The sequence below is a fragment of the Sinohyriopsis cumingii genome, chromosome 17 (genome assembly GCF_028554795.1).
Source record: "Sinohyriopsis cumingii isolate HCF-2022 chromosome 17, ASM2855479v2, whole genome shotgun sequence".
NCBI classification, from domain to species: Eukaryota; Metazoa; Mollusca; class Bivalvia; order Unionida; family Unionidae; genus Sinohyriopsis; species Sinohyriopsis cumingii.
Genome location: NC_142977.1, coordinates 113,311,188 through 113,554,980, shown reverse-complemented (window position 1 = coordinate 113,554,980; position 243,793 = coordinate 113,311,188). Strand labels below are relative to the sequence as shown.

At 35.5% G+C, this 243,793-nt stretch overlaps 3 protein-coding genes across 4 annotated transcripts; 2 read left to right on the top strand and 1 right to left on the bottom strand.

Annotated features, from left to right (window-relative positions):
- Positions 1-1,433: 1,433 nt before the first annotated feature.
- On the bottom strand, positions 1,434-62,530 carry LOC149779689 (beta-1,3-glucosyltransferase-like). The gene is made up of 14 exons (XM_089940534.1): positions 62,455-62,530; positions 58,865-58,933; positions 56,043-56,158; positions 55,538-55,617; positions 52,297-52,405; positions 45,587-45,714; positions 39,710-39,773; positions 28,808-28,927; positions 27,653-27,722; positions 22,340-22,453; positions 17,977-18,079; positions 17,200-17,322; positions 10,672-10,813; positions 1,434-1,829 (listed from the first exon to the last, which is right to left on the bottom strand). The coding sequence occupies exons 1-14, from the start codon at positions 62,516-62,518 to the stop codon at positions 1,629-1,631; spliced, it is 1,503 nt and encodes a 500-aa protein (XP_089796660.1). The 5' UTR covers positions 62,519-62,530; the 3' UTR covers positions 1,434-1,628.
- A 100-nt stretch (positions 62,531-62,630) lies between these two features.
- Positions 62,631-159,422, top strand: LOC149779688 (uncharacterized). Its single transcript, XM_089940533.1, has 19 exons — positions 62,631-62,696; positions 65,856-65,994; positions 68,089-68,349; positions 81,650-81,784; positions 91,273-91,402; positions 96,518-96,617; positions 99,795-99,903; positions 101,631-101,723; positions 106,083-106,228; positions 108,286-108,354; positions 118,263-118,347; positions 123,212-123,317; positions 125,758-125,820; positions 127,367-127,457; positions 128,309-128,401; positions 138,049-138,092; positions 139,425-139,591; positions 146,276-146,367; positions 151,576-159,422. Exons 1-19 carry the CDS (start codon positions 62,634-62,636, stop codon positions 151,723-151,725), a joined length of 2,136 nt encoding a protein of 711 aa, XP_089796659.1. The 5' UTR covers positions 62,631-62,633; the 3' UTR covers positions 151,726-159,422.
- A 30,450-nt stretch (positions 159,423-189,872) lies between these two features.
- Positions 189,873-219,047, top strand: LOC149779687 (uncharacterized). Of its 2 annotated transcripts, none has more exons than XM_089938664.1 (2): positions 189,873-190,078; positions 216,706-219,047. In XM_089938664.1, the coding sequence occupies exon 2, from the start codon at positions 216,816-216,818 to the stop codon at positions 217,935-217,937; it is 1,122 nt and encodes a 373-aa protein (XP_089794790.1). In that variant the 5' UTR covers positions 189,873-190,078; positions 216,706-216,815; the 3' UTR covers positions 217,938-219,047. The 2 variants fall into 2 exon arrangements, with proteins under 2 accessions (XP_089794790.1, XP_089794789.1); XM_089938663.1 differs by lacking the exon at positions 189,873-190,078 and adding an exon at positions 207,958-208,127.
- Positions 219,048-243,793: the final 24,746 nt, after the last annotated feature.

Below are 243,793 nucleotides of genomic sequence, written 5' to 3'. Positions count from 1 at the left end.
GGGGGAAAACAAAAAGCCTTTATGTGACCATGCCAATGAAGTGACGGAGAAGGTTGTTATACAATGCCATGATGGGGGAAAAACACAAAACCTTTATGTGACCATGCCAATGAAGTGACGGAGAAGGTTGTTATACAATGCCATGATGGGGGAAAACAAAAAACCTTTATGTGACCATGCCAGTGAAGTGACGGAGAAGTTTGCTATACAATACCATGATGGGGGGACAAAACTGGTGAAAGGTAATCAGAATCTGATGCAGTGGTCAGGTTAACCCAATTATTGTAATGGAACAGTTTGAATCGGGTCTGAATGGTTAGAGTGTAATGTATTATGCAGGACGGCAGAGTGGTCTAAAGTGCTCTCTGTTACGGATCACTTCCATCTCACCTCTGTCTGCGTGGGTTCGAGTTTAGGATCTGGCCAATGTGGGTGTGTGAGAAAGCTTGCCAGTAGCTTCTCATGGGTTGGTGGTTCTTCCCAAGGTTTTCCATGGTTCTTACTCACCATTAATACTGGCTGCCATGCATAGCTTATCGTGTGCTGAAAAATGGTGTTAAACCCAACAACAACAACTATGCAGGAAGAATTATATATCACAGTGTATACTGTACTATGCAGGAAGAATTATATATCACAGTGTGGTATGTACTATGCAGGAAGAATTATATATCACTGTATAATGTATGCAGGAAGAATTATATATCACAGTGTGGTATGTACTATGCAGGAAGAATTATATATCACAACATGTAATGTACTAAGCAAGAAGAATTATATATCACAGTGTGGTATGTACTATGCAGGAAGAATTATATATCACTGTATAATGTATGCAGGAAGAATTATATATCACGGTGTGGTATGTACTATGCAGGAAGAATTATATATCACAGTGTGGTATGTACTATGCAGGAAGAATTATATATCACTGTATAATGTATGCAGGAAGAATTATATATCACGGTGTGGTATGTACTATGCAGGAAGAATTATATATCACTGTAAAATGTATGCAGGAAGAATTATATATCACAGTGTATACTGTACTATGCAGGAAGAATTATATATCATGGTGTGGTATGTACTATGCAGGAAGAATTATATATCACTGTATAATGTATGCAGGAAGAATTATATATCATAGTGTGGTATGTACTATGCAGGAAGAATTATATATCACTGTATAATGTATGCAGGAAGAATTATATATCACAGTGTGGTATGTACTATGCAAGAAGAATTATATATCACAGAGTGGTATGCACTGAACAGGAAGAATTATATATCACAGTTTATAATGTATGCAGCTAGAAATTATATATTAAGAGTTTGAGGAAGAATTCATTTAATACTGTGATCTTAATTAGGTTCTCATGTGTTATTCAAGTATTGGGGGGAGGGGGAATTTAAAAAGGCAGATCACAACCCACTCATGTTCAACTGTATAATATCCTTAATTTAATATGAGCACAACAATTGGAATCGCTGTATAATTATCCTTGCTGATGAATATTTAAATAAAAAAACTGGAATCGCTGTATAATTATCCTTGTAGATGAATATTTAAATAAAAAATCTTGGAACCTTTCTGAAAGGCCACAAAGTTGCCTGATTTACTGTTAATGTTACAGCTCACCATGGCTACCACTCTGAGGACCATCCTTTTGAGTATCAACATTTTTTTCATCATCCTCATCACTGCTGCTGAGTTTGCCCTGATCCTGCAGCATTTGGTATACTTTGTAGGGGTCATTCATCCAGTGTTTGTGGAATGATACAGGAATTTGGTGACTAAGAAAATCTTCAGAATAGTCATTAGGCCTTGCCTGTAAAATAGAAATTAAGTAAATTTTATAAATACTAGATATGTGCATGGAGAACACATATCCCCTACCCCAAAATAAACCTAATAATTGATATCCAAACAGTTCTTAAGGTAATACATATCTAAAAAATTGATGTTGAAACAGATCTTGAAGTTATGCATAATTTATCAAAAAATTGATGTCCAAACAGTCGCAACAATTTACATACACATACATTTACGGCAACAATTAACACACACAAACACAAAGATATATATATATATATATATATATATATATATATATATATATATATATATATACACACATATATATATATATATATATATATATATATATATATATATATATATATATATATATATATATATATATATATACAGTGTGACCCCGCTATAACACGGTAGTTGGGAGCCATAAAACCTGACCGCGTTATATACCGAACCGTGTTATATGCAACCAAGTCAGTTAGCTGAAGAAAATGTACCCCCCCAAAAAAAAATGTGGGGTGGGTGGGTAATAAATGTGGGCGGTAAAATACATGCTTCGTTGGCACAGTTACCATTTTGAATTGATGCATATTAAATGAGAAATACACCTGTAGTGAAAACAGAAGACATAATATAATAGTTTTCTTTATTTAGAGAACCATGAATTGGTACATATACGTGAATCCTGTTTATATACAAATGTCTAATGTACAGCATGAATAGAGTATCAACGCCGTGTACTCACCTGCAAACCTCATCATATACACTGAATCCACAATACAAGTGATTCCACTGAAATATGCACACACAGCTTTAAAATATTCATTAATTTTGTAACAGGTCATATTGGTCTGAATTCAGTGGAAAAACATACCACAATCACGTAATGAATGACGAAGCACATTTACTTTAAAGTATGTTCCAAGTCGGTAAAAGTTAGTTTGCGTTTTAAGCCATAAACTTTTTCCCTACAAAAAGGAAACTTTCACAGCACAGTTAACTTGTTCCAGTCACGTTGGAAAATACAAAAATCCATCAGATTCCATCACTTTTATTTAAGTTTGGTACTGACTTCCTCTGAAGAAAAGTTCTTTGCTGTTATTGAAAGATTGGCTTTCTTTGATGATGGGTGCATGCGCTATTGAAGTCACCGCTAAAGGACAGCTTTGAAGAACCAAACGAATGCCCATTTCTTATTGTGGCGGCACATCAAATAACTGTATTGCATGACTGTGACGTATTTTTTCCATTTGCTGAGTACGTTTTCATAACAGTTGGTGCTTCAAAGGTAATCTGTTTCCTTTGAAATTTCAGCAAACTATTTTATCTGGGTACATTTTTAAAAAGGAATTGGCCGACGTTTAGACTATTCTAGTTACTGTCCCTCCATGCCTACTGAATAAACCAATAAGTAAGATGTATTTTATTTTTATTTTTTTTAATATTTTTTTTACATTTGTGATAGTAGCATGATGCTGCCTTTCACGCATGTGTCTGAAAATTACCAAAAGGTCAACGGACGATAGAGACGCAGGTGTTCTGATGACAGGGATTATTACAGAAAATGTGAGTGTTCTGAAGGATTTAATTCTGAGTGAAACAAAGAGGAATTTTACTTACCATCCACATACAAATGTCAGTCTTTGTAAATATATTAATTACTAGCGAGCGGCCGAAAATCCGATTAAAGATAGATTACAAGACAATGCCTTGTCCGGTTACCAGAAATGTCAACAACAAAAAAGCAGATATTCCACAACATACAGAACTCATGCTAGATGTCAGGATAAGCGGATTATGATATAACAATGCACTGTTTAGATGGTTTGTCAGTATGGACAAAGAATTTGTTTATGTAACAATAGATAAATTTCAGTGCATTTTATATCCAGTTTGCAGCTTCCTTTCATGGGGCCTCTGAATTTCTCCACTCCAAACCAATGGTTGTATATAAAAGTTTAAACAGCCAACAGTGTCACCAACAAATAAAAAACACCACATGGTGTTTTGCAGCCAATAAGGAAAAACAATCAAAGTTTACGACATTGGCGAAGACCTACGCGATCCCAGAATAAAATTTTTATGCGTTTTTTTTCTTCTTACTTTTAAGAAGAAAAAAAATTACTTTTTCATGTACAAGAAAAATACTTTTTCGTGCATGAGAAAAATACATATAAAATTACAGGAGCCAGGCCACGATCATCTTGTATTATTCATACACGATCTTTTCCCCAAAATGATAATCAACTTTTTACCTTTATTTCGTACTTTTAAAAAAAAATTTGTGCACAAGAAAAATACATGAATATGAAATTTCGGGAGCCATGCCACAACCATGTTATATTCGAATTCGCATTATAATGGAGTGCGGTATAGCAGGGTCACACTGTACATACATAAATGCCAGCAATTAAATTAAACATATAAACATACCAACAATTAAAATATACAAATCAACATGCTAGCAACTTCCATTTTTCTGTCTTAAATGGACCGCTCCGGTGGTCTAGTGGTCAGAATGTCTGCCTCAGATGCGGGAAGTTACGGGTTCAAACCTGGGTATAGTCATAATAAAGCTTTATAAAAATGGTACTAGCAGCTGCTTTGCTAGGTGCTCAGCGTTAAGAGGTTAGTGTTAGGACTGGTTGGCCTGGTGTCAAGATCATGTGACTGGGTGAGACATCATGCTACATGTGGTAGACATCACTATAAACTTTCAATGCAGACATCATAGCGATATGACTGGAAAATTGTTAAAGCCAAAACACACACACTGTCTTCAATGGTTTTCATGCAAACATGCTAACAAGGTTTTGAGTCAAACTTTGTATAACAACTGAAGAATTACTGTTAAATTAATGACCTGAGAATCTAATGAAGTCATCAACATCTGCATACTAATATGCTGACCAAATTGTATTTGTATACTTAAAGGATTACTGGCTTAATCCTACTGACTTAATCCTACCATCAAAGTCATGATTTTAAAAAAAAAGGTCCATAAAGTTAAAAAATGTGTAAAAGATTTAAAAATTACTGTAATAGGCCATAAATCTAAGCAGTTCATCTGTCCGTCTGTCTCTCTCTCTATATATATATGCCTGCCAAATTTTACTTGTCTACATTGAGTGGTGATGTGGAAATGACCTTCATGGGATGGATACAATGGGACTGAAGGGACAAAATTAAAACTATAGACAGATGGATGGATGCTGGAAGAGACACAACAAAATTAAGATGCCCTTGTTGCAACTTTGAATCAACAAGTCAAACATGAATCCATTTTATTTCCCTATCTAACTTGTGTATCTTTGCACAACATACACCTTGTCCGCAGGCCTGCAAGTGTTCCTAACAGGAAAGCATGGAGCAAACAGATATTTATCTTGCACAATTGACAGCTAATCTGCAGGCCTGCAAGTGTCCCTAACAGGAAAGTGTGGAGTGAATGGGTAATTATTTGACACAACATATACCTTGTTTGGAGACCTGTAACTAACAGTAACACAGCAACATTTGAGTGTTACTAACAGTAAAGTACTGTATACTGTGGCACTCTGACAGCAACATTTGAGTGTTACTAACAGTAAAGTACTGTATACTGTGGCACTCTGACAGCAACATTTTGAGTGTTACTAACAGTAAAGTACTGTATACTGTGGCACTCTGACATCAACATTTGAGTGTTACTAACAGTAAAGTACTGTATACTGTGGCACTCTGACAGCAACATTTGAGTGTTACTAACAGTAAAGTACTGTATACTGTGGCACTCTGACAGCAACATTTTGAGTGTTACTAACAGTAAAGTACTGTATACTGTGGCACTCTGACATCAACATTTGAGTGTTACTAACAGTAAAGTACTGCTTACTGTGGCACTCTGACATCAACAATTGAGTGTTACTAACAGTATAGTACTGCATAGTGTGGCACTCTGACAGCAACATTTGAGTGTTACTAACAGTAAAGTACTGTGTACTGTGGCACTCTGACATCAACATTTGAGTGTTACTAACAGTAAAGTACTGTATACTGTGGCACTCTGACAGCAACAATTGAGTGTTACTAACAGTAAAGTACTGCATAGTGTGGCACTCTGACAGCAACATTTGAGTGTTACTGACAGTAAAGTACTGCATACTGTGGCACTCTGACAGCAACATTTGAGTGTTACTAACAGTAAAGTACTGTATACTGTGGCACTCTGACATCAACATTTGAGTGTTACTAACAGTAAAGTACTGTATACTGTGGCACTCTGACATCAACAATTGAGTGTTACTAACAGTAAAGTACTGTATACAGTGGCACTTGACATCAATATTTGAGTGTTACTAACAGTAAAGTACTGCATACTGTGGCACTCTGACATCAACATTTGAGTGTTACTGACAGTAAAGTACTGTATACTGTGGCACTCTGACAGCAACAATTTAGTGTTACTAACAGTAAAGTACTGTATACTGTGGCACTCTGACATCAACATTTGAGTGTTACTGATAGTAAAGTACTGCATACTGTGGCACTCTGACAGCAACATTTGAGTGTTACTAACAGTAAAGTACTGTATACTGTGGCACTCTGACATCAACATTTGAGTGTTACTGATAGCAAAGTACTGCATACTGTGGCACTCTGACAGCAACATTTGAGTGTTACTTACAGAAAGTACTGCATACTGTGGCGTTCTGAAAGCAACATTTGAGCATTACTAACAGAAAGTACTGCATACTTTGGCACACTGACAGCAACATTTGAGTGTTACTGACAGCAAAGTACTGTATACTGTGGCACTCTGACAGCAACATTTGAGTGTTACTTACAGAAAGTACTGCATACTGTGGCACTCTGACAGCAACATTTGAGCGTTACTAACAGAAAGTACTGCATACTGTGGCACTCTGACAGCAACATTTGAGTGTTACTGACAGCAAAGTACTGCATACTGTGGCACTCTGACATCAACATTTGAGTGTTACTAACATTAAAGTACTGTATACTGTGGCACTCTGACAGCAACATTTGAGTGTCACTAACAGTAAAGAACTGTATACTGTAGCACTCTGGCATCAACATTCAAGTGTGTGAAGTAAAAACAATGTGAAGTAAGCTAAATTACATTGTCATGTCTGAATAAGAAAAATTACTTGAGAAGAGGTAACAATTTCAAAAGATGAACACCTGTTTTCAATGCTGAAACCAAACTCAAAGGTAGCTAGTTCTAGTTTACACGGAAATGTGACTTAGCTTGCTACAGTTGAAATACCTGAATGACAAACTGCTCACAGTTAGTTGGCTAAATGGGGGGTAGAGAAGGGCAACTGATTCCATTAGTGAACAAAAGTACAACAAAATTTCAAACATCAGTTTCAAAGTGAAGATTTTGTTATTCTAAAGAATTTTGTTTTTCATCAGAAGGTCTATATAAGCTTAGAAGAGACAAGTATCAGTCATAGTTTAACTGTTTGACTCCTCATCATGTCACAGCATAAGCATAATCATGATGAAAACTGCAATCATGTCACATCATAAGCATAATCATGATGAAAACTGCAATCATGTGACAGCATAAACATAATCATGATATCATGTCACAGCATAATCATAATCATGATGAAAGCTGCAACCATGTCACAGCATAATCATGATGAAAACTGCAACCATGTCACAGCATAAACATAATCATGATGAAAACTGCAATCATGTCACAGCATAAGCATAATCATGATGAAAACTGCAATCATGTCACCTCATAATCATGATGAAAATTACAACCATGTCACAGCATAAGCATAATCATGATGAAAACTGCAATCATGTCACAGCATAGTCACAATCATGATGAAACTGCAATCATGTCACAGCATAAGAACAATCATGATCAAAACTGCAACCATGTCACAGCACAAGCATAATCATGATGAAAACTGCAATCATGTGACATCATAAGCATAATCATGATGAAAACTGCAATCATGTGACAGCATAAGCATAATCATGATGAAAACTGCAATCATGTCACAGCATAAGCATAATCATGATGAAAACTGCAATCATGTGACAGCACAAGCATAATCATGATGAAAACTGCAATCATGTCACAGCGTAAGCATAATCATGATGAAAACTGCAACCCTTAGCCTGTGTTTACCAGGCAACGACATGCTGATGGATTTTTGACATTGCTGGAAGCTCAGTACCTTGAAGATTCATCCCACTGTGAACCCTTCTGCAATTAGTGTCTTTTATGCATGGTCACTTCAAAGGGAAAGTTGGTTGACCATTGGTCACTTCAAAGGAATAGAACTGAAGTATTTGTCATATAATAATAACTTGCAAGCAGTACAGTTTGCATGGGTTATTCCTAGACCATGCAAATTTTAATGCATTCTGTGCTTGAACCTAACACTTTTTCTGAAAATGTTATAATCATCACATGTTATTTTTACCATTCATTATGGTCAACTAAGAGAGAACAGTGACAACCAAGAAAGGACAGTGACAACCAAGAAAGGACAGTGACAACCAAGAGTGAACAGTGACAACGAAGAGTGAACAGTGACATCTAAGAGACAACAGTGACAACCAAGAAAGGACAATGACAACCAAGAGACAACAGTGACAACTAAGAGAGAACTGTGACAACCAAGAGTGAACAGTGACAACTAAGAAACAGTGACAACCAAGAAAGGACAGTGACAACCAAGAGACAACAGTGACACAGGCTTCAGTGCTGACAAATCAATAAGCGGGGGATTCTCAAGTACATTGTGTACAACAAATATAGAATACTGTCAGTAGCTGAATTACTGACATAACTAGTTTCAATTAAAGGACAGTACCCTAATATGACTTAGGATTTTCTGCTACTACCTGATGAGACCTATGGAAGGCCTGACATTTTGTTTTTTTACTGAATATACATTTCAAACAGCAGATTCATTTGTGTCTATGAAGTCTATCAAAATGTCTGATTGCACTCAGGAAAATGTATGGATCACCGGTTGTACCTGTTACATAAACCTCTTGTACTGGTTCACTTGGAAATTATATAAAATTGATTTCAATATTTTTTCCTTTCCTGGGTTTAACACCATTTTTCAGCACATGATAGTCTATGCATGATGCCCAGTATGATTGGTGGATTAAAAGCCAAGAAAACTCCAGGAAGAACCACTGACAAATAGGGCTGTCAATGGGTACCCAGGTAACTGGGTACCCGACCGTAGTGAAAAACCCGGGCTTTGAAAATTAATGACGAGTACCCGGTCACAAAAATAATTTGTCGTCAACACTATCAAAATATCATATAACATCAGCAGTACGCTGGTCTGAGTTGCAGCTCCAGTCTATATTTAGGAGTAGGACCACCCATTATGCATCAGTGGCCCACTACTAAATGGCTGATGCATGCTGGGTTGTGCAAACAGCTTCACAGTTCAAAACAATACTAATATGTAGACTACACGTGTTAACATACCACTTACTCATCAGTCCGCGAACGACTGACAAGCTGTGGCTGACTGCGACTGGAGGGAGGGTGGCAGGGCCAACTATTCTACTGCTGCTATATGCACAGTTATACTACAGACTCCCAATGCCAAGAGGTCTAGCTTGCCCTGTTAAATTGTTACATCACTTCTCTGTGTGCCGCAGACGACAACGCTGCATCGGTAGACAAATTGGCAACATATCTGTTGGAGATGCCACTTCTTGTTAATGGTGACATTCTTCAGTAATGGCGAGATAATAGAGCACGATATCCCAGGCTGGCTGCCCTTGCGCGAAAATATCTCTGTATTCCTGCAATGTCAGTTCCATCTGAAAGTGCTTTTTTGAGGGCAGGACACGTTGTAAACAGGAAACATGCATCGCTGTCTCCAGATACGGTCAATATGTTTTGTTTTTTTAAAGCAGAAAATGATCATGTACTTGTACACTAGGACAGACTGGTAATATTTAGCTTTGATAAATTCATTTTTAGTTCATTCATTTTTTAGTTTTTAGTTCATAAAAACATCCAAAAAACGTTATTTTATTCTAGTTTGAAATTTTAATACTGTAATGTTTTGCTTACTTACTCAAGTGTAAGCCTCCTTCAGTATTCAAGTTCTCAACTGGAAACTGACTTTCTCTGCCATTTGCCGTTAGTAATAAATAACAAAACATGCCGTGGAAGTTTATTAATAAGTGAAACGACATTGTAATATTAATTCATTATTACTGACTAATCAAACAAAACATTATAGCACAATTTATGATAGACAGTTTAAAGTACAAAAGGAAAACAAATTATCTCCATTGACAGACTATCAGCTGTCTCCTATTGGGTGTGGGTAAAGTGCGATGTGAAAATGCAAAAGTGCGAATTGGTAAAATGCAAAAAAGAGAATGCGAAATAGTGGATAAAGTGTGGTAAACTGTGCAAAATGATGTAAATTGTTTGTTTCATCACTCTACAACAATCCAGGTTTGTGAAAATCTGACAGTGGGGTAACTAGGGCTGTACATGTTATTCATGTTCTAACGGGTAACCGGGTACCCATTAAACAACGCAATGGGTACCCGGGTGAAGTTTTCGTGGTTTTTGACAGCCCTAATAACCAATGGGAAGCTACTGGCAAGCTTTCTCACATATCCATGTTGGCCAAGACGAAATGTGAATCCATGCAGACAGAGGTGAGATATCTGTAAAGGGAAGACCACCCAGTCACTTGTGGCCCCCCATTATCTTTGAACATTTTGAATACTTGTATTGATTTAAAAATGAGAAGGACATTAATATATATAAAATCTATCTAAAGAATTAATGAGTTAATGAGTAATGGTGGAGTCAAAGAGATAAATACCTGATGAAGGTAGGGAGTGTGAGTGACAGGAATACCAAATCTCTTGAGACACATCCCCAGTATCATATCATCGGGGGAGTCGTCTCGTGGACACGGACAGTCAGCTACAAATTTCTGCGCCATCTTGTTGCTGAAGATCATTCTAAAGAGACACAAATTTAAAGTAAGCAGCCAGATACATTTCAACAACTTTGGTGAAACCATCACAACAAAGCATCTGCATTAAGTGGACATATATATTTCATCACCATTGGTAACATCATCACCATTGGTAACATCTACAACATTCAGACATGTATTTCAATACCACTTGTTACATCACCACTAAAAAACATATAGGATTAAGTGGCCTGATATATTTAAACACCCTGATATATTTAAAACACTCTGTCCTGATATATTTAACCACCCTGATATATTTAACCACCCTGATATATTTAAACAACATGATATATTTAAACACCCTGATTTATTTAACCACCCTGATATATTTAAACATATTTAACCACCCTGATATATTTAAACAACATGATATATTTAAACACCCTAATTTATTTAAACAACATGATATATTTAACCACCCTGATATATTTAAACACCCTGATATATTTAACTACCCTGATATATTTAAACAACATGATATATTTAACCACCCTGATATATTTAAACACCCTGATTTATTTAACCACCCTGATATAAACAACATGATATATTTAACCACCCTGATATATTTAAACATGATATATTTAAACACCCTGATATATTTAACTAACCTGATATATTTAAACACCCTGATATATTTAACCACCCTGATTTATTTAACCACCCTGATATATTTAAACATGATATATTTAACCACCCTGATATATTTAAACAACATGATATATTTAAACACCCTGATTTATTTAAACAACATGATATATTTAACCACCCTGATATATTTAAACACCCTGATTTATTTAACCACCCTGATATAAACAACATGATATATTTAATCACCCTGATATATTTAAACAACATGATATATTTAAACACCCTGATATATTTAACTAACCTGATATATTTAAACACCCTGATATATTTAACCACCCTGATCTATTTAAACACCCTGATCTATTTAAACACCCTCATACATTTAACCACCCTGATATATTTAAACCACCCTGATATATGTAAACACCCTAATATATTTAAAAGCAGTGAATTACTTGATTTTCTAATTAAAATAATATTGATATTTCACTGTAGTGAAAAAATAACAATATTTTTTACTACAGGAACTACTGTTTTGGGTCACTTTCACAGACTACACAGTACGTCAGTGGTAAAAATGCAAAGAGCAGTGGGAGTGTATCTTCACAGCTGAGGAAATGGAAACATATTATTTCCAGTGACACCGACAGTGAATAAAATACACTTGAAATGTCCACTATATATGTTTTAAAGTTTCTCACGTGATCCTGTATTCTTGTTATTTTAGCCAAATTCAGCTACATTCACTCACTGTTATCATCGATTAGAATGTTAAAAAATGGCATCTCGTCAATTTCACTTTGGTTTAACTTTTTTAATACTTTCTTGCACGCTAATAAAAAAAACAATTATACATTGATAAATTACTTGTGGTTGTTTTCTTATTAATAATCCCTGTCTGTTATCCTTGGAACTTGTAGTTTGTTATTCTGGAAATATCAGTTAATTTTTATCAATCTGATGTGGAACTAATTTTGTGCGCTGGTAGACATAGCACAGCAGAACATGTATGGTAAACAGCTGACATTACCGTAAGAAATCTGCTAATTCTCTGTGTCACAAACTTTAGGTAGCAAATGTATGTGAGTATAATATAAAAAGAATATTTGCTTGAAATGAGTGAATAACAGATACATTTCATCTTGTGGGTGAAAAACTCTAGTACAGTGTGACCCTGCTATAACACAGTAGTTGGGAGCCATAAACCCAGACCGCGTTATATACCGAACCGTGTTATATGCAACTAAGTCAGTTAGCTGAAGAAAATGTACTCCCCCCACAAAAAAAATGGGTGTGTGTGTGTAATAAATGCGGGTGGTAAAATACGTGCTTTGTCGGCACAGTTACCATTTTGAATTGATGCATATTAAACGAGAAATACACCTGTAGTGAAAACAGAGAAGACATAATATAATAGTTTATTTAGAGAACCATGAATTGGTACATATATGCGAATCCCGTTTATATAAAAATGTCTAATGTATAGCATGAATAGAGTATCAACACCATGTACTCACCTGCACACCTCATCATATACATTCAATCCACAATACAAGTGATTCCATCAAAAATATGCACACACAGCTTTAAAATATTCATTAATTTTGTAACAGGTCATATTGGTCTGAATTCAGTGGAAAAACATAGCACAATCACGTAACGAAAGACAAAGCACATTTACTTTAAAGCACGTTCCAAGTTGGTAAAAGTTAGTTTGCATTTTAAGCCACCGTTGGCATAAACTTTTTCCCTACAAAAAGGTAACTTTCACAGCAGAGTTAACGTGTTCCAGTTGGAAAATGCAAAAATCCATCAGATTCCATCACTTTTATTTAAGTTTGGTACTGACTTCCTCTGAAGAAAAGTTCTTTGCTGTTATTGAAAAAGTGTAGTCGGCTTTCTTTGATGAAGGGTGCATGCGCTATTGAAGTCACCGCTAAAGGACAGCTTTGGAGAACCAAACGAATGCCCCATTTCTTATCGTGGCGGCAACATCAAATAATTGAGACGGGTATTTTTTTCCATTTGCTGAGCACGTTTTCATAACAGTCAGTGCTTCAAAGGTAATCTGTTGCCTTTGAAATTTCAGCAAACTATTTTATCAGGGTACATTTTTAAAAAGGAATTGGCCGTCGTTTAGACTATTCTAGTTACTGTCCATCCATGCCTACTGAATAAACCAATAAGTAAATTGTATTTTTTTATTTCTTCCTTTGTGGTAGCAGTGTGAAGCTGCCTTCCACACATGTGTCTAAAAATTAACAAAGGGTTAACGAACAATAGAGATGCAGGTGTTCTGATGACAGGGTTTATTACAGAAAACGTGAGTGTTCTTAAGAATTTAATTCTAAGTGAAACAAAGAGAATTTTTACTTACCATCCACATAAAAATGTCAGTCTTTGTAAATATATTAATTACTAGCAAGCAGCCGAAAATCCGATGAAAGATAGATTATGAGACAATGCCTCATCCGGTTGATCTCCATTACCAGAAATGTCAACAACAAAAAAGCAGATATTTCAGAACATACAGAACTCATGCTAGATGTTAAGATAAGTGGATTATGATATAACAATGCACTGTTTAGATGGTTTGTCAGTATGGACAAAGAATTTGTTTATGTAACAATTGATACATTTCAGTGCATTTTATATCCAGTTTGCGCCTTCCTTTCATGGGGCCTCTGAATTTCTCCACTCCAAACCAATGGTTTATAAAAAAATTTAAACAGCCAACAATGTCGCCAATATAAAAAAAGTATGTTTTGCAGCCAATAAGGAAAAACAATCCAAGTTTGCGACATTGGCAAAGACCTACGCGCTCCCAGAATAAACTTTTTATGCGTTTATTCTTCTTACTTTTAAGAAGAATTTTTGTTTGTTTTTCGTGTACGAGAAAAATACATATAAAATTTCAGGAGCCAAGCCACGATCGTCTTGTATTATTCATAAGCGATCTCTTCCCCAAAATGAGAAGCAACTTTTTACGTTTTTTTTCGTACTTTTTAAGATTTTTTTTTCTGCACAAGAAAAATACATGTATATGAAATTTCGCGAGCCATGCCATGACTGTGTTATATCTGAATTCGCGTTATAACGGAGCACGTTATAGCGGTGTCACACTGTATTTTCATCCACTTGATGAAATATATCCATTATTCACTCGCTTCAAGCAAATATCCTCTATATATTTAATCACCCTGATATATTTAACCACCCTACTGCATTCAGACAGATATATTTCAACACCACTGTGCTGACATCACCACAAGACATATACAATCATTAAAAAATAGTCTATGATGTGGTTTTAATACTGTCCTATAAACACAAGTTAAAAACAGAAATTAATTAAACAATGCTGACCTTGATTACACAATACAGAAATTGATTACAAAATATTGGCCTTGATTACATATTACAGTTGTTGTTGTTGTTGTTGTTGTGGGGCTTAACACCATTTTTCAGCACACAATAGGCTATACATGGCGGCTAGTATTAATGGTGAAAAAAGAACCTGGGAAATCCCTGGAAAGAACCACCGACCCACAAGAAGCTACTGGCAAACTTTCTCACATACCCATATTGGCCGAATCAGAGAGTCGAACCCACGGAGCCAGAGGTGAGATGGCAGTAATCCATAACAGAAAGCGCTTTAGACCACTCAGCCACTCGGGGCCCCTACACAATACCGAAATTGATTACAAAATACTGGTCTTGATTACACAATACAGAAATTGATTACAAAAATACTGGTCTTGGTCACCATACAAACTTGGTATCTTCAAATTCTTGTATCTGTTGTGCACAAATCATGGGTTAAAAGTCAAAAGAAATGTCATGCTAGTGTGATTGCAGAGGGATGGGTAGTTGCTGAAAAGTATCATTGTGGAATTAATGCTATTCGTTGTGAAGTATGACTGCACAATGAAGGCTTTTCTCTCCTGAGTACAATTGTGGAATGATGGCTATTCACTAAGAAGTATGATTGCATAATGATAGCTATTCACTTAGGAGTATGACTGTGGAACGATGGCTATTCAATGTGGAGTATGAAAATGATGGCTATTCAATGTGGAGTATGACAATGATGGCTATTCACTATGGAGTATGTCAATGATGGCTATTCACTGTGGAGTATGTGAATAATGGCTATTCACTGTGGAGTATGTCAATGATGGCTATTCACTATGGAGTATGTCAATGATGGCTATTCACTGAGGAGTATGTCAATGATGGATATTCACTGAGGAGTATGTCAATGATGGATATTCACTGAGGAGTATGTCAATGATGGATATTCACTGTGGAGTATGTCAATGATGGCTATCACTGTGGGGATGAGACTGTCAATGATGGCAATTCACTGTGGAGTATGTCAATGATGGCTATTCACTGTGGGAATGAGACTGTCAATGACGTCAATTCAACAAGTATTACTGATATGTGTATTATATATTAATTTATAATTTAGTTTTATTTAAGTCATTAGGGTTTATTACATTTATACTTTAATTCTTTAAATTCAGTGACTGGCTTGTGTCATAGTAAAAGTACATGCACATTATGTGTAGAATTTCATTCATAAATCAAGGCCTAATGCTAGGAGTACAATTGCCTTGCAGAGATATCATGCATGCCCTAGTTGTTGGTTGGCTCAATAATGTGAGAAGGTCAGAACATGACTGTTGAATTATTTCACAATCTAGTAATTAAATTATTTCACAATCTAGTAATTTAAATGCTTGAGAATCTTTTAACTGGTTTTGTTAATTTGGTGAGTACATAGAGACTATATAAGAGAATTAAAACACCACAGTAGGATTTTTCAGTTAATATGCCAGTTCTATAAGAGTCATGAGAGAAAATCATGATTTATTTATAACATGCTTGTTGGACATGCAGAGTCAAAACTATATATTCAAAAGCAGACTATAACTTGAAAATTATGTGAACTTATTCAAGGACACAAACAATTAAATAATTCTGTTCAAGGACTTTAGTCATATTCCACCTTGAAGTAAAAACTTTTAAAACTGAGATTCAACAGTGGAAAGTTTCTAATTTGATGTGAAATTAATAGTACAATTTAGGATAATATTTTAGGAATTCATACACTGCAAGTTTTCTTTTTTATCCTTTCTCTTTGTTTGATTTAATATCATTTGGGAAAAAAAATTATATTTTGGAAACATGAATGCCCGATGCATTTCACCTGGTGATGCATTTCACCTGGTCTTGTTACATAGCTTAAGCTCTTAGAAGTAACAAGAGTATGATTGTGGATTGATGGCTATTCAACGGGCTGTAAGATTGTAGATTGATGGCTATTCACTGAGATGTATGATTGTGTACTGATGGCTGTTCACTGAGATGTATGATTGTGGATTGAGAAGTATAACTGCAAAAGAATGTCTATTTGCTAAGGAATATAATTTAAGAAGGATGGCTATTTACTGATGAGTATGACTGTGTAAAGATGGCTATTAGCAGAAAAAATATGATTACCAAAATATAACATATTCAGGTGTTATTAATTTAAATTATTCATTGATCCACACATTTTTCTTGTCACCTAAAGATTTAAATAGATAAGGCTGCTCAGATCAAGCTGAAAATGGAAGGAAAATCAAAATCATGGACTTGTTTTATTTCTTATATATTGCTTCTAAGTATGAATTGCTGAGGAAATGTTCTGTTAAGGAACTGAAATTTGTGTACGTGGTAGATGTACCAAGCTTAAATGAGTGAAAGGATATCAAAATCATGGCCTACCCTCCTCCTCCTGTAATGTACGAATATCCTTTCCCTGAAGCAACGTTGTAACCATACCGTTCACCTATAGCCATCATCCCACTGGAGTCATAGCAGGCAAGCAGCTGTTTCAACCTCTTGATACTGAAAAACAATTATAAATACAGGGAAAATGAAATTAGATGAAAACATTACCCTCTTTTCTTAAGCAAGCAACATCTGACAGAAGTAGATCAATAAAACATTAGCATGCTTTCTCATTTAAGCAGCAATTGCCATCATTTATAGTAAAATTTGTAACATTTGTAAATTTGAAAAATGCTAATGTTTCACTCAGCAGGCTTGCAAAGATCTTAAAGCATGAAATGATAGCATGTATTTAATATCAACAAGCTTCTTGAAGATTTTTTTCTTGTAAAATAAAGAAATACAATTTAAAATGACATTTTCTGATAGTGAATTGAAATACAATTTAAAATGAAATTTATAGTGCACTGAAATACAATTTAAAATGACATTATTTGATAGTGCACTGAAATACAATTTAAAATGACATTATTTGATAGTGCATTGAAATACAACTTAAAATGGCATTATTTGATAGTGCATTGAAATACAATTTAAAATGACATTATTTGATAGTGCATTGAAATACAATTAAATAATGACATTATTTGATAGTGCATTGAAATACAATTTAAAATGACATCATTTGATAGTGCATTGATGGACAGGAACATTAAGACCCAGTATAAATTAAAATCACACACACACCTTCCCTCTGTGTAAAATACAAACCTGATGATGGTATCATCATCTGCTATAATAAGCCAGGGAATCTGTGAAGTCTTGGGGTTGTTTATAAACCTCTTCATGATGGCCAATGTCTTGCCACAATGACCTGAAGATACCGTACAGAATATATACAGCCTTGTTATGTGATATTAAGACAATAGTTATATCTTACAACAATGACCTGAAGATACCGTACAGAATATATACATCCTTGTTATGTGATATTAAGACAATAGTTATATCTTACAACAATGACCTTAAGATACCGGACAGAATATATACAGCCTTGTTATGTGATATTAAGACAATAGTTATATCTTACAACAATGACCTGAAGATACCGTACAGAATATATACAGCCTTGTTATGTGATATTAAGACAATAGTTATATCTTACAACAATGACCTTAAGATACCGGACAGAATATATACAGCCTTGTTATGTGATATTAAGACAATAGTTATATCTTACAACAATGACCTGAAGATACCGTACAGAATATATACAGCCTTGTTATGTGATATTAAGACAATAGTTATATCTTACAACAATGACCTTAAGATACCGGACAGAATATATACATCCTTGTTATGTGATATTAAGACAATAGTTATATCTTACAACAATGACCTTAAGATACCGTACAGAATATATACAGCCTTGTTATGTGATATTAAGACAATAGTTATATCTTACAACAATGACCTTAAGATACCGGACAGAATATATACATCCTTGTTATGTGATATTAAGACAATAGTTATATCTTACAACAATGACCTGAAGATACCGTACAGAATATATACAGCCTTGTTATGTTAATAGTTATATTAGTTATGTTAATAATTATATTAAGAATAACTGGTTTTGTTTTGCTGGGCTTAATGCAATTTTTCAGCACACGATAGGCTATACATGGCTGCCAGTATACATTTAGTGGAGGAAGAGCCCAGGAAGACCCCAAGAAGAACCACTGACCCACGAGAAGCTATTGGCAAGTTTTCTCACATACCTATTGCTGGTTAATTCAGAATTTGATCTCAAAGAGAATGAGGTGAGATGTGTGAGTGATATGTAAAGGCAAGCACCTTAGACCACTTGGCCACTTGGGGCCCTTATATAAAGGTAAGCACCCTAGACCACTTGGCCACTCAGAGCCCCTATGTAAAGGTAAGCACCTTAGACCACTTGACCACACAGGCCCCTATGTAAAGGTAAGCACCTTAGACCACTTGGCCACTCGGGACCCAACGTAAAGGTAAGCACCTTAGACCACTTGGCCACTCGGGCCCCAACGTAAAGGTAAGCACCTTAGACCACTTGGCCACTCGGGCCCCAACATAAAGGTAAGCACCTTAGACCAGTTGGCCACTCGGGGCCCTTATGTAAAGGTAAGCACCTTAGACCACTTTGCCACTCGTGGCCCCTATGTAAAGGTAAGCACCTTAGACCACTTGGCCACTCGGGGCCCCTATGTAAAGGTAAGCACCTTAGACCACTTTGCCACTCGTGGCCCCTATGTATAGGTAAGCACCTTAGACCACTCAGCCACTCATGGCCCCTATGTAAAGGCAAGCACCTTAGACCACTCGGCCACTCGGGGCCCCTATGTAAAGGTAAGCACTAGACCACTTGGCCAATCCCAAATTAAAAATTAAACATTAAAAATGATCACATATCTTGAAATATAATCATCAATATCACACTCACTTTGAGAACCATACCTGATCACTGTTTGACATGATTTATGTGACTTAACCAATCACTGTGAGAACCATACCTGGTCATTGTTTGACATGATATATGTGACCTGAACAATCACTGTGAGAACCATACCTGGTCATTGTTTGACATGATATATGTGACCTGAACAATCACTGTGAGAACCATACCTGGTCATTGTTTGACATGATATATGTGACCTAAACAATCACTGTAAGAACCATACCTGGTCATTGTTTGACATGATTTATGTGACCTAAACAATCACTGTGAGAATCATACCTGGTCATTGTTTGACAATATATATGTGACCTAAACAATCACTGTGAGAACCATACCTGGTCATTGTTTGACATGGTATATGTGACCTAAACAATCACTGTGAGAACCATACCTGGTCATTGTTTGACATGATTTATGTGACCTAAACAATCACTGTGAGAATCATACCTGGTCATTGTTTGACAATATATATGTGACCTAAACAATCACTGTGAGAACCATACCTGGTCCTTGTTTGACATGATTTATGTTACCTAAACAATCATTGGTCATTTCTACAAATTTTAGTAAAGTTGCAAAAATAAGTTACAAACAATGTTCTTTCTCAGTCACATTTTGACATCTGACCTCTTGATCCAAAATCAATGGCTTCTTCAACCACAGACTTTGGAAGGATACATGGTACAGAATTTAAAAAATCTTCTGTTGAAACCATATTAGTTTTCAACAACAGTGACATTTGGCCCTTACTCTGCATTTATTGACTTTCATTTCAGTGACCTTGACCTTACCTTTTTATCCCGAAATTGAAGGCTTTTTGGTGATTGTTGATGATCAAACATTTTAGTAGAGTAATGGTTCATGGTCAAAGATTTTAGTAAAGTAATGGTTGATGATCAAAGATTTTAGTCAAGTAATGGTTCATGGTCAAAGATTTTAGTTTGGTAATGGTCAATGGTCAAAAACTCTAGTTTGGTAATGGTCAAACACTTTAGTCTGATGAAGGTTGATGCTCAAACAATTTAGTTTGGTGAAGGTCAATGGTCAAACATTTTAGTTTGGTAAAGGTCAATGGTCAAACATTTTGGTTTGGTAAAGGTCAATGGTCAAACATTTTGGTTTGGTAAAGGTTGATGGTTAAACAATTTAGTTTGGTAATGGTCGATGGTCAAACAGTAATGGTTGATGGTCAAACAATTTAGTTTGGTAATGGTCGATGGTCAAACAGTAATGGTCGATGGTCAACCATTTTAGTTTGGTAATGGTCAATGGTCAAACAGTAATGGTTGATGGTTAAACATTTTAGTTTGGTAATGGTCGATGGTCAAACAGTAATGGTTGATGGTCAAACATTTTAGTTTGGTAATGGTCGATGGTCAAACAGTAATGGTCGATGGTCAACCATTTTAGTTTGGTAATGGTCAATGGTCAAACATTTTAGCTATTGGAACATATAGATGGAGGAACAGATGTTATAACTTGACAACACACTCTGGCAAAAATTGATATTAATCGGCAAATTCATCAAATACACTTCTGATTTTTTTTTTTAAATTGATCTTAAATTTTAAAAAGGCAAGTACTTTGCATCTTATTCTCAATGTTTAGAGTGATTAAGTATACCATGAATAGAATATTAAATTGATTTCACAACCCAGATGTATAGATTACCATACCTTGTTTGGCACCCCAAGGTATGTGTCCTTCACATGGCTATATAAAATTGATTTCACAACCCTGATGTATAGATTACCATACTGTGTTTGGCACCCCAAGGTATTTAGCAGAGATAGATGTGTCCTTCACGTGACTATATAAAATTGATTTCTCAACCCTGATGTATAGATTACCATACTGTGTTTGGCACCCCAAGGTATTTAGCAGAGATAGATGTGTCCTTCACATGGCTATATAAAATTGATTTCACAACCTTGATGTATAGATTACCATACCGTGCTTGGCACCCCAAGGTATTTAGCAGAGATAGATGTGTCTTTCACATGGCTATATAAAATTAATTTCACAACCCTGATGTATAGATTACCATACCGTGTTTGGCACCCTAAGGTATTTAGCAGAGATAGATGTGTCATCCACATGGCTATAAAAAATTGATTTCACAACCCGGTGATATTGTCAAGATTACCATGTGTTTGACACCCCGAGGTTTATGATAGAAACAGGTGGTTCCTCAACATGGCTATATTAAATTAATTTATATCCTTGTGGCAAGGTGTACATTACCATGCTGTATTTGGCATCCTGAGGTCTATGGTAGGGATAAAGGGGTCCTCCACATGTTATAATATCAAAGTGATTTCATAATTCTAGTTAGGTATACATTGATAAGCACAGTGTTTGGACCATTATAGTAAAGATAGATGGGTCCTCCACTTGCTAAACTATCAAAATGATTTCATAATTCTAGTAAAGTATACATTAACATGCACAGTGTTTGGACCATTATAGTAAAGATAGATGGGTCTTCCACTTGCTAAACTATCAAAATGATTTCATAATTCTAGTAAAGTATACATTAACATGCACAGTGTTTGGACCATTATAGTAAAGATAGATGGGTCCTCCACTTGTTATACTATCAAAATGATTTCATAATTCTAGTGACAAGGTGTTTATTACCATGCTCAGTGTTTGGCACCCCGAGGTCTATTGTAGGAATTGATGGGTCCTCCACATGGCTGTAGTACTCAATGTTTTCAGTCTCTTTTCCCCATGTGTTCTTCACGACTGACGCTGAATTGCAATAAACAATTATGTTCTGAGAATGCAATCATTTATAATGTTTAACAAATCACCAATTACAATATTTATATGAGACAAATAACTGAGCAAATATTTGATCTGAATTTGAATATTCACTTTGAGTCAACAAAAACAGTATTGTGGCAATAAAATATATGATAAAATGTGTCACAAAGAACATTAAGGTTTGCTACTCAGATGATGATAACATGTGTGTCACTGTACAGGAAGAACATTTAGGTTCATTTGTCAGTTGGCTATGATATGATGTGTGTCACTGTACAGGAAGAACATTTAGGTTCATTTGTCAGTTGGCTATGATATGATATGTGTCACTGTACAGGAACAATATTAAGGTTCATTTGTCATTTGGCTATGATATGATGTGTGCCACTGTACAGGAAGAACATTTAGGTTCATTTGTCAGTTGGCTATGATATGATGTGTGTCACTGTACAGGAAGAACATTTAGGTTCATTTGTCAGTTGGCTATGATATGATATGTGTCACTGTACAGGAACAATATTAAGGTTCATTTGTCATTTGGCTATGATATGATGTGTGTCACTGTACAGGAAGAACATTTAGGTTCATTTGTCAGTTGGCTATGATATGTGTCACTGTACAGGAAGAATATCAAGGTTCATTTGTCAGTTGGCTATGATATGATGTGTGCCACTGTACAGGAAGAACATTTAGGTTCATTTGTCAGTTGGCTATGATATGATGTGTGTCACTGTACAGGAAGAATATTAAGGTTCATTTGTCGGTTGGCTATGATAGCATGTGTGTCACTGTACAGGAAGAACATTTAGGTTCATTTGTCAGTTGGCTATGATAACATGTGTGTCTGTACAGGAAGAATATTATGGTTCATTTGTCAGTTGGCTATGATATGATGTGTGTCACTATACAGGAAGAACATTAAGGTTCATTTGTTAAGAGGCTATAACATGTGTCACTGTACAGGAAGAACATTAAGGTTCATTTGTTAAGAGGCTATAACATGTGTCACTGTAAGGTAAGAACATCAAGGTTCATTTGTCAGTTGGCTATTATAAGGTGTGTCACTGTACAGGAAGAACATCAAGGTTCATTTGTCAGTTGGCTATTATAAGGTGTGTCACTGTAAGGTAAGAACATCAAGGTTCATTTGTCAGTTGGCTATTATAAGGTGTGTCACTGTAAGGTAAGAACATCAAGGTTCATTTGTCAGTTGGCTATTATAAGGTGTGTCACTGTACAGGAAGAACATCAAGGTTCATTTGTCAGTTGGCTATTATAAGGTGTGTCACTGTAAGGTAAGAACATCAAGGTTCATTTGTCAGTTGGCTATTATAAGGCGTGTCACTGTACAGGAAGAACATCAAGGTTCATTTGTCAGTTGGCTATTATAAGGTGTGTCACTGTAAGGTAAGAACATCAAGGTTCATTTGTCAGTTGGCTATTATAAGGTGTGTCACTGTAAGGTAAGAACATCAAGGTTCATTTGTCAGTTGGCTATTATAAGGTGTGTCACTGTACAGGAAGAACATTAAAGTTCATTACTCAGATGCATAGTCATTGTTTGCTGATATCACTATGTTAGAAAATGAAAACAGAAATTATTTTGTACATTACAATTGTCAATTCTTGTTAAGGTATATATATATATATATATATATATATCTTTAGGTATATGTAACACACACTGATGTATGAATCTTGCTAAGGTATAAATATATATTTAGGTAGGTGTGTAACATACCAGTGTATTCATTTTGCTATGGCATAAATGTATTTAGCCATGTGTGATACACACTGATGTACTAATGTTGCTAAGGCATTGATGTAGCTTGAGACAGGTGTGACATGTATCAATATATAAATCTTACCAGGATATAAATGTATCTTAGGTAGGTGGGATGTACAAATATATCTTTAGGTAGATGTTACAGACACCACTTATTAATGTTGCCAATATATAAATGTAGTTTTACATTGCTAATATGTACATTTATCATGAGGTAGGTGTGAAATATACCAATATATTAATCTTGTTAAGGTATAAATGCATCTTTAGGTAAGTGTGACATACTACAGTATTAATCTCACTAAGGTATAAATGTATCTTTAGGTAAGTGTGACATATACCACTGTATTAATCTCACTAAGGTATAAATGTATCTTTAGGTAAGTGGGACATATACCACTGTATTAATCTCACTAAGGTATAAATGTATCTTTAGGTAAGTGTGACATATACCACTGTATTAATCTCACTAAGGTATAAATGTATCTTTAGGTAAGTGTGACATATACCACTGTATTAATCTCACTAAGGTATAAATGTATCTTTAGGTAAGTGTGACACATACCACTGTATTAATCTCACTAAGGTATAAATGTATCTTTAGGTAAGTGTGAAATATACCACTGTATTAATCTCACTAAGGTATAACTATATCTTTTGGCAGGTGTGACACATATTGATGTGTTAATCTTGTCAAGATATGTGTGTGTGCGTGATTTAGACTTTTTACATAGCTTTAACAATTTTTCAGTCAAATTGCTACAAAGTCTGCAGTGTGGCAGTTTACAGTGACGTCTAACACTTGGGCATCATGCCGCAGAAATGTAGCATGATGTCCCACCCAGTCAAATTTTTCTCACACCAGGCCGACCAGTCCTAACACTAACCTCTTAATGCTTAGCGCCTAGCAAGGCAGATGTCACTACCATTTTTTAAAGACTTTGGTAAGACTTGGCCGGGGCTCAAACCTGTAACCTCCCACATCCGAGGCAGATGTTCTAACCACTAGGCCACCGGAGCGGTCTCTTGTCAAGATATAAATGCATCTTTAGGTAGTTATCAAATGAACCAATGTATTAATCTTGTCAAAATAAAAAGGAATCTTTAGGCAGGTGTGAAACATGCTGATGCAAACACATACTGATATATTAATTCTGTTACGGCATCAATGTTTTATTACATAGGTTTGATACATCCTCATCTATCAATCTTGCTATGGCATAAATCTTCAGATCAACGTATGTGCAACACATTAATCTTCAGATCAACATATGTGCAACACATTTATCTTGCTATGTTATAAATGCATCTTTAGATATGTATGACTCCTACTCATGTATTAATCTTTACACATATATGACTCGTACTGATGTATGAATCTTTAGATATGTATGACTCATACTGATGTATTAATCTTTAGATATGCATGACTTGTACTGATGTATTAATCTTTAGATACGTATGACTTATACTGGTGTATTAATCTTTAGATATGTATGACTTGTACTGATGTATTAATCTTTAGGCATGTACGACTCATACTGATGTATTAATCTTTAGATATGTATGATTCATACTGATGTATGTATGACTCATGTATTAATCTTTACATATATATGACTCGTACTGATGTATGAATCATTAGATATGTATGACTCGTACTGATGTATTAATCTTTAGATATGCATGACTTGTACTGATGTATTAATCTTTAGATACGTATGACTCATACTTGTGTATTAATCTTTAGATATGTATGATTCATACTGATATATTAATCTTTAGATACGTAAGACTCATACTGATGTATGTATGACTCGTACTGATGTATGACTCTTTAGATATGTATGACTTGTACTGATGTATTAATCTTTAGATACATATGACTTGTACTGATGTATTAATCTTTAGATATGTATGACTTGTACTGATGTATTAATCTTTAGATATGTATGACTCATACTGATGTATTAATCTTTAGATATGTATGACTTGTACTGATGTATGAATCTTTAGATACGTGACTCATACTGATGTATGAATCTTTAGATATGTATGACTCATACTGATGTATGAATCTTTAGATATGTATGACTTGTACTGATGTATTAATCTTTAGATATGTATGACTTGTACTGATGTATTAATCTTTAGATATATATGGCTCATACTGATCTTTAGATACATGACTCGTACTGATGTGTTAATCTTTAGATATATATGGCTCATACTGATGTATTAATCTTTAGATACATATGGCTCATACTGATGTATTAATCTTTAGATATGTATGACTTGTACTGATGTATTAATCTTTAGATATGTATGACTTGTACTGATGTATGAATCTTCAGATACGTGACTCATACTGATGTATGAATCTTCAGATATGTGACTCATACTGATGTATGAATCTTTAGATGTGTATGACTTGTACTGATGTATTAATCTTTAGATATGTATGACTTGTACTGATGTATTAATCTTTAGATACATGACTCATACTGATGTATGAATCTTTAGATGTGTATGACTCGTACTGATGTATTAATTTTTAGATATGTATGACTTGTACTGATGTAATAATCTTTAGATACATGACTTGTACTGATGTATTGATCTTTAGATACGTGACTCATACTGATGTATGAATCTTTAGATATGTATGACTTGTACTGATGTATTAATCTTTAGATATGTATGACTTGTACTGATGTATTAATCTTTAGATACATGACTCGTACTGATGTATTAATCTTTAGATATATATGACTCATACTGATGTATTAATATTTAGATACATATGACTCATACTGATGTATTAATCTTTAGATATGTATGACTTGTACTGATGTATGAATCTTCAGATACGTGACTCATACTGATGTATGAATCTTCAGATACGTGACTCACTGATGTATGAATCTTTAGATATGTATGACTTCTACTGATGTATTAATCTTTAGATACGTGACTTGTACTGATGTATTAATCTTTAGATATATATGACTCATACTGATGTATTAATCTTTAGATACATATGACTCATACTGATGTATTAATCTTTAGATACGTATGACTTGTACTGATGTATTAATCTTTAGATACGTATGACTCATACTGATGTATGAATCTTTAGATATGTTTGACTTGTACTGATGTATTAATCTTTAGATATGTATGACACATACTGATGTATTAATCTTTAGATATGTATGACTCATACTGATGTATTAATCTTTAGATATGTATGACTTGTACTGATGTATTAATCTTTAGGCATGTATGACTCATACTGATGTATTAATCTTTAGATACATAACAGCAATAATATGCTCTTCCATAAGGATTCTGTAAGTGTTGGTTATCATATTCAAAACATCTATGATTTGTCATACCTCGATCTTTGTGATATTTTTCACAGGTTTTGACAGCTATGAAGAAATCACCCTCTTCGACAGGTCTTCCCTGCACAGTAAAATGAAGACATGTGATATTATCATCAAGTACTAAACACACTGACTAGTGCCATCTATGCAAATATTAGGAGGATGGAAAATTAGGGGACATAACCCTGTTCATAATGTTGTAGAATGTTTGAAATCAAACTCACTCAAGGTCTCATCAGTGTAAAGATGCATGTTTATGTTTGGTTGAAATAGAACAATCCATGGTACATCAATGCTGTAGAAACCAGTTAAGCCAGGAGGTCAGACAAGCAGAAGGTATAATTTGTTTAAGGGATGTTATGGAATGTTGCAAATTGAAATTATTCAGGGTTTCATCAGTAAAAAGGCAGAAGCCAAATTCAGTTGAAATCTAACAGTACATTTAAAATTATTCTGAAGAACTGGTAAGCAAGGGGCATAACTACTCAAAATGATGTCATGTTCAGCTGAAATCCTTCAATTGTTTTTAAAGTATTGCTGCAGAAATTAAAGCCAGGAAGATGACAAATCAAGGGTCATAACTCCTGTCAATGCTGATGTCATATGCTAGAAATTAAACAATGCCTGGTAAAGTTAAGCTGCGGAAATTAAACTTAGGAGGACACATCTTCAGGAGTCAGGAGCAATAATTCTAAATACTGATCAAAATAGCATAAAAATCAAACTTTTTTAATTTTGATCTTGTCAGTGTAAAGTGGCATACCATATTTGGCTAAAATCCAACAATTTTCAGTCACGTTATCTTGTGGAAACCAAGCTGTTGACAGATGGATAGACAGACAGACAAATGGATAGATGAGTAATGTGACTAAACCGACTTATCTGAGCATGGTCCTAAGAAACGAAAGATTTAGAAATGTAAATCTATCACATTCATTGATCTTATTTCACATTATCATGTCCTAATGCAACTACACAGATGGATGAGATGGAAAGTAAAATTGTACCAGAAAATGCAAGATCTGTTCAAATTAAAACTTGTCTTCACATAAAATCAAAAACCAAAACATAAAAAGAAAAATTACATCACAAATGGCACGATCAGTGCAGTTGCTATAGTTACCAACAACATATGATTTCTGGAACAGTAGTACTCCTACATACACAGTCTGGGAATTTGACCGGATAGGAAGTGACACACTGAGCATTCTCATTGCCTGCACACAGCTCTGGCACCTCTGTCATTTTGACACCATTACCATCCTGGTAAATGTATTTGGCTAGCTGAAATAAAATAAAAAAACATTCATGCAATAGAGAACTTCACATTAAGACACCACTTAAACCTTTACAGTAAAAGTTACATTTGGGCTATGTCATAAATGAATTGGGTGACAAGTTTGGGCAAAGAAAAGGCATGTAGATCCTTGAAATGCTGACATGGGAATCACAGCAGATACATATATATCAATCACAAAATATGTGTCAAAGAATGGTAATCTTTCATGGAGATGGATGAATGTAAAAGAAAATCTGTATTGTTATTTATACATAACATTTATTCTTTCATAATTCTCCTTGGACACTTATATGTGATGTGATTTGTATTTTTAACATAGCTTTAACAATTTTTCAGTCATATCGCTACGATGTCTGCAATGTGGCAGTTTATAGTGATGTCTAGCACTGGGGCATCATGCTGCAGACATGTAGCATGATGTCCCACCCAGTCACATTATCCTGACACCAGGCCGACTGGTCCTAACACTAACCGCTTAATGCTGAGTGCCAAGCGAGGCAGCTGTTAGTACCATTTTTGTAAGTCTTTGGTATGACTTGGCCAGAGATCGAACCCATGATCTCCCGCTTCCGAGGCAGACGCTCTAACCACTAGGCCACCAGAATGGTGGACACTTATAAGGAAGGGCCTGGATAGTATTAGATATGTGGACACTTATAAGGAAGGGCCTGGGTAGTATTAGATACTTGGATGCTTATAAGGGCCTAGGTAGTATTAGATACCTGGACACTCATAAGGAAGGGCCTGGGTAGTATTAGATACTTGGATGCTTATAAGGGATTGGATAGTATTAGATACCTGGACTCTTATAAGGAAGGGATTGGATAGTATTAGATACCTGGACACTTATAAGGAAGGGCCTGGGTGGATATTTGGACACTTATAAGGAAGGGCTTGGATAGTATTTGATACCTGGACACTTATAAGGAAGGGCCTGGATAGTATTAGATATCTGGACACTTATAAGGAAGGGCCTGGGTAGTATTAGATACCTGGACACTTACAAGGAAGGGCTTGGGTAGCATTAGATACTTGGACACTTATAAGGAAGGGCATGGATAGTATTAGATACTTGGACACTTATAAGGAAGGGCCTGGATAGCATTAGATACCTGGACACTTATAAGGAAGGGCTTGGGTAGTATTAGATACTTGAACACTTATAAGGAAGAGCCTGGATAGTATTAGATACTTGGACACTTATAAGGAAGGGCCTGGGTAGTATTAGATACCTGGACACTTATAAGGAAGGGCCTGGATAGTATTAGATACCTGGACACTTATAAGGAAGGGCATGGATAGTATTAGATACTTGGACACTTATAAGGAAGGGCCTGGGTAGTATTAGATACTTGGACACTTATAAGGAAGGGCCTGGATAGTATTAGATACCTGGACACTTATAAGGAAGGGCCTGGGTAGTATTAGATATGTGGACACTTATAAGGAAGGGCCTGGGTAGATATTTGGACACTTATAAGGAAGGGCTTGGATAGTATTTAATACCTGGACACTTATAAGGAAGGGCCTGGATAGTATTAGATATCTGGACACTTATAAGGAAGGGCCTGGGTAGTATTAGATACCTGGACACTTACAAGGAAGGGCTTGGGTAGCATTAGATACTTGGACACTTATAAGGAAGGGCCTGGATAGCATTAGATACCTGGACACTTATAAGGAAGGGCTTGGGTAGTATTAGATACTTGAACACTTATAAGGAAGAGCCTGGATAGTATTAGAAACTTGGACACTTATAAGGAAGGGCCTGGGTAGTATTAGATACCTGGACACTTATAAGGAAGGGCCTGGATAGTATTAGATACCTGGACACTTATAAGGAAGGGCATGGATAGTATTAGATACTTGGACACTTATAAGGAAGGGCCTGGGTAGTATTAGATACTTGGACACTTATAAGGAAGGGCCTGGGTAGTATTAGATACTTGGACACTTATAAGGAAGGGCCTGGATAGTATTAGATACCTGGACACTTATAAGGAAGGGCTTGGGTAGTATTAGATATGTGGACACTTATAAGGAAGGGCCTGGGTAGATATTTGGACACTTATAAGGAAGGGCTTGGATAGTATTAGATACCTGGACACTTATAAGGAAGGGCCTGGATAGTATTAGATATTTGGACACTTATAAGGAAGGGCCTGGGTAGTATTAGATACTTGGACACTTATAAGGAAGGGCCTGGATAGTATTAGATACCTGGACACTTATAAGAAAGGGCCTGGATAGTATTAGATACTTGACACTTATAAGGAAGGGCCTGGGTAGTATTAGATACTTGGACACTTATAAGGAAGGGCCTGGGTAGTATTAGATACCTGGACACTTATAAGGAAGGGCCTGGATAGTATTAGATACCTGGACACTTATAAGGAAGGGCTTGGGTAGTATTAGATATGTGGACACTTATAAGAAAGGGCCTGGGTAGATATCTGGACACGTATAAGGAAGGGCTTGGATAGTATTAGATACCTGGACACTTATAAGGAAGGGCCTGGATAGTATTAGATACCTGGACACTTATAAGGAAGGGCCTGGATAGTATTTGATACTTGGACACTTATAATGAAGGGTCTGGGTAGTATTAGACATGTGGACACTTATAAGGAAGGGCCTGGGTAGATACTTGGACACTTTTATAAGGAAGGACCTGGATAGTATTAGATACTTGGACACTTATAAGGAAGGGCCTGGGTAGTATTAGATACCTGGACACTTATAAGGAAGGGCCTGGATAGTATTAGATACCTGGACACTTATAAGGAAGGGCTTGGGTAGTATTAGATATGTGGACACTTATAAGAAAGGGCCTGGGTAGATATCTGGACACGTATAAGGAAGGGCTTGGATAGTATTAGATACCTGGACACTTATAAGGAAGGGCCTGGATAGTATTAGATACCTGGACACTTATAAGGAAGGGCCTGGATAGTATTTGATACTTGGACACTTATAATGAAGGGTCTGGGTAGTATTAGACATGTGGACACTTATAAGGAAGGGCCTGGGTAGATACTTGGACACTTTTATAAGGAAGGGCCTGGATAGTATTAGATACTTGGACACTTATAAGGAAGGGCCTGGGTAGTATTAGATACTTGGACACTTCTAAGGAAGGGCCTGGGTAGATACTTGGACACTTATAAGGAAGGGCCTGGGTAGTATTAGATACTTGGACACTTATAAGGAAGGGCCTGGATAGTATTAGATACTTGGACACTTATAAGGAAGGGCCTGGGTAGTATTAGATACTTGGACACTTACAAGGAAGGGCCTGGGTAGTATTAGATACCTGGACACTTATAAATAAGGGTCTGGGTAGTATTAGATACCTGGACACTTATAAGGAAGGTAGTATTAGATACCCAGACCTGCCTAGCCTGAGAAGTCAGTCTCAGTAAGGCAGTTGATTTTTTTCCATAAGATTGACCAGTTTTTAAGGTGTAACAAAATGTCAATAACTGCTACTGTAAAGCTGCAAAATGTAATTAAAAGTTCAACACATCGACATTAAACATTATGTTCAACTGAAAAGTTTGTAAAGTACACATATACTTTATTTACCACTAGTACAATTGCACAAACTCTATTTCCATACCCTATGCAGCTCACTGGCTTGTTGCTGTCTCTTAACTTGACATAATTCTTGGAAATTTTTTCCACTTCAAATGACGAAGGCTATCATATATCCTGCCACGAGACATACTCAAATTGGCATGTGATGTCTAATAAACGTAATTGTGTCCTTTCCAGCTGTTTGATTATTAACACTTTTCTTGAAGTTTATTTTCCTTTTCATCTTAAACATGCATTGCTTTCTGAACGCCATTTAAAAAAATTCTATAATCAACAGTTTGATCATGCAGATGCTTTGCATGAACAAATAGGTGCAGTTTAAAGTGTCTGGGTGCTGCTGTAAAGTTAGTCTGGTTCCCTGACTAATTTTACTAATTCTAAGTTGAAACCCGGATCAAAATAAAACACAGATGAACCAATTATCTGGTTTTTTCAGCAACGATCATTTTCCTGTAGTTTTTGCTAGTATGCAGTAAGTCTGTATTTTAAGGTTAATTTTCGTAAGACTTATGGCAAAATCGTAAGAGTTAGCAGGTCTGGATACCTGGATGTGTAGGTAGGGCATGGGTAGTATTAGATAGTGGACACTTGTAAGGAAGGTAATGTGGGGATAAGATCATCAATTTAAGCTTGGCAGCAAACTCACTTAGGGTTTTACATGGGCCACTTTTGGCTGCATGAACCATGCTATATCAAACTTTTGGCTGCATGATCCATGCTGTATCAAACTTTTGGCTGCATGATCCATGCTGTATCAAACTTTTGGCTGCATGATCCATGCTGTATCAAACTTCTGTCAGTTAAGTATGAATTCAAAGGATATTACATGTGAGGGCTCTGTTTCCAAAATATAATTTTTTTCCCCCTCTGTTTTAGCCCCAATTCAGATATTCTTTCACCTAATAAGTTTGTAACTATAACATACCTTGATTTCCCCTTGATTTTCAATCACTTCATAATTGAGGATTATGCTGGAATGACACCAGTACAGACCTTGAGATCATCCAGGTCATTAGAATTGTAGAATAAGGTATAGTAAGGCTAGGATCAACCTGCCTTAGGCAGTATTGGGAACACCCTAGCTCTAATGTAGGGATTTTAACTTGGAACAACAAAAAGTACATACCTTGAGATCACTCCAGGCGGGGATCAACACACCTCAGATTAAAAGTATTCCTTGAGTTCTAACTAAATTTTATTGTTTTCAAGTGAGCAACCCCAGAGAGAGGCTAGAATTTTAAACTTTTTATACATTCTGGGGAAGGTTGTTCAAACTCTACTGTAACCACTATGATACTTTTGTGTTATGTTGCTTAGAATTAGATAATATTATTTACACAAGTAGGACATTCTAGTTCTGTTGGTGGAAGAGAGAGAGATTAATGTATATATAATTTTTATATACATAAGCAAAAAATATACCCACAAGAGAGAGTTCTAGTCGAAAGCAAAAATGAGAACAACATAATTGGATTTTATGAGGTTGTTGCTCACAGACCTAGTGCAAGAACTTATTTTTTTATTTTTAAACTACATGTTAAAATCAATAAGAGCTATATTTTAATGTGCAGACATTTGATATTGTAAATAAATAGGTTTTAGTAAACTAAATATCATCCAGATCTGATATTTTCATGTGAGGACATTTCATATTATAAACAATTATAAATTTGTCCTGCTCCTGCTGTAAAGTCCTACTTCCACTCTTCATGAGCATAGGTACATGAATTTGTACTCCCACCTCCTTGTGGTGAGCATAGGTACATGAATTTGTACTCCCACCTCCTCATGGTGAGCATAGGTACATGAATTTCTACTCCCACCTCCTCATGGTGAGCATAGGTACATGAATTCCTACTCCCACCTCCTCATGGTGAGCATAGGTACATGAAATCCTACTCCCACCTCCTCATGGTGGGCGTAGAGACATGAATTCCTACTCCCACCTCCTCATGGTGGGTGTTGAGACATGAATTCCTACTCCCACCTCCTCATGGTGGGTGCAGAGACATGAATTCCTACTCCCACCTCCTCATTGTGAGCATAGAGACATGAATTCCTACTCCCACCTCTTCATAGTGAGCATAGGTACATGAATTCCTACTCCCACCTCCTCATGGTGAACATAGGTACATGAATTCCTACTCCCACCTCCTCATGGTGAGCATAGGTACATGAATTTCTACTCCCACCTCCTCATGGTGAGCATAGGTACATGAATTCCTACTCCCACCTCCTCATGTTGGGCATAAAGACATGAATTCCTACTCCCACCTCCTCATGGTGGATGTAGAGACATGAATTCCTACTCCCACCTCCTCATGGTGAGTGTAGAGACATAAATTCCTGCTCCCACCTCCTCATGGTGAGCATAGAGACATGAATTCCTACTCCCACCTCCTAATGGTGAGCATAGAGACATTAATTCCTACCCCCACCTCCTCAAGGTGGGCATAGAGACATGAATTCCTACTCCTACCTCCTCATGGTGAGCATAGATACAAGAATTCCTACTCCCACCTCCTCATGGTGGGTATAGATACATTAATTCCTACTCCCACCTCCTCATGGTGAGCATAGAGACATGAATTCTACTCCCACCTCCTCATGGTGGGCATAGAGACATGAATTCCTACTCCCACCTCCTCATGGTGGGCATAGGTACAGGATGTCTGCATAATGGAAGAGATAATCTAGGATTATATATGCTTAAATAATTTGCACAAATGTAAACTGTTCCTTTTAGCCAATGTAAACTGATTCTATGCCAAAATGTATTTCAATTTTCCTCAACTGAAAATAAACAATTCTTTCATGACTTTTTTCATATCTACTCATATTTTCTGTACACTTTCTATTAATTTTTTCAGGTTACAAATAAAGGCTGTTCAACATAAACATACATGTCACCTAGTGGAGGAAGTGTTAAAAAAAATGAAATTTTATAGTAAATTATGTTTCTCTAAAAATACTTACCCAATCACATTAATGTTGGGAATTACATCTGCCACCCACTGAATCCAGCCCTACCATAAACTTGAAAAAGTCTATACTAAAAAAAATAGACTAAGGGAAGTAATTCTTATAGATTAACCCATCCACCCTTTTCCTGCAAGGTGGCACTCTGTATAGTTGATACTGTCAATTTAACTTTTGCTGCAAACTGTCAACAGGTATCCAATAATCAGTCGATCTTATCTTTTCTGTTAGCCAACCAACAGACTGTTTTGGTGTTATGGAAAGTCAAACAATTATATTATGTAATGTATACCAAACTTGTGTGTAGTTTGATGTCATTTCAGATATTTTGTGTGAATTTGTTACTGCTTTAAACAATATGTGTTTATATTGGTACAGCCATATTGTAGCTATGCAAGTACCACTGTTCTTGTTCAAAGATTGTATCTGATTCTGTGGGAGTTCAGAGCATGCCAATTTAATAGCTTCCTTTAGCCAAGCAGTAGGAATAGACTTTTATGGTTACTGTGGACATTCTCTGTGTGCCTCAGATAGCATTCGAGGGCACATGTTGATTCTTTCACTTTTAATTTTCATGGCAGATCAATCTAGGAGGGAGAGTGAATAGTCAGTTGATGGTTGCTTAGTGATGGAAACCTGTTCTTCAAACTGAAAATAGGTTGAGTCATGAAAATGACATTGCATGTCGTTCAGAGCTTATTGCAAACTAAGCTATTAGGAAGCAAGTCTTGTATGATAACAGCTTAAACAAGGTGTAAGACAGTGGCTTGAACTTAGAAAATTTAAGCCATGTCAAGACACAAGAAAGATTTTTGGGAACAAAGTGAGTGAACACAGTCTGGATATGTCAAAACTGGACAAGTTGGAATGGGCCTTTTTGTTGCCAATGCCATCTTCTTTGTGTATCTCTTTGAGAACAGGAAGTTGGCCCTTATTATAATCAATCGATACAATTTCATGATCTCGGACACATCCAGACACATTGCCAAGAAAATTAAAGGTGCAAGAATCAATGTTTTCCGAACATGTGCCCTGGCCAGTAAGTTCAAGGTATATCAGTTTTCTCATTGAATGCACTTTGCTCATGCAGAATGGGATGATGCAAAACAAGTATTTTGAAATAATGTAGGACATAAATAAAACCACTCTCTGGTAATGCCGTACAAGGAATGAAACCAAGCAGATCTGAGATCAGATGATTGGTAATCACCACAACTGATTTGTCAGACATTATCAGCAATGCCTTTAGAGGCTTTCTACCAAAGTAAAGGCAGCACTGAGAATAACCTTCATTTCCAAAAGATTAATATCCAGTAGAGATGCTTGTAAAGGTATTCCTAAGCAGTCCTTGTCACTGTCATCAGGGCAGTAGCACTTGACTTTTTATCGATATTATAATATGGTGATCTTAATGACATAAGGGAGAGGAAACATGTAAAATGTCTGCCCCCCACATTAAACTGGCAGGAGGTCATGAAACTGAAATCTTGGTGGATGCCATCTCCAATGCATGAATGATGTTGTTGAGTGTTTTGGATGAAGATGCACCAGGCTGACACGAGTTAGAAATTCCATATCTAGATGAACAAAATGTTGAGAAAAGACAAGACCTGATTTCTCTACATTGACTATTCAACCTAAACTGTGAATGAGGATGAAGGTTGTTCGTATCATAACCAAAACCAAACTTACCAAATGTTTTTACAATGTATCATCCAGGTACGCTGCAGACACTGTGTAGGAGGACATCATAAAGAGGGATATAATGCAGTTCAATGTCTTGGTGAAAACATGGGGGCAGATATTGAGGCCCAATGAAATGGTACAAAAATTGGTACAATACTCCCTAATATATGAAGCAAAGGTATTTGCATAGTGCTGTGTGAATAGGTACAAAGAAATATGCATGTGGCAGGTTGATACTGATCACATATGGCAATGCACACGATGTTGGTGGTGGTGGTGGTGGTTCAACGATTTGTCAGCACTTGATGGGCAATACATTGCAGCCAGTGTATCTGGTGGAGGAAGAACCTAGAAAGAACCAACAACTCATGGGATTAAACTTTCTCACATACCCCTGGGATTAGAATTTCTCACATACCCATGGGATTAGAATTTCTCACATACCCACATTGATTGAGGCTGAGACTCAAACCAACATGGAAAGAATTGAGATGTCAGTGATAAGTATGGAAAGAATTGAAATGTCAGTGATAAGTATGGAAAGAATTGAGATGTCAGTGATAAGTAAAAGTAAGCACCTCAGACCACTTGGCTACCAACAGAACAATGAATATCTGTGTAGAAGCAAACTGATTGAACCTGCATAGGTATATCTCAGGTTTCAATGTCATTGGATTTTATAACCAGAAAGAGTCTGAGTAGAAATTAGTTTTCAGACTACCTGTACCAATGGCTTTATGAACAAAAGCTCTATTTTCTTCTGTAAAACATCTGCCTTAATGGAATCGCTTGGGGTTTCTGTCATGAAGGGGGACAATGCACGTGAAAGAGGCTAGATAAAAAAGACTGGGAGTGCCTCTGAAACAACATGAATCACCCAGTCATTTTCCGGAAACAGACTGATACAAGTCTGGTGAAAAAGAAGAATGGTACCCACAGCTGGGTCACCCATGGGTGGGAGGAATGGCATGTCATTGATGGCTGATGGAAGGTTTTGGGGATGAGAAATCTTGTTTTCCTCTCCCCATTCCTGCCTCAGAAAGTTTTGACCACCTATAGCTTGCTCAGTCATGAAATGTGTGCCATTGTTGAGAATACCCCTATGATGTTTCTGGCCTCGACGATCCCTTCTCTTGTGCCCTCCCTACCCCTATGATGTTTCTGGCCTCGATGATCCCTCCTCTTGTGTCCTCCCTGATGGGATCATGCAGAAGTATGGGCTTGCACTGAGGGCTGAAAGAGCTTGCTGTAGAAAGTATATTATTCATGATTCCAATGCTTGATTAGAATCACTTGTCATGGCCTAAATTGGATCTGAATTCATTGGCAATGATTTTGTTGTCTTTCTAGGGGATGAGGGCAGTATCTTGGTGTCCCCATACAGCTAATCAAAGATTCCAAAGACATATGAATACTAAGAATTTCATGCTTGATTTTTTTGAAGTGTGTCCCTTCTCTGCTGCCCTTCAAGTGCTTTCTGAAGACAGTGGACCAAATGTTTATAATCCATAATGCACACATGCTACATGTGTGTGAAAGACAGCAATTTATGCAGGCCAGGCATGTCTACAGGTGGTTCTCCATGCCATTAAAATGTCTACACTTCTTGCACTTAACTAACATCTATATAATGAAAATGATAAATAAAAAAAACAAGAGTATACAACAAACATAAAAATTGTTGAATTATGCAAATGTGCATTACTGAGATCACCTAAGAAGTGCATAATAAACTGAAATTTAACAGTGCAATACAATACACCTGTGAAAACTGCAATATAATACACCTGTGTAGACTGCAATAAAATACACCTGCTTAAACTGCAATACAGTATACCTGTGAAAATTGCAATACACCTGTGAAAACTGCAATACTATATACCTTTACAAACTGCAATACAATACACCTGTGAAAACTACAATACAATAAACCTGTGTAAACTGCAATACACCTGTGTAAACTGCAATACAATATACCTGTGAAAACTGTAATACAATATACCTTTAAAAATTGCAACACAATACACATGTGAAAACCTGTCTTACCAATTAACAACATATGGACACAGATGAATGGTAAACAGCTGCAAAGAAAAATAAATTAACTGGAATAACACAAATATTATATACACATTGTACAATGTTTTCACATACTATGTTAGTGAAAATAAATGATGGATGGTCAAAATTAAATATAAATTTCAACTGATTCTTGGAGGCACTGTTCATAGTAGCAAGCAAACATTTAATCTGGGTACGTCTGGGATGCAGATGGCCATATAGCACAAACAAAGGGAGTTAAACTGTAAGAGTTATTCCCCTGTCTATATGCTATAAAGACATAAAGTCATTTTGTGTCTTTCACAGAGGGCTGGATTCAGAAGCAGCCAAGAGAGAAACCCCAATGTTAATGTGACCGGGTAATGTATCTGATACAGAAGTAATAAAGTTTACATTTAAAATAATTTGTTTCTTACTGCATGTTTTGGGTCAATGTTACTTACCTCATGTTTTGGGTCTATGTTAAAGTCAATTCTGAAATCTGTGCCTGGCAATCTATCTGCTAATCTGTCAAAATAAGAACAAAATTAATGTATAAAAAAATGATGACTTACCAAACTTCTTTATTATCAGATTGCAGATATTACTGATGAAACATATAGCTACATTCGCAAAAATGTGAAATGAATATGTCAAATTAATTAGCTAGCTGAATAATATTAAACAGCATTATGCCTGGAGTTGGATAGGTATGTCAGGTCATCTGGTAACACTCAGGTATGTTGATTATGTCAAGTGTAATACTCAGGTAAGTTGACTAGTTTATATATTCAGGTATGTTGATTATGTCAAGTGTAATACTCAGGTAAGTTGACTAGTTTATATATTCAGGTATGTTGATTATGTCAAGTGTAATACTCAGGTAAGTTGACTAGGATATATATTCAGGTATGTTGATTATGTCAAGTGTAATACTCAGGTATGTTGACTAAGATATATATTCAGGTATGTTGATTATGTCAAGTGTAATACTCAGGTATGTTGACTAGGATATATATTCAGGTATGTTGATTATGTCAAGTGTAATACTCAGTTATGTTTACTAGTTTATATATTCAGGTATGTTGATTATGTCAAGTGTAATACTCAGTTATGTTTACTAGTTTATATATTCAGGTATGTTGATTATGTCAAGTGTAATACTCAGTTATGTTTACTAGTTTATATATTCAGGTATGTTGATTATGTCAAGTGTAATACTCAGGTAAGTTGACTAGTTTATATATTCAGGTATGTTGATTATGTCAAGTGTAATACTCAGGTAAGTTGACTAGGATATATATTCAGGTATGTTGATTATGTCAAGTGTAATACTCAGGTATGTTGACTAAGATATATATTCAGGTATGTTGATTATGTCAAGTGTAATACTCAGGTATGTTGACTAGGATATATATTCAGGTATGTTGATTATGTCAAGTGTAATACTCAGTTATGTTTACTAGTTTATATATTCAGGTATGTTGATTATGTCAAGTGTAATACTCAGGTAAGTTGACTAGGATATATATTCAGGTATGTTGATTATGTCAAGTGTAATACTCAGGTATGTTGACTAAGATATATATTCAGGTATGTTGATTATGTCAAGTGTAATACTCAGGTAAGTTGACTAGGATATATATTCAGGTATGTTGATTATGTCAAGTGTAATACTCAGGTAAGTTGACTAGGATATATATTCAGGTATGTTGATTATGTCAAGTGTAATACTCAGGTAAGTTGACTAGGATATATATTCAGGTATGTTGATTATGTCAAGTGTAATACTCAGGTATGTTGACTAAGATATATATTCAGGTATGTTGATTATGTCAAGTGTAATACTCAGGTATGTTGACTAGAATATATATTCAGGTATGTTGATTATGTCAAGTGTAATACTCAGGTATGTTGACTAGAATATATATTCAGGTATGTTGATTATGTCAAGTGTAATACTCAGGTAAGTTGACTAGGATATATATTCAGGTATGTTGATTATGTCAAGTGTAATACTCAGGTATGTTGACTAAGATATATATTCAGGTATGTTGATTATGTCAAGTGTAATACTCAGGTATGTTGACTAAGATATATATTCAGGTATGTTGATTATGTCAAGTGTAATACTCAGGTATGTTGACTAGAATATATATTCAGGTATGTTGATTATGTCAAGTGTAATACTCAGGTAAGTTGACTAGGATATATATTAAGGTATGTTGATTATGCAAAGTGGTAATACTTAGGTAAGTTAACTAGGATATATATTCAGGTATGTTGATTATGTCAAGTGGTAATACTCAAGTATGTTGACTAGGATAAATATTCAGGTATGTTGATTATGTCAAGTGTAATACTCAGGTATGTTGACTAGGATATATATATTCAGGTATGTTGATTATGTCAAGTGGTAATATTCAGGTATGTTGACTAGGATATATATATACAGGTATGTTGATTATGTCAAGTGGTAATATTCAGGTATGTTGACTAGGATATATATTCAGGTATGTTGATTATGTCAAGTGGTAATATTCAGGTATGTTGACTAGGATATATATTTAGGTATGTTGATTATGTCAAGTGGTAATATTCAAGTTTGTTGACTAGGACAGGTCAAGTGGTCGTACTCTGGTAAAATTTGGGATATGAAGGGTTTATGTGCTGGCTCCACTTTGACCAAACATTTCATTCAACATTCAATTAAAAGTTTTGAGCCTGCATAAAAATGTCAAGGTCAGGTTTACACTGAATTTTCTGAAGTTTAACAACTGAACTGTACTATTAGTGGCCTCATAAAATATACATATTACCTAAGGAAGTTTTGGATAGCAATGGAACCATATTCTTTTGGTAAACACACTGCCCTCCTGTGTATGTTTTGGATAATCATGCAATCATACTATTGTGACACACTGTTATGTATATTTAATTTGCATTGTTTGTTTGTTACTATTTTTAAATTTATCTTTGTTTTTCATTTCATTATATGCTGTGGAAAATTGTATGTTGCATTTGACCTTGTCCAAAATCAAGTTCAATTTCTACTTCACCTGAATCACTGATTTTTTAAATTATGTAAACAACTAGTACATACAAAGAGAGTTTCCCATGAGTATGGATTAACTATTAGGATTATTATCTTGTCCTGAGTCAAGGACATTGTGTTTACTACATTTTATATTCTAATTATAACGAAGATTTTTTTGGAAACATTAGGAACCTTCTAGATGGTTATTTTCCCTATTGTTTATAGTTTTGTTTTTTTCTAGAAATTATTCAATCATGATTCAAAATCTGAGCAGAATCAATTGTGTTATTGTTGTGTCCAGTATTTGATTTGAGCTGGAATTGTATTTATTCAAATTATTTATTCACTGGAAATACAAAGTGCACATCAAAAATACCATTCTTGTTCATAGAGACTTGAATTTATAGTGAATTTCAAATAACGGTATATTCTTGCATTGTATTACTGTGATCCAACAAAAGACTTAGCAAACCACCACTACACTGACCACCACTGGCACAACAACACTTCTAGTGTTGGATTTAATTTGGAATTCCACTAATGTTTATTCAGAACTATACTCATTAGGACTTGCATCTGTAATTCTAAGATTATTTGGGATTTAATTCACAATACTGTAGACAATAATAAAACCACATGTCCCATGCAGGTATATATTGACAATGATAAAACCATATGTCCCATGCAGTTGCCTATAGAATAAAACCACATGTCCCATGCAGGTTATGAACAATGATAAAACCACATGTGGCATGCAGGTACCAATAGACAATGATAAAACCATGTGGCATGCAGGTACCTATAGACAATGACAACCACATGTGGCATGCAGGTACCTACATAAAATGATGCCACATGCAGGTTATGAACAATAATAAAACCACAAGTGGTATGCAGGCATGCAGGTACCTAGGAAGGGGTATGTCCATGTCTATTGCATGTACGCTGGTGGCTGACAAGCCCTATACATGACAGGCACGTCTGTCCACAGAGGCTGAAGGAGAATGTCTGGGTTGTGGTGGGTGCTGTTTTGTTCAAAAGTGCCAGTAGCATGGTGAACTGTACGCCACCAGCTTTCACGGTCAGCAGCTTGTGATGCCCACTGGCAGTGATCAATGCCACAGGTGGTGAGGATCTTTTTCAAGGTATCTTTATATCTCTTTTGAGGTGCCCCTCTATCTCGGTGGCCAGTTGACAGCTCACCACACAGTGCGATGATCCTCCATCCTGGACATGTGCCCTGCCCAGTGAAGCAGTATCTTCATGAGCATGGCCTCAACGCTGACGATCCATGCTGGTTTTATGACTTCAGTGTTGGTGACGAAGTCACTCCAGTGGATGTTGAGGATGGTGTGGAGGCAGTGCTGATGGAAGCATTCTAGGAGGCGGATGTGGCAACTGTATGTGACCCGGGATTCGGCACCATATAGGAGGGTGGTCAATATGAGAGCTCTGTAGATGCTGATCTTTGTATCTCTCTTGAGACTAGCATTGTGCCAGACTCTTTTATAGAGTCTGCCGAAGGTGCTGTTTGCCTTGGCCAGTCTGTTGTCTATTTCTTTGTCAATCTTGGCATCAGAGGATATCACACAGCCCAGGTAGGTGAACTGGTGGACTACGTTCAGCTCTGTCTGATCAGTGAAGATGCTTGGTGGTCGATTCTCTTTCTTGGGAGCAGGCTGGTGAAGTACCTCAGTTTTCTTTAGGTTGACCTTAAGACCAAAGAGCTGGCAAGCTTCTGCAAAGCAGGATGTTACATGCTGTAAGGCAGCTTCTGTGAAGGCAGCAGCGTCTGCGAAGAGAAATTCTCTAATCAGTTTTTTCATGATTTTGGTGTGGGCATGAAGTTGAAGAGGATGCCATCAGTCTGAAATCGGATATAGATGCCATCTTTGTCACCAAGGTCTTCTGTTGCTGTTTGGAGGATAATGCTGAAGAAGATTGAGAACAGTGTGGGAGCTAAAACATTGCCCTGTTTCACACCATTTGCAATGGGGAAGGTCTGTGACAGGTCGTTAATGTTTCTGACCTGACCAAGCTGGTCTTCATGCAGTTGGATGACCATGGTAAGGAATTTAGGAGGACAGCCGAGCTTTTCAAGGATTTTTCACAGTCCAGTTCTGCTCAACATATCAAATGCCTTCGTCAGGTCAACAAATGTGATGTACAGTCCTTTGTTTTGTTCTTGGCATTTTTACTGGATCTGTCTCAGAATGAACACCATGTCAGCTGTGCCCCTATTGGCTCGGAAGCCACACTGACTCACTGAAGTATGTTCTTCTACAATGGTGATCACCAGTCTGTTTATCCCATTGTAGTTTGAGCAGTCAGACTTTTCCCCCTTGTTTTTGTACATCTGCATCTCGTAGGTCTTGTGGAAGTTTCCCTCACTCCCAGCAGCAAACAAAGAACTCGTGGAGTTTGGTGTGCAATACTAGGCCTCCTCTCTTCCATATCTCTGGTGGGATGCTATCTTTTCCTGCAGTTGTTCTATGGCTTTTACAGTCTCTTGCAGTGTGGGTGCCTCATCGAGTTCCATCTTAGGTGGCTGTTATGGCATGTGATCAATAGCTGCCTCCTGGACTGTATGGCTAGTGCTGAAAAGGGTGTGGAAGTGCTCTGACCAGCGGTTCAAGACAGATTCCCTGTCAGTGAGTAGCTCTTGGCCATATGCACTCCGTAGGGTGCTCTGTATTTGGAAGAAAGGACCATACACTGATTTCAGCACTTCATAGAACCCTTTGTACCTATAGACAATGATAAAATGACATGTGGCATGCAGGTACCTATAGACAATGAGAAAACCACATGTGCCATCCATGTACCTATACAATAAAACCACATGTCCCATTCATGTTATGAACAATGATAAAACGACATGTGGCATGCATGTACCTATAGACAATGATAAAATGACATGTGGCATGCAGGTACCTATAGACAATGATAAAACGACATGTGGCATGCATGTACCTATAGACAATGACAAAATGACATGTGGCATGCAGGTACCTATAGACAATGATAAAACGACATGTGGCATGCATGTACCTATAGACAATGATAAAATGACGTGGCATGCAGGTATCTATAGACAATGATAAAATGACATGTGGCATGAATCTAATAATGGACAAAGGATAAACCACATGTTCCATTCATGTACAGATGGAACAGGATAAAACCACATATACCAGTAATGTACGTTGGACACTGATAATACCACATATCCCATAAACATTCACGATTGGGCAGAGAAAATATGCAGTTTGGTTGACCAACGTTATATAGAAACTGTACTTACTTTTTGACAAGAGGGTAGCTGAGAACAAATCCAGCAGCAGGATCAGGGTATGTGAAAAGCTTGGGATCTGTGAAGTGGTGGATAATTGTTGGCTCTTGATCCCTCAAAGGCTTGCCTAAAAATAAATCCTGCCAACAAAGAAAGACGAGTCAGCAAATATCAACTTACACATTATACTGCATGAAAATTTATAGGAATCTTATTAATGATTGTTTGTTATATAAAGTCTTCATGTACATTATTCACTATGTATATTTTCATACAAACTGTACATATGATTCTTCATTTACGTTATTCAATATGTATATTTTACAAATTAGATAATTCTCTCATTTAGGATAGTGTTCATTTGAAGATATCTGTGGGTTAAAACACATTATTGGCCTTATCAGCAAAGAGCCAACTGCCTTTCCCAAAAAAAAACAGTCTGTAAGGTTTTGTATCAACAATAATTTATTTTAATTAATCGTGTATAACTTGCATATTGTCATTCACATAATATCTTGAAAATTATGCTTAATATTTTTACCTATAATTATTTTGCATTCAAAAGATATGATTAACAAAGGACCCTCTTTTGATGAGCTAGCCTTTAACTGGCACATAAGAGCCCCTTTTTGCAGAGCTGGCCTTTAATTTGCCCAAAATAGCTCCTTTTTTGCAGAGCTGGTCTTTTTAATTTGCCCACAAGAGCCCCTTTTGTTGGGTCAACATTTTACCTAGCTGGATTGATAATAAGAGACCCTTTTATGTGGAGTCCATCTTTATTATAGCTGGAATGTAAACTAGTTGAACACTGAGCTTAACCTAAATAACATGACTTTATTCAATGGCATGGACAGATGTACTTATGGACATGCACATGGTGGACTGATGGACAGATGTACTGATGGTCAAGCTACCAATTGTTGAAATGTCTTGTTCCAAAATACATTCTATTTTATAACTGACCCACTAATAACACTGGCAACAAACTAAGAGCATAATACTTGCACCTGACCCACTAGTAATAACAATGGCAACAAACTAAGAGCATAATACTTGCACCTGACCCACTAATAATAACAATGGCAACAAACTAAGAGCATAATACTTGCACCTGACCCACTAATAATAACACTGGCAACAAACTAAGAGTATAACACTTGCACCTGACCCACTAATAACACTGGCAACAAACTAAGAGTATAATACTTGCATCTGACTCACTAAAAACACTGGCAACAAACTAAGAGCATAATACTTGCACCTGACCCACTAATAATAACAATGGCAACAAACTAAGAGCATAATATTTGCATCTGACTCACTAAAAACACTGGCAACAAACTAAGAGCATAATACTTGCATCTGACTCACTAAAAACACTGGCAACAAACTAAGAGCATAATACTTGCATCAAAAAGTCAATAGTCAAGACCCTGATTGCCTGAGCAGTTACAAAGCTGAATGCACAACCAGTTATTCAACATGTCAAAGGGATCAGGATGAGGTGATGTCTGTCCTTAGACAATTGCACACTGACTGCTTTCTTTTAGCAAAACACTTTACACGTATACTTCAAAAGCCAAGGCAAACTTTATGAGGTCAACCAACCAAGTAAATTGAGTTTCATCTGACCTTTCCCATCCCATTTCATGACTTTTGACAAGAAAACCAATTTTTTTAATATTATTGAATGTTTTTTTTATTGATACATTACCCCATTATAATATCTTTGGGAGAAACATAACCTTGTAAATCCAGCCCTCCCAGGCTAAACAGCTATCTGCCAACCAAGGTGGCAATTGGACAGAGTGATCTCCCCTTGGCAAAGAGATTGGTGCCAAATCCTATGAAATTGTCAGTTACTACTGGAGCTGAAGGCACGCTGTCTTTATCGATGTAATTGAATAGAGGTTGGGAGGGTATATGTGTATTATGATTGGGTAGGTATTATTGAAGAGACAATTTACTATAAAGAATTGGTTTATTCTTCAAATACATTAACCAATCATAATACCTTAGGAGAATATGTAGGAGGTGGAGGGACTGAGATACATCCCCTTACCCAGGAGTGACCATCTCTGGTCCCCTAAGGTATGTGAGACAGCTTCTAGATAACTTGACTGGAAAAGACTCTGTCTGTCAGGCAGCAATTTCAAAGAGGAAAAATAAAGTTCCCTCTTGCAAATCCAGTGGAAGTCATGAAGCTGTCAATGATTTGGAATTGTAACCTTTTGTACCATAGGTAAGGGTTTCTCCTAACATGTGAGCCAATAAGCAGGATAGATAGCCATCTTTACTCAGGATAAAAATATTTATATTGATATATCATCCTTCTCCTCTTGAAAGTACAATTAGGAGTGATCTCCCTTGATGCAATGGCTCTACACTTTGCACTGGGTCCTGTTGATGATCTTGAGATAAAGTGTCCAGAATAGACAGGAATTATTGTAAATATCTGATTCCTCATGGATGGAAGCCTGTTTTTGGTAATGAAAGCATGGAGCTTCATGAGTGATATTGATCCATCATGTTGGTAATGCACGTAGATGGGTCCTTCAATAAGATATGTAGTTTGCCTGCTGATTACCAATTCAGTAAGGAGGAGGCAGGACTTATATGAACTAATTAAGCTCTTAAGATCACTTCAAACTGCCTGGTTAACACCAATGATAACTTTCGCTTGGGCAATTGACCAGTGTCATTGGCCAGGTGTGTCATTGGCCAGGTGAAATCCAAATGAATAGAACATCAGATAGGTCTTTGATTTGTCTGATATCCTCTTCTCCATGATAGCACAGTATGCCAGTGATCTTGGCACTGTAGTCTGATATCTTCTCTTCCATGATAGCAATGAATGCCAGTGATCTTGGCACCATAGTTTAACTGTAATTGGTGCTAACTGTTTCTTGTTGAAGAGTCATATAAAGTTAGCTACTGAGGTATGGATGCCTACATTTGTCTTGTCAGTGAGAGGTTTATATACACCTTTGTCGATGGTGTCACCAGTGAAGCCTGTACTGCCACAAGTTAAGTCATGTGATAATCATATTTCACAATCTATTTGTTGCAGCATCCAGACTTTGAATTAAAACATTGTTTTGCAGCTGGGATTTGGCTTAATGGCAGATAAAGCATAATTATTGAGATATAGGTTTTAATGAGGGATACAAACAATGTTATAACCAGAAAACTTATCATCATCCTAGAGTCAGAGATGTTCTTGTTGACAAGGAGATTGAGAACGAAATGAGGTTAACATGTGAAATCATATCTTGCTCCTAAAATATAACTCATCTGCTGCCTGTAACCTGTTGTACATGAATCACAGAACTTATGGAAGCTGTTTGAGTGGATGCTTGAAAATCCACCTCTTGCAGTCCACAGTGAATATGCCCTGTCTCCACAATGGATGGCGTTAGGGCCCATTGCTGCATTCCATCACAAACCCATGAGCAGAATAGAGTTGACTGAATGTACTTAGGTTGAGGACCAACTGATAAGTGCTGCATTGCAGCTGAAATATCTCTGGCCAAAGGCTTAGCAGGTGTGCTGAACATGATACTGAGTCTCCAGGAAACTTGTTGGGTCCCTATGTTGTCATGGTAAATCATCACCATTCAGCCACAGATTATTGGATACTTCTCCCTACTGGGGTCTGAGATAAGGCTTGAATGGGGGCCTGCATGCATGTCATTTGAGATAGAGATGGTCTCCTGGAACAATAGTGATTATCGATCAATGAAAACTTCTGGTAAATGCTAACAGTGACTGACAACCCTATGACTCTTCCACTTAGTTTGGGAGTTGTAGGATTGTTTCCCAGTGGCATGTGCTCTAGGGAAAATTGCAAATACCTCCAAAATATCTGAGACTGAAAGAGATGATGGCATGTTGCAAATTCCATCAATCTGATCATTAAAGACAAGAATAGATTTTGAAGGTCGCAAGCATAGCTTAGGCCCTGATTGTTCTGTCAGGTGGAGGTACAGAGTATTGAATTTTTTGCCAATTGTTACAAGTTTATAGCTCCTATTATGGCTATAGTAACACCTCTGTTATAAAGTGGACCATTATATGAATATGCTCATGTTTATTCTGATGAGATTCAGGGTGGGAGAATGTAAGCTGAATTACTGCCTATTAAGGATCATTATAAATATTAGATATAAGCTTGATCCCATGGTAATATTAGATATAAGCTTGATCCCATGGTAATATTAGATATAAGCTTGATCACATGGCAATATTAGATATAAGCTTGATCCCATGGTAATATTAGATATAAGCTTGATCCCATGGTAATATCAGATATAAGCTTGATCCCATGGTAATATTAGATATAAGCTTGATCACATGGTAATATAAGATATAAGCTTGATCCCATGGTAATATTAGATATAAGCTTGATCCCATGGTAATATTAGATATAAGCTTGATCACATGGCAATATTAGATATAAGCTTGATCCCATGGTAATATTAGATATAAGCTTGATCCCATGGTAATATTAGATATAAGCTTGATCCCATGGTAATGATGTTTTGAGTCAACTCATGGGTATCCAAATGGAAAACAGAGACAGCATTTGTGATAAAATACATCTGTAGATGTAACTTGTAACTGGTGATGTGTCAGTAACTTTTCAGATTGTGGAAGCAATTGAAAGCAGAATCTTCTATAGATAATTTTCACCTGATATCGGATCTGTAGGCGTGGCAGGTGATGTAGAGAAACGGGAATAGAAATCCAATGGGATTGGACAGGGAACTTCAGTCCAAGCCTCCAAGGTGGAGCTTCACTCATCCAAGTAAGATCTAATAACGATGTGGGAACCTGAATGCCAGTTTTGTCATTGACAGATTTAGGTAGTGAAGTCAACGTCTTCTGCACTACCTCCAAAGAAGTTGGAGAAGAATGTTGATGATGGCAGCCTGCAACACTTTATCACTTATGAGATAATGTTACCTGCCAGAAAAAGGTCCAATGATGAACTATACAGGTAAAATCAGTAATGCATCACATATAAGGCTATACTATAGATGTAAGAGAACATAATATAGAAACTGTTATGTATCCTGACTCAGGCAAAAATTAAAAGCAATATTATATGAGTTTCTATATCACACACCAGACATGCATTTATAGTAATGTGATGGGACGCCATTGCAACCCATGCAGTTATGTACCAAAGGCACCTAATTGCATTATGCTGGCAAAGTGAAACACAGAAAGTGGGGAAACTTTATCATTAGCATAAGGAAGACATTTATAGCTAGAGTTTACTTCCCTTCAAAGGTGAGACTCCTTCCAACATTTTTGAGGTAGAAAACTTCCAAACCGCTTGTATGGATTTTGCGAGGCCACTCTGCTGTAGAAAGCATTATGCTCGGCATAAGTAGAAGTAGCAACTAACAATGTCACGGGATTTGATGCAAACCACTGTGCCAAGGGGAAATCACTCTGGCTAACCACCACCTAGGTGGGCAGAAAACTTTAAGCTGATAGTTTTTAGCCTGGAAGGGCTGCATTTTCAAGGTAGTAGTAGTTCACCCTAAGGTATTATGAATGTGTAATGTATTTAAAGAAGAAATGTCAAAATATCTAAAATGGGTTATGAAAAGTTAGAGGTAACATGGACTATCTGCTAAGTGAATTGTTACTTTTGGGGTAATCACTGGGGTAATGACTGTATATAAATTTGACTTTATTAGTTATTTTCTGTTTCAATGAATAAACTTTGAATGGCAAATGTGTTCTGTTATATTTGGGTGCTTGATATTTTTGATCTAATGTTGAAAGCATTTAGTTAACAATAACACTGACAGGATACATCAATAAAACAATAACACTGACAGGATACAGCAATAAAGAGCATGATCATGTGATTTGAAAATTTTAAAACATTATTGTTAGTAAAATAATTATATTATTAAAGCACTAAAGCATTTGCCTGAATTTTGAGTTTGCATTAATTTTGTTACTTTTCATGTCTTTCATTTATGTCAATGCACTGTAGTAAATATTTGCATGTCAGGCTTAGCTGTAGAACATACACATGGTGGATAGATGGACTGATGGACATACTCTAAGTGGACACATGTATGGACATAATGATGGACATATGCATATGGTGCATAAGTGTGTGACCTCATACATTATGGATTGATTTAGGAATATGGGCACAAACATGATTTGTAGTCCCTGTGTTTTTTTCTCCAGAACTTTTTGAGGAATTTTGATGCACTTCCAAAAGTCTTCAAAGTGAATCTTTTCTTATAGAAATTGAACTTCTTTGTATATTATTTAACATTGCATACATGAATCCAAAGAAAAAAGAAGGAACTAAATAACATGTCACAACAGCAAAGGGACAATACTCCATCAAATTAGTACATATCATGTGTCATTGGATCCACCAAGTTTTATTACATTTGTTTTATTTACTATTTTTTTAAAAGAGGCAAATAACATAAATTCAGAATTAAAAGGAATATAATTTTATTTAGATTTAACATCTTCTATTCCCTTGGAAAAATTCAAGTAGTTACAGAAACATTTCAAGGACTTTCAAGGACAAAGCAACTTCTTCAAAACTCAAGGAGTTTTCAAGGTAACTCCTCACATTCAAAGACCTTTCAGAGTTGTAAAACCATCACACAAAGTACTGATTTTAATCTTTCTCAGTGTATTTGAGAATAATTTGATATGTACAGTAAATGTACCTGACTGGAGTTAAATTGCTGCAGAAGTCTTCTAAGTTTTGGAAGATCAATGCGAGTTTCTTCTTCACAAATGAAAAACCATGATTTCTTGGAAAACTTCTCAGAAAAACTAAAAATACAAATAACATTTAAATCAAGTCTGTAATCTAGATTAATAAAAATTCACAAGAAACAAACTCAATGTCTCATCTTTTATCTGTGCAATGATGTACTCTACATGAATGTCAAAATCTTAAATATTCACTTGTGAAACATACACCTGCATAATATACACCTATAAACATACTCTTGTAAACACCCCCCTGTACAACACATACCTGTAAACTACAGGTATACATGGGTACTTTTTTGCGATGATACATACCTTGATACTTTTTCAATGTATCGGTGCGTCAATAGTTTCAATCAGTAAGGAATGTATCGAAATTCCCAAGGAATCCTGTTATGACTTAAATGGTATTTTTATTATTGATCACAAAACAATTCAACCAATTAGCTGTCTTTTTACGAAATGGTTGTATCTGTCACAAATCAATGGTAAATATTACCAATATAGTTTTATTACATACAAATCAATAGTGAATATTACCAATATAGTTTTATTACATACCCATTTATTCTTACATGGCTGATCTGGCACTCAATATGGATGTACAGTCTGTGATTCTGTATTGTATAACTAACATTTTCGTATCACATATGGATGTACAGTCTGTGATTCTGTATTGTATAACTAACATTTTCGTATCACATATGATGTAGTCTGTGATTCTGTATTGTATAACTAACATTTTCGTATCAAATATGGATGCACAGTCTGTGATTCTGTATTGTATAACTAACATTTTCGTATCACAAATGGATGTACAGTCTGTGATTCTGTATTGTATAACTAACATTTTCGTATCACATATGATATACAGTCTGTGATTCTGTATTGTATAACTAACATTTCTGTATCACATATGATGTACAGTCTGTGATTCTGTATTGTATAAATAACATTTTCGTATCACACATGGATGTACAGTCTGTGATTCTGTATTGTATAACTAACATTTTCATATCACATATGGATGTACAGTCTGTGATTCTGTATTGTATAACTAACATTTTCATATCACATATGGATGTACAGTCTGTGATTCTGTATTGTATAACTAACATTTTCGTATTGCACACCCAGTGTAGAACTAATTTTACAAATGGAAATATTACCTCTGAGAAATTAGAGTAAGGTGAGGTTGACAACAATATTTTGAACTAAATGCTTGACAATGAGATCTCATATGAAGCTGGTGTTTCCAAATGATACCAAACATGACAGAGTGCAGTGGTCAAAGAAAAACTATTTTCGACACAGGCCCCAGGCAGATGACTTAAAAATCACAAAAGCCCTGACTGAAATTCCACAAGCCAGTTCTACAATTTCCACATGCCCAAAATTTTCCCTTTCTTTAATACTGTCACACAACATTGCATTAGCTACAATTCAAATATAAATTCAATAGGGCTCAAACGGGTTTAAAGGTAATGCAAGTGTCATTAGTGCTTATCGCTATGATGGCATGCTTCACCAAGTAAAACTCCATCAACCAAAAGTTTTGAAATTTGTTTTTGTTGGGCTTAGCTTATAGCTAATCTAGATCGGCTTCAAAAATAAATTACACTTGAACACAATTCTGAAATCATCATGCTTTGCATTCTATATATGCAGTAAAATCTGACATCAAAGAAATGTTGCTGCTGTTCAAAAACTTGTCAAAATCATAAAACATAAGGCTTAAACATTCTCATTCAAGGCAATAATGTCTAATAACTTTTATTCTTGTACACGCTTTTAGCATCTCTTTGATTTACCTACAATGGGGGGAGGGGACCCCGAGTGACCAAGTGGTCTAAAGTGCTCTCCGTTACTGATCACTACCATCTCACCTCTGTCTGTGTGGGTTCGAGTCTCAGATTCAGCCAATGTGGGTACGTGAGAAAGCTCGCCAGTAGCTTCTCATGGGTCGTTGGTTCTTTCTGGGGTTTTCCTCCACCATTAATACTGACCGCCATGTATAGCCTATCGTGTGCTGAAAAATGGCGTTAAACCCTACAACAACAACCTACAATGGGTTGTTCCACTTCCTGATCTTACCTATGTAAATTACCACAATGGGCTCACCCACTGCAGCTTTCAAACACTTCTCACTAGCTATTGTCAGCCAATTAAGTACTATGTGAAATGGTGGTTTATACCTGACCTCTTTGCCTTTAAATTTTGCTATTTTAAACTGCCCAAGGGATATTTTTACATCAGCTCCAATCATGACTATTTACCATTTATACATCCTACATGTAACAGGCATATACTGAAAGTGGTTGATTTTTTTTTTTATTTTTTTTTCTAAGATTATTGAAAATTGTGTTTTCTCGAAACACGACTGCATCAGGGGGTTTGGGAGTTCAAAATTGCTATTTTAGCATGACATGCCATGCTTCAATCCAATTAAAATCAATCTCAATTTCACGTGGGACAGTGATGGTCTGATTTAAACTGCACTGTGTTATGGCAGTATGTCAACATCTTAAAAATACAATTACACATTTCATCAGCGTGATAAAAGTTTCCTCTGGCAAATTAAACATTTTTTTAATATACCCCATGGGCATGAGTTTAAGTACCAATTAAAAATTATTTTCATAAACCTCAAAAACTGACACTCAAGAAAATAAAAAAATTTATGGTAGCCAAGATTCATAAAACCATGGTTACTGCATGACGATCATTAGCAGAAAGGAACCTCACTTTTAATGAGTTTCCTGACTTACTTACTATTAATATTCACTTGAGACCACCACAAAAACACACAAATGTAAATACATGTCTCTGAACAATAACTGATTCTAAAACAGGTGATTTCTCAACAACCAATCGAAAGTACTTACATCTGATGTGATTCTCAACAACCCATTGAAAGTACTTACATATGATGTGATTTCTCAACAACCCATTGAAAGTACTTACATCTGATGTGATTTCTCAACAACCAATTGAAAGTACTTACATCTGATGTGATTTCTCAACAACCAATTGAAAAGTACTTACATCTGAGGTGATTTCTCAAAAACCAATTGAAAAGTACTTACATCTGATGTGATTTCTCAACAACCCATGGAAAAGTACTTACATCTGATGTGATTTCTCAACAACCAATTGAAAAGTACTTACATCTGATGTGATCTTTATACTTACGTTGTTAAAAGAGGAAATAATGTCCAAGTCCCAATATCTGACCACTTTCTATGACTCAGATACAGTAAGGGTCGATTCTCCTGTAAACAAAAATCTCAGTTATCTTTCACCAAAGTAACTAGAAATTGAACCCATCATAATGATCTGCTCATAGTCTGCCACATCCATTGCCACGTCTTTACTTAACTCATTCCCCTTGTCCCAACCAAACTCATTCTGCTCTTCCCTGCTAACCCATTCCCCTCATCCATATCACACCCAGTCCTCTCATCTCCTCCACACCCAGTCCCCTCTTCCCAAGCAGATCCATTCCCCTCATCCCTACCACACCCATTCACCTCAGCCCCTCCCCCATTCATCCCCTCTTCCCCACCAGACCCATTCCCCTCTTCCCTACCACACCCATTCCTCTCATCCTCTCCACACCCATCCCCTCTTCCCCACTAGACCCATTCCCCTCTTCCCCACCAGACCCATTCCCTTCTTCCCTACCAAACTCACAAACCTTCTCAAGGTGTTTTATTTGGTCCATAAAATGTTTTTGAAAGGCTTTGGCTCTGTTGGCATGGTAACCTTCTGACTGAGTCAGGGCAACAAACACAATGTTAGCCAGTGAGTTATCTGAAAAAAGAACAAAGAGCCATTCAACTCCATGTCTCAAATTATATCTCTAATTGATGCAAAATTTCTACTCTGCAACTTGTATTGAATTAAAATGGGTATTCTATATTTCTACTCTGCAACTTGTATTGAATTAAAATGGGTATTCTGTATTTCTACTCTGCAACTTGTACTGAATTAAAATCGTTATTCTGTATTTCTACTCTGCAACGTGTATTGAATTAAAATAGTTATTCTGTATTTCTACTCTGCAACTTGTATTGAATTAAAATGGTTATTCTGTATTTCTACTCTGCAACTTGTATTGAATTAAAATGGGTATTCTGTATTTCTACTCTGTAACTGTATTGAATTAAAATGGTTATTCTGTATTTCTACTCTGCAACTTGTATTGAATTAAAATGGGTATTCTGTATTTCTACTCTGCAACTTGTATTGAATTAAAATGGGTATTCTGTATTTCTACTCTGCAACTTGTACTGAATTAAAATGGGTATTCTGTATTTCTACTCTGCAACTTGTACTGAATTAAAATGGGTATTCTGTATTTCTACTCTGCAACTTGTATTGAATTAAAATGGGTATTCTGTATTTCTACTCTGTAACTTGTATTGAATTAAAATGGGTATTCTGTATTTCTACTCTGTAACTTGTATTGCATTAAAATGGGTATTCTGTATTGCTACTCTGTAACTTGTATTGCATTAAAATGGGTATTCTGTATTGTTACTCTGTAACTTGTAATGAATTAAAATGGGTATTCTGTATTGCTACTCTGTAACTTGTATTGAATTAAAATGGGTATTCTGTATTTCTACTCTGCAACTTGTATTGAATTAAAATGGGTATTCTGTATTTCTACTCTGCAACTTGTATTGAATTAAAATGGGTATTCTGTATTTCTACTCTGCAACTTGTATTGAATTAAAATGGGTATTCTGTATTTCTACTCTGCAACTTGTATTGAATTAAAATGGCTATTCTGTATTTCTACTCTGCAACTTGTATTGAATTAAAATGGCTATTCTGTATTTCTACTCTGCAACTTGTATTGAATTAAAATGGCTATTCTGTATTTCTACTCTGCAACTTGTATTAAAATGGGTATTCTGTATTTCTACTCTGTAACTTGTATTGAATAAAAACGGCTATTCTGTATTTCTACTCTGCAACTTGTATTGAATTAAAATGGGCATTCTGTATTTCTACTCTGCAACTTGAATTGAATTAAAATGGGCATTCTGTATTTCTACTCTGCAACTTGAATTGAATTAAAATGGGTATTCTGTATTTCTACTCTGCAACTTGTATTAAAATGGGTATTCTGCATTTCTACTCTGTAACTTGTATTGAATAAAAATGGCTATTCTGTATTTCTACTCTGCAACTTGTATTGAATTAAAATGGGCATTCTGTATTTCTACTCTGCAACTTGAATTAAAATGGGCATTCTGTATTTCTACTCTGCAACTTGAATTGAATTAAAATGGGTATTCTGTATTTCTACTCTGTAACTTGTATTGAATTAAAATGGTTATTCTGTATTTCTACTCTGTAACTTGTATTGAATTAAAATGGGTATTCTGTATTTCTACTCTGTAACTTGTATTGAATTAAAATGGTTATTCTGTATTTCTACTCTGTAACTTGTATTGAATTAAAATGGTTATTCTGTATTTCTACTCTGTAACTTGTATTGAATTAAAATGGGTATTCTGTATTTCTACTCTGCAACTTGTGTTGAATTAAAATGGTTATTCTGTATTTCTGCTCTGCAACTTGTATTGAATTAAAATGGGTGTTCTATATTTCTACTCTGCAACTTGTATTGAATTAAAATGCGTATTCTGTATTTCTACTCTGCAACTTATATTGAATTAAAATGGGTATTATGTATTTCTACTCTGCAACTTGTATTGAATTAAAATGGGTATTCTGTATTTCTACTCTGCAACTTGTATTGAAAATGCATATTCTGTATTTCTACTCTGCAACTTGTATTGAATTAAAATGGGTATTCTGTATTTCTACTCTGCAACTTATATTGAATTAAAATACATATTCTGTATTTCTACTCTGCAACTTGTATTGAATTAAAATGGGTATTCTGTATTTCTACTCTGCAACTTGCATTGAATTAAAATGGTTATTCTGTATTTCTACTCTGCAACTTGTATTGAATTAAAATGCGTATTCTGTATTTCTACTCTGTAACTTGTATTGAATTAAAATGGGTATTCTGTATTTCTTCTTATTTCTTTAATTGCAACTGTTCTATGGTAAACATTTTCATTCTTTATTGTCCAGATGCTTCCAACACAACCCTACCCTTCATTTTGCATCAGCAAATGATTAATATTAAATAAATTTACATTTCCTTAAGCACTGTATGCAGACATATCCTAAATGTAAGACTTGAGACATGTACATATTTTATGCAGACATATCCTAAGTGTAAGACTTGATATATTTACTTAAGTACTGTATGTAGACACTTCCTTAGTGTAAGACCAGAGACATTTACTTAAGTACTGTATGCAGAGATATCCTAAGTGTAAGACTTGGGACATTTATTCATCTACTGTAAGACTTGGGTCATTTACTTAAGTACTGTAAGCAGAGATATCCTAAGTGTAAGACTTGGGTCATTTACTTAAGTACTGTATGCAGAGATATCCTTAGTGTAAGGTATATCAAGTTTCCTACCATTTTCCAAATTTTCTAGCTTCTTTATAGATTCTTCAAATTCATCACAATATCCATTCCGTACTAAGGCTGAAAAAAATGTAATACATTTCATTTCTTTATTTTAATCTTAGATATATAAACATTTAAATATACTACTCTTCCAGTCTTGCACAAAGGTTTCATTCTTTTATGAAGGAAAAAAAATATTTTCAGCAAAAGAAATCAAACATGTGCATCTAGATTCCTTTTTCTGTTTGTAATGATGGTGGCAGGAGGGTCCACATTTAAGTAAAATGCATGTGTCTTCTGATACAACTGGCTCCAAGTACTGAATTAGCTCCAAGTACTGAATTAGCTCCAAGCACTGTACTGGGTCCAAGTACTGAATTAGCTCCAAGTACTGTATTGGTTTCAAGTAGTGTATTGGGTCCAAGTACTGAATTGGGTCCAAGTACTGAATTAGCTTCAAGTACTGTATTAGCTTCAAGCACTGTATTAGCTCCAAATTACATATTGGGTCCAAGTACTGTATGGGGTCCAAGTACTGTATTGGGTCCAAGTAGTGTATTGGGTCCAAGTACTGAATTAGCTCCAATTACTGTATTGGGTCCAAGTAGTGAATGAGCTCTGAGTACTGAATTAGTTCCAAGTACTGTATTGGGTCCAAGTTATGTATTGGGTCCAAGTAGTGAATTAGCTCCAAGTTATGTATTGGGTCCAAGTACTGTATTGGGTCCAAGTACTGAATTAGCTCCGAGTACTGAATTAGTTCCAAGTACTGTATTGGGTCCAAGTACTGTATTGGGTCCAAGTAGTGAATTAGCTCCAAGTACTGTATTGGATCCAAGTACTGTATTGGGTCCAAGTATTGAATTAGCTCCAAGTACTGAATTAGTTCCAAGTACTGAATTGGGTCCTAGTACTGTATTGGCTTCAAGTACTGTATTGGGTCCAAGTACTGAATTCGCTCCAAGTTATGCATTGGGTCCAAGTAGTGAATTAGCTCCAAGTTATGTATTGGGTCCAAGTACTGTATTGGGTCCAAATACTGTATTGGGTCCAAGTAATGAATTAGCTCTAAGTTATGTATTGGGTCCAAGTACTGTATTTGGTCCAAGTACTGTATTGGGTCCAAGTACTGAATTAGCTCCAAGTTATGTATTGGGTCCAAGTTCTGTATTGGGTCCAAGTACTGAATTAGCTCCAAGTTATGTATTGGGTCCAAGTACTGTATTGGGTCCAAGTACTGAATTAGCTCCAAGTTATGTATTGGGTCCAAGTACTGTATTGGGTCCAGGTACTTTATTGGGTCCAAGTACTGAATTAGCTCCAAGTACTGTATTGGGTCCAAGTACTGTATTGGGTCCAAGTACTGTATTGACACCAAGTACTGAATTAGCTCTAAGGCTTCAAGTACTGTATTGGGTCCAAGTACTGTATTGGGTCCAAGTTATGTATTGTCTCCAAGTACTGTATTGGGTCCAAGCAGTGAATTAGCTCCATGTTATGTATTGGGTCCAAGTACTGTATTGGCTTCAAGTACTGTATTGGGTCCAAGTACTGTATTAGCTCCAAGTACTGTATTGGCTTCAAGGACTGTTTTCACAGACAGTTGGGTTATTTTTAACTATGGTCAGCCATAAAAAACATTCATATTTATTTCGAAATAATCTATATTCAAGGGCTCTAATTACTTATTTGGTCCCTATTCCAATCTCATTATTTTTCATTTTCTAAAAGACACACTGGTTCCAAATGATGACTTTCAACATGAATTTCTTCTAGAAAATTATGTCAATCAGGAAAAGACACTGTGCATGCAATCTTCAGTAAGTGATAACATTCATCAATGGATGACTCCATGTTGTTAACACCCAGTGCCTTTCTTGTAAAATACTGTGCAATGCATTCTTGAGTGGGTGATACTATTGATTATTGGGTGACACCATGTTGTTAACAACCTGTGCCTTGCTTTTAAATTACTGTGTAGTACCTTCATTAATGGGTGCTGTTAATCACTCCTGAGACTCACTAAAATTAATAGTTGTATCTTTTCCTTTTTTCCACACCTTGCTACCTATGTAGTATATTTACAATATTACTGTGTGTGGCCATGTGACTGTTAACTGGCTTGAGCAGAACAAGATAACTGGAAATTTAATTTCAAGTGGCATGAAATATTTAAAATCCCTTTGATTCTGTCATCAGGATCATTTCACTCCATTGTTTAAAGTTTGTGTACATGGATTATACTTTGTGTGCTCAGAATTCTGAAAAGATTAAAGAGACTCAATCAGCATGAAATAATGTTAGTTTGGTTTTGGTGTTTAAAGTTTTGTTAAGTTGTCTACGCATACGCTATCTTCCAATGTTAAAACCCACAAATCTAATCTTTTGAATTCAAAACTTCTGAGCAAATTTTACAAATTGCCCAATTTGTCCCAAGCTGACTTCTCTGTTCCTTCAAGTCAGCCATTTAGTACTGCACCTTCCAATAAAGTACCAGACTAGTATATCTGTAGTACAGTATATATATATATATATATGTTTGGCTCATTACTGCATGTAGGAACATTTTCGCACAACACTGCATGCTTTCTTTCCTCAACAGCTAATGAATGCTTACCATAGTTTGTTTACAATGAAGCCAGACTTGATGTAGCCTTGATACTTAACATTACTGTTGTTCTAAAGTGTGTGCTGTTGCGACATTTTCATTCAACAGTTAATGTACATTTTAAGATGTTGAAGCAAGACACTGAACATGCCCATGAAGGAATGTCCATGTAGGAACTGTGATGGCTGACTGTTGTTGACTCGAAGCAGGAAGGTGCAGCAGCAGGCATAGTGACTAACTTCAAAGTAAGAATATCACTTCTCCACCAGCGCAGGAATGCCAATCTCAGATTAAGATGAAGTATGTTTCTTTAAATTAATAAAAGAAAGTGTTATATTGATTTGTTTTATTCAAGAGTCTTATTAACCTTTTAACTGATTTCAGTATTTGTGGCTTCCACCACATTCAGGCCAACTTAAATGTAGGCCAACAGAACTTGAAAACATGTCCACTTGCTTGTTTGAAAATCTGAATTTATTTGAAAAAAAAGACATCAAAGTCAGTATAAAAGCTTTATGACTTTAATTTGTAGAAAAGCGCCAATATGGACTTCAAGGGGTGTAAGATATTCATGAAAATTTTACTTATCGTTACGAAGTTAATCGACACTGGAGCACGTTACACAGAGCCGTTATTTGGGCAGTAAAACCTCGACCACCAAAACAAATATCTGGGTCAATGTTTTTCACTGTAGGACACGGACCAGAAATGTCAACAACAACAACAACAACAAAATAACTGCACCTCAGCCACCACCCTGAAAATTAAATGGTCCGTCCCTACAGTTTGATTGAAGTTATGAGCCACTCATCATTGAAAACGTTGACACTGATCCACATATTAGTGTGCCACTTATGCAAACGAAACTGCAGAATACTTCAGATATTGTTTTTGGTTATTTAAAAAAAAAACTGGTTCAAATGACAGTGAATACATTGAAATAAAAGAAATATATTCTAATAAATAAATGATTATATGACTTTAAACATACCTTGAAACAACAGAAATATACACGTCGCCCATGTGTATACGTTCCTACTTTCCGCAGAAGCCATGTTCCCAGCAAAGCCGAGGTTAAAATATTATATTGGATTTGATTGGGCATTGATAATGCATTGACGAATCAAATTGTATAAAATAAAACTACCTTGGAAAGCGAATGTTTACATCATGGCGGCCAAAGGTTACCCTAAATGGTTGCTTGACAGCAAAGAAGGCATTAATTCGACGAAAGTAAATTATTTAAACCAAACTTAAGATAAATTAATGAAAATGCAACAAAAATAACATTTTTATCTCTCACTTTCATCGTTGACATCTCTACTGTTTTAATAATTTTCACTTCACCACAACTAATAGTCACTATACCCACTTCTCCGATTCATCCAAGTCAAATACCGTCAGAAGCGTTTATGAATTATGGTTTGGAATTTATACATGTATGCGTACATTGGTTTCAGCATGCTGTTCACTGAGCTACCGTGACCCCAGCCGCTTTTAGTTAATTGCTTACAATGTTTATTAATGCAGATCAGGCCTATGGTTATCTTGACTGTTATCTTCATTACATCATTAATACCTCACAATGATATAAGGTCCATGATTACCATGACTGTTATCTTCATTATATCATTGATACATCACAGTGTTACCAGGTCTATGATTGCCTTGACTGTTATCTTCATTATGTCGTTGATACATCACAATGATGTCAGCCCTATGATTGCCTTGACTGTTATCTTCATTATGTCATTGATGCATCACAATGATATCAGGGTTATGATTGCCATGACTGTTATCTTTATTATGTCATTGATACATCACAGTGTTACCAGGTCTATGATTGCCTTGACTGTTATCTTCATTATGTCGTTGATACATCACAATGACGTCAGGCCTATGATTGCCTTGACTGTTATCTTCATTATGTCATTGATGCATCACAATGATATCAGGGTTATGATTGCCATGACTGTTATCTTTATTATGTCATTGATACATCACAGTGTTACCAGGTCTATGATTGCCTTGACTGTTATCTTCATTATGTCGTTGATACATCACAATGACGTCAGGCCTATGATTGCCTTGACTGTTATCTTCATTATATAATTGATACATCACAATGATGTCAGCCCTATGATTGCCTTGACTGTTATCTTCATTATGTCATTGATGCATCACAATGATATCAGGCACATAATTGCCATAACTGTTATCTTCATTATGTTGTTGATACATCACAATGATACCAGACTCATGATTGTGATGACTATTATTTTCATTATGTCATTAACACATCACAATGATATCAGGCCCATGATTGCCATGACTGTTATCTTCATTATGTCATTGATGCATCACAATGATATCAGGACTATGATTGCCATGACTGTTATCTTCATTATGCTATTGATATATCACAATGATATTAGGCCTATGATTGCCTCAACTCACAATGATATCAGGCCTATGATTGCCATGACTTTTATCTTCATTATGTCATTGATACATCACAATGACATTAATGCACCTTGGAGCAAACAGATTTTTAAAAAAACTTTTCTAGACAGGTGTTGATAATTTGAAAATGTCATTTTGACTTTCCAGAGATTTCGTATTTATGATCAATAGTAGCTGTAAAATATTTAAATCTTTGATGGTTCTTGGGGAAAAAATAAAATTATAAGTATACAGTTGAGTAATAGGAATATGGGAGGTATGTTCATGCCCATTTCTGCTGTTTGTTTTTGATTTGATCAGATTGTAGCTGAGGATATTTAGCAGTGTTTTTAAAACATTTGTAGAAGAAGGAAATGTATTAATCTGTTTTCCTGTCTACATTAATGTCCTCTTAATGTGGATATATATAATGGAACTGCATGAATACAGAATTTGGTTGTAGATCTTCAGCTGATTAACCATTTTATTGTCATGTTGTTAAAACAATTTAAAGATGTTAGTATAGTGTATTCAGTACAGCTATGTTTAACAGCTATTGTGAAGAACAAAGGTAGATTTGGTATTCACTGTGATTTTCTTGACCTTATTGCTGTGAAGTTAGTTATCTGCGAGTCATACTGAGTTGTTAAGTGATAATCATTGGAAATCTTTCAATGGCAACAGTCTCTGGAGATTCAGACTACTTTTTTTTCCAGTTGTAAATTTTCTGAAGTTCAAACTGTATGTATGTCATTTGGCACATCTTAATCATTAACAAAATATGGAAATATTAATTTCTCATATCATTCACTTTATTCTTATTGTGATAATAAACAGATAAAAAAACAGAAATCATAGTTTTGAAAACATTGAATAGAGACCTTGAAAACAGTTATCCGATGATAATGAATGTAGAATTTGCAGACTTGTCCCATGACGAATGTATGAACTTGTAGACCTGTCATATGATGATGAATGTCAAACCTGAAAATTGACTTGTCCCATGAGGATAAATGTAGAACTTCAATACTTGTCCTATGATAACGAATAAAGAACTTGAGTCATCCCATGATGAAGAATATAGAACTTGTTGACTCATCCCATGATTAAGAATGTAGAACTTGTAGACTTGTCCCATGATAAAGAATATAGAACTTGTAGACTTGTCCTATGATAACGAATAAAGAACTTGACTCATCCCATGGTAAAGAATATAGAACTTGTAGACTAGTCCCATGATGAAGTTGAAAATGGTATTGTCCCGTTACTATCAAACTTGAAAATTGATTTGTAGCTTGATGATGGATGTAAAACTGCAAGACTTGTCCCATGATAATGAATATAGTACTTAAAGAGTGTCTTGTCCCATAACAATATGTAGAACTCGAAAATTAAATTGTCTTATTATAATAAAAACTTAGAGACTTTGAGATAATTCTTACTTAAATTGAATTAGCATCACTACAATGGAAAAAGTACCATTCTCTCTTGTCATTATATGCCTTATATAATGGTGATCTTTATTGTTGTCATTTCATTTTATACTCTATGTCTGATTGAAATATTCAGACAAAAATCTGAGCTGTCACTTTTTTTGCATTACAACTTATTGTGTTCTGAATCTTTACATGTAGATGACCTTTTTTTCTTGGAAATAATTATTTACAAGATTACAGCAGCAGGTGGACTTCTGAGATTTACAAAAGCATTTTTAAGTTTCCAGTCACCATGACTACAAAAGCATTTTTAAGTTTCCAGTCACCATGACTACAAAAGCATTTTTAAGTTTCCAGTCACCATGACTACAAAAGCATTTTTAAGTTTCCAGTCACCATGACTACAAAAACATTTTTAAGTTTCCAGTCACCATGTCAGTGAATTCAGATATGAAATATTAAAAAAATGCATGCAATTTGATTTCATAGATAATTTGTATATTTCAACACTCAGGAGTGGAATGCCTTTCTCCATGAACTACATGATGCAATCCAGCAGCAGCTTACAGAAAGTCATGTCCAGTACTTTAGTGATCTGTCTGAGGCTGAAAAGGAACTCTTCATACAGAGGGCAACCAAAGCCATTGATGGAGGTACAGTGCAAACAGTGATAACTGTCATCACTTATATAGTCTGATACCATAACATACATATATTGATACAATTCACAAGGCCATTGATGCAGGTACAGTGCAAGCAGTTGACAACTGTCATCAGTACAGTGCAATCTGTTGACAGTGCAAGCAGTCGACAACTGTCATGAGTACAGTGCAAGCAGTCGACAATTGTCATCAGTACAGTGCAAGCAGTCGACAACTGTCATCAGTACAGTGCAAGCAGTTGACAACTGTCATCAGTACAGTACAAGCAGTCGACAACTGTTATCAGTACAGTGCAAGCATTTGACAGCTGTCATCATTACAGTGCAAACAGTGGACAACTGTCATCCCATTTAATTGTGCATCAGTGTGTCCTCAAGTTTCCTTCATTGATATATTATCAATAGTGGCATCACATATACAGTCATGTCAAGACATAAATAGATCAAAACAATTCATATCCAGAATCTAGTTGCTATGGAGACAGCATGTTTGGCTTCTTGATTCAAAGTGATTCATTTGTCAATGTGATTTTCTGCCATACACTTTCACAATCACTGAATAATCATATAAAGATTGTGTGTATGTATATTAAAATGGTTTGCAACATTGTTAATTTTTTGTTCACTCTTTTGAAATTCATGACTATGTTTTTTGTTATAAAGAATCTCCTGCTTGACATGCATACACTGCTTTTTCCACACTTCTTACAGACAGTAGAATAAATAAGTTCCACTGATTGACAGTTTATATGGCCTGGACTTTGTATTCTCTCTGGTGTGTCATGTAAAATTGGATGGATTTAATCACATATTTACATACCGTACATTTCTTCCCACAAGGTCTACACTCAGTTTCTTCTTCAATGTGAAATCTTAAAGTTTGTTTCTTGTTGACATAAATGTCTCCTAGGGTGCATTTTCATTTGAGATATAAAAATGGTGGAGTGTGTTTCTTTTTGACACTTAGGGAACTGTTGTATCAGTGCTGGATTACCAAATATTCAGAGTAGGCACCGGCCTAGGTGCCCCACGATAATGGATCAAAATAATATTGATAAAACGTATTAGGAGATAATTTGCAAGGGGGGCCCCAAGATTTCAACTGCCTAAGGGCCTAAGGGCCTCTGCAGAGTTTTTAACTCGACACTGTGTTGTATTTGAAATATACAAGTGGTGGATCTTGGTAGAGTCACTTTAGATACTCTGTCTGATGGAAAGATTTTATTATTCTGATTTCATGTATTTTTGGTACACTTTACACCATGTGATACCTGATCATTATTGACTTAAGGTTTATTCTTCAAGAGATGATTCCTGTCCAACATCAACCTGTTCCTTTTGTTTCTCAATTAATTACAAAAGAGAGTCAGATTGTTTTTAAAATTTTAAATTTTTTTAAACCTATAATTTATACAGTGGCTAAATTTATAATGTGAATTGTATTGATGGTATGAATCAGCATGACTTGAGGAGACTTCGGCATATTTCACTATATATACTGTATTGATGGTATGAATCAGCATGACTTGAGGAGACTTCGGCATATTTCACTATATATTCAATATAAAGGTTGTTTTTGATGGAATTATAGATATGCATCCTTCCCTTGTTATAACATAATAGCTGGCGACCATAGTAGCTGGGGACCATAATAACTGTCCTTCTTAAGTACAGAACTTCATTATAGCAAGAATAGTGTTATGTACAGAACATGGTATAGCAGGAATGATACAAATTGTCAGATAATAGTGAAATGCAATATAATGAGAGAGCCATATGTACAAAGGCCAGAAATCATTCACTGTACAAAAGCCTTAATGCACTGTACAAAAGCATTAATGCACTGTGCAGCTGTCACAATGCCCTGTACAACTGCCTTAGTGCACCTGTACAACTACCTTAGTGCACCTGTACAACTGCCTTAATGCACCATACAACTGTAATAATGCACTGAAAATAGTATAAAGTTATCATTTCTAATTATACATTGATTATAGCAGTTTTAAGCATTGTCTCCTTTTTAGGACTCTAAATGAAAATTTCTGAAATTTTTGAAGTTTTTATGCATTGTGAATTTCGTTTGTAGGAACTGCTTTCAGCAGTCTGTACAAAAAAGTTTCCCTGATACTGGACCAAAATATGAATGAGGATGTGTCTAGGGCACTGCTGGAGGATGCGCCATTTGGGACCAAATCAGACCTGATAGTGGAATGTGCAGAGGAAGGATCACTGAGCTTGTTGAAAAAATGGCCTGACATGAAAACAAAACTGCATCACTGTCTGAATCAGCCTCTAACAGTACGGGTCAGGCCACTTGCATGGAAACTTTACCTCTCCAATACAAAAGGTAAGGAATCTGTACTTCTCCAATACAAAAGGTAAGAGAAACTGTACCTCTGTCACACAAAAGTAAGGAATCTGTACCTCTCTAATACAAAAGGTAAGAGAAACTGTACGTCTGTCACACAAAAGTAAGGAATCTGTACCTCTCCAATACAAAAGGTAAGGAATCTGTACCTCTCCCATACAAAAGGTAAGGAAACTTTACCTCTCCAATACAAAAGTTAAGGAATCTGTACCTCTCCAATACAAAAGTTAAGGAATCTGTACCTCTCCAATTCAAAAGGTAAGGAATTTGTACCTCTCCAATACAAAAGGTAAGAGTAACTGTACCTCTGTCACACAAAAGTAAGGAATCTGTACCTCTCTAATACAAAAGGTAAGAGAAACTGTACCTCTCTCACACGAAAGTAACAGAAACTGTACCACTTTAATACCAAAGTTAAGGGAAACTATATCTTTCCAATACAAAATGACAAAATGTAAGTAAAAATGTACCTTTATGATTAAAGGTAAGGCAGTTCAGTACAAAGTGCAAAGAAAAACTGTATCTCTCTCATATAAAATGTAAGGGAAATTACCTGTCTGATACAGAAGGTAATGGAAACTATCCTTCTTGAATACAGAAGGTGATGAAAATTGTACCCTATCCAATACACGTGATGAAAACCATACTATATAATATAGAAGCTAATGAAAATGGTACCAGTCCATACAGAAGGTGATGAAAACTGTACCTATCTAATACAGAAGGTGTTGAAAACTACCTATCTAATACAGAATGTGTTGAAAACTGTACCTATCTAATACAGAAGGTGTTGAAAACTACCTATCTAATACAGAAAGGGTTGAAAACTGTACCTTTCTAATGCAGGTGTTGAAAACTGTACCTATCTAATACAGAAGGTGTTGAAAACTACCTATCTAATACAGAATGTGTTGAAAACTGTACCTATCTAATACAGAAGGTGTTGAAAACTACCTATCTAATACAGAATGTGTTGAAAACTGTACCTATCTAATACAGAAGGTGTTGAAAACTACCTAATACAGAATGTGTTGAAAACTGTACCTATCTAATACAGAATGTGTTGAAACTGTACCTGTCTAATACAGGTGTTGAAAACTGTACCTATCTAATACAGAAGGTGTTGAAAACTGTACCTATCTAATACAGAAGGTGTTGAAAACTGTACCTATCTAATACATAGCCAGCAATTATTTTCTTTATACATCAAATAAATTATCTTGCAAAGGCTTGAGAATACTTTTGATACTACAAACTACACCATTTCCAAAATAACTCATGCCCTGATAACTCACAAACCTGCTTATTAATGTGGGGTTAGTCATGGATCCCTTTTTTTTACCTACCAAAACTTGTATTCCTATTTGTTGAATATGATGAAAATCACGATCAAAACTGGTAACTGTAACCTTGATATATTGCTATGGAAACTGAAACTTTGATATATTGCTATGGTAACTGAAACCTTGATATATTGCTGTGGTAACTGAAACCTTGATATATTGCTATGGTAACTGAAACATTGATATATTGCTATGGAAACTCACAATCTATACTACAAGTCATATATTCTTCCAACAATGGATTATTGTTCAGATGTATGGGGAAACTGTGCTAAATCTGAGCTTGACAGGATTTATAAGCTTCAGAAATGAGCAGCACGCGTAAATTTAGATGGTTCTATTGATCGTCCCTCAAAAGCATTATTTACAGAACTCAAATGGTTCATAATATATGACATGATAGATTTTCACAAGGCAGTTCTTTTATATGAATGTCTACATGAAACTGCACCAGAGTATCTTCAGGACTTATTCAGGCCTTTTTCAAAACATTACCAGTAGAGATCAATATAACATGGAAACCTTCTAGCACCAAAACCAAGAACAGAGCAAATTAAAACATTTCCAATACTCTGGTACAGTTCTGTGGAACAAGCTTCCACTACATGTAAAATCTGCTGAAAATATTAGAGTATTTAAGAAGAGATATCATGAACATGTATGTGTTTCTAATAGATAATGGAATTTAGTATTTTACACTAAACATGTTAAAATAAACAGTAATTATTGCTATCTTCATATAATGTGCATTGTTATACTCTCCTTAAGAGGGCCTCAAGGGAGAATAGTCCTTGACTAATGAGTCACCCTCTATAAATAAAGCATTATTATTTTTATTATTATTATTATTATTATTATTATTATTATTATTATTATTGCGCATTTTATTGTCAAAAATGGTTTATATGACCTGGAAATTTGAAACATTATGAAATTGTCAACTTTTGATAAGAAGTCTTGTATTTTGTTAAAATTTATTTCCAAACAACATTCATCCGTAACAGTATGCAACAAAATTTCAATCAATGAAATTATCACCAATGCCTAATTGAGGCAGCACTATGATAAATAAATACCAATTAAATAAGTTTTTTTATCAAGTGAAATGGGTATTTTAGTTATGTCTTTTAGCTAGGTTTAAGTGTAATGATCATAAATACAATGTGCCTTGCTGTATTCAAACATGAAATTGTCAATCTACTGTAACAGCTATGTCCGGGAGTGTTTCTGTGAGAACCTAATTAAGTGTTGACGGTGTTTTGATATCTAATTTGTGTAAGTATTTGTTGCATTGTTGCACTGAATTAAAAGCTGGCCTCCTTGTATTACCACATTAATTACGTCTTTTTTATCAAATAAAGGGGGTGGAGTAACTTATAAGTTAAAAAGCATGCAATTCCAACCTGCATAAGAGCTAGAGGCCCCGGTCTAGTGTCAGGTCAACTCATTTCAAGTGCTCAGTCAAACTTTTTTTTAAAAAATTGGGAGAATGTAATATAGTTAAACTACCTTAAATTAGCATACCATTCACAAATGTGATCAACGATAGTGAGGCAACCAAATGAAATAAATACTTGATGAAGTAAAATTCTTTTTCACAGATACATCTTATTAATGAAATGCTAGTTTCAGAGTTTGTAGTTAATTTGTAATTCCTGAACTTGCACTCAGAGATTTCCTCATGGATGAGAAGTTTCACTATTACTTGCAATGAAATCATGGCATCAATATTTTTTTACAGATTAATAATTTAAAAAATTGACTTTCAATGATGAGAGCTGTTTCATGAACTAAATGTTCCCTTTTTTAATAAAAGGAATCTTGTTTGATTGTGAATTTAAATCAATAACTAGCCTGGTTCCTTGCTTACTATACACCTTGTGTTGCATTCACAAGTGTAGAGAGCAAAGCAGGGAGTAGATGGATCAGGGAACCACACCTCTCAGCAACAACATAAAGTAGTGATGTAATGCACAAAGTTTTTGAGAACGTGTGAAGGTTGTTATGGTTTCCAGTTGGATTAATGTTAACTATCTCTCAGCAGTTGGACATCTTGAAAATAAAGGTAATTTTTACATAAAAACCAATAACTTCAATAAAAAAGTGCTTTATTGACAATTATTCCCAACGCAGTTTTATAACAAGTATTCAGCCATCAAACAGACCAGTTAGCTCCCCACCCTGTCTGTTTTTGATATCCTACGAGAATAGTATCATTTTATATTTTATGGAGGTCCCTTGATAACTTGTGCTCTCACTTACTGTGCAGTCTATGTTTTTGGACCCTGTTGTGCATGAACTATCATGGTAGCAGTGTATACAGTGTATTTACTAGTCTTCACTGCTTATAAAGTGTATTTACCAGTCTTCACTGTGTATAAATTGTATTTACTAGTCTTCACTATTCATATGGTATATTTACCTTCATTCACTGTGTATAAAGTACATTTACCATACTTCACTGTGCATAGTGTTTTTACCAGTCTAAATTGTACAAAGAGGGTACTTACCAGACTTTACTGTGCATATAGTGTATTTACAAGTCTTCACTGTATATTCAGTGTATTTACCAGTCTTCACTGTGCATAGTGCATTTACCAGTCTTCACTGTGCATACAGTGTATTTACCATTCTTCAGTGTATACAGTGTATTTACCAGACTTAACTGTGCATAGTGTATTTACTAGTCTTCACTGTGCATACAGTGTATTTACCAGATTTCACAGTGTTTACAGTGTATTTACCAGACGTAACTGTGCATACAGATTATTTACCTTACTTTGCTGTCAATATAGTGTATTTACCAATCTTCACTGTGCACAATTTTAAAACCATTTTTTGCTGTTTTCAGTCATGACTAAAAAGAAACTGAATTATCAATTTATAAAGCATCCAAAGGGTAATACAATAATTCAAAGTTAGAAATAAATCATACATTTAATCATATCATATTTTTAATATGTAATTTACAGATTATAATATGTCAGGTGAGTATATCAGCACGAATGAGTTCAAGCATGTTTTTTTTATAGGCAAAAGGTAGCACATGAGTACACTGCATCAGGTCTTACAAAAAGGTTGTTGTTGTTGTTGTTGTGGGGTTTAATGCCATTTTTCAGCACATGATGGGCTATGCATGGCAGCCAGAATTAATGGTGGAGGAAGAACCCAGGAAAACCCCAGGAAGAACGACCGACCCACGAGAAGCTACTGGCAAGCTTTCTCACATACCCACATTGGCTGAATCCTACACTCGAACCCATGCAGACAGAGGTGAGATGGCAGTGATCCGTAATGGAGAGCACTTTAGACCACTCTGCCACTCAGGGCCCCCTCTTACAAAAAGGTAGTACATGAGTACACTGCATAAGGTCTTAGGAAAAGGTAGTACATGAGCACACTGCATCAGGTCTTAGGAAAAAGGTTGTTGTTGTTGTTGTGGGGTTTAACGCCATTTTTCAGCACGATAGGCTATACATGGCGGCCAGTATTAATGGTGGAGGAAGAACCCGGAAAACCCCGGAAAGAACCACCGACCCACGAGAAGCTACTGGCAGGCTTTCTCACATGCCCACATTGGCTGAATCCTACACTCGAACCCATGCAGACAGAGGTGAGATGGCAGTGATCCGTAATGGAGAGCACTTTAGACCACTCTGCCACTCAGGGCCCCCTCTTACAAAAAGGTAGTACATGAGTACACTGCATAAGGTCTTAGGAAAAGGTAGTACATGAGCACACTGCATCAGGTCTTAGGAAAAAGGTAGTACATGAGTACACTGCATTAGGTCATATGAAAGGGTAGTACATGAGTACACTGCATCAGGTCTTAGGAAAAGGTAGTACATAACTACACTGTGTCATTTCTTAGGGAAAAGGTAGCACATGAATACACTGCACCAGGTCTTAGGGAAAAGGTAGTACATGAGTGCATTGCACCAGGTCTTAGGAAAAAGGTAGTACATGAATATACTGCATTAGGTCTGAGGAAAAGGTAGTAAATGAGTACATTGCACCAGGTCTTAATGAAAAGGTAGTACATGAGTACACTGCATCAGGTCTTGGGAAAAGGAAGTATGTGAGTACACTACATCAGGTCATAAGAAAAGGTAGTACATAAGTACACTGCTTTAGGTTTGAGGTAAAGGTAGTACATGAGTACACTGCATCAGGTCTTAGGAAAAGGTAGTACAAATGTACACTGCATTAGGTCTCAGCAAAAGGTAGTACATGAGTACACTGCATCAGGTCTTGGGAAAAGGTAGTACATGAATACACTGCATTAGGTCTGAGGAAAAGGTAGTACATGAGTACACTGCATTAGGTCTGAGGAAAAGGTAGTACATAGTACACTGCATCAGGTCTTGGGAAAAGGTAGTACATGGATACACTGCATCAGGTCATAAGAAAAGGTAGTACATAAGTACACTGTTTTAGGCTTGAGATGAAGGTAGTACATGAATACACTGCATCAGGTCTTAGGAAAAGGTAGTACATGAGCACTCTGCATCAGGTCCTGTGTTCCTGAGGAAAACATTGCATTACATGAGGTCAACTTTATGTCTAAAATATAAAATATACAAAATTCTACGATTACCAGAGATTGATATTGAAATGTTTAGATACTTTATTATTGACCAGTGTAACTGCTATAATATACAAATTATAATCAAGAATGTCTTTGTGTTTTACTACATTTTATAGCAACCCATGAGTTGATTAAAGATTTGTAATAAAATAAAACAACTATTGTTCAGCAGTTTTAGACGAATAGGCAAAAGCTAACATTGGTTTTAAAAGTCTAACTACCAAATAGAAAGAACTTGCCCTGACAATGGAAATGTATGAAGACTGATTGTGTAGATATTGGAAATGAATGAAGACTGATTGTGTATATATTGGAAATGTGTGAAGACTGATTTTGTATATATTGGACATGTATGAATACTGATTGTGTAGATATTGGAAATGTGTGAGGATTGATTGTGTAGATATTGGAAATGTGTGAAGTCTGACAAGGGTAGAAATTGGAAATATGTGAAGACTGATTGTGTAGATACTGGAAATGTGAGAGGACTGATTGTATATATATTGGAAATATGTGAAGACTGATTGTGTAGATATTGGAAATGTGTGAGGACGGATTGCATTGATATTGGAAATATGTGAAGATTGATTGTGTAGATATTGGAAATGTGTGAAGACTGATTGTGTAGTTGTTGGAAATGTGTCAAGACTGATTGTGTAGATATTGGAAATATGTGAAGACTGTGTAGATATTGGAAATGTGTGAAGACTGATTATGTAGATATTGTAAATGCATGAAGACTGAATGTGTAGATATTGGAAATGTGTGAAGACCGATTGTGTAGATATTGGAAATGTGCAAAATCTGACAAGGGTAGAAATTGGAAATATGTGAAGACTGATTGTGTAGATATTGGAAATGTGTGAGGACTGATTGTATATATATTGGAAATATGTGAAGACTGATTGTGTAGATATTGGAAATGTGTGAGGACTGATTGCAAAGATATTGGAAATATGTGAAGATTGATTGTGTAGATATTGGAAATGTGTGAAGACTGATTGTGTAGTTGTTCGAAATATGTCAAGACTGATTGTGTAGATATTGGAAATATGTGAAGACTGATTGTGTACATATTGGAAATGTGTGAAGACTGATTATGTAGATATTGTAAATGCATGAAGACTGAATGTGTAGATATTGGAAATGTGTGAAGATGGATTGTGTAGATATTGGAAATGTGTGAAGACTGATTGTATAGATATTGGAAATGTGTGAAGACTGATTGTGTAGATATTAGAAATGTGTGAAGACTGATTATTTAATTATTGGAAATATGTGAAGATTGATTGTGTAGACATTGAATATGTGTGAAGACTGATTGTGTAGTTATTGGAAATGTGTGAAGACTGTGTAGATATTGGAAATTTCTGAAGACTAATTGTTTAGATATTATAAATTTGTGAAGGCTGATTGTGTAGACATTGGGAATGTGTGAATACTAATTGTGTAGATATTGGAAATTAATGAAGACTGACAAGGGTAGATATTGGAAATGTGTAAAGACTAATTGTATAGATATTTGAAATGTGTGAAGACTGTGTAGTTGTTGGAAATATGTGAAGACTGATTGTGTATATATTGGACATATGTGAATACTAATTGTTTAGTTATTGGATATATGTGAAGACTGATTGTATAGATATTGGAAATGTGTGAGGACTGATTGTGTAGATATTGGAAATGAATGAAGACTGACAAGGGTAGATATTGGAAATGTGTGAAGACTGATTGTGTAGATATTGGAAATGTGCGAAGTCTGATTGTGTAGTTATTGGAAATTTATAAAGACTGATTGTGTAGATGTTGGAAATGAATGAAGACTGACAAGGGTAGAAATTGGAAATGTGTGAAGATTGATTGTGTAGTTATTGAAAATGGTTCAAGACTGATTGTGTGGATATTGGAAATGTGTGAAGACTGATTGTGTAGATATTGGAAATGTGTGAGGACTGATTGTGTAGTTATCAAAAATGTGTGAAGACTGTAGATATTGGACATGTGTGAATACTAATTGTGTAGTTATTGGAAATGTGTGAAGACTGATTGTGTAGATATTGGAAATGTGTGAGGACTGATTGTATAGATATTGGATATATGTGAAGACTGATTGTGTAGATATTGGAAATGTGTGAAGATTGATTGTGTAGTTATTGAAAATGTGTCAAGACTGATTGTGTGGATATTGGAAATGTGTGAAGACTGATTGTGTAGATATTGGAAATGTGTGAGGACTGATTGTGTAGTTATCAAAAATGTGTGAAGACTGTAGATATTGGACATGTCTGAATACTAATGGTGTAGTTACTGGAAATGTGTGAAGACTGATTGTGTAGATATTGGAAATGTGTGAGGACGGATTGTGTAGATATTGGAAATGGATGAAGACTGACAAGGGTAGATATTGGAAATGTGTGAAGACTGATTGTGTAGATATTGGAAATTTGTGAAGTCTGATTGTGTAGTTTTTGGAAATGTATGAAGACTGATTGTGTATATATTGGAAATGTGTGAAGACATTATGCAGATATTGTAAATACATGAAGACTGAATGTGTAGATATTGGGAATGTATGAAGACTGATTGTATAGATATTGGTAATACATGAAGACTGTAGATGTTGGAAATGTGTGAGGATTGATTGTGTAGATATTGGAAATGTGTGAGGACTGATTGTGTAGATATTGGAAATATGTGAAGACTGATTGTGTGGATATTGGAAATGTGTGAAGACATTATGCAGATATTGTAAATACATGAAGACTGAATGTGTAGATATTGGGAATGTATGAAGACTGATTGTGTAGATATTGGTAATACATGAAGACTGTAGATGTTGGAAATGTGTGAGGATTGATTGTGTAGATATTGGAAATGTGTGAGGACTGATTGTGTAGATATTGGAAATATGTGAAGACTGATTGTGTGGATATTGGAAATGTGTGAAGACATTATGCAGATATTGTAAATACATGAAGACTGAATGTGTAGATATTGGGAATGTATGAAGACTGATTGTGTAGATATTGGTAATACATGAAGACTGTAGATGTTGGAAATGTGTGAGGATTGATTGTGTAGATATTGGAAATGTGTGAGGACTGATTGTGTAGATATTGGAAATGTGTGAGGACTGATTGTGTAGATATTGGAAATGTGTGAAGACCGATTGTGTAGATATTGGTGCTTGTGAAATGACATTATAATTTGTTTTTAATTATGGAAGATGATTGTTTGCCGCTGCGCATTTCATAGCACCATACATATGGAATTAAATTATTTGTGTACTTGTATCACAGTTAAAGTATTACCACATAATAAATCTTAGGAAAACACGATTTTGTTGTTGTTACTACTTCTTTATGAAACATTTTAAAGTGTACTTTCACTTTAGAAGATTATGAATCAGAATACAAAGAAAACTTTCAACTTGAAGAAGCACCATTATACACAAGTATGTCTGGCAAACTGACAATAATATTTGGGCTGTTTCAATTTTTAATGAAGCTTTTGAGACCAGTTTAGAACACCAATATTTGTGAATTACATAGATTTAAAATGATCTCATCTTGGAGACTTGACAATTGTTGGTCACCAGAATGAGAAGAGTTTAAAAATCATTCCAGCAGATGCTTGTATCCAGGCATGTTAAATTTTAAAAGTCCAGTGTTGTGAAAAATTAGTCCCATCATCTTCAGACTGTATTCAGTCCAGTGTTCTAAAGAAATGTCCAGTGCTGTGAAAATTGAGTTCCATTATCTTCAGACTGTAGTAAGTCCAGTGTTAAGAAAAATGAGTCCCATAATTTTAGACTAGTAAGTCTGTTGTTCTTAAAAATGAGTCCCATCATCTTTAGACTGTATTAAGTCTGTTGTTCAAAAACATGAACCCCATCATCATCAGACTGTATTAAGTCTACTGTTTAAAAAATGAGTCCCACCATCTTCAGACTGTATTAAGTCTATTGTTCAAAAAATGAGTCCCACCATCTTCAGACTGTATTAAGTCTATTGTTCAAAAAATGAGTCCCACCATCTTCAGACTGTATTAAGTCTATTGTTCAAAAAATGAGTCCCACCATCTTCAGACTGTATTAAGTCTATTGTTCAAAAAATGAGTCCCACCATCTTCAGACTGTTTAAAAGAAGCTTAATCTCTTATGAGATTTTTATTGTACATGATAATAAATTTATTACCTGACCTTGTTAAATTGATAAAACTGTGTTAAATTTAAATTTATTACCTGACCTTGTTAAATTGATAAAATTGTGTTAAATTAAAATTTATTACCTGACCTTGTTAAATTGATAAAAGTGTGTTAAATTAAAATTTATTACCTGACCTTGTTAAATTGATAAAAGTGTGTTAAATTAAAATTTATTACCTGACCTTGTTAAATTGATAAAACTGTGTTAATCATGTTCTCAATCATAGGTCAGTTAGTGATACTGTAATTAATATTACACTGCAAAATATGAATATAACATTACCCAGTAATTAATATTACACTGCAAAATATGAATATAACAGTACCCAATAATTAATATTACACTGCAAAATATGAATATAACAGTACCCAGTAATTAATATTACACTGCAAAATATGAATATAACAGTACCCAGTAGTTAATATTACACTGCAAAATATGAATATAACAGTACCCAATAATTAATATTACACTGCAATATATGAATATAACAGTACCCAATAATTAATATTACACTGCAAAATATGAATATAACATTACCCAGTAATTAATATTACACTGCAAAATATTATATACTTATTTTATTCTCCATTAACTTTACAATTTGTCAGAATATGTAGTATTTCTCCATAGTGCTCTGCTTCTTACTGCATAACACCTGTGTCTAAAAGTAGTATAGGAACTACTTTTTGTAGTAAGCAAACAATGTATGCTCATGCACCAGAGCATTTGTTTTATTAGATTTGTCTGGCAGAATAAAGGAAGCTTTTGATCCATATAAAGTTGACAATGTGAAGGAGTTCACTGAGTCAAAAGGAAACTTTCAGTCAAGCAAATGACAGAATGCAATATCTGCAATGTCCAGCAATGGATTTTTGACATTAAATGTGAGATATGCCGTATTGAAAATATCATTCTTTTTATTCACAGACTTATTTAGTAGAACTAATCAAAGGCCAATCATATGGATCTGACTATGAGCCATGCTGTCTGGAGTCTGTAAAAAATAGCATAAAAAGGCACATTACAGCTAAGGTCTATCTTGTCTTTCTCAGACATACCATTTTACAAGTCTGTCCATGTACTAACTTAAAAAAGGTAATGCAACTGAAGAAAGCAAGAGCCTCAGAAATTATAAGCCAGGCTGTTGAAGAAGACTTATTTTCACTAGTACCTCCAACAACAAACAAGCAAATGATAGATGTCATCTATACCTGGAAACAACAATGGATATAAATGTCATCTATACCTGGTAACAACAGTGGAAATAAATGTCATATATACCTGGAAACAACAGTGGCAAGGAATGTACTTGCCTTTCTTGAAATTTTCTCAAAATGTTTTTTTTTTTTTTGTTAATCAGAATTTCATGGGTTCCAAAAATTGTTGATCCACAGTGTGAAATTGTACTGCAATTTAGACTACATTTAAAATGGAAATAACATTTCAAAGAAGAATTTACTGCACTTCAGAACTAAATAAATTTTATATTAATTAACAAAAATTTAATCCTGTGTCTTCTTGAGAATTTCAGTTGAAAGAATAAAAAAAAATTCCCTTATGATTCCAAACTATCAATGACAGAACAGACAGATATGTGCAACTTGCATCATGACCAATTCCTCCATCATACAGAATTGACCCTGCTAAATACTCCAGCCATATGTACATCATACAGAATTGACCCAGCTAAATACTCCAGCCATATGTACATCATACAGAATTGACCCTGCTAAATACTCCAGCCATATGTACATCATACAGAATTGACCCAGCTAACAACTCCAGCCATATGTACATCATTCAGAATTGACCCTGCTAAATACTCCAGCCATATGTACATCATACAGAATTGACCCTGCTAAATACTCCAGCCATATGTACATCATTCAGAATTGACCCTGCTAAATACTCCAGCCATATGTACATCATACAGAATTGACCCAGCTAAATACTCCAGCCATGTGTACATCATACAGAATTGACCCTGCTAAATACTCCAGCCATATGTACATCATACAGAATTGACCCAGCTAAATACTCCAGCCATATGTACATCATACAGAATTGACCCAGCTAAATACTCCAGCCATGTGTACATCATACAGAATTGACCTGGCTAACAACTCCAGCCATATGTACATCATACAGAATTGACCCGGCTAAATACTCCAGCCATATGTACATCATACAGAATTGACCCGGCTAAATACTCCAGCCATATGTACATCATACAGAATTGACCCAGCTAACAACTCCAGCCTTATGTACATCATACAGAATTGACCCAGCTAACAACTCCAGCCATATGTACATCATACAGAATTGACCCGGCTAAATACTCCAGCCATATGTACATCATACAGAATTGACCCTGCTAAATACTCCAGCCATATGTACATCATACAGAATTGACCCAGCTAACAACTCCAGCCATATGTACATCATACAGAATTGACCCGGCTAAATACTCCAGCCATATGTACATCATACAGAATTGACCCGGCTAAATACTCCAGCCATATGTACATCATACAGAATTGACCTGGCTGACAACTCCAGTTTTGTACAGAATTGACCTGGCTAACAACTCCAGCATTGTACAGAATTGACCTGGCTAACAACTCCAGCATTGTACATGATTGGCCTGGCTAATAACTCCAGCATTGTACAGAATTGACCTGGCTAACAACTCCAGCATTGTACATGACTGACCCTAAATTTCAGTTTGAAGTAGATGTTAAATGAGATTTTGTTTTAAAACAAATGACTCAACATTTGACACTACCAAGTTCAAAGGTTACTGGGCAGTGTTATGTGTCCATAGATAATGTTACTGTGTATTTGTTTTACTACAGTTGTGTATTACTTTTGTTTTGTTTCTTGTAGTCTTTTTTTTAAATATTATTTGCCTTAGGTAGAAAAGCAAAATGAGTAAATAATAAAAAGGTTACTACTTTTGTATAAGAAAATATGAAATCATTTTTTCTATGAAATACTGCACTCATAACATCATGCAGTATAGCTCAGATAAACAAACATTATAGATATATATATATGTATGTATGTATGTATGTATGTATGTATGTATGTATGTATGTATGTATGTATGTATGTAACATTGTGCATTTTATTTTCAGTACGGAAGCAGTACATAGACCTTCTAAACACAGACCCCAGGCGATGTATATCTCAGTATGACTATGAAATCACACAGAAATGTGAACAGCTTCTCAGCTCTGAGAGAACGTTCTCTGATCTCAGGGGCTCTTCAGGTGAGACATTTGTCAGGATATAGATCTGAACATTGTTAGAATGTACATCTGAATATTGTCAGGATGTTGATCTAAAAATTTTCATGATGCAGATCTGAAAATTGTCAGAATATAGATCTGAACATTGTCAGGATGTAGATCTGAACATCGTCAGGAAGTAGATCTGAACATTGTCAGGATATAGGTCTGAACATTGTCAGGATGTAGATCTGAACATTGTCAGGATGTAGATCTGAACATTGTCAGTATGTAGATCCAAACATTGTCAGGATGTAGATCTGAACATTGTCAGTATGTAGATCTGAACATCATTGGATATAGATCTGAACATTGTCAGGATGTAGATCTGAACATTGTCAGGATATAGATCTGAACATTGTCAGGATGTAGATCTGAACATTGTAAGGATGTAGATCTGAACATTGTCAGGATGTAGATCTGAACATTGTCAGGATATATATCTGAACATTGTCAGGATGTAGATCTGAACATTGTCAGGATGTAGATCTGAACATTGTCAGGATATAGATCTGAACATTGTCTGGATGTAGATCTGAACATTGTCAGGATGTAGATCTGAAAATTGTCAGGATGTAGATCTGAACATTATTAGGATGTAGAACTGAACATTGTCAGGATGTAGATCTGAACATTATTAGGATGTAGAACTGAACATTGTCAGGATGTAGATCTGAACATTGTCAGGATATAGATCTGAACATTGTCAGGATGTAGATCTGAACATTGTCAGGATGTAGATCTGAACAGTCTTAAGCTTACAATCCAGATTGCTGCCAATTCAAGATTTTTGAAGTGTACCAATTATTGTGTCAAGCTTATCCTTTTGTTCTGGTGTACCAATTATTGTGTCATGCTGATCCTTTTGTTCTGGTGTACCAGTTATTGTGTCAAACTGAACCTTTTGTTTCTGGTGTACCAATTATTGTGTCGTACTTATCCTTTTTTCTGGTGTTCCAATTATTATGTCATACTTAATCTTCTGGTCTATCAATTATTGTGTCATGCTTAACCTTTTGTTCTGGTGTACCAATTATTGTGTCAAACTGAACCTTTTGTTCTGGTGTACCAATTATTATGTCATACTTAATCTTCTGGTGTACCAATTATTGTGCCATACTTATCCTTTTGTTCTGGTGTACCAATTATTGTGTCAAACTGAACCTTTTGTTCTGGTGTACCAATTATTGTGTCGTACTTAACCTTTTGTTCTGGTGTACCAATTATTGTGTCGTACTTAACCTTTTGTTCTGGTGTACCAATTATTGTGTCAAACTCAACCTTTTGTTCTGATGTACCAATTATTGTGTCGTACTTAACCTTTTGTTCTGGTGTACCAATTATTGTGTCGTACTTAACCTTTTGTTCTGGTGTACCAATTATTGTGTCAAACTCAACCTTTTGTTCTGGTGTACCAATTATTGTGTCAAACTCAACCTTTTGTTCTGATGTACCAATTATTGTGTCATACTTAACCTTTTGTTCTGGTGTACCAATTATTGTGTCATACTTAATCTTCTGGTGTACCAATTATTGTGTCAAACTCAACCTTTTGTTCTGGTGTACCAATTATTGTGTCAAACTCAACCTTTTGTTCTGATGTACCAATTATTGTGTCGTACTTAACCTTTTGTTCTGGTGTACCAATTATTGTGTCGTACTTAACCTTTTGTTCTGGTGTACCAATTATTGTGTCAAACTCAACCTTTTGTTCTGGTGTACCAATTATTGTGTCGTACTTAACCTTTTGTTCTGGTGTACCAATTATTGTGTCAAACTCAACCTTTTGTTCTGGTGTACCAATTATTGTGTCAAACTCAACCTTTTGTTCTGGTGTACCAATTATTGTGTCAAACTCAACCTTTTGTTCTGGTGTACCAATTATTGTGTCAAACTCAACCTTTTGTTCTGGTGTACCAATTATTGTGTCGTACTTAACCTTTTTTTCTGGTGTACCAATTATTGTGTCGTACTTAACCTTTTGTTCTGGTGTACCAATTATTGTGTCGTACTTAACCTTTTTTTCTGGTGTACCAATTATTGTGTCGTACTTAACCTTTTGTTCTGGTGTACCAATTATTGTGTCAAACTCAACCTTTTGTTCTGGTGTACCAATTATTGTGTCGTACTTAACCTTTTGTTCTGGTGTACCAATTATTGTGTCAAACTCAACCTTTTGTTCTGGTGTACCAATTATTGTGTCGTACTTAACCTTTTGTTCTGGTGTACCAATTATTGTGTCGTACTTATCCTTTTGTTCTGGTGTACCAATTATTGTATCGTACTTATCCTTTTGTTCTGGTGTACCAATTATTGTGTCAAACTCAACCTTTTGTTCTGGTGTACCAATTATTGTGTCGTACTTAACCTTTTGTTCTGGTGTACCAATTATTGTGTCAAACTCAACCTTTTGTTCTGGTGTACCAATTATTGTATCGTACTTAACCTTTTGTTCTGGTGTACCAATTATTGTGTCATGCTCAACCTTTTGTTCTGGTGTACCAATTATTGTATCGTACTTAACCTTTTGTTCTGGTGTACCAATTATTGTGCCATGCTCAACCTTTTGTTCTGGTGTACCAATTATTGTATCGTACTTAACCTTTTGTTCTGGTGTACCAATTATTGTGTCAAACTCAACCTTTTGTTCTGGTGTACCAATTATTGTATCGTACTTAACCTTTTGTTCTGGTGTACCAATTATTGTGTCATACTTAACCTTTTGTTCTGGTGTACCAATTATTGTGTCAAACTCAACCTTTTGTTCTGGTGTACCAATTATTGTATCGTACTTAACCATTTTTTCTGGTGTACCAATTATTGTGTCAAACTCAACCTTTTGTTCTGGTGTACCAATTATTGTATCGTACTTAACCTTTTTTTCTGGTGTACCAATTATTGTGTCAGACTCAACCTTTTGTTCTGGTGTACCAATTATTGTGTCAAACTCAACCTTTTGTTCTGGTGTACCAATTATTGTGTCGTACTTAACCTTTTGTTCTGGTGTACCAATTATTGTGTCAAACTCAACCTTTTGTTCTGGTGTACCAATTATTATGTCATACTTAATCTTCTGGTGTATCAATTATTGTGTCATACTTAACCTTTTGTTCTGGTGTACCAATTATTGTGTCAAACTCAACCTTTTGTTCTGGTGTACCAATTATTGTGTCGTACTTAACCTTTTGTTCTGGTGTACCAATTATTGTGTCGTACTTAACCTTTTGTTCTGGTGTATCAATTATTGTGTCATACTTAACCTTTTGTTCTGGTGTACCAATTATTGTGTCAAACTCAACCTTTTGTTCTGGTGTACCAATTATTGTGTCGTACTTAACCTTTTTTTCTGGTGTACCAATTATTGTGTCGTACTTATCCTTTTGTTCTGGTGTACCAATTATTGTGTCATACTTATCCTTTTGTTCTGGTGTACCAATTATTGTGTCAAACTCAACCTTTTGTTCTGGTGTACCAATTATTGTGTCGTACTTATCCTTTTGTTCTGGTGTACCAATTATTGTGTCAAACTCAACCTTTTGTTCTGGTGTACCAATTATTGTATCGTACTTAACCTTTTTTTCTGGTGTACCAATTATTGTGTCAAACTCAACCTTTTGTTCTGGTGTACAAATTATTGTGTCATACTTAACCATTTGTTCTGGTGTACCAATTATTGTGTCAAACTCAACCTTTTGTTCTAATGTACCAATTATTTTGTCGTACTTAACCTTTTGTTCTGGTGTACCAATTATTGTGTCAAACTCAACCTTTTGTTCTGGTGTACCAATTATTGTGTCGTACTTAACCATTTTTTCTGGTGTACCAATTATTGTGTCAAACTCAACCTTTTGTTCTGGTGTACCAATTATTGTGTCAAACTCAACCTTTTGTTCTGGTGTACCAATTATTGTGTCGTACTTAACCATTTTTTCTGGTGTACCAATTATTGTGTCGTACTTAACCTTTTGTTCTGGTGTACCAATTATTGTGTCGTACTTAACCTTTTTTTCTGGTGTACCAATTATTGTGTCGTACTTATCCTTTTGTTTTGGTGTACCAATTATTGTGTCGTACTTATCCTTTTGTTCTGGTGTACCAATTATTGTGTCAAACTTAACCTTTTGTTCTGGTGTACCAATTATTGTGTCAAACTCAACCTTTTGTTCTGGTGTACCAATTATTGTGTCATGCTGATCCTTTTGTTCTGGTGTACCAATTATTGTGTCATACTTAACCTTTTGTTCTGGTGTACCAATTATTGTGTCAAACTCAACCTTTTGTTCTGATGTACCAATTATTTTGTCAAACTTAACCTTTTCATCCTTTGTGTCAATTATTGTGTCAGATGTAACCTTTTGTTCTGGTGTACAAATTATTGTCATACTGAACCTTTTGTTCTGATTTACCAATTATTTTGTCAAACTTACTCATTTTGCTGGTGTATCAATTACTGAGCCAAACGTAACTTTTTGTTGGCGCTTTTTAGCCACTTTTGTTCTTGGTGACATAAAACACTACATACATATATATGTACATATTGTAGATGCAATGCCTGAAGTGAACAGTAATCCTTCTGTGCAAATCATGGGTTCTCTTCACTATCTGCAAATTTGAAAACTACCATGAAAATGTTATTTGTAGCAAAACCATTGAAATTGATAGCCACAAAATTAAATGAATTCACAGTACCCTATATGTTTGGTCTTACACAGTTCTCTGTACAGCTATTACACAGTATCCTGTAGGTTTCCAATTACACAGTATCCCAAATATCTTTCAGTTGATGCCACTAAGACACTTGTGTGTTCATTAGTACTTTCAAGACTGGACTATTGTAACTCAGTTATGTCTGGTTCATCTCTATATCTACTCCACAAACTTCAAAAAGTTCAAAACACAGCTGCTTGGTTCATACTTAGAGTAACACAATCAGAGCACATCTCCCCGCTGCTCTGAACCATACACTGGCTATCCATTCGATCCAGAATCTGACACAAAATTTGTTTTCTGTGCTACGTTTCACTGACGGACTCTTAGTCCAACATACCTATCTGACCTCACCCCTGTGTACACACCAGCAAGATACTTACGCTCCTCTTCTGACAATCGTATACTCATTATTCCCACTATGAAAACAAAGTCATATGGACAACATTCTTTTGCTTACCAGGGCCCAGCAACGTGGAATGAATTGCCCACTGAACTTAGACACAAAGACTCAGTGGTCCCATTCAAAAGTGCTCTTAAAACTCACTTATTTCGACTGCAAGAACAAACTTAAAGACCTAATATTGTTTCCTACCTTAAATATTTCAGTATGTTTTTTTTAATGTTTTCTAATTTCGTGGTGTTTGTTTTTTGTAATCATATCATTATATATGATTTTTATGTTATAGGTGTTGTCAAATGTTGTAAAGCGCTTAGAGCTGCTAAAGATTGGGCACTATACAAAGTCCTCATTATTATTGCTATTATTATTATTATTATTATTATTATTATTATTATTATTATCCTGTAGGTTTCATATTACACAGTACAATACAAGGTTTCTATCACACATTATCCAGTAGGTTTCCTATTACAAATTATTTTGTATTCTTGATATTACACAATATCCTTTAGGCTTGTTGTTACACATTGTCCTGTAGGTTCAGTATTACACAGTATTTTATGTAAGTTTGCTATTACACATTATTACATGCTCATTTTTTTTTCTTCATTAACTTCACATTGTCATCATTGTGTGATATTTATTGAAGTAGGGAATCACTACTCCTACTGGGGTCACTAAGTGCTAATGCTGTAGGGGTCATTGTAATCACTAATACTGAAGGTGTTACTGCTATTGGTAATGCATTAGGGATCACTGTGATCACTAATGTTGTAAGAATTGCTACATTCAATCATGTTTTATGGATCACTGTGATCACTAATGTTGTAATAATTGCTACAGTCACTCATGTTATATGGATCACTGTTATCACTAATGTTGTAAGAATTGCTACAGTCACTCATGTTGTATGGATCACTGTAATCACTAATGTAAGAATTGCTACAGTCACTCATGTTGCATGGATCACTGTAATCACTAATGTGAATAGTACAGTTACTTTTGTTGTATGGATTACTGCAATTGCTAATGATAGATCAATCACTGTAATCACTAATAAAAGCTGTGAGAATATACATAATAATGCTGTATGGATCACTGTAATCACTAATGCTGTATGGATAACAGTAATCACTAATGAAAGCTGCAATTATCACTGTTATCATTAATGATGTATGGATAACAGTGATCATGAAAGAAAGTTGTAATTATCACTAATCACTAATGCTGTATGAATAAATGTAATCATTAATGAAGCTGTAATTATCACTGTAATCACTAATTCTGCATGGATGACAGTAATCACTAATGCCATACGAATCACCATAATCAATAATAATGCACTGATGACAGTAATCACTAATGCCATAAGGATCACCATAATCAGTAATGTTGCATTTTCACAGTAATCACTAATGTCATAAGGATCACCATAATCAATAATGTTGCATGGATGACAGTAATCACTAATGCTGTATGAATAACTGTAATCACTAATGCCATAAGGATCACCATAATCAATAATGCTGCATTGATCACAGTGATTACAACATATACTATTAATCAGAAACCTTCTTTATTTAAGAATAGGGTACAGTGGACTCACTCAGTTTTAACATGGTTGGCAATGTGTAAACTCATTAATGTATACAATGTTACTAGTTCTTTATTCTTTACAATGTTAACGCTTTCACTAGTTCTTTTTTAAAGGATTAATATTAAATTTAGATTGTTTTGGCTTCATTTGTTATGAATTTATTTTAAAAAAAGAATTTTAAATTGAAGTACACTATCTAGTTGAAGAGTGCACTCTAGTTGAAGGGGTTATTTGAGTTGATATGTACACTTTAGTTGAAGGGGTTATTTTGAGTTGATGTGTACACTCTGGTTGAAGGGGTTATTTGAGTTGATGTGTACACTCTAGTTGAAGGGGTTATTTGAGTTGATATGTACACTTTAGTTGAAGGGGTTATTTTGAGTTGATGTGTACACTCTGGTTGAAGGGGTTATTTGAGTTGATGTGTACACTCTGGTTAAAGAGGTTATTTGAGTTGATGTGTACACTCTGGTTGAAGGGGTTATTTGAGTTGATGTGTAAACTCTTTTGAAGGGGTTATTTGAGTTGATGTGTACACTCTTTTGAAGGGGTTATTTGAGTTGATGTGTACACTCTAGTTGAAATAGTTACTTGAGTTGAAGTGCATCCTGGCTGAAGAGTTTATTTTGGTTGAAGTATATATTCTAGGTGCAGGTGTTATTTGGGTTGAAGTATATATTTTAGGTGCAGATGTTATTTGGGTTGAAGTACATATTCTAGGTGCAGGTGTTATTTGGGTTGAAGTACATATTCTAGGTGCAGGTGTTATTTGGGTTGAAGTACATATTCTAGGTGCAGGTGTTATTTGGGTTGAAGTACATATTCTAGGTGCAGGTGTTATTTGGGTTGAAGTACATATTCTAGGTGCAGGTGTTATTTGGGTTGAAGTACATATTCTAGGTGCAGGTGTTATTTGGGTTGAAGTACATATTCTAGGTGCAGGTGTTATTTGGGTTGAAGTACATATTCTAGGTGCAGGTGTTATTTGGGTTGAAGTACATATTCTAGGTGCAGGTGTTATTTGGGTTGAAGTACATATTCTAGGTGCAGGTGTTATTTGGGTTGAAGTACATATTCTAGGTGCAGGTGTTATTTGGGTTGAAGTATATATTCTAGGTGCAGGTGTTATTTGGGTTGAAGTATATATTCTAGGTGCAGATGTTATTTGGGTTGAAGTACATATTCTAGGTGCAGGTGTTATTTGGGTTGAAGTACATATTCTTGATTTAGGTGTTATTAGAGTTGAAGTGCACATTCTAGGTGAGGAGGCTATTTAAGTTGAAGTGTGTGCTCTAGTTGAAAGGGTTATTTACTGTTACAACTCTATGGTCTTAAACAAGGTATCAGAAAGAAGCAAAACCAACAAGTTTTGTAAAGCATAGCTAATAATTTACTTCTATAAATTATAAAATGTAAATTTAAGAGGAACTTACAGTATTGTGAATTAAATCCAAAATAATCTTAATTTTTTTTATCACAAGTCCAAAAGAATAGAGTGGGTCGAATGAATTCCAGGTCTTGAATCTGCTGATGTACCAGTATCCTTGAATATGCCAAAGTGTCAACAGTCATGATGTATCACAATGGCATTGTCCATGACTCCACTGAATGAATATACAATAACCTCAAAATGTTGCTTTAGTCCAGGCTGTCATATGAACACTTTGGAACTCCAATAAATAATTCAAATAATTGATTCCTCTCAAATTAAATCCAAATACAGCTGCTGGCTGATTTCAAAACTAGAACAGTACCTCAAAATATGAATCAGGAATGAATCTATTCTCCCTTTATATACATCGGCATGTCTCTATTAGGACTGTGCCACAATACCTACCTATGTGACATTTTTCACAATTCATGACTTATGTTGAAATACTTAATCATCCGATCAGAAATTACTCCAAAAACAGGTTCATTATTTGGGTTGAGTTTAAAACTATTAAACACATATTTAAAGACCTATCTAATAATAGAATCAACTGTAGCTGACCAAAAGTGAAACACACAATATTGATATACACAAAATATGAGTTGATGTGTAGACTCCTGTTGAGCAGGTTATTTGAGTTGAAGTACACTTGAGGTGAGTGGGATTATTTGGGCTCAAGTGCAAAATTTGGTTGAGTGAGTTATTTGAGTTAATGTGCACACTCTAGTCAGACATTTTAGCTCAAGTGCACACTGTAGTTGAGTGAGTTATTTTGTGTTGAAGTGTATTCTTATTTGAATGGGAAGTACACACTCTAGGTGAAGTTATTTGGATACTCTAGTTAAATGGATTTTTATACTGGAGTACATATTCTAGTTAAGGGGATTTTTTGTGTTGAAGTGTATTGATTAGTTAAGGGTATTATTTGTGTTGAAGTGTGTACCATAGTTAAGATGGTTATTTGTGTTAAAATGTGTACCCTAGTTAAGATGGTTATTTGTCTTAAAATGTGTACCCTAGTTAAGATGGTTATTTGTGTTGAAATGTGTACCCAAATTAAGATGGTTATTTGTGTTGAAATGTGTACCCTAGTTAAGATGGTTATTTGTGTTAAAATGTGTACCCTAGTTAAGATGGTTATTTGTGTTGTAGTGTGTACCCAAATTAAGATGATTATTTGTGTTGAAATGTGTACCCAAATTAAGATGGTTATTTGTGTTGAAATTTGTACCCTAGTTAAGATGGTTATTTGTGTTGAAGTGTGTAACCTACACTAGCTGAGGGAGTTATTTGACCTGAGATGTCTCTAGTACTGTGTGTTTATTTTTCAGGTGTGTTTTTTGGCATGAAGGCTGTTTTGTCATACTTTCATGCAAAACAAGGAACTCCAGCCCGACTGAGAGATGTGGATCACTTGCTGATAGTACCCTTCATGCAAGTGTCTTCACCTGCTATTCCCAGGTATTGTGGCTAAATTTATCACAAATTATAATGTCTGTTTAGGTTGTCGTTGTTGAATTTTAACCTTGTGTGCATAGAGACAATATGAACACTAGCCTTTCAATGCTTGTAGTGAAATGTTTCTCCTTACCACATTATGTAAATATAGCCACATTTAATCTCCTTACCACACTATGTAAATGTAGCCACATTGGGTCTTTTTACAATACTGCGTAAATATAGCCACATTGGATCTCCTTACCACACTGTGTAAATACAGTCACATTAGGTGTCCTTACCAGTCTACTTAAATATAGCCACATTGGGTCTTTTTACAATACTATGTAAATATAGCCACATTGGGTCTCCTTACCAGACTATGTAAATATAGCCACATTGGATCTCCTTACCACACTACATAAATATAGCCACATTGGGTCTCCTTACTACACTATGTAAATATAGCCACATTGGATCTCCTTACCACACTATGTAAATGTAGCCACATTGGGTCTCCTTACCACACTACATAAATATAGCCACATTGGGTCTCCTTACCATGCTACATTAATATAGCCACATTGGGTCTCCTTACCACACTACATAAATGTAGCCACATTGGGTCTCCTTACCACACTTACCACACTATGTAAATATAGCCACATTGGATCTCTTTACCACACTGTGTAAATGTAGCCACATTGGGTCTCCTTACCACACTATGTAAATATAGCCACGTTGGGTCTCCTTACCACACTACATAAATATAGCCACATTGGGTCTCCTTACCACACTACATAAATATAGCCACATTGGGTCTCCTTACCACACTATGTAAATAGCCATATTTGATCTCCTTATCACACTACATAAATGTAGCCACATTGTGTCTTTTTACAATACTATGTAAATATAGTCAAATTGGGTCTCCTTACCACACTACATAAATGTAGCCACATTGGGTCTCCTTACCACACTACGTAAATATAGCCACATTGGGTCTCCTTACCACACTATATAAATATAGCCACAATGGGTCTCCTTACCACACTATGTAAATATAGCCACATTGGGTCTCTTTACCACACTAAATAAATATGCCACATTGGGTCTCCTTACCACACTATATAAATATAGCTACATTGGGTCTCCTTACCACACTACATAAATATAGCCACATTGGGTCTCCTTACCACACTACATAAATATAGTGACACTGGGTCTTTTTACAATACTATGTAAATATAGCCACATTGGGTCTCCATACCTCGCTATGTAAATGTAGCCACATTGGGACTTTTGTCAATACTACATAAATATAGTCACATTGGGTCTCGTTACCACACTATGTAAATGTAGCCACACTGGGTCTCCTTACCACACTATGTAAATATAGCCACATTGTGTCTTTTTACAATACTACATAAATATAGCCACATTGGGTCTTTTTACAATACTACGTAAATATAGTGACACTGGGTCTTTTTACAATACTACGTAAATATAGTGACACTGGGTCTTTTTACAATACTACGTAAATATAGTCACATTGGGTCTCCTTACCACACTACATAAATATAGCCACATTGGGTCTCCTTACCACACTACATAAATATAGCTACACTGGGTCTCCTTACCACACTACATAAATATAGCCACATTGGGTCTCCTTACCACACTACATAAATATAGTGACACTGGGTCTTTTTAAAATACTAGGTAAATATAGTCACATTGGGTCTCCTTACCACACTACATAAATATAGCCACATTGGGTCTCCTTACCACACTACATAAATATAGCTACTTTGGGTCTCCTTACCACACTACATAAATATAGCCACATTGGGTCTCCTTACCACACTACATAAATATACTGACACTGGGTCTTTTTACAATACTATGTAAATATAGTCACATTGGGTCTCCTTACCACGCTATGTAAATGTAGCCACATTGGGTCTTTTTACAATACTACTTAAATATAGCCACATTGGGTCTTTTTACAATACTACGTAAATATAGTGACACTGGGTCTTTTTACAATACTACGTAAATATAGTCACATTGGGTCTCCTTACCACACTACATAAATATAGCCACATTGGGTCTCCTTACCACACTACATAAATGTAGCCACATTGGGTATTCTTAGCACAATGTATCACTGCTGAGAAACAATAACTGTTTTTATTTTCTTATTTAGGTAATTTCATTTTTCGTCAGTAAAGTTGGAAGCTAATTCCCCTAGTTTAAAGATTAAATGTCAAATTGTCCAACCATTGCATATATAATGTTACTTGTTGGCAAGCAGAATGATGGCAGCAATTATATGTTACCATAGGCCTGTATACATGAAATCATAACATTATAGCACTGTCCAGTCTTGTATTACATAGGCCTGTATACAGTAAATCATAATATTATAGCACTGTCCAGTCTAGTATTACATAGGCCTGTATACATGAAATCATAATATTATAGCACTGTCCAGTCTTGTATTACATAGGCCTGTATACATGAAATCATAATATTATAGCACTGTCCAGTCTAGTATTACATAGGCCTGTATACATGAAATCATAATATTATAGCACTGTCCAGTCTAGTATTACATAGGCCTGTATACATGAAATCATACTATTATAGCACTGTCCAGTCTTGTATTACATAGGCCTGTATACATGAAATCATAATGTTATAGCACTGTCCAGTCTTGTATTACCATAGGCCTGTATTCATGAAATTATAACATTATAGCACTGTCCAGTCTTGTATTACCATAGGCCTGTATACATGAAATCATAACATTGTAGCACTGTCCAATCTTGTATTACCATAAGCCTGTGTACATGAAACCATAATATTATAGCACTGTCCAGTCTTGTATTACCATGGGCCTGTATACATGAAATTATAACATTATAGCACTGTCCAGTCTTGTATTACCATAGGCCTGTGTACATGAAATTATAACATTATAGCACTGTCCAGTCTTGTATTACCATAGGCCTGTGTACATGAAAGTATAACATTATAGCACTGTCCAGTCTTGTATTACCATAGGCCTGTGTACATGAAATTATAACATTATAGCACTGTCCAGTCTTGTATTACCATAGGCCTGTATACATGAAATTATAACATTATAGCACTGTCAAGTCTTGTATTACCATAGGCCTGTGTACATGAAACCATAATATTATAGCACTGTCCAGTCTTGTATTACCATAGGCCTGTATACATGAAATCATTATATTATAGCACTGTCCAATCTTGTATTATGATAGGCCTGTATACATGAAATCATAATATTATAGCACTGTCCAATTTTGTATTACCATAGGCCTGTATACATGAAATCATAACATTATAACACTGTCCAGTCTTGTATTACCGTAGGCCTGTATACCTGAAATTATAACATTATAGCACTGTCCAGTCTTGTATTACCATAGGCCTGTATACATGAAATCATAACATTGTAGCACTGTCCAATCTTGTATTACCATAAGCCTGTGTACATGAAACCATAATATTATAGCACTGTCCAGTCTTGTATTACCATAGGCCTGTATACATGAAATTATAACATTATAACACTGTCCAGTCTTGTATTACCATAGGCCTGTATACATGAAATCATTATATTATAGCACTGTCCAATCTTGTATTATGATAGGCCTGTATACATGAAATCATAATATTATAGCACTGTCCAATTTTGTATTACCATAGGCCTGTATACATGAAATCATAATGTTATAGCACTGTCCAGTCTTGTATTACCATAGGCCTGTATTCATGAAATTATAACATTATAGCACTGTCCAGTCTTGTATTACCATAGGCCTGTATACATGAAATCATAACATTGTAGCACTGTCCAATCTTGTATTACCATAGGCCTGTATACATGAAATGATAACATTATAGCACTGTCAAGTCTTGTATTACCATAGGCCTGTGTACATGAAACCATAATATTATAGCACTGTCCAGTCTTGTATTACCATAGGCCTGTATACATGAAATCATTATATTATAGCACTGTCCAATCTTGTATTATGATAGGCCTGTATACATGAAATCATAATATTATAGCACTGTCCAATTTTGTATTACCATAGGCCTGTATACATGAAATCATAATGTTATAGCACTGTCCAGTCTTGTATTACCATAGGCCTGTATTCATGAAATTATAACATTATAGCACTGTCCAGTCTTGTATTACCATAGGCCTGTATACATGAAATCATAACATTGTAGCACTGTCCAATCTTGTATTACCATAAGCCTGTGTACATGAAACCATAATATTATAGCACTGTCCAGTCTTGTATTACCATAGGCCTGTATACATGAAATTATAACATTATAGCACTGTCCAGTCTTGTATTACCATAGGCCTGTATACATGAAATCATTATATTATAGCACTGTCCAATCTTGTATTATGATAGGCCTGTATACATGAAATCATAATATTATAGCACTGTCCAATTTTGTATTACCATAGGCCTGTATACATGAAATTATAACATTATAGCACTGTCCAGTCTTGTATTACCATAGGCCTGTATACATGAAATTATAACATTATAGCACTGTCAAGTCTTGTATTAACATAGGCCTGTGTACATGAAACCATAATATTATAGCACTGTCCAGTCTTGTATTACCATAGGCCTGTATACATGAAATCATTATATTATAGCACTGTCCAATCTTGTATTATGATAGGCCTGTATACATCAAATCATAACATTATAGCACTGTCCAATCTTGTATTACCATAGGCCTGTATACATGAAATCATTATATTATAGCACTGTCCAATCTTGTATTATGATAGGCCTGTATACATGAAATCATAATATTATAGCACTGTCCAATTTTGTATTACCATAGGCCTGTATACATGAAATCATAACATTATAACACTGTCCAGTCTTGTATTACCATAGGCCTGTATACCTGAAAGTATAACATTGTAGCATTGTCCAATTTTCTTGATTTGAGTTAATATGACATATTTGTAACCTAATATTATTATCATGGTCTCTTTAGCAACAGGTATATCATTAAGCTTTACAGTATATTAATTTGCTGTGTCTTACTTATTTCTTACAGGAAGGACCCACCATCAGGGCGAGTGGTGGCAGAGCTCGTTGAGGAATTCTTCACCTACATGGAGTCAAGGCCAGGATTTGTGGTAGACTCGGGTTCAGATGTATGTCTGATTATAATCTGTAGTCTTCTGTAGTTCACCTTAATTATAGCCATTGATGTAATTTATTTGAATTTTCATGGAAGTGTAGTTAGGTCATGCTAACTAATAGTGTAATATGACATAAGCTTCATGTAGACAAATCCCATGTAACTGTGGTTATGACATGATTTATAACATGGCTTCATGTAGATAAATCACATGTAATTGTGGCTATGACACATTATATAACATGGCTTCTTGTAGATAAATCACATGTAATTGTGGCTATGACATGTTATATAACATGGTTTCATGTAGATAAATCACATGTAATTGTTATGACATGTTATATAACATGGCTTCATGTAGATAAATCCCATGTAATTGTTATGACTTGTTATATAACATGGCTTCATGTAGATAAATCACATGTAATTGTGGCTATGACATGTTATATAACATGGCTTCATGTAGATAAATCCCATGTAATTGTTATGACATGTTATATAACATGGTTTCATGTAGGTAAATCCCATGAAATTGTTATGACTTGTTATATAACATGGCTTCATGTAGATAAATCACATGTAATTGTGGCTATGACATGTTATATAACATGGCTTCATGTAGATAAATCCCATGTAATTGTTATGACATGTTATGTAACATGGTTTCATGTAGATAAATCACATGTAATTGTGGTTATGACATGTTTTATAACATGGCTTCATGTAGATAAACCACATGTAATTTTGTGGTTATAACATGTTATATAACATGGCTTTATGTAGATAAATCACATGTAATTGTGGCTATGACATGTTCTATAACATGGTTTCATGTAGATAAACCACATGCACTTGTGGTTATGACATGTTATATAACATGACTGCATGTAGATAAATCACATGTAATTGTGGCTATGACATGTTATATAACATGGCTTCATGTAGATAAACCACAAGTAATTGTGGCTATGACATGTTATATAACATGGCTTCAGGTAGATAAACCACAAGTAATTGTGGCTATGACATGTTCTATAACATGGTTTCATGTAGATAAACCACATGCACTTGTGGTTATGACGTGTTATATAACATGACTGCATGTAGATAAACCTTATGTAGTTGTGGTTATGACACGTTATATAAAATGGCTCTTTGTAGGAAAATCACAAGTAATTGTGGTTATGACATGTTATATAACATGGCTTCATGTAGATAAATCACATTTAATTGTGGTTATGACATGTTATATAACATGGTTTCGTGTAGATAAACTACATGTAGATGGGTTATGACATGATTTATAACATGGCTTCATGTAGATAAATCACAAGTAATTGTGGTTATGACATGTTATATAACATGGCTTCATGTAGACAAATCACATGTAATTGTGGTTATGACATGATTTATAACATGGCTTCATGTAGATAAATCACATGTAATTGTGGTTATGACATGTTATATAACATAGTTTCATGTAGATAAATCACATGTAGTTGTGGTTATGACATGTTATATAACATGGTTTCATGTAGATAAATCACAAGTAATTGTGGTTATGACATATTTTATAACATGGCTTCATGTAGATAAATCACATGTAATTGTGGTTATGACATGTTATATAACATGGTTTCATGTAGATAAATCACATGTAATTGTGGTTATGACATGTTATATAACATGGTTTCATGTAGATAAACCACATGTAGTTGTGGTTATGACATGTTATATAACATGACTGCATGTAGATAACTCACAAGTAATTGTGGTTATGACATGTTATATAACATGGCTTCATGTAGATAACTCACATGTAATTGTGGTTATGACTTGTTATATAACATGGCTTCATGTAGATAACTCACATGTAATTGTGGTTATGACATGTTATATAACATGGATTTATATAGATAAATTACATATAATGTGTAATCCAACACCTATATGAATTTCTTGCATTTTACATATGCATTAATTTCAAATTTTCTAATTAACAAAATTAATTCATAGCATTGCTTAATGACACTAATATTGCTTGTTATTATGTCACAGTGTGTATTGCTACACTTATCATTGCTTGGTACATGTATTATTTCACAATGTGTCTTACTACACTTACCATTCCTTTGTATTATGTCACATTGTGTATTACTACACTTATCATTGCTTTTTATTATGTCACAATGTGTATTACTACACTTACCATTCCTGTGTATTATGTCTCAGTGTGTCTTATTACATTTATCATTGCTTGGTATTATTTCACAATGTGTCTTTCTTCACTTAAAATTTCTTTGTGGTTATGACATGTTTTATAACATATATCACAGTGTCTTACTACACATATCATTCCTTTTTATTGAGTCAAAATGTGTATTACTACACTTATCATTGCTTGGAATTATGCCACAATGTGTATTACTTCACTTATCATTGCTTGGTTATATGTCACAATATGTCTTTCTACACTTATAATTCCTTTGTATTATGTCACAATGTCTTACTACACTTATCATTCCTTGGTATTAAGTCACAATGTGTATTAAAAGATTTTTTATTGCAGGGTATTGTTAAGTGTGTCTTACTATATTTATCATTGTTTGGTTTTATGTCATGTTAAAACATCTACACACAGTTTGTCATGTTAAAACATCTACACACAGTTTGTCTTGTTAAACATCTACACACAATTTGTCATGTTAAACATCTACACACAGTTTGTCTTGTTAAAAATCTACTCACAGTTTGTCATGTTAAACATCCACACACAGTCTGTCATGTTAAACATCCACACAAGGTTTGTCATGTCAAAGCATCTATACACAGTTTGTCATGATAAAACATCTGCACACAGTGGGTCATGTTAAACATCTACACACAGTTGTTCATATCAAACATCCACACACAGTTTGTCTTGTTAAACATCTCCACACAGTTTTCATGTTACAACAGCTACACACAGTTGTTCATGTTATTTGGCTTTCACAAATATGGGAAAGATCATTTTCCAAACAGAGAATGTCACAGATTTTAAAAACAGTATCTCTTACAGGAAGACTCTGACAAATATCGAATATACAGCATTTATGCCAAATTTTTCCCATCCATATTATGTTCTGTTCTTGGACTGTTCTTACAAGGAAATAAAGTTGAACCAGTATCATTTCTTTCTGTATTTACTTAGACCCACAATGAGGAGATGAATGGGTTTGTGGATAAAGTGGCCAAGTTACTACAGGAACATTACCCTGACATTACCAGAATAATTGTCAGCAAGTTTGTACCCTCAAAAGGTATTTTATGTGTACTGTCTGTGTTAAAACTAGGTCTCAATTATTGATAAGTAAGAGAGTTTGTTGCTTGATTTTTAACAGTAGTTTTAGGACATTAATGGCTATATCATACCAAGAAAATGGAAGTTCACTGCCCTTCCCAAGGACAGAGGGAGAGAGAATAAGAGTTATGTCTATAGATTTATAGAAAGGAAGAATTATAATAATGATAATGGTGATGGTAATCATGATGATAATGGTGATGGTAATCATGATGATATTGGTGATGGTGATTATGATGATATTGGTGATGGTAATCATGATGATATTGGTGGTGGTAATCATGATGGTATTGGTGATGGTAATCATGATGATATTGGTGATGGTAATCATTATGATATTGGTGGTGGAAATCATGATGATAATGGTGATGGTAATGATGATAATATTGGTGATGGTAATCATGATGATATTGGTGGTGGTAATCATGATGATAATGGTGATGGTAATCATGATATTGGTGATGGTGATCATGATGATATTGGTGATGGTGATCATGATGATATTGGTAATGGAGATCATGCTCATAATGGTGATGGTAATGATGATGATAATGGTGATGGTAATCATGATGATATTGGTGATGGTGATCATGATGACATTGGTGATGGTAATCATGATGATATTGGTGATGGTGATCATGATGATATTGGTGATGGTAATCATGATGATATTGGTGATGGTAATCATGATGATATTGGTGGTGGAAATCATGATGATAATGGTGATGGTAATCATGATGATATTGGTGGTGGTGATCATGATGATATTGGTGATGGTAATCATGATGATATTGGTGATGGTGATCATGATGATATTGGTAATGGAGATCATGATCATAATGGTGATGGTAATGATGATGATAATGGTGATGGTAATCATGATGATATTGGTGATGTGATCATGATGATATTGGTGATGGTAATCATGATCATATTGGTGATGGTGATCATATTGGTGATGGTAATCATGATGATATTGTGATGGTGATCATGATGATATTGGTGATGGTGATCATGACACTGAAGGCAGTGATTATGTGATTATGATCATGATAATGATGGTGATGTTAATCATGATGATGAGGAGGAGGATGATAATGATGAAGACTATGGTCATGATGGAGGGGGTGGTAATGGCAATAGCTGTTAAAATAATCATGCCTGTAGTTTTTGTAATGGTGATGATGGTAATTTTGAGGTTGATGGTGATAATGTTAATCATGAAAATAATGTTGATGGTAATCATGACAATGTTGGCAATGCTAGTCATAATGATAGTGGTTATGGTACTGATGTTGGTGGTGGCAATTTTGATGATGGTTATTATGATGATGTTAGTGATGGTAACAGTAAGGAAATTGGTGATGGTAATCATGATGGTTGGGTGGTAACAGTAATGACAATTAAAATAATCATGCCTATTAGCTGAATTTCCATTTTATATATATATATATATATATATATATATATATATATATATATATATATATATATATATATAATTTAAAGATTAGAGGTGAAAGAGGAAATATTAGTACTCCAGTATGAAGCTTTAAGATGTATAAATAAATGGAAGCTTTAGTTATTATCCAAATCTTTACTCCAGAAATTATAACTTTGGCCTTAATGATAATTTTTCAAACATTATGTAAATATTATTGACAATCATTGTATTTCTTGTTACAGAAAAAATTGTGAAGACAGACACAGGAAGTTACCAGATTTTGATAGATGGATTGATGAAGTTAGTACGTCCAATGATCAGGAGCATGTTTGTAGGTAGGTATTTCCAAGTTAATATGTCCTGTCATCAGGAGATTTTGTTTATGTTAGTGGTTGCAGATAGTAGCACACTACTATCAAATTATATGTCCTGTTGTCAGGATATTATTTTTGTATGTTGGTGGTTGCAGACAGTAGCTATACTGCTTTCAAGTTAATATATTCCAGAGTCAGAAGACATGTTTGTAGGTAGCTACTTGCAGACAGTAACTACAGTGCAAAGTTACTTTATTTTCTCATCTATCTCTCCCAACTGCAAATTAGACCAAGAACTTCCATCCAGTAATGCAAGGTAGATATGGTCAATTAGACCAAGAACTGCCTTCCAGTAATGCAATGTAGATATGGACAATTAGACCAAGAACTGCCTTCCAGTAATGCAATGTAGATATGGACAATTAGACCAAGAACTGCCTTCCAGTAATGCAAGGTAGGTATAGTCAATTAGACCAAGAACTGCCTTCAAGTAATGCAATGTAGATATAGTCAATTAGACCAAGAACTGCCTTCCAGTAATGCAAGGTAGGTATAGTCAATTAGACCAAGAACTGCCTTCAAGTAATGCAATGTAGATATAGTCAATTAGACCAAGAACTGCCTTCCAGTAATGCAAGGTAGATATGGACAATTAGATCAATAACTGCCTTCCAGTAATGCAAGGTAGATATGGTCAATTAGACCAAGACCTGCCTTCAGGTAATGCAAGGTAGATATGGTCAATTAGACCAAGACCTGCCTTCAGGTAATGCAAGATAGATGTGGTAAATTAGAGCAAGACCTGCCTTCAAGTAATGCATCATCTTTGTAGCAGTATATACCAAAAGATTTGGGTCTATAATCTCAGTTTGGTTATCATTACGACTATAGTGCTTCATCTTTGTAGCAGTATATACCAACAGATCAGGTCTCTGTAGCAGTATGTACCCTGTCACAAATTGTCTGTAAAGTAATAGATAAATCGGTATTTTTAAATTCATCAACTTTACAAAGGTTGAATATCTTAGACTTTGTTACTCAAAGACATAAAGAAAACTGTATTATTTTAGTAAGAAAGCATACATTTTTCCACGTGTGACCAATTTACAAAGGTCCTAAGATTTCAACCTGTGTGACCAAGTAAACAAGTCCTAAGATTTCCACCTGTGCAAGCAATAGTCCTAAGATTTCTACCTGTGTGACTAAGTTACACAAGTCCTAAGATTTCTACCTGTGTGACCAAGTAAACAAGTCCTAAGATTTCCACATGTGTGACCAAGTTACACAAGTCCTAAGATTTCTACCTGTGTGACCAAGTTACACAAGTCCTAAGATTTCCACCTGTGCAAGCAATAGTCCTAAGATTTCCACCTGTGCAAGCAATAGTCCTAAGATTTCTACCTGTGTGACCAAGTTACACAGCTCCAAAGATTTCTACCTGTGTGACCAAGTTACCAAGTTACACAAGTCCTAGGTAATATAAGATATCATTTCGATGATATCATATGTCATAATCATTTCATTTTAATGTACACCATATGATACTGGTTTAGACCTGATTTATTTGCAATAGCAACAAATTTCAAATTTTTAAATTTCATATTCTCTTTGGACACAATATTTACTTTGCCCTGTTGTGGGCCTTGTCACTTGAGCAATCTATACCATAAATCATCTCTTCTGTGGCACACATCCACAGATGACCCCACTAAGTACGATACATAACCAGATGAGCCCACTCTGTCCCATACATCTACAGATGACCCCACTCTGTCCCATACATCTACAGATGACCCCACTCTGTCCCATACATCTACAGATTACCCCATTCTGTACCATACATCTACAGATTACCCCACTCTGTACCATACATCTACGGATTACCTCACTCTTTACCATACATCTACAGATGATCTCACTCTGTACCATACGTCTGCCAATGACCCCACTCTACCTTACATCTACGGATTACCCAACTCTTTACCATACATCTTTGGATTACCCACTCTGTACCATATGTCTGCAGATGACCCCACTCTGTACCATACATCTACCAATAACCCCACTCCACACTGTACATCTACAGATGTATTTTGCCACCATACTTAATACAAATATTGCAGGATATACATATTTTGCCACCATACTTAATAACAATATTGCAGGATATACATATTGTGCCACCATACTTAATACAAATATTGCAGGATATACATATTTTGCCACCATACTTAATAACAATATTGCAGGATATACTTATTGTGCCACCATACTTAATACAAATATTGCAGGATATCTATCTTGTGCCACCATACCTAATAACAATATTGCAGGATATACAAATTTTGCCACCATACTTAATAAAAACATTTCAGGATATACATATTTTGCTACCATACTTAATAACAATATTGCAGGATATACATATTGTGCCACCATACTTAATACAAATATTGCAGGATATCTATCTTGTGCCACCATACCTAATAACAATATTGCAGGATATACATATTGTGCCACCATACCTAATACAAATATTGCAGGATATCTATCTTGTGCCACCATACCTAATAACAATATTGCAGGATATACATATTGTGCCACCATACTTAATAAAAATATTGCAGGATATACATATTTTGCTACCATACTTAATAACAATATTGCAGGATATACATATTTTGCCACCATACTTAATCACAATATTGTAGGATATACATATTTTGCCACCATACTTAATACAAATATTGCAGGATATACATATTTTGCCACCATACTTAATAACAATATTGCAGGATATATTTATTGTGCCACCATACCTAATACAAATATTGCAGGATACCTATCTTGTGCCACCATACCTAATAACAGTATTGCAGGATATATATATTGTGCCACCATACTTAATAACAATATTGCAGGATATACATATTGTGCCACCATACCTAATACAAATATTGCAGGATATCTATCTTGTGCCACCATACCTAATAACAATATTGCAGGATATACATATTGTGCCACCATACTTAATAAAAATATTGCAGGATATACGTATTTTGCTACCATACTTAATAACAATATTGCAGGATATACATATTGTGCCACCATACTTAATACAAATATTGCAGGATATACAAATTGTTCCACCATACTTAATAAAAATATTGCAGGATATACATATTTTGCTACCATACTTAATAACAATATTGCAGGATATACATATTGTGCCACCATACCTAACACAAATATTGCAGGATATCTATCTTGTGCCACCATACCTAATAACAATATTGCAGGATATACATATTGTGCCACCATACCTAATAACAATATTGCAGGATATACATATTGTGCCACCATACCTAATAACAATATTGCAGGATATACATATTGTGCCACCATACCTAATAACAATATTGCAGGATATACATATTGTGCCACCATACTTAATACAAATATTGCAGGATATCTATCTTGTGCCACCATACCTAATAACAATATTGCAGGATATACATATTGTGCCACCATACTTAATAACAATATTGCAGGATATACATATTGTGCCACCATACCTAATAACAATATTGCATGATATACATATTGTGCCACCATACTTAATAACAATATTGCAGGATATACATATTGTGCCACCATACCTAATAACAATATTGCAGGATATACATATTGTGCCACCATACCTAATAACAATATTGCACGATATACATATTGTGCCACCATACCTAATAACAATATTGCAGGATATACATATTGTGCCACCATACTTAATAACAATATTGCAGGATATACATATTGTGCCACCATACTTAATAACAATATTGCAGGATATACATATTGTGCCACCATACTTAATAACAATATTGCAGGATATACATATTGTGCCACCATACTTAATAACAATATTGCAGGATATACATATTGTGCCACCATACTTAATAACAATATTGCAGGATATACATATTGTGCCACCATACTTAATAACAATATTGCAGGATATACATATTGTGCCACCATACTTAATAACAATATTGCAGGATATACATATTGTGCCACCATACCTAATAACAATATTGCAGGATATACATATTGTGCCACCATACTTAATAATGACTTTGCAAGAGGTATTCCAATTCTTTATGATGCAGGTACTGCTGTATTTATATCATCTTTTGTAAAAACGTTTCTTCCAGTATAAATATTATCACAAGAAATATTTTGCTTTGATTTTATTTCTTAATATAGAAATTGGATTGTGCTTCAAATAAATGTAATAAATTTTATGCCTCATAGAAGTAATATGTATGGGATATGTAAATATGAACATATCAAAATGTCTACCCAATATTTATTTATTGCCAGGTTACCACAGGATGGACACATTGCTGTATGTTTGGGATCAGTATGTGATTGGCCTTGACACGCCAGGGTTCAATGTGGAATGGCTGTCTGTTGTAACTGCCATCACACTGGGGCTACTTAAGGAACAACTTAATGCATGTACATCTGTAAGTTGGTATAAATTAACTAATGATTATGTTCTCAGTAATGAATTGATCAAAATCTTATTTTGTATATTTAGGGTCTATTTTTTATCTGTTGATTTTGTGACTATCATAATGTCCTATCTATGACTATCAGTCTCAGTTACAAATTGTATAAAGTCATGCATATTTACAGCAGTACCAAATGCAAATTGTATAAATTCATGCATATTTACAGCAGTACCAAATACAAATTATATAAATTCATGCATATTTACAGCAGTAACAAATACAAATTGTATAAATTCATGCATATTTACAGCAGTAACAAATACAAATTGTATAAATTCATGCATATTTACAGCAGTACCAAATACAAATTGTATAAATTCATGCATATTTACAGCAATACCAAATACAAATTGTATAAATTCATGCATATTTACAGCAATACCAAATACGAATTGTATAAAGTCATGCACATTTACAGCAATACCAAATACAAATTGTATAAAGTCATTCAGATTTACAGCAATACCAAATACGAATTGTATAAATTCATGCACATTTACAGCAGTGCCAAATACAAATTGTATAAATTCATGCATATTTACAGCAGTACCAAATAGAAATTGTATAAATTCATGCATATTTACAGCAGTACTAAATACAAATTATATAAAGTCATGCATATTTACAGCAGTACCAAATACAAATTGTATAAAGTCATGCACATTTACAGCAATACCAAAAACAAATTGTATAAAGTCATGCACATTTACAGCAGTACCAAATACAAATTGTATATATTCATGCATATTTACAGCAGTACCAAATACAAATTGTATAAAGTCATGCATATTTACAGCAGTACCAAATGCAAATTGTATAAAGTCATGCACATTTATAGCAATACCTAATACAAATTGTATAAAGTCATGCACATTTACAGCAGTACCAAATACAAATTGTATAAATTCATGCATATTTACAGCAGTACCAAATACAAATTGTATAAATTCATGCACATTTACAGCAGTACCAAATACAAATTGTATAAATTCATGCACATTTACAGCAGTACCAAATATGAATTGTATAAAGTCATGCACATTTACAGCAATACCAAATACGAATTGTATAAAGTCATGCATATTTACAGCAGTACCAAATACAAATTGTATAAAGTCATGCATATTTACAGCAATACCAAATACAAATTGTATAAAGTTCATACAGTATTTTGCTCTCAGTCTTCAGTACTAACCCTTACTGGAGAAGACTGTTCTTAATTTGTAATCACTTGAGTTGATATTAGAAGGGTTTGTCAACAAAATCCAGAAAACAGCTTTCTACACAATCAAATTTAGGTCATTAACATCAAGTTTTTGTTTCTATCACAGCTGGTTAAGTAAGAGTTTGTTCTTGGCAGGTGGATTTTTTAGTACTTGCCTGGCTGGGCAGGTGGATTTTTTAGTACTTGCCAGTGGATTGTTTAGTACTTGCCTGGCTGGGCATGTGGATTTTTTAGTACTTGCCTGGCTGGGCAGGTGGATTTTCTAGTACTTGCCTGGCTGGGCAGGTGGATTTTTTAGTACTTGCCTGGCTGGGCAGGTGGATTTTTTAGTACTTGCCTGGCTGGGCAGATGGACTTTTTAGAGATTTGTTTAACTATTGCAACACAGTTACACATTTCTAAAATTAATGGATTCAGTACCATATTTGTATTTCATACATTCCATGATTATGGACAGAATATTGCATTATAGTGAAAGAATTAGTGTGAAACCAATTGAGAGATCAATGTATCAAAGATCCACAGCATCATCTCTTATATCTTGTTCTCACTAAAATCAGTTTATATCATCATTATTGACGTTATCATCTCTTTGTTATTGTTCATCTAAATATTAAATTTAAAAGTTTACTTGCTCAAAATGTGATTGAATTGTAATGATTGTTTATTTTAATGTGTTCCTATAATTTGACTGAATTGTGATAATTGTTTGTTTTAATGTGTTCCTGTAATTTGACTGAATTGTAATGATTGTTTTAATGTGTTCCTATAATTTGACTTCTAGCCCAACACTTTGGAGGTTATGTTGAAACAGGAAGCTCCCAAATTGACCATTCCACAGTTCCAATATGAGGTGAGCTGGTCTTGTGATTTTTAGTAGCCAACTGACAATGATTTTTTTTATACTTTGCAAGCTGATCTGAATGCTTCAAATGAATGTGGTAGTTATAATAGTTTAAAAAATTAAATTGAATTATGACATATTGTGCACATACATGATTTTGTTTCGTGTGGTGATTTACAGCACATCAACATTCTAAACTTGTTTAAAACTAATGGCAAGTAGAGGAAAGTGCCATGCCCAGTGACACACCATGGTAGCTGATATGTACAGATCCAATAGTGGGAATTTTAACTGATATTTGTCTGGTAATGTATCCAATGCCTTAACCACAGAGCCACTGCATCTGTATGTGTACATTAAACTGATGGTTCGTAATCTTTTCAAGTACAAATCTTCTGTTTGATACAGTTGTAGGATCAATATCAAAATGTGGTGTCCTTACAAATCTTCTGTTTGATACAGTTGTAGGATTAATATCAAAATGTGGTGTCTATACAAATCTTCTGTTTGATACAGTTGTAGGATCAATATCATAATGTGGTGTCCTTACAAATCTTCTGTTTGATACAGTTGTAGGATTAATATCAAAATGTGGTGTCCTTACAAATCTTCTGTTTGATACAGTTGTAGGATTAATTTCAAAATGTGGTGTCCTTACAAATCTTCTGTTTGATACAGTTGTAGGATTAATATCAAAATGTGGTGTCCCTACAAATCTTCTGTTTAATAAAATTGTAGGATTAATATCAAAATGTGGTGTCCTTACAAATCTTCTGTTTGATACAGTCATAGGATTAATATCAAAATGTGGTGTCTTACAAATCTTCTGTTTGATACAGTTGTAGGATTAATATCAAAATGTGGTGTCTTGCAAATCTTCTGTTTGATACAGTTGTAGGAATAATATCAAAATGTGGTGTCTTACAAATCTTCTGTTTGATGCAATTGTAGGATTAATATCAAAATGTGGTGTCCTTACAAATCTTCTGTTTGATACAGTTGCAGGATTAATATCAAAATGTGGTGTCATACAAATCTTCTGTTTGATACAGTTGCAGGATTAATATCAAAATGTGGTGTCTATACAAATCTTTTATTTGATACAGTTGTAGGATTAATATCAAAATGTGGTGTCTATACAAATCTTCTGCTTTATACAGTTGTAGGATTAATATCAAAATGTGGTGTCCTTACAAATCTTCTGTTTGATACAATTGTAGGATTAATATCAAAATATGGTGTCCTTACAAATCTTCTGTTTGATACAATTGTAGGATTAATATCAAAATGTGGTGTCTTACAAATCTTCTGTTAGATACAATTGTAGGATTAATATCAAAATGTGGTGTCCTTACAAATCTTCTGTTTGATGCAGTTGTAGGATTAATATCAAAATGTGGTGTCCTTACAAATCTTCTGTTAGATACAATTGTAGGATTAATATCAAAATGTGGTGTCCTTACAAATCTTCTGTTAGATCAGTCTCATGATTAGTGTCAAGTTTGTCCTTACAAATGTCTTCTGTCTTTCTGTTCCATTCTAGGAACGAGTGTCAAAATGTAGTGTCTTTGCCTTTTGTTTGATCCAGTCTCAGGATTAGTGACAAAATGTGATATCTTTACAAACCTTTTTTTCTGATCCAGTCTGGGATTAGCGACAAAATGTCATGTCTTTACAGGTCTTCTTTTTTGATCTACTCTCAGTACACCGCTCCCTCGATAACTCGCGCCCTGATAACTCGCGAACCCGCTTTTAACGCGGTGTCCGGCGTGGATCCCGTTTTTTTTTATAAGAAAATATTTTTAAAAAAATGAAGAAAATCATGATCAGAACTGATGAATGAAACCTTGATATATCGCCCGTTTTATCGTCGAAAATGGCGGTTAGTGCCCGAAAAGTTAGAATCAACATCGTGAAATTTTCAGGATTTAATAAGGAATCACATATCTTGTTAGATTTTATCGGAAAAAATATTTTCTCAGTTCACTGTAAATAATAATACTGTATATGTATACGGCGAAACAGCGATCAATGAATTATAGTAAATGCTAACATGTGGCAACACTGAATGAAATGAACACTAATTAAATATGTCTTGTCAGGGGAAATTAGTGTTTTAATCTTTTCATTGTGTTGCAGTGTAAGCAGTATAATCGTTGCATGTTCTCTTCTATTCAAACATGAAAAGAGTCAATTGACCGTCACATCGATGCCCGAGAACCTAATTAAGTGCCGGCTGCGTTTTGATCGACGACTTGGGGAAGTGTTTGTTGCATTGTAAAATTAATTAAAATAGACCTGCTTTGTTTTATCACGTTAAGTCGGTCTTTTGTATCAAATCAGGCAAAAGACGTACAAAAATACAAAAGTTCAAAGGAATGCAAATCCTACATGCATAAACTCTTGTGGTCAATATCGTGTCTCAACATCAATCAATTTAATTGGACCAATCGAACATGGTTTCAAATAGTATGTACTTATTGTCATTAAAGTATATATCAATCAGTAATTTATCCTAATCATTTGTAAATGTGATCATGGAGATCAAGGGAATCAAGCGAAAGGCGTACTCGGTGAATGAAAAGCTTACTGTCATAAAGAGGGTTCGTAATGGTGAATCAAGATCAAAAGTTTGTTGTGAACTTAAACTTGCCGAGTCGACACTCAGAGATTGCCTCAAGGATGAGAAGAAATTTCGGGATTATTTGCATGAAGTTGATTCTGATGATGGATTTAAACGGAAACGGGCACGCACTGCAAACGACACAGAATTAGATGATGCTGTGTACACCTAGTTCACACAGCAACGTGAACAAGTGTTCCGATTTCGGGAACAATTCTCAAAGCCCAGGCAGAGAAAATGGCCAAAGCTATGGATACTGATTCAGATTTCATGGCAAGCCATGGATGGCTTTGGAGATTCCAGCGCCGACATGGAATAAAACAAAATTCGTTGTCGGGAGAGATACGCTCAGCAAATTAGGCGGCCGCATCTAGTTATCCCAACCAACTCCGAGAGATACAGACGACCAATATACAGACGACCAAGTTTATAATTGCGATGAGGCTGGTCTATGCTATCGGATGATGCAAGACAAAACTCTAGCTACCAGAGATGATACACACAAAAATGAAGGTTTCAAGCTGAACAAAGAGAGATTAACACTTTTGTTTTGTGTTAACAAAACTGGCACACATAAAATGAAACCATTATGTGTTGGCAAATACAAGTCTCCCCGTTGTTTTCATCACATGAATATGGACACCCTTCCATTTGTATATAGAAACAGTGGAAATGCATGGATGACTGCAACAATATTTACGGAGTGGTTTTCTAAGATGTTTGTCCCCGCCGTCAGAAACCACCTGCGATCCAGGGGCTTAGAGGAGAAAGCTCTACTGCTATTAGACAATTGCCCAGCAAATATTGTCGTATTCTCACTCGCGTACTTGTATTTAAATATTTTTTTATTATTTTTTTTTACATGTTTGACGTTTAGACCCATTAAATTAATGGTTGATAATGGTTTATCTTTGTGAATTCATTTTTTACATTTTACTCTATCTATCTATCTATCTAGTGTTAGCAGGGTTTTTTTTAGAGCAACACAAGTTTCGACGTTGTCGTTTTTCGATATGAATGTTATCTTTTTTGATTAAAGAAATCTTGATTCATTTTGAACAAACAATAAAACTAGAATGTATCCAAATCAACACAAAAAGCAGTGACGTAATACACAATGTGTTTAGCGATACACATGTTAAGAGTACTGATACCTCGTGGAATAATGTTTGTTTTTACGATCTTTTTAAGATACTTTATCCAGAAATTAAAGGTAATTTATAAAGAAAAACGAACAACACCTTTATAAAGAAATATTTATTCACAGTTATTTTCAGCACGATTATAAAACGAGTATTTAACAATGCAACCCCCCCCCCCCTTCGCCTCTCTGTCGATCTCCATCTCTTTATTAGTTTTTTTTATAGGTCCCTCGGTAACTTGCGCCCTCGCTTATAGTGCGGTCGATGTTTTTGGACCCCGTTGTGCGCAAGTTATCGAGGGAGCGGTGTAATTTTGGCACTACCTGTAGTTAGAATACCAGAATATGGTTTGCTATGAAATCTGTGATCTGGGCCCTAGTTGAATACCTCAATATGATTATTATAATCTTAGTAACAGATTGTTCTAGAAATTAACTTCTGTCGTATACCCTGGCTATTCTTTTGTGCCATATTTATTTTGTATAACCTTGCTCACTTGAAAAATTATTCATTCCTTCAGTAACATCTGAAGCAAAAATCATTCATATTGTTGTGTTTAGTACTTGATTTGGGTGAAATTATTTATCCCAATTTTTATTCACTGTAAATAAAAAGTGCTCTTTAATGATATTCTTGGACAAAAACTTTGACTTGGAATTATAGTGAATTTAGGCAAGGACATCTTGGAATTTTTTATTGTGATTAATAGGAAGACTTTTACCACATCATCACAAACAAACACACCAAGACTTTAAGCACTGGATCTTATTTTGAACACCACTGGAATTTAATTAGAACTTTATTCATTAGGACTGGAGATAAAACATTTTGAACTATTTGGGATTCAATTAACAATCCTGTAAGATTTTTTTAAATTTTCACTTTGTATTCTCTGAAAATATTTTATTTCTTGAATTTTAAAAAATTGTTGTTTTTCTCTCTCTTCTGTTACTTAGTTCAAGACCACTGAGTCATAATCGACCATGATTTGACACTAATCCTGAGACTGGATCATAACGAAGACTTGTAGAGGCATGACGTTTTGACACTAATCTCAAGATTGGATCAGACAGAAGGCTTTTGTAAAGACATGTTTTGAAACTAATCCTGAGACTGCATCAGACAGAATGCTTGTAAAGACATGTTTTGACACTAATCCTGAGACTGCATCTGACAGAACACTTGTAAAGACATGTTTTGACACTAATCCTGAGACTGCATCTGACAGAACACTGGTAAAGACATGTTTTGACACTAATCCTGAGACTGCATTTGACAGAACACTTGTAAAGACATGTTTTGACACTAATCCTGAGACTGCATCACACAGAACACTTGTAAAGACATGTTTTGACACTAATCCTGAGACTGCATCACACAGAATGCTTGTAAAGACATCATATTTTACCATAATACACCGCTCCCTCGATAACTTGCGCACAACGGGGTCCAAAAACATCGACCGCACTATAAGCGAGGGCGCAAGTTACCGAGGGACCTATAAAAAAAACTAATAAAGAGATGGAGATCGACAGAGAGGCGAAGGGGGGGGGGGTTGCATTGTTAAATACTCGTTTTATAATCGTGCTGAAAATAACTGTGAATAAATATTTCTTTATAAAGGTGTTGTTCGTTTTTCTTTATAAATTACCTTTAATTTCTGGATAAAGTATCTTAAAAAGATCGTAAAAACAAACATTATTCCACGAGGTATCAGTACTCTTAACATGTGTATCGCTAAACACATTGTGTATTACGTCACTGCTTTTTGTGTTGATTTGGATACATTCTAGTTTTATTGTTTGTTCAAAATGAATCAAGATTTCTTTAATCAAAAAAGATAACATTCATATCGAAAAACGACAACGTCGAAACTTGTGTTGCTCTAAAAAAAACCCTGCTAACACTAGATAGATAGATAGATAGAGTAAAATGTAAAAAATGAATTCACAAAGATAAACCATTATCAACCATTAATTTAATGGGTCTAAACGTCAAACATGTAAAAAAAAATAATAAAAAAATATTTAAATACAAGTACGCGAGTGAGAATACGACAATATTTGCTGGGCAATTGTCTAATAGCAGTAGAGCTTTCTCCTCTAAGCCCCTGGATCGCAGGTGGTTTCTGACGGCGGGGACAAACATCTTAGAAAACCACTCCGTAAATATTGTTGCAGTCATCCATGCATTTCCACTGTTTCTATATACAAATGGAAGGGTGTCCATATTCATGTGATGAAAACAACGGGGAGACTTGTATTTGCCAACACATAATGGTTTCATTTTATGTGTGCCAGTTTTGTTAACACAAAACAAAAGTGTTAATCTCTCTTTGTTCAGCTTGAAACCTTCATTTTTGTGTGTATCATCTCTGGTAGCTAGAGTTTTGTCTTGCATCATCCGATAGCATAGACCAGCCTCATCGCAATTATAAACTTGGTCGTCTGTATATTGGTCGTCTGTATCTCTCGGAGTTGGTTGGGATAACTAGATGCGGCCGCCTAATTTGCTGAGCGTATCTCTCCCGACAACGAATTTTGTTTTATTCCATGTCGGCGCTGGAATCTCCAAAGCCATCCATGGCTTGCCATGAAATCTGAATCAGTATCCATAGCTTTGGCCATTTTCTCTGCCTGGGCTTTGAGAATTGTTCCCGAAATCGGAACACTTGTTCACGTTGCTGTGTGAACTAGGTGTACACAGCATCATCTAATTCTGTGTCGTTTGCAGTGCGTGCCCGTTTCCGTTTAAATCCATCATCAGAATCAACTTCATGCAAATAATCCCGAAATTTCTTCTCATCCTTGAGGCAATCTCTGAGTGTCGACTCGGCAAGTTTAAGTTCACAACAAACTTTTGATCTTGATTCACCATTACGAACCCTCTTTATGACAGTAAGCTTTTCATTCACCGAGTACGCCTTTCGCTTGATTCCCTTGATCTCCATGATCACATTTACAAATGATTAGGATAAATTACTGATTGATATATACTTTAATGACAATAAGTACATACTATTTGAAACCATGTTCGATTGGTCCAATTAAATTGATTGATGTTGAGACACGATATTGACCACAAGAGTTTATGCATGTAGGATTTGCATTCCTTTGAACTTTTGTATTTTTGTACGTCTTTTGCCTGATTTGATACAAAAGACCGACTTAACGTGATAAAACAAAGCAGGTCTATTTTAATTAATTTTACAATGCAACAAACACTTCCCCAAGTCGTCGATCAAAACGCAGCCGGCACTTAATTAGGTTCTCGGGCATCGATGTGACGGTCAATTGACTCTTTTCATGTTTGAATAGAAGAGAACATGCAACGATTATACTGCTTACACTGCAACACAATGAAAAGATTAAAACACTAATTTCCCCTGACAAGACATATTTAATTAGTGTTCATTTCATTCAGTGTTGCCACATGTTAGCATTTACTATAATTCATTGATCGCTGTTTCGCCGTATACATATACAGTATTATTATTTACAGTGAACTGAGAAAATATTTTTTCCGATAAAATCTAACAAGATATGTGATTCCTTATTAAATCCTGAAAATTTCACGATGTTGATTCTAACTTTTCGGGCACTAACCGCCATTTTCGACGATAAAACGGGCGATATATCAAGGTTTCATTCATCAGTTCTGATCATGATTTTCTTCATTTTTTTTAAAAATATTTTCTTATAAAAAAAAACGGGATCCACGCCGGACACCGCGTTAAAAGCGGGTTCGCGAGTTATCAGGGCGCGAGTTATCGAGGGAGCGGTGTACATATTTCATAGCTACCATAATCAGGTATTGAAACAGTACCCAAATCATAGATTTCATAGCTAACCATATTCAAGTATTCCAACTAGTACCCAGATCACAGATTTTATAGCTAATGATGTTCTTGTGTTCTAACTAGTGCCCAAATCTGTCCAGAAGAAATAAGATCCACATGTACACGAGTTTTAAACAGTTAGCTAGTCTGTTATATCCAGCTTCAGTTACATCATTCTGGTCAATGATTGAAACAGTGTATATAATGGACAATATTAATGATTTGAACAGTGTATATACTGGACAATATTAATGATTGAAACAGTGTATATACTGGACAATATTAATGATTGAAGCAGTGTATATACTGGACAATATTAATGATTGGAACAGTGTATATACTGGTCAATCTTAATGATTGGAACAGTGTATATACTGGAAATTGCTACATGGATAATGATTGGAACAGTGTATATACTGGAAATCGCTACATGTATAATGATTGGAACAGTGTATATACTGGAAATTGCTACATGTATAATGATTGAAACTGTATGTACTGGAAATCGCTACATGTATAATGTTTGAAAAAGTGTATATACTGGACAATATTAATGATTGGAACAGTGTATATACTTGAAATCGCTACATGTATAATGATTGAAACAGTGTATATACTGGACAATATTAATGATTGAAACAGTGTATATACTGGACAATATTAATGATTGGAACAGTGTATATACTGGAAATTGCTACATGGATAATGATTGGAACAGTGTATATACTGGAAATTGCTACATGTATAATGATTGGAACAGTGTATATACTGGTCAATCTTAATGATTGGAACAGTGTATATACTAGAAATTGCTACATGGATAATGATTGGAACAGTGTATATACTGGAAATCTCTACATGTATAATGATTGGAACAGTGTATATACTGGAAATCGCTACATGTGTAATGATTGGATCAGTGTATATACTGGAAATCGCTACATGTATAATGATTGAAACAGTGTATATACTGGACAATATTAATGATTGGAACAGTGTATATACTGGTCAATCTTAATGATTAGAACAGTGTATATACTGGAAATTGCTACATGGATAATGATTGGAACAGTATATATACTGGAAATTGCTACATGTATAATGATTGGAACAGTGTATATACTGGAAATTGCTACATGTATAATGATTGGAACAGTGTATATACTGGAAATGGATAATGATTGGAGCAGTGTATATACTGGAAATCACTACATGTATAATGATTGGAACAGTGTATATACTGGAAATTGCTACATGTATAATGATTGGAGCAGTGTATATACTGGAAGTTGCTACATTTATAATGATTGGAACAGTGTATATACTGGAAATTGCTACATGGATAATTATTGGAACAATGTATATACTGGAAATTGCTACATGTATAATGATTGGAACAGTGTATATACTGGAAATTGCTACATGTATAATGATTGGAACAGAGGATTACTGGAAATTGCAACATGGATAATGATTGGAACAGTGTATATATGGGTCAGTATTAATGACTGAAACTCTATATACTGGTCAATATTAATGATATAAACAGTGTATATACTGGTCAATATTAATGATTGAAACAGTGTATATACTGGTCAATATTAATGATTGGAACAGTGTATATACTGGTCAATATTAATGATTGGAACAGTGTGTATACTGGAAATTGCTACATGGATAATGATTGGAACAGTGTATATACTGGAAATTGCTACATGGATAATGATTGGAACAGTGTATATACTGGAATTTGCTACATGGATAATGATTGGAACATTGTATATACTGGTCAATAATAATGATTGGAACAGTGTATATACTGGAAATTGCTAGATGTATAATGATTGGAACAGTGTATATACTGGAAATTGCTATATGGATAATGATTGGAACAGTGTATATACTGGTCAATATTAATGATTGGAACAGTGTATATACTGGTCAGTATTAATGATTGGAACAGTGTATATACTGGTCAATATTAATGATTGGAACAGTGTATATGCTGGAAATTGCTATATGGATAATGAGGCCAAAGTGACCCATTTTTCACACATGAACATCCTCCTATTTTAATGGAGGTGGATTCTGATTATCAGGAAATTTTACTTTCCTTCTCTCTTTTTTCCACTTTGCTAAGCCTGGCCCTAGAAAATGCTGAGTCTCTTTCTATTTTATTGTTGCATTAGGACTTAACACTTTTTTAATTTAATTGCAAGTAGGTGCATATAGTGCACTGAATTAAATGATGCTTTTGATAATTTTTAATGTACGGAACAATATATATATTTCCTCGAATGTCTTTATATGACAGGTGAAGAAACATCACTATCAGAAGCTGGGAGCTATGTTACATCAAGATAGCAAGGCAGCCATGCCAGTACTAGACCCAACACAAGGTACGCTCAGATTGTATAAAGTCCAATTTTTTAGGTACAGTAGATACATCCATTATATTGTCTGTATTGCAAACTTAAGCTATTCTGACATAAGGATAGTTGATGCCTATTTGTACATTAGTAAGGATTGGTGATGCTTATTTGTACATTAGTAAGGATTGATGATGTCTATTTGTACATTAGTCATAATTGATGATACATATTTATATATCAGTAAGGATATTTGATGCCTATTTGTACATCAGTAAGGATTGATGATGTCTATTTGTACATCAGTCAGGATTGATGATGTCTATTTGTACATCAGTCAGGATTGATTATGTATATTTGTACATTAGTCATAATTGATGATGCATATTTGTGCATTAGTTATAATTGATGATGCCTATTGGTACATTAGTAATAATTTATTATACCTATTTGTACATCAGTCAGGATTGATGATGTCTATTTGTACATCAGTAAGGATTGTTGATGCCTATTTGTACATCAATAAGGATTGTTGATGCCTATTTTTATGTTAGTAAGGATTGTTGGTGCCTATTTTTCCATTATTAAGGATTGATGATGCCTATTGTACATCAGTAAGAATTGTTGATGCCTATTTGTACATCATTAAGGATTGATGATGCCTATTTGTACATCAATAAGGATTGTTGATGCCCATATTTGTCAGTAAGGATTGTTGATGCCTGTCTTTCCATCGGTAAGGATTGATGCTGCCTATATGTACATCAATAAATATTAATGATGCCTATTTGTACATCAGTAAGGATTGATGATGCCTTTTTGTACGTCAGTCAGGATTGATGATGCCTATTTGAACATCAGTAAGGATTGTTGATGTCCGTCTTTCCATCAGTAAGGATTGATGATGCCTATTTGTACATTAGCAAGGATTGATAATGCTTATTTGTACATTATTAAGGATTGATAATGCTTATTTGTACATTAGTAAGGATTGTTGATGCCTATTTTTCCATCAGTAAGGATTAATGATGCCTATTTGTACATCAGTAAGGATTGTTGATGTCTATTTTTATATCTATAAGGATTGTTGATGCATGTTTTCCCATCACTAAGGATTGATTATGCCTATTTGTACATCAGGATTGATGATACCTATTTGTACATCAGGCATCAACATTCAAGTTAGGGTCATTTCTCAAATGCTGTTACATTTTAAATCACATAAATTAGTATTTTGATATGTCCTTTGACAATATCACCATGAGTGAAAATGAATTTTACAGCATCCATGATTTGGAATATGGCCTTATCTCCATGAACAAAAATGAATTCTACAGCATCCATGATTTTGGAATATGGCCTTATCTCCATGAACAAAAATGAATTGTACAGCATCCATGATTTTGGAATATGGCCTTATCTCCATGAACAAAAATGAATTTTACAGCATCCATGATTTGGAATGTGGCCTTAACTCCATGAACAAAAATGAATTGTACAGCATCCATGATTTGGAATGTGGCCTTATCTCCATGAACAAAAATGAATTGTACAGCATCCATGATTTGAAATATGGCCTTATCTCCATGAACAAAAATGAATTTTACAGTATCCATGATTTGGAATATGGTTATATCTCCATGAGCAAAAATGAATTGTACAGCATCCATGATTTGAAATATGGACTTATCTCCATGAACAAAAATGAATTTTACAACATCCATGATTTGAAATATGGCCTTATCTCCATGAACAAAAATGAATTTTACAGCATCCATGATTTGAAATATGGCCTTATCTCCATGAACAAAAATGAATTTTACAGCATCCATGATTTTGGAATATGGCCTTATCTCCATGAACAAAAATGAATTTTACAGCATCCATGATTTGGAATATGGTTATATCTCCATGAACAAAAATGAATTTTACAGCATCCATGATTTGGAATGTGGCCTTAACTCCAAGAACAAAAGTGAATTTTACATCATCCATGATTTGAAATATGGCCTTATCTCCATGAACAAAAATGAATTTTACAGCATCCATGATTTTGGAATATGGCCTTATCTCCATGAACAAAAATGAATTTTACAGCATCCATGATTTTGGAATATGGCCTTATCTCCATGAACAAAAATGAATTGTACAGCATCCATGATTTGGAATATGGTTATATCTCCATGAAAAAAATGAATTTTACAGCATCCATGATTTGGAATGTGGCCTTAACTCCAAGAATAAAAATGAATTCTACAACATCCATGATTTGAAATATGGCCTTATCTCCATGAACAAAAATGAATTTTACAGCATCCATGATTTTGGAATATGGCCTTATCTCCATGAACAAAAATGAATTTTACAGCATCCATGATTTGGAATATGGTTTTATCTCCATGAACAAAAATGAATTGTACAGCATCCATGATTTGAAATATGGACTTATCTCCATGAACAAAAATGAATTTTATAACATCCATGATTTGAAATATGGCCTTATCTCCATGAACAAAAATGAATTTTACAGCATCCGTGATTTTGGAATATGGCCTTATCTCCATGAACAAAAATGAATTGTACAGCATCCATGATTTGGAATATGGCCTTATCTACATGAAAAAAATGAATTGTACAGCATCCATGATTTGGAATATGGCCTTATCTCCATGAACAAAAATGAATTGTACAGCATCCATGATTTGAAATATGGCCTTATCTCCATGAACAAAAATGAATTTTACAGCATCCAATAAGAACAGTACAGCTTGCAATATAGTAGAGTGGATTATACTTTGAAGAACAGTACATCTTGCAACATAGTCAAGTGGATTATACTTTGAAGAACAGTACAGCTTGCAACATAGTCGAGTGAATTATACTTTGAAGAACAGTACAGCTTGCAACATAGTCGAGTGAATTATACTTTGAAGAACAGTACAACTTGCAACATAGTTGAGTGAGTTATACTTTGAAGAACAGTACAGCTTGCAACATAGTCGAGTAGATTATACTTTGAAGAACTAACTGTACAGCTTGCAACATAAGTTGAGTGGATTATACTTTGAAGAACAGTACAGCTTGCAACATAAGTTGAGTAGATGGTACCTGGAGGGACAGTACCAGGTGCCACATATTTGAGTGGTTGGCACCTAGAGAGAGAGTACCAGTTGCCATGTAGTTAAGTGATTGGAACTAGAGGGACAGCGTTACTTGCTAAATGATTGGTACCTAGAGGGACATTGCCAGTTGCCAAATGATTGGTACCAAAAGTGACATTGCCAGTAGCAATTTGATTGATACTTAGAGTGACATTCCAGCTGCTATATGATGGATACCTACAGTGACATTGCCAGTAGATACCAAGAGTGACATTGCCAGTTGCCACATGATTGATACTTAGAGTAACATTGCCAGTAGCTATATGATTGATATCTAGAGGGACATTCCCAGTTGCCACATAAATGATATCAAGAGGATATTACCAGTTATGACATGAATTGCCACACGATTGGTACCAAAAGTGACATTACCAGTAGCAGTTTGATTGATACCTCGAGTGACATTCCAGCTGCTATATGATGGATACCTAGAGTGACTTTGCCAGTAGATACCTAGAGTGACATTGCCAGTTGCCACATGATTGATACTTAGAGTAACATTGCCAGTAGCTATATGATTGATATCTAGAGGGACATTCCCAGTTGCCACATAAATGATATCAAGAGGATATTACCAGTTATGACATGAATTGCCACACGATTGGTACCAAAAGTGACATTACCAGTAGCAATTTGATTGATACCTCGAGTGAGTGGATGGTACCTGGAGGGACAGTACCAGGTGCCACATATTTGAGTGGTTGGCACCTAGAGAGAGAGTACCAGTTGCCATGTAGTTAAGTGATTGGAACTAGAGGGACAGCGCTACTTGCTAAATGATTGGTACCTAGAGGGACATTGCCAGTTGCCAGATGATTGGTACCAAAAGTGACATTGCCAGTAGCAATTTGATTGATACTTAGAGTGACATTCCAGCTGCTATATGATGGATACCTACAGTGACATTGCCAGTAGATACCTACAGTGACATTGCCAGTTGCCAAATGATTGATACTTAGAGTGACATTGCCAGTAGCTATATCATTAATATCTAGAGTGACATTGCCAGTAGATACATAGAGTGGCATTGCCAGTTTCCACATGATTGATATCTAGAGGGACATTCCCAGTTGCCACATAAATGATATCAAGAGGATATTACTAGTTATGACATATTTCAATGTAGTCTATTCTTATGCACTTTTTTTAATTATCAATGTCCATATAAAGCAATATGTAATACTAATTTTTAGTTGTTCATAAAGTGCAATGCTTGACTGTATAATTATGTCTCTTTTCTTGTCCCATTACTTGTTCATATCTTTCGATGCCCCATTACTTGTCCATATCTTTTGATGCCCCATTACTTGTCAATATCTTGGAATGCATGACACTTATCTTTGAGTCATACTTGTTCCAAAAACATATGACCTTCTCTCATTGATGCCCCATTACTTTGAATATACAGACCACAGCTGGTGTAGTCCATTGTAAGTGCAATAAACTCACAAGTTCTCTGTTCATTTACTCAGGAACCCTTATCTGTTCATGTTTCAAACAATCTTTTGGTCTGAATTATAACAAAGAAATGATAATATAATTTTTGTGATACATTTTATTTATAAAATAATGAAAAGAAATAAATTAATTTGTTAGCAGATATACCTATACTGTGTTATGTTTATTTCACAAATAATTATTTTCATCACTGTAAATAGAAAAATAGGAAAACAGGTACTTGTCCTTCTCCCTGTGCCTTTTGTTATGTAATCATTTTTTAACAACCATTTCAGCTATCCATCCACCATGGCGACACTGGTATAATGATGTGATTCCTCCATATACCAAGCCCCAGGATCGCAGACGTGCTCGAGAAGAGAGGGAAGCAGAGAGGGAAAGGTGTATCTTCTTTTGTTAAAATTTTCACTCTTTAAGAAGAAATGACTCTGGTCCTTTCAAATTATGTTTTCTTTTAGAAATAGCTGCTGAAATCTTGACTCTTCAAGCAAATATCATATTGGTTCTTTTGAATTTAGGTGGGTTTATTTTAGAAATGGTTCTTAATTTATTCATAAGCTGACTTGCTGATTATTTATTGATTGATTGGTTACTATGGAGACAATTATTTGCATGATTCTTTTGCAGTGTTTAAATTTTGTTGTTCTGTACATCAGACATTATTGAAATTCTTGGAAACTGTAATGAAATTTGCTTATTCTTTTTTATTATAGAAAAATTACTGACTGCATGTGTAGCAGAACCAACCACCATTCTGTCAATAATTCTTACTACACAAAATTGATTAGTTGATTTATGAATCTTACTACACAAAACTGAATAATCGATTAATAATTCTTACAAAAGAAAATTGATTAATTGTTTTATAATTCTTTTACACAAAATTAATTAATTGCATTATAATTCTTACTACAAAAACTGAATAATTGATTAATAATTCTTAGAACACAAAATTGCCTAATTGATTTTATAATTCTTAATACACAAAATGGTTTTATTGACTTGTTTGTATGCTCAGTCTTAATGATATTCAGACTTATAGTTATCATTTGACTTACAAAATAAGTCAGCATTTCTCTTAGATACTAAGCAATTCACTTAGATACTAAGCATTTCACTTAGACAGCATTTGACTTGCATATTAAGTCAGCATTTAACTGGACACTGAGTCAGCATTTAACTTATACACTGAGTCAGCATTTAACTTAGACACTAAGTCAACATTTAACTTATACACTGAGTCAGCATTTAACTTAGACACTAAGTCAGCATTTAATGTAGCCGCTCAGTCAGCATTTAACTGAGGCATTGAGTCAGCATTTAACTTAGACGCTGAGTCAGTATTTCACTTTAACACTGAGTCAGTATTTAACTTAGACACTGAGTCAGCATTTGATTTAGACACTGAGTCAGAATTTGACTTAGACACTAAGTTAGCATTTAACTTAGACACTGAGTTAGCATTTAATGTAGCCGCTCAGTCAGCATTTAACTGAGGCATTAAGTCAGCATTTCACTTAGACACTGAGTCAGTATTTCACTTTAACACTGAGTCAGTATTTAACTTACATATTAAGTCAGCATTTGACCTAGACACTGAGTCAGAATTTGACTTGGACACTAAGTCAACATTTCACTCAGATACTGTCAGCATTTAACTTAGACACTGAGTAAGCATTTCACTTAGACACTGAGTCAGCATTTGACTTACATATTAAGTCAGCATTTGACTTAGACACTGAGTCAGAATTTGACTTGGATACTAAGTCAGCATTTCACTTAGATACTAAGTCAGCATTTAATTTAGACACTGAGTCATCATTTGACTTAGACACTTAGCATTTAACTTAGATGCTAAGTCAGCATTCAGCTTAGATGCTAAGTCAGCATTTCACTTATACACTGAGTCAGCATTTGACTTTCACATTTAATTTAGACACTGAGTCAGCATTTGACTTAGACACTAAGTCAGCATTTAACTTAGACACTGAGTAAGCAGTTAACTTACATATTAAGTCAGCATTTGACTTAGACACTGAGTCAGAATTTGACTTGGACACTAAGTCAACAATTCACTTAGATACTAAGTCAGCATTTAACTTAGAAACTGAGTCAGCATTTAACTTAGACACTGAGTAAGCATTTAACTTATATATTAAGTCAGCATTTGACTTAGACACTGAGTCAGCATTTCACTTGGACACTAAGTCAGCATTTAACTTAACCACTAAGTCAGCATTCAGCTTAGACGCTAAGTCAGCATTCAACTTAGATGCTAAGCCAGCATTTCACTTATACACTGAGTCAGCATTTGACTTTCACACGAAATCAGCATTTTACTTGCTAAGACAACAATCCAGTTACAGACCAAGCATTTCACTTATATACTAAGTCAGCATTTAACTTTCAGACTAGGTCAGCATTTGAATTACAGACGAAGTAAGAATTTCACTTACAGACCAAGTCAGAATTTCACTTACAGATTATGTCAGCATTTGAATTACAGACTAGGTCAGCATTTTACTGATAGACTAAGTCAACATTTGGCTTAGAAAGTCAACATTTCAGTTTCAGACCAAGTCAAAATTTCACGTACTAAGTCATCTTTTTACGGAAAGACTAAGTCATCTGTAAGCATTTGACTTAAAGACTAAGAAGCATATGACTTACTAAGTCAGCATTTCACTTACAGACTAAGTAGCATATGACTTACTAAGTCAGCATTTCACTTATAGACTAAGTAGCATATGACTTACTAAGTCAGCATTTCACTTACAGACTAAGTAGCATATGACTTACTAAGTCAACATTTCACTTACAGACTAAGTCAGCAGAGAAAGAGTGCGGAGCATCACAAGAAAGAAATAGTAGACAAGACCAGAAGGTAAATTATTTGTGTTGTCCTTGCTAAGTTTACTCCTGTGATATTGTCACAAAGCACTGAATTGTCTTGCATTTTCAATTTGTCACTTGTAATATTGTCACAACATCACAAAATTGTCATGTTTTTTTCTTCAGTTTGTCACTTACAATATTGTTGTAAAAGTATAAGAGCATTTTCAATTAGCAGCTAGTCACATTGTCACAGCTAGTCACATTGTCACAGTTAGTCACATTGTCACAGTTAGCCACATTGTCACAGCTAGTTAAAATTTAATTATATACATTAAAGGTCAAGTACATTGAAAGCTGAGGACGAAATAATGTTAGCTGTCCAAAATCTGCTTGATTCAGTGTACTATATATTCAGTAAAAAATATTAGACATAAAATTAATTTTGATTTGACATAGTCTGATTAATCATTTCAGGCAGATCTCATTGAAATTTGTATAAAGTCTTTGTGCCTTTTAGTACCCCTGTTTTATTTCTCCTCCATCTGCCTGTCTTTTCATATATATATATATATATATATATATATATATATATATATATATATGCATACATATATATACAGTGGAGCCTCGTTAATCCGGATACATTCGTTCCCAGCGAATATGTCCGGATTAACGAGTTTTCCAGATAATTGAATCATGCACATTTTTTATTTTACGATATCATCACACCGTATATATGTACATGTATATGCTAGCTTTAAATGTAATGTACTGTATATTCAATAATGGTTGAAATGAATTAATGAATACATCTATTAATTTGTGTTTATTTCACATTATTATAACATGTGCTTGTACGTACATATACAGTAAATAGAAGTTTAGACAATTAACACATTGAACACATCACACTATGTTCATGTACATGTATGTACTGTACATACATTTATTATGTCAATTTTCTGAAGAAGTCTATAACCTTTGTTTGCCTGGATTCTTTGGCGGATCTATCTGTAATGTTTACTGATAGTGGCCATAGATTGTCAAGGGCTTTGCTATTGTGTTTTATGTCATCACTGGTGAAATTTGCTGACGTCTACTCAAAATACGAAATTAATGTTGCTATCCTATCCTTGGCTTGGTTGATGGTAATGTCTTTTCCCTTGGGGTCGGTAGTGTCATCATCATCTTCTTCATTATCATTGTCTGGAACCTCATCTTTAGATACCAGAGTCAAAATGTTGTCATCATTGAGTTGTTGCCCTGTCTCTTCCTTTTCGTCTATCCGTACGAATTCTGGATTATCGAGACAAGTTTTAATGTAATTTTACACTTTGGTCCCCAATTTTGATTTCCAGATCGGGAACGTGGATTTCTTGATTAACGGAGCAAATTAACGTTTAGGAATTCCGTTCCCATTGAATTATGTCCAGATAGCGAGGTTTCCTGATAAACGGAGTCCGGATTAACGAGGCTCCACTGTGTGTATATATATATATATATATATATATATATATATATATATATAGATATAGACACACACACACACACCTACTTATCTATCTTTGCATCTTTGCATGTCTATACTTGATCAGGGAAGAGGAGGAGGAAAACATGAAGAGGGCAGCTGAAGACAGAGATAGGGTGGAACAAGAGAGAATTGCTCTAGAAGACCAACTGGCTGAGGTAAATTGAAGAGATTTACATATAGTGGTAAACAACTTTAATGCTGTTAAGGGAAACTAAGGACAAATGGTGGTAATCCCTGATGTTGATCCCTGTTAATAATGTTATGGGAAACCATGCAAGTATGTCATGTTATGAGTGAGCTTGCTTTTTAATGAGCATCAAAACTACATGTATCCCTAAAAATGCAATCCATGGCTATACAGGAGTTATATAAGCTACTGTTTTATACTGAGGTACTTGATAGTAAACCAAGACTGTACATGTATTATATAACAGACTGTTTTATACAGAGGTACTTAATAGTAAGCCAAGCTCATACATGTGTTATATAAAGGACTGTTTTATACAGAGGTAGTTAATAGTAAGCCAAGCTCATACAAATGTTATATAAGGGACTGTTATATACAGAAATACTTACTAGTAAGCCATGACCATACAAGTGTTATGTAAGGGACTGTTTTATACAGAGACAGAGGTTGTTAATAGTAAGCCAAGCTCATACAAGTGTTATATAAGTGACTGTTTTATACAGAGGTACTTGAAAGAAATTTAATATGCAGGACAATGTCTGTATCTAAAAAGCAATTATACAGGACAATGTATCTAAAGTAATTGTGCACAACAAACTCAGTCATAAGAAAAATTATGCAGGACAAAGTCTTTCACTCAAGTGTCTTTCAGGACAAAATGAAAGTCTGTCACTGGAGTAATTCTGGTTACATTATTGTTTCATATTCTACAAAATATACCAGTAATATTTTTGTGAATGAAGATTTGTCAATGAATTTTTTAAAGTTGTCAGCTTGATTTTGTTTTGTTATGTGATAAAAATGTTTTTTTTGATGCAGGAGCGACGCAGGAGAAAGGAGGAAGAGAAGCGAAACCAGGAGGAGAAGGAGAGGCTGATGATGGAGATCAATTTCCTCAAGAGTCAGAGACAGGTCAGGGAACCAGTCTTAGTCTTCTGTCGTAGGTCAAGGAACCAGTCTTAGTCCTTTGTCATAGGTCAGGGAACCAGTCTTAGTCCTCTGTCATAGGTCAGGGAACCAGTCTTAGTCCTCTTTCATAGGAACCAGTCTATTTTTGGGGTTACATATAATGTACATCCAATCGATTTTGGAATTAGTGACAGCTATGCAATGTTTGGGATACATACATATTGTTCATTATAATTAAATGTTCATTATAAAGATTTGGTTTTTGTACATATCTGTGTCTTAAGGGATTTAAGAAGACACTTTATTAGATTTTATCTATTAAATAAAGATATATTTGGACTGTTTTTAGTTCTTTAAGTAAAAATGTAATCTTTTGTTGGACTGTATTTCTTGGCTCATACAAGAAAAACTGACTGTAATTGGAGATTGGAATATATGGTATGCACAATGTGAATAGATCAGTATGATTATTGGTACTAGACTGTTTTTATTAGCTATATTCAAAAGAAAGTTTGACATTAATAGACTCTCTATGTTAGCTTTTATTCCAGACAAAGGATGACTTTGATAGACTGACTGTGTTAGCTTTTATTCCAGACAAAGGATGACTTTGATAGACTGTCTGTGTTAGCGTTTATTCCAGACAAAGGATGACTTTGATAGACTGACTGTGTTAGCGTTTATTCCAGACAAAGGATGACTTTGATAGACTGACTGTGTTAGCTTTTATTCCAGACAAAGGATGACTTTGATAGACTGTCTGTGTTAGTATTTATTCCAGACAAAGGATGACTTTGATAGACTGACTGTGTTAGCTTTTATTCCAGAAAAAGGATGACTTTGATAGACTGACTGTGTTAGCTTTTATTCCAGACAAAGGATGACTTTGATAGACTGTCTGTGTTAGCTTTTATTCCAGACAAAGGATGACTTTGATAGACTGACTGTGTTAGCTTTTATTCCAGACAAAGGATGACTTTGATAGACTGACTGTGTTAGCTTTTATTCCAGACAAAGGATGACTTTGATAATTGACTTTACCTGCTCCTTGGATATCGTTCTTCAGTCCGATATAGGTTTTACCAGTAAGATCTGTGCAGATATATCAGACACTTTGTAGGTTTGAATGGAGAGTTGAGTCCACTTGAAAATGTTATTGTCTGAATTCACTGTAATTACAAATTAATGTTTCTGTCCAAGAATGTTACTTAAGAGAACTTTATATTTCCAGTGAATAATAACTTGAATACATAATTCCACCAAAATGAAAAAATGAACACAACAGTAAGAGTGATTCTGCTTCAAGTTGTTAAGGCAAGAATGAGTAATTGTTCAGGTAAACAACATTATATAAAAACTAAGACACAATAATAGAACCAGGATGAGGGTCAAAAGTTCATTTCCAGGACATTCTAAGTTGTCAAAAAAATAAGGTATGTTACTAAAATTATAATAAAGAACATGGTGAACATAATGTACATCAGGTTTTTTTCCATAGGATTATACCAATGCCATAGACTCAAATGAAGATGAACATGTTTGTTTCCATTGATAATGATCCTAATATTTAATCTATGCTCAGAGAGAAATATTAGCTATGTATTATGATGTTTGCAAAATAAATGTCACTGGTCAGTTACACAGTGAACTCGATTTTGGACAAGGCCAAGTACAAATTACAAATGAATATAACATATAGTCATTAAGAAAACCCAGCGAATTCAATATACATAACAAGAGCTAAAAACTTCGTCCAGTTTCCTTTTCTTGCCTAAATAAGAAAGCAGACTCCATTCATCAACTACTTCAAGAATAATGAAAGCTAGACCCTTTGTAATTATTAATTTATACTGAAAACTGAAAAATTTGTGAACATAAGTTTTGTCAGTGTACTTCACAGTTATCATCTAGTCACCTTGAAATAACCAACATGCATCAAAATATTTGACAGACCGACTTTTGAGAGTTTTGAACATTTATTTTTGTCTATTTAAATGTTTGCCAGGCAGTATTTGTATATGACTATTGCTCTCCTGTTAATTACCACAAAAACAAGAAATCATCAACACCGCATGTGGGTGTTACATTTTCCTTTCATTGATAAAGCTTTGACTGGTGGTTAATTATTAGTGATGTGTGGGTGTTACATTTTCCTTTCACTGATAATGCTTTGACTGGTGGTTAATTATTAGTGATGTGTGGGTGTTACATTTTCCTTTCATTGATAATGCTTTGACTGGTGGTTAATTATTAGTGATGTGTGGGTGTTACATTTTCCTTTCATTGATAATGCTTTGACTGGTGGTTAATTATTAGTGATGTGTGGGTGTTACATTTTCCTTTCATTGATAATGCTTTGACTGGTGGTTAATTATTAGTGATGTGTGGGTGTTACATTTTCCTTTCATTGATAATGCTTTGACTGGTGGTTAATTATTAGTGATGTGTGGGTGTTACATTTTCCTTTCATTGATAATGCTTTGACTGGTGGTTAATTATTAGTGATGTGTGGGTGTTACATTTTCCTTTCATTGATAAAGCTTTGACTGAAATCTTGGTGGTTAATTATTAGTGATGTGTGGGTGTTACATTTTCCTTTCATTGATAAAGCTTTGACTGGTGGTTAATTATTAGTGATGTGTGGGTGTTACATTTTCCTTTCATTGATAAAGCTTTGACTGGTGGTTAATTATTAGTGATGTGTGGGTGTTACATTTTCCTTTCATTGATAAAGCTTTGACTGGTGGTTAATTATTAGTGATGTGTGGGTGTTACATTTTCCTTTCATTGATAATGCTTTGACTGGTGGTTAATTATTAGTGATGTGTGGGTGTTACATTTTCCTTTCATTGATAATGCTTTGACTGGTGGTTAATTATTAGTGATGTGTGGGTGTTACATTTTCCTTTCATTGATAAAGCTTTGACTGGTGGTTAATTATTAGTGATGTGTGGGTGTTACATTTTCCTTTCATTGATAAAGCTTTGACTGGTGGTTAATTATTAGTGATGTGTGGGTGTTACATTTTCCTTTCATTGATAAAGCTTTGACTGGTGGTTAATTATTAGTGATGTGTGGGTGTTACATTTTCCTTTCATTGATAAAGCTTTGACTGGTGGTTAATTATTAGTGATGTGTGGGTGTTACATTTTCCTTTCATTGATAAAGCTTTGACTGGTGGTTAATTATTAGTGATGTGTGGGTGTTACATTTTCCTTTCATTGATAAAGCTTTGACTGGTGGTTAATTATTAGTGATGTGTGGGTGTTACATTTTCCTTTCATTGATAATGCTTTGACTGGTGGTTAATTATTAGTGATGTGTGGGTGTTACATTTTCCTTTCATTGATAAAGCTTTGACTGGTGGTTAATTATTAGTGATGTGTGGGTGTTACATTTTCCTTTCATTGATAATGCTTTGACTGGTGGTTAATTATTAGTGATGTGTGGGTGTTACATTTTCCTTTCATTGATAATGCTTTGACTGGTGGTTAATTATTAGTGATGTGTGGGTGTTACATTTTCCTTTCATTGATAATGCTTTGACTGGTGGTTAATTATTAGTGATGTGTGGGTGTTACATTTTCCTTTCATTGATAATGCTTTGACTGGTGGTTAATTATTAGTGATGTGTGGGTGTTACATTTTCCTTTCATTGATAATGCTTTGACTGGTGGTTAATTATTAGTGATGTGTGGGTGTTACATTTTCCTTTCATTGATAAAGCTTTGACTGGTGGTTAATTATTAGTGATGTGTGGGTGTTACATTTTCCTTTCATTGATAATGCTTTGACTGGTGGTTAATTATTAGTGATGTGTGGGTGTTACATTTTCCTTTCATTGATAATGCTTTGACTGGTGGTTAATTATTAGTGATGTGTGGGTGTTACATTTTCCTTTCATTGATAAAGCTTTGACTGGTGGTTAATTATTAGTGATGTGTGGGTGTTACATTTTCCTTTCATTGATAAAGCTTTGACTGGTGGTTAATTATTAGTGATGTGTGGGTGTTACATTTTCCTTTCATTGATAATGCTTTGACTGGTGGTTAATTATTAGTGATGTGTGTGTGTTACATTTTCCTTTCATTGATAATGCTTTGACTGGTGGTTAATTATTAGTGATGTGTGGGTGTTACATTTTCCTTTCATTGATAATGCTTTGACTGGTGGTTAATTATTAGTGATGTGTGGGTGTTACATTTTCCTTTCATTGATAATGCTTTGACTGGTGGTTAATTATTAGTGATGTGTGGGTGTTACATTTTCCTTTCATTGATAATGCTTTGACTGGTGGTTAATTATTAGTGATGTGTGGGTGTTACATTTTCCTTTCATTGATAAAGCTTTGACTGGTGGTTAATTATTAGTGATGTGTGCCTTTTATTTCCAAACACACCTGTCAATAAAATCTCCAATGTTCTATTATTAACAATTAATGCCTTACTCACCTAAAAATAGCGACAAGCATCAAGACAATCTTTAACCTTGGCCAGCTAATAAACTGCTGGAGGCTAGGTTAGGGACCTGATTGTTGGCTTCCAGATATGTACAGATGTTACAATTAAAATGCATCTAGCAAGTTAGAATATAAATATTTATTCCATACTTAGAAAGGACTGTAATGGCATTTTGCTATATATATTGGTTAGAAAGGACTGTAACAACATCTTACAAGATATAATGGTTAGAAAGGACTGTAGCGGCATCTTGCTAGACATAATGGTTAGAAAGGACTGTAACAACATCTTGCTAGATATAATGGTTAGAAAGGACTGCAATGGCATCTTGCTAGATATAATGGTTAGAAAGGACTGTAATGGCATCTTGCTAGATATAATGGTTAGAAAGGACTGTAACAGCATCTTGCTAAATATAATGGTTAGAAAGGACTGTAACTACATCTTACAAGATATAATGGTTAGAAAGGACTGTAACAGCATCTTGCTGGATATAATGGTTAGAAAGGACTGTAACGGCATCTTGCTAGATATAATGGTTAGAAAGGACTGTAACGGCATCTTGCTAGATATAATGGTTAGAAAGGACTGTAACAGCATCTTACAAGATATAATGGTTAGAAAGGACTGTAACAGCATCTTGCTAGATATAATGTTTAGAAAGGACTGTAACAACATCTTGCAAGATATAATGGTTAGAAAGGACTGTAACAGCATCTTGCTAGATATAATGGTTAGAAAGGACTGTAACAACATCTTGCTAGATATAATGGTTAGAAAGGACTGTAACAGCATCTTGCTAAATATAATGGTTAGAAAGGACTGTAACAGCATCTTACAAGATATAATGGTTAGAAAGGACTGTAACAGCATCTTGCTAGATATAATGGTTAGAAAGGACTGTAACAACATCTTGCTAGATATAATGGTTAGAAAGGACTGTAACAGCATCTTACAAGATATAATGGTTAGAAAGGACTGTTAACAGCATCTTGCTAGATATAATGGTTAGAAAGGACGGTAACAACATCTTACAAGATATAATGGTTAGAAAGGACTGTAACAGCATCTTGCTAGATATAATGGTTAGAAAGGACTGTAACAACATCTTGCAAGATATAATGGTTAGAAAGGACTGTAACAGCATCTTGCTAGATATAATGGTTAGAAAGGACTGTAACAACATCTTGCTAGATATAATGGTTAGAAAGGACTGTAATGGCATCTTGCTAGATATAATGGTTAGAAAGGACTGTAACAGCATCTTGCTAAATATAATGGTTAGAAAGGACTGTAACAACATCTTACAAGATATAATGGTTAGAAAGGACTGTAACGGCATCTTGCTAGATATAATGGTTAGAAAGGACTGTAACGGCATCTTGCTAGATATAATGGTTAGAAAGGACTGTAACGGCATCTTGCTAGATATAATGGTTAGAAAGGACTGTAACAGCATCTTGCTAAATATAATGGTTAGAAAGGACTGTAACAACATCTTACAAGATATAATGGTTAGAAAGGACTGTAACAGCATCTTGCTAGATATAATGGTTAGAAAGGACTGTAACAACATCTTGCAAGATAAAATGGTTAGAAAGGACTGTAACAGCATCTTGCTAGATATAATGGTTAGAAAGGACTGTAACAACATCTTGCTAGATATAATGGTTAGAAAGGACTGTAACAGCATCTTGCTAAATATAATGGTTAGAAAGGACTGTAACAACATCTTACAAGATGTAATGGTTAGAAAGGACTGTAACAGCATCTTGCTAGATATAATGGTTTGAAAGGACTGTAACAACATCTTGCTAGATATAATGGTTAGAAAGGACTGTAACAACATCTTACAAGATATAATGGTTAGAAAGGACTGTAACAGCATCTTGCTAGATATAATGGTTAGAAAGGACTGTAACAACATCTTGCAAGATATAATGGTTAGAAAGGACTGTAACAGCATTTTGCTAGATATAATGGTTAGAAAGGACTGTAACGACATCTTGCTAGATATAATGGTTAGAAAGGACTGTAACAGCATCTTGCTAGATATAATGGTTAGAAAGGACTGTAACAACATCTTGCTAGATATAATGGTTAGAAAGGACTGTAACGGTATCTTGCTAGATATAATGGTTAGAAAGGACTGTAACAGCATCTTGCAAGATATAATGGTTAGAAAGGACTGTAACAGCATCTTGCTAGATATAATGGTTAGAAAGGACGGTAACAACATCTTACAAGATATAATGGTTAGAAAGGACTGTAACGGCATCTTGCTAGATATAATGGTTAGAAAGGACTGTAACAGCATCTTGCTAAATATAATGGTTAGAAAGGACTGTAACAACATCTTACAAGATATAATGGTTAGAAAGGACTGTAACAGCATCTTGCTAGATATAATGGTTTGAAAGGACTGTAACAACATCTTACAAGATATAATGGTTAGAAAGGACTGTAACAACATCTTGCTAGATATAATGGTTAGAAAGGACTGTAACAGCATCTTACAAGATATAATGGTTAGAAAGGACTGTAACAGCATCTTGCTAGATATAATGGTTAGAAAGGACTGTAACAACATCTTGCAAGATATAATGGTTAGAAAGGACTGTAACAGCATCTTGCTAGATATAATGGTTAGAAAGGACTGTAACAACATCTTGCAAGATATAATGGTTAGAAAGGACTGTAACAGCATCTTGCTAAATATAATGGTTAGAAAGGACTGTAACAACATCTTACAAGATGTAATGGTTAGAAAGGACTGTAACAGCATCTTGCTAGATATAATGGTTTGAAAGGACTGTAACAACATCTTGCTAGATATAATGGTTAGAAAGGACTGTAACAGCATCTTACAAGATATAATGGTTAGAAAGGACTGTAACAGCATCTTGCTAGATATAATGGTTAGAAAGGACTGTAACAACATCTTGCAAGATATAATGGTTAGAAAGGACTGTAACAGCATTTTGCTAGATATAATGGTTAGAAAGGACTGTAACAACATCTTGCAAGATATAATGGTTAGAAAGGACTGTAACAGCATCTTGCTAGATATAATGGTTAGAAAGGACTGTAACAACATCTTGCTAGATATAATGGTTAGAAAGGACTGTAACGGTATCTTGCTAGATATAATGGTTAGAAAGGATTGTAACAGCATCTTGCAAGATATAATGGTTAGAAAGGACTGTAAGAGCATCGTGCTAGATATAATGGTTAGAAAGGATGGTAACAACATCTTACAAGATATAATGGTTAGAAAGGACTGTAACAGCATCTTGCTAGATATAATGGTTAGAAAGGACTGTAACAGCATCTTACAAGATATAATGGTTAGAAAGGACTGTAACAGCATCTTGCTAGATATAATGGTTAGAAAGGACTGTAACAGCATCTTGTTAGATATAATGATTAGAAAGGACTGTAACAGCATCTTGCTAGATATAATGGTTAGAAAGGACTGTAAGAACATCTTGCTAGATATAATGGTTAGAAAGGACTGTAACGGCATCTTGCTAGATATAATGGTTAGAAAGGACTGTAACGGCATCTTGCTAGATATAATGGTTTGAAAGGACTGTAATGGCATCTTGCTAGATATAATGGTTAGAAAGGACTGTAACGGCATCTTGCTAGATATAATGGTTAGAAAGGACTGTAACAACATCTTGCTAGATATAATGGTTAGAAAGGACTGTAACAGCATCTTGCAAGATATAATGGTTAGAAAGGACTGTAACGACATCATGCTAGATATAATGGTTTGAAAGGACTGTAACGGCATCTTGCTAGATATAATGGTTAGAAAGGATTGTAACAGCATCTTGCAAGATATAATGGTTAGAAAGGACTGTAACAGCATCTTACAAGATATAATTTTAGAAAGGACTGTTAACAGCATCTTGCTTGATATAATGGTTAGAAAGGACTGTAACAGCATCTTGCAAGATATAATGATTAGAAAGGACTGTAACAGCATCTTGCTTGATATAATTGTTAGAAAGGACTGTAATGGCATCTTGCTAGATATAAAGGTTAGAAAGGTTACTCTTGTAAACTAACCTTTCCAGACCCACTGGAGGACATAGATGTCATGTGGATAATTGGCTGTCAATGGCTTTATCTGGATTAAATTAGTCCAGTAATTGTGCTATTAGTAATTAAGTATTAACATTCTGTAAACATTTTATGTTTTAAGTGTAAAAAAATATCAACAGTACAAATATTATTAAGATACTTTAATTAAATACTAAAATTCATGACCAAATTGTTGTTGTTGTAAGGTTTAATGCCATTTTTCAGCACAAGATAGGCTATACATGGCAGCCAGTATAAATGGTAGAGGATTAGAACCCAGGAAAACCCTGGAAAGAACCACTGACCCACAAGAAGCTATCAGCAAGCTTTCTTACATACTCACATTGGTCGAACCTGAGACTCAAACCCACACAGACAAAGGTGAGATGGAAGTGATCCTTAATGGTGAGCGCTTTAGACCAGTTGGCCACTCTGGTCCCCTGATCAAATTGTACATGTGAGTTCAAGTATAGAAGGGCTTGGACCAATTTAAACTCAGCTGTCATCACACCTTTTTTTGATTCACTGTTTCAGTGACCACTGTTCATTGATTGACAGTTAATTATGTAGGCATGGACTTAAAGATGTCTTTGATTATTGTGGGTCTGTAATCATGACATTGGAATTTCTGAAGGACAAATTACATATGCTAATAGTGGCACTCATGATTGAATGTAAAAATAAACTCCATCCATTCCTACTGTCCTGATTTCAGTTAATTTGTTTCTCCATCCATCCATTCCTACTGTCCGGATTTCAGTTAATTTGTCTCTCCATCCATTCTAACTGTCCTGAATTCAGTTAATTTGTTTCTCCATCCATTCCTACTGTACAGATTTCAGTTAATTTGTCTCTCCATCCACTCCTACTGTCCTGATTGCAGTTAATTTTACTTTAAAAAGACAATTGAGTTTTTCATAATAATGTGATTGCAAGTAAAATTATACATTATATTCTATTGTGTTTATTTGTGATTCCTATTAATATGTGCAGATAATAGTATCATATACAAGGGAATAATCTTAAAAATTCACAAATAGTTTAAAACATAATTAGATACTAAATGCTTGATTTACTCTATTTTCCTTCAATTTACAGCCATCACGAGGTCCGTCCACTTACAGTATTAGTTCCAACATTAGGTAAATCTTTGTGTTTCTTTAGATTAAAGCCATGACTGTCAGCTTACAGTATTAGTTCCAGCATTAGATTATATATATATATATATATATATATATATATATATATATATATTGTTAAAATGTTAGTATCCATGTTGTCAAGATGTCAATATTTGTATTATCAAGATGTCAATATATGTACTGTCAAGATGTTAATATCTGTATTGTCAAGATGTCAATATCTGTATTGTCAGGATTTTAATATCTATATTGTGAAGATGTAATTATCTGTATTGTCAAGATGTAATTATCTGTATTGTCAAGATGTCAATATATATACTGTCAATATGTCAATATCTGTATTTGTCAGGATGTCAGTATCTGTATTGTCAAGATGTCAATATATATACTGTCAAGATGTCAATATCTGTATTTGTCAGGATGTCAGTATCTGTATTGCCAAGATGTCAATATCTGTAGTATCAAGACATCAACATTTATGTTGTCAAGATGTAAAATTTGTATTGTGAAGATGTCAAATCTGCATTCTTAAAATGTATCATCTTCACTGTGTCAGAAATATTGAATTAATCTTCAGCTAACGAATGCTTGTAGGAGATGGAAGAAAATGAAAATACAGACCTAATTACAATGGTGTGAACAACAAATCCCTGAAGCTGTATGATCCATTTACCATGTGTTCAGATACTATGGTTCAGAGGTGATACAAGCCTAAAACTGTGTAAACACTAGGAGAATAGATGTTAATAATGTGTCTGTGCTATTCATAATGTTAGGGATTGTAGTTTGCACCATTTTGACTCTGGCTGTAAATAGACAAACTGTTAATTACAATTACAGAAAGGACTGCCAAGTAAAAATGTAATATTTAAATTGATAGACTGCAAATAAAAATGTAATATTTTAATTGAAATCTCATTGTTTACAATGACAGAAAGGACTACCAAGTAAAAATGTAATAATTTAATTGATAGAAATCTTTTTATTTACAATGACAGAAAGGACTGCCAAATAAAATGTAATAATTTAAGTATAGAAATCTTTTTGTTTACAATGACAGAAAGGACTACCAAGTAAAAATGTAATAATTTAATTGATATAAATCTTTTTGTTTACAATGACAGAAAGGACTGCCAAATAAAAATTTAATAATTTATTTGATAGAAATTTTATTGTTATCCAGGTAATATCTTGAATTGCAGGTAACAGGAATTAGATTATTCAGTTTTTTTATCAGAACATAATTAAATAGAATAATTATAAAACATTTTACATTCAATGCATAGTTCTTCAGGCTTTGTATTCAGTTCACTGTAATGGTTTTATTTGTAGCCGCATATTGGTTGCCCCACCTCCTTCCATGGCATCTGGATCCGTAGTGCCAACAGTAGTTCCGACTCATGAGCCAAGAACCCCGACACCTGAAAAAGATCCATATCAGCAGGCAGAGGATGGTGTCAAAGATTTTATGGTCATGGTGGCCGCTGCCATGAACAGAAGTCAGTATATTCTCCTAGGGCTTGGACTTTTTAAATAATATATTTGTAATTATGTTTTTGTTTGTGTGCCATTCAGTGCCATTCTCCTCCAGTATTTTGGGTCGTTTGTACTGTATTGGTACATCAATATAAACTGCCTTATGCTTAAATAAGAAAAACTCATACTTGACAAGTTTTAGGAGAAGAAAAAAATAAGTTCATGTTGCAAATTAGGACTGAATTTCTAAATAAGAGGCACATTTCAAGATTTGACTCATGTTTTAGTAAATAAAATGGCAGGATTCTTATGTAGGGATAAATTTGGTTTCACTTTTAGCATTAAATATTAACCAGATGATGTGTAAATCTTGTCCATTATGTCTATGTGTTATGTATTTTTAGTTTATAAAGTGTGCTTGACCTTTGTCCATGATTGAGGCTGGAGTTTTGGCCAGCATGACTATTCTCATGCAGTGTCTACCTGAGTTTTGTCATAGTTATAAGTGGTAAACAAGATGTTTACTAAAATTAAAGTTCAAGGCCTGACCTCGTTTTCAAATAAGTGAATTTTTCCATGTGAAATGTCTTACATTCAGGTCATTTTGTTGTCATAGGTCAGGTTACAGTCTTATTTAAACAACTAGCTAAACAGTTACTCATTACTTATTTTTATCAGTCTATGTATGACTGTTTAGTAAAATTCGACAAATAAATTTACTTTCCTAAAATTCAAAGTGAAAATTTAAAAATAACTTACTGTATTGGGAATTAAATACCAAATGATTGTAAATGTTCTGTCAAAAGTATGAAATTATAAATGTTCTGAATGAATTCCAATATTTTTGAATTCCAATATTCTTGAATTCCAATATTCTTGAATTTGCTGATGTATCAATAGTCTTGAAAGTGTTGCTGTACAAAAGATGTGTAAATCTTGTTGATTCCGATTAGCACAGAATTTTAATGACATGTATGTCTTTTTCACAGTTTGAATGAATTTTTTTCTCAGGTTTTTCAGGTTTCAAAGGTTAAATTGTGTATGAGACTTTTTGTTACAATTTAAAACAGTTTAGTTAGCCAGAATATCTCCAAAACATTAAGGAATCTTTATTTCCATTTGAAGATAAGCATAAATAACTTCATATGTCAGCAAAGGGAGAGAGTGAAAATACCAAACTGTGGAAATTTTCAAAGCACTGTTATGAGCTGACAAGGTGGATTTAAATGGATGTGGAATAATTCTGGCTTGAAAATATGATAAAAGTATTAGCTACACTTGTATGGAATTAGTTGATTGTAACAGATAAAAATGTTTCTGGCAGCTTTTCTTCATAACAATGGTACATTGAACAGCTTTCAAAAAATTAGAGCCTCCCTCCTGATCCAGTGCCAGAAATATTCTGGTAGAGTCAACAAAAACCTGATGTAGCTGGACCTTATGACCGGGTCAAAATGTTACAAGCTTTTGAAAAGAAAACCTGGATGACCAATGAAAGCTGCTGACCACTTGGGTCATTGAGAACTGTATGGAAATGGGCAACACCGACTTTAAGCAAATGATGTATTTGTGAGGGAGTGAACAGGCTAGAGAGAATTGTATGGAAATGGGGAACACCGAATTTAAGCAAATGATGTATTTGTGAGGGAGTGAACAGGCTAGAGAGAAATGTAGGGAAAGGGATGACACTGACCTTAAGTAAATGATGTAATTGTGATGGAGTGAATTTCATGAAAACTCAGGTGAATACTCAGAGTCCCTGACTGGATGAAGGCAGTCGGCATTTAAATGGCAGACATGACTTTCTGATGTCCTTCCATGGATCAAAAAGGAATCCAATGGTAAATGTAGGATTCCACAAAGACAAAATAGGATTCTACATAGCAAAAATAGACCCCAACCCCTAATTTATGAATTAAATACCCACAACAATGTCATTTTTGACAAAAATATAAAACAGTATGAAAGGCCACATACATCTGGAATGCATGATTTAGATCTGGTACTGTCAATCCAAATGCATCTGGAATGTATGATTTAGATCTGGTGCTGTCAATCCACATACATCTGGAATGTATACTTTAGATATGGTACTGTCAATCCAAATACATCTAGAATGTATGATTTAGATCTGGTACTGTCAATTCAAATGCATCTGGAATATATGTTTTAGATCTGGTACTGTCAATCCAAATCCATCTAGAACGTATCATTTAGGTCTGGTACTGTCAGTCCACAAACATTTAGAATATATGATTTAGATCTGGTACTCTCAGTCCACAAACATGTAGAATGTATTATTTAGCTCTGGTACTGTCAATCCAAATACATCTAGAATGTATGATTTAGATCTGGTACTGTCAATCCAAATGCATCTGAAATGTATGATTTAGATCTGGTACTGTCAATCCAAATGCATCTGGAATGTATGATTTAGATCTGGTACTGTCAATCCACATACATCTGGAATGTATGATTTAGATATGGTACTGTCAATCCAAATACATCTAGAATGTATGATTTAGATCTGGTACTGTCTATCCAAATGCATCTGAAATGTATGAATTAGATCTGGTACTGTCAATCCAAATACATCTGGAATGCATGATTTAGATCTGGTACTGTCAATCCAAATGCATCTGAAATGTATGATTTAGATCTGGTACTGTCAATCCAAATGCATCTGGAATGTATGATTTAGATCTGGTACTGTCAATCCAAATGCATCTGGAATGTATGATTTAGATCTGGTACTGTCAATCCAAATACATCTAGAATGTATGATTTAGATCTGGTACTGTCAATCCAATTACATCTAGAATGTATGATTTAGATCTGGTACTGTCAATCTAAATACATCTAGAATGTATGATATAGATCTGGTACTGTCAATCCAATTACATCTAGAATGTATGATTTAGATCTGGTACTGTCAGTCCACATACATCTGGAACGTATGATTTAGATCTGGTACTGTCAATCCAAATACATCTGGAATGTATGATTTAGATCTGGTACTGTCAGTCCACATACATCTGGAATGTATGAATTAGATCTGGTACTGTCAATCCAAATACATCTGGAATGTATGATTTAGATCTGGTACTGTCAATTCAAATGCATCTGGAATGTATGTTTTAGATCTGGTACTGTCAATCCAAATGCATCTGGAATGTATGTTTTAGATCTGGTACTGTCAGTCCACAAACATTTAGAATATATGATTTAGATCTGGTACTCTCAGTCCACAAACATGTAGAATGTATGATTTAGATCTGGTACTGTCAGTCCACATACATCTGGAACGTATGATTTAGATCTGGTACTGTCAATCCAAATACATCTGGAATGTATGATTTAGATCTGGTACTGTCAGTCCACATACATCTGGAATGTATGAATTAGATCTGGTACTGTCAATCCAAATACATCTGGAATGTATGATTTAGATCTGGTACTGTCAATTCAAATGCATCTGGAATGTATGTTTTAGATCTGGTACTGTCAATCCAAATGCATCTGGAATGTATGTTTTAGATCTGGTACTGTCAGTCTACAAACATTTAGAATATATGATTTAGATCTGGTACTCTCAGTCCACAAACATGTAGAATGTATTATTTAGCTCTGGTACTGTCAATCCAAATACATCTAGAATGTATGATTTAGATCTGGTACTGTTAATCCAAATGCATCTGAAATGTATGATTTAGATCTGGTACTGTCAATCCAAATGCATCTGGAATGTATGATTTAGATATGGTACTGTCAATCCAAATGCATCTGGAATGTATGATTTAGATCTGGTACTGTCAATCCAATTACATCTAGAATGTATGATTTAGATCTGGTACTGTCAGTCCACAAACATTTAGAATGTATGATTTAGATCTGGTACTGTCAATCCACATACATCTGGAATGTATGATTTAGATCTGGTACTGTCAATCCAAATACATCTGGAACGTATGATTTAGATCTGGTACTGTCAATCCAAATACATCTGGAACGTATGATTTAGATCTGGTACTGTCAATCCACATACATCTGGAATGTATGAATTTGATCTGGTACTGTCAGTCCACATACATCTGGAATGTATGATTTAGATCTGGTACTGTCAGTCCACATACATCTGGAATGTATGAATTAGATCTGGTACTGTCAATCCAAATACATCTGGAATGTATGATTTAGATCTGGTACTGTCAATCCAAATGCATCTGAAATGTATGAATTAGATCTGGTACTGTCAATCCAAATACATCTGGAATGCATGATTTAGATCTGGTACTGTCAATCCAAATGCATCTGAAATGTATGATTTAGATCTGGTACTGTCAATCCAAATACATCTAGAACGTATGATTTAGATCTGGTACTGTCAGTCCACAAACATTTAGAATATATGATTTAGATCTGGTACTCTCAGTCCACAAACATGTAGAATGTATTATTTAGCTCTGGTACTGTCAATCCAAATACATCTGGAATGTATGATTTAGATATGGTACTGTCAATCCAAATGCATCTAGAATGTATGATTTAGATCTGGTACTGTCAATCCAATTACATCTAGAATGTATGATTTAGATCTGGTACTGTCAGTCCACAAACATTTAGAATGTATGATTTAGATCTGGTACTGTCAATCCACATACATCTGGAACATATGATTTAGATCTGGTACTATCAGTCCCAATACATCTGGAATGTATGAATTGGATCTGGTACTGTCAATCCAAATACATCTAGAATGTATGATTTAGATCTGGTACTGTCAATCCAAATACATCTAGAATGTATGATTTAGATCTGGTACTGTCAATCCAAATCCATCTAGAATGTATGATTTAGATCTGGTACTATCAGTCCAAATACATATGGATTGTATGAATTAGATCTGGTACTGTCAATCCAAATATATCTAGAATGTATGATTTAGATCTGGTACTGTCAGTCCACAAACATTTAGAATGTATGATTTAGATCTGGTACTGTCAATCCAAACACATCTAGAATGTATGATTTAGATCTGGTACTGTCAATCCAATTACATCTAGAATGTATGATTTAGATCTGGTACTGTCAGTCCACAAACATTTAGAATGTATGATTTAGATCTGGTACTGTCAATCCAAACACATCTAGAATGTATGATTTAGATCTGGTACTGTCAATCCACATACATCTGGAACGTATGATTTAGATCTGGTACTGTCAATCCACATACATCTGGAACGTATGATTTAGATCTGGTACTATCAGTCCAAATACATATGGATTGTATGAATTAGATCTGGTACTGTCAATCCAAATATATCTAGAATGTATGATTTAGATCTGGTACTGTCAATCCAAATACATCTGGAATGTATGATTTAGATCTGGTACTTTCAATCCACATACATCTGGAACGTATGATTTAGATCTGGTACTGTCAATCCAAATCCATCTAGAATGTATGATTTAGATCTGGTACTATCAGTCCAAATACATATGGATTGTATGAATTAGATCTGGTACTGTCAATCCAAATATATCTAGAATGTATGATTTAGATCTGGTACTGTCAGTCCACAAACATTTAGAATGTATGATTTAGATCTGGTACTGTCAATCCAAACACATCTAGAATGTATGATTTAGATCTGGTACTGTCAATCCAATTACATCTAGAATGTATGATTTAGATCTGGTACTGTCAGTCCACAAACATTTAGAATGTATGATTTAGATCTGGTACTGTCAATCCAAACACATCTAGAATGTATGATTTAGATCTGGTACTGTCAATCCACATACATCTGGAACGTATGATTTAGATCTGGTACTGTCAATCCACATACATCTGGAACGTATGATTTAGATCTGGTACTATCAGTCCAAATACATATGGATTGTATGAATTAGATCTGGTACTGTCAATCCAAATATATCTAGAATGTATGATTTAGATCTGGTACTGTCAATCCAAATACATCTGGAATGTATGATTTAGATCTGGTACTTTCAATCCACATACATCTGGAATGTATGAATTAGATCTGGTACTGTCAATCCAAATACATCCAGAATGTATGATTTAGATCTGGTACTGTCAATCCAAATACATCTGGAATGTATGATTTAGATCTGGTACTGTCATTCCACATACATCTGGAATGTATTATTAAGATCTGGTACTGTCAATCCAAATACATCTAGAATGTATGATTTAGATCTGGTACTGTCAATCCACATACATGTGGAATGTATTATTTAGATCTGGTACTGTCAATCCACATACATCTGGAATGTATGATTTAGATCTGGTACTGTCAGTCCAGATACATCTAGAATATATGATTTAGATCTGGTACTGTCAATCCACAAACATCTAGAATGTATGATTTAGATCTGGTACTGTCAATCCACAAACATCTGGAATGTATGATTTAGATCTGGTACTGTCAATCCACATAAATCTGGAATGTATGATTTAGATCGGGTAGTGTTGGTGCACAAACATCTGGAAGGTATAATTTAGGTCAGGGACTGTCAGTCCATGTATGTTCGGAATGTATGATGTAGATCAGGGACTGCCGACACCACTTAACTCGTTGTGGGTGCTCTTGAAGGCAATGGGTCAGTCATATGTACATACAGATGGCGGTATTAATGTTAGGTAGAATAGGAGATATGATGTAAGAACTTCTGTGTTTCAGTTGCCCATGCTGAAGGAACTGAGAAGGAAATACTGGACAAGGAGACGGATGGATTCCTGCATAGGAATGTCAGAGATATTAAGAATGCACAGGTATGTTATATGTCATAACGATCAGGTCACAATTCCAGCTTATATATAGCAAATCAGGGCAATTGTTGTGTCACAGATCTATAATGTATGCTACAGTCTGAATATACCTCCCCGTTTATTTGTAACCCCCCCCCATTTAAAAGACAGAAAGCACAAATAAGATAAAAGATATACAGAACTTAGTTCATTTATTTATTTATAATTTCAAACCTGATTATACCCCGGTGGTAGCGTAACATTGTTACTGTCTGTGTGTTTTATTCCTAAAGGAAGCTTTCAGAATAAAATATGACCTGTTTGCCAGTCATTTCCAGTTCTTGACAAGTCCATTTTGAGCAAAGGGATGTATGCACAACTTCATATGTATGTATGTAGAAGGAAAATACTATGTTGTCTGTTTCCAATATTTACAATATCGAATGAAGCAAAGGTAAAGAATGACAACTACAAATTTGCCTTGCACCTTGATTTAACAAGTGGTGTAATTTCTATGTACATTTGTACAAAGGATATAACTGTAAACTCTCAACATTATACAAACAAATGGGCAGGTATAATCAGACTATACACGTCAAAGAGGATGATCCAGGTTGGGGATTATGATAAAGACACTAAGTGAATAAATAAGATGTTTACTTATGTTGTCATTGTAATTTATTTTAAATCTGACACCAGACTTCTGCGCATAAATTGGAACAATAGATTTTAACAAAATAATGCACACTAAGATAAAACACTGGTATGAAGAAATGATATTAATAAGTTGAAAAAATAGAATAGATATTCACTCAGATAGTGATAATGGTAAAAATTAGATTTTGACTTACATAGCGATAATGGTACTTGAGATTTTCACTTACATAGTGATAACAGTACATGAGATTTTCACTTACATAGTGCTTTTTGATAAAAATTAGATTTTGACTTACATAGTGATAATGGTACTTGAGATTTTCACTTACATAGTGATAATAGTACATGAGATTTTCACTTACATAGTGATTTTGATAAAAATTAGATTTTCACTTACATAGTGATAATAATACATGAGATTTTCACTTACATAGTGATAATAGTACATGAGATTTACACTTGCATAGTGATAATAGTACATGAGATTTACACTTGCATAGTGATAATAGTACATGAGATTTACACTTGCATAGTGATAATAGTACATGAGATTTTCACTTACATAGTGATAATAGTACATGAGATTTTCACTTACATAGTGATTTTGATAAAAATTAGATTTTCACTTACATAGTGATAATAGTACATGAGATTTTCACTTACATAGTGATAATAGTACATGAGATTTACACTTGCATAGTGATAATAGTACATGAGATTTTCACTTACATAGTGATAATAGTACATGAGAGCTTTTCTTACATAGTGATAATAGTACATGAGATTTTCACTTACATAGTGATTTTGATAAAAATTAGATTTTCACTTACATAGTGATAATAGTACATGAGATTTTCACTTACATAGTGATAATAGTACATGAGATTTACACTTGCATAGTGATAATAGTACATGAGATCTTTTCTTACATAGTGATAATAGTACATGAGATTTACATTTGCATAGTGATAATAGTACATGAGATTTTCACTTACATAGTGATAATAGTACATGAGATTTTCACTTACATAGTGATTTTGATAAAAATTAGATTTTCACTTACATAGTGATAATAGTACATGAGATTTTCACTTACATAGTGATAATAGTACATGAGATTTACACTTGCATAGTGATAATAGTACATGAGATTTTCACTTACATAGTGATAATAGTACATGAGATCTTTTCTTACATAGTGATAATAGTACATGAGATTTTCACTTACATAGTGATTTTGATAAAAATTAGATTTTCACTTACATAGTGATAATAGTACATGAGATTTTCACTTACATAGTGATAATAGTACGAGATTTACACTTGCATAGTGATAATAGTACATGAGATCTTTTCTTACATAGTGATAATAGTACATGAGATTTACACTTGCATAGTGATAATAGTACATGAGATTTACACTTGCATAGTGATAATAGTACATGAGATTTTCACTTACATAGTGATAATAGTACATGAGATCTTTTCTTACATAGTGATAATAGTACATGAGATTTTCACTTACATAGTGATAATAGTTCATGAGATCTTTTCTTACATAGTGATAATAGTACATGAGATTTTCACTTACATAGTGATAATAGTACATGAGATTTTCACTTACATAGTGATAATAGTACATGAGATTTGCACTTAATAGTACATGAGATTTTCACTTACATAGTGATAATAGTACATGAGATTTTCACTTACATAGTGATAATAGTACATGAGATTTTCACTTACATAGTGCTTTTTGATAAAAATTAGATTTTCACTTACATAGTGATAATGGTACATGAGATTTTCACTTACATAGTGATAATAGTACATGAGATTTACACTTACATAGTGATAATAGTACATGAGATTTTCCCTCAAATAGTGATATTGGTACATTAGATTTTCACTCAGTGATAATGATAAATTAACAAAAATGGGATATAAAACTTGTGGCATCCAGTTGATGACCACCAAGTATGTTCAGTCCAACCACTTTGTCAGATGATCAAGGAGCCACCACAATTACCTTGCCCTTCCCAGTCTGCCAAAGGAGCAAAGAACCCCTTTTTTCCCTGCAGACCAATTGGTCCTTAAGCTTTGGTCTCTCAACATGAAATAATCACTGTTGTCCTAGAAGACAACATTATCACCAACAGCACCATACAGGTCATATGACAACCCACCAACTACCATGATTCTGCATCCAAGCTGTTAGCTCTATGGCAAAAATCACACCTCCAAATTCAGACACATGGTCATGCCTGCAAACACCCCGAAACAGCTTATACACCAACCAACCAGGTACCAACACCCCAAAACAGCTTATACACCAACCCACCAAGTACCATGATTGTGCATTCAAGCGATTAGCTCCACAGCTAAAATCACACCAACTTCCAGATGCATCCAGACAGCCAAACACAGACAGCTAGACAGCTCTACAGCTGCCAAACTGTCAAACAGACCAGACAGATCCAGACATCTAAAATCAGACATTCTCTCCAAAGACTGCCAAACAACTCCACAGTTACCAAACAGCTGCCACAACATAATGCCTAAAGCCATGTGGTATATGTGACAAAGTCATGTATAAAATGCAATAATGTACGTTATGCACATGTGTATGTGGAGTTGATTATTTCGTAGTAAATCATTTCATTGAGACTAAAGTACAAAATTATCGTAATAAGCAGGTTCATATGTCAATCTGCATCTGACAAGAATACTTTTGCAGAACGTTAAGAACTAACATTTTCTCATCCTGTATTCCATGCAACATTTTAGCGAATACATATTAATCTGGTCAGTTATAAACTGACAAACTTGAAACCAGACTATAATAAATCTAATAACGTGGCGTTACAGGTCTGAGTATCTGTAATATTTAGAATAAATATTAGAACATCCAATAATTCTATCGTAAATACATCCTAATGCAGACAGTATAAAGAATTTTATAATTCACATCTCTACAGCCAAAGATTTTGTTCTGTACTGTGGACAGCTTCCTGACAAAACCTTTCAAACTGTAAAGTTACTATACTGCCTAAAGTTTATAGGTGTCCTGACTTATACTGATGCAGTCTACAGCCAGTAGGCTCAATGTTTACTGGCTTTCTCTTTGCAAGCACTTTGCTCATATGGCCTGAAGTGATTTTGATTAACGTAAGATATAAATAAACCACTTTTGGGTAACACTGTGGATGGAAACAAAACCTGAGCTCATTTCAGTTCAGATATAATACACAAACATTAAATATACACGATTCCCTGACATAAGGACAATGGTGTAACATGTTAGGACAATCATCTCACAGCCCTAGCTTGTATGTTTCATGTCAATACAATCATCTCACAGCCCTAGCTTGTATGTTACATGTCAAAAAATTCTTCTCACGGCCTTAGTTTGTGTATTACATATCAATACAATCATCTCACAGCTGTAGCTTGTATGTTACATGTCAGGACAAACATCTCACAGCACTAGCTTCTATGTCACATGTCAGGACAAGCATCTCACACCCTAGCTTGTATGTTACATGTCAATACAATCATCTCACAGCACTAGCTTGTATGTCACATGTCAGGACAAGCATCTCACACCCTAGCTTGTATGTTACATGTCAGGACAAGCATCTCACAGCCCTAGATTGTATGTTACATGTCAATACAATCATCTCACACCCTAGCTTGTATGTTACATGTCAATACAATCATCTCACAGCCATAAATTGTATGTTACATGTCAGGACAAGCATCTCACAGCCATAGCTTGTATGTTACATGTCAGGATAAGCATCTCACAGCCATAGCTTGTATGTTACATGTCAGTACAATGGTGACTTTTAAAATAAATACCACTGTAACAGTTTCTTTTATGTGTTTGACCAATATTCAATTCTGTAGTAAAACGTGTAGTAAAACCCTTGCTGTAACATGGCAATGAGGTACATTTAGAGTCAAACCCTTGTTGTAACATGGTAATTATGTACATTTACAGTAAAACCCTTGTTGTAACATGGCAATTAGGTACATTTAGAGTCAAGCCCTGGTTGTAACATGGTAATTATGCACATTAAGAGTAAAACCCTGGTTGTAACATGGTAATTATGCACATTTAGAGTAAAGCCCTTGTTGTAACATGGCAATTAGGCACATTTAGAGTAAATCCCTGTTTGAAACACGGTAATTTAGTGTAAAACCCTGTTTTTAACATGGTAATTAGGCCCATTTAGAGTAAAACCATGGTTGTAACATGGTAATTAGGCACATCTAGAGTAAAACCTTGTTTGTAACCAGGTAATTAGTCACAACTAAAGTAAATCACACTTTGTAACAGGGTAATTAGACATTTAGAGTAAAGCACTAGTTTTAACATGGTAATGAAATAAGTTGAGAGTATAACACTGATCTTAATATGTTATTCTCTATATATTTCTTGCATCAGAATTCTGATCGTGATGAAAAAACTTCTTTTTTGATTTTTATGATTCAGTAAGACAGCTGTCATTTTAATCCAGTAATAATCATTATTAATTACTTATCAACTTGGATTAAATTGTGTGATTCCAGATGGAGATATTTGGTCGTAAGTTGGAGCCAGGTGAATTTGATTCCATGTCACCGACCAAGCAACAGCAGACTAGTGAACAAATGATGGACCTGATACAACAATGGCGTGAGGAGAGACGAGAACAGGAACTCAAATCTGGAAAGAGATAGAAGGAAACCATTTTCAATCAATGAAACACACTGCAAAGGACAGGGCGACTTAGTTTGTAATTTATCACTGTAGATAAGATCAGAACATGAAGGAAATTGGAGGTTCCTTTTAACCTGTCTTTTTATCAATGTATGAAATATTTTATTGATAGTCATGAGAATATTATGAACTCAAACCTAGCAATAATGACTGACTGCATTTAAATGGAAGAGGAAGGTCAATCATGGCAAAAACAAATCTTCAGCTCAATTGATTTGTTTCAATTATATATTTGTTTTTCCAGGACATTTATGACAATGGAATCCTAAAATTTATTTCTAAGTTAATGCAGAGTATCTTGCACTAATAATACCAATGTCATTATCTCCCTTCACCAAACCTTCATTTACAACTGTGTAAGACATTGATGAAATAGTTATTTTACTGAAAATATGATTTGATTGTGTCCTATCTATAGAATCATAAGAGGACCCCTGAGGAACAAAGTCACAGAAAATAATTGATTCAGTCATTCAAGTTTTTCAAATTTAAGCATCACCAAGAAATTTGCAAGTACTGCACATTTACAATTATTACAAGTACTGTACATTTACAGTTATTGAATGTACTGTATATTTAATATAAATACTGTACATTCACAGCTATTACAAGTACTGTACATTTACAGTTATTGCAAGTACTGTACATTTACAGTTATTGCAAGTACTGTACATTTAAAGTTAATACAGTACTGTACATTCACAGCTATTACAAGTACTGTACATTTACAGCTATAACAAGTACACTACTATGCATTTACAGTTATTGAATGTACTGTACATCTACAGATATTACAAGTACTGTTCATTTTACAGTTATTACAAGTACTGTACATTTACAATTATTAAAAGTACTGTACATTTACAGTTTATATTACAAGTTCTGTACATTTACAGTTATTGCATGTTCTGTACATTTAAAGTTAATACAGCACTGTACATTTTAGTTATTACAAGTACTGTACATTTACAGTTATTGCAAGTACTGTACATTTAAAGTTAATATAGTACTGTACATTTTACAGTTATTACAAGTACTGTACATTTACAGCTATTGCAAGTACTATACATTTACAGTTATTGAATGTACTGTACATTTACAGCTATTACAAGTACTGTTCATTTTACAGTTATTACAAGTACTGTACATTTACAGTTATTGCAAGTACTGTACATTTAAAGGTAATACTGTACTGTACATTTTACAGTTATTACAAGTACTGTACATTTACAGCTATAACAAGTACACTACTATGCATTTACAGTTATTGAATGTACTGTACATCTACAGATATTACAAGTACTGTTCATTTTACAATTATTAAAAGTACTGTACATTTACAGTTTATATTACAAGTTCTGTACATTTACAGCTATTACAACTACTGTTCATTTAAAGTTATTACAAGACTTTAGTACTGTACATTTACAGTTTTGTTTCAAGCTTATTACAAGCAGTTATTGCCAACTTGCTTAAAAGGTGAATAAGGATTTAAATTTTTAGACTTAGATTGAAGCAAGAACTGAAATCTAATGACGTACCAGCTTGTATTCTGTTCATATACTTCAATTTATGTACATATGCAGATTTACAGGTATTTTTCCATACACTGTTAATTTTGTCTTGTGAATGAATTTGGTTAGTTATGTAAATTGTTCACTATATCCAGAGGTAGTGCAAAAATAAATTGTACATGTGTAAATTTGTACTGTGTAAATTTGTACATGTGCAAATTTGTACTGTGTAAATTTGTACTGTGTAAATTTTACATGTACAGTGGTCCTTCTCTTATACGGCCACCCTTTCTATACCAAGAAAGTGGCCTTATAACATGGGTGGCCTTTCCAGAAGGGGAATATATTTGTGAGATGTATTGATATATGCATATATAATAGGAATTAAAAAAATTAATATCTTCATTTAAAAGTAGCATTAATTATTAAAATGTTCTTCCTGCCTTATAAACAGAGTTATTTCAAGTAGCATAATAATAATAGCTTTATTCTTAGGCGTGAAATGTGAGTAGGATATTGTTAGGATGGACATTGCAAACCATTAAAATACATTATTTAAATCTTGGTACATACATTATTTCATATTTAAAATCATTCTCTTTCCATTTACCCACTGCTTCAGCTTATTATCCTTATCTATTACAGTCTTGTTTATTTGAGTCTTCCCAACATAAAATCTTTCAGCAAGTGAACTCTCCCCATTGTTATCAAGTCGAATAACTTTTACTTTTTCTTCTAAAGTATTACTTCTTTGTTTACATGATGACATGAAAAAAGTTTTTAATGATTTATTCCCATGTTGCTAATTGTACAGCACTGCAATTTAATTTTGCAGACGAAACTTTTTTAAACGAAAAAACTTGTTATAAAGGAAGTGATACATGTACTGTCATGATTTTTTGGTTTTTGTCTGGTACCCTGTTTTATTCAGAGTTGATTGTTTCTCTGTGTATGTGTTAATCTACAATCCTGACAACGATGTCGGTCATAATCAATTTGTTTTAAAAATCCACTAAGTGAATCCCAAATCTCTATCAAAACAAGCCCATTTCCTGCAAACGTCGGTGTTAATGATATAATAATAACCTTAGTGGTACATGTACTTTAGCCAACACTTCTTTAGTAACGAAAACCTGACATACAGAAACAGACATCGGGAAAGATAATCCAATTACTTACCTTACCGTAATTAAATATTGGTTCTGGGCACATAATAATAACAAAATGTGGCCGCTCGTGAGGGGTAAATTTTACATTTGAGCATTAGTATGTTGGCCACTTGTAACTTTAGAGGGATGGCCTTTCTTGAGGGGTACTTTTGAATACAAACTCGTTGGTGCCAAGGGATTCTGGCTGTAAAGAGTGGGTGGCCACTGGTCAGGGGTGCTGTTGATGAGAGGGGACCACTGTAAATGGATATCAAAATATACATGTGTGCATATTTTACTTATGTTTTAAAAAACTTGCTCTAAAAATTGTATAATGTTTAATTTTAAAACTTTGGTTGAGCTCATTTTGGACAATGTCTCTTTCTACTTCCCTAATTATTGTTGCTTTTTTATACATGCTTCCATGCCCTTATTATGTTGTCATTCCTATTAATATTTTGCATCATGTTGGGGTAAGGGGCCCCGAGTGGCCGAGTGGTCTAAAGCGCTCTTCGTTACGGATCACTGCCATCTCACCTCTGTCTGCGGCGGTTCGAGTCTAAGATTCAGCCAATGTGGGCATGTGAGAAAGCTTGCCAGTAGCTTCTCGTGGGTCGGTGGTTCTTTCCGGGGTTTTCCGGGTTCTTCCTCCACCATTAATACTGGCCGCCATGTATAGCCTATTGTGCTGAAAAATGGCGTTAAACCCCACAACAACAACAACAACAACATGTTGGGGTAAAGAATGGATAGATATATGTTTGTATGCATGTCCATCTCGTTTGTCATTCTTTCTGTTCATCCATCCATCTATCCATCCATGTTTCTATCCATTCTTCCTCCTATATGTCAATTTGTTAATCATTTCCTTGAATATTATTTTCATAGTATGTACGATTCTTTGCACATGATTTCAGTGATGGAGATCAGGAAAATGTAAATATATGGACTGAAAACAAATTACCTTATTGTGATGATTCTCATTATTTCTGGTTCCTTCATACAGATGACAAATGAATAGTACCAACATATATACTGTAGAATGGATATGGGTCACATTGCATGATCTGGCCAATGGATAGTACAGACATATATACTGTAGAATGGATATGGGTCACATTGTATTATCTAGCCAATGAATAGTACAGACATATATACTGTAGAATGGATATGGGTCACATTGTATGATCTGGCCAATGGATAGTACAGACATATATACTGTAGAATTGATATGGGTCACACTGTATGATCCAGCCAATGGATAGTACAGACATATATACTGTAGAATTGATATGGGTCACATTGCATGATCCAGCCAATGGATAGTACAGACATATACTATTATGGATATGGGTCACGCTGTATGATCCAGCCAATGGATAGTACATACATATATACTGTAGAATTGATATGGGTCACATTGCATGATCCAGCCAATGGATAGTACCAACACATATACTGTAGAATGGATATGGGTCACATTGTATTATCTGGCCAATGAATAGTACAGACATATATACTGTATAATGGATATGGGTCACACTGTATGATCCAGCCAATGGATAGTACAGACATATATACTGTAGAATTGATATGGGTCACATTGCATGATCCAGCCAATGGATAGTACAGACATATATACTGTATAATTGATATGGGTCATGCTGTATGATACCTCCAATGGATAGTACAGGCATATATACTGTAGAATTGATATGGGTCACGCTGTATGATCTGGCCAATGATAGTACAGGCACATATACTGTAGAATTGATATGGGTCATGCTGTATGATACCTCCAATGGATAGTACAGGCATATATACTGTAGAATTGATATGGGTCACACTGTATGATCTGGCCAATGGATAGTACAGACATATATACTGTACAATTGATATGGGTCACATTGTATGATCCTGGATATTACAGGTATTATGATTTTTTTCATGTCATGAGTGAAATATTTCCTTCTGTCACTCAAAAAATTTCTTTTTATTATAGATTTTAAAGCCAAAATCTGTCAGTTTGCATTGGATATTTTTCCCATTCTTAGTGTGTGGTACATTGATGCAATGAACATTATTAGGGTGGGGTACATTGATACAGTGAGCATTGTTACAGTGGGGTACATTGATGCAGTGAACATTGTTAGGGTGAAGTAAATTGATACAATGAACATTGTTAGGGTGGAGTACATTGATACAGTGAACACTGTTAGGGTGGGGTATATTTATACAGTAAACATTGTTAAGGTGGGGTACATTGATACAGTGAGCATTGTTAAAGTGGGGTACATTGATGCAGTGAACATTGTTAGGGTGGGGTACATTGATACAGTGAACACTGTTAGGGTGGGGTATATTTATACAGTAAACATTGTTAAGGTGGGGTACATTGATACAGTGAGCATTGTTAAAGTGGGGTACATTGATGCAGTGAACATTGTTAGGGTGGGGTACATTGATACAGTGAACACTGTTAGGGTGGGGTATATTTATACAGTAAACATTGTTAGGGTGGGGTACATTGATACAGTGAACACTGTTAAGTTGGGGTATATTTATACAGTAAACATTGTTAGGGTGTGTAACATTGACACAGTGCACAGCATTAGGGTGGGGTACAGTGATGAACGTTGTTAGGGCAGGGTACTGTAGAAACATCACAGAGCAGTTGCATCCAACAGATTTCAGAGGGTAAGATCTTAAAACACAATAGTTTAATGATTGTTAGTTTACTGGTATTGATTTGGTTTCTTTACTTTGTTTATTTCTGCATTCTGACATGAAATTATGTCCCTTTTGGTTTGCAATCAAGATTCATAAATGACTATTTTTTCCATTATTTTCAAACAGTGAATTTTTATTATTATTATTTTATTATTAGCCATCTATGACTATATGGACTGTAAGCAATCTATGTTTGCGAAATCACTGTTCTTTTTATCCTTTTTTGCAAATTACTTACACTATTTTTTAGACAGCTAGTTCTTTGTTAAGGGGAAGTAATAGTTTAAGACATTAGGACATGCTCATTGTTAACTGGAGGTAATAGTTTAAGACATTAAAACATGTTCGTTGTTAAGTGTGTGTGTGCTAATATTGGCTTGAACTTTGGTGAGGTAAAACATTCGCACAAAAACATAATTGACAAATTATGTAATAGAATTTGATATGAAGAATGGATCTGCAGTTTTCAAATAGTGAAGATTCTGGAACAAGTCCAAACTGAAATATCCAATTTTTTGCCTTGAAAGGCATAGATGGATCAAAAAATAATGCAATGGGATGGGAGATCTAATTAAACCATAAAAAATTACTAATCAATATATGTATGTCTATCTGATGACTGTTAGCCTGTCTGTCCATATGACAGACTGTCTGCCTGACTGATGTCTGCCCATTTGTAAGACTGTCTGATTTTTGCCTGCCAGTCCATTTTTCTGACTGTCAAGTGGTATATTCACCTGTTTTTCTTGGAAGACAAGGAAACATTCTAGAAAAAGCAGGTTATCAAGTTACTTGTACAACTGGGTTACTTTTAGTAGTTACTGAACAGATCATTTATGGTAGTGGTTGAGAGAATCCTTTTTGGTAGTGATTGAGAGGATCCTTTATGGTAGTGGTTGAGAGAATCCTTTATTATAGTGGTTGAGAGAATCCTTTATGGTAGTAGTTGAGAGGATCCTTTATGGTAGTAGTTGACAGGATCCTTTATGGTAGTAGTTGAGAGGATCCTTTATGGTAGTGGTTGAGAGAATCCTTTATTATAGTGGTTGAGAGAATCCTTTATGGTAGTGGTTAAGAGAATCATTTATGGTAGTAGTTGAGAGGATCCTTTATGGTAGTAGTTGAGAGGATCCTTTATAGTAGTGGTTCAGAGGATCCTTTATGGTAGTGATTGAGAGGGTCCTTTATGGTAGTGGTTAAGAGAATCCATTAAGGTAGTAGTTGAGAGAATCCTTAATAGTAGTGGTTGAGAGAATCTTTTATGGTAGTGGTTGAGAGGATCCTTTATGGTAGTGATTGAGAGGGTCCTTTATGGTAGTGGGTGAGAGAATCCTTAATAGTAGCGGTTGAGAGAATCCTTTATGGTAGGAGTTGAGAGGATCCATTGTGGTAGTGGTTGATAGGGTCCTTTATGGCTGTGATTGTGTGAAACCATTGTAGTAGTGGTTATGATTATCCATTGTGGTTATAGTTGAGAAGATCCATTGTGAGATGACCCATTGTGTTAATAGTAGACAGGATGTGTGTGTGATTCCGATTTTTAAGGTAGCTTTAAAAATTCAATCATATTGCTATGATTTCTCCTGCCATGGTGATGTCTAGCACTGGGGGCATCATATGTGTACCACTTAGGCCACTGGAGCAGTCAATAGTGGATAGGTACCATTTTGAAAGCTTTTATTGAATATTGTTTTATTTTTTTAATACTTTTTAATTTTCTTTAGATTTTTATTTTTTAACTTGTTTGAGTAAATATTGAAAATATAAAATCCTTCCAAAATGTTTTCAAATATAACATGTATATTTTCATGTAATATTAAATTTTGATAAAATACTGAATATTGAGTGTTTTCACTATCATTAGTTGTTTATTATTGTTGTTGTTACTGATGTCATTATTGACATCAGAATCCTTGTTGAAATGATTCCAGAAACTTCACATGACACTTTCTGAAGAAGAACATCGTACATAAAACAAAGCCAATGGATTTCAAATAGTTTTAAATTATTAATAAAACTAAATTATTATGTTGATTATGATCTCATTGCAGTCTTTTTGTTTTAACAGAATTTGTGGTTATCATAATAATGAAAATGTGATGTTAACAATTAGGTAAGTGATGTGTTAATTTGAACTTTTTTGTTTAATTTACAAATTTTGAGACCAATTCTCTGCTAAAATCTAAATATGAAACAAACTGGTTGTCATGAAGCTGGGGCCATCTATAATAAAGTTGTAATTATCAATAAATATTTCTTGTTAATTATCAAGAACTCGTCTCCATGTTAATTATCAACAACTCATTTCCATGTAAATTATCAATAATTCATCTCCATGTAAATTATCAACAACTCTTTTCCATTTTAATTATCATTAACTCGTTTCCATGTTAATTATCAACAATTCATCTCCATGTAAATTATCATTAACTCGTTTCCATGTTAATTATCAACAACTCATTTCCATGTTATTTATCAACAACTCATCTCCATGTAAATTATCATTAACTCGTTTCCATGTTAATTATCAACAACTCGTTTCCATGTTAATTATCAACAACTCATCTCCATGTAAATTATCATTAACTCATTTCCATGTTAATTATCAACAACTCGTTTCCATGTTAATTATCAACAACTCATCTCCATGTAAATTATCATTAACTCGTTTCCATGTTGATTATCAAAAACTCGTTTCCATGTTAATTATCAACAACTCATCTCCATGTTCAATGTAAATAACTAGTTTTGGCCCCTGACTTTTAAATCTCACTTTGGCTCTCTGGATACAACGAAATAAAGGAACTGATAACAAATATTTTTGATTTTCTGCATTGTCATGATAGAAAGTGGTTGAATGATATGAATGTCATCCCCAGTGGCTATTGGTATGAATGCCATCCCCAATGGCTACCGATATGAATGCCATCCCCAATGGCTACCGATATGAATGCCATCCCCAATGGCTACCGATATGAATGTCATCCCCAATGGCTACCGATATGAATGCCATCCCCAATGGCTACCAATTATGAATGTCATCCCCAGTGGCTATTAGTATGAATGCCATACCCAATGGCTACCGATATGAATGCCATCCCCAGTGGCTACCGATATGAATGTCATCCCCAGTGGCTACTGGTATGAATGTCATCCCCAATGGCTACCGATATGAATGCCATCCCCAATGGCTACTAGTGTGAATGTCATCCCCAGTGGCTACCAGTATGAATAACAAATTTCAAAGCAAGAACAATAATCAGTAACAATATCACAGAAATAAAGTTTTCCCTCTTGATTATTCTCCAAATGATCCCATTACAATTATGTACATATCTATCCCATAAATGTTATGTACACATCTATGCCATTACAATTATGTACACATCTATGCCAGTACAATTATGTACACATCTATCTCATTACAATTATGTACACACCTCACATCTATCCCATTACAATTATGTACACACATATATATCCGGGGCCCCAAGTGGCCGAGTGGTCTAAAGCGCTCTTCGTTATGGATCACTGCCATCTCACCTCTGCCTGCGTTGGTTCAAGTCTAAGATTCAGCCAATATGGGTATGTGAGAAAGCTTGCCAGTAGCTTCTCGTGGGTCGGTGGTTCTTTCCGGGGTTTTCCCGGGTTCTTCCTCCACCTTTAATACTGGCCGCCATATATAGCCTATTGTGTGCTGAAAAATGGCGTTAAACCCCACAACAACAAAACAACATATCTATCCCATAACAATTATGTACACATCAATCCCATTACAATTATATAAATATGTATCCCATTATAATTATGTACACATCTATCCCATTACATTTATGTACACACATCTATCCCATGAAATTATATACACATCTATCCCATTACAATTATGTACACATCAATCCCATTACAATTATGTACACACTTCACATCTATCCCATTACAATTATGTACACATCTATCCCATTACAATTATGTACACACATATCTATCCCATAACAATTATGTATGCATCTATCCAATTACATTTATGTACACACACCTATCCCATTACAATTATATACACATCTATCCCATTACAATTATATACACATCTATCCCATTACAATTAAGTACACATCTATCCGATTACAATTATGTACACACATATCTATCCCATTACAATTATGTACACACATATCTATCCCGTTACAATTATGTACACACATATATAATTACAATTATGTACACATCAATCCCATTACAATTATATACACATCAATCCCATTACAATTATGTATACATCTATCCCATTACAATTATATACACATCTATCCCATTACAATTATATACACATCTATCCCATTACAATTAAGTACACATCTATCCGATTACAATTATGTACACACATATCTATCCCATTACAATTATGTACACACATATCTATCCCGTTACAATTATGTACACACATATATAATTACAATTATGTACACATCAATCCCATTACAATTATATACACATCAATCCCATTACAATTATGGACACATCTATCCCATTACAATTATATACACATCAATCCCATTACAATTATATACACATCAATCCCATTACAATTATGTATACATCTATCCCATTACAATTAAGTACACATCTATCCGATTACAATTATGTACACACATATCTATCCCATTACAATTATGTACACACATATCTATCCCGTTACAATTATGTACACACATATATAATTACAATTATGTACACATCAATCCCATTACAATTATATACACATCAATCTCATTACAATTATGGACACATCTATCCCATTACAATTATATACACATCAATCCCATTACAATTATATACACATCAATCCCATTACAATTATATACACATCAATCCCATTACAATTATGTATACATCTATCCCATTACAATTATGTACACACATATCTATTCCATAACAATTATGTACACATCTATGCCATTACAATTATGTACACATCTATCCCATTACATTTACATAACTATTGCATTATGGATAATGGACTCTATACATAGCTATTACAACATGGATATTGATTTGTTGTTGTTGTTGTGGGGTTTAACGCCATTTTTCAGCACGACAGGCTATACATGGCGGCCAGTATTAATGGTGGAGGAAGAACCCGGAAAACCCCGGAAAGAACCACCGACCCACGAGAAGCTACTGGCAAGCTTTCTCACATGCCCACATTGGCTGAATCTTAGACTCGAACCGCCACAGACAGAGGTGAGATGGCAGTGATCCGTAACGAAGAGCGCTTTAGACCACTCGGCCACTCGGGGCCACCATGGATATTGAACTTTCTATATGACTATTATATTATGGATAATGGACTATATATATATAACTATTACATTATGGATAATGGAGTATGTACATAACTATTACATTATGGATAATGGAGTATGTACATAACTATTACATTATGGATAATGGAGTATGTACATAACTATTACATTATGGATAATGGAGTATGTACATAACTATTACATTATGGATAATGGAGTATGTACATAACTATTACATTATGGATAATGGAGTATGTACATAACTATTATATTATGGATAATGGAGTATGTACATAACTATTACATTATGGATAATGGAGTATGTACATAACTATTACATTATGGATAATGGAGTATGTACATAACTATTATATTATGGATAATGGACTATATATATAGCTATTACATTATGGAAAATGGATTCTATACATAACTAATATAGCATATATTTCAGCATGCGCTATGAGTGATGGACTCTGTACATAAAAATATTACAACATAAACACTGGATAATGGACTCTATACATAAATATGACAAAGTGCACAATGGTTTTATGGACTCTATTCATAACTATTACAACATGCACAATGGACTCTGTACATAACTATTACAGCATGCACAATGGACTCTATACATAACTATTACAACATGCACAATGGATAATGGACTCTATACATAACTATTACTACATACACAATGGATACTGAACTCTATACATAACTATTACAACATGCACAATGGACTCTATACATAACTATTACAACATACACAATAGATAATGGACTATATACATAACTATTACAGCATGCACAATGGACTCTATACATAACTATTACAACATGCACAATGGACTCTATACATAACTATTACAACATGCACAATGGACTCTATACATAACTATTACAACATGCACAATGGACTCTATACATAACTATTACAACATGCACAATGGACTCTATACATAACTATTGCAACATACACAATAGATAATGGACTATATACATAACTATTACAGCATGCACAATGGACAATATACATAACTATTACAACATGAACAATGGACTCTACATAACTATTACAACATGCACAATGGACTCTATACATAACTATTACAACATGCACAATGGATAATGGACTCTATACATAACTATTACAACATGCACAATGGACTCTATACATAACTATTACAACATGCACAATGGATAATGGACTATATACATAGCTATTACAACATGTATAATGGACTCTGTACATAACTATTACAACGTGCATAATGGACTCTTTATATAACTATTACATATCTATTGGAATATGCATAATGGATAAGGAACTATATTCACAACTATTACAACATGCATAATGGACTCTATACACAACTCCTACAACATGCACAAGAGATAATGGACTCTACATAACTATTACATATCTATTGGAATATGAATAATGGATAAGGAACTATATACACAACTCCTACAACATGCACAATGGACAATGGGCTCTATACATAACTATTACAACATGCACAATAGATAATGAACTCTTTTCAGAACTAATACAACATACACACTGGATAATGGACTATATATACAACTCTTACAACATGCACAATGGATGATGGACTCTATACATAACTATTACAACATACACAATGGATAATGAACTCTTTTCAGAACTATTACAACATACACAATGAATAATACATAGCTATACACAGTTCACCTTTCTATAATCAGTGCACATGCAGAAAGTATTATCTGGTTTTGGAACAAGTATTCATGGTGAAATTCAGTCATGTTTACTTGGCTCTATGAAATTATTCTCCAGCAAACAGCGAATTTCTTTTTTTTATTCCTCAAGCATTTCTGTTTGACTGGGTTCATCCTGTGTGGGTGTTGTTTCACAGGTGTGGAATTTGCAATTTCAAAGACATGGTAGATTATATTTGTTCTTGTGGAAACATCCGAAAATAAGTGTTCATATTCAAGTAATAACTGTTTTAGTTCATTCTTTTCTTGTTGTCGCAAAGGTGAAAGTTTCTAGTCCAAATTGTTCATAATATCTGAATTTCAAAGATTTATTACTCTTAAATCAATGAAGTACAATTGCATTCCATTGCTTAAATCATCCATGTGTGGGACAGGTACAACTAAATTAATTGCAGGATCAGGTGACCTGGCTATCTCTATCCACATACTCCTTTAACATATTTATATTGCAAAGTTGTTTTTGCTTTTGCCTTCCAGGAGTATTCATGATATAATTTAAATCATGTTCTTTCTTTTAAACTGTGTAAGGACCATAATACTTGGCCTGAAGAGGATTTGGTGGTATGGGCACGAGAACCAGAACTCTATCACCAGGCTGAAAACTCCTTTTTGTTGTACTTTTTTCATACCTTAATTTCATTTTTGACTGAGTAGAGTGCAGATTAGTTCTTGCAACATCACAAGCCTTTGACAACTTATACTTAAAATCGGAAACATAATTGAGAAGATTAATTTCGGTATCATCATTAGAAAGAAGTTTCTGTTTTAATAACTTCATTAGGCCATGCACAGTATATTCAAAAACTAGGGACTGAATCCTAAAGATTATTGAACTGATTCCCTAACAGCAAACAATAGTAAATGAAATGTGTTCACCCCAATCTTTACCCATATCAAAACAATATGACTGAATCATATTTTCAAAGTTTGATGAAATCTTTCTAAAGCCCCTTGGCACTCAGGGTGATAGGCAGGAGACTTATGTTGTTGGATACCTAATTCATACATAACTTGCTGGATATTTCCAGGCATAAAATTTGACCCTTGATCAGATTGGATAGATTTGGAAAGGTCACATTGAGTAAAAGAACTTTATCAAAGCTTTTACTGTTGTTTTAGTTTTAATATTCCTCAAAGGAATTGCCTCCGGGTATCTTGATGATGCATTCATTATGGTCAATAAGTATGGGTTACCTGACTTGGTCTTAGGTAAGGGACCGACACAGTCAACCATTATTCTGCTAAATGGTTTATCAAATGCAAGAATAGATTGCAGATGAGCCTTAGGTATCTTCTGATTCAGTGTTCCTACCATTTGACAAGTATGACCAGAACTACAGTATTTACAAACATCACTTTTAATGTTTGGCCGATAAAAGTGAGTGAAGATATTGTGATTAGTCTTATTAATCCCTAAATCTCCAGTCATAGGAGTTTCATGGGCCACACTAAGAATTTCCTGTCTGTACATTTATGGAACTATAAAATGATAGTTCACTAACCAGTCGTCACTAGCAGGTACCTCAGGTGGTCTCCACTTTCTTTTAAGAACCCAATTTTGAATGAAATAACAAACAGGTACTTCAATGGCTTCAATTTCACTAATGGTCATTTGAAACAAACAGTAGATCTCAGGATCTCTTTTCTGTTCGATGACAAGTGATTGTCATGTGTCATCCTGATTAGAATAAAGAGAATGAGTAGTTAAAAGAGGATCACTGTGATCAAAACCTACTTTCTTGGTTAAGCAGCACCTATCAAAAGACTGCTCTATTTCTCTCGCAAATTTCTACATGAGTTTGTCCAGCTTCTTTTTTATAGTTCCTGAATTTTTGTTGATTAGCTTCTGGGACTAACTTGTAACCCTTTAAGATGCATACCTTACCCAGATCAAAGTCATTACTTTACTGTACTGACGGGGAAGCATGGATGTCTTTGGCCTTGCCAAATAAGTGTACTTTATAATAAGAGAGTCGAATGCTCTCTTGGCCATTTTGAATTTTCAGCAATTTTTTCAAAAAGAGGAAAATATTTATCTACTTGTTTTTCTTTAAAAGGGGCACTAACCTAATATTCTTAACAACATCAAAACTTGAATTTGTATGTAAAGTTGGGATGTGCTTTTCACTTGCCAGCTCTAATTCTTTAATATAAACTGAAACTCGCTTTCTTCCTTTTTTGCATTTGCATTGCCTCTCTCTTCTTTCTCAAATAGCATTTGTTTTTCTTCTTTCTCTAACTGTATTTGTCTCTCTCTTCTCTTTCTCCCATTGCATTTTCCTCTCACTTTCCTCTTTATCTAATTGCATTTTATTGAAAACACTCATTTCCACCAAATATTGGACCAAATATTTTTTTTTCTTGCTTCATTAAAGAAGCCTTTGCCTCAGAAAAATCACATTTTCTGGCAAGCTGAAGCTATTCAACTTTCTCGAGAAGTTGTTGTTGTAGTGTTTAACGCCATTTGTCAGCACAAGATAGGCTATACATGGCGGCCAGTATTAATGGTGGAGGAAGAACCCGGGAAAACCCCGGAAAGAACCACTGACTCACGGGAAGCTACTGGCAATCTTTCTCACGTACCCACATTGGCCGAATCTGAGGCTCGAACCAATGCAGACATAGGTGAGATGGCAATGATCTGTAACGGTGAGCGCTTTAAACCACTCAGCCACTCGGGGTCCCTTTCTCAAGAAGTTTAACTGTTCCTGGGTAGGATTTGAAATAAAGATCTCCACTTTAGATGATATTGTAAAAAGCTTATTGATTTCACTAAAGATTTCTGAAATGTCAAATAATACTTGGGACTTAAAAATTCTAAAATTAGAGGAATTTAAATTTTCAAAACAAAGTTTTCTGAAATATTTTAGCAAAAATTGCTTCCTAGAGAGCTTCCAATTTTTTGTTACAAGTCTATGCTATTAAAATAAGTAATAAAAAAGAATGAAATACAACAAGCTTTGTAAAATTGAACAAATATATCTATTTCCCTAGAATACAAAGTGAAAATGAGAAAAAAAACAACTTATGGTATTGCAAATTAGTCCCAAAATAATCCAAAAATTACAGGCACAAGTCCAAGTAATTTAAAGTCCTGAATAATATTCAGTTAGATCATAGCATTTGTCACACTGCAGTGGCCTGCATTAATCACTGTATTCACATGAAGACTTTTATGACTCTACAAGACACAAGAAGGCTTTTATGACTCTACAAGACACACAAGAAGGCTTTTATGACACTACAAGACACACAAAGGCTTTTATGACACTACAAGACACACAAAGGCTTTTATGACACTACAAGACACATGAAGGCTTTTATGACTCTACAAGACACACAAAGGCTTTTATGACTCTACAAGACACACAAGGCTTTTATGACACTACAAGACACACAAAGGCTTTTATGACACTACAAGACACATGAAGGCTTTTATGACACTACAAGACACACAAAGGCTTTTATGACTCTACAAGACACACAAAGGCTTTTATGACACTACAAGACACACAAAGGCTTTTATGGCACTACAAGACACATGAAGGCTTTTATGACTCTACAAGACACATAAAGACTTTTATGACACTACAAGACACACAAGGGCTTTTATGACACTACAAGACACACAAAGGCTTTTATGACACTACAAGACACATAAAGGCTTTTATGACACTACAAGACACATAAAGGCTTTTATGACTCTACAAGACACACAAAGGCTTTTATGACTCTACAAGACACACAAAGACTTTTATGACACTACAAGACACATAAAGGCTTTTATGACACTACAAGACACACAAAGACTTTTATGACACTACAAGACACACAAAGACTTTTATGACTCTACAAGACACACAAAGGCTTTTATGACACTACAAGACACATAAAGGCTTTTATGACTCTACAAGACACACAAAGGCTTTTATGACTCTACAAGACACACAAAGGCTTTTATGACACTACAAGACACACAAAGGCTTTTATGACACTACAAGACACACAAAGGCTTTTATGACTCTACAAGACACACAAAGGCTTTTATGACTCTACAAGACACACAAAGACTTTTATGACACTACAAGACACACAAAGACTTTTATGGCACTACAAGACACATAAAGGCTTTTATGACACTACAAGACACACAAAGACTTTTATGACACTACAAGACACACAAAGGCTTTTATGACTCTACAAGACACACAAAGGCTTTTATGACACTACAAGACACACAAAGGCTTTTATGACTCTACAAGACACATAAAGGCTTTTATGACACTACAAGACACACAAGGGCTTTTATGACACTACAAGACACATAAAGGCTTTTATGACACTACAAGACACACAAAGGCTTTTATGACACTACAAGACACATAAAGGCTTTTATGACTCTACAAGACACACAAAGGCTTTTATGACTCTACAAGACACACAAAGGCTTTTATGACACTACAAGACACACAAAGGCTTTTATGACTCTACAAGACACACAAAGGCTTTTATGACTCTACAAGACACACAAAGACTTTTATGACTCTACAAGACACACAAAGACTTTTATGACACTACAAGACACACAAAGACTTTTATGACTCTACAAGACACACAAAGACTTTTATGACTCTACAAGACACACAAAGACTTTTATGACACTACAAGACACACAAAGACTTTTATGACACTACAAGACACACAAAGGCTTTTATGACACTACAAGACACACAAAGACTTTTATGACACTACAAGACACACAAAGGCTTTTATGACTCTACAAGACACACAAAGGCTTTTATGACACTACAAGACACATAAAGACTTTTATGACACTACAAGACACACAAAGGCTTTTATGACACTACAAGACACACAAAGGCTTTTATGACACTACAAGACACACAAAGGCTTTTATGACACTACAAGACACACAAAGGCTTTTATGACTCTACAAGACACATAAAGGCTTTTATGACACTACAAGACTCACTATGGCTTTTATGACTCTACAAGGCACACAAAGGCTTTTATGACTCTACAAGACACACAAAGGCTTTTATGACACTACAAGACACACAAAGACTTTTATGACTCTACAAGACACACAAAGGCTTTTATGACTCTACAAGACACACAAAGGCTTTTATGACACTACAAGACACACAAAAAGGCTTTTATGACACTACAAGACACACAAAGGCTTTTATGACACTACAAGACATACAAAGGCTTTTATGACTCTACAAGACACATAAAGGCTTTTATGACTCTACAAGACACACAAAGGCTTTTATGACACTACAAGACACACAAAGGCTTTTATGACTCTACAAGACACATAAAGGCTTTTATGACTCTACAAGACACATGAAGCCTATGTAGTGTTGATGCAAGAGGAGATAAAGAGCCTTGCCCAAGGGTACATAATTGTAGCCAGTTTGAGCCAATGCATGAAATCTAATCCACCACTTATCTTCGCTCATGAGACAAACACCTTAACAATAAGCCAATGCCTCACCACATCTACAATTGCTGCAAATGATATGTAGAATACACCATTAACTAAGCTAGTGATGACCTTGATATGAAGAATACACAATTAGCTAAAACTAGTTATGAAACTTGACATATAGAATAAACCATTAACTAAGACTACTGGTGAAACTTCACATGTGGAATACACCATTAACTTAGACTAGTGATGAAACTTCACATTTAAAATATGCCACTAAGACTAGTGATGAAACTTGACACGTAGAATACACCATTAACTAGGGCTAGTGATGAAACTTGACATGTAGAATACATCATTAACAAAGACTAGTGATGAAACTTGACATGTAAAATATACCACTAACTAAGACTAGTGATGAAACTTGACATGTAGATTACACCATTAACTAAGAGTAGTGATGAAACTTGGCATGAAGAATACACAATTAACTAAGACTAGTGATGAAACTTGACATGTAGATTACACCATTAGCTAAGACTATTTGCTCAAATGCGGTTTACAACATTTTAACTTCTGATATGGAATATCTTGCAAATGACAAGCAGTGATAATATCTTATCATTTCAACAAATTATCCAAATGAAAAGGTCAGTCAGATAAAATATTTAGGCATCACAATTTCTAGCATCTTAATTGGAACTTTCAAATGCAGGAAATATACACCATGATAAATTATCCCATCATCTTGTCCACAAAATGTTAAAGAATTAGTTTTGTGAGGATTAGTTAGACCTATATTTTAGAATATATTTGTCCTGTTTAGGACTCCCACTCCCAAGTCATACAGGCAAAAAGAAACAAACAATCCAAAAGTGAGAGACCTGACTTGTTACATTCAATAACTATACTCCATAGGTATTATGACCCTATTATCAAACAAGGTATAACCCATAGGTATTATGACCCCATTATCAAATAAGGTATAACCCAGAGGTATTATGACCCCATTATTAAATAAGGCAAAACCCATAGGTAGTATGACCCCATTATCAGATAAGGCATAATCCATAGGTAGTATGACCCCATTATCAAATAAGGCATAATCCATAGGTAGTATGACCCCATTATCAAATAAGGTATAACCCATAGGTAGTATGACCCCATTATCAGATAAGGTATAACCCATAGGTATTATGACCCCATTCTCAAATAAGGTGTAACCAAAGAGGTAGTATGACCCCATTATCAAATAAGGTATAACCCATAGGTAGTATGACCCCATTATCAAATAAGGTATAACCCATAGGTAGTATGACCCCATTATCAAATAAGGTATAACCCATAGGTAGTATGACCCCATTATCAGATAAGGTATAACCCATAGGTATTATGACCCCATTCTCAAATAAGGTGTAACCAAAGAGGTAGTATGACCCCATTATCAAATAAGGTATAACCCATAGGTAGTATGACCCCATTATCAAATAAGGTATAACCCATAGGTAGTATGACCCCATTATCAAATAAGGTATAACCCATAGGTAGTATGACCCCATTATCAAATAAGGTATAACCCATAGGTAGTATGACCCCATTATCAAATAAGGTATAACCCATAGGTAGTATGACTCCATTATCAAATAAGGTATAACCCATAGGTAGTATGACCCCATTATCAGATAAGGTATAACCCATAGGTAGTATGACCCCATTATCAGATAAGGTATAACCCATAAGTAGTATGACCCCATTATCAGATAAGGTATAACCCATAGGTAGTATGACCCCATTATCAGATAAGGTATAACCCATAGGTAGTATGACCCCATTATCAGATAAGGTATAACCCATAGGTAGTATGACCCCATTATCAGATAAGGTATAACCCATAGGTAGTATGACCCCATTATCAGATAAGGTATAACCCATAGGTAGTATGACCCCATTATCAGATAAGGTATAACCCATAGGTAGTATGACCCCATTATCAAATAAGGTATAACCCATAGGTAGTATGACCCCATTATCAGATAAGGCATAACCCATAGGTAGTATGACCCCATTATCAAATAAGGTATAACCCATAGGCATTATGACCCCATTATCAAATAAATTGTTTGCAAGTCCTTTAAGCAATATAAGCTGGAAAACACATGAACATTTAAAATAACACTGCAAGGATCTTTTATAATATGTCAGATGCAAACGAACATTTTGAAATAACCTTATCCTCTGCTTGATATTTGCATCATTTTTCTTTTTCTAAGACCATCAAATGTTGGACTTTTCTACTACAGCAAATAGTCATCCAGAATCATTGAAAAACCAAATTTATAACACATCAAAATTACTGTAATTAAGTTTACTCTAAAACAGTTCTTTTCATGGGTGTTGACAATGCAAATGTTAATTGATACCACATCAAAATTAATGTAATTAAGTTTATTCTAAAACAGTTCTTTTCATGGGTGTAGACAATGCAAATATCCATTGATACCACATCAAAATTACTGTAATTATGTTTGTTCTAAAACAGTCCTTTTTATGGGTGTTGACAATGCAAATATCCATATTACTGAAATAACTAAAATCAAGGTCATATGGAACAACATTTGATCAAAAGAAAATCATATCAATCCAATCAAATAATCCATTTCTCTGTATTCTCTCATCTAGAATTGTATTATCACAATCGATACAAAAGATGAGGAGAGGAAATTAGGGCAGTTCATGCCAAATACTGTGGGTCTTGATTATTTTCGAAAAACTTATAAAATATTTGTAAACATGAGTGTATTTCTAAGTTTACATTTTTGAGCAAACAAATACATGAACTTTAACTTTCTTCTTAGCAGTATATGGTACTTGTTCTTTGAAGAAAGATACATCATTATGGTTTTGTCAGACTGAGTTAATTATGAAATAATTAAATTTTTCTTCTACCTTATCCTTGACGTTAATTTACAAAGTGAAGAGACTAGCAAAGCACATTTGTTGTCACCCATAACAGTGTTTTATGTGCTAAAGACATTAACACATTCCATGTCATTCACAACAGTAGCTTACAGGGTAAAGACATTAGCACACTCCTTGTCATCCATGACAGTAGCTTACAGGGTAAAGACATTAACACATTCCTTGTCATCCATGACAGTGGCTTATAGGGCAAAGACATTAACACACTCCTTGTCATCCATGACAGTGGCTTACAGGGTAAAGACATTAGCACACTCCTTGTCACCCATGACAGTGGCTTACAGGATAAAGACATTAGCACACTCCTTGTCATCCATGACAGTAGCTTACAGGGTAAAGACATTAGCACACTCCTTGTCACCCATGACAGTGGCTTACAGGGTAAAGACATTAGCACACTCCTTGTCATCCATGACAGTGGCTTACAGGGTAAAGACATTAGCACACTTCTTGTCATCCATGACAGTGGCTTACAGGGTAAGGACATTAGCACACTCCTTGTCACCCATGACAGTGGCTTACAGGGTAAAGACATTAGCACACTCCTTGTCATCCATGACAGTAGCTTACAGGGTAAAGACATTAACACATTCCTTGTCATCCATGACAGTGGCTTATAGGGCAAAGACATTAACACACTCCTTGTCATCCATGACAGTGGCTTACAGGGTAAAGACATTAGCACACTCCTTGTCACCCATGACAGTGGCTTACAGGATAAAGACATTAGCACACTCCTTGTCATCCATGACAGTAGCTTACAGGGTAAAGACATTAGCACACTCCTTGTCACCCATGACAGTGGCTTACAGGGTAAAGACATTAGCACACTCCTTGTCATCCATGACAGTGGCTTACAGGGTAAAGACATTAGCACACTTCTTGTCATCCATGACAGTGGCTTACAGGGTAAGGACATTAGCACACTCCTTGTCACCCATGACAGTGGCTTACAGGGTAAAGACATTAGCACACTCCTTGTCATCCATGACAGTGGCTTACAGGGTAAAGACATCAGCACACTCCTTGTCACCCATGACAGTGGCTTACAGGGTAAAGACATTAGCACACTCCTTGTCACCCATGACAGTGGCTTACAGGGTAAAGACATTAGCACACTCCTTGTCACCCATGACAGTGGCTTACAGGGTAAAGACATTAGCACACTCCTTGTCACCCATGACAGTGGCTTACAGGGTCAAAACATTAGCACATTCCATGTCATTCACAACAGTAGCTTACAGGGTAAAGACATTAGCACACTCCTTGTCACCCATGACAGTGGCTTACAGGGTCAAAACGTTAGCACATTCCATGTCATTCACAACAGTAGCTTACAGGGTAAAGACATTAGCACACTTCTTGTCATCCATGACAGTAGCTTACAGGGTAAAGACATTAGCACACTCCTTGTCATCCATGACAGTAGCTTACAGGGTCAAAACATTAGCACATTCCATGTCATTCACAACAGTAGCTTACAGGGTAAAGACATTAGCACACTTCTTATCATCCATGACAGTAGCTTACAGGGTAAAGACATTAGCACACTCCTTGTCATCCATGGCAGTAGTTTACAGGGTAAAGACATTAGCACACTTCTTGTCATCCATGACAGTAGCTTACAGGGTAAAGACATTAGCACACTTCTTGTCATCCATGACAGTTCTTGGCATCCGTCCGTCTACGAGAGACGATGGCATAGCTCCAAAGTACGCTTTTGCTTATCCTTCTTTTTAGCTCTCTTTTCAGCTTGCTTTATTCTTCTCTTTTCCTCTGCGTTTTGAACTCCCTGCCTGACAGCTAGACGCCAGCTGGAACGGTTGTTTGCACAGCTCTCCCAGTCGTTGACATTGATGTTTGCTGTCTTCATATCCTTCTTGCAAACATCTTTGTAGCGCAGATGTGGTCGTCCAGTTGGTCGTGCACCTTCTGCTAACTCCCCATATAACAGGTCCTTGGGAATGCGACCTGGGTCCATTCTCTTGACATGGCCGAGCCAGCGAAGGCGCCTCTCGCTGAGTATGGAGAACATGCTGTTCATGTTGGCGCGTTCTAGAACCTCTGTGTTGGGTACTTTGTCCTGCCACTGGATGTGCAGAATGCGCCGCAGACATCTCAGGTGGAAGCTGTTGAGTTTCCTCTCGTGTCTTGCATAGGTGGTCCATGTTTCGCTGCTGTAGAGAAGTGAGCTGAGCACGCACGCTTGGTAGACACGCAGTTTGGTCTTCTCTGTGAGGTTGGGGTTGTTCCAGACCCTCTGGTTAAGTCTGGCCATCACTGCTGCTGCCTTGGCAATCCTGCCGCCCACCTCAGAATCAATGGAGAGTGAGCTGGAGATGTTAGACCCGAGGTATGTGAAGTTCTCGACAACTTCCAAATTGTACCCATCGATGGAGACAGAGGGAGGGGAGTCTGTGTCCTGTGCCATGACATTTGTTTTCTTCAAACTGATGGTCAGTCCAAATTCCTTACATGCATGGGAGAGGCAGCATACCAGCTGCTGGAGTTCATCTTCCGTGTGTGATGTCAAGGCTGCATCGTCGGCAAAGAGCAATTCACGGATGAGTACCTCTGTGACTTTAGTCTTAGCACGGAGACGGGCGATGTTGAACAGCTTGCCGTCAGCCCTGGTATGGATGTACACTCCCTTGCTGCAGTCCTTGAATGCGTACTGGAGAAGCATGGAGAAGAAGATGGCAAAGAGCGTCGGTGCAAGGACACAGCCTTGTTTGACTCCGCTAACGACTGGGAATGCTTCAGATGTTGCGCCATTGAAGCACACTGTGCTGTGCATGTTCTCGTGGAACGACATAATGACAGCAAGCAGACGTGGGGGGCAGCCGAACTTCTGCAGGAGTCTAAAGAGTCCACTCCGACTAACCATGTCAAACGCCTTCGTCAGGTCTATGAAGGCAATGTAGAGGGGCATCTGCTGCTCGCGACACTTCTCCTGCAGCTGACGTAGTGAGAAGATCATGTCTACAGTTGACCTGCCGGCTCGAAATCCACACTGGGATTCTGGGTAGACGCGGGAGGCTAGGATCTGCAAGCGTGCCAAGGCAACACGGGCGAAGGCCTTTCCGACGATGCTGAGGAGGGAGATGCCCCGATAGTTGTTGCAGTCGCTACGGTCTCCTTTGTTTTTGTACAAAGTGACGATGTTGGCATCACGCATGTCCTGTGGGATGTATCCCTGTTCCCAGCAAAGGCAGAGGAGTGTGTGTAGGGGCTGGAGCAGTGCTGGTTTTCCGCTCTTGAGGACTTCAGGCGGAATGCCGTCGCTTCCAGGAGCCTTCCCACAGGCAAGGCAATCGATGGCTTTTCCGAGCTCTTCCAGGGTGGGCTGTGTGTCTAGCTCCTCCATGACAGGCAGGTCTGGAATGGCGTCCAGGGCAGTTCCAGTGACATTGTTTTGGGTTGCATATAGCTCAAGATAGTGCTCAACCCATCGCTGCAGTTGTTTCCCCTGGTCTGTGATGACTTCGCCCGTCTTGGACTTGAGGGGGGCGGTCTTGTAGCTGGGGGGGCCTGTCGCTTTTTTGATACCCTCATACATTCCTCTTGTATCCCCGGTGTCAGCAGCTGTCTGTATACTGTTGCAAAGGTTCAGCCAGTAGGTGTTGGCACAGCGGCGGGCGGTCTTCTGGGCGTTATTCCTTGCAATCCTGAGGGCTTGTAGTGTTCTGGGGCTAGGTGCAGCCTTGTATGCCAGAAGGGCTTTCCTCTTTGCCTCAGTCACGGGCTCCATCTCCTCCCAGTTTGCCTCATACCAGTCGACATTCTTTCGCTCCCTCTTCCCGTAAGCTGTGATGGCTGATTTGTACACAGAGTCACGGATATGGGACCACTTGGAATCAATGGTGTCATCAGGTGTCACTTTGGTGAGGGCTTCCTTCAGTTTGCTGATGAACTGCTGTGTTTTCTCTGGGTTGCTTGCACAGTAGGTGTTGATACGTGGGTGACCCTTCTTCTTGGCGTGGTGCAGCTTCTTGGGTAATATTCGCACCTTGCTGGCCACCAGGGAATGGTCCGTGTCACAATCGGCACTGTGGTAGCTGCGGGTAAGGAGGACACTAGCCAGTTCTGCACGCCTGGTGATGACGAGGTCTAGCTGGTGCCAGTGGCGTGAACGTGGGTGTCTCCACGACACCTGGTGGATCTCCTTGCATTTGAAGAAAGTGTTTGTCACACATAGGCTGTGGGAGCAGCACATCTCCAGCAGTCGCTGACCATTCTCGTTGATCTTGCCCCTTCCGTAAAAACCGAGACAGGTGGACCAGGCCTCATGGTCAGCTCCCACTCTAGCATTGAAGTCTCCTAGTAAGTAAAGGCTTTCATTGTTGGGGATACTGGATATTGCCTGATCCAGAGCCTCATAAAACTTGTCTTTCTCCTCGTTGGTGGAGTAGAGGGTTGGGGCGTACACACTGAAGATGTTGACCGGGCCTAAGGATGTTGACAGCCGGAGGGCAAGGATTCTCTCAGTACCTGATGATGGAGGTTCAATGAAGGCGATTAGCGTGTTCTTGACGGCAAAGCCTACACCATGCTGCCTAGGTTCATCCAAGGGCTTCCCCTGCCAAAAGAATGTGTAATTGGCTTCCCTGATGGTGCCGCTGTCAGCCAGTCGGGTCTCCTGGAGGCAGGCAATGTCGATGTTCAGTCGGGAGAGTTCTCTGTCAATGACGGCAGTCTTCCGTGCATCGTCGATCTGCTGTAGGTCAGTGGTCAATCCAGGACACATGGTCCTGATGTTCCAGGTTGCAAAACGAAGAGTTGGAGTCTGTTTATTTCTTCTTTTAGTCTTTCCTGGTGCAGAGTTTTGTGGCCCACTTGTCGAGATGGTTCTCTAAGCTCCACGCACCCAGTGAAGCAGGCAGGCCATGGCGGGCAGCACCTTACTGACTGGGGGCTGCCCAGCTTGAGGCGGGCGGTAGCTGTCCAGTGAGACCTGATGATCTCTCCCACCGTCAGAAGTAACCCCTGGCGCCAAGCTCTACGCCAATCGAGCTTTGACTTAGAACCGGTAAACTGCTACTTCTCGTGTTGTGCCGACGCCGTACGACGACGCTGGAGTGTCCTCTCCAGTGGAGCTATGAAGCCTGGGCAGGGTGGTATGGAGAATCAGCTGTTGCCCATGCAGCAGATCCCCCCTCTCCACGCAGCTGGTGTGCCCAAGGGAACGACGAATGCCGATACAGCTTGGCACCAACGGCGTCGCAGGAGTTGCCGGAATGACGTTGAAGTCAATGTCATACCGCCTTAGGGACTCCATCTCCGGATTTTCTGTCGGGGTTTACTCCCTTAGCCTTTCCCATGAGTGGGTATAGCCACAAGGCAGCAGAGGTTTGGAATCGGAGTTTTCCTTCTCCTAGATGAGCTACCATCCAAGGTTTACGAGTCCCATCTACCCGAAGCAACTGGTTTTAAGGCGCCAGTGGGCCGCCTTCACCCCTTCTCCTGTTAGTAGAAAACATGGTCTGCCGGGCTTCAAATCTAAGCCACTCGCGAAGGCCAGGAGCTGGATTTTAGTTGACAGAGGCAGTAGGAGACGCAGGCCGTATGGGGCATTTTGGAGGATTGGGGCGCTTGTCTCCCACTCCCACCCCGGGCAATGTCAACCTTAGACCACCATCCATGACAGTAGCTTACAGGATAAAGACATTAGCACACTCCTTGTCATCCATGACAGTAGCTTACAGAGTAAAGACATTAGCACACTTCTTGTCATCCATGACAGTAGCTTACTGGGTAAAGACATTAGCACACTCCTTGTCATCCATGACAGTGGCTTACAGGGTAAAGACATTAACACACTCCTTGTCATCCATGACAGTGGCTCATAGGCTAAAGACATTAACACATTCCATGTCATACATGACAATGGGTTATTGGGTGAAGACACCAACACATTTTTTTGTAATCCATGACAGTGGCTTACAGGGTAAAGACATTTTAACACATTCCTTGTTTGTGTTTGGTCGCCGGAGAAATCAAGGGAGGTAAGGAATGGTCACTCAAATCTTTATTCCACTTTCTCAAACATTTCTCTTCTGAGATGAGAGTCTATACATCTTCCAGATACTCTTCCAACTTTCTTCTTGACTTATGGAACATTTATCATGTTGCGTCTGACTAGCACATTCATAACAATGCTCTCTGGTGAGGCCTGTGATTCTTTCAGCTAAGTCACTAGGAAAACAGGGGACGAAGTTTAGTCAGTATGAAAACAGGGGGACAAAGTATAGTCAGTAGGAAAACAGTGCACAAAGTCTAGTTAGTAGGAAAACAGGGGACAAAGTGCAGTCAGTAAGAAAACAGGAGACAAAGTGTTGTCAGTAGCAAAACTGGAGACAAAGTATTGTCAGTAGCAAAACAGGGGACTAAAGAACCATTTCAAGCAAGTTTCAAATTGATTTGTCTTTTGGCTTGTGTATCGATTTGGTTCGATGGGGATATGTGAATTATCCCTCGAAGTAATTGGCGTGCTGTCAAAATAGAGCAGTGCAAAACTTCTTTGAGACTGGTTTCTAATAAATATGCACAGAGTTGTGCATTGTTGCGACTGATTCAATATATTACATGAATCAATTTGGCAGGAAGATGATACTGAAGCGAAGTCATGTTGAATAATGTTTTAAAGAAAAGAAGTGTAGGATGTTTTAATGGCTTTTATGTTCTTCAGAAAGACGTCAAAGGGGAAGTAACACTAACAGGACATCCTTCTTATCACGAACTGTGACACAAATTGGTACGAAATCTTAAATAATCGGGAGCGGTAGGTTTTCAATCCATAAGTACGTATGCAGTGTTTGAGTGGCATCGTCATTTGTATTATTCAGACAAGTTGTTCCATATTGTTTTGGCTAACACTTCCGGTTGTGATTTATCTCTTGGACTTTTAAACTAGATCACGTAGTGGACATTGAGACTATTGTTGCAGTGTGCTTTACTTTATTGAAATAAACTGTGTTTCATGTAAATTATGTTGACATTACGATGATGTCCTTTACGTGTAAACCAGACTTTCATTATTTGTTTTACAAATGACATGTAAACTTTATTACGTTCGTGAAGTAAGATGTATGCCAATTGCCACTCTTTATAACACCACACGATACAATGGGTTTGGACGTCAATAAAGTGTAATTTGTGTTCGATTAAATGTTTCACAAATTCGATTATTTCCTGAGCGACATGCTCCTGTAAATAACGTGTTAAATCGAATGGCAAAGATACAAGGCCGCCCGACAGTGACAATCGAACTTTTCGGTAATCAAAAGAAAGGGAGAATTAGTTATAATGATGGTGTTGAGAATCCTGAGATGACCATCAGTGACAAGACATTTTATGGATCTAATACATGCTTAATGTTTGTTAAAAAATATATAATTTTCCATCGTTCAAGAATTAAACATTGATTAAAACACGAAAAACAATCAGGGATAAATGATTCCATTCATCAATGAACGACGAATTAAAACAACAAAGCTGCGTATAAACAAGTCATTGTATAACATTCTGGATCTATGTTTGTCCCATGAAATCTATGTTTATCGCATGATAGTAATGTCTGTCCCATGAAATCTATGTTTATCCCTTGATAGTAATGTCTGTCCCATGAAATCTATGTTTATCGCATGATATTAATGTCTGTCCCATGAAATCTATGTTCATCCCTTGATAGTAATGTCTGTCCCATGAAATCTATGCTTATCGTATGATATTAATGTCTGTCCCATGAAATCTGTTTATCGCATGATATTAATGTCTGTCCCATGAAATCTATGTTCATCCCTTGATAGTAATGTCTGTCCCATGAAATCTATGTTTATCGCATGATATTTTAATGTCTGTCCCATGAAATCTGTTTATCGCATGATATTAATGTCTGTCCCATGAAATCTGTTTATCGCATGATATTAATGTCTGTCCCATGAAATCTATGTTTATCGTATGATATTAATGTCTGTCCCATTAAATCTATGTTTATCCCATGATAGTAATGTCTGTCCCATGAAATCTATGTTTATCGCATGACATCTATATTTGCCCCAAGAAATATATGTTTGTCCTATAAAACCTATATTTGTCCCATGAACTCTATTTTTTTCCCATGAAATCTATGTTTGTCCTATTAAATCTGTCTTTTGCCATGAAATCTATATTTGTCCCATGAAATCTATGTTTGTCCCATGAAATCTATGTCTGTCCCATGAAATCCATGTTTGTCTCATGAAATCTATGTTTGTCTCATGAAATCTATGTTTGTCCCATGAAATCTGTGTTTGTCCCATGAAATATATGTTCATCCCATGAAACCTATGTTTGTCCTATTAAATATGTCTTTTCCCATGAAATCTATGTTTGTCCCATGAAATCTATGTTTGTCTCATGAAATCTATGTTTTATCCCAACAAATACATGCTATGATGTTCATCTAGTTTTGTAAAAGATCATTGTCTCCAATTTCTCCGGGAATGTCCTTTCCTCCTCATTCTGTTCTATTTGTGCGCTGGTTCTTCCATAGACTTGTAATATTTCTTCCTGTGTTTCAGGTTCTTCTACCACTGTTTCTAACATTGTCTTTAATTTCATTTTCACATCTGTCACTGGTTCATAGTGAACTTTTTTCTTTGATTAGTGGCACACTGTATCTTTGACACAGTTTACACACTTCTTGAATCCGGGCATCGAAGCCAAGACTTTTCCAATCACATACACCGGTAGTAAATTTGTTGGTGAAAACAACTAGCTATATGCACCTTTTGTGACGTATCCAGTGTGCGTGATGTTCAAGGAATGTCTTCTTCACACGGAGGTATAAAACTTGTTTCATCACTATTATCGTCACTTTTAACACAATTCTTACTCTGGGTCTTAAAATACGTAAGAGAACGAAAATGAAACCTACAATGTAAGTAAAAGAAACAAGCAATTTATTTCCATACAATACAAAAATGAAAACTCAAGACATTTACAATGTTTTGAATTAAATTTCAAGTAATCCTGAATATCTTTTCACAAGTCCAAAATTATAGAATGTTCTGAATGAAATAGCCTGTAATGTCCTGATGCACACAATGATACAATCCAAAATGTCTTTCCATGAGTTGACAAAAATCCAAAGATATATATTAATTAATCTAAAGGTCATTTATCACTTCAGTAATTTCAATGAATTCCTAAACGTTCAAAGGTATCATACAATTTTAAACATGCATTAACTTTCATGTACGCTGCAGGGGCCCCAGGGGCCCCGAGTGGCCGAGTGGTCTAAAGCGCTCTTCGTTACGGATCACTGCCATCTCACCTCTGTCTGCGGCGGTTCGAGTCTAAGATTCAGCCAATGTGGGCATGTGAGAAAGCCTGCCAGTAGCTTCTCGTGGGTCGGTGGTTCTTTCCGGGGTTTTCCGGGTTCTTCCTCCACCATTAATACTGGCCGCCATGTATAGCCTATCGTGCTGAAAAATGGCGTTAAACCCCACAACAACAACAACAGCAGGGGCCCCAAGTGGCAGAGTGGTCTAAAGCGCTCACCGTTACGGATCACTGCCATCTCACCTCTGTCTGCGTGGGTTCGAGTCTAGGATTCGGCTAATGTGGGTATGTGAGAAAGCTTGCCAGAAGCTTCTCGTGGGTCAGTGGTTCTTTCCGGGGTTTTCCCGGGTTCTTCCTCCACCATTAATACTGGCCGCCATGTATAGCCTATGGTGTGCTGAAAAATGGCGTTAAACCCTACAACAACAACAACAACAACATCGCGTACGCTGCAGCGATACTATGCCAGACTTCTCGGGAGATGCATACTCGTTGTCGCCTTCATTTTCACATCTGTCACTGGTTCATAGTGAACTTTTTTCTTTGATTAGTGGCACACTGTGTCTTTGTTGCTTCTCAGCAAAGAGTGATAGTTTCATACTGATTACAAAATTTGATTTGGCAAACGTTTACACACACTTGCTCACTATATATAGAGACAAATTCTCGCCTCGAGAATGTATAATATTGACCTTTCAGACTGAAAAAAATGGAAGAGTCAAAACAGATCGCCTTTCTGGTCAGAATCGATCGGAAAGCATCTTTCCGATAAGACTATGGACTACTTCTCTCGAGATATAAGTAAAGACACCTACAATGTCTGTCAAAATGAAGGATACCAGGCTCCAGAATGTCCACGACATCAAGGCAAGAAAAGACGTGAGAAAAGAGAGACAAACGTAAAGATACCTGTTGTCTTTATCAGGAAAAAAACGTTGGTCTTCAGAGTGTCCTATGAAAAAGAGAACAGGCAGGTGAAACCGGAGGAGGAGAGGAGTTCTTCAAAATTAAGAGAACCCTTACCCGGGCAAGAAATTGAAAAATATAAAACGAATAGAAGACAGTGAAGAGGAAGAAACTCATTAAAATTCGAGAAAAGATGGCAGACAGCGGAAAAAGAAGCTAATGTGACTTTTGGGATGTGGTATGTAATTTACATTGTGATTCAAAAGAGAATTTAACAATGGAAACGTACTTGTCTCTTTGTTTCGATTTTTTAGACTATGGATAATTTAATTAAACACAAACTCATGCACGTATACCATTATATCATGGGGAAGGAAGTTTAGGTTTTACCTAATTTAGTAATCAGTGAGTACTATCTCTTTAATAAGATATAACGGTGGCCCAGCAAAAAGGAATGTTTTTTTTTTTTTTTTTTAAAGTTATGGACTTGACATCATGAGCTTGAACTGTCTCAATCCCTTTCCACGGCTATGTCTTATCCCCACCCCCCACCCGTTGCTGTTGTTGCTTTGGCAGTGATAATAATAACTGCTGATCTTCGTAACTTAATGGCAGTGAGTGTGCATGTGCGATGGAAGCTTTATACATCCTGGCACTTTAAATTTTCTTTCTCATGGTCTTAGCTGAAGCAGTCTCATAGATTTATGCCAGAACTTTTAATACCATCAAAATATATTGTAGCACAGTGTTTTTACCGCTCCTTTCCTTCTGTCTTTCGTGCTTTAAAGTTTTCTTCGTCTCTTCTTCTTCTCGTTTTCTTCTTTCCTCTTCTTGTGGTTGCTGAATAAATACTTTTTCTGCTTCCAAAATGTTATATCACAAGTCCTAAAGTATAGAGTATTCCGAACGACATCCAATGGGGATCGGAATGAAATTCAACTTCAAAACTGCTGGAGTACCAATAGCTTTGAATATATTAAGTGCCAACAATCTTGATGTTTTACAATGATATAACCCAAAATGTACTTGAATGAATTTGCAATAATCCCAAAAGAGTAGTTTAGTCCTAAATCAATGAGCACTTTGTAAGTCCAATGAATAATTTAAATAAATAAATTAAATCCTCTTAACTGAACAAAACTAAAATTGATTCCACTCAGACTGACGCGAAGATAAGGAATACATAATTATGTTACGTTCATTCTAGTATACAGACTATCAACTGACTAATGACACAAAAAATTGCCCTGGACCTAGTTAATATGCAATGGAATTTTCCATAAAACAGTAAACACATTTCGTTTCTGGAATCTTCTACGGTTAGAATTAATGCTTTATCTAGAACCCAAACCTATTAGACATCTTTATCCCACATGACATTAGACACGTAGGCCCAAACTCCTACCCTCAATAATGGACAAAAGTCAATCACACAGTATAAATTAAATATTCATAACACAACTAAAACTTAAAACTCATTTACCCATTCTCTCTTATGAGTGATAGTGTTTTAGAATGTAGGATATAGTAGTGTGTCTATAAACACTTCCTTCCCTTCCTTGTACCTGATAGTATATTTGTTGTTTGTATGAAAGTATGTAAATCAATACTTCCTACCCTTTCTGTTGGACTGTGTTTGAGGTAGGTGGATAGCAATCATGAAGCGGGTGATAGATTGTATATGTTGTGTGCCTTTGGATAGTGCTAGAAAGGGATGGTGGTTTGTATCTGCGTTGTATATGGATGGCAATCAAAAAGTGGGTGCTGGATTGTAAGGGTGTATTTGGGTGGTAAATAAAACATTCTAATATTATCATTCTCATTTGACCCCATAATCACTTTTGACCCCATAAGTACATTCCCAAGTGAAACCTATGGACCATTTTAGCAATAAGACTTCCCGTATGATCCCCTAGTGTCCTCCACGTGTTAACCTGCGGCGCCTATAAAAATAGGTGATGACCCCACAAGTGTCACATAAAATAGAAGCAGCACCTAGTGATCCAAGAGGAACTACGTAGTCACATAATATCTTCATATGTTTGACTGTCAGTCAGTCAGTCTGTCTGTCTGTCTACCTATCTGAGACGAAGTAAAACTCTTACGTAAATTCATAGTATTAGATCCATCCATCCAACCAACCCGCCCCTTTCCACCCGACTCCTACCCTCTTCACCCCACCCCTTTCCTCAGCAGCTTGGTGGATGACAGACGAAACATTTGCAAATCCCATTATAAAATAGGGAAGGAGGGGCCATAAACAGGTTTCCTTTCATGCAAGCATCAGTCCTGGTTATGAATTTTCATAGAGAAGCTCTGTAACCGTGCAGACGAATGTTCAATAGATCCCACACACCGACATCACTAAAAGACTGCCCATTTGATTGGATGGTGGACATGCTGGCCCCAGTTTCGAAGCTCAATAGAGACGATTAAAAGAAGTATATATATATATATATATATATATATATATATATATATATATATATATATATATATATATATATATATATATATATACTAGATATATAATTTTCTATAATCATACCAACACGTATATGGGCCTTGTTTTTACTGAGCAGTATACAATACCTGTTAAATGAAAAGAATAAATAAAAGAAAGGTGGCTTTATCAACCAAGGTCAATTTCAGAATAATAAATTTTCATTCACCGACATACACGACATATATGACATCGCTTTACAAGGTAGTACAAGAATATTAGCACATTTCCATTCTCAAAAGGTATTATAAATCTACAATAAAGTATCACTTGTCACATGATCAAGAAAATTTACAGTAGGATCTACAACATGAAATTCTTGGACGAAATAATCCCAGTAAGTTTTACCTCCTATATTCCTTGCCGCATAAATTCTCAATTTCACAAAGATTCTAAATTAGATGTACTTATTATTTCTCTATTATTATTTTTTTTAAAAATTATTTCCCAATCAATTAAATAGCATCTTGACATAATAATTACTAATTTAAAAAAATGTGAACTATGTGCACGTAGTCTACGTGACAAATGCTAGACACATACAATATTCAGTGTTTTCCAAACTTTAGAAAACTGTTAAGCCTAATATAACAATCTTCCGGTTTCCAAATATACTCAGAAGTCCTCAGTTTTATTTATCATAAATAAATTCATCACTTACGATCCACCGTTTACGGCTCATTTACACATTCAACAATTTTTGTGTTATCCTTCAATTAATCTCTTATCATATCAAGTTATCGATTGAAAAACGTGTAGGATTACTTGCAAATGATTTAATACACTGAAACGTGTAAAATATTTGAATTCTGTTGCTTAGAGAAAGGGAGAGGGAAGGGAACGGAAGGTGGGAGTGGTGATGGTGGCTAGTCCTCGTGCATAGCCAGGATCTCTTGTTTTTGTGTTGTGACCAATGTAAACCACCCCTTTTTAGTTGCTTTAGTCACTTTGAAAATGCGGCTACGTGCGAACGACAGCTTGAATATAACGGTCGATCAACAATCTGCGGTACTACAATGTTATCGGCAAGAAAATATAATAGTTTGACCGTACAAGCGTAGTTTGTTACCATGGTAAACTTTATATAGCCGACACTAAATATGGCACGTGGTCGGCATCAATTGATGTGTGTGGTTTAAATGACATATAAAGCTTTCAAAGGATTTTACGATTCATTTGCTTAAATCTCAAACAAATAGTCCTCATATATTCATGACATACTTTTTGTCAGAGAAATAGATAATTGACAGCGGTGATGCTCTTCATCACAGGTAAAAGACAATATTTTCTCTGGAAACATAATTTAGGTATTTACTTGGATTTACTTACTTTACTTCATTAATAATTATTGAGAAAGAAAAACTGTCACTGCCTGAGCTACTGAGTTTAACATAAAGATTCCATAGATTTTGTTGTTGTTATTGTTGTTGGGTTTAACGCCATATTTCAGCACATGAGTGGCTATGCATGGCGGCCAGTATTATGGTGGAGAAAGAACCCGGGAAAACCCCGGGAAGAACCACCGACCCACGAGAAACTACTGGCGAGCTTTCTCACATACCCACGTTAGCCGAATCCTAGACTCGAACCCACGCAGACAGAGGTGAGATGGCAGTGATCCGTAACGGAGAGCGCTTTAGACCACTCGGCCACTCGGGGCCCCCATAGATTTTGTAATACATTTGCCGGTGTTGTCAGTGAGTTACTGGAATAAACCTTTGAATCATCGCTGTTTTATTTTGATAGGGACTACAACTTGAAGTAAACATTACTTGATAACTGACAGGTATATACTTATCTTAAATCACTGATTGACAGAAAATAGGCCCATATATTAATCACTGATTTGTTTGACAGAAAATAAGCCTATATCTTAATTACTGATTTGTTTGACAGAAAAAAGGCCTATATCTTAATTACTGATTTGTTTGACAGAAAAAAGGCCTATATCTTAATTACTGATTTGTTGACAGAAAATAAGCATATATCTTAATTACTGGTTTGTTTGACAGAAAATAGGTCTATATCTTAATCACTGATTTGTTTGGCAGAAAATAGGCATATATCTTAATCACTGATTTGTTTGACAGAAAATAGGTCTATATCCTAATCACTGATTTGTTTTACAGAAAATATAGGCCTATATCTTAATCACTGATTTGTTTGGCAGAAAATATGTCTAACTCTTAATCACTGATTTGTTTGACAGAAAATAGGCCAATATCTTAATCACTGATTGTTTGACAGAAAATAGGCCTATATCTTAATCATTGATTTGTTTTGACAAGACTATATCTACATCTTAAATCACTGATTGACAGAACATAGATCTATATCTTACATCGCTGATTCATTTTGACAGAAAATACATTTACATCTTAAATCAATGCTTCCTTTTGACAGAGATTATTATATTCATTTAGCTGTAAACTGAGCAATACTAGCATGAAAAATTGTGATCGGCTGTTAGGTATGTATAGGTGAGGTTTACCTAATCGCTGTTAGGTATGTATAGGCGAGGTTTACCTAATCGCTTTTAGGTATGTATAGGCGAGGTTTACCTAATCGCTGTTAGGTATGTATAGGCGAGGTTTACCTAATCGCTTTTATGCCTGTATAGGCGAGGTTTACCTAATCGCTGTTAGGTATGTATAGGTGAGCTTTACCTAATCGCTGTTCGGTTTTCCTAATCGCTGTTAAATACTGACGATTTTAATCGATTGTTTAGAAACAATTTTATTTAAAAAACTCATTTTTAGCCTTAATAATAGTTTCATTGAATTTATTTAGGCATTAATGATAGTATGACTTCAAGATAGATTGTACGTTATATCGAATAATATTAACAGTTTTATGTATGGAGCAGGCAGACCGCCAGTATGCAAAATACACCTATACAGTTACGACTTTTTGAAACATGAATGAATACACCCTCCTCGTCCAGCAAATTTATCAACTCCTACCATATAAGTTGCAACATAAATATATCAATTCAGCAGGCACTGACTTAAGATGCAATTTGTAAAGAGGTGTCCAGGTTTAACCTTCTCTTACGTATAACTTGAAATGTGTACCTGGTGAAACAATTAGAAATCTTAGTGTTTTATCTGACCTAATAGAACTGCTGCTAAACGTGCGACAATACGAGAGTATATCCAAATACTCTTGACGCAGCTCTGAAAAGTTTGAAAGACGTCTATAACTCATTTCACTGACAAGGATATTGGTTGTTGTCGAAGCATGTAATTATTGTGCATGGAACTACTGCTAAATGTATGTTCATAAAAGAGATGGCCGTCTGTGCATTACTCCTGTCAAATGGACTATTTTAAAATGATAATCATATCGACATCTAGTTCAAGGTCTTTAAAATCAAATTACATGAATCGATTACACGATTTTGCATGTGCAACAGTTGACCTATATAAACACAGATGTCATGCAAAGCGTATAAAATATATATCCCTATACTATCAAAATAGAACTCAAGGTAACGTTGTTACTAACAAATGTATCTAGAATGTTTCTGAATTCTTTTGATGATCTTTTCCCTTCTGGTATGCCATATGTCCTATAGGAAATAAATGCTTTTAAAATTAAACAGGTGTCGGATCTTTTAAACGATTCTTCTTCTATTTTAATGCATTTAAACGATTCTTCTATTTTAATGCATTTAAACGATTCTTCTATTTTAATGCATTTAAACGATTCTTCTATTTTAATGCATTTAAACGATTCTTCTATTTTAATGCATTTAAACGATTCTTCTATTTTAATGCATATGTAATTGTTAATTATTGTCAACAAAGTTTCTGAGCATGCAGACATCTCGAACAGTTGCTTTGTATCAAAAGGCACATGTATTATTACCAACCTCATTCCACCTATCCGACATTGTTATCTCTTTCATTAATGCATTTCAAAATACAAGTATCCTCAATGACATCATCTCTGTTTATTATAAAATGTTGAAACTTAATGTAAAATAACGCTAAAGCACAATTGATCATACTTACATTCAAGTAACATTATTTTATGTTATTATATTTAAGTCCTAGAACAGGAAATGGTTCATAATGGCGTAGTGGTGGTGGTGGTGTTAGAACATCTATTCAGACTTTCGTAATTTACTGAAAAAGTGTGGCGACGTGTCTAATAGTCAAATTGGTGACATGACATAGTGTAACCCATTGTTTTCTATTCACATGTAAAAACATTATATATATATATATATATATATATATATATATATATATATATATATATATATATATATATATATATATATATAGAGACAGATAGATTGATACATAGATATCTGTCGATAATGAATCAAGCACAAGTTTTGTCACAACCTAGAAAGCCCTAAAAGGTCACTGTTTAGAGAACATCGGCTATGATTGCGTGTTGCCGAATCCATCAGTGTGGATTGTATTACACGTCTGATGGCATATCTCTGGAGATAAGGGTGTGATTGCTGGACAAGATCGGGGTCTAGTAGCGATGAATTTAACTGGGAGACAAAACAATTCCGAATGAGTTTTGTTAATTAAAAATGATAAGAGCTATCTAGATCCGATCAGTTAATTAACGCTGAATGATCAGAGATTTACTGCGTTAAGCCTTTTGTTTGGAATTCGTGACTGTGACGAGATAATGCACTCCATGGATATCTTACCAGGTAATAACAGACATGTACTCAAACTGTTTATTTGGATGTTTTCAATGTGATTAATTCGAGTAACTACATTTTCTCCAGCTAATTTTTTTTAAGGTCAGTATAATCTTTCTCTCTTTATTTCTCTCTCTCTCGCAGACACACGCACACGCGAAAATCAACAGACTGAATGTTAATTTTAATGATGTCAATTTATGCTGCGTTTGTTTTTTTTAAAATTATTATTCAATTCATCGGACTGTCTAATCTCGTTTCTACCTTGCTCTATTTCTATCTTGCGCTGACAAATGGCACTAAACCCAACAATAACAACAACAACAACAACAACCTTGCTCTCTTTCTTTTGAAAGCATTTCGAGGTGTTTCTTTATTCTTTCATTTGTGATCACATCATTTTGTTATCGCAATTACTGGTTTCTTCTGCAAACCTATGTAAATCTAAATACATAGAGATCTACATTCGTTCCATTCGATGTATGTAAGTTCTTTTGTACGCTTTTGGGTCTTTCTATCTGTGTTTCTACAGGTACTTTATTTTGAATGATAGTTTAAGTGATTTTTGAACACAGCACACTTTATTCATAAAGTAACAAGCAACCCTTTGTTGACTGTCCTTGTTTCTTTATGTGTCAGTGACTGTATGCATATACAGTATAATGAACTTAAATTGTCTTCTTCTTAGATACCATATTTTTAGGACTTACCTTTTATATGCACTGTATATCCATTATTGTGCTGAATTGCCGCAAAATGCTTATATATGTATAGCTATATTAAATATATGTGCAGCTATTTTTTAGATGTACTTATATCCCTATTTTTGATACTGTATACTCTTTCTTTCCATCGTTCCTCCTTGGGTTCTTTTCCCCTGCGCAACAACTCGCAGATATATATATGAGAGAGGCATACAGCGAAATTTTATCCCAGCTCGACATAAAACTAGTTTCTTGCATAAGTATGCGCACACACTCGTACATGCAAGCACACCCAAAAGCACACACATGTACTTCAAACCATACATGAACGCAAGTGAGAACACGTACATAAACTCACGTGTAAGACACACAAAAATATAAAAGTGTTTCGTCTTTTTGATTTCTGAAAAGTTAGTAAACTAAGAAATCAATGGAATTAGTACCTAAGCATGTCTGATACTTTACAATGCCATCCTCCTAATTTTAATAGACGTTATTTTTATTTGCCATATGTTTAAACCTCTTGCAGTCTTGTATTATAGATCGACTAGATCAATATTTGAATGACATTCGTACTTGATTTATTGCCTGCAGTAGTCCAAACATTACCTTGCCGCTCTCGTAACTCCCTTTGTAAGACACTTGACTCCATACATTATTGACCCGAGATTCTGTTGGGTTAAAGCAATGGATAGTTATGTTACTAACACAGCTTGTATGGGTTGCTACTTCAGGTATGGCTGCTTGAATAACTCAGTTTATTGTTTTATCGTTCCTCACCGGCATTTAATATTAGCAAAACATCTGCTCCAGCTGCTTCTAACATAAAATATATTGTAAAGACTTTCTAACATAGACCTTGTAAAGACCTTCTAAAACAGATATTGTAAAGACCTTCTAACACAGACATTGTAAAGACTTTCTAACATAGACCTTGCAAAGACTTTCTAACATAAACCTTGTAAAGAAATCTAATATAAACCTTGTAAAGACCTTCTAGCGCAGACCTTGTAAAGACTTTCTAACATAGACCTTGTAAAAACCTTCTAACAAAAACCTTGTAAAGACTTTCTAACATAAACCTTTAAAGACTTTCTAAAGACTTTCTAACATAGACCTTGTACAGATCTTTTAACATAGACCTGCGAAGACTTTCTAACATAGAACTTGTAAAGACTTTCTAACATAATCATTGTAAAGACCTTCACACATAAACATTGTAAACACCTACTAACATGGACCTTGGAAAGACTTTCTAACATAGACCTTGTAAAGACCTTGTAACATGGACCTTGTAAAGACCTTCTAACAAAGACCTTGTAAACACTTTCTAACATAGACCTTGTCAAGACCTTCTAGCACAGACCTTGTAAAGACTTTCTAACATAGACCTTGTAAAGACCTTCTAACAAAAACCTTGCAAAGACTTTCTAACATAAACCTTGTAAAGACTTTCTAAAGACTTTCTAACATAGACCTTGTAAAGACCTTCTAGCATAGACCTTGTAAAGACCTTTTAACAAAAACTTTGCAAAGACCTTCTAACATAGACCTTGTAAAAACTTTCGAAAAATAGAATTTGTAAAGACCTTCTAACAAAAACCTTGTAAAGACTTTCTAACATAGACCTTGTAAAGACTTTCTAACAAAAACCTTGTAAAGACTTTCTAACATAGACCTTATAAAGACTTTCTAACATAGACCTTGTAAAGACCTTCTAACAAAAACCTTGCTAAGACTTTCTAACAAACCTTGTAAAGACTTTCTAACATGAACCTTGTAAAGACCTTGTAGCATGGACCTTGTAAAGACCTTGTAGCATGGACCTTGTAAAGACTTTCTAACATAAACCTTGTAAAGACTTTCTAACATAAACCTTGTAAAGACTTTCTAACATGGACCTTTTGAAGACCTACTAACATGGACCTTGTAAAGACCTACAAAAACATGGACCTTGTAAAGACCTTCTTACATAGACTTTGTAAAAACTTTCTAACATAGACTTTGTAAAGACCTTGTAGCATGGACCTTGTAAAGACCTACTAACATAGACTTTGTAAAGACCTTGTAGCATGGACCTTGTAAAGACTTTCTAACATAGACCTTGTAAAGACTTTCTAACATAGACTTTGTAAAGACTTTCTAACATAGACTTTGTAAAAACTTTCTAACATAGATTTTGTAAAGACTTTCTAACATAGACTTTGTAAAAACTTTCTAACATAGACCTTGTAAAGACTTTCTAACATAAACCTTGTAAAGACCTTCTAGCACAGACCTTGTAAAGACCTTCTAACATAGACTTTGTAAAGACTTTCTAACATAGACTTTGTAAAGACTTTCTAACATAGACTTTGTAAAGACTTGCTAACATAGACCTTGAAAAGATCTTCTAACATAGACCTTGTAAAGACTTTCTAACATAGACCTTGTAAAGACCTTCTAACAAAAACCTTGCAAAGACTTTCTAACATAAACCTTTAAAGACCTTCTAGTACAGACCTTGTAAAGACCTTCTAACATAGACTTTGTAAAGACTTTCTAACATAGACTTTGTAAAGACTTTCTAACATAGACTTTGTAAAGACTTGCTAACATAGACCTTGAAAAGATCTTCTAACATAGACCTTGAAAAGATTTTCTAACATAGACCTTGTAAAGACTTTCTAAGATAGACCTTGTAAAGACTTTCTAACACAGAACTTGTAAAGACTTTCTAACATAAACCTTGTAAAGATCTTCTAACATAGACTTTGTAAAGACTTTCTAACACAGATCTTGTAAAGACTTTCTAACATAGACCTTGAAAAGATTTTCTAACATAGACCTTGTAAAGACTTTCTAAGATAGACCTTGTAAAGATTTTCTAAGATAGACCTTGTAAAGACCTTCTAACATAGACCTTGAAAAGACTTTCTAACATAGACCTTGTAAAGACTTTCTAAGATAGACCTTGTAAAGACCTTCTAACATAGACTTTGTAAAGACCTTCTAACATAGACTTTGTAAAGACTTGCTAACATAGACCTTGTAAAGACCTTCTAACATAGACTTTGTAAAGACTTTCTAACATGCACTTTGTAAAGACTTGCTAACATAGACCTTGAAAAGATTTTCTAACATAGACCTTGTAAAGACTTTCTAAGATAGACCTTGTAAAGACTTTCTAAGATAGACCTTGTAAAGATTTTCTAGCATAGACCTTGTAAAGACTTTCTAAGATAGACCTTGTAAAGATTTTCTAAGATAGACCTTGAAAAGATTTTCTAACATAGACCTTGTAAAGACTTTCTAAGATAGACCTTGTAAAGACTTTCTAAGATAGACCTTGTAAAGATTTTCTAAGATAGACCTTGAAAAGATTTTCTAACATAGACCTTGTAAAGACTTTCTAAGATAGACCTTGTAAAGATTTTCTAAGATAGACCTTGAAAAGATTTTCTAACATAGACCTTGTAAAGACTTTCTAAGATAGACCTTGTAAAGATTTTCTAAGATAGACCTTGTAAAGACTTTCTAGCATAGACCTTGTAAAGACTTTCTAGCATAGACCTTGTAAAGACTTTCTAACACTGGGAAGGGTATGGGTGTGAGGGAGGCTTACATTGTGAATTATCCTCTTCAAATATTCCTTTTTTTTTTGGTTCATTCATCCCCATTTTCGTTATTTTCTTTAATAGGTGGTGTATGGGTGTGTGTGTGTGAATAATGTTAGTTCCACATTTACGTGGATCAACCATTGATTATTTTTCATAAGCTTTTTCTATTGGGACGGCAAACAAAAACGACAATCAGTTTACAAACTTGTGATGCTTTCACTGATTTTTACCTTCGTTATTTAATTCCTGTCATTCAAAATGTAAATAGATCAGTTTTTGTCGGCATTTTTTTGTTACCTGTCTGTTTTGATGTTGGTTGTATTTTTACCTGGCGAAGTGCTTAATTATCTTGGACACACACACATACAAACGTGGTATATACGTATCTATTTTCAAGGCCAACCTAAGCTGCCATGTTTGTGGTTATTCTATATATTGGCGAGGTCCTCTGCTATATAAAGATAAACTGATTAATCGGTATTAGAAAGAATAGTATGTAGCAATCAATACATTATTTTATCCAAACGTTTCGAGGTAAAATTGTATCGTATAATCATTCCAGTAAATGATACTCTCTCTCGTTCTCTCTCTCTCTCTCTCTCTCTCTCTCTCTCTCTCTCTCTCTCTCTCAGACAGATGACCAATTCGGTGGAATAAATGGTTAGAGCTTCCGCCTCGGATGTGAGAGGTCGCGGGTTCGAACCCCGGTCAAAAAGTCATTCAAAATACTTATAAAAATGGCATGCAGCTGCCTCGCTTGCCGATCAGCATTACTAGGTTAGTATTAAGACTGGTCGGATTGGTGTCTGGATAATATGGCTGGGTGGGACATCATGCTACGTGACTGCGGCATGACGCCCCGGTGCTGTACATCTATATAAATTACCACACTGCAGACACCGTAGCAATAAGACTAAAATTGTTAAAGCTACGTTAAATATCTAAATCACACCTCCTCTCTTTCTCTCTCTCTCTCTCTCTCTCTCTCTCTCTCTCTCGTGTCTCAATATATTGGTAGTTATCCTGGCGTATCCACAGCCACTTCCCTTAATGACTCGCACCACAATTTGTGAAAAAGATATAAATTTTAAAAGCTGATAGAAAGTATTCACCACAAAAAAGAAGATATAAACTTTGAAAGATGATGGAAAGTATGCAGACAAATAAGGCATATGTTACATACATAAACAAATCAAACGCTTACACGAAAAAATACATGTATAGTTTATCAAATTTAGTGTTTTTGCAAAATTGTTGTAATAGATGGGTAAGGTTAGCAACAAATCGGACATTAAATTGTTGTGACCTTCTTCAGGCTTTTTCATGTCATGTACATGCAACAAGCACGTTGTTGAAGATCCTGCTAGATGTTGCATGAACATGGTCCACTTTGATATTTAATTTGGCACTCTTTCACATGGTCCACTTTGGTATTTAATTTGACACTCTTTCACATGGTCCACTTTGATATTTAATTTGGCACTCTTTCATATGGTCCACTTTGATATTTAATTTGGCACTCTTTCACATGGTCCACTTTGATATTTAATTTGGCATTCTTTCACATTGTTCACTTTGATATTTAATTTGGCACTCTTTCACATGGTCCACTTTGATATTTAATTTGGCACTCTTTCATATGGTCCACTTTGATACTTAATGTTGCACTCTTTCACATGGTCCACTTTGATACTTAATTTGGCACTCTTTCATATGGTCCACTTTGATACTTAATTTTGCACTCTTTCACATGGTCCACTTTGATACATAATTATACACCTTTTTCATATGTCATTAACGTAGTTGTCTAAACGTGCTTACATGTGACTGAAGAAGTTTCATTGGTAAACTGCAAACATTTTCAAATCAATTAGCATATAACCCAATACAGAAATTAATTAGCACATAACCCAATACAGAAATCAATTAGCATATAACCCAATACAGAAATCAATTAGTATATAACCTAATACAGAAATCAATTAGCATATAACCCAATATAGAAATGCAGTTTTGATTGTTGAAACATCGTATGAGGAAAACCATTTAACACATCTTTATGACATCTCCGAACACAGACATGTAATTCTGATTATTTAAACAGTATTCGAGAACAGTCCTGGAACAAGAATGTTTCAAAATTTCTTACATATACCCCGTATTAATAAAACAGTTTTACACGGAATGAGGCGAAATCAAAAATGTGATACAAAATGTAACAATACCAAAGGCACAGCTTGGTGACTGCATACTGTTTATTAGGGAAAGAAATGATTGGGTTTCATCGGTACATTCGTGTTTTGTTTTTTTAAATTATTTCTTTTGAGGTTTAGAAATGTTTCGTAATATAATTGTGTGCTCTGCATTAAGAGGTTAATGTTAGGACTGGTCCACTTCACACACACACACACACACACACACACACACACGTTCTTGTAAAACCTACAAAACGGGGACATATGATTTTTACCATCAAAACGGGGACATTTTTATTTTAACAAGTTATGAGCGATAAAGATCTATTTTAATATGCATGTGACACATACATGTCATTTCTAATTGATTTGTGGTTGATTTCCAAGAAACACTGTATGAGAATCTTTACCATCAGAACGGGGACACACACATATACAGAATGGGGACACACACATATACAGAATGGGGACACACATATACAGAATGGGGACACACACATATACAGAATGGGGACACACATATATACAGAATGGGGACACACACATATACAGAATGGGGACACACACATATACAGAATGGGGACACACATATATACAGAATGGGGACACACACATATACAGAACGGGGACACACACATATACAGAACGGGGACACACACATATACAGAATGGGGACACACACATATACAGAATGGGGACACACACATATACAGAATGGGGACACACACATATACAGAATGGGGACACACACATGTACAAAATGGGGACACACATATACACAGTGCTGGAAATTATACAATCAAATAGGGGACATTCAATAAGTATGTACTTTGATTCAAAATAGAAATCAATTCAATCGAAATAATGCAGTAATCTCACTTGATACACACATTCTCCCATCCATATTAATAAACTAAATTAAAATTACCATGTTGAATCTTTATATAATGTTTATTGTATATATATATTAGTATAAATGGTGTCCAGGAGTTTGAAGAAGTTGAATTGTCAGAATTGTGTGAAAATACAAAGAATGTGTCCCTTTTTCTAAAATGAAATAATCAAAGATCTGCATGCCAATCTTCAGTTAAAATAATTTTACTGGCAAGACTACGGTTTAGAATTTCAAATGTCCCACAATATAACACATTTTTAACGTTGGTGTACAAAAATTACCATTTTAGTGCAATCCCTTTCATTAATAAGACAATGAATGATAAGATCAAATCAATATGAAACACACCAAAAGTTTATTTTGTATGATGGCGTGGATTAGTTTTGGTGAGCTCAGGTCAGAGCAGCATAAGTGTCCCTGAGCCAAATAGTCCCTATTAAAATCTAATTGTGTGGCTCGACTGTGTGATGCCATGTGCAGTATTCGTGATAGTGACCGGTAAATCGTACAATTAAATGATCGAGAATGGACGGTCACGTTATCTGCAGACGCCTTTTATCCTTACTATGATGGTAAATATGGTGTAGAGTTACAGGCGAAATGAGGCTTAAAACTCATGATTTGACTGACTTAAGGTAGCGTAGGAAAAATAGTTCCCGGTATTTGGTGTTTGAGTTGTGATTTGAATTTTATGGTAGTTAAGTACCGGCTTTACGTTACGGAAATGTATTAACGAGAAACAATGCATTTATGAGGTAGACAGGCAACTGTGAAGTTGTGATGTACATGTGTAGTTGTGATATTGGTGGTCATGCATTAATTGAAGGAAAATTATTCTAGTTTGTTTTATTCGTTCACTAAAGAGACCTCTTGTATGTAAAATTATTAATGTTCTGCCTTTCGCTTAGTGAAGACAGTTGTAACTTTAAAGTTGCATATTTGTGGTCATTGATTGATTAGAGAAAAATTGACGACTGTTAAGACGTCTTAACTACACCACAACATTCAATTTCGACCACACATCGTTTGAACTAGTGCAAACCAAACTCACACTGGAGCAAAGGTCAGCCCATATTTTCTGCCTATACCGCCCTCCTCCTAGTAGAAAAAACAAGCTGGCTGACTCTCTCTTTTTGGAGCAGTTTCCGAATCTCCTGGACTATGGAAATTCGATAGGTCGCAACCTTATTATTCCTATAGATTTCAACTTTCACTTTGACTGTCCCGGAAACTCAAATACATCAAAACTCATAGATTCCATTAATGTTTTCAACCTCATACAGTTAGTTAACCAACCCACCCATAAACATGGTCACAATTTAGACTGGATTCTTAATAGACCCGATGATAACATTCTACGGTCCTCCCTGGTATCCCATGACCTTGCATCAGATCACCTCTGCATTATATGCCATCTTGACGTATCAGTCCTTAACGCTCCACCTTTATCTGCTACTAAGAGAAACCTCTGTATGATAAATAGAACCAAACTAATGCACGACATCCAAACTAACCTAACAACTTGCTTGCCTCCTAACCGCAGAACAACTCGATAACTGTCTGCGTTCATTGTTTGACAAACATGCCCCAGCTACCAAGTGCAGAGTATCAATTCAAAAGTGTTCTCCATGGTATAGCATTGTTAGGGACCAGCTTCTCACTGATAAAAGAGACCGCCGTAAAGCTGAGAGGCTCTGGCTTTCCACCAGACTCACTATTCATAAGCAAATCTATGAAGTCGCTAAGAAGAATGTCACAAAATAGTCCATGCAGCGAAATCAGCCCACTACACTAATAAGGCCATGGAAAGTTCCAGCTGCAAAGAGCTCTTCGAGATTACTAACAAGCTAATGTCAAGGAACAAATCAACACCACTTCCAACTACCTTCTCTCCAGTCGACCTTCCGGACATGTTTGCAAATTTCTTCCGTGACAAAGTACAAACCATTAGAGGTAAGCTTGACACCATAATTTCAATTGACTCGTCGTCACCATACAGTTGGGATACAGAATTTGAGCGGCAACCATTAGCAGCATTTGAACCTGTCTCTATGGATTTCGTACGTACAGTCCTGATGAAAAGTGCACCAAAGTCATGTGAACTTGATCCAATTCCAACATCACTGCTGCTTGATCGCTTAGATCCAGTATTGCCTTCACTAACTGATGTTAATAATACCTCTCTCTCATCCGGGGAATTCCCATCATTTTTCAAAACTGCCATTGTAAAGCCTCTGCTGAAGAAACCAACACTAGACAATAATGATTTAAAGAACTACCGCCCAGTTTCTAATCTCCCATTCATATCAAACATCTTAGAAAAGGTTGTTCTATCCCAGCTTGTATCTCATCTAAATTCAAACAGTCTTTTTAGCAATGTACAATCTGCATATCGCCCTTGCCACAGTACTGAAACCACTCTTCTAAAAGTAGTTAATGACATTCTCTCTGCGTTGGATAACTTAAAGATTACAGTCCTCACCCTCCTTGATTTGTCTGCAGCATTTGACACAACAGACCATGATATATTACTTCACCGTCTCCAGCATGTATTTGGCATTCATGATACAGCCTTACTGTGGTTCAAGTCCTACTTGGTCAACAGGACACAAATCGTATCTGTAAATGGAATACACTCCAGTCCATTTGATCTATGTTGTGGTGTTGCACAGGGGTCTGTTCTTGGACCTGTTCTCTTCATTCTGTACACTCAGTCGCTCTCAAGTGTCATAGATCATCATCCAGTGTCTCACCAATTGTACGCTGATGACACCCAGATATACAAATCTAGCCACCCAACTGAAGTTGATGCTACCATCCAAAGTGTAGAGAGGTGCATTTCTGATGTGAAATCATGGATGACATGTAACAAGCTGCAGATGAATGATGATAGAGGCCATTCTGATCACAACACAAAGACTTTTTCATTCACATCCTTTACCTCAAACAATAAATATCAGCAACGCCAACATTAAATTCACACAATCAGTATGAAACCTAGGTGTTACTTTGGACAGTACTCTCACATTGCACCAACATGTCATGAACATATGCAAGACTGCATATCTTGAGCTGAGACGCATCAGCTCAATTCGCAAATATCTTTCAGTTGATTCCACTAAAACACTTGTGTGTTCATTAGTACTTTCAAGACTGGACTATTGTAACTCAATTATGTCTGGTTCATCTCAATATCTACTGCATAAACTTCAAAAAGTTCAAAACACAGCTGCTCGGATCATACTTATAGTACCACGATCAGAGCACACCTCCCCGCTGCTCTGTACCCTACACTGGCTATCCATTCGATCCAGAATCAAACACAAAATTTGTTTTCTGTGCTACGTTTCACTGTCGGACTCTAGTCCAACATACCTATCCGATCTCACCCATGTGTACTCACCAGCAAGATACTTACGCTCCTCTTCTGATAATCGTATACTCATTATTCCCACTATGAAAACAAAGTGATATGGACAGCGTTCTTTTGCATACCAGGGCCCAGCAACGTGGAACGAATTGCCCACTGAACTTAGACACAAAGACACAGTAATCACATTCAAGCGGGCTCTCAAAACTCACTTATTTCGACTGCAAGAACAAACTTAAAGACCTAATAATGTTTCCTACCTGAAATATTCTCAGCATGTTTTTTTTTTAATTTTTTTAATGTTTTTCTACTTTCATGGTGTTTGTTTTTGTAATAATATTATTATATGTTTTTTATCATATAGGTGTTGTCTAATGTTGTAAAGCGCTTAGAGCTTCTAAAGATTAGGCGCTATACAAAGTCTTCATTAGTATTATTATTATTATTATTAATCGAGTCCTTAGAAAAAGGGGAAAAATGGACGTACGGCCAGAAAGAAATGAAGCTAGCAAGAAGGAAGAACGACAGACAGAAGTAACGAAGCTGAGAGAGAGAGAGAGAGAGAGAGAGAGAGAGAGAGAGAGAGAAAGAGAGAATATAAAAAGGTACTGACTAAACGCCATACTTGATAATTTACCTCTAAGTCAATCAAAATTGATCTGATTGTTTTCTTTCACATTATTTATACTTCAGCCAGCATGCAAATTTATTATACATCGAGAAACACTAAATTTGAATATAAAAGCTTGTATTTTCAGCGTTGTGACAGGTGCCATGAACAAGAACTTACAAAAGTTATTTTTATTTCCTACTGGATCAATCATAACTTGTTGGATTTAACTCTAATGCGATTAATTGTAGGAAAGAAATGGTATTATGTTTTGGTTACCATGTAGACTTTTCGTTATTATGCTTCTAACTACATTTGAATGAACTAAAATCAATGTTGATATTTTCCAGCGTATTTCTTATCCAAATGTGTATGGCTCAGAGTTAGATAGGAGATATAATATGAATTGATAGAATCTCGTGTCCATCGTAAAAACCGTGCATAATATCTGCATGAAACCTTTTATTCAGTTTTCTTTGTTCCCGATCTAATTTGGCGAAATGTGTTATGAACGTTGGACTACCCATTAATAAACGTGTTTATCGATATTACCCTCTGTGTTAAAATAGAAAATATATCATATATATTTGTCTATGTTTATATAAATGATTTAGATCCTGCTAGCTGTTCTTCATGCTATCTTCGGTCAGTAATTCGGAAGTGATATGCGCAAGCCGCCAGCACAACAGTGCGATTTTTTACCGCGTAACGGGGACGCAGTTTTCCGACTGATACACACTACGCTTTGAACCGAGTGGTACGTGTGTATTATTGTGTATAGCATGATGTGACAAAATGCCAACAAAATGGGGACATGCTCAGATACGTTTATTTTAAGGTTTGTATCATTATATAAGGCCTTGGCATTCCATTGAAGCCGAAATTAAAAAACGGGGACGTTCCGTTTCGAGGTGTGTCCCCGGTCTGTTGGTGCGTATTCACATGATCACCCCGTTTCGCAACTTTTACAAGCGCGCGCGCGCGCACACACACAAACACACACACACACAATAATTGTAACTGTAGTTAGAAATGCTTCTTAATATACTTGTAATATTACACTCTGCCGGTACGTACATAATATTAATTGCAATTGTGTTCCTTTATATTTTAGACAGATAAAGTTTATGTTGAGATTTTCTTGTCTATTCAGATCCCAGACTGTAATGATAGCTAGGTTGATAGGTAGGGAGGTAGGTAGGCAGATAGGTAGGTAGATAGATAGATAGATAGGTAGTTAGATAGATGGATAGATAGATAGATAGTTAGATGGATGGATGGATGGATAGACAGATAGATAGATAGATAGATAGATAGATTAAGCAGTCAAATCGACCAATAAATAGACAGAAAGATATACAGAAAGATGTTACGAATCTTAAACTCACAACGGCGGATCAAACATTTCAGACAAATGACCTTCAAGTTTTACAGATCTTGACAAGAAAACTACGCAACAAAGTTATTGGGTTTTAGTAATAATAGCCAATACATCTGAGTCAGTTAAAGGTCACTTGTCAATGAAAGATTCTGTTGTTTCCTGTTTCTAAGGTAACTGTGCATTCACCTGTAAGTGAAGCCCATTGCAGTACAGCTACACTTCCACTTCACTTCATTTTGTTTGCTTACGCACACGTAAAAATTGCATTGCTGTCGCTGTGAATATATGTTTACACTGTGCTAAATTCAACCCTTATGTGATACAGCCAAAGAATAGGCCGGCATTCCACCATTTACATACACCTTGATCGCACGGCACCTTCTATATGTGTAAGTTGTGATCTACGGCAAGGAAGACGGACGAAATTAGGTTTTACTTTATGTATTCCTCTTCTGACACCAATAATGTCATAAAATAGGTGACCAACAGTCGTGTAAATTGAAATGTTAAAAAGCTCGCACAATCATCAGCTGAAAGATCCCCTCCCCCACTCCACCCTAGTGGTTGCAACCATATTGTTCCCATTGCTCTTCTTAATTGGGGTGAGGGCTGGATGGATCCACGACAAGTCTGAGGTCGTGTTCTACTGGCCAGCTAACGTTTAGACTGATTTATCATACTAACAACTTACCCCCTCCCAAAATAAAATTATAAGTACCAATCCATCCATCCATCCATCTATGTCTGTCTGTCTATGTATGTATGTATGTCTGTATGTATGTATGTATGTATGTATGTGTTACTGGTAAGCTTTAGATCCTTGGAAAATACGATATAGAGTTTCCATCGCTAGGTTAGATATGTATCGGATAGTTCCGCCACCATTAATACCGACATTGAAGTGACGTCATCGGCCTAATTAAATGAATCGAATAATGTTGATGAGCGTCAATAAACATCAGTTTGTTCTAAACTGAGTTCAGTCGATAATCTAATAATGGAGCAAATATAAATTCCTATCTCATCAAGTTTACGACGTGTCCAACAATACTATTTTGCTAGATTTATGTTAGGGGAACTTATTTCTCGTGTTAAAAGGCTGTCAGTGTGTTCACAGCTTAAAATTAACAAGCAGCTTGCCTTCGAAAGGCATAATCTTTCGTTTATCTCAAAATATATTATAATAAATTCAAAGCAAGCTACAATAATGAATAAAACAAAATTTACTGAATTGTTACGAAGCACATAAATCGTGATTATGTCCTTGTCGACGATAACGGTTTCATAAATCATTTAAATCATTTACAGAATATTCGTAGTTTGATGAGAAATATCTATCTAGTACAAGTAGAGATGGTGGTAGTGGTGGCACTACTGTTATTATAAATAATATGTATAGTTCGTCCGCTTATTATCCTAATCTCAGTAAGGGTTGTTATGCATTGCACTGAATAGAGTTGAGAGGTCGTCCGCGTTCGATCTTAGTTTTATATGGGTTGTTATGTGTTGAAAAGAGGTTAGAGGCCGTCAGAACAGAAGTTTATAGCTACGTCATTTGCCTGATTCGAGGTGATGTTGAAAAGAACTGACGATAAGGAGTTTATAACAAATTGAAATAAGAATGCCGTAATCAAATACAGATACATATATCAGCCAGTTTGCAACTTTTTCCTACAATACTTTAGTTGAACATTTACATAGAAATAACTTAATTCCCTTGTTGAAAGGGTTGTCATTAAGTACCCAGAGCAAAGAACTGGAAAATTAGAAAACAGTGTCCTTTCGAAAAGCAAATCGTATCACGTACCTTGATATATTTTCATTTACCTTGATATGATTTTTGAATAAAAGAAACTCACACGGTTACATCAATAAAATTGAAAACTAGCTGGATTGTTACGAGGGACGTAAAATTATCCTTATATATCATTCTCATTGAAGAAGCTATTCTCACGATTTCACACACAACCTACAGAATGTATCGTCCCGGAGACACAATCAATGTGCATTTTGACAAAGTAATTTGCTTGAAAAATCTGTTTATATAAACAAACAAGTAACGTAGCAAGAATTCTGCCCCCCACCCCACCTCCTCTGCCCAGGAAAACTTAATTTTGGGGTCCCTCCACATACGATTTCGCATGTTGCATGAGCCACAGGACCTTTCCCCCTTCTCCACCCACCCACCCTGCCCAGTGCGGGGGTTGCTTGCAACGCCACTGAAACAAACCTTTTTCTCTCTCTATTATATAAAAAGTCCTATTTTTGATGAAATCTCTCAACATTTTCTTTTGGGGGGAAGTAATTTGCTTGAGATATCTAGATATCCCTCTTACTGAGATATCTACCTATCACGCTTATTGAGATATCTACCTATCCCTCTCATTGATATATCTATCTATCCCTTTTATTGAGATGTCTACTTATTCCTCTTATTGAGATGTCTACTTATTCCTCTTATTGAGATATCTACCTATCCCTCTTATTGAGATGTCTACCTATCACTCTTATTGAGATGTTTACCTATCACTCTTATTGAGATATCTACCTATCCCTCTTACTGGGATGTCTACCTATCACTCTCACTGAGATGTCAACCTATCCCTCTTATTGAGATGTCTACCTATCACTGTTATTGAGATGTCTACCTATTCCTGTTATTGAGATTTCTACCTATCCCTCTTATTGAGATGTCTACCTATCCCTCTCATTGAGATGTCTACCTATCCCTCTTATTGATATATCTTCTCATTGAGATGTCTACCTATCCCTGTTATTGAGATGTCTACCTATTCCTGTTATTGAGATGTCTACCTATCCCTCTTATTGATATATATACCTATTCTTCTCATTGAGATGTCTACCTATTCCTGTTATTGAGATGTCTACCTATCCCTCTTATTGATATATATACCTATCCTTCTCATTGAGATGTCTACCTATTCCTGTTATTGAGATGTCTACCTATTCCTGTTATTGAGATGTCTACCTATTCCTCTTATTGAGATATCTACCTATCTATCTTATTGAGATGTCAACCTATCCCTTTCATTGAGATATCTACCTATCCCTCTTATTCATATGTCTACTTATCCCTCTTATTGAGATATCTACCTATCCCTCTTATTGAGAAGATTTGTCTCTTTCGATGAAATATCTCGTTGTTCCATGATGCATCCTGCTATGATGTTCCAGCTGATAATGTCATTGATATTTTAAAAGGTTTGCTTTTTATATTGAAACTGCCTTTTTTAAGGAATATTACATTTTTGGCCATTATCTTTGTTTTAGTACCTTTTTCGATGCATGAACATATTCGCCACAATATAGCTATGCTTGTGCTGGTGTGCCATTAAACCGAATACATAGATACATACTAGATTTGCTGAATACATAGATACATACTAAATTTGCTGAATACATAGATACATACTAGATTTGCTGAATACATAGATACATACTAGATTTGCTGAATACATAGATACATACTAGATTTGCTGGATACATAGATACATACTAAATTTGCTGAATACATAGATACATACTAAATTTGCTGAATACATAGATACATACTAGATTTGCTGAATACATAGATACATACTATATTTGCTGGATACATAGATACATACTAGATTTGCTGAATACATATATACATACTAGATTTGCTGAATACATAGATACATACTAAGTTTGCTGAATACATAGATACATACTAGATTTGCTGAATACATAGATACATACTAGATTTGCTGGATACATAGATACATACTATATTTGCTGAATACATAGATACATACTAGATTTGCTGAATACATAGATACGTACTAGATTTGCTGGAATATTTTACAGAATTCAAGTCTCTGGGTTAGATATGGTAAATGTCAGATGCTGTTAGCAAAGTCCTTTGCAGTGACGTCATCAGCCCGATTAAATGAATAGGGTGATCTTAAATAATCTGTAACGAATTGAATTCAGTCGATACTCTAATAATGGAATTCCGTAACCTTATGTAAATTCATACATTATTAAGTCTGCGACGTTTCCAAATATACTGTTGTGGTAGATTTACGTAAGCATAAGTTATTTCTCTTGTGAAAAGGCTGTCAATGTGTACAAACAATTTGATACTGAATGAGCTGTGTAATTTAGGAAGTGGAATCGTTTCATTCACCACAAAGCATTTATTTGTAATAACTTCAAAGCCAGCTACAACAATAATATGCAAACTTGTTGAATTGTTAGGAAGCATATAACGAGTGTATTTTCACTGTTCATGACAAAACAACTCCAATTACAACGGAGACGCATCTTACAGGGTATTCATTGCAAGGGGGAATATTCTGCAAAACTTGTATTTCCATACACTGTGTATGTGTGTGTATGTATGTATGTATGTATGTATGTATGTATGTATGTATGTATGTATGTACGTACGTACGTACGTACGTACGTATGTGTGTGTGTGTGTGTGTGTGTGTGTGTGTGCGCGTGCGTGCGTGAGTGCGTGCATGTGTATGTATCCACCTATCTAGATAGCTACCTATCTACCTATTTATCGTATTAAGCATCTATTTATCTACCTATCTATCCATCTTTCTATAAACCCGGTGTCTGTATGTCGATCGACTGACCACTAGGTTGGTAGATGGTATACTGATTATCAGATAGGTCCATCGGTACTTCAAACGGTCGGGATGTATTGAAAAAAAAGTATATATTTAACAGGTAAGAAGGGAGGTATGTGGGTAGGTAGGAATGATAAGTATGAAATAGGTAGAAGACTTGTGTTCCGCAAAACCGTCTATTGTATAATAATTATACAGTAGGGCTTGATGCACCTGATCAAAGGTTTGAACTTTTTTTTTTTTATTAAGCAAGCCATACGCAGTAAAATAAATCCCAGCGATTTACGTTGCCATGTTGAGTGTACATATAAAATTGATCGACACATAGGTCTTACATTCATTCACCTGCCTCTAGAACACTTTCCATTATCAATAATAGCCTGTGTAATTGCCAAACCCCGTCACGCAATGCGGCATGGCGAGCTTTAAACGGCAATTTGATTAATTAGCGGGCATTAGCCTTAATTACGTAACTGCAGGGGAGTTTTACTTTGCTACGTGATGCAGATTTAGTTTCTTGGGATGCTTGAAAACAACTATAGTAACATGGACGAAGGAAGTCAATGGACTTTTTGTGGTCTTCGACGTGGTTGTCTTTCGTAAATTGGTTGCCGTGAAGGAAAACTGTATTTGAGATGTAACTCTTGTTGGCGACTTTATCGATAGTATATCGTTGAAGGTAGGCAAACGTGTTTTCCTATTGTTGTTTTAATGTTATACATATGACAAATTGTTGTCCCCTTTGTTGTTTTGTGTTAAGAAATGCTATTTTAGTTTTAGTTCTTTGTAAAGGGCTGTAAATAGTTCATTAAAATTCCACCCAAGTTTTCATTCACAATGCAAATTAAATGTGGGACTTCTGGAATTATGTCACTCAAAAACTATTTCCAGATAGCAGAAGTACTCTCTATAATTATTTTGAAGGGAGTATAGTTTAGTCATCTTTTACTATGGATAAATTCAAGGCAGTAGAGTTTAGAAATTTATTCTCTCTCACATATATATATATCGTTTTCCATGGAGTTATCCCATTTATCCCATAATAATAAATTATCTATGTATATCTTGAAGGAGTGGATTTTATACTGTACTATGTACACTGTCCATGTATATCTTGAAGGAGTGATTTCGTACAGTACTGTATTCACTTTCCATGTATATCTTGAAGGAGTGGATTTTATACTGTACTATGTACACTGTCCATGTATATCTTGAAGGAGTGGAGTTTATAGTGTACTATGTATACTGTCCATGTATATCTTGGATGAGTGGATTTCATATAGTACTGTATTCACTTTCCATGTATATCTTTAACGAGTTGTTTAGTAATGTATTGTTAATGCGATGGGTATGTATACCTTGAAGGTGTGGAGTTTAGTAAATTTTTAGAGAACACTGATCATGAGAACTGACGTTAAATTACTGATGCAGTGATAGTAAGTATGTGAAAACAACGACTTGTGAATTCATGACGTTAAATTACTGATACAGTGATAATGAGTATGTGAAAACAACGACGTAGCAAAAATGACACATCAACTATTTAATTGGAGGTTCGCTGTTGTCTATTGCTGGAATGTATTTGCAATTGAGGAAAATATAAAAAAATAATTTAAAAAATAAAAATAATGAAAATTCAACAATTACATGCTAAATTTAAGAATTGAACTTCATATTTCGCATGACTTGTGAATTCATGAAATTAGAAAGTTGATTAAAACTGCAAAATCTGCCCTATCAAAACGAAGGCTGTTGATGCATGGCGTGTCGATTTTGAAACTTCGGGACTTCTTGTATCCTATAGAATATGAAGTTCAACTCTTATAAATACATAAGTAATAGTAACTGTCAAGAAATATATAACATATCTATGTTTTAACCTTTGTTTATAAATATTGGCAAATTACACAAGACAAATACATAAGCATTTGGGGGTGGGTGGGGGTGTTATCGGCCAATAACGTCCAGCTTCTTCGTCACGTGTTTAAAGAGGGCAACTGGCCACTGAAGTTCAACTCTTTGTACAGCATTAACTGGAACCTTGTTTTGTAGTAATGGGATTGTTTTAGCACATCTTCTTATGGTTATGGACTGAGATTGTAAAATTAAAATACATTGATAACATAAAGTTTTTAAGTTACGATGGTAATTTTAATTAAATCTTTAAGTTTAGTCTATCCGTGTGCTATATGTATTTGTATCCCTCTCAAGTGTTATGTATATTTAATTTTAGTTGTTTAATTGTTTTTTTTTTTTTCATTATATTTTATTGTAATGTAACAAGTACGTTGAATTTGACCTTGTCCAAAATTGAGTTCATTTCTATTTGACCCGAATTGACTTTTGTATATTTTATTCTGTAAACAACTAATACATAGCTAAATTATTCCCTGTGTGTATGGGTTTAAAGTCAGAATTATTATTAATAGAAGTAAATATGTTTATTTGGGTATAGGTCTAGGTTTTGGAATTTAATTAGTGCATTTAACGTAGTCCAGGCTCCGGTTTCTAATAAGAACTAACATTTTTATTTTGTAAACATCAAGATCATTCCAGAAGGTTATTTTCCATTAGGTAATAGTTTTGGGGTTTTTGTGTGTGTAGAAAATGATAAATGTGAGCTGAGGTCAAGTAGAAAAGAATTTTATTGAAATTAGTGCTTTCAAGTTCTAGTGCAATCAAGTTATATTATTTGTTGTGGCCAGTATTATTTCGGGCTATAATCTATTTTCTTGAAAATATGGAATTCAAGTGATTATTTTCTCTGGAAATGCAAAAGTGTTCTGATAAAATTCTTGGATTGAGACATTCACTGGAATTTATAGTGAATTCAAACCTGGAATTATATCACTGTGATTCAACAAAAGACTGTTTGTACATCAAAACTCTACGAGCTACCATAGACACGTTGCCTTCAGTTTTGGACTACTACTGAATTTTATTCAGGACTTTAAATTATTAGGACTTGAATATGTAATTCTAGGATAATTTTGGGATTTGATTCGCAATACCGTAAGTTCTTTTTCATTTTCACTTTGTACTGTAGGGAAACAAATTATTTGTTGGATTTTACAAAGCTTGCTGCTTTTTACTCTTTTCTGTTACTTACTTTTATGAGCATAGACTCGTAACCAAAATAAACCAGTTAGCCCAGACCGACACAGGGCACATGAATGAATAAATCATTAGCCCGGACCGACACAGGGAACACGAATGAATAAATCATTTAGCCCGGACCGACACAGGGAACATGAATGAATAAACCAGTTAGCCCGGACCGACACAGGGAACATGAATGAATAAACCAGTTAGCCCGGACCGACACAGGGAACATGAATGAATAAATCATTTAGCCCGGACCGACACAGGGGGCATGAATGAATAAATCATTTAGCCCGGACCGACACAGGGAACATGAATGAATAAATCATTTAGCCCGGACCGACACAGGGAACGTGAATGAATAAATCATTTAGCCAGGACCGACACATTGAACATGAATGGATAAATCATTTTGCAATACATCATATAATAATTTTAAATTCCCGCAGATAGTGTAGCTTTTGAGGCCGAATCTGCACCATCCATGTTGTTTGCACGGTTGAGCACATGTCAGTGACTCTATTTAACCTCTCACACAAAGCAAGGAGTCAGGTTATTTTTTGTGTGGTAGTTTTAACACAAAACAAGTGTCGGGTCATTTTCTGTGTGCTAGTATTCACACAAAACAAGTGTCATGTCATGTTCTGTGTATTAGTGTTCACACAAAACATTTGTTCCGACAAAACAAGTGTCTGGTCGTTCTCGGTGTTGTAGTGTTCACACAAAACAAGTGTCAGGTCGTTCTCGGTGTTGTAGTGTTCACACAAAACAAGTGTCAGATCGTTCTCGGTGTTGTAGTGTTCACACAAAACAAGTGTCAGGTCGTTCTCGTTGTTTTAGTGTTCACACAAAACAAGTGTCAGGTCGTTTTCAGTGTTGCAGTATTCATTCAATCAAGTATGTAAAGCCTTCATGGAATTGTACATTACTATACTGGTCTTATTTCATTGCAACAGTGATCATTTAAGCCATCTGTCCATTTCTTGCAACAATGTTGTGAAGCATCTCAGTTAACTATCTGCTAAACAGTTAAATGTCTGTTATTTCAAATTCGGTGAGGTTAGGGTAAGCTCCCTAAGCAGGTGTCTCATTTACCTGTCTGATCAACAGTTAAATGTCCGTTATTTCAAATTCGGTGAGGTTAGGGTAAGCTCCCTAAGCAGGTGTCTCATTTACCTGTCTGATAAACAGTTAAATGTCCGTTATTTCAAATTCGGTGAGGTTAGGGTAAGCTCCCTAAGCAGGTGTCTCATTTACCTGTCTGATAAACAGTTAAATGTCCGTTATTTCAAATTCGGTGAGGTTAGGGTAAGCTCCCTAAGCAGGTGTCTCATTTACCTGTCTGATCAACAGTTAAATGTCCGTTATTTCAAATTCGGTGAGGTTAGGGTAAGCTCCCTAAGCAGGTGTCTCATTTACCTGTCTGATAAACAGTTAAATGTCCGTTATTTCAAATTTGGTGAGGTTAGGGTAAGCTCCCTAAGCAGGTGTCTCATTTACCTGTCTGATCAACAGCTAAATGTCCGTTATTTCAAATTATGTGAGGTTAAGCATAGTGTTAGCTCTTTAACCATGTGTATCATTGAACTATCTGCTAAACAGTTACATATTTGCTATTTCAAATTCTGTAGGGTTTTAGTTGTTACATCACAACATAGTGGAACAAACTGCTAAACAAATAATTGATATCACCACAGAAGAGTTGCAAAAATCTGAAAACTGTTTGCCAGAAATTGAACGTGATAATGCTACACAACAAGTTGCTGGTTTACACACAATTCAACTCGGGTTTTTAAAATTGTATCTGCCAAGCATATTTTGAGTCTTGTCTCGATCTTGTTGGAAAAAGGATTTTTCTAGCCTGGTACAAACGGTCGTAGTTTAACCTTATACACAAATTTTATTTAGCAGACGATATGCTGAGTGAAAATGCCCGTATCTCTTCTGTAACAATTACGTAGCTTACACGTGAAATCAGCACCGTAGAAAATTAGTTTTGTCCGAATTAGTGTCAATAACCTTTTCTTTCAGTTCTCTTCAATCCATACCGAGCATTTTCTGACGCACGGAGAAATTTATGAATTTTCCCAACTTTTATTAAATTTGGGTTTAGTTATTGGAGTTAAGGCTTCCCTCTGATATATGTTGTCCCCGTTCTTGGAGTTAAGGCTTCCCTCTGATATATGTTGTCCCCGTTCTTTGTTCTTAACGAAAAAAGAGTCTTCTCCCTTGCTGTTTCACTCTGGATCTCGACACGGAGTTCTCTTCTTCTGTTACTATAAATAGTTTGCATTTCTAATAATAGAAGCTTTACATATTTAGCTCTGCTGGCCTATTGACATGTAATTCAGTGTTAGGGGACGTAACTCAAAATCGATCACTAGAACGGAACAATTACACAATTCATTGGACATTTCTCTTGGAATCGTTCTAATAATAATGATGTTCTACAAGCATTTCAGAATCGTTCAATAGAAAATGATATTAAAAAAATTATTGCTACAGCATCTTGTCTGTAAATATTTTATGAACTCTTATACAGTTCTCTGTTAAGGGATGAAAATTAAAGTAACGTACTATTTATAGCCTACCTACTGTATTTAACAGGTAACTGGCATAGAGAACATGCTTAAACCAAAACGCATATCGTGGTCTTCTCAATTTCACTGTTTGCCTGATCATTCTGACAAATGTTTTTCTGTGTGTGCACGTGTATGTGGGTGGATGGAGCAAATATAACCAGGATTTCTACAGCAAAAGACACCGCCTTTTGTAAAACTCCACGTCTTATCGCTCTAAATCAAGTATTGTATGGGGTATCACGGCTGACATAATAAGTTCATTCATATCCAAATGGCTTTTGATTTGATGGAAGACCCAACATATTGTGGAGAGCCATCTAATAGTAAAAAAGCGTCATCTGCGCACTGACCCGTTTTATTTTCTCTGTCATTATCAAATATACCAGCAATATTTCTCTTATTTCTGAGATCAGCTTTGGGAAATTATATTCCTAAAATAAATAGGTATGTGGCTGATGTGCCTCCATGACGGTACGCTCGATCTGAAAAAAAAAGAACTGAGACAGATGACCATCCTTAATTTGGACTTGTTGCAAATTACTCTAAACCACCCATAAATAGAATCGCCATAGTTAAAAGATTTCAGAGCATTTTCCCAAATTGTCCCATTCGACAGAGTCAAATGCTTTTCCAAACTGAACAGGACAAGTCGAGACTGAGCTGTTTCGTCGAGGTGGTTTATAAAATCATAAAAGTCAAGCATTTTCGCCAGCAAAACTCCTTTTCAAAAAAATTCTGGTTATCACTAATAATATAAGTTAGCACTTCTTAATCATATTTGCTACTGAAGCTGATGTTTTATAGTCAATATTCAGCAACTAATTTTGTCTCCAATTTTACTTATAAATCTTTCTAACTTTATTTTGTTTTGTAAATGATTTGTTTAAAACTAAAATTTCGGCTTTACTTCTTTTGGTGTGTTGTGTTCCTTGTTTTACCTTTGTCTGTGAGTATTTAGTCATCTCAGTTCTAATTCGAAGATTTTCGAATAGAGCTATTCATTCCATTTTAGCTTTACTTGTAGTGAATCATATTTATCCCCCTCAAAACAATATTCTTGACCTGTACATACAATACATTTTGAAGCTATATTAGGTTATTCCTTTCTACGAAATCTTGCATTGAGTTTCCAATAACTATGGGAAGTGTAAATACCTTTCTGCAAAGTCTTGCATTGAGTTTCCAATAATTATGGTAAGTGTAAATACCTTTCTGCGAAGTCTTGCATTGAGCTTTCAATAAATATGGGAAGTGTAAATAAAGATATGTATAAAAGTTATATGAGAGTGGTCTCTTTTTTACCATGGAACAATACATAAATATGTGAAATATGAAAACGTGTCCTCCAAAATCAGGAAATAATCTAATCAGCTTTGTTTCAGGCCACGGGATTTCTATTATGAATAATATGATCAGTATATGCTTTAAGTTCTATGTTCCTAACACAGGGACTATTTTTTACTACGCCACCTTAGGCCAGTCAAGTCATGGTTTCGAGCCACATTTTGCCTGTAAAATTGCATCACATTTGCCAACATGGTCACATAAACGGTATCTGCCGACGACGAAACAGTCCCTTCTTGTTTATTCCATTGTATAATTTACCAGTTTCCAACCATAAATACTGCATCTGCAGTCACACAACCAATGTACACCACTAGAGTTTAATAGGGACTATGGAACGACAGGGACACGTAAGGCAACAACAACATTTGAACTCCCTTTTCATTTGGGCAAACAGTTTTAAGACACAATTTCTGACGCCACACCACCTACTTTTTCTCTTGTTATCAGTATATTGATATCTTCTTTTGTAACAGCCCCTTTCAGGGTCAGTTTCATTTCATGCTAATCCCTTTTGTATCAACCTCTTTCAGGGTCAGTTTCATTTCATGCTTTTTCACTATTGTAACAGCACCTTTCAGGGTCAGTTTCATTTCATGATAATCCCTTTTGTAACAGCACCTTTCAGGGTCAGTTTCATTTCATGCCAATCCCTTTTGTATCAATCTCTTTCAGGGTCAGTTTCATTTCATGCTAATCCTTGTGTATCAACCTCTTTCAGGTCAGTTTCATTTCATGCTAATCCCTATTGTAACAGCTCCTTTCAGGGTCAGTTTCATTTCATGTTAATTCCTTTTGTATCAACCTATTTCATGGTCAGTTTCATTTCATGCTAATTCCTTTTGTATCAACCTATTTCATGGTCAGTTTCATTTCATGCTAATCCCTTTTGTATCAACCTCGTTCAGGGTCAGTTTCATTTCATGCTAATCCCTATTGTAACAGCTCCTTTCAGGGTCAGTTTCTTTTCATGCTAATCACTTTTGTATCAATCTCTTTCATGGTCAGTTTCATTTCATGCTAATTCCTTTTGTATCAACCTCTTTCAGGTCAGTTTCATTTCATGCTAATCCCTTTTGTAACAGCACCTTTCAGGGTCAGTTTCTTTTCGTGCTAATCACTTTTGTATCAACCTCTTTCATGGTCAGTTTCATTTCATGCTAATTCCTTTTGTAACAGCACATTTCAGGGTCAGTTTCATTTCATGATGACCCCTTTTGTAACAGCTCCTTTCAGGGTAAGTATAATTGCATGCTAATCCCTTTTGTATCAACCTCATTTTGGGTTAGTTTCATTTCGTGCAAATATCTATTGTAACAGCAACTTTCAGGGTCAATTTAATTTCATGGCAATCCCTATTGTAACAGCCCCTTTTCGGGTCAGTTTAATTTCATGCAAATTGATATGGATTCGGTTAACACCACTCTGTTCCTCAGTGTCAATAACTAAGTCGCCTTGGTCCAACATTGCACTCCAGTCTGGGACTTAGAGTTTGACTTGGTTTGGGGCTTTGGCTTTTCTTTCCTTCTCTTCGCAAACTTGAATTGTGGGCGATCTGACCTGTTTCTTACGATTACTCATGGCATTAAAATTAGAATTGCAATAATGTAATTATTTCCTCATCAAAAGTCAGCGGATTATGCTATCAATAAGCATGAATATCTATATAATTACAAAAGGGGTCGGGGCGTTAAACCCTATAACAACAAAAACAGCTACAACAAAATGGGGCCGATTCAAATAGTTTAGATCATAAAATATGATAGAAATAATGCCAAGAACTTATCAAAAGAATTAGAAAATTAGGCTTTTCTTCAAAATTGCATATTCCACGGGAATTCTGAGAAGATATTTTCAAAGAGGAAACATTTACATATTGATATTTCCAATCTGAATCGCCCCATCATGCTGTAACTTGTACTAGAAAAAGCAACACCAATACCTGAAAGAGGCTTACACTAAGTCGCCCCATACTGTAACTTGTACATAGAAAAAACAAACACCAATACCTGAAAGAGGCTTACACTAAATCGCCTCATACTGTAACTTGTACATAGAAAAAAAAAAACACCAATACCCGAAAGAGGCTTACACTAACTTTTGGCTCTGGTTGGACTTCTTGGGTGAAAACTCATAGTGCTAACTTATTTAGAATCACATATTGTGGTCTGTATTTTTTTTTAAATAATGGATGGACAGTAACATACAATTACTATTTTCTTTCTTCAGATTGTGGTCTTATTACAAGGAGAAGATTGGCATTTGCATCTGGTCAGCATCTTCTGTAAGACGAATACTTCGAGTTGATTTTCTGAAAATAATGGAATTTACTTGTGCGGATGACTAGTGACTTGCCATCAGCATGTGAAATGAATATGCACGAGTCTCCGCAGACACGTGATATAAGCACCAATACTGAAGACGAAGAGGTTGAGCCGACCGATTACAGGGCTTCCTCAAGGAATAGATTACCTCCCTTAGACGAACGAAGGGAAGACGATGGGAAAGGGGATATAAACCAACCCCGTCCACCTTTGGCACTGATTGAAAACCAAGTTTCCTTTGAGCACCAACAGTATGAACAATGGGCGCGGCTTCCTGCACGTCGGCCGCTGGTGCCGTTGCAAAACAAAATGGTTCCCATTCAACAGCCTAAACCACGCTCACTTGCCAGATCTGACAAATCAGACATCAACGATGCTCAAGTTACCAAAGCCAAGCCACATGTGGTCAGAGAGAAGTCTGTACTTTCTACACTCACAACATGCTTGAGTTTAAAAAGAGAAAAAACAACCCTAACCCAGAGAAGCTTTTCAAAGGAGAAGATTTTTCATAAATTCAAAAATCCCTTAGCTCTTGCTAATGCAACCCTTCTAGATTTATCCGATGAGGAAATGATCAGTTTTAAATCTCAAAGGGATCTAAAAGGATCAGCCGAGTACCAGGCTATTCGGGAATTCCATCAGGAAACTCGTCTCAAGATGGGTCGGGCAAAACTTAGGGATCGCTTCCCGATGCCTGTTTCTGTAAGCTCACCGCGTTGCGTCGGTGAACACGTTTTCTTAATTCACGAACCGTGTCGATCCTCGGATGTACCGAAGTTTAAAAAGAAGAAAACAAACCAGAATTCTGATATCTCATTTTCGAAGGAAATGGATTCGAATTCAAAACTGGATAGAGAAAGTATCCCACTGTTGCATTTACCGCGATCCAAGACTCATTATTCTGGCCTGTCACCACGTAAACTGCCCATCAGTAGATCGGCAATAAAAATGTCAAGTGCGGGGCTATTTGATTTTTCTAAAATGGAACAATTCGACACGCCTCCCGGATCGCAGCAAAAGTCTTCGGATGATAGACTGGCTCACAAGGAAAATAGAGACTTTGATTTATCCATGAAGGGTTCACAGGTTGTACTTTACAAATCTCTGCTTCCAACAATAAAAGATTCAGGAGGTTGACGAAACAGTGATATGTCATATATCTGATTGTTTCGTTGAATTTAAATGTTTTCTGTAAATTGCGTGTTTCTTTTCTGTCATTTGATCTTGTAAATGAAAACCAGATGTTTATGTCTTTACCCACATGCTCACAAAAAGACTTACTGTTGCGAATGGCTTTTAATTTCAAGCGACAAAGTCTATGGCATCAATCCTAAAAGAAATGTATAGGGGAAGTATTGCATGTTTTCTTAACTAAACACAAACAAATAAACAAACGAAAATACAGTTTAAACTTGTCACATTCATATAAATATTGGGTTAATCTTGGGACTTCTTGTCTTATTACCCTTATAACATGCAGGTAAATCCCACTTTTTGGCTTGAAATATATATGTACATCAAAATAGAAAATAGTTTGTACACTTCTGCAAGTCGTAATTAGTTCAAAATTGCGATGGCATTCTTACAGATCTAACAATTTGTTCAAGCTCGTATTTGTAACTGAAAAGACCCCCACTCCAAAAATATATTTGTAACTAAAAAAAAACCTAAAATGTAGTTGTAACCAAATGACTCATAAGACGTACATAACCAAAGAGGCCCCAAAATGTATTTATACCCAAATATCCTAGCATGTATTTGTAACCAAATATCCTAGAATGTATTTGTAACCAAATGACCCAAAACATTTGTAACCAAAAGACTCGTAACGTGTATTTGTAGCTCAAAGACACCTAAAATGCATTGTTTTTCATTTCATGCCCTTTTTTAATATAAGGTCGTTTAATTAAGATATAATTCAGAGTGTAAACATTTCAAGTGAGAGTCAAGTAGAATGAACTGATACAGTACCAAACAAAGACAACTGTTGCTACTGAGCTTGGCACTGATGTGGGTACAATCCTCTGCGCAGGGCTTCGGAGGAACCGGCGATGATACATCCATACAGAGAGATGATACATCCATACAGAGAGATGATACATCCATACAGAGAGATGATACATCAATACAGAGAGGTCCAGACGGAGTTCTTGTTATATAAGTAATGCTTACAAAATGAACGTTTTTATTTTTTCATGGTTGTATAATGTATACCCATGACACTCTTTCATTACATATAATATTGTTCTCTTTTTCTCTTCCTATTTTCTTTTGACCATTCTCTCTTAATCTCTTGCAAATTAAAAATTAAGAAAAAAGAAGCACAACCCTCCCCTTCAAAACCCAAAAAACAAACACAAAAACAATAATAGTCACATTTTTAGATGAGTCTCAACTTTAAAAACATTAAGTATTAGACAAAGTTACCATTGCCAGAAAATGTAGTTTTTGTTCTATTGAATACATGAGGGAGTTGCCACTGGTAGAAACTTGTATTTTTTTTCATCTGTTGAACGAAAACGAGAGTTACCACTGGTAGAAACTAGTTTTTTTTCTCTTTCTTTTCTTCTTCTGTTGAATGCACGCGGGAATGCATGCGTTCGGTGATATATATATATATATATATATATATATATATATATATATATATATATATATATATATATATCCCAATCTGATGAAAATGAAGCCTCCGCTGTCCTACGTGAAGATCTGATGACGACCCTTAAGGGTCATGTTCTGGTGACCTTTGAATTAGCCAAAGGAAATGCAGCTTTCAAAACTCTGAAAGTGAATGAAATTGTCTGGTTCGCATTTATGTTTTTCATCCACACTCCACAGTCTCCAAACACGAGGATATAAGACTTCATCTGACTGGTTGAAATCATTAGCGATTATGGTAATAACATAGGTTACCAGAACATGACCCCTAAGCGGTCGCTGTCAGATCTTCATGTGTAACAGTGGAAATCTGATTTTAATTGACCTTCTGTCTTAGTTCAGTATAAGCGTCACATAATGTCAGTGCCAGATTACCAGTTAAGCACACTGAACACGTGCTTGGGACACCAGCCAAACAGGAGCACCTGAAAAATTAAAGTTAATTGTTAATGATAAAATAGAATGAATATATATATATATATATATATATATATATATATATATATATATATATATATATATATATATATATATCACCATTTCGATTTGCATGTACGTGTATTTTGATTTGGAATTATGGCAACACTGACATTTTCCGACCTTAATAGTTTTAATATTATTGTTTGAGTTTCACCTTTTGTAAGAAGGGGGTGAGGGTCACAATAATATTTTCAGTGCTTAGGGTCCTGGAAGACCTTTATCCAGCACTGCATACTGTGATAGAAGCAATCTTGGATGACAATTTAACGAGGACAGTCTATGTTCTCCGCAGCAATAAGAGAGATAACTCTGCCAGAACTAAAGAGGTGTTAGAGGTAAGAATTATCCTGTCACTAGAGATACAATTACACTGATGTGTAACACATTTAGAAGAAAAAAGATGAAAGTACAGTATCTAAATATAAAAGAACTTAATTTGACATTTTAAATTTTAATTTTACATTTTAAATGAGCTTGGGAAAAACTACAAGTATTTCACAGTATCAGCAAGCTTTGTTGTTCGCTTCTGTGTACAATGTTCTTTACATCTTTAACAGGCTCCGCCCCCGCCGCCTCCATTTACGGAACTTACACATTGATACCATTTTACCTCAGTGTAGTCAGTGCACCAAACCAACTATAACAATTATAGTTGTGGAGGAGGGGCAGAAGGGGTGGGCAGCTCAAATGCCTCACAGAAGTGACTTTATACAATTAAAAATAAGTGCACATATATAAGCACTACCGCATATACATTAAAAGTACACAAAGCTGACGTATTCAAAATCCATTGGACAGCGGAATAAAATATGAACGTATCGTGAAATGCTTTGCTGTTCTCAATGGTTCATCGGGCGGCTTCAAGGTGATGCAGATGTCATAAATGTACATCGTTGTACGCGTCAAAGACTGGATGGTACTGTTCCCTAAATACTTTGTTGAATTTTCTCAACATCGAAAATGTTCTGTACCGATGCAGGGCGGCGTTACTATATCAACGGATGCCCTATACTGCCCTGAAGCACTGCGCAGATACTGCATCAACTGATATCCTATACTGATTCAAACTCATTACATTTGGACTTGTGATACAATTTGTAGGAATATTTGGAATTTAATTCAAGATGCTGTACGTTCGTTTTAAATTTTCGCTTCGTATTCTAGGGAAAAACATTTAGACTTTTACAAAGCTTGTTGGTTTTCGCTCTTTCTGTTACTTATTTTAAGACAATGAATTCGTAACAAATGGGACCAGAATCTGTCAGTAATTGTACAATCACACGTCATAGGTATTTAGTACAGAGGACCTAGCAGACACTATGGCGAGAATTTTTAATTAGAGAACAGCTTGAGAAGATAAAATCTGATAAGAACGGACGCAGTACCCATATACGTGATACTGGGGGATTTTAATTATAAGAACGGACGCAATGCCCATATCCGTGACACTGGGAGACTTTAATCGCAAGAACGGACGCAATACCCATATCCGTGACACTGGGAGACTTTAATGGCAAGAACGGACGCAATACCCATATCCGTGACACAGGGAGACTTTGATCGCAAGAACGGACGCAATACCCATATCCGTGACACTGGGAGACTTTAATGGCAAGAACGGACGCAATACCCATATCCGTGACACAGGGAGACTTTGATCGCAAGAACGGACGCAATACCCATATCCGTGACACTGGGAGACTTTAATCGCAAGAACGGACGCAATACCCATATCCGTGACACTGGGAGACTTTGATCGCAAGAACGGACGCAATACCCATATCCGTGACACTGGGAGACTTTGATCGCAAGAACGGACGCAATACCCATATCCGTGACACTGGGAGACTTTGATCGCAAGAACGGACGCAATACCCATATCCGTGACACTGGGAGACTTTGATCGCAAGAACGGACGCAATACCCATATCCGTGACACTGGGAGACTTTGATCGCAAGAACGGACGCAATACCCATATCCGTGACACTGGGAGACTTTGATCGCAAGAACGGACGCAATACCCATATCCGTGACACTGGGAGACTTTGATCGCAAGAACGGACGCAATACCCATATCCGTGACACTGGGAGACTTTGATCGCAAGAACGGACGCAATACCCATATCCGTGACACTGGGAGACTTTGATCGCAAGAACGGACGCAATACCCATATCCGTGACACTGGGAGACTTTGATCGCAAGAACGGACGCAATACCCATATCCGTGACACTGGGAGACTTTGATCGCAAGAACGGACGCAATACCCATATCCGTGACACTGGGAGACTTTAATCGCAAGAACGGACGCAATACCCATATCCGTGACACAGGGAGACTTTGATCGCAAGAACGGACGCAATACCCATATCCGTGACACTGGGAGACTTTAATCACAAGAACGGACACGCGTCCATATCCATGACACTGGGAGAATTTAATCACAAGAACGGACACGCGTCCATATCCATGACACTGGGAGAACTTAATCACAAGAACGGACACGCGTCCATATCCATGACACTGGGAGAACTTAATCACAAGAACGGACACGCGTCCATATCCATGACACTGGGAGAATTTAATCACAAGAACGGACACGCGTCCATATCCATGACACTGGGAGAACTTAATCACAAGAACGGACACGCATCCATATCCATGACAATGGGAGAATTTAATCACAAGAACGGACACGCGTCCATATCTATGACACTGGGAGAATTTAATCACAAGAACGGACACGCGTCCATATCCATGACACTGGGAGAATTTAATCACAAGAACGGACACGCGTCCATATCCATGACACTGGGGGAATTTAATCACAAGAACGGACACGCGTCCATATCCATGATATTGGAGAATTTAATCATAAGAACGGACACATGTCCATATACCTGATATTGGGGATTTTAATTATAAGATTTTAATTTCACACGCCTTTCAACAGTCTTGGACATTCCAAATGATTGATTTATAGTAAATATATGCCTTTTTTTCCAAAAAGGTGATAACACAATGACCAGAAATTACTTTCCAATCTCAATTCATTAATATAGTGTTCTTTGCAAAGTACTTGAGTATATAATAATAATAATAATAATAATAATAATAATAATAATCATAATAATGAGGACTTAGTATAGCGCCTAAACTTGAGAAGTTCTAAGTGCTTTACAAAATTAGATAACACATAAAATATATATAACGACAAGATTACAAAACAAACACCATACAGTTACACAACAAAACTTGATGACAATAGGCAAGCAAGTAAACTTTATTAAGTCTTTAAGTCTGTTCTTGTAGTTGAAATGGGCGATTTTTAAAAGCACTCTTGAATGAGATCGCAGTCTCCTTGTATCGAAGATCTATCGGCAATTCGTTCCACGTAGGTGAGCTCTGGTACTCAAAAGAACGTTATCCATATGACTTTGTTTTAACAGTGGGGAGAATGAGAATGTGAGTGTCTGAAGAGGAGCGTAAGTTTCTAGATGGGTTTGAAACTTGGGCGAGGTCAGATAGGTAGACTAGAGCCAATCGGCAAAATGTAACGTAATGAATATATTTTGTGCTTGATTCTAGATCGAACGGGTTGCCGAGCAGGGTGCAGGTGTACTCCGTTCTTCGTACTCTATGAATGAACTGAGCTTCCATGATTTAACATATTTTAAGTTTCTGTAGTAGAAACTGAAACGAACCAGGTAGATGTGAATTACAATAGTCTATTCTTGAAAGTACTAAGGAAAACTCAAGTGTTTTAGTGGCAACATCCGAAAGAAAATTAAGAAAATTGCGAATGGTGCTGATATGCATATGTTCATTTAATATAGGTGTAATGAGAGCGCACTGTCGAGATTCGAGAGTGATAAATAGGACTGTAATCTTTCCAGTAACAAAAGCAGAGAGGAGGTCGTTACCTATTGCGTGAATTTCGTGCTAATTATTATTTAAAGTAAAAGATATGAATGAGAAGTCTGCGTGGTGATCGGACGGCTTCAGTTTTATCATCATTCATCTGCAGCTTGTTATACGACAACCATGACTTCACATAGGAAATGCGCCTCTACGCCTTGGACCAGCTTTACCTGTGAAGCTAGATTTGAATATTTGATAGGCATCAACATATAATTGGTGAGACACTGGATATCGATTTATAACTCTTGAGAGCGGATGAATGTATAGAATGAAGAGATCTGGACGGAAAACATAACCTTGTGGAACACCAAAACAGATCATCTGGGCTGGAATGTTTTTCATTTAAGGACACAAGTTGTGTCCTGTTCTAGGACTTCAACTATTGTAAGGCTGTATAATGAATACCAAATACATGCTGGAGACGGTGAAGTAGTATATCAGATGCCGCAGATAAGTCAAAGAGGTTGAGGATTGTAATCTTTCCAGTAACAAAAGCAGAGAGGAGATCGTTAACAACTGTCAGAAGGGCAGTTTTAGTATGGCCAGAACGATATGCAGACTGTACATTGCTAAAAGACTGTTTGAATTCAGATGAAATACAAGTTGGGATAGAACAAAGTCAAAATTAGTAGTGGTCTGAAATGATGCACGAAAGCAAATTATACATTAGATTCATTAAGACGTAAGTAGTCACCTTGTCCACAAAGTGTGAAAGAACAAGCTTGCAAGCACTGAGTTAGATCTATTTTAAAATATTTTAAAGTATTTTTAATTTAATTGTTTGTTAGTTATATTTTAATTTTTTTTATTACATGACATTGTAATGTAACACTGTATTGGACTTGACCTTGTCCAAAACTGAGTTCATTTTTGCTTGACTCAGATTGACTATTTTTAATCTTATTCATTGCAAACAACTAATACATTGCTAAATTATTCTCTATGTGTATGAGTTTAAAATCAGTATTATTATTAATAGAAGAAGTAAATATGTTTATTTGGGTCAGGGTTTTGGAATTTCCTAAGTGAATGAATTTTACAGGTTATTGTTATTGTTTTGCAAACATCAAGATCATTCTATAAGGTTATTTTCCATTAGGCAATGTTTTTTTAAATATATATTAGAAAGCTAATTGTGACCTGAGGTCAAGTAGAAAACCATATTATCTTGTAGACTTGATCATTCGTGCTTCAACCAACATATAGCACTTTCAAGTTGTATTGTATGTTGTGACCAGTATTTTTATTATTTCGGGCTGGGATCTTATTTTGTTCAAATTATTAAATTCAAGTCATTATTTTCTCTGACATTAAAAAAGTGCTCTTTTAAAATTCTTGGATAGAGACATTCACTGGAATTATAGTATATTCAAACTTGGAATTATATTCCTGTGATTAAAAAAGGCTGTTGACCCGTCAACATTCTACGTGTCTTTGGAAAAGGGCCTTTAGATACAATATGATTGGCATGATATAGCCAGCACTGTGATAAAAGTGCCATTAAAACTAACAAAAAGAAAATATGGATGACTTGGAAGAAATCTCTTTTGAAGCTGCCCATGAAAGAGGAAATAAGAGTATTACTTACTCTGAATTTTCTATGCTGGTACTTGCGTGTTGTAAGGTTGATTTCATCCTAACAATGCTGAATATTTTTAAAAAAATGATGCAAACAGCACCGTTCAGTTTTTGTTATAGATTGTCACACATAGGAAAACAAATATGTTTTTCAGTTCGGATTTGAAAATTTATTTTCGTGTTAAATTTTGCCGATATATAAGGAACTTGTCAGTCTTAGAGCCGTTTAGTAATGCTAGAGTGAGATAATGTTGTCAGTCTTAGAGCCAAAATTTGTAATGCTAGAGTGAGATCATCTTGTCAACGCTATAATATTGCCTGTGGTGCAATATACAGTTTATTATTCATGATGGCGGCTTCATTAACGACAAATAACCAGCCAGCCAGCCATCGGAGCTTGATGTGCAATACAGTAGTTAGGGTTGATTATACAGATTTCATACATGATGTGCAATACAGTAGTTAGGGTTGATTATACAGATTTCATACATGATGTGCAATACAGTAGTTAGGGTTGATTATACAGATTTCATACATGATGTGCAATACAGTAGTTAGGGTTGATTATACAGATTTCATACATTTATATTGTTACTGTTGATAATGATTGAAGGGAACTATACCAGTCTATAATGAGCAAAATAAGTATTGATGTTTTGATAATGCGTGACTTTGTTGGACAGAATCGGTAACAGAATGCGAGACCGATGTGCACCTGTTAGAAATCTGCTTTCGATACTGCTCGACTTGGCCTATAACAATCAGACATAGAAATCAGGACAGAAATTTGGTGAATGCGCAAAACATTCCATAACTCTTGTTATTTATCCACAACAGCCAAAGGGTAATGAGTTAATTTATTATCACTAATACGGACTACACTCTGTGGGATATTCACTAATACGGACTACACTCTGTGGGATATTCACTAATACGGACTACACTCTGTGGGATATTCACTAATACGGACTACACTGTGGGATATTCACTAATACGGACTACACTGTGGGATATTCACTAATACGGACTACACTCTGTGGGATATTCACGACAAAATTCCGTTATCTGTACGAAAGTGTGATTTACATTTACTGCACTAAATATACATAAATAAGGTTGAACTTTTTATTTCACACTTTCAGAATTCTTCTTGAATGAGATTTAAAATCAGCGTGACATCTACACAGGTTAGGAAAGATAATTTTGTCACCAAATGCTGAAAAAACAGAATTCGTTGTGGAATGAAGGCACGCATGGATTGGTTGATATAAGTAAGGATTAAATAGAAATGAGATAAACGTGCGTTCCCCTTGATATCCTGAAGAAGTTGGACCACATGATTATGTGCCACAGAACAAAGATCTTAATGCCTTATTGCTGGTTTTCTGCGCATGTCAAAATATCATGTGTAACCAGCCCCTTTTATGTCGAACTTCGATTTGAGAAATATAACTTACGCCTGCGTAAGTACATTTATGGGTGGTGTGATGAGGTTGGGTCTCCTTTAAACCTTACTCTGTTATGCCATGGGTTTCATTGGCCAATTATTTGGCAGGTCTTGCAACTGCGCACAGTTACTTGAATTGTAATTAGCGTCGCTTTCAACTCAACTGCAGAGGAGCAGAGACTTGATCCGGTTTTCAGTAAAATATTTTGTGGGGAATTCTAAGTCCCACCTCAAGTCATACTAATTTGCACTGTGCTTTGAAGCTTTTGGTGATGTTCTTAACGTGAGTACAAATTTGTTTTACTAATTTGATTTTCACTACTATTTTCAATATGCATCTTGCTCTAATTACAGGCTATTCTATTTGTTAAATGGCTATCGCAGTATCTTACCTCTGGCACAGACGATCGTCTTGCCTTAGATTTTAATTTGAGAAACGTCGCTTAGGTGAAGTTGTATGGGGCTGGAGGAAGAACAGTGAAGAAATGGATGAAGTTTGACATGTCCTCCCTTTGTTTTCTTTGTCCCGATATTGTTGTTTTGCTTTTGGGCGACAATGACATACAGGCTGATACTGACCCCCACGCATTAGCCTTCAACCTGATTTCGCCTCACAGTTACATCGTGATTACAATGTCAAACAAATTGTATTATGCCAGATGCTTCCACGTTTCATACTTAGTGGTCATAAACCATATAATTATTGCACGGTCGGTAAATGGAATTCTGCGGGCGGAAATCACTTCCTATCCATACATGACATTCTGGGAACACAATGGTAAATTTTCTTTTCCCGTCGAAAGCAAGGATTGCAGGGATAAATTCCGGGCAGACGGCGTGAACTTGTCAAACAAAGGGCAATGGTATTTATACAAATCACTTAGGTGTGCAATCATGGCTGCTTGCACACCCCCCCCCCAAACAAATGCGTAAGTGAGAATAGAAGACTGAAGCTAAGGAGTTCTCATTACATATATATTTATTTTCTGTATTTGTTTCTATTCCTTAAATATCCTTGCATTTTCATTCTGTTTCCCACATTAGTTTACTCTATATTCACACATTCATATAATTACGACTTTACAGTACGTTTTCCAGCTTGTCCTTAACAGCGCCTAATTCAGGTATAAATTTCTGTAGCGTCATTCCTTTAGTTTAGCAAGATAATAATCAATATCGTTACACCCTTGGCTCTTCAGTTCTACAGTGCATACATTAGCTACACTCTACATGCTGGAATTAGAAGTCGACAAGTTTATCTAACTATTGATTGATTCTATACATTTTCGACTTTGTCTGCAAATTCAATTCTGCTTGCTGTTAGTTCGAGTTATCAGGTCGGTCCGGATGACTCTAGCAGTTTTCAAGTTCATTGTATATTACTTGACTATTCCTTTCTTGCGTTTGTGCTCTACATCGACTCTACGTGCTATTATTACAAATTATCAAGTGAATACTTCCGCTTGACTCTACCAGTTATCAAGTGAATCATAGATCACCTGTCTATTATTACAAGTTATCAAGTGGAACTTCCACTTGACTCTACCTATTATTACAAGTTATAAAGGGGATCATAGATCACTTGCATCTTTTATTACCAGTTATGAAGTAGATATTTCCGCTTCACTCCATCATGTGTCAAGTTAATCAGATATCACTTGAGTCAACCGCCTTAACTATACATGCTAAGGTTACTTGTTACTCTATCAGTTATCAAGTGGCCCACTTGCATCTACTGGGTGATTCAGTTCTCAATTTTGGCAACTGTCTTCAGTCTAATTGCTACAAAGTCTACGTACATGGTGTTTCCTAACTCGTATCTAGTTGATCGTGTTGACAACAGTTATTTATGGTGTTAGTTACCATGACTTACGCCATTTGCACACCTTGTAACAATTTCATTCCTACTCAGACAATAAGGAAATACTGATTTCTGTTTCCCTTTTTTTTTTTTAGAATGGCTCCACAGAGAAAAGATTTAAAGGGGGTATAGATGGTGTTTGACTTTGAATAATGCACGCAAAAGAGCGCTTTCGCGACGAAAATCTTCAAAGGGGGTACAACGGGTGGTGGACACCGGGAACTTCCTCAGCTCCAGCTCCAGGCACATATTCATCCCTTGATGCTGAGGCGATAAAAAAAAACAACAAAACAAAGCAACCTGCAACCGATACATCAACCAGATGCTAATCCATCACCTGCGGAATACATGTCACAGTAGCGGAATCACGTGGTGGTGGACCAGATCGTAGAGATGGCAACGTCAGCATTGGTGGGAGATACACTGATAGGTGCACAGATTCATGCAGCTCTCACCTTGTGCAGAGGAAATCCCAGAACAGGTCCCGGAACTACCGACATTAACAGACTGGGATTAATACTCTCCATGTTAGTACAAAGTGCTCTTTCTCCATCTTCGGTAGAATCTTACAGGCGCAGTTGGAAATATTACGTCGATTTTTCAACCGCTTTAAACCTCCACAGCACTTTCCCGGTTTCAATTACCAATTTGGCACTTTTTTATTATTATCTGGTATCAGTTTGACAAACACTATGCACCATCAACCATATCTACCCAAGTCTCGGCTATTGGCTATGTGCACAAACTAAGAAATTTCCCTGACCCAACCAATTCCTTTCATATTCAAAAACTACTGCAAGCGCTTCATAAACATTTACAGCACACAGATTCCAGACTACCAGTTGATAAATGCATGCTACCCAAATTCGTTCTATTCCTGCCGACATTTACCCACAATATTTTTCGTGTGGCTTTATTTAAATCTATGTTTCTTCTTGCATTTCATGCTTTTCTGCGGGTAGGGACATGACCGTTAGACAGCCTGGTTGCAGCAGTCTAAACTTGCTTCATTTCTCTCAGGTTCGGATCAAGGACGATGTTTTAGTTGTCCAGTTTACACATTACAAACACTCCAATGGTACCCTTTTTTGCTTAAGTGTCGTCCCCAAACTGTACAAGACCATTGTCATGTCCACGCGCTGCGCCATTATTTACAACTGCGGGGTTGTCAGGCGGGACCGCTCTTCCTTACCTCTGGGGGGTTGCCCATAGCTAGGCAATAGTTCAACCAAGCCCTACGCACAGCGCTCCTGAAGTGCGGTTATAACCCTCAAATACGCAGAACTCATAGTTTTAGGATAGGGGCAGCCATAGAGGGTCTCTCCGTCTTATTCAACTCAACTGCACAGGACTCGAGACTGTTTTCAGTAAAATATTTTGTGAGGAATTTTAAGTCCCACCTCCGCCCCTACACTTCCTCCCTTTTTCTGTTTTTAAAAAATAATTACATGTATTTCTATGTTTGTGTGCATATGGATATGAATACCACACACACACACACACACACACACACACACACACACACATATATATATATATATATATATATATATATATATATATATATATATATATATATATATAGAGAGAGAGAGAGAGAGAGAGAGAGAGAGAGAGAGAGAGAGAGACGGTGATATTGTATCATCAAGTTTCATGAAAAATAATAAATTTTGTTACTGTTGATTAATGTAATCTCCTGGCTCAATAGTCAATCATTCTTCCTCATTATGTATTTCATTATTGATATTTCATGGGGATATTTATATTGTGTGGCGGTCAGAGCCCAAAATTTCAAGCACTTGAGTTTCATTATGTATGTAAAGTAAGGCTAAAGAATGTATGAAGTGTGCATAGAGAAGCTATGCCATCATAGCAGTAACTTTGACATGCATTGGTATACCTTTTGACTTGAATTATGTTTTATTTCTATATATAATCTATACTGGTCACTAAAAGTGGCCTGCAGCAACAATCATGGAATATGTTATTATTTCTTCCCTGACGCCTAACTCTAAATACGGTCACCTTGCATTATCATTCCTGATTCAATTATCTGTCTCCTCAGTCTTGCTGTCCCTCGGGCTATAATTAAACACCCAACCATAAAAGAATTACGGGGTAATGAAGCGTGGACAATAAATGAGAATGTAAATATAGCAGATCATTGTCTGTCTAAAAGCTTTATTATATATTTATAATACGTTCTATATTCAAATTTACTTATGAATAAAATATCATGCCACACTGAGAGTTACAATTCCCAAGACAACGATGGTGGAAACAAACAATAAGGACTGTGCATGCAAATAAGAGTATTTAGCTGTCCATTTAGTATGATATCCACACATGTAGGCAGCAGGTTTCAGGCAGCACGCATTATGCATTCAGAGGACATGGTTGTATCAAGAATTCTTCTTGCCTTGAAGAAATATCATCTGCAAGTTTTGTTTGCGGCAGAAGAAGACAAAGTGTATAGGTTGTGTAGTGCATATCTAGTGTCGTAGTTCCAAGGTTTCTGTAACTTTTGTGTATATGAGTTTCAAGTGTAAAATTTATGACCCTGAACTCTGAACTGAATGAAGCAAAGGAGTTAGCGTCAACACAACCAATCGAGGGAGAGTGCATGAATTCTAACGTTGAATCTAGGTCTGATAAAATAAACCGAAAGGCAGTAACAATTAAGTATAAACTAGGCAGCTCAAATAATTCTACAGACAGCGGTAGAAAAATGGTGATTTTGACTCGACGTGACTTCCTCACCGGAAGTCTGAAAATGCTACGACGTTCTTGCGGTAATCCAGCTCGTATCAACCTTGACGTGCCCGTTGAGGTTACGTCGACGTTCTATCAAAGATATGCGCGTGTCAATCGTAAGCAAGGGAAAAAAGGTGAGAAGAAGACGGGAATCCAGACCCACAATAAATTCGAAACAGTTCCTACGATAAACCCTAAACAGAATAATAGTTTAGTCTCCTATTCGGGGTTGTTGGAGAACTTGCAACTAAAACGTCATAAAGGTTTCCAATCGACCTGTGGCACGGAACCTCAGTTTAACAATAGAACTTGTTCTGAACTTTCCCTCAAGAAAGGTTCCTTTTCTTTGGATGATGTTGTGAACATGGCTGATGATGTGCTGGTGGAACAGTGTGTAAAGATAAGTGACGTAAATACTGATGATATCCTAGGGAATGTAAAACAACCGTTTGATCTGACCGTGTTCTTACCTGGAAATACTGATCTCGAAGTTTTAATGAAACCAGACACCAACACAGACGAATCTGTTTCTAATTGTGGCCAAGGTGGGGAAACTGAGTTGGCGCTAGAACAGATTTCTGAACGTGCTATCGGATCTAAAGACTTTTGTACTAATTCCACAAGTCAGACTTTGAACGGTGAAAGTCATGTAAATGTAAGTCAAAGTCAGGTTATTCGTAGAGCTTTTCGACTTCAATTTCAGAACATTCGACTTAGTCCAAACTATTCAAATATGAAAATTAGCAAGCGTACCTCGAAGAAAAATTGCTTTCTAGGTAGCTTCCATTCAGGCGACAGTGATTATAAGAGCAGTGCTCGTGACATAGAGGAAGACCATGCTTTGAAGTCAAGCAAATCGACTCAGCGGCTGATCCCAGTTGCACCCATTCTGGACTCTTCCAGGTTTACCAAGAAGAAAAGCGAGACCACAGACTTGTGCCATCAGGAAGTGGTCAAAATAAAGTTATTCAAGATGGAACCTCTTTCAGCACAATGCTATGCCTCTGTTTCTCGTGCACATCAAGGACTATCTCGTTTTGTCAACAAAAAAGGAAGAGAAGACATTCAGCTGCCTTCCACAGAAACGGATTGGCCGTACATAATCAAACCAGTCAGCAACGGTATTCGGGTACCTAACAGTAGTCACACTACTCGGAGACATGACGAATGCCGCAACGTGGATATGAGCACTTGCGCTTCTACTACTGCGAAAAAAGAATCGATACAAAATAAAATTCCGATGAATCTAACGAATAAGCCTCATTTTCACCAATGGTCTGATTGTCGATTTCCGAAACATGCAAAAACAAAACGACGTTCATAAGGTAAAAATAAAACCAGATGCATAAGTTGATTAGATTTTGAAAACATTGTCAGACACTTTCGGAATACAATCATCCCAATGCTGGAATTTGTGTTTACAGGTATCAGAGACCTTGAGCTTTGTGAATAAAAGCATCCAAGATTGTTTTAGAATGTGTTAGCATTCATTTTAAAATGCATTCCTGGAGAGTATTTCTTTGTAGCAGTCTCTGAAACAGTTACTAATCAAAACATAAATTGGTCTATCTTGGGTCTCTTTGCTTGCTTGCAATTCTATATATCTGTCTTGTTGGATGTACATCTCTATTTGATGGAAATCTGTTGGGACATGCATTTGGGTTACAGCTTACGGCTTGCACACGAACTAAGAATATATGGGACTTTTTAGTGAGATTCAAACTAGCGACACATTTCTGGTTGTTTTTAGTGTGAATTTAATATTTGTAAGCTGTGTGATTTTCTAATAAATCCAAACTTTTGAAAACAGGTAGAAATCTTTAAATTAAAGAACATAGTTCGCGTGGCATGTAAAATAAGATATATGCAGTGTATTGTTTAACCTGTAAACGGCAAACTGTAGTGGAAACCGAATATGTAGTGGAAACCGAATATGTAGGAAAACCAATAAGGATCTAGTTTTTTGTTTTTTCTCGGACATACAACTACAAAGATAACTACCTCTCCGCCCCAAAACATTTATATATTTTAGTAAAAGTGTTGTAGAGATCACCTGAGAGTGATCGGCATTGAGCACAACACGTGCTGGTCAAAGGCAGATAGACTAATCGTTTTGGAATTCATTTTGAAATTCCACCGACGGTACAATCTCGAACGGGGTCTCCCTAAACTCCCTAAACACATTAATGTAGAGCAATGGGCAGTAATGGTCCGTAACGTACAGTAACGGAAAAGAAAATACAGTAATGTAAAAGCCAATTCTGTAATGAAGCAAGAAAATTATAAATTTTGCAGTTAGAGTATTGATGATCGGTTTTGTTAAATTAAAGGAAATAAAAATTGTTTTTCATCCATTGACATTAATGAAAACAAAAACAGACCTGCCGCCCTCAACACCCCCCCCCCCCCCCCCCACAACAGAGCATTGAAGTTATACATTTTCACATGACTATTTCTACAGGAATAAAAGCTTGAAATTGTTGTGGTTTCAACTACTTGGCTTAAACTTGATACTCAAGCTGAACAATATCTTATATTGACCTAGAAATCGATTACACACACACACACACACACACATATATATACATATATATATATATATATATATATATATATATATATATATATATATATATATATATATATATATATATATATATTAATATATATATATGAGCCTATATATATATATATATATATATATATATATATATATATATATATGAGCCGTCTCATTCTTTTCATCTTGAATCTAATTATTTACATTAAATGATCAGTACTCGAAGTGTTATCAATCGGAGCCTCATCAGCTTTTTCTGCAAGAAAAAAGTAGACCCTGTTGTATGTCGGCGCATTAATTTACAGAAGAATCCTACCTCTAGCAATTTCTCACCAAAGAAAGAAACCTCAATTTGGACAATACCCACTATTTCTATGATTAGATCCATCGGAGGATTTAGTTGGTGCTCTAAAGTCTTGTACTTTGCATCAGGTTAGATTTTGTAAGAAACAGAATTTCTCATTTTCCTCATTGGTTACGCTAGCTATATAAAACAGACCTTGTATATATTAGGTATTGTGTAGTTCCATATATTCTGGTGTCTGATTAATGGGTGTAATATGACTGCTATGATGGCCTAGTGGTTAGAGAGTCCGCCTCGGATGTGGGATGTTATTGTTTAATAATTGACGATATGGATACATTGGTGAATTTGGTATTTCCGGCTCGTGTTCTTGAAACTGATGTAAGGCATCTACATAATCAGTATTTAGTCGGCTAGGAAGTAGAACTAACCAATTACAGCAGTAGACATGTTGGTAGAATATCTCAAAAACTGCCTGGTTGATAGCTATTTCGAATTGCATCAAGCTATTAAGTACACGATGTTTTTCAAACTTATTGGCCAGGGAAGCTCTATGAGCATTACAAACTCCCAACAATGGAATTTGGACAGAAAAAAATGCATGGATAAAGTTGGGGGTGGGGTACATCAACTTTTCATTATTCTACTAATTTCCACCGACTTGTCAGGTCAAGATGATATTGTTTTGTTTTGGTTTATTATTCTTATCCAAAAAATATGGACCTTTGTGACCTCATTCGTGTGTTTTATAATTTTTATATTTGGCTACATTAAATGTGTGTATCCAAACTAATCTCCCGAGCACATTGTCTACTGGTTCCCCGAACTTCTCGATTTTTATTGGAGCAGGGAGCCGGAAAGTGACAGGAAACTTTTAACACCAAAACTACAAATTTCCAGCCTGCAGCTAACTTTTAAAAATTTCTTGCTCTCATTTGTGGAAAAAAGAACATGTTATATCCAGTTGTATTTGCTGAATAGAATCAAATAGACTGAGATAACAGAAAAAACATTTCTGGTTTCAAAATAAAACAAAGGTCCATTTCTTCCACGCCAAAATAACTGGTTTGTCCATTAGCAGAGCTGTGCCAGATTGAGATCATGAAGTTCTCACATTAGACTGGAATAGTTTTTAATTGCCAGACTGAGATTATGAAGTTCCCAACATTAGACTGGAACAGTTTATAATTGCCAGACTGAGATTATGAAGTTCCCAATATTAGACTGGAATAGTTTATAATTGCCAGACTGAGATTATGAAGTGCTCACATCAGACTGTGTGCCAGATTGAGATTATGAAGTTCTCACATTAGGCTGGAATATTTTTTAATTGCCAGATTGAGATTATGAAGTTCTCACATTAGACTGGAATATTTTTTAATTGCCAGATTGAGATTATGAAGTGCTCACATTAGACTGGAATAGTTTTTAATTGCCAGACTGAGATTATGAAGTTCTCACATTAGACTGGAATAGCTTATAAGTCTTCTTCTAGGATCTGCGTTTCCGATAATCTTAATGTTTACTTGGAATCACAAACTTCTGCAGTAACAGTCGCAGTTGTTCAAATATGTAAACATTGTTCCTGGTGGTGGCGGCTGGAATATTTTACCCCCAAAATGAAGAAATTCTAGCCCACGGATAGCTTTACAATAATCTCGTTCTGATTTCTGTAAAAACAACTGAATATTTCCATTATATTTGATGATGTGAAGTTCTTTGTAAAAAATGTATCATATTTAATTTATGGATGGTTATTTTGAAAACGAAATCTTCAGAAAAGAAGCGTGGCTGCAATCTTCCCTTTTTTGCATTTTTTAACCTCATACGACTATAGCGCATTCTACATAAAATTGATAAGGTATCCTAAGATGCTCATACTAATATCAGTGTCAATTGGATGAGGTGGAGATATCATATTTTGATGAAATTTTAACTAAGTGGTTGAAAACTGGTTCAAGTTTTATTAAACTATCTTTATTAGTTTAAAAGTTATCCTAGAAAATGAAAAAGAATTGCATTTTCCCTTGAGTTCTGTGAACTTAACCTAGTGGCTGAGGGGGTGGGGGTGCTGTATATGACATGTGACACACCAATTAGTCATGCAATCTCTCCAGCTATCACAAAGTCATGGACTGAACAAGCAACTGCGAACAGAAGGATCACATATAATGATAACAATTTTTCCCAATTTAAAATGGGTGTAAAATGCATAAATTTAAAATGGCATTGTCTTAGCTTAGACCTTGATAAATTAAATAAAACATGCTATACAACATGTCTTATTATGCATTCTTATATATTTGAAACAGGTACAGAGTGTGGATAAAGAAATTGAATACCTTAACAATTAATAATTGAAAAGACTGCGAAAGTGTTTTATGAAACAGACTGTAATTGATATGAGCACATTCAGTTTCATTACTCTATAAATGAGGTTCTAGCACCAGTCTTGCGTCACCGCATCTTTATGAATAAGACTATGAGAGCCACAATTAGTCAAGATGTAAAACTGTAATGTTTGATAATACTGCTTTTAATTGATTAAAGTAATATGACAGTTACCTTTCAGGTGACTGCGTCTTTAACTTCGCAGATAGGATCTTGATAATGTTACAATAAACAAAGTTTTATTTTCATTACTTAGACAGTCTAACCTTGAAAAATAACACGGACTTTAAAAACAAAAAAGTGGATCATAAATGTGTTTTAGGTAAAATGACCCTAGGTAATAATGCATGAATAAACACAGTTTCATCTCACTATCTTTAAGATTTTGACGGAGATCTTGCTGATAGGACCTTGATTTCGATACACTTACAAGAGGAAACATTTTATTCCATGAACTTTAGCAAAAGTTCCTTGGTGACAGTTTGGACACAAACACAATAATATTGACTTTGTGACACATTGGCCCAGTTTCACTAAATATCTTACATTTTCGACAAAAATCCTCAGATTTTCCTCAAGTTTTTTTTTTCCTTTTCAAATCCAGTTTTACAAAGAAACAATGAGAAATCTCAACTGAAATTTGAGAACTGTCCTCAATATCTGCGTTTACAGCTACACTCCCTCAAGTGGAGGCACTCTGATTTGGCACTTCAACAACATCATCAAACAATTAGAATTTCGGGGACAGAGTGACACTGGTGACACTTCATTACTCGCAACAGATTTGAAATTCTTACTATTGTATTCATTGTAAATACTGTATCTAAACCATTAGATTAGGATTTTACAATGAGGAGCATGGTTTTGCCCCTCCCCCTCCACAAGGTGCTAGTGGTCTTATACTTTTTTGCCACTGGTGCTCATTTCTGGCTTATCTGGAATTCCTTGGGTGTGAGTGTAGCCAGTGTAAGCCGATGTATATTTAAAAAATGGTTACAACAATTTAACTATCAGTCATATATGTACAATAATACTTCTCTCCCTTCTCGCGACCTGTTTAAAAGTTAACGCTGATCTTTGATAGCGATGAAAATTCTTCTAGCCGGCTATTTTTGTTTTAAAATTAAATATTTATAATCAACATGTTGAAATGTAATCCTAAATATTTCTAAGATTTTTTTGTATAGAAATTATATGATAACAAAATTAGACACTTGCAAGTGAAAATTAAGGATAAGACCCGAGTAAACCAAATGTTTTTACTTACCGGAACCAGGCATCAAACCTGTTGTAAACTAAGCAGCAGAAAGAAGCGAAACCAACAAGTGTTGTAAAACTTAACAAATAATTTAATTTTGAAAGTATACATGTGAGAGGAGCGTAAGACGTGAATCCAAAATAATCTTAAAAAGTTAAAAATATGAAACGTTCCGTATAAATTTCAAAACCGGAAATGTACTGATCGCCAAGAATATTCACATTGCCAAAAGAGATTTATCAATAACTACTTTCAATAACTGACAATAGTTCCAAAATAAAATTATAGCCCAATGGGGCACTTTCTATTTCCACTTAACAGTCCAAACAAATGTTTTTACTCTCAAATACTATCTAAGTACAACATACAACATCTCTGCAGACTTTATATTACAATAGGAACACAAGAAATAAGAATAACTCCAAATAAGGAATGAGATTTGATTGCTCAGTTGTCTCCTTATAAACACAACTATAATTTACAACGTACCTCAGCTTGACAGATTATAATTCTCATTTTACTGTTTCAAAATACCTATTCACGTGACCTAATTCATCCAATAAGAATTAACTTAATTCTTCTAAGATACTCATTTACTGATATGTCCAATGGAAAAAAGGCAGAATCTTGTAAACCTTTTTAGTTGCAATTCTGTTTTTAGATACTGTTAAGATGTAAGCAGATAATCAATACAATTTCAAAAATAAATACCGAAATTAGATAAAATCATGTACCACGAGATAAAAAACATATAGACACACATAATAGAGAAAACTGCCGATATCCCAATTCCGGATTGGTATTGTACCATTTAAACCAACTGTAACATTGCACCCGTCATTCTTGCAGATGGTCATAATGTATGTACAGTGCCCCAAGTAAGTGTAATAAATGATCTCAGATGGGCCAAAACTCGTGGATTTGAGATGGCCAAAACTTCTGTACAGTGCCCGATGTGAGTGTGATAAATGATCGAAATGTAGAAATTGTTTTTCGTGTTGTTTTTTAATGTTCGTTTAACAGTTTTAATTATTTGTAAGAAAGAACAACTTTCACCCAGACAAGAAGACAGCAGATATAGTGCCAGTTAGTCAATACTGGACAATCTGATTGTCCAGTGCAGTCAAATTCTTGCCAGCGATGAGTCCGCCCCAAGTGAAGAGCCACACATGATGAAGGCTTATCTTTCTCAGTTTAATCAAAATAATAATATAACATTAGACGCCAACCAAACGTTTGAATCATCTCGACTCTCATATGAAGATGGAATTTGTTTGTATAACTCAATTTCTTTTCTTCATTTGTGACCTTGACCTTTGACATTTCTACCCGATTTCTTACCATAATTGCATGTCATCCACAAAGTTTGGACTTGATATTGACTTTTTGACCCTATAGTCAATACATTTATTACCCGAAGTGCAATCCAGTGGTTGACTATGATATAGAACAACTCTTCCATAGAAATCAGTTTTTATTTAATTAGTCAAAGTGACCTTGACACTTCACAATTTGACCCAAAATCAATATTACACTGAGGAAACATGTATCCACAGCAAAACTAAATTTAAAAATAACCTGCATCATGCGACCCATTTAAATCTCAAAATAGGACTGAAATGGAAGGAAAAGGGAAGTTCTATTGCAATATAAATATACACAATACGTAAACATGATACAATAGGCGTTAGGTGACGGTAGGGATAATGAGAACTCGATAAAAGAAAAGGTCTCTTAACAACCCAATGTGAGAATATGCAAGGCTAAATACGAAGCCAGGCTAAACAAGGCAAGGCAAGGGATACACAAGGTGAAGCAAGATAACAAAATAAAATACAGTGTCGAAATGATGCAAAGTGAGACAACACAAGACTACGGTATGGTAAGCAAGGAAAGACAATGCATTAGGCAAGAATTATACACAAAGTGAGGCTATGCAAGGAAGCATAGGAATAAGGTGAGGGCTAAACAAGCTGATGGAAGGGGAAATGAGAGCACGAAAAAAAAGAAGAAAAAAAATCAACAACAACAAACATCGGCCTAACTAAGCAAAGTGAGGCTACACAAGGAAGCCTATGCATTAGGTGAGGGCTACATAAGGTGATGCAAAGGAAAATAAGAACACGATAACAGAAAAGGTCACCTAACAATGCAACGAGAGCCAATGCAGTACTAAAAACAAGGCTATGGAAGGTTAGGCTAAACAAGGTAAGTCAAGGCATTAGTCAATGGATACAGAAGGTGAGGCAAGGAAAACTCAAAATACAAGACACAGTGTTGTAACAATGCAACGTGAGGTCGCACAAGGCTAGGGTGTGCTAAGAAAGGCAAGGCATTAGGCAAAGACTATGCAAGGTGAGCAAAGGCAAAATAAGAAAGATAAAAGACAAAGTAGGTAAACGATGCAATGTGAGGTTACACAAGGCTAGGCTAAACAGTAAAAGGCAAGGTATTAGGCAAGGGCTACGCAAGCTGAAGAAAGGGAAAATGAAAATACAAAACAAGATATGGTGTCCTAACAATGCATCGCGAGACCACAAACTGCTAGGGTATGATATGCAAGTCAAGGCATTAGGCAAGGGATGTGCAAGGTGAGGAATGACAAAATTAGAACACGATAAATGACAAAATGGCATCACAACGCAATGTGGGGCTATGCAAGGCTAGGCTAAACAACGCAAAGCAAGACATGAGCCAAGGGCTACCCAAGGTGAGGCAAGGCAAAATGAAAATACAAAACAAAGCACGGTGTCATAATAAGGCTTTGGTATGCTACGCAAGGCTAGGCATTAGGATAGGGCTAGACAAGGTGAGGCGAGGCTGATTGAAAATACAATAAAAGTGAGCCTGTTGTAAAAAATTTACATTGTTAAGAAACGTCTGTGTGTTTCTCATTTTTCAAATGTTTCATCCGATCCTGTATACCAATGATGCAGGTCTGAAAATAACGAGACAAGAATATGAATGCTGCATATGATCAAATATTGTCCATGGCGACAAAAATGTGTTCACTTTTCGTCCAATAAGTTAATGCGTTTTTCTCTCTGAACAAGAAAACAACTGTCAGGCAATCCTGCTATCAAGTACTTTCATCGTTAAAAGAAGATCGTCTTTATGTCCAAGAAAAAAGGCTGATTTCATACCAAACAAAAGATTTCTGGAAATATTCCAGCAAGACAATCGACTAACGCACATTATGAAACTAAATCCCTCGCAATAAAGTGTGCACATTAGTACAAGAAATCCAGTAAGTCAATGCGTCTTCCTCACAGAGAAATGGAATAGCAGAGGCAATCTTGAAGTCAAGAGTTTCCATTGTTGAAAGAAATGTGTGGGCATGTGTGTTGAAAATAATGTTCCAATTTTTTCTGAAGAGCCTGAATAGAATTCAAAGAGCACGGAAATTATTCAGACAAGGAAAATATCATTCACACATAAATGAAACTATGTCCCTTGCAATAAATTTGCACGTTTGTCCTGGAAATCCAACTGCGTCTTCCTCTCTATGGGCAATCTTCAGTTCAAGATTTTCCATAGCTGAAAGAAATCTGTGTGAATCTATGTTCTTCAATAAATATTCCATCCAGTTCTGAAGAGAATGCTTACCATCAATGCGGTTGTGACAATAATCAAAAAGGAAAAGTATAACAGATAAATAAAACTCTCTGAGGAAGGGAACAAGTTGAAAGGCAATCTTACCATCAACATTTTCCATCACAGAAATAAGTCAGTCTGTGTGCATGTCCTGGCCGAAATGTTCCATTTAATTCTGAAACATACTCTGAGGAATACGATTAACGCGTGTGTCCCTTGCAATAAAGTGTGCACATTTGTCCCATAAATCCAAGAACAAAATGTATCCTCCTCTCGGAGGAAGGGTATAACTGAGGGCTTCTTTACGTCAAGAGATTCCATCTTTCAAAAACATGGATTCTTCTGTGACCTTAAAAATAATGTTCCATTCAATTCTTAAGAGCCTGCATTCTATCCATGTAATTCTGAACATAATCCAACAAAAACTAATATTAATAATGCATATGCTAAAACTATGTCCCTTGCAAGAAATTGTGTACATCTGACTTAGAAATACATTGAATTAATGTGTCGTTCGGTTTATGAAATGGAATGATTGCCAGATAATGGGATGTGAACATTTTCAATCATTGAAAAACAGTTTGTCTCTGTCCTCGAAATATTGCATGGTAAGGCAATTGCAAATGAGAACACAATACCATAAAAGGTGGCCTAAAATGAAGCAACGTGAAGCTACACAAGGCTAGGGTTTGCTAAGCATGGCAAGGCATTAGGCAAGGGTTATTCAAGGCGAGGCAGAGCCAAAAGATAACACAATACAATAAACAGTAGCCTGGCTACGCTATAGAAGAGTAGGCAAGTCATTGCATTATGCAATGGATACACAAGGTGAGGCAAGGGAAAATCAAAATACAAGACACAGTGTTGTAACAATGCAATGCGAGGTCACACTAGCCTATGGTATGCTAAGCAAGGCAATGCATTAGGCAAGGACTATGCAAGGTGAGGCAAAGCAAAAATAAGAACACTATAAAAAGACAAGATGGGCAAACGATGCAATGCGAAGGTCGTCAACCAATAACACCTTTTTGCGTCATGTCCCTTGTAGAAGAAACACGTAGGACATGAACAGTGTCTCTTTTCCACGGTGATGTGAAACTTGTCGTTTTAGTGTTGCATGTGTTGAATCTTGTCGATGACTTTGGAAGGTGTCGATTCTGCTGGACTGCAAAACTCAATCCAAACCGGGGACTTCAAACTGTCATGATGAATGGAAAGTCTCAAGCGATCTTCTTCTTTGATTTCACATTGCCGTTTCAGTGTGGTTAACAAAGAATCCCACAACTCAGTGATGAACCGCTCTGTTTTCTCCAACGGTACTTCGAACTTGAAATCTTTAAACTTCACTGTGTACGTGTAAGCCTTGGTTCTACATTTTCTAGCGCTTTTCCATCTCGCGAATGTAGTAGTACTTTTGAGGAGTTAATGATGGACTTTGGTTGGGTGTAGACTCTGTGGGTCTATTCTGTCTCACTCATGTTGTCTTCAAAATCACTGGCATGAATATGAGCCAAGACGTCAGGTACTGTGCAAGGCGATAAATCACGTTTCTGCCTCTTACGTTCTTCTCCTTTCTCCACGAAATGATGCGACAATTTCATCTTGACTGCATAAAGTCAAATGAGTACATTTTAAACGCCATGTTCCCCTATATACATGTCAGATCAGTGTCTTCCCTACCAGAATTCATTTCACTCTCAAACCGACCAAAACATGGAACAGCTCGAACTTCTGATGAAAGCTTTGCTAGGTGTCATACGAAAGTTTTCTTCATACAAGCCGACGGACTACTCCCCATCCTTTCGAGATAAAAGTCAAGATACTTACTATATCTGTAAGAAGACAGGCCATTGGGCTACAGTGTGTTAAGACTGTTAAAAAAGCAAAATATTTGTCAGTAGAGAAAAAAGTCAAGATATCTGTTATCATTTTCAAGAGAAAGGACATTGGTTTTCAGAATGCCCTAAACAAAAACAGGTGCCAGAGGAAGAGAGGGGTTCAGAACAGGAAGAAGAGGTACCCTCCCAAACGTAAGAACCCAGACACGTCCAGAAAGAGAAAAAAGAGAAGAAAAGAAGACGAGGAGAAAGTGAGGAAGAAGAGGAGGAAAAACCTGTTAAAGTGAAGAAAGTTATTAAAAAAGGAAAGAGTGATAAAAGACAGAAAAAGTCTATGAATTATTTA

What these genes read in the sequence shown, in the direction of transcription:
- LOC149779689 (XM_089940534.1), bottom strand. Translation starts at nt 62,518, where the DNA reads ATGGCTTCTGCGGAAAGTAGGAACGTATACACATGGGCGACGTGTATA. An exon ending in TTATTTCCTCTTTTAACAAC is followed by an intron (nt 52,406 to 55,537) that starts GTAAGTATAAAG and finishes TTGTATTTTTAG; the next exon opens with TTTTTCTGAGAAGTTTTCCA. An exon ending in TACATTACAGGAGGAGGAGG is followed by an intron (nt 10,814 to 17,199) that starts GTAGGCCATGAT and finishes GTGTCTCTTTAG; the next exon opens with AATGATCTTCAGCAACAAGA.
- LOC149779688 (XM_089940533.1), top strand. Translation starts at nt 62,634, where the DNA reads ATGGCGGCCAAAGGTTACCCTAAATGGTTGCTTGACAGCAAAGAAGGC. An exon ending in AAGGCATTAATTCGACGAAA is followed by an intron (nt 62,697 to 65,855) that starts GTAAATTATTTA and finishes TTCAACACTCAG; the next exon opens with GAGTGGAATGCCTTTCTCCA. An exon ending in TAGAAGACCAACTGGCTGAG is followed by an intron (nt 127,458 to 128,308) that starts GTAAATTGAAGA and finishes TTTTTGATGCAG; the next exon opens with GAGCGACGCAGGAGAAAGGA.
- LOC149779687 (XM_089938664.1), top strand. Translation starts at nt 216,816, where the DNA reads ATGACTAGTGACTTGCCATCAGCATGTGAAATGAATATGCACGAGTCT.